Source organism: Oculina patagonica, chromosome 13, assembly GCF_052425735.1.
Source record: "Oculina patagonica isolate OP01 chromosome 13, crgOcupat, whole genome shotgun sequence".
In the NCBI taxonomy this organism is placed as follows: Eukaryota; Metazoa; Cnidaria; class Anthozoa; order Scleractinia; family Oculinidae; genus Oculina; species Oculina patagonica.
The window spans coordinates 33,915,325-34,182,824 of record NC_135770.1 but is presented as its reverse complement, the minus strand read 5'-3'; the positions used below and the strand labels follow the sequence as shown (position 1 = coordinate 34,182,824).

The window sequence follows — 267,500 nt, the reverse complement described above, 5'->3', positions numbered from 1 at the left end:
TATAGCACAACTAAAGTAAAGCGCGCGTTCTGACTGGTTAATTTAGCGTCTACTATTTGCCCATGGGTGCACGCTGACGCATGCCTTCAACCTGAGCGCGCGCGCTGATCTAATGCGACATGGGACAACAAAATGTAACACTACTTCACGAGTTTTTACATGTTTTCTCGATTTTCCTGTAAATTTGAAAAGCTAAACATATGAAAAACCATTTCTCCATAATGCTGAAACACTTTAACGTGTAATGCAAGTTTGAAATATTTTAAAAATTTGTTTGTTTGTTTTTTTTTTCTTTTAAGCCAGCGACACACTAGGCGATTTTATTCGCCGATCGCGGCGAATTTGATCGCAAGCGATCGGCGAATAAGATCGCCGATATCTGACATGCCAGATATCGGCGATTTTATGCGCCGGTCGCGGCGATCGGCAAAAATCGCAATCGCTGCACCGGGCTCACTTGGCGATTTTACGATCGCGGCGATCGGCGAATAAAATCGCCAAGTGTGTCGCCGGCTTAAGGTTTTCTGTACGTTTCTGTTTTGATTTCTGTTACCTAATATACGTTTAACTTAACAAATGGTAAACGTCACAGCGTGCACTATTTAGTTACAGATGCACTTTGGAGGTTTGCTAAGCACTCAAGAAGCTAGAGTTGCCCTCGGCTATCGCCTTGGGCGACTCTTTTACCCTTCTTTCGTGCTTAGCAACCACCCGCGTGCACCTGTAGCTCAATAGTGCACGCTGTGATGTTAATCATTTGTTAAGTTGAACGTATATGAGGTAACAGAAATCACACTAGGTCGCCTTTACATTGTCGTTTATTTGGCTAAATGCTTCCAGGCAGGATTTTGTAGATTAGGCAGTACAAATATTCATCATCAATAACAGGACAGAGGCATAAAAAACTGTTGTCAATTTGTTTTTTACATTAACAAAAAGCCAAAACTGATTTTAAAACGAAGGAAAGAAATGCACGAGGAAAATGCGATATGGCACCGCCACAATAATTCGGAGTAATTCGCTGTAATTCGGAGTATCATATGCTCGTAAATTAAAAGTTTGGTAAGAATGCGGCCAGAAATTACAAGGAAAAATTCGAATTATTCAACTAACCTTTAATCCAGTGAAATGCGTTCACAAAATAATCAGCTAAAGCGTGGTTCAGCTTCTTAATTTCATTGACAGCACACATTCCCGCTCACCGCCGATTTTTCGCTTAATTATTGTAAAAAAAAATCACAAGCATATTAATATTATGCAAAGAAATTTTACATCGAGAAAAACCTCGAGATTTTATCCCATATTTGAGGCAGAATCGCTTCTAAACAACTGAAATTATTTTCCATTTTTTTCTACATAGCTTTCATCAATCAAATCACTGATAGTTAAGGGTAGAACGATTCCAACAACAAACCTAGTGATCAGTGAATAAACAACCTGAAAGAATTTGACCTGAATATTCACGAAAACAGCCATGGTACGCTTCTTTGCCTTTTAGCGCAAATTTAATCACGTCACTTCTCAGGCTCAAACAACTAAATTTTCTCTTTTAGTTGCTTAAATTGAACTCGTGTCTACTTCGCGCAACACGTTTTCGCAACTTGCAACACGGGAGGTAATACGCGGAACAACACTTTACATCTCGGCAATGCAACAATGTTGCGAGACAAGTTTATAAAAGAAAGTGTTGCCCGTATTACTGCCTGGGCCTTTACCGGTGTGGGACTATCAGATTCAGACTTTTTATTATTTGCACCGTTTGCAAAAATCATACAACAATTTTGTAGATTAGGCAGTATAAATATTCTTAAAAATAAAAAAAAAACACTTGTTGTGTCCCATGGAGTATGTTATTGTTAGTTGAACGGCTGAATGCTTCCGGACAAGACTCGAAATAAAAAATTCACAAGCATATTAATATTAAACAAAGAAATTTTACATCTCAGAAAGACAAGTTTCTCGCAGAAATAAAAACTAGAGATTTTATCCCATATTTGACGCAGAATCGCTACTAAACAACTAAAATCGTTCTTTCATTTTCTTCTAAATAGCTTTCATCAATCAAGTCACTGATAGTTAAAGGTAGAACGATTCCAACAACAAACCTAGTGATCAGTGAATAAACAACCTCTTGAAAGAATTTGGCTTGCTCAAAATCTAGACTTAATGAATGAGGTAAACCCCTTAAAATAACTGCCAAGCATATCAATAACAAAGCGATAAATAACATGGATTTCTTATTTTGTCTACAATCGCTCCACAGCAGTGAACATGACGTTTTCAGTGACTTTTCTGGAGTGGTGTCTTCGAGTTGGCCATGCATATCATCCTTTGAAACCGCGGCAAACAGGAAAATACTAACAAACGCCCCAGCTACTACAAACGAAACTCCTTCAGGATAAAAACAGTACCACACCGTGACCGTGGAACAAATAAATCCCAACGAAAACACAGCTGATAGTTTGAGTCTAAAAGATACTTTATCAATGTTTTCGCATGTCATGCGATGATCAGAGTAGTTTATCAAAATCACTGGCAAGTTGCAAGCCTGGAAAAACATCGTAGAAACCGACAGGACTCTGAAGATGTTGCAGATTTCCGTGGGCTGAATATCGAGCCAAAGTTTCCACGACTCGACGGCATTGGTGACAAGAATCGTAACTTGGCAAGCACACTGCAAAATGATTAATGTTTTACATTTGTGAAGAAATGCGTTCTTCGTTTTGTCCTTGAAGCATCTCTGCAGCAATTGTATGTTGAAGAATACTCCCGCTAAATCAAGGGCTATTATAAACACCAAATATACCAAACTCATGTTAGAACTGAAACAAATTATATATTAGAACGTCCTTTAAGCGTTTGAAATTGCGTAAATCTGGTTCGATAATGAAGCAAGCTCACTATATAGTCACTCAAAGTGACCATAAACAATAACTACAATGGGCTTGAATATGGGTTATTGACCAAGCGTGAGATCAAGATGGCGGGATATTGGCCAAGTTCCATTTTTTGCGTGTTTATGGACCGAGACGAAGTCGAGGACCATAAATACGCAAAAAAAAGAACGAGGCCAATATCCTGCCATCTTGACCAAACAAGCTTGGTCAATAAAAGTTCTATTATATGATTTGTTTTTTAGAGTACTGAAAAGAAAGCCAGTTGCATGTACAATCAATGGCGCGCGCTACTTTATCCTGATTGGGCCAAATGAAAGTTAAAAGTGCCACTATGATCAAAATTGCGACTCTCTGATTTAAGCCATTTTAAAACCTGAACAAGTGGTTGGTATGAAAAGAAAAACACCGCTTAAATTTTTGCAATATCTCTTTTCGTTGCAGAGATATTCAACTTTTCAAAATATGCAAATTAGTTAAATGATGTATACCAGGCACGATTTACGTTTCTAATTTCTTTTCGGAAATGCTTGATAAAAACATTTGTTCAAACGGTGAAGCCATCTTCAGCGCACAGATTTACCCGTGAAGTGATTCAGAAATGAGGTCATAACTTGTTGCGAAATAGCATTTTCATGTTTACTTTTTACAGTCACGCACGCGTTAATTAATCTGGCCTGATTGTTAAAAGGATGGATAAATTTTACATAGATAAATCACTCTCCAGTGGATAGCGGTGGATACCGTAAAACACGCAGAATTTAAACACCGAAAGACATCGTTGTGTTAAAAATAATAATAAATATTACTAATAATTTTTGTCTCCATTCTTTGTCTTCTTTAAATTGTATCAAATTCATGGTGACCGCTTTTAAATAGAGGTAGAAAATGGGACGGTCGAAAGGTGGCCCTATAAAGTCGCAAAACAGGTCACTAGTTAGTGCGTGTGCCGTGTGCTGCATGGACACAGGGGTATATTTTTGGGGGTGTCGAAATTTGTAGTGATCAGAAGAGGAATTTAATATTCAGTGTTTATATACCAGTGTATATGGTATATATTGTCTGTTAATCAATAAAAACTCAGGAATTGCACTGTACAATTGCTAGTTTTTAATAAGAATTTTATTAGGGAGCATGATCTTTTGATAATGATACATGTTAGTGTGGCTCCATATCTTTCTGGTAAAGATTGTTACTGCGCTCTGGAAGCGCTTCCCTTGTTCCAGTGTTCACTTCGTAAGCACTAAAAATAGGACACATTTATGCGTTAGTATTTGTAAATACTAGATAAGAAACCTTAGCTAAACCTTTTAATCGTTTCTAATGTTTTCTTCTATCAAACGCCCTAACTTTGCAATTATGTTTTGCTCCATTTCAATATAAATTCTTTATTCCTCGCGAAGCGAGGCCGAAGGCCGAGCGCAGCGGGGTGTATAATTTTGTCCCTCAAAGGGCTCAGGCGGGATCAAATCTCGTGTGCAATTTACGGTCATATATATATGTCTGAATTTATCAAAACCGGGTCAAAGAAAAGTGACGTCAGTATTCTTGAACAAGTACGTTACTGCGCGAATTGGCTTAAAACGCCACAAGAAAGGGAAAAAAAAAAGAAAGAAATACAGCGCTGAAAGGTAGAGAAGAGAGAGGAGAAGAGAAAAAAAGACTGACATTCCCTTTAGTTTTTATATCATCGAGTTTGGAGATAGTTTCTGGCGAGAAAAAAACGCGTTTACAGCGATTTCGCTTAAAACGGGGAAAATTTCCTTGACCTGGTTTTGATAAATTCAGACATATGATTCAATAGTATGACCGGAAAGGCCAAGAATGAGCTTCTCGAGTTACAATCAATCATTTTCTATCCATCCAGAGAGAAATCCAGGCTTTCCCTGCTCCAGTGTAACATTCACTAGCCTCTCCGGTCATACTATTGAATCATATGTCTGAATTTATCAAAACCGGGTCAAAGAAAAGTGACGTCAGTATTCTTGAACAAGTACGTTACTGCGCGAATTGGCTTAAAACGCCACAAGAAAGGGAAAAAAAAAAAGAAAGAAATACAGCGCTGAAAGGTAGAGAAGAGAGAGGAGAAGAGAAAAAAAGACTGACATTCCCTTTAGTTTTTATATCATCGAGTTTGGAGATAGTTTCTGGCGAGAAAAAAACGCGTTTACAGCGATTTCGCTTAAAACGGGGAAAATTTCCTTGACCTGGTTTTGATAAATTCAGACATATATATATATATATATTTGTGAGGTTGGTGTCTGGCGGAAATGACGTCACACGGCCGCGCGCTGGTGGCCTAATGGGGTAGGCGTCGAACTTGAAATTAGATCTTCGGGACTGAGGGCGGGGGTTCGAATCCGCCTAGGGTTTTTTTTTTTTTTTTTTTTTTTTTTTTTTAACTTTTTTTTTGGGGGGGGGGCGGTGTTCGAATCCTGAGCCTTTCATTTTTATCGTTTTTCTTTTCGGATTAAAATAACACTGATTTCCACAGAATACTCCCTCAACGCCTATTCAGGCTACAAACCTTTCATCGCCATCAGGGGCGCGCGGGCGCGGGCGGAGGGTTCGAATCCTCCTGCCGTTCGTTCTTCTTTTTTTTTAATGCCCTCAAATAAATGTCCAAAATGCGACTATCCAATAATTTGTCGATGATTTTGAAAATAGCCTGCGCTTCCCAACGCTTGATACCTTTTTACGAACCAGAAACAGCCGCCATCTTCAAAGCGGAGTCCACCCTGGGAACGAGGGTGTCGCGGCCATGCCCGTTACTAGGCAACAATAACAAATCATCGGTTAAAACCGGTTATCACCGGTTACGTGGCCTGAGGCCCTCCCCAACCCAGAGCTTCGCGAGGCCCTGCGAGTCACGTATTACTAGTAATAGTCACCCTTCATCAGGCTTCGATCAACGTGACATATTAACATTTGCGATTGCGTTACGGATATTGACAAAGTGCGAGCTATTCCGCTACGATAAAGTTGCACATTGGTTAGCCTCAAACGACCTCAAAGCACTCCGGTTTGCTTAAAAATCGTTTATGGTGCTTGTGGTTAGCGTTGAATTCGTTTAAAGGAATCTGGCTTTCGCATAGCTCCGGCCCCAGGGTACATTCAGTGTACACACCGCGCAGAAGGTACGCCAATTTTTTTTAATAGGTCTACGCCAAATTATTATTTATATCGAAATTAAGTCATCTGTACGCCGGGTCAAAGGTGCCAACAACAATCGTACAAATGCACGCCGCATAATTTTGAAATCCACGCCGAAGAACTTCGGCGTAACCTACGTAGAATAAAATGCAGCCTAGAAGGCTAGCTGACTCGCATAATGAAAACATGTGTGAAAACACTCTATGAGAACGATCCGAAAAATTGCTGTAATTAATAAATGTAGAAGAGAATTTAAATAATAAAATGTATAACCTTATGTTTGCCTTGCGTTATTTTGACGACTCTGAGTTCCAGGAGTAGGTTTAAAGCCGTCACTGGTATTGGAAATGTTTTCAATACGATCGAGAGATGGTTTTCAGAAGACAACTAGCTCCCAGTTCTCCCCAATCATTTTCGGTAGGTTGTAAGCCTGTAAGCCTGTAAGCCTGTAAGCCTGAAAGCGGCATTTAAAAATAATGGAATAAATTAAATGGTGTAAGCCTGTAAGCCGGCTTACAGCAGGGCTTACACAAAAATTAGAAACGTAAATCGTGCCTCATTTGAAATGATGACGTCATATACTCAACCAAATGTTCATCAAAGGTATGAAAGGGATATATTTCAACCAATTGCTAGGTGTGTTTTACAATAGGAGATTATCAATTGTGTTACCATGGCAACATACTGGGTTCCAGACCGCCCAAATGGTAAGGGCATTTCTGGCATTTTTTTGGCGTTGCATTTTTATATTTCTCAGTGATGTCTTATTTTGCTAGATCCAGGAAGCATATAAATGTGTTAAGTAGACTACCTGTCCTGGTTTATTTTTTCGGAGCTGATAATTTCTTAAATGTTGAAAGCAGGTCTAAAGGGACTGGGGAAGAGTGTGTTGCCATGGGAACACGATTTTCTTATATCTGTAGGTGTGTCACCTTTAAAGCTATTAGTGTACCCAGTTTCAATCGTCTCTGCAGCAAATTGACTGACTTAGCTCTATTAATATATTCAATGTCAAATTGGGTTGAGAAAATGAAGTCATCAGCCTCCTAATTTGCATATTTTACCATTTTTTTTTTAAACTTGAATATCTCAGGAACTAACAAAGATATTTGACCAATTACGAACGACATACTAAACAAAAAAATCCAATCTTTTTAAGAGAGCCGTTCGTAACGTACCTAAACAAACTTTGTGACGTCACTGTTTACAAACTTATCGTCACGCCTCCTGCATGACTGAATCAAACGCATGGACGGTGTATAGGTATACCGGGCTAGCTTACGTTTTGTTACTTTTGCTTTCTTCAGCTTTATTTGCTAAGTAACTGCTACAAATAGTACATTTCAACGAAATAAATTTTATTTAACCCTTTTTTATATATCAACCGTAAAAACTGTGTCTACAGCGCCCCGAGGTAATTTTTTTCAAGCTGTGATAATGTACTTTCGATCTCCTTCTTCAGCAAATCTACATTATTTTAATTTCTCTCGTTTTGCATTCTAATGCCTTAACTTAAGGCCTGGCTAAACAGGGAAACATTAATGCAGAAACCTTTAATTTTTCCTAGTCATGTTTCCTAGGTGGCTAAATTAGCGGAAAGCAAGGAAATTGTTTTGCTGCCCGGGTGGCTAAATGAGGAAACAATCGGGGAAAAAAGTGTCGCGCATGCGTATAAACTAGTCAACATTGCTTCCATGGTGGCTAAACTGGGCAACATACGGTTTGGTAGCAAAATTTGTGTCCGGAAAGCAAAAATGTTTTTCACCTGAGGCATAAATATTTTTTGTTTCTGAGAAGCAAAATTTGTTTCTGCAACATATGTTTGCGGCGTAGCTAAACTGGGAAACATTTGCCCTCGAAACAATGTTTCCTAGTTTAGCCAGGCCTTTAAAGTACTGCTATGGGATAAAACCATGTGTGTTTTAAATAAAATAACACTCGTTATGTCCCATTGAATATGTTATTGTTAGTTAAACGGCTGAATGCTTCTGAACAAAACTCAAAGTAAAACATCCAAAAGCATATTTTTATTAATACAAAGACATTTTACACGCAGAGAAAAAACTCGAGATTGTATCTCATATTTGATGCAGAATCGCTACTAAACAACTAAAATTGTTCTTTCTTTTTCTTCTACATAGCTTTCATCAATCAAATCACTGATGGTTAAAGGTAGAACGATTCCAACAACAAACCTAGTGATCAGTGAATAAACAACCTCTTGAAAGAATCTGGCTTGCTCAAAATCTAGACTTAGAGAGGACCAGGGTACACCCGCTAAAATAACTACCAAGCATGTTAACAATAAAGCAATAAATAACATGGATCTCTTATTTTCTTTACAAACGCTCCAAAGTAAAGAACATGTTTCTATCGAAGTTTCTTCAGTGGTGTCGTCGAGTTGGTCGTGAATATTATTCGTTGAATCCGCCGCAAACAGTAGAACAACAAACACTATTGTCACTACAAACAGAATCCCTTTAACGGCCGTCTGAGAAAGAAACTCTTGCGAAAAGCAACTGTACCATATCATTGCAGAACCAACGAATCCCAAAGAGAAAGCTGCAAGCACTTTCAGTTTCAAAGATACTCCGCAAGTTACGGATGCCTTACGATGGTTGGAAAAATTCATCAAAATCACATAGTTGCAAGCCTGGACAAACATCACAGAAATCGACAGTGCCCTGAAGGCATCGCAGGATTCTCTGGGCTGGAAATCGTGTAAGAGTCTCCACGACTCGACGGCATTCGTGACAAGAACCGTAACTTGGCAAACACACTGGCAAATGATTATTGCTCTGCATTTTTGAAGAAACGTGTACTTTGCTTTGTCTTTGAAGCATCTCAACAGCAACCGTGTGTTGAAGAAGACTCCTGTCAAATCAAAGGCTCCTATCAAAAGCACAAATATCACACTCATGATAGAAGATAGAACTTATGTCGTATTCATTGATTAGAATGCTTGCTTGCTACTGATCAATTTTCCACAAGACACGCTATTATTTTAATTAAAACTGGCGACACAATAGACTTACTCGGTCATAAAGAAGGGCGTAAGGAAGTTGTGATGCCTCACTGATTTAAAACTTCGTGACCTCCAATTTTAATTACAAGAAAAGCAGCATGAAAATTTGTTTTTTCGTTGTGAAATCGTCGACATTGACCACAAACCTTGAAAATCATCTGTTTTGTATCAGCTATGGCTTTTTGGAGCTTTCTGGCCAAAATTTAGACGGTTAGAAAAATCCACATTTTCGCAGGTTGCGTGACAAGACAGGCGCTAAAAACAACTCCATCAGTATTCATGAGATTCTTGCCCCCTGCTTAAAGTCTTGTTTTGAAATGTATAAATTATCTTCAATAGTACAATGAGAGTTTACTCAGGCAGAAAACCACCAAAGATATAATCACACGCAAACAGAACGTTACCGACCCCCTCCCCCTGAGGGTGGACTCTACAATGGAAGTGACGGGACAGAACGAAGTACCTTTGAGGGGCTTAAATCCGTAACTTGGTACCTCTAAGCTGTCTAAGGGTTGTCATATCTAAAAAATGACCACTGTTCGAGTTATCCCCCTGGAGAACGCCTATATGGCAAGGTAATTCCAGTGACTTCTGAAACTATGCAAGGACCACTCTGACAAACAGGAGCAAATCGTAGCCGGATCTTGGTGTAGATCAGGATCAGCAGTAGACTTAATAGGAATGTTAATAATGTTATAAATTTATTTTGGCCCAATATTTTGGTTGAACAAAACCAACCTTCATCAGGGACATACAATGCTAAGTCACTTATTTAGCAGTTCCTAGCTGTTTGATCAGCCCTGCATTTAAAGTTTGTTTATATGAAAAGGACTGTTCGTCGGAAAATTGGATTAAACTCCTACTCAGGGTGTAGCTCATGTTTTTCAGTGTCGGTCCAAAGCGGATTTATCTCGGAATGAGCATATGAGCTTATTGACCAAGTTGTGGGTGGCTCAACGTCATGGCGTACGTACAGACCGAGCACAGTAAGGTCCGTGCAAAAATCAACAGCCACAAATTTCACTTCCGACCCGGCGATCAAACTCATTCGAAACTCGGTCAATAATTATTTTATCATACCATATACATTGATCTTGATTTTGTTGAAACTTTCTGAAAGCGTTTTCGTGAATGTTCTGATTTTTTTTACATGTTTAGGAGTTTTTTAATTGATTTTGCCCATCAGTTATCATTCACTCCAATACTCTCACTGTCCGAACTGTCCTCTGCAGCTTAGTTCTTCATAATCTTGCTTGTGCAGTCGTACAATGTACCTATCGGGTGTTTAGACTGTAGAATACATTAAGCTTTTTTATGTTTAGCGTGTTATATTTATTATGTTAAAGTCGTGAGGTCAACGCTACATATTGAAGAATAGAAAAATTCGCGAAATTTAATACACTCCAATTCTACCTTCCTCTCAAAATTGCGAAATTTTCTACTCGCGAAATATGGCTTTTGATTTTTCGAGAAATTTAATTCTCGCGAAACTTAGTGAGAATAAGGTAACCTTAATTTGCAGATAGAAATGAAGCTACGGCTATAAAAATCATGTTTTTTTGCATGCGAGCAAACAACTTGAAAAGTTAAACCTTGATTTTTTAAATTGCAATCTATTTCTCTCCGAGCCATCCGCTGCCAACGACGCTTGTTAACATTTTCAGTGCTCTAATATAGCAATTTACAATAGAAATGAACCCATCATTTTGGGGTTTCCTTCAACACAAATATAAATTCTGGCTGTTCAAAAATCTGGGAAAATCCATCACAAAGCCCCTTTAAGTAAAACTCATTTGTTGTTTCTGTGCCTATTCTCGTTGAAAATAATTTCGTAGATCCAATAAATTGACTTAAAATATCGAGACAAAGCATCTTTAGCGTTGTTACCGCCTAACAAGTCACGTGGTTAATTTACATTTATATTTAAAAACTTTAGCGTGACCAAAAGTCGAGAAAGAAAAGAAGCCTCTCATCCTGAAGCGTATCATGGCGGCTTTCGTGAATATTAAGGTCTATTGTAGTTATTTATATTCACTTTGATAAAAGGTGCTTGCTTCGTTGTCAATCTAGAAACCACGCAATTTCGAACGCAAATTCTTTACTCAACATGAATTTGATACATTTGGTGTTGATAGCAGTCCTTGATTTAGCGGGAGTATTCTTCAACTTACGAATGTTGTGGAGATGCTTCAAAGAGAAAACGAAGAACTCGTTTGTTAAAAAATGTAAAACATTAGCCATTTGGCAATTTGCTTGCCAAGTTATTATTGCCATCGCGGATGCTGTTGAATCGTGGAAAGGATTCGATATTCAACCGAAAAAAGTCTGCAATGTCTTCAGAGCGCTATCGATGTCCATGATGCTAGTCCAAGCTTGCAACATAACAGTGATTATGATACTCTATAACGACCATCACAAGGAAAATAGGAACCGAGAAGGATCTTCTAAACTGAAAATATCAATAGCAATCTGTCTGGGATTCATCGGTTCCTCTATGATTTGGTGGTACTGTTTTTCGCAAGAGTTTATTGCCCATGTGTCCGCTACCGTTACGTTTGTTGCTACCGTCGTGTTTGTTGTTTACCTATTTGCCGTGGCTTCGAGGAACAATATTCCTGCCCAACCCGAGGAGACCACTCCAGAAGCTTCGAAGAACACATGCCATTCGCTGTGGAAAGTTTGTAAAGAAGATAAGAAACAGTTGTCTTTCATATTTTTGTTGTTAACTTGTTTGGTAATGATTGTAAGCGGCGTACCTCGTTCATCTTTCAACTTTCACGAGATCCTTTATTTGCTAATGACAAGATTTACCGTTGGAATAGTTCTGCCATTAACTGTTAGTGATTTGATTGATTCAACCTATGAAGAAGAAAGTTTAAAGAAAGTTGTAGTTATTTAGCAAAGGATATCCCAAAATGCAAAAAATGCACAAAACTGCGGCCGTTCAGTTACGTGAGAAACAAAAAGTTATAAATTATTTTAATGTTACTCGAATGACCAAGTACACACTACAAGCAAATGCAAAGTAAATTTCTTTTAGTATAATTTTTTTTGCTGAAAAATTCTTATAGTTCAGCTTATGATTTGTAGCATACTCGTTTCTTCAATAAGCATTTTCCCTGCATTTGCATAATATCAATAGCCTGTGCGTTTTAACCATTCAGCCGGTAAAACCAATATATGCGACAAGTTTTATTTCTTTGAGCACAACTGACCCGGTTATGGTCCATAGAAAGAGGAATTTGCAAAGTCCTGTTTTTGAAATACGTAATTGCGTAAATAGCAGATCGCATTAGATGGCTACATGTAGCTGAAAAATAAAAATAAAAAGCGCTTGAATTTAGTGCATGGTAATTAGAAAGAAGCTTGCCGGGGGCTAAATGGTGTTGTTATGCACGTGCTAGTTATCAAGCGTGAAATAAAAGTTTCTTGTAATTGGTTGACATCTGAGTTGTCTGAAATGTATTTTTGTGTATGAGCAAAGTTTTGTGAGTGTGATGTACTTTCTGAGAGTTTAAGGCGGGACTTAACATAAAGTTCTTTTTCTACCGCTCTATGATCGTCCCATAAATCTATGTTTAGAGGTGTTGTGTAAATATTTGGGTGATTTTTGGGAGGTAATAGTTTTTCTTAAAGGAGTTGTAAAATTTAGAGAAGTAAGAAATATTGAAGATTTGATGTATTTTTAAAATTAGAATTTAAAGTTAAAAATTAGTAGATGGACACCAGACAGTCCCCCTGACAACCTGGAGTGCTCTTGCGTGATGGAGGGGGTGGGGGGAACTGTCTGACGTTGGTGTTGGTTGTTAATTATGCATACTATAAACAGCTCTTTGTTCAGGGCCTTTGGGACTGCAACGCTTTGTTGAAGTCATTTCTTTGTTTTGCTAACTTTCCAAAAGAGTTTTAGACTAAGAAAAAGTTTACGATTTTTTGGCGATTCAGTGCGTCAAACTCGTCAAAAAAAGCTAAAATAATTCAAGACTTAAAAGAAATTAAATAAACTTTTGTGTTTTCGGGTTCAAAACACGGAAAATCAAATGCAAGAATCGCTGCTGCACGCTCTGCACACGCAGCGAGTCAGCCGCTCGACACATCTGCCTGATTATGCGTGAAAAATTTTTCGTGTTTGCAAAAGTTTCGCATCAGGCAGCGAATATTTTTCCATGAAATATCTGAACAAAACTGTAAACATCAATTTCCCCGACTTGCACATCGCATACAAGCTTAAGCTCGGAAACAGCACGCAAGTGTTAGGAAGGCACTAGCCGAAAATATTTCTTCCCGTGCAAAATCTTGTATATAATTAACAATTAGACTACGAGATGAATTGAAAACGATAATTAAAATGAAAAATGCGCCTGATGGTAGTATAATGTTTCCATACGTTTCGGGGCTACTGCCCCTTCTTCAGTGGAAAATGTGAAATGCCATCCCTAAAGTTAAATTAAAAGTTTAATTAGACTACGAGCCCGAGTTTTCTATGAGCAAATAGTCAACGAGGCGCAGCCGAGTTGACTATCGCTCATAGAAAACGAGGGCGAGTAGTCTAAATGTTTTAGTAGAAACTCTAAAGGATTTGCAGTCCAAAACCTACAATATTGTGCACTTTGAAGACAAAAATCAAGAAAATTTACCGCTTAAAGAGCTACTCGCGCGCGCGACTGTTTTCTATCGGCGAATAGAAAACAGTGGGAGAACCAATCAGATTCGCGGATTTCTAATAGAACACAGCTGAGTTTCTACTAATTCGTAACACCCCTCTGTAACAGACCTGGTGAAACCCGACCTGGTGGGTTATTTTGCCCTCCCTGGTGGACTTTTGACTTCCCTGGCCCCTGCTGATTATATAAAAACTCCCTGGTCAATTTTATTTCTCCCTGGTGTAGAATTAATATTACCTGGCGAGGCGTGTTCCCTGCAAAAAAACAATTACGAGTTTTGAATTTAACTGAAAACGCCTAGAAAAAAACGTGTTTGCGCTCGATTTTTGGTTGCCTCGTTTCATATCAAACTGCCTTAAAATCGCGTAAAATGCGGTCTCGGATAACCTTATGTTCAAAATTTCCCGGGGAGGTATGCCCCGCCTTGTTTTTGCAACTCCCGCCTACGGGCCCTCGTATGATCGCACCTTCAGTGGTCGAAGTGCGAAAGTGTGAATAATAAGTACAGCCACTCATTTTTATTGTTTCAGTGCGGGAGTTCCATCGCGGATTTAGTGGCGGTAATGAGAGCTGAAATTATAAAGAAAACGAGCGCACGGGCATCGCAAAATCAAAATTTACACTACACTGACATTTACAGCTGTTGATTGGACGATATCGGTGGTCCTCCATCTTAGTTTGTTGTATACTGGGTCACATAGTTTTGCATGGATATACATACATGATAAGATATTTGATAAATCATCGGTTTCTTAGCTTAAGAAAAATTGAATCAACCTGGTGGATTTTCGTCTGACCTGGTAGAGTTTTTGTTGAAAACCTGGTGAAAAATCAGGCTTCACCAGGTCTGTTACAGAGGGGTGTTTCGTATTAGAACACACGAAATAGACTGGAGACCTGCAGGCTGCCAATTGGGCAGAATAATACAAAGGGAATACAAAGAACTTTTCTGCCCAATCAGGAATTTAATTTAATTTAATTTAAAAATAGACGAGTAACCAGGGTAAGACATTGTAAATATTAAAATGCGATCTCTCGTTAAAAATATGATTAAAATCGAGCTTTCGACTACCAGTCTGTAGTCTTTGACAAGTAATAAATAAGATACCATGCGCCGACTGTCCGTGGAGTTATATCGGCGAGACGGGAAGATGATTAAAAACAAGGAAAAAAGAACAAATTAGAAACACAAAACCCTTTAAAAAAGGTTCCAACATCGCTTCTTATGCCTGGTTGAACGACCATTCCATCGACTTTGACAGCGCGCGCGTGATTGACATGGAAAATTTCCGAGTTAGAAAAACTTTGGAATCCTGGCACACAGCAATTACGAACCATGCTGACAATTAATGCGAAACAATTACCAAGACAATATTCAATTTAATTTTGTAACTTTCATTAGCATTTTTACCCGCACACAAACATTTTTATTGTTTTTATTATAATTTTGATTTTCACACTTTTTATAGTATATATTTTAACGTTCGCGCTTTTTTATTTATTACTTGTCAAAGACTCCAGACTGATAGTCGAAAGCTCGTTTTTTTAATCATATTTTTAACCAGAGATCACATTTTAATATTTTACAATTAATTTAATTTAATTTAATTTTTTAAGGAGGCATATTCAGAGAGCTGTTTGGAACTGTCCTGGTAAGACTCTTTCCAGGGACACCTTTCTATCGCTCCAAATTTTCTATGCCGAACTTTTTTCCCGCAGTTTTGCGTTTCCCCTCACCCCCACTCACTGCCCCTGGGTCTCCGAGGATGACATTTTAGCAAACTTCTAGACATAAATTCAGTATTTAACAAGAGCTATCAATGTAGTTGAGTTCTAGAGTAGCAACGCGCGCGCTAGCTTATCGACATAAACGTTCGGCTTCCCAATTCAAATCAGCGGGATTAACTGCATGGCATAATAGCTGTTTACGACTTTCAGAGCAATTAAGAGTAATTTAATTGGCCTGGACAAGTTGACCAACCCAAGGAACACAAAAGAAATTAAAGCTAAGCTATTCAGAAAGATTCTCGTGGGAACTTTTTCAACTTTTGTAAAACTGTGTTCAGATGTTCACGGTTCTGCTGAAACGTGCTTGAATAATTAACAATTAGTCGGCAAGCTCGAGGTTTCTACCGGCTGATAGTTGGCGAGAGGCGAAGCCCCGAGTCAACTATCAAAACCGAGAGCGAGTCGTCTAATTGTTTTAGCATAACCCAGTGGCTGATCTATTAAACACACAATATCGCTGGATTGGATTATTTTTGAAGGATTTGTTGATAAAATTCCGCAAAAAACTGAGCGCGCGCACCAAGAGCAGTCTAACGATCGATAGAAGGAACCTGTGTAGCCAATCAGATCGCGCGTTTTGCCAAAAGACGGCAGCTGGGTTATGCTAACATCAGTTAGCATTGCTTGGTGTTGCTTGGTGACTACTTTAACAACAAATCGGCATGGTGTGCGGTCACCAGCACTCTAAAGAGGAATAAACCCTCATACACACAAAAAGAGTAATATTGTATTGAATATAAAAAAATGTGTGCTAACACGAGTTTAACAAGAAAAGTCTTATTTCACGCTTGATAACAACCACATGCATAACAACACCATTTAGCCCCCGGCAAGCTTCTTTCTAATTACCATGCACTAAATTCAAGCGCTTTTTATTTTTATTTTCTAGCTAGTCATCTAATGCGATCTGCTATTTTACGTATCTCAAAAACAGGACTTTGCAAAGTCCTCAAGCTATGGACCATAACTTAACCAGGTCAGTTGTGCTCAAAGAAATAAAACTTGTCGCATATATTGGTGTTACCGGCTGAATGGTTCCAAAAAGACAAAAGATATATTTTGAACGCAAAGGCTATTGATATTATGCAAATGTGGAAAAAATACTTATTGAAGAATTGGTACGCTAAAAATCATAAGTTGTACTATAAGAATAGTTCAGCTACCGAAAATTATATATACTAAAAGATATTTACCTTGTTTGTAGTGTGTACTTGGTCATTCGAGGGACATTAAAATAATTTTTAACTTTGTACATGTAATTTGTAATTTGTAATTTTGCGTAACTGAACGCGGCCTGTTTTGTACATTTTCCGCGTTTCGGAATATCCTTTTCTAAATAACTACAACTTTCTTTGAATTTTCCTGTTCATAGGTTGAATCAATCAAATCACTAACAGTTAATGGCAGAACTATTCCAACGGTAAATCTTGTCATCAGCAAATAAAGGATTTCATGAAAGTTGAAAGATGAACGAGGTACGCCGCTTACAATCATTACCAAACAAGTTAACAACAAAAATATGAAAGACAACTGTTTCTTATCTTCTTTACAAACTTTCCACAGCGAATGGCATGTGTTCATTGAAGCTTCTGGGGTGGTTTCCTCGGGCTGGGCAGGACTGATATTGTTCCTCGAAGCCACGGCAAATAGGTAAACAACAAACACGACGGTAGCAACACACGAAACGGTAGCGGACACATGGGCAATAATCTCTTGCGAAAAACAGTACCACCAAATCATAGAGGAACCGATGAATCCCAGAGACATCGCTATCGATATTTTCAGTTTAGAAGATCCTTCTCGGTTTTGATTTGCCTTGTGATGGTCATTATAGAGTATCATAATCACTGTTATGTTGCAAGCTTGGAATAGCATCATGGACATTGACAGCGCTCTGAAGACATTGCAGACTTCTTTGGGTTGAATATCGAATCCTTTCCACGATTCAACAGCATCAGCGACGGCAATAATACCTTGGCAAACAAATTGCCAAATGGCTACTGTTCTGCATGTTCGAACAAACGAGTTCTTCGTTTTCTCTTTGAAGCATCTCCACAACATTCGTAAGTTGAAAAATACTCCCGATAAATCAAGGACTGCTGTTAACACCAAATGTATCCAACTCATGTTGGAGGTATAACAACGAATTTGCGTTCAAAGTTGGGTGCTTTCTGGTTAGACAACGAAGCAAGTTCCTTTTCTCAAAGTGAATACAAACAAAAACTACAATAGACCTTAATATTCATAAGAGCCGCCATGCCAGTTCAGGGTGGCAGAGACGTTCTTTTCTTTTGCGACTTCTGGTCACGCTCAATTTTTTTTTCTGTAATGTAAATTAGTTAACCACGTGACTTGTTAGGCGGTAACAACGCAAAGATGCCGCGTGTCTCGATATTTTAAAGGGGCTACAGGTCACAGTATTTTATTTTCGTTAATTGAGAGCTCCAAACTTCAAATTGACAGAGCAAAAGTCTTTAATTGACAAAATCACAGCCACATAACAAACAAGGATGATTTTCAAGCATTGTAAATGACGCTTTTATACAAATTGAGATAAACTTGAAAAAAGACGGGCCGACGTTTTTCAAGTTTACCCAAACGCAATCCGTTTTAGTCTTCTCGAATTTTGCCCATCCATGCCGCTTTTTGGCCTTTCTGTGTTTCGTTATTGTGAAATTTCTGTTAATTCTATGACCAGTTGATGAAATTGCCTAAAATTGCGTGACATAGCCCCTGAGGTACGATTTTTTTTTAACAAAAGAGAAAAAGCTCAAATAAACGTTTTCATAGGTACAAAAACAGCAACGAAGTTTTACTTAATCGAATAAACATGAATAACTACTATACTACTAAACTTTACCAAACTGTCTTAACGTCACGAGTACGTGTTGTAATTATTGAACACAACAACGCTTTTCAGTTTTTGGAACATGTTTAATTTCGATATTTCAAACATCATCATCAGCCATAATGAATATATAGTAAGGTTTACAAAATGATCGTTATTATAGATGTAATGGCCTATACAGTGAGCCTTTCAAAATTCAGATATACGTAAAATGCAAACTTATTGAAACTAGCCATTGATTGTTGAAAATTCGATATTTTTAGTATTTTAAGGTGGCCCGCGGGTATTTATGAGGCCGGCAGTTCCCTTTTTTAAGCGCGGTTCAAAACGGGAAAACGTGAAGCGATTGCATAGATTTTTGAGAATCAGAAAGAATAATCCTTAAATTATATAAAATCGTAAATTTTATGGCAATCAAACGCGATTTGCTTCAAACCGTATGAACAAAACACGCTGAAACTCGACACAAACCTTTGCAATATCCTGTTCTAGCTGCAGCATAAAAAAAATGCAAAACAAATCGACAAATTTTTTGCAATTTAAAATTACGTCATTTGTTTGATATTTTCAAATATTCGGCAGAAAACCATCCATCTATATTGACTGCTAACATTTGATGTATACACACGATCTTTTTAACATTTACACACAAGATTAAGGTGATATCAGCCTCAAAACTGGCTGCTACTAGGTTATTATAAGTTTCTCATTTATGCGACGGTCAAGACAGATGCATAACACAACAGTTCTTAAAGGCAAAATAAAGAATTCGCTCGTTCAGAAAATCTACGGAGTGGATTATGCTGTAAGTTGTTGTGAGTAAACTTTAACTATTTGGTAGCGTTTTGAGGTAATAACAAAAAAATTCACCGTGGCATTTTAAAAATAATTGCATTTTATTAAAAACGAAGGCTTCCAAAAAACGCTCATAACTTAAACAAATCGCGTTTGATTGCCATAAAATTTACGATTTTATATAATTTAAGGATTATTCTTTCAGATTCTCAAAAATCTATGCAATCGCTTCACGTTTTCCCGTTTTAAAACGCGCTTAAAAAAGGGAACTGCAGGCCTCATAAATACCCGCGGGCCACCTTAATACTTAAAAGTATACACAGCTTAGCTTGAAGAGCGCTCTTGATCATTGTCTTGAAAAGTCGCGTTATAAAAATTATTATTATTATTATTATTATTATTATTATTATTATTATAATTAAAAAACTATTATAAACTTTATTCAATACTCATAAAAATGACGTATGTACAATGATTCACTAGAAGAATTTAAAAAAATTATTTTACTATTACTATTATTATTATTATTATTATTATTATTATTATTATTATTATTATTATTATGTCACGATATCTTTAAGTCATTTTTTCTGATGTACAAAATTAGTTTTAAATTAAAGAAGACCTCTGATTAATCGTTTCCGAAGTTATAACTTCATCTAGGTTATGTTTACGTTTTAGATGTCAAAAAGATATATAATAATAGGCATGTAGTTTCTTTAATTAACGGTGCTTGAAATAAATCTCTGTTTATGACAAGTTCAATGGCTTTTTTAGAGGGGGTATTTCATAAAAACAAGCACTGTAATACCGACATACTGTTTCCCATGTAATTTATTTTGTAACCTTACATAAAATTGTAAAATTTATAACCCTGATATTAACCCTATCGGGCTCTGTTGTTTCGATATTGATCTAATTCAATGTTTGGGTAAATTGATATTAATACAAGTTATTAAAATTAGTTTGCATAATTGTACTTTACACATCTTTTTTGAAAATATTAGGGAACCAACTTCTCGCGGAAACAAATCCAGAGATTTTGTGTTCCATTTCATTGATCATGAATCTCTTCTTCACAGCTTAAATCAATCAAATCACTCAATGTTACTGGTAGAACGATTCCAACGACGAACCTTGTGTTGAATGAATAAAGAACATCCCTATTAAACACTTTGGTTTGTTCAAAGTCTTGAATGAGAGGCAAACGAGGTGACACGCTTAAAAACACTACTAGACACATTAGTAACGAAGTTATGAAGAGCATCGGTCTCTTATGTTCTTTGCAAACGTTCCACGCCAAAGAACATGTTTTCATCGATGCATTAGAAGTTGTGTCACGGTCCTCAAACAAGACGGCAAACAGGCAACAAAGAATATTACAGTCCCAAATATTGCTATGACGGCCATCTGAGAGAGAACCTCTAGAGAAAAGCAACTGTACCACCAAATCATCGCGAAGCCAATGGAGCCCAAAGACAGCAGCGTTGATATTTTGAGTTTAGAAGAAAGCTCTCGGTTTCCACATGACATGGCATTTTCAAGATAGAATGCGAAAATAACCGATAAGTTACCAGCCTGGAACAATATCAAAGAAATCGACAGTACTCTGAAGACGTTGCAGGATTCCCTGGGTTGAATTTCGAATCCTTTCCACTATTCTGCAGCATCCGTAACGAGAATGGTGACTTGGCAAGCGCACTGAAAAATGGCTAAATTTCTGCATTTTTGAAGCAGCGAGTTCCTTATTTTGCTTTCGAAGCAACTCTGAAGTACTCCTATGTTAAAGAATACTGCTGCCAAATCAAAGGCCGCCAGCAAAAGTATGTACATCCAGCTCATGACAGAAGACGGAATTTGCGACGTACAGTGTATTCAATGCAATGCGTACTATCAACCGTTACAGGGATAACCTTTGATATCTTTCAGCGTTTGGGTCATTAATTATTCCACTGAACATTTTGACAGATTATAGACTGTTACGTCACTGGGTAAAAAATGTGCATTTATTACCGAGTATTAATGTGTAAGCAAAGATAAGTGTACACTCAAGCCTTGTAGCCCAAAAGGCATCACGCCAGCACTTGAATTTCTGGTCACCAAGAGTATTCAAAGATGGATGCTAGTCCATCGCGCCGTCAGTGAATCTATGCCCTTCTGTGATACTCTTTCTTTGCTTTGAGGACTTGGTGACTAGGGTAGAAAGCTAAGTTGGCCAAAAACTCCACATGTTCAGCTTTCGTGACATAACAAAGCTATATTGGCAGTTTCTTGGTGTTGCAGATGATGTGATCACCAAATGACCTCAAAAAAAGATTCAATAAATAGTTTTCATTTAATGGGGACCCGTCATGACGTACGGGGGGGGGGGGTATGAAAAATTGGGGGTGGGTCACTATTTTTCAACATGTCAAAAAGGGTGGGTCAGGTCCCTTATACCCAAACCACAGCACGATAGTCAACCAACAACAGCCTCTGTAACACCAAAATATAGCCACAATATTGAATGACCACTATAATTTTTCCTCCCAGAAGCCTTGTACCATAACATGATGTTTAAGTGTCACGTACGAGATATGGAATTACTTTCAAATGAAAGGAAACTTCAGATTACTAGTTCATCATCATCATCATCATCATCGTCATCATCATCATTTATTAGCCACTTTAAGATTGAAATATTACAGCAATAATTATGGCAAGGCGAGGAGACTTCCAAGAAACCACCAGGCTTGTAGTTTACTCAGTTAACGTAGAAAAATATGAGAGCTAGCCAAATATATACAAACTGATAGAACAAGAATGAGTATTTACCGCCGCCTGGTTAGCTGAGTTGGTAGAGCGCCGGACTGCTGTGCGGGAGGTCGTGGGTTCGAACCCCAGACCGGACCAACACTCAGGGTCTTAAAAATAACTGAGGAGAATGTGCTGCCTTTGTAATTACATCTGCAAATGGTTAGACATTCTAGTCTTCTCGGAAAAGGACGATAAACCGTAGGTCCCGTCTCCTGTATCTTCAGTCTTCTAACAGGGGACGTTAAAGAACCCACACACTATTCGCAAAGAGTAGGGCACGAAGCTCCCGGTGTTGTGGTCTGGCCTTTACAATTGTATCTTAAATTACAGTATGTGTAAAGCGCATTTGAACATATATATATATGGAAAATGCGCTATATAAATGCATTATCATCATCATAATGCATTATCATCATTTAAAGGTTGGACAACATTGTTGGAGGTTGAAATGGAACTGAATAATGTCAGTATTGAAAACAGCCGAAAAGACCTTAAATATGTTTATGAAAATTTATTTTAATTTTTTTAAGGCCATCCCAATAAAATGTTTCGTTTCCCATCGCCTCGTCTCTTGTGATGGTGGGTCGGTCGGTCGGGCAAAAAAAAAAAAGGAAAAAAGATGGAACGCTTGAAGGAAGAAAGCCTCAGGTTACGAATGCGAAAAGGTGGCTATTTCGTTCGTTATTTCCGTTATTCTTTCTTTAATCAAAATTAAAGGCAAGGACATCACATAATGTCAATTGTTGTTGATAAAACAAGATCGTGTGCTTGTAAATTAAAGTACTTGCTTCTTTGACTAGTGAATCTGCAATTTTTTTTTTTTTTACTTTTTGAAAAAAATGGGTCGGTCGGGCGATGGGAAACGAAACATTTTATTGGGATGGCCTAATACAATGGAAGTTAATTTTTAACAATAACCGTTAACCGTAAAAAAGTCAAAATATTAATAGGCGTTAACCGTAAATGACACAACCCCATTGGGACCCTCTTAAAATTGTTAAGGGATATTGCTCTAGACCTTATACCTTTATTTTTTTGACTAAGAAAAGAATAATGATCGTAATACAAGAACAAGAAAAGATTAAGGGTAACAGACAGTCGCAATACTGAGCAGCAGCCGTCTTACAAGCCTGGAGAGCCTGAAAGGGACTTGAACCCGCAACAAAGGGCTCTGTTCAAGGAAGTATATTGACTGCCTTAATGACTATTAAATAAATAAACTTGAACTTGGACTTGAGCTTGAACTTGAACTTGAACTAACAATAGACAAACAATATAATAAATAGGCCTTATCACGGTTTTCGACGCCATCTTGACGAGTAGGCAAAGCGGGTAGAAATTACAGTGTTTGTATGGGAATCCGACGGCAAATATCTTTTGCAAAAATTTAATTCTGGACAACTTATGAATTGTAAAGTTAAGATACTAGGCAAAAGTCTTTATTCGCCGAGTTTGAAAGATGTAGCTGAGCTAGAAAGCGTTCAGTTACGTTTTTAATTTCCCATACATTTGTCTGTATTTTCTCTGCGCAGATTTACGTTCCGGTTCGGTGAGTTTACGCGGTTCGCGGGAAAAAATTATTATATTCCCATACAAACACTGTAATAATAATTAATAATAATTGTAATAATAATGTAATAATAATTAATCCCATACAAACACTGTAATTAATAATTCTACCCGCTTTGCCTACTCGTCAAGATGGCGTCGAAAACCGTGATAAGGCCTATTGCACACACACACACGATAGCTGGAAGGAAATAACTAATAACTATATAAATACAAACTTTGATAATTTTTAAAATAAATGTTTTATCAGATAGAAGACTTCAATATAGCTAGTAATCTTCACAGCAGTTTAAAACATCAAGGAGTAGTTTTTATTTTATTTTGAAATTTTATTTTGAATTCCAGATCGATACGCTAATAAATCAATCAATAAATAAATAATCCATTTTAAATAAACCTTGGCACTAAAAAGACAAGGAAAGGTCACCCGGTAAGGTATTTTATTGCAGTTTTTCGGGGGAAAATAGAAATGCCAGATGAATCCCAAATCCATTCACAGTTAAAGTACATTTTGAATACATGTAACTGTGGTTTTTACAAGATTGAACTGCTCATTAAAGTAACCAAGCCGACTCAGTACAGGCATATGTTAACCTATTTGTCATACAGTCTAGTATAACTGAGAAAAGTATTTTGTCGTGATTGGTTAATTGGGAGCAGGCAAATTTATTAATATTTTTTTAATTTGCACTTCTGCGCGCGCGTTCGTAATTTTCTTAGTGGTTAAATTAAATGAGTAATCGTTGAAAAGCTTGAGCAATTAAACATTTACCTACTCGCTTAAAGGCTCGTGTAATTTTAAGCGCGTTTTTGAATCTCTTGTAGTGTAAATCCGTAATTCACTGTAATTGCACTCGCATTCACACGATTACCAATGCTTTCAAGGTCCCGACTAAGATTTTAATTTAACCCATTGACTCCCGGAGTTTTTTGAAAAAAAAAACACAGTTTTTGGACGTTTGTGACATTTTCTCGTCATTCATGAGCTAATTAAGCCCCAAGCTACTCAAAAAGTCACTTGCAACCTGGAAGCATGCCTTTCTTTCCTCAAGCATCGGATTTTAGGTCATTGTTGTTCAGGCATGCGCACAAATCTTAATTTTGAGAGAGAGAGAGAGAGTGCCCTACCACTCTAGGCTTTTCGTTTTTCATTTTTTTCTTGCCTTTCCTTTTTCTCCTTTTCTTACCTTTTTGCTGCAGTTGTTAGCCTATAACTGGGCTTGCTTGCAGTTTAGGAATTTTCGAGAAAGTGGAATCCAAACAGAAAATACTCGCCACTGAAGAGCCATAGGTGGCTGAGGCAAATTCTCCTACGAGTTTTTCACTTAAATTTTTAAGCATTATTTTGTGAGTATTTCAAGCACAATTGACCCAATCACTGTAATTGGGGCATCATCGGAAAGAGCTTTTCCTCCTGCAGAGATTGAGTGTAAGTGATGCCTTTTTTTGATCAAAGATGATGACGTCACAAGTGGAAGAAAGTGCAACGATCGTCAAGGCCGGTTTAGGCCGACACGGGAGCCAATGGGTTAAGTATTTGCCAGTGTCCAACGTTGATCGAGAAAAAATATTTTTAGTTACCTGCAATTCAAACAGCAAGATAGAAAACTAAAGTGTAACATTTTCAGGGAGTACGACTGTATTCATTGTTAGCGTACTCCAGGTGAACAAACGTAGCGAGCGTAAGTCTAACATTTGTTTACTCAAGTTAAACGTTGCGCACGAGCCCACGTTTGAGATCTCACGGTCTGTCACCACTTGTACAATTTGTACACGTATACATTATGAATCAAATGTAGCATTTTGACAAAGTGCAATTCATTATTTCTTATCTTTGATCGATTTTAACAGCATTTTCAAAGGAATGGAAAAACTATTTAATTTACTCCTAAACACAAAATAGTTACACACAGTCAAAACCATAAATATAACTATACTAAACATCCTGATCGAGAAAAATGCTTTAGCACTTTCAATACTTAAAACCCAGCTGGCAGGCGGTGTCATGAAAACTCAACACCAAAGACCTGCGACCTCCTAAAACCTCAAAAATTATTATTGATTTTTCCCCCAATGTCATCATATTAAGGTTTCACTGGAAATTCAATGGAACTATTAAGGTAAATTTCTACCAGACAAGTTTTTTCTACTCCGCACAAAAATACGTTTTGTTGTGGTTCTTATATTATTATAAGCTTATAAGCTACTGTTGACGTTCAAGCAGTTTCTTTAATTAGCTGTGCTTGAAGGGAATTTACATTTAAAGTAAAAGAAATTAACCTAGGCATAAATAATGTGGACGTACTATTTCCCCTGCAACTTGTTTTGTAAGCTAACGTAAACGTCCGTTATTAAAATTTTAAAAATCCTTGAATAAATTGTTCCTTAATTACCCAAACTGGCTGTGTGGTTTCGATATTCGACAACTGATATTGCAACATTAGTTTTCGTCTAAGGCCCCGTTTACACGGGTCCGGACAAATTTTTGCACGGACAAAAACTTGCACGGTTCCACCTTGCGTTTACACGGGACCGGCGGAACTGGACGAATTTTTGAACGGCTAAGTGTGCAAGTTTTGGACCTGAAAAAAGTAGGTCAAATTTTTGACCGGCACGGTTCCATATTTCGTACGGACTCGTGTAAACACCCGAACCGTGCAACTTTTTGCACAGATAGCACGGTTAAGGCCTGGAATCTAGTTATATTTTGCCTGGTTGCTTAGCAAAAATGAAACATTTTGTTGCATTATGCCCCTATTTTGTTACATTTTGTTTTAAAAATTTAAAAATTTGAAGTTTAACTTGATCCGTTTTAGTTTGTTTTGGATTCGGTCTTTGTTGAAGCTTCCTGACGCATCGGTACGTCGGGGGAATTTCTCCTTGTCGTTATGAGGGTACTTTTCCAAAAACATTTTGGTTACGTCTTCGTACTTGCTCCTGACCGTTTCCCAATCAATTCCTTCCCCTGCTTTTCTTGTTGCTTAATGTAGTCTATAACTACATTAAGCAACAAATTAATTTCTTCATCAGACCACGTAAAGTTCTTCTCTGCCGCTTCTGTCGCCATGTTTGATTTGCCGCGTGCTGCATTAGCTGCAACATGATTGGCTTAAAACATTAGCGATAACCAATCATAACAGAGACGTAAAAAAGCCATTCAAATGCCGCGACTGGTCTAAAATTTGCACGGTTCCGTGTAAACACCACTGCAATCTGTAACAAAATTTGCACGGATCCATGTAAACAGGCGGTCCAGGTACAAAATTCGTCCGTGCAAAAATTTGTCCGGACCCGTGTAAACGGGGCCTTAAAGATGTTTAAATAACATTATGCAAATTTAGAAGAGCATAAATCTTATACATGTTCTCATAGAAAAGCACTTTCTCATAAAACCATTGCGTTCTCCATTTGAACATTTACTAGAGGCTAAACAACTACAATTTTCATTTCATTTTCTTCTTCATAGCTTAATTCAATCATATCACTAAATGTTACGGGTAGAATAATTCCAACGATGAACCTCGTGATGAATGAATAAAGAGCTTCCTTCAAGACTTCGGTTTCGGCCGAATGGGGTGATCCGCTTAAAATCGCTATTAAACACGTTAGCAACAAAATTAAGAAGAATACTGGTCTCTGATGCTCTTTGCAAACTTTCCACAGCAAAGAACATGTTTTCCTGGAATCTTCAGGATTCGTGCCGGTGTTGTCCTCGAGTGAGTCTTTAATATTCAGCTTTCTCGCGTCCGCGACAAACAGGAGAACAACAAACGCTACGGTGGCAATAAATATGGCTGTGACGGCCATATGAGAAAGAAACTCTTGAGAAAAACAATCATGCCACCAAATCATCGCAGAACCAATAAATCCCAAAGACAACGCTGCTGATGTTTTGAGGTTAGAACATAATTCGCGGTTTCCATGTGCAACAGGATGATCAAAATAAATTACCAAAATCGCTAATAAATTGCAACCCTGGAAAAACAGCGTAGAACTCGACAGAACTCTGAAGACGTTGCAGGATTCTCCAGGTTGAATTTCGAATCCTTTCCACGATTCCACAGCATCCGCAACGAGAATGGTAACTTGGCAAGCGCACTGACAAATGGCTAATGTTTTGCATTTTTCAAGAAACTTGTACTTTGTTTTGTCCTTGAAGTAGCTCCGCAGCATTCGTATATTAAAGAAGACTCCTGCCAAATCAAGGGCTGCCATCAATAGTACATATGTCACACTCATCTTGAAATATACAACTTGTGTCTTATTTCGTGCCTGGAATATGGGTGCTTCTGTTTAACTGTTCAAGACTTGAAATCTTTAAATCTATTGAAACAATGGAATATATTCAGAATACACACATACGGCTGTGCAATGTCATCATTTGCATGCAAATTGAATTCGTTCCTGATGAAGCATGAAAAGCGTGCAAAGCATAAAAAGCACTAACTTTGTCCGGCATAAAAACTTTCATTTTGAGGGGCTTTCTGACCAAATAGCAGGTATATAAAAAGCTAGGAAATCCACGTTTTTACAGCTTGTTTGATGTCGTCTCATCTTTATTATTTATTACCGAGTTTGAAATTTACCATCTTTATTATTTACTACAAACTTGATGATTTCGACATTGATGATCCCAGCAGTATGCAGGACGCGTGTCACATATCAACCTAGTAAATGGCCCAGTTCACAACGAGTCTCTCGAAGCTCAGTTGCATGTGGTTAGAGCGCCCAACCGGTATCTAGGAGGCCATGGGTTCGATTCCCGTCGGGGACTCAGAATTTTTCTTTGTCCCATGCTCGTGTCATGTTGAACATCTCATCTTTATTATTTAATACCGAGCTTGAAATTTACCATCTTTGTTATTTACTACAAATTTACGACAATTGTTTTGCATGACCTTTTGTCTTCATTCGACTTCATTCACTAATTGTATATTGTGCTCAATATTTTACCTAAACGACCTTAACTGGTGGACTTACAGATCCCTTTTTAAATCGCATTTGTGAACAGGAAAAGTTTTATCGATTTCTTAGAAATTTTATAATCTGACAGAAGAATACTATTAAAATTAGACGGAATTTTAAAATTTTGGCAATCGACTTTTAATTTTTTTTTTTTAGGTGTAAGTGGTTTTCCCAAGCCTCCTTTTTGTTCATAAAGTGCGATTATTTTTCATCGGCCACGGTGAATTTTTTGGTATAGCCGCAAACAAGGTACCAAACAGTTTAGGTTTACCTACAACATAATCCTTACCGTAGATTTCCCAAACGTATGAGTGACTTCTTAATTTTGTTCTTAAAAGTGTCCCATTTCTGTGTCTATCTCAACTGCCGCACAATACTGACCTAACACCCACCCTTTTCAAGACAGATATCACAAAGTATTAAAGTCGAAAAACCCATCGTGGTATATAAATTATATTTGTTTTGCTGTGGGCATATGTGTCAAGTTGAAATTCCATTCCCAAGCGGCAGAAAATCGTGTGGATTTTAGACTTAACACCTGTACCGCCCACAACAACAACACAGAATAATGAAAATTAATTTTTTCAACAATGACACGAGCATGAGACCGTGAGAAAAATTCTGAGTCCCCGACGGGAATCGAACCCATGGCCTCCCAGATACCGGTTGGGCGCTCTAACCAACTGAGCTACGAGAGACTCGTTGTGAGCTGGGCCATTTACAAGGTTGATATGTGACACGCGTCCTGCATACTGCTAGGATCAGCAATGTCGAAATCATCAAGTTTGTAGTAAATAATAAAGATGGTAAATTTTAAGCTCGGTAATAAATAATGAAGATGAAGTATTCAACATGACACGAGCATGGGACAAAGAAAAATTCTGAGTCCCCGACGGGAATCGAACCCATGGCCTCCCAGATACCGGTTGGGCGCTCTAACCAACTGAGCTACGAGAGACTCGTTGTGAGCTGGGCCATTTACAAGGTTGATATGTGACACGCGTCCTGCATACTGCTAGGATCAGCAATGTCGAAATCATCAAGTGTGTTGTAAATAATAAAGATGGTAAATTTTAAGCTCAGTGATAAATAATGAAAATGATTTTTTTCAACAATGACACGAGCATGGGACAAAGAAAAATTCTGAGTCCCCGACGGGAATCGAACCCATGGCCTCCCAGATACCGGTTAGGCGCTCTAACCAACTGAGCTACAAGTAGGCTCTTACCGATAGTGCTAGCACTTTTTTGACATTATTTGGCTTAGCGAGCATTTTTTTCTACATTTTATCCCAAAAAGCACTGCTAGCATTATTTTGGATTTTCGACTGATTATTTGTATAATTTTGCGTTAAAAAGCACAATCTGACTTTGTTTATGGCGTCCAAAGATGAATTTTGCCCTCATTTTAGTCAAAGGAGCCGAGGAGGCCTGGGAATAGGTTTGATAGGTCAGCGGTTGCCTTCTAGAAACCCAGTCCATCACACTCGTTCCAAGATGTCGTCATCCTCGTTGTCATCGAGGAACAATGGAAGTCAGTCAGCCAAGGCAGAGATAGCTCGAGAGCGTACTCTGACATCAAACATTGATCGTTACATTTTGTTGTTGAAAAATGTAACTGAAAATCTGAAAAATGTAATATTCTAAGATAAAAAAATCGGAAAAAAGTGAGCATTTTTATGTAACCCACGAGCACTTTTTAAAAAAATTAGCATTATTTTAGCACTTTTTTGGCAAAAAACGAGCACTTCTTTTAGCATTTAATGCTTTTTTTACGAGCACTTTCGGTAAGAGCCTAGCTACAAGAGACTCGTTGTGAACTGGGCCATTTACAAGGTTGATATGTGACACGCGTCCTGCATACTGCTAGGATCAGCAATGTCGAAATCATCAAGTGTGTTGTAAATAATAAAGATGGTAAATAATTTAATATAGAGGGTTCAGAAGAGGGGGAGGGGTATAAATCCCATGCATTTTCCAGCCCAAATTTTGCTCAAATCCCATTTTCTAGCCTATTGTTTTCCCAGTATACCATAAACCAAATCGTTTGGTGGACTGGCGAGCCACTATTCTCGATCTAGTACTGACGGCCAAAGTGAAATTCTATGTCCCTTAGCGGCATCTGGGCTGACCTCCCATGAAGCATAATCTCGACTTCTTTTATCTAGTATGACTTTCCCGTGACGTGATTGTCGTCGAATTTTGCCCTTCTTCCTTATACATACTGAATAACTGCGCCATTGATCATCAGCGAGTTTTTGAGTCATTTCTTACTGACAGACTGAATGGAGGGTGGCAAAAGGTTTATGCGTGACACGCGAAAAGGGTAAAAATTAGACCGTGACGCGTGAAAAAAGATAGAAAAGGCACGTGATTCGTGAATTCTGCTGTTTCAAGTATAAGTGACACGTGAATTTGGTTAAAACTTGTGCGTGAAACGGATTCACGATCCCCCCCCCCCCCCCCCCCCTTGCTACCCTCTGAATGGCTTTGCGGTTGTGGATCATCAGAACGTTTCGGTTTGCATCAAAAGACAGAATTAGCTCCGTCTGCGAAGAAGACTAATAAGGGGTGCCAGACGGCGAGACTGACATCTATTCGGCGAGCACGAAATCGAGATGACAAAACCCTGAAATTTGGCTAAAATTCTGCGAGACGCGAACTTTTTGAAGGACTATTCATCCCTCGAAGAGGTAGTCCTGTATACTACGTAATCAAGTTTTGTTCAGGGGCGGATCCAGGATTTTTCTTATAGGAGTGGGTGCACAAAAAAACCCTTTTTTGCAGAATACCAGTTTTATTAGAAAGCCGCAGGTCATCTCAAGGGGGTGCACTCTCCACTTAGATCCGCCCCTGATTGTTATTAAATATTAAGAACTTGGCGTTTTTGTTTCTTCGTCTAATCACCGCTAAAATCCTTTTCTCCGTTATCTCAACCCCCCCCCCCCCTTCTTCCTCCCAAAAAACAAGGACAAGGACAGCCAGTTTGAAATTTTACATGCAGATGTAAAAAAAGTTCTTTATCTACCATATACAGAACGATTTCTAGTGAATCTTTTTCATCTTTGTACAATACTTGTGACATTACTGTTAATAGTTACAACAGTTCCTATGAAGGCTAAAAAACAGACTACTTTAAGTCCTTTAACCCTGATTTAATAGCCTCGATTACTTTTTCACGCGGAAATGGTCCAAAGACCTTAAAATGTGTTTTACAACAATAGTAATTCACTTTTAACCTTTTTACAATGATAATTAAGTTTCAACTCATTTAAAACAATGTAAATTAATTTTAAACACTTCTGTTAACCGCTACGACTCAAGAAATTAACGGTTAGTCGTAAAAAAAGCCAAAATATCAACTGTTAACCGTAAAAGCCACCACCCCATTGAGACCCTCAAAAAGAGCAAAGAAGTTTTAATTAACCCAATAAACTTGGATAGCTACGACTACGAAACTGATATTACTGACTACAAACTTGAAAAAATGGCCATGTTTGCTCCCTTTGTAGTTTTTTGGAAATTTATTTGCCTGGATAGTACACTCAATTTTATTTGTTGAAAGCACGTTTAGTACATTTTTCTGAGCGCGCGTTGCATGTTTTTAGGGGAATTTTGGCCGTCACTTGGGGAACTGCTCTACTCACTTTTTTCCGAGAAATAGAAGCGTGTGAATAGGCCCCCTTTAATAGGCCTAGTGTGGTATAAAGCGAAAAACAAAAACAACAACAACAACAACAACAACAACAACAACAACAACAAAAAAAAAACAGCGAGCGGAGCGAGAGTGAGCCCAGCGTGCTCTGGGTAGGAAGATCGCCTATGTAAAAACGCACTCTCGTTGCGAGCAACGAGCACTTTTCAAAAAGCTGCCTCCACTTTAAACCGAGCAGGCGAGCACTTGTTAAGAATGCGAGCACGAGCAAACGAGCACCCACTAAAATTTTGCGAGCATTCCAAGCAGAAGCCTTATTTTGCGAGTACTGCAAAATTTTGATGGACCATTCATGACCCCTACTGGGAGCTGTTCGCAGACTAGAGGTAAATGGATTAGGAGTCATACACACTTGATCGTCACATAACAAGGCGCCACAGCTACTTTTTTATGAGAATATTTTAAGTGATGCCACTTGAAGTTCATTTTTAAGAATAAAGAGTTCGTAGTTGAAATAGCCTGCATAGCAGTCGATTCGTTTCCAAGGTCACGGAGTATTGAATCAGTATAGAGTAATTTCGTGCAGATCAAGTAAACATTTAGTGATAGCGCTGGCTTTACGTTCATTATCAGGTTGAGAGCGATACTTGCCGCAAACACGGTGAAATCAAACAAATCGATTTTTTTCTGTCTCTGCTTTAGGTATTTGTTGTAAGCTTTATTACGTGGGATCAGTGTGAGCTACAAATAAATCACACTAGTTGCATAATTTTTTGTTCGTGTAAAAATTTTTTTCAGAAAAGTGCTTATTTGTTATTGACAAAATAGAGACGTTTCGGGGAAACCCCTTCTCTAGTTTTTTTTAGACTGAAGAAGGGGTTTCCTCGAAACGTCTCTATTTTGTCAATAACAAATAAGCACTTTTCTGAAAAAATTGTTTACACGAACGTTTAATCCAAAGTGCTGCACAGCAACACTTTATTTATCTTTAAATTTTTTGTTACTGCTGAATGCAACTGATATTTTACAAATGCAAGGAACACTTACAACTCGTAGAAACTAATTTTTCCGCCGCATAAGAGAACCAGATGTTTTGTATCCATCATCTGAAGATTCATATATACTGTATCTATATAGATAATCACACTGCTTATATATTTTTCCCTTTCATTTCTTGAATGAATTAACTACTAAATTTTACGGGTGGAATGTTTATGAACGAGGCGACTCTGTTAAAATCACTACCCAAACAATTACATGTAATAACAAATTTATGAAAAATGCAGATGTCTTGTTTTCTGACCCGGCCTAGAATTTGAACATGTTTTTATCGAAGCAAGCAGGAAAACAAAAATATATATCTCGTATATAACTAATAATTAACTATTTGAAGATTTCTTTCTAAATAACTCCAGTTTTGATTTCACTTTCTCCTTTGTAGCTTGAATCAATCAAATCACTGAATGTTAAAGGTAAAATGATTCCAACGACAAACCTCATGATGAATGAATAAAGAACTGTCTTCAAGACTTCAGTTTGTTCAGGTGAACGAGGCGAGCCGCTTATAATCACTACCAGACACATTAATAACAAAGTTGTAAAGAATGCGGGTCTCTTTTTTTCCTTCCAAACGTTCCATAGTGAGGAGCAGTGGTTTTTCAAAGCTTCTGAAGAGTTTTGGTTGAGTTGATCACGAGTGTTGGTTTCTGTCGAAGTCGCAGCCAACAAAGCAATGAAGACCGTGAAACAGAATATCTGGATAACTATCACTGCCATCAGAGTGATATACGGTCGTCCATTAGCAAAACAGCTATGCCACCATATTACCGTTGAGCCAACGAGCCCCAAACACATTGCTCCTGAAATTTTAAGTTTAGAAGATCCTACCAGGGGATGACCAAAATCGATTATCAAAATCGCTGTTGTGTTGCAAACCAGGAGAAATATTGTAGAAATCGTCAGAAGTTTAAAGACATTGCAGAATTCTCTATGTTGATCATGGAGTCCTCTCCACGATTCTGCATCACTTGTGACAAGAATCGTAACTTGACAAACAAACTGCCAAATGGCCAATGCTCTGCATTTTTGAAGAAACGTGTACTTTGTTTTGTCTTTGAAGCAGCTCCGTAGCATCCGTATGTTAAAGAAGACTCCTACCAAATCAAGCGCTGCCATCAACAAAGTATACATCAAACTCATGATGGAAGATAACGTTTGCGACTTACTCAGTGGAATGCAAGTCGGCGAGCCAGACGGATTTCGGTCTTTTTTACTTCAGAGGGTAAGCGCTTCATATCGGCTTTGTAGCGAGGACTGGAAGTTAACCGTAATTAACGCCACTAGTTTATGATCAATTTTCGTGACAAGACCCCAGTGGCAATATTGAATAGCCACTCTAAAGATAGACATATTTTTGCATGAGCGGCAAGTTCAATGTGTGAAGATATATCAACGCACTTTTTTAGTTGGCTTTCTACCTCTTTGTTATGCCCCCTTGACTGATAAGCCCCCCGTTAGCCTGTTCCAGGCGTTCGGTTAGTGAGGGTCTCCCAGGGGTTTTGGGGAACAAGGGAACATTGGCAAAATATTAAAGGGAACAAGGGAACATTTGCCAATTTTTGGGAACAAGGGAACAAAATTCGAAAAATTACAATACGAAAATTTTTCGAAAATGTGTGGGAACATGGGAACATAAGGCAATATTGGAAGGGAACAAGGGAACAAGGACCCCCCCCCCCCCTGGGAGACCCTCGTTAGTTAGGGAGCAGCGTTTATACCAATATCAAAGCTTGTTTACCTATGCGATGCACTGCCGGCTTTTTAGACATACTTGTCCGTCCCGTGCACGACAAAAATGCACGCAGTGGCGGGGAAAGTTCTAGTTGACCACAAAAAAATAATCAATCAGAAAAGTAAAAAATTGATATCGGCGATTAACGCGAGTTTGAAGGTTTCGATTTTCCAAGCTTTTTGTTTTTGGTTAAAAGTGTCGAAGGAACAGTGGCTTGTAGGCTTCGATTAAAGTTTTTGTGACTTTTTTTTTTTAAATGTTAGATACTTGGGGTTTTTTCTTCTCGTTCTGTATTGTGAAACAGCATGTGTTTGTATAATCACCGCTAAAATCATTTTCTCCGTTAACTCATCCACATCCCCCCCCCCCCCAATAAAAATATAACAAAGACAAGAACAGCCAGTTTGAAATTTTACATGCAGATTAAAAAAGTTCTTTATTTACCATGTACAAAACGGTTTCTAGTTAATCTGTTTTCATCTTTGTACAATACTTGTGACATAACTGTTAATATTTGCAACAGTTCCTACGTAGGCTAATGCATAGACTACTTGAACCCTGATTTTCGTTTTTTGTCAGTAATCATCAGTGTTCTGTTTCTTACAATCATCTCCTGGAGGGCGCCCTATATGAAAGTCAGAGGATGCCCCTCGGATATAAAAATCACCCCATTATAGTACAAAGTAAAAAATCAATTTTGCCCCTAAGAGGTACGATGTACCACTTCCGAAATACTTTACTTATGAACGATACGTGAAAAAAAGAGAGTGAACTGATCTGATTAAATCTGATGCCTTGCTTTTCTGTTTCGGATCATGGGCCACTGATAATACTCCTCCAGTCCCTCCTGTCCCTGGCCAGGCGCTCCATTTGCGTCTAGTTGTAGTTCTTAAAATACAATGTACGTTCCGTGTCCCACAAAAAGAGATTATTAAATGCCAATATCATTTTTTGACAACCAGTACCTGTTAATTTGTGGCATACTTTCAAAATGTACTCTAAGAGGTACCACAATAGGTACATGTTTGCACAGCTACCATAGTCCTTTGCACGTATGCACTGCGTGCCTATAATGACTATAATGTTATAGAACAATCCCAATTGTAGGGGGGAGGGGGGAATGCAGTGTTTGACTGAGTGAAGCAAAGCCAAGGGAAACGACTTTCGGTTCAAGTAATCGAGGGTCTGGAACAGGATTCCACTGAAATTATAAACATAATGTCATAACAATTGACCAGTTGAGGCATGGCCCATTATTGTTGTGGCTTTCTACTGCATGGAATACTGATTGCTAAAAGATTTTTTTGTAGGATGTAGCTGGTTCCTTCTTTTAGAATTTGTATTTTTTTTTTTGGTAAATAGAAATTTATATTACTTTCTTCCTTTATACTAAAAATATGTGTTTTCAACTACATTCTACTGTTATGCTTATTCAACATGTGCAATATAAATTGTCTTCAAATTTACTTCGAATTCTTATGCAGATAGCATGCTGCCAGCAATTCCTCGCAGCGTCTTAATGCTTTTTAAATTTGATGAGAAAAACTAAACTTCTCTTTAGGGGGCCGACCAAAAAATATGGCTTCAAAGAGGGGCATGCAAAAAAAATTTGCAGTTTGAAGGTAATACATCACTTTGTACTGTATGATGGCATCTATATTAGTGCACAACTTCTACCCGAATTTACCCGGGGAGCATATATACCGAGCAGTTTTAAGACAATTCCACTAACTATTTGGTTACATGAAGGGGGGGGGGGCATTATATTTTACAGGCACTGTCTACTGATTCCCATCAGCCACCACCCTCCTCACCCATCCCCCGCCCCACCCCATAAAAATAATGAACGGCCCCTTACTGGTCTTCACACATTTCTCTGTTACTCTGATTGAATGGACTGACATGGTTTGATCCAACTACTTGCATTTGTAGCTTAACAAATACACTAGTTGTACACCAAAGTGAACGCTTATTTGACGAGGTGATTGGAATACTGCACGAAAAACATAATTCAATTTGATTTCATAAACAGTATATATTAAGTGTGCATATTACATCTTTTCTACTTCGCATAACTACTCTTAAAATACAGAAAAACAGAATAACTCTGTGCTGGTTCTGTCTGTGTCATTGTATGTACCACCTTATTAAGATTATTTTGGAAAGTAAATTTCCAGTATTTGTCCCCAGCTTATAAGCTAGTTGTGGATCACATTAAAAGTATTTTTCATGACTCTGTGGCTCTACTTGGTTAGTTTCCCACCTCAAACAGCATCTTTATAGCCTGGAAAAGACAGAAAACAGGCTGAGTCATTTCACATCCATCATTCATGTACATTTTGTACATGGGATATTTTACAGGGTTCATACTCTATTGTGGTTTTGAAATTCCATGACTTTTCCAGGACCTTTTCCATGACCTAAGTTCATAATTTTCCATAACCTAAATTTTGGCCATTTTCTGGTCAGGGCATTTTCAAAAGTTTTCTTGATTGTGGATACCTTTTTCCCATTTTCCTCACAGAAAAAAATGCTGACTAACATTTTGTACAATCAACATAATTTTCCATGACTAAACCCATAACCCACACTTTAATTCCAGGCCTGGGCCTGACCAAGTTTTGAAAATTCCATGACTTTCCAAACCCTGTTTTATACCTTTTTCAGATAAAAAATTAATTGCATGACAATTTGAAATTATCTGTAAATTATGGCCAAAGTCATTATGAAGATCACTGAGGTTTGAATGTCGAGAGTGTGGAACAGTTTCTAATTGGTGCCATCCTTAAAGCACTCCCACTCAATTTAACAAGGCTCCCTGATGATCTAATTAGTAACCCTACTCCAATAAATGCCTTGCTCAGCTCCCCTCGTACATGTACACTGCTCCCCTTTGTGCATTTATAGCATTCAGCCTAACGTAAACACTTTACAAAATGAGTGGAAAACAATTTGGTTTGTCAGTTACAAGAGTTCGAGCCGACGAAACCAAACTCACAGCTTGTAGCAAACTTGGAGAGACCTAAGGTAAAGATAAGACAAGCACCCCTGTCTCCAAACTTTGATGGTACTGTGTATCCTTTGAGGTAACATCTTGTTATACCAACAAAAACTACAAATTTGGTGACTACTTATTAACCGAGAGTGAGGTCATTACAGGGGAATCTCAGACCGAGGCCTTGATGTATTGACCGAGCGACAGCGACGTGAATACATCAAGGTCGAGGTCTGAGATTCCCCTGTAATGACCGAACGGACGAGGTTAATAAGTTATTTATTATATGGCCTTTTAGCGCTATTCTAAAAATATTTTAAAAAAACACCGAGGTGAAACTCGCTCTCGCTCTCTGTGGCTCTCTTCGTCGCTCGTACTAAAGAAGTATCGGTATGCTAATATTTTTCTTTCAGTTATTGAAAAGATAGTTACATTTTGTCGGTATTTATTGTCGTTTTCGCAATTGCGTTAGTAGCTTTTACTCACAACTCAAAAAACCGTCGAGCCGAGAAAATTTTTCATAATGCCCGGTCATTACAAGAAAATAATGCCCGCTCAGCAGCCAATCAGAGCGCGCGTACTATTGTAGCCATATAATAAATTAACATCACCTCATTGATTACCTGTCAACACATGTGATATTACAAGGAGAATTCAAACACTGATCACTTACTTTCTGCATGGCGGCTAGCCAGGTGAGTGATTGTTTTCTGTGCTCTTCTGGTGATGGCACCACAATAAGTTTGACCTCAAGCATCTCATCATGCTCTTTGTACTTTAGAATGAGGCCTTTGACAGACGAATTGTCTAAACAAAACAATGACAGCACAGTAAGAACATTACTTGTCAAGCCGATTTACAATAGCATTGTGAAAGTCATATCTGCAGAGGGTAGCTTCATTCATGGAGATACATGGAGCAAGCTGAGGAAAAATGACTCCAGAGGAAGTCCCAGCCACCAGCCAAGAGGCCGGCCTCAGCTTTCACCCAGGCCTGTGCCAACTACACAACCCTCCAAGTTTATTTTTTCTTTGGTGGCCATTTGACCACCAACTGCTCAAGTTTGGACAGTCGCCAGTGAAAAATTTTAGTCGCTAAATTAAGCTCACTCTCAATTTTAATCACCATGGTGACTAAAATGGTCAAAAAAGTTTTCAAGCTTCATGAGCGCAAAATAGAGTTCATGACAAACAGTATTCAATACAGGAATAGTTTACAGTCAAACCGGATGTTCTTTTGATAGGAGCTTTGCAATGTTGCGGCCTAAAATTCCAATATTGGTCGACAGTTTGCTCATCACGACTTGCAATTTTCAATTCTGATAAAACTGTCAATCAATATTGAAACATTGCACCGCAACATTGCAAAATCTATACTAAGAAGTCTTCATGTACAGTACCTTCATTTGCCACAAGCTGAGCTGATACAATTTTCATTAACATCACTGGCTCATGGACTGCTGATCTGTCATGATCAGAACACTCAAAGAGAAGTTCTCTGGTGAAAATGAAAAAATCAATTAATAAATTTAAGTAGTATGTGTATTAGTTTGTGAGGCGTAATGGCCTATGGTTAGTATGCCGGAATCTGGATTGAGCAGTGCTGGGTTCAAGTCCTGACCGGGGAACGGTGCATTATGTTCTTGGGCAAGGCACTTTACTCTCATAGTGCCTCTTATCACCCAAATGGGTACCAGCAAATTTTATGCTGGGGAATAACCCTGTGATAGACTAGCATCCCATCGAGGGAGGATTAGAAATTCTCCTAGTTGCTTCATGCTATGGACACCAGGATAGGCTCTGGCCTAATTGGCTACTAGGCAGCGCATGTATGCAGACTTTGTATTGGTAATTATCTGACAAGCATTCAAAGACAACTGTCCAGGGCAAGCAAAAGTTGAGAGCTCACCAAGATAAGCTCCGGGGCCTACGGGACACTTTGGACAAAGGCAAACCTTACCTTACCTTTACAGTTCTGTATTAGTTGAGAATACTTTTTAATGCGTAGCATTATTTATTACATTGCTTGCAATTTCTTTTATAGGATGATATATATTATTGTTTTACTTTCTTACCTCTGAGAATGATGTTCAAGTTTGCAAAGGAATCTTAAAGGTTCTGAGTCATCCACAATAAAATGCGCACCTGTTTAAAACACAACAGCATCCACATGCAAATTACATAATATTCAATTATATTATGACCAGTGTGACTTGAAGGCTCCTGACTTTTTTTTTGTCATTAGTATTTATGTGTACAGTATGTGGCCCTTGGTCCGGACGAAAAAGACGCAAACTTGTATTTCTCAGCTTAGAAGAAGAGCGGTGAGCTGAAATTTGTCCTGTAGGTTACCGTGCCATCCAGCTAACATGTGAAAAGACAACAGCTTCTGTGCTTACCCGATTTCCCTGTAATAACGAAAACGGTGGTTCGGTTTGACGGCCCTAGGTCCGGACAGCGGGTCCTTGGTCTGGACAGCACGCAATATTTACGCAATAATTGTTCAAAATCCAATCTAAGGAAGCTTTTTGCACATTTTTAATATGCTTTAGTGAAATTCAGAAAAAAAATTAAAAATTTTAGGGAAGAGAGGTTTATTTCGTCTCATCCACAATATGCAGTGAATGTAAACTATAGTGCGTACTATCCTGATAAATGTGATTTGCAAAGTTTGAATTAAAATTCTCCTTTTAGTTTTATTGTTGTAAAACGAAGTTTATTATGCCTTAGAACTCAAACTAAAGGTATAACTTTTATCAGACTGTTGTTCTTTCAGTATTATTTAGCTTGCCACCTTCAGACGTTTTAAGTTATATTTGTTTGCCGTCAGTGTCCAAGGACCTAGTCAGCAAAATTACTTAGAAACTTTAATTCGTTACTTTGGACGGAAACTCAAGCGGTCAATCTCATTTTTTGCATTAGTCGAAAGAACATTTCCTATACATCAATTACACCAAAAATTACCTTTTTTAGCGCACTCATTTCGGATATACCGGAATGAAAAGAAAACCAGTTAATTTGAGACGCCATGGACAAACAAACATCGCGGAAACAAACTTCACGTACCTTCACGTTGACTTGAAATTCTCGACTTCACCGCGAGCAGGAAAGCCTTCGAGCGAGGTTTAAACAGCAAACAGATCAAGAAATCTTTGAAAACGTTCGGTTTTATTCGATCTTTGTTTGCTATCGGAAAAATACACAATGAACCGAAAGTGTCCGGACCAAGGGCTGTCCGGATTTAGGGCCACATACTGTACATTGAAAAAAATGTAATGTCCAGTTGTGACAAATTATTGTTAGTCAATGGTCAATGTCAATTTATTGAAACAAGCAGTCCCATACTTTGATGCTCTCCAGTTTTACCTGGCCCTTAAAATTTCTGACACAATAAGCATTATCAGCCCATTGGGCTAATATTGAGACTGAGCTCATAAACAACTCAGTAATTAATATTTCTTTTGATATGGTCCCTCACTATCATAGCTAGTTTTGTGTTCACATTGAGTTACAGGAACTTGTACAGTGTACCTATTTAGTGCAAAAGTCCCCTTACGATGCAAATTCCTTCTAGTGAAAAGCCCCTCTAAACTGAACATAATTAAGCATGCCAAAAAAGCTTAAAGTTTTTGAATAAACATAAGCCCAAGGTTCATTACTGATCATGGTTTTACAGTTCAGTATTACTAACCAGTACACAAAGTCTTCAAATGTTTTTCAAAAAACTCCTCTTCACGTTTGGCTGTGTGGGAACATTCCTCGCATACTCTGACAGGGTCAATAAAACTCAGCCTTGGTAACATAACTTTATGATCACAGCAGGACCCACAAAATATCTTTCCACATCTTCTACAGTGATGCTGCAAATACATAAAGAAACACAATTCAACATCAGACAAATAGATTTAAAAAAGCTAAAAAATGGATGAAACATTATTATATACCACCTGTACTGCCGCCTCACTGCCAGATAGTGTAATAGATATTTATATCTAAAATTTTAATTGTAAATTATTTGTTTAGATTGTAATAGATATTTTAATTTATAATTAAGATTGTAATTTTAAACTTGGAGACCTAAATAGGGCTAACCTGATGGTCCTCCTTTTCAAATACTACTAAAATACTAATTTTTATTTGTACATGTATTTGTGTAGTTCCAGAAAATATCCATACCCACCTGATAGAAGATCATTGGAAATTCCAAGGGGGATCTGGGGGTCACAAATGCCAAAAGGGAAGTGTAAAGCTAAACTGGAATTTCCAGAGGGGTGGGGGGATTCAAACCAAATAACTTTTAATGGGGGGGGGGGGGGGGGGGGGAGTGGTATAGTTATTTTCTGGAACAACACACTTGACTCAGACATTTAAAAACACATCAAATAATCAGTGACATCACACAGCTCTTATGTCTCAGGATGCTTTACCAGACAGTTCATTTGAGTACTTTATACTGATTTAATCTATTGATTAGCGCTATACTAATCTAGCAAAACACTGAATTGTAAGAAAGGTTAGGTTTCTTTAAAGAAAGTGTAAAATAAAAGAGTTGGATTCCATTTTACATTTTGGCCTTCATAAATAGCAACTGATTTGGGAACTCTACAATCACACGACAATATGCATTCGAAAAATACCAATAAAGTGTCAAGAAACCCATATAAGCTATAGGAAATTGCAGAGCAATACAAATCTCTGCATTCAATATTCGACTTTTCCAAACATTTTCATTTTGTAGCAAAACAGAACTCATTGCACATTAAACTAATTACATTACCCTGCGATGAGTGAAGTCAAATTTTCGATTACACTTCACACAGTTCGGAAACTGCAAAAGAAGATACAAAGCAAATGTTTGCATCATGATATTAAAGCTTACTACTAATATGCATCAAAATAATTCCAGTGCATGCTTCGATGCATGCTAATCAAAACACAGACACGAACGACCTCAAAACCGCGAAGGAAATGAAAAACTGAGGAAAAATACTATACCAGTGAATCATCAGTCCAGTGTGGCTCCTCCATTAGAAAAGGACAACGTTCATCTTCAGAAACAGCGATCATTCGAAGGCCACTTTTGCCTTTTACGAGCTGCTTTCCAGACGACATTTTGGACGTGATCGGAAATGAAACGCAAATAATCGCAGGCTCAAAAAATATCAGCGGTAAACCTTTTGATGAGTCACAGGAATACCACTCCAGCAGGGCCACAACAGTCACTCCACGATGAACGTCACCATTTAGGAGTTAGTAGACTCCCGGCAAGCCAATGAAAACTTTGGAAATACATTATGCTGATTATGCAATGCTCTAGTTATTTATTAATTTTTCTTCTATAGTGCACGATCAGTATCGAACATGGTCGATTAGCACGTGCAAGTTGATCCCTGTCGTTCGGATGGTATGGTGTTAGTAGAGTTAATCGTTATTCGAATGGGCTCCTGGTATTGTTTACTTTGTTACTTAGGAGTCAATTAAAGATCATCCAAATCTTTGCAACAGCCAGCAATAAAAATAAAATAAGAGATGAAGAATCGAGTTAACAAAACTAGGTTTACTTAATTAAATGGCTAATCATCACCTGGGCAAACTTTTCAAATATAATTAAATACGTAAAATTAAATGATTAGTTTGTTATCGCTTTGTTACGACAGTGTTGTTTTAAGCCAAAGAGGTTTCACTACCATTCCTGAGATTACCGGTAATCTTTGAGAAGAGATTGCACTGAGAACATACAAAACTAGGAAAGTTAAGCAACCTGTTCAGAATTTAGGAAACGTCAGCCAAACTTTTAAAAAACATGGAGGTGAGTTTTGGCTAGTAGAGTCCTAGTAATGTCATTGTTAGTTATTTGCGTTAGCTTTATGTTAGCCAGTATTTCACACCACTTTACATGTTGTCTTTCAGCTATCATTCTGGCTATTCTTGATCTTAGGTACATTTAGGGACTCGATGATATAGCTAGAGTCGCGACACTCGAAAGCAGTAAAGTTCGTCACCGATCTCCTCCCGCCCACAACTCTCCCGCCCTGTCCGGATCTAAAACATTTTGTCTCCGGGACCGAATGAGAGTGCTTGTCACGAGTGACGATCTCTGAGATGCTCGCGCAGGTACGTTATATTTTCACTTTTCAGTGTGAGTCTGCAAGCTATGAGCACGCATTGCGTAAATCTCCACATTTTTAATTTTTTACTGAATAGTTGTAATGTTCCCCCAGGATTTTCGCTCGCTGCTGGGACCTTACTTATATAAACGCTTCCGGCTTATTTTCCCTTCTTTGCCGTCTACAAAGTACTTCTCGATGGGTCTTTTAACGTGTATATTTAGTAATCGTCATTGTAAGTCTCCATTTAAATAATTAAGAAACTAAACAAAGTTCATGTCGATTTGCTTAAAATAAATTCATAAGGGCCACGACAAATAAAGTATAAAAAGCACGTGTGCACGCGTAATCAGCAGGCCCGCGCGCGTGATAAAATGGTTTTTGAAAGATTATAACAGTGAATATTTTCCTTGCCTGTCGTTCTGTCCAAGTGCGGCACAAACATCGATTCATTTTTTGGACTTGATTTGTAATAAATACCCAACAGTTCTATCTACAACGGCAATAAAAGACAAACTTCAACTTGTTAAAACCTCCTGGTCGTGCCTAGCAAGCGTTCTGCGTTTTAAAATCATAATTCTCTTTCAGAAAATTTGCGCGCGCTCGGCGTTCAGGTGAGCGCGCAAATGCCTTTATGCCATGCATTACAGAAGCTGAACTTTTTAAAGAACCTTTTTTGCTAAGGCTATATTTTACTTTTATTATCTAAATTAAACCAAAACATGTTAAGTTTCTGTATTACTGCCAACGTTCAGTTTACCAAAAACTTAATCTTCTTATTAAATCCTTATTTACTTGTCATCATCGCTAACTGTTACGACATTGTGACGTAGATAATTGTAAGTCAAATCGTTTTCGCTGCATTGGAGTCGTACAGGTCCGTACTGTGTCAACTGACAGTAAGAAGAATCCTAAAATGCTGAGAGCTTGTCTTTTTAAGCGAAACCGAAATCGAATTTCAGTTATAACAATGAAGGTATGTCAGTGGTTTTATAGTTTATCTTTTTTGCGATATGTATTTGGACAAGCCAGTGAAGTTTATTTGAGCACTGAGAGCACTTTGGTGATAGGCACTCGACTGTCGAAAAATGGTCATGTTAATTAAGCACAATCGGGCGTGTTTCGGATTTCCAGTGACTTTGATATTCCAAAATATATCTCATTAAACACTTCTAGGTTTCTTAACTTCTAGTTTCACAGTCATTCGATTTTCTTTTCATTAAATATGGCCGAAAACACATAACGTTACCCAAATTGTAAAACAAAATGAAAAATTTTAAAGTCTTTTCTAATACACCACTCAACATTTATCCGTAATCAAGGGCTAGGTTGAATTATTTCCTGTAAAATATTCTCGGTCAGAAAATAACATTTGTATACATATTTTCAGACTTCGCGCTTCAATAGTAGTGAAGAGGCCAAGTGCCAGTTCGTTAAAGAAACAAACCAGAAAGAAGAAAAGAACACGAATGAAGGCTTAATCAGTGACACTGAGTCTACTACAGAATCTACCACTGATGTGAAGGAAAGTGAATTAAATGAAGAAAAGAAAGAGACTGAGGTAAGTCACGCCAAGGTTATGTGATCAGGTCTAATTTTCATAGGACCTGCATAGTGCTGAGTGAACTGAACTTCTTTTTGTCACCAGATGACAACTTTTCAAAGCTCAGTTCTCGCGCATTTTCTTGCTTTTACGTTTCGTCCATTGCTCCCGCTGCTAGAATTATGCCCCCTTATTTTACAAGATTGATCGTTACCTCTAACGGGGCGGGTATGGACAACACACTGACTACACTGATGATATCCCCACTAAATGGACTCCCGCAAAGACTACACAAATTGAAAAATACACCAATTGGCCGTCCCTAAAGAAAGATTCTAGATCTTAAACAGTGCCGATCTACTCTGGCTGCCAGAGGCTTCTCTTTTGTGATTTCTTGTACATGTCTCAGCGAAATTAGTATTTGTGAAACAAGAACTGTACATTTTATCGCTAGCACACCAGCCCAGAGGTTTTCCTTGTGTCAGTGTTTGGTGGAGAACCTTCTACCTTGAGCCGATCCCGATGTTTTCCGCCGCCCTCCCTCTGGTACCCAGAACAATGATGATCACGCTTTTATTACAATTTTAATTATCACTAAACCTGCGAATTGCGGTAATAGTACCGTGTGATTTTACAACAGATTGTTGGCCCAAGGAAAAAGAAAAAAATTTAAATTTTTTTTTTTATTTTACAGTCAAAAGAAAATGCTGCCGAGCCAACACCAGCCGGCTCTCTCGCCACAGTGTTCGTCATGCACGGACTATTTAGTCTGGGATCAATCCACTCAAGAGCACGTTGACGTAAAACTGGAGGTGAGATACTGAACACATGTCACGCAATATACAATGTTCACAATACTTGCACTGCCAGCACCCTTGTACGCGCAATGAGAACGGAAAGATTGCGTGACAACCGATGAGCATCAGTCCAGGAGCAATACGTGATTGTATAAAATAGGCGGGAAACAGTTTTTTGTTGTTAGATGTCATGTGACTTTTAATAAGCCAATAATATTGGCGTGATGTTGGGGAAAATTTCCCAGCTATATAAAAAATAAGTTATTTAATGTCGTACAGATTGAATCCGTTAATTATTTGTTGCTTCTTCCAGGCTCTCTTCGCTCGGGCATTTTTAACCCGTAGTGGTGAAGACACTTCAACTCAGGTTGAGTCAAAAACAAACCAGGAGCCAGTCAGCCTGGAGGTAAGACTGAACACGTGTCACACAACAGACATTGTACACAGGCCATGCACTTCACCCAGCCGTCTACCTATTCTGTCCACGTTCGTAATTTGTCCTCGTCACGCAACGAGCTCGAGGAAGGGAAGATTGCGTGATGGGTCCATAGAGCTATTGACATGCGCACACTGTAAGACGTAATTTCGTTTCTTACACGAAGTACTAGCTTCTGGATAATTGTTTCCAGCCAGTAAAGCCCTTGGCCGGCTATTATTAAATTCCCAGAACTGGCGGCCTTTACTCTTTTCTAAGCAGTGTCTACTTATAGCTCAGTGACAAATGATAATTAAAAGTTCAATATATATAGGTCTGTATATATAAATTGTTCTTCAGGACCAGCTGCAAAGCAAACAAGCAACCTTTGACTTCATAGTTCCAGATAAAAATGGAGAAAGTAAGTCATGAATTACATAGAACTAAGTTATACAGTCAATTCACCCATTACTCATCAAGGGAAACTGCACAAAGGAAAGCACATAGTTTCATAGTTTGAAAGAAGTTTTTCCAAATTAATCGTCGGTTGGTTGGTCGATCTGTATCGGTCGATCACTTGGTCACTTAGTCAGTCGTGATAGTAAGTCAGTCAGTCAGACAGTAAAGTCAGTCAGTCAGTCAGACAGCCAGACAGTCAGTCAATCAGTCAGTCAGTCAGTCAAGTCAGTTAGTCAATCACTCAGTCAGTAAGCCAGTAAGTCAGTCAATCACTCAGTCAGTGAGTCAGTGAAGTCGGTTAGTCACTCAGTCAGTCAGTCAGTCAGTCAGTCAGTCAGTCAGTCAGTCAGTCCAGTCGGTTAGTCAGTCAGTCAGTCGGTTCACTCAGTCAGTCGTCAGTAAGTCAGTTAGTCAGTCAGTCAGTCAGTCAGGCAGCTAGCCAGTCTGGGTACAGTCGGTTAGTCAGTGATACAGTCGGTTAGCTGAGGCCACTCCGTCAGTCAGTTAGCCAGTAGTCAGTCTTTGGTCTGTGAGCCAGCCAACTAGGCATCTCAGTCCAGCCAGCCAGTCAGCCAGTTGTGGTCAGTGATGATCGTCAGTCAGGCATTGCCAGCCAGCCAGTGAATCATCCTAGCCAAGCAATCAGTCAGTGGTCGGATCGCCCATCAGTTAGATGTGTGTCTACGTACTAATGCAAAATTAAGCGACAAAAAAAAAAAGATAAAAGGGGTAATCTCATGTGGTGAGGTGATTCGGCCTTTGGCTTGACTCGTCAACTATCACCTATAGAAAGTTTTGTACCTCACAATCTAAGTTCATTACTGTTTTTCATTTCTAGTATTTAAAGGAAAAAGGCCATTACGAGGTTATGGCTGTGCCAACGTGACTTGGCTTAAACGTAAGTCTTTAAAAAATGTAATCTAAGAACTCTCTTCGCCCCGAAGGGAAATTTATATAAAGGGCCTCTGCGGAAAGAGCTAAGAATCATATAGTCAATTATACATCATTGGATCAAACGGTGATGCATGCTTAATTGCGCGTTGGTCGCAAAATCCGTAAGGTGTCAGTGGTCAGTCAGATAATTAATATTTATCAGTCAAGATAGTTATAAAAACTCGGTAATCCTTTTTGTGTTATCTAAGACAAACCAGCTGCTAGTACATCACAATTTTCTCATTAAAAAATGCTAAAATTGGCAAAGTATTCTCACTCGTACACGAAATGCGTCTAGAACATCAAAATGAAAATAGATTACTGTATGAAGTAAATTGTTGTTGGAGGAAGTGGCGAGACGTTAAGTTTTTAGATGTTTTTCCGGGTCGCAAGAGCAGAACTTGCAATTGCTAAAGTTAGCCAAATTTTCTCAAGTTGAGATCTAAAGTTCCTGATAGCATTACCATAATATCACTCAGTTTTTATAGCATCGATACACCGGCAAAGTAACTTTTAACAAAACTGGATCCTTATTTTATAGGTTTCCGTACGTCTTTTAGGCGCATGCGTATGCGTTATTAAAGTGAAGCTCGTGATCATGACATGGTGTCCCTTTTAAACTTGGTTAACGAAAATATAACAGATCCCTGAACAAAAAGTAAAAAAAAACTAGATTAAAGTATAAGGCAAAATCTTCCTATTCATTGTGAACGATTTTCAGCATACAAAGGAGAATCAAGAGAAAGTGCAAGGTCGATGGCAAACACCGCTGTCCATTCTGGCCCTGACACCGAGCCATCCTGCACCAAGTATACAAGTAACATCAGTGAGCCAGCTAGCAGCAGTGAGCCAACTCACAGTGATTTTGATAGCGACAGTGACGAAGTCACTGCAGACAACAACGAAACAGTTCCCTCCCAAGGTAATAATAAAAAAAAAATAAAAAAACCTTTATTTGAGTGTCAAAAACTAAGTCATTTTTTTATCAGGGATAACAAGTTGTGTCAACGGAGTAGTTAATTTTAGTTTTGATAGATACTATTCAGGATGTAATCAAGCTTTCCTGCAAGCCAAAGCTGAACCTCTGGAACTCTCGACTCTTCGACTTAGAACAAGAAGTTGATACTGCCAAAACAGGAGATAAATTCTTGCTAACGGAATTCTTGTTATAATTACAAGGATTCTGACCGATTTACGGACATTTTTATTTTGAAATTGCCTTGAAACTCAAGTCAACGTTACTTCTATATCTGAAGAATACAATGGAAACTTTTACTCATGCACCAGGCCATTTTCGGAGTAAGTTATCGCAAAACATAAAAATAACTGTTTTGTTTTATTGCGTTTATAGGAAAACCAACAGTTTCACTGTCCGAAGCAGTCATTACCCACAACGAACCAGTCTACAATAAAACGGACAATGACACCATCCCAAACAATGAAGACGACAATAGGTTCAAGGATGTAGTTTTCCGTCTAGGTAAGATTTTTATTTATCAGGAAAAACAAGTTAAAGAAAACTAAATCTGAGTTCTTATGATACGTTTAATCTAGTTTTCTTTCAAGTGGGGGGTTGAACGTTCGGCAGCACTCTTATCTCTTGGAAATCACAAAATAAGAATCACAAAACGAAGTTCAAACTCGATCGAAGACGAGCAAAGAACTTTTACGTAGAAATTTTAAGTTCTTTTAAGTTCTTTGCTACTTTACGTATGAAGAGCGGTAAGAAAGAATCTGCTGACTTCAGTAGCGAAGTCCTTATCTTCGTACGTTAAGAAGTTCAAACTCGATGATGGAAGACGAGTAAAAGTTTTTAATTTTTATTTTAGTGAGCATGTTTGACATGCACGCGGGCAGTAAGCCCGGCCGGCTTACATAAAGACATAATTAATTAATTAATTACATAAAGACATAATTGATTAATTAATTACATAAAGGCAAATTGATTTAATTAATTTGAAGCTCATATATCTCCAAAGAAAAGGAATTGCCATAATATTTTGCTTAAGAACTAGAAATTAATCAGTTTGAAATGGCCTTAAGTTCCTTGTTTTAACAAGCTAAGTGTACCCCGCGTATTTTTCTCTCTGTAGGCGTCAGAGATGCCAATGGCCACGACATAATTGTTGTAGATGCATCAAGGCTTCCAGTGAATAAGAACTTAAGTGATAAGAAAGAAGCGGATGAAGTTGCAAGATCTTTAACATCGTACGTATTACGCGGTTTTCAGCTCACTTTCAAAACTGTTCCTGTACTAGCTTTTGGTTTGTGTTCAGTGTCTGATATGAGCTCTGCGATTGGTTTCAAAATCTCAGTTTTAACTAAACAAGCAGGCCGCTTACATTTTGTTAAAAGTCAAAACTTATTATCTTGACTATATCATTGCATAGTTTCTCCCGCGCTTGGTGAATTCATTTGGTTAAACGCGCGCACGCAAAATTTTTTACGTTTTCAGTTCCAAGCCGCTATTTGTTGTAGTTTGACCAAAACTGTTCACCCGAAAATAAAGAAGAGGACGTTTCTACTCAAAACTTAGTAACTTACAACAAACTGTTTTCTTTATAACAATGATTTTAATTTGAAAAAGTAATTTGTGAGTGGTTCACCTTAGCGATCGGTAATACAATCGTAAAACAACTAAAGAAACCTATCAAAATCGATTCTTCTTTTCATCTTGAATTGGACCAGCTTTATTATATATCACAAAGTAAAAATTGTTGTTCTACCCTTTTATAAATTCTTCCACTCTCAAGTATGAATTAATTTTTTCGTTAACCGTTCCGTCACAGATATATCGAAGTGTTCATCCACTCGCGTATGTGGATACACACAACTTTCAAAGTTGTGTTTCATAGGAGTGGATGACATACTTCGATATTGTACATCCTGTGTAATAAAACTACAACTTTAGGAAGGAATAGCTCACGGATAGGAAGGAATATTTAATATTTTGCCAATCCTTGAGCTTGCCATCTAATTCTTATAAGACTGCTGATGCTCGTCGAACATTTTGAAAAGAACCCCTAAAAGAGACAATCTGGGCGTGGCTCAAGCTATTTTAGACTCCTAAAACATACCAGAATTCTGAAAAAAAAGAGCTTATATTTCTATATTTCTTCGCATCATCCCTAAACGAGACCCTGATGGCTAAAAATACTGCCATTTTCCCCGACACCCTAGCGAGACGAAAGTCCGTATTTTCCCCTAGCGGACGCGGCATCCCCGTCACTTTCTTGGGAGTTTCCCCCCCCCCCCCCAATCCGGAACTGAGAGGTTCTTTATTCATGTTTATTCAATACCAACGAGTACAACAGAAGAGAAAAAGGGTTAATGAATTAATATCTTTCGTCGGTTTACCGTTTTGTCACAGATATATCGAAGTTTTCATCCATTCCTTCGTCGACACGCACAACTTTACAGTTGTGGTGCATCCAGGCAACGACACCAGAACAAGGATGGTGAACGCTAAGATTGGAAAGAGCATTTATAAAATGCTGAAGAATTGGTAAGTTATAAAACTTCTGTGTCTGGTAATTTTTAGCAAGTTTTTGTCATTCCAGTGAAAAACTTTCCAGCATTTAACGAGCACAATCAGGACAGGCTTAACTGTGTTATCTTGGTAGCACGCTGTTTTTGTTTTTAAAAAACGGGATAGAAGCTTGGATCTTGCAATCATACGGCGTACAACGTTGGTGACATAGCCATTATCACGTGACCACAAACACGAGATCACGGTTATGTTTAGAGTTTGCAGATGAGACTATTCTTGCGATTCAAGTTTCTCTTGCGAATCCCCGAGCTATTATTAGTAATTTTTGCAATGTCAATCACTCGGAAGCGGCTCACTCCCGGAAGTGATCATAGCTACATTCGTTAACTACATGGGTTTTTTTACGTTTAGCTCTAGCAAACGAAACCATGAGGGATTGATTGCAGTCTTTAAACACGGCATAAGACATATTGACTACAGTCGAAGCTCTCTTAACGGACACTCTCGTAAGCGGACAGCTCTACTTACGGCCACCTTGTTAGAAACCCCGTTTTAACTCCCATACAAACTCTGTATTTTTACATTCTCGTAAGCGGACATTCCCGTAAGCGGCCGCGGACACTTTCAGAGATTACGACTTAGACTTTTTCTTTGTTTTTAAGCTCCCGTAAGCGGACACCCCAAGGAAAATCCTATTAACAACCTCTGCATCTTATTTTTATCAGTCAACTTCACATCGCCGTTTGTCACAATGATTTTACAGTATTTACAGTACCATATTTCAGTGTTTTTTTTCCGTCATCCACGTCCGGTTACATTTCGAAACACACCTTACATGCATCCCAGGATGCATATGCTCCCGTAAGCGGCCATCTATTCCCTACACCTCCAGTGGCCGCTTTCGAGAACCATTCTCGTAAGCGGCCAGCTCCAGTTATGGACACTTTTTTCGCGTCCCGAGGGTGTCCGCTTATGATAACTTCGACTGTAGTGTCTTTATATACCGGCCCGAAGCTTTCGCACTTATGCCGACGGAATAAACAGCTACCATTCAACTGACAACCACATATACCAGTTTCAAAGTCAACTGTATTTCTAATGATGATCTTGATTTTTCCATTTCTGTTTTTCAGCTTCCCAGATCGCCTGGCAAGGTGCATCATTTATAAACCCGAGTTCAAACTAAGAGCTTATGTGAACCTCGTTCGTCCATTCCTCAAGTAAGTAAAGAAGATTTATTAAACACGATCAGGTTTTAAGCACAATGCAAAGAGTTTGATTAAGTTCGAGTACTCTTTCATTGTGGGAGGCGCGGTGGCCTAACGGTTAGCGCGCTCGACTCCGAGTCGAACGGCCCGGGTTCGAGGCCTGGCCGGGGCGCTGCGTTGTGTTCTTGGGCAAGACACTTTACTCTCACAGTGCCTCTCTCCGATCCACCCAGGTGTATAAATGGCTACCGGCGAATTTACTGCTGGGGGGTAACACTGCGATGGACAAGCATCCCATTCAGGGGGGAGTAGCAATACTCCTAGTCGCTTAATGCTACGGAAACCGGGATAAGCTCCGGCTGTATGGGCCACTTGGCTCGGCTTCCTTACTCTTTCATTTACTTGAGTGTAAACAACGAATTTGCCTTAAAACGTTTGTCCCACACGATCGTTGCACATCTGTTTTTGTAGTGATTAGTTTACTTATTTTTCTAGGAGAGAAATGAGGAGCAAAATTCTCTTCAGCAAATCCCAACGCAATCTCGAACAGGGATTCGGTAAGTCTTTGAAGAAAATAATAGTCTATCAGCCTTCAAAAATGTCCATGCAATCACAGTTCTTCTAGAATGGCATTTGCGTTTTTCTTGTTGTATAACAAAATGTGATTGCAAATTATTGCCAAGAAAAAAAATGTAAAAAATTTAACGAGTCAGCCTGAAACAGGAGCAGTCGGTAGTCAGGCACCTGTTTCAAGTAAGCACAAAAGTGATATTAATAGCATGTGTCCCAGCTGACGGATCCAAGGCTTATAAAACATAGCGTGGCCAAGGACACTGCCAAGAAGGTGGGCTCGGGTCTACTCGGGGCAAAAAGAGCTCGTGGCAAGATAAAGAGCTTAGACCATGGACTAGAACACCAATACGTCAGCTGAATCCTTTAACTAGAACAGAAAACAATCTCCTTGATCACAGCCAGTTAACTGGATATTTCTGTTTTTCATGTCCGCGGCTTTCTCACGTATTTCCACAGCGTCAAGTTATACACAGTTTCCTTGTCACAGGTTGGCGGTTCATATCAACACCGGAAGGTGTCCTTTAAATTGTGACGCGGGTTTTAACTGATTGATTTTATTAACTTACATTTTCCTTATTTGTTTTCATTTTGCAGGTATTCCGATCCCTATCATCCATTGTCTATAAACGGAATTACCGTTGTTTTTCACTGTAAATATGTAAATATTTTAACGTTAATATTGTAAATATTTTTATAATAATATTGTAAATAACTTGTACATAATACTGTATTGTAAATAACTTGTACATCATATTGTAAATAACTTGAACATTCCTCGGTCGTTTCGGAGTTCATATGATCTATTTCCACAAAATTGTTTAGTTTACTGTAATCATCTTCTTTACGACAAGCTCGTTCAGTCATTTTCATTAATCATTTTCACATTTTCACTACTTCTATTTCTATTTATAATGCGTTTTTATGTTATTTGATCGATTTTACTGAACGAGCCCAATTTTTTTATATCAACCGCGCCAAAACCTTGTGTATAGTTTTTTTTTCGGGGATAAACTTCCAAGATGACAGTGAGCAGGTGTAAAGTAATTTTTGTTCTCCGTGATCAAACGTTCGCTTTCGTTTCAACCAAAGTAAAAAACATATGTACATTTTATATATCTACTAACAGCTGAGCGAATCCTTTAAAAGCCTTTTCCACCTATGAGAGGTCTCGTTGGGTTTAGCTGATAGTCGTAAAATGGAAGAATATTTACCGTCAGACTTAAAATTTGAAAAAAAAAAAAACTACCTTTAGCCGTACAACATACCAACTGTAAATAGGACAGATGGGACAACAGTAACTTAAAAAAATGGGCTGACTACCCTTTTACCACAAAAATGGTTTTACAACAATGGAAGTTAAAGTTTAACCTTTTAAAACAATGAAAAATAATCTGTAACTTAACATCTCTGTTAACCGAAAAAAGGGCAAGCGCATTGAGCTTTTTTAATGGGCGATAGAAGAACCACTGACTGACATTTCCATTAGTTACGTTTTACCGTGAAAGCCTAAGGCTTTCCACAAGTTGCTCGAGATTTCCCAAAAAGTTGCCCGTAATTTCTCATACATTTGCTCAAAAGTTGCTCCAAAAATCAAAAAAAGTTGCTTCTGATAATAAATGTTGCTCAAAAGTTGCTCCAAAAATTCAAAACGCTGCTTCTAATCAGGAGAATTCTCAAAATGTATGCTAATTTCCCTTTGATGGTTAGATCTCTACGCAATTTTCTGCAATTGTACAGCAAAAGAAGTATCTAAATGACATATTTAAGGGGAAATTTAGGTAAATAACAAGGATTTCTTTAACTGAGAAAAATCGTGAAGATATCGATGTCCTCATGTTTGCTGACGAGTTTTGTAATGTTTTGATGCAGAATGAGCCGAAAGTTGAAATGTCTTCAGATGTTCTTCGAAAATCTTCAGCTAACTTCGTAAATCTTCGGAAGGTTCGCATTGCTTCTGAACAACACTCGGAAAATCTTCGAAGATCTTCGCTCTGGAAATTGGTCAAAATGCAACAAGTTGCTCGAGAGGAAAAAAGTTGCTCGAATGGGAAAATGTTGCTTGAAACATGAAAAGTTGCCAAACTTGTGGAAAGCCCTATAAAAGCCACCACTCCATGAGGACCCTCCTATCTTGCCCCCCCTTACTATCTCTACAGTAACACAACCCCCCCCCCCCCACCCTCGACAATGGTACCTGTTTATATCGATTGAGTAATTTATTTATTTATTTAATCACTCCAATCCCGAAAGTCTCACATTTTAAGTAAACCCCTTTATTCTCCCCGAACCCATACCATACCCTCCCCATTTTAATAATAGCTGAATAAAGCTTCCCCCGCCCGATCACCTAGTACTACGAATAGGGCTTTCTACAAGTTGCTCGGCAAATTTTTGGCATTTTTTTTATATTTCGAGCAACTTTTTCCCATTCGAGCAACTTTTTTCTTCTCAAGCAACTTGTTGCATTTTGAGCAATTTCCAGAACCGAAGATCTCCGAAGATCATCTGAGTGTTGTTCAAAGGCCATACGAACGTTTCCAAAGATTTCCGAAGTTTTCCGAGGATTTTCGAGTAACATCTGAGGACGTTTCAACTTTCGGCTCATTCTACATTAGAACATTACAAAACTCGTCAGCAAACATGAAGTCATCGATATCTTCACGATTTTTCTCAGTTCAAGAAAACCTTGTTATTTAACAAAATTTCCACTTAAATATGTTATTTAGATACTTCTTTTACTGTACAATTGTAGAACACTGCGTAGAAATCTAACCCTCAAAGGGAAATTAGCATATGTTTAGAGAATTCCCCTGATTAGTAGCAGCGGTTTGGATATTTTGAAGCAACTTTCGAGCAACTTTTATTATCAGAAGAAACTTTTTTAGATTTTTGCAGCAATTTTTGAGCAAATTTTTTAGAAACTACGCGTGACGTACGTTTTGGGAAATCTCGAGCAACTTGTGGAAAGCCCTAGCTTCGACACATTTGGCAGCCACTTCAAAACTTCTGGTTTCCCGAATTCAGAAGATCATCGTCCTTTTTCGCTACCAAGACACGTCAAGGCAAGACACTTAAAAGTCTTAAAAAAAGATCTTGAGACTTTTAGTTTCGTGACTGGGAATTTATTACGGTTGGCAGTTTTTACGGCTAACGTTAATGTTTTTTTCACTTTTTACGCCTGATGGCTAAATTTTTGCCCAATTTACGACTAACGGCCAAAGCTATTGAGTCCCTCCAGACAAAGTACGACCTGATAGTAACAGGCATTTGTGACCAGCCAGCTATCCATAGAGAACAAAAAAAAACATTATATATATATTTTTTGAAGTTGTAACCCGTAGATAATTTCAAGGAGAACATGTATAAAATCGGAGTTTTGTTATTACAGGTCAAATGAAAAAGAAGTTTGCTAAATAAAAATTAATACTTCTTGTAACTTTGTTTCTGGCTTTTCTTTTGACATTTCTTATTACAATTACTATGTTTGTAATTATTTTCTTTTTTCTGTATATAAAGTCTAAGACTGATTACCTTCTTGTATCTGCGGGTCAGTCCACTACATATTGTAAATACGAAAAGGGAAACATAAAGTGTAGGAAAACGTTTTTTAAGGAATTCTGCTAAATTCTTAATCAGACAAACAGGCCTCGGCCAAGTTTAATAGAGTGCTTAATAAAAGTAAAAGTTTTATGCTTGATTTTGATTTGAGTTTTGTGCTTGAGTTCTTAATATCCAGTGGATAGGGCTTTTGGCGCGCGCTGATTGGCTACTCAAACTTGGAATATCCTTTGCCCTCCGAGCAACGCGCGCAAAAAAAATAATTGTAGTCTTTGAGGGATAAGAACTTGTTTAAAGTCATTCTTTCGGGCTATTTTAGTCACTGTTTTAGTATATACCAAAATATAAAACCACTAGCCACCTCCACTTCGGTGAATAGTTGTTAATCATGATTATCCGGACAATTGCTGCATGTTGTGCTGTTTGTTTAAAGTGTATATGACATGAAAAATATTTTCTGCTTATTTGAAAGGCCTTTCGAAATACAGAAGAATGGCGTTTTTCGTTTCGAAATATCTTTTTTCGTTTCAGAGATATTGACATTTTTGTATTATGCAAATTAGATCAGTGATGACGTCACAAGATTTGACTCTAAAAAAATGGTAAAATACTGAATAAACAATATCTCTAAAACTATTGAAGTAGTGTTCTTGAAACTTGGCACCACAAATGTGCATCACAACAGTCCCATGCGTTAGTTGAAAGTTCTCTCTTATTAACAATAGTATTATTTGGAAAACATCGACCGTTGTGAAAATGACGACTTAATAAACAGCAAACAAACTGAAGTAGATGATCATGATAAACGGTTACACATCGAAATCAGATTAAGTATGACGCACACTGAAGCGGACCCAGGGCGCCTGCTTATCAATGGATAGTAAAAGCACTTCATTACAGACAATGAACTTGACATATTTACCGTAAGATTTCAATTTTGTTTGAATATTTACAAATGATAAGAACAGAGAAATTTTATTTAAAGTCAAATTCCTTAAAGAGCTCTTTACTCGAGTTTACTACTTTTGGCTCATTTTTGTAAATTTGACACAATAAGGCTTTAAGATGGTTTCTGGCCAACATTCGAGCAATACTTACAAAACAAAGTTACCAAAGAGATCTCAGCTAACAAAAACCTACCAAAACTGCAGCACTCAAGCTGACCCCACGAGAGAGGAATGGATTTGAAATTATCTAGTATATTTCAGTTAAAACGGACGTTTAACACCAGTCCTAAACAAAGTGGTGCACGTTGTGAACATTTTTACGAGGTTTGACTGATTTTCTCGAGAATACTTTGTGTGGTTCCAAAAAATATCCATACCCCCCCCCCCCCCCCCCCACAGAAGGGACTGGAAATTCCGGAGAGGAGGAACTTTAAAGTAATGTGGGGGGTATGGATATTTTCTGGAACCACACTTTAGAAATTAATTACGGGTCACTAAGACAAATGAATTTCAGTAAGAACTTTTAATTACAGTATGCAAAATGTTGCCGTGCTGTGCGCAGATTTTTGGTACTTAATTTTCGCACTCATTGCTCGAGCTTTCAGAGGAATCTGTCTTGAAATTTCATTTTGTACATTACTTGCAACAATAATATTGTCCAGATTTTAAACATCTTTTTTTCACTATTAAAAAGCAGCCTTTCGCTACCAGCTTGAGAAGACATTCTGCGCAGCAGCTCAAGAGCAGGTTAGTACCATGGCACTGCCACTATTGTTGGTTGTTATTATATCTGTGTTGACTGTTAGTTGACAGCATTGCCGCTATATTTTCAGCTGTTGTCTTGATCTGCATTCGGGTTTGATGTTTGTTTCCCTGACTGATTAGTGGGTTCTTGAATAAGTCTCATTGTTCCAATTCCAAAAAGACCTAATACAGGAAGAAAATGTTGATAAGAACAGTATACAATGCAGGCATGATGGCAGGATAATAACTCTTTGAACTCGCATTTATGAATGGCGACATGAGTAGGGGTGACTATTGGGGTCATTTTGCCTATTGCAATACTATTGCGATAGTGGTGACACTATTGCGATACTATTGCAACAGTATTGTAATTAGTGACTTTATAGCGTTGTAATCATTTCTTTCTCCTAGAGGGGGTGGAGTTAATATTAGAACCACCATTTTGAACGCGGATAAGGCCCTGGAGACGAGCGGCGTCAATGAAGTTTGCTTTTATGGCTTGTTAATATACAGTACGAATTCTGAAACAACGAACAGAAAGCCAAGAAAGGACGGCAGAGAACAAGAGAGGCATTTTTCAATCAAGGAAAAAAAACTACAGGACACAATTTGAAAAACTATTGTAACTATCGATAGTTAATGAAACTATCGCGATTGTTATCGATAGTTGAATTTGCGATCGATGCATCGCTATCGGAGGACTCCCAATCGCGATGCATCGATAGTTTGATGTATCGTTACACCCCTAGTCATGAGGTCACCAAAACATGAGTAATATCCTGGTTTTTACCTGTCTGTGTATTACAAAATCATTGTTAATAAAAATCAATATCTAAAGTTTTAATTTATAAATAAATAGGCAAGTTCTGATGAATGGCAGAAGATTATTATCATTTTTGTTCAACATACCTATGTTGCAGTTAATTTTTAATCACAGTTAATTTTTTATTTTAACTAGTTAGTTTTTTCTAACTAGTTGATTTTTTTTAACTAGTTAAATAATGGGGTTAGGGTCAGGGTATCATATATTTTAAAAAATTAGTGGTTCACCCAACGTTTCCTACGTGGCACAGTGGATAAGGGGTTGGACAGCAAATCCAGAGGTTGAGAGTTCAAATCCAGTGCAGGTTAGTAAAAAAGAAAAAAAAGATAGTACTTAAGGGAGGGGGAAAAAAAGGGGAAGATAGTAGGGGAGGGTTAGTTCACGCGAGGATGGGGGGGGTGGGGTATGAGATATCAAGGTAGGGGAGGTGTTCTACTTTTTCTACTTATTAACCTAGAATAAAAAAAAAAACTAGTTAGAAAAAAAACTAACTAGTTAGAAAAAAAAACTAACTAGTTAAAATAAAAAATTAACTGAGGTCAAAAATTAACTGCAACACCTACACCAAACAATCCAGTCATCAGTTTTGCTGGCATGTTTGAGGCTGGGATATTTTTGACAGTTCCTAACACAATCACTCCACAAACATAGCAAACAGAAGCACTGACAAACTTGCAAGCTACACAATCCTCTTGAAATTTGATGTCAAACTTCCTGATGAATGAAGACCAGCTATTTCCTTCAATCTGCTCCTAGAAAGTGCCATTCAAAAAACAAAATATTATTTAATTATGACAAAATGGAATATAAGAGGTGGTGAATGGTCCTTTAAAAAATTTGGTTCGCAAAATTTCAGGAGTCTCGTCGTCTTGAATTTTTCTTTGGCGCCTTCTTGGAGTCTTGATTATTCTTTTGCAAGGCTAAAAAGGTCTTGGGCTTGCAGAACAGATATCAGTCTCGACGTTTCGCGCATATTCTCACATTTACCATTCGACACCCATAACATAGACCGATATTTTATTTTACAATAACTGAGCCAATTCTCATGCGCTGATTTTTATTTGTCAATAAGAGTACAGACACCTGAAACTCATTGATGACGCAATCAGCTAAGGTTTTTCAAACGTTTCAGTTAGCCCTGCAATCTTGATGAGGCGAGAATTAAACCCCCAAACTAGTGGTCTTCAATGAGAAAATCATCTAAAATGTATCAGTTAAAACAAGGGCGTAGCGAAGGGGGGTCCTGGAGTGCCCGTGAACTCCCCCCCCCCCCACCTTCAGTTGTGGGATTTACAAACATATACTAATATACAAACATTGGCGAAAATGCACAAATCTTAAGATCAAACATGACATCAATGTATTAAATCTTTCTTTACCAGTGCTAGAGACCAAACCACTACTCAGGGGTTTCTTTCACACTTTCTGCCGTCCGGCTGTTTGACATGTAACGTCCGGTAGTTCATACACAAATTAATTATTTTAATAAGTGTGAAAATTGGTTGATTTTGCATTTGTTAATCAAAGATAGAGTTAACTTCACTTGGACTGGCCAAAAACTATTTACCAAATTAATGTTAAATACCAGTAGTTAAAAAACGGGATTAACCCACTCTCTTTCCAATTGGAGTTTGTTTTGGAATCTACTATACCAAAAACCGGACAACAACTGTGAGCATTTTTTAATGCCGTAAAGACCTTCCCGGTTAACCAATTACGGTCCAGGGAACGCAGGAAATGGCACTTTTGAGAGTTTAATTTGAAAAATTTCTGGGAGAGCATGCCCCCAACCTCCCTAGAGGAGTTTGTGGCTCCAGCACGAATGTTTGCGCCTTTCCACTCACATTCTCCACTTAAACATTTCAATACTGTTCTTAAAAATGTTATTGAAAACCCCTGACTCTGACTGCTCATACAAAAATTTCACTTCTAGCAAAACACAAGGTGGATGTCCACGGATGGACGGATGGACGTGGACGTACCCTGGGTGAAACATAGTGAGTGTGAAAACTTAAGAAACCAACAACCTGAGTTTGTTGTAGATCAACTCACCTAGCAGCTCGTGGATCTACAACAAACTTTGACAATGTCATGTCGCAATTTTTCATCAATAACAGGACAGACGCATAAAAAACTGATGTCAATTTGTTAAATGTGTATACACGTGATTCACTACTAAGACAGCCGACTCAGTCCGATATGTTTATACGTATTTCCTTCTGTCTCCGGCACAAGCAAAGCAAGTTAAATCTGTGAATAGCCTAACATTAACAAAAGCATAAAGTACCTTTTTATCCGGTGTATTTTCTAGTTCGGGCAGTTTATCTAGCGGCCTGGCATTATTCGTTTCATCTTTCCTCGAAGAATCCATGTTGCTGCAGCAAAAATTACCAGGCGTTCCTCAACTACGTCATGTATGCTAGCACGAATTTCAAGTGCTGACCAGCAAACTTTGCGGATTCACTTCCAAGCGGTGTGGCTCTGGACGCTCTGAAGCTCTCAACGAGGATTTTGACAACTTTTGGAAGTTGCTAAGAAGAATCCGAAATCATCGCTCGTTGAAACATCCTTATTAGTCTCGTTAAACGTTACAGAGCAAGGACAGTCATTGGAAAATTCTATCATAATGCCTGAGGTACAAGCGAAATCAAATAATGCAAGTTCTGGGGGTAGCAACAAGCAGGGTGCTTTCAAAGACAAGGATAAACCCACTGAGATTCGTATGAGCAACATTACTGCAGCAAAAGGTGAGAATAGTGGTTCATTGTCTTTGATCTGCAAGATATGAGGACTTACATGTACCGTGTTCGTTTTTTAGCTGTTGCCAATGCCATAAGAACGAGTCTTGGACCGAAAGGAATGGATAAAATGGTGAGTGTCTGACTTGACTTTGTACATTTGTGGGTGTAACACATTTGTACACTGTTTGCACTGTTTAGTGTTAGCTCTTATAAATTCTGTCCATCCTCCCTTAAATTTTAAGGTCTTAAAATTTAAATACGGCTTCTGATTACTTAGAAGAGCATCGGAGTTTTTTTCTTGGACCCTGACAAGATTGACAGCTGTCATCTTTGACAACTGTATGTCAGTATAATTCAAGAATTGTGTAGCACTAAAGGAGAGGATAAAAAGAAGTGTCAGCTGTGTTTATAATTAAGTAACTGTCAGTGATGGCTGTTATAAATTGCAGTCTGCCTGCCTTGTATGCCAGGGTGCATTCCTTGTGCACGCCACGCCGAAGATACGCCAATAATTGTTTAAAGGTCCACGCCAAGGACTTTTATTATTCATACCTAAAATAAGTCATCTGTATGCCAGTTAAATAGTGCCAGCACTGTACGCCAGTAGGTGGCATAATTTTGAAATTCGCATCCAAGATCTTCATACATGTACGTATAATGCATCCTGGCTTGTATGTTGCTGGAAAAGGTACCAAGGCTAATTTGTAAACTTTGCTCTTAAGTAGATAATCACAAAATATGGGTACCCAAACATTTAAGATGTATTAAAAAAATGAATGTGGTTTTAACAATATCATCTTGCAGAGAGCCAAGCTTGACATATTTTACTTTTCCATCTAGACATTATTTATTGCAGATAAATTTCATGAGTTTGATCTTACATGTACATATATGTTTGTTGTTGTGCATTGTTTTAGATCCAAAGTGGAAATGGCGATGTAACAATCACTAATGATGGTGCAACGATATTGAAGCAAATGCGGGTTTTACATCCAGCAGCCAGAATGGTAATATGCTATTTTTAAAAGGATTTAGAAGTTTTTAAAATTAAGTTAACTTTAAACTCAACAAACTAAATTGGCGCTCTTATTTTGAAGATGTCTCCCTTGTAAAATAAAGGTTTTTTTTTACTGTTCACCAAACCGACAATTATTATTCTGATAATAAAATGATTGACTTTAACAGGGGCTTTAATGAAGTTTTCGCAGGCAGCTGGTTTGAGTCGTAACCAACTGTAGTGCTCACCCTCAGCTCTAGTGACAGAGATTCATCAAATCATGGGTCCACAAGACTCTGATTTATTTATTTAATCAAGAGTAGGGTTTTGGTAGATCGGGTGTGGGTCTAGTAAAAGTATAGTTGGATGAAAATTGTTTGGATAAAAGTATAGTATGGTATCTTGAGTATACACTCTCTAGTTGATGGATTAAACAATTTAGGGTACCCTCTTCATTAAATAACTTGCCCTTAATAATGGCTTGTTATTCAGATGGGAGGGAGAGATCAAATGGTTGCTTTCAACAGCTTTTTTGTTAGCTGTACTTTAAAGCCAATGAAAGCAATCAACATTGTATGTTATAAAGATAACATGAAGCTTGTTTGTTACCATTCTGTGGAGGTACCCCCTCACTTAAAAAAAGTTTTGAGCTTGTTTCCTCTCAAAAGTGGTCCAGCTAGAACTTACATATTTAGCTTAAAGAACTGTAGTTAAGCTGTAGATATGAAGAGTTTTGTGTCAAGCGTAGTGTTCAAAATTTTGTTCATTTTAGCTTGTAGAGCTGTCAAAGGCCCAAGACATAGAGGCTGGAGACGGGACCACTACTGTTGTAGTAATTGCTGGAAGTTTGCTCAGTGCGAGTGCTAAACTGTTGGAAAAAGGTGACATGCACTCTGTTATCTAGATAATTTATTTTGTATGACAAGTACTGCATACATGTACAGTAAATGAATTTTCATGATTTTTTTAAATAATAATCGGAAGTTGATCTTGATCTTGAATTCAATCTGAACATTAGCCTTGGTAATACATGTACCCACTATCTTGCAAAATATGTATCCAGTGAACACCTTGTTATTCCTTCATACTGTACTACAGTAATGTTAAATTTACAAATTTGTGAGAACATTATGCTTCAGAAGCTAGCTTTTTCCTTTTGAAAACATGTGTATACATGTAAGTCTGTTAAGAATTCTGTAGTGCGATTTTTTGTGGAATAGTTAACTTCAGTATCCTGTATCCTAATAAACAGTAATAACCTACCCTCTTCATTAAATAGCTTGCCCAACGATATGGCTTGTTATTCAGATGGGAGGGAGAAATTAAATGGTTGCTTCCAACAACTTTCTTGTTAATTAAGTACATTTAAGTCAATAAAAGCAACCAACACTGACAATTTTCTATTCTTTGTTAACAGAACTTTTGAAACTTTCTTTTCCATGCTGTAAATTGTTTTAATTTTATTGCTGTTTTTAAACATGCATTCTTGACTGCCCCTGCAGGAATTCATCCCACAACCATATCAGAATCATTTGAAAAGGCAGCTGCTAAAGCAGTGGAAATACTAACAGCTATGGCAACTCCAGTTGCTCTCAGTGACCGAGAATCTCTACTGAAAAGTGCAATGACATCACTAAGTTCAAAGGTAAGGGTTGTGACATGTACCTGTCGAGGCAACGGCATAATGTAAAGTCTGTTCTCACACACCACTGGTAGCCATGCCAGGCTCACCGCCACATCCAAACCTTTATTACAAACTCGACAAAACAAGACATGCACATCGTGCATCATAGGGAAAGTTACACAATGGCAAAGCTAACTTAACAAAAGATACAACATGAACTAAAATTCTTTGGGCAGGTGGATGGATGGCGGATGCAACAAAAACAACTGCTCATCAAAGGTCACATGACCCTTTCCCAGGTCGCAGGGGTGTGTAAGAAAAACATTTTCCACTTATTTTGTTTCACTCAGCCAGTGGAAAATAACACTTCTTATCTTAGGGAGAAGACTGGATGAATATTGGTGCCAGCACTAAAATCTGTAGCATGAAACAGTTACATGTAGGAGGATTGCCACTCCCTAGCATGTTGATAGGTGGAGATAGGCACCATGAGACTTAGGTGTCTTGAAAACCCTAGCCTCGCTTGAAATCAGATCTCTTCAATCTGGAGTTTTATGCCACTACACCACCCACTGTTAACATGAAGCCCACAAGGAAACATTATTTTTGCTTTCAGACATGCCACCTTATGAAAAACTGTCTTGGTTTTATCACATTTCTCAACGAGACACTTTTCCACATCCACCCAAAAATTTAAGAATATTTAAGTCACATTTTATTAGGTCATAAAGTGTAAACATTGTTACAATGTGATTATAATAATAAAATTTTCTTTATTGTAAGGTTGTTTCACAGTACTCCAATCTCTTGGCTCCAATAACTGTCGACGCTGTACTAAGAGTCATTGATCCTGCAACAGCAGACAATGTGAATCTAAAAGATGTCAGAGTTGTGCAAAAATTAGGGTAAGTCAGCAATAGGTAATTTTTTACAGTGAAAACAAGCCGTGCAGGTACATTACAACTTAAACCTACTGTACATGCATCTACAGTCTGGAAGTTCACACTGGTTCCAATACTGCTGAAACCATGATTTTATTTTCTGGGTGTTGTCTTCTCACCTCAGTTTGTTCACATTGTCACATTCCACCCTTATTGTTGCTAACCATACTCACTTGCCAAAAATTGTGTCATTTGTTGAGTGCTGTTCTACTGAAATAAATGAAGCCAGTTTTTGGGTTTTTGATTACCAAATTTATTCAATTAAGCGCCCTGGGTGCTTTTGAATGTTTGGACATTGAGAGTGCCAGGATGCTTATTCAAGGCTGGGCGCTTATTAAATTTTCAACAAGAAGTACATGTAACTTTATTTTCCAACAAAACAACAAATAATAGCCAGGGTGTTCATTAGGCATCGGGGATCGGAGAATTCTCCGGCTACTACGTAGAATTCTCCGGCTAAATTTCAATGCCTTTAGCCATTTTTTTAATTCAGATGTGGAGCCTTTCAAAAAAATTATTTTTCGTTCATGTAAATAATGTACGGCGTTGAAAATTGTTTATATACATCTTGCTGAAATAGACATGTCACGGACATTAAAACCTCTTTGTCAGTAATGAGTAATTTAAACGTCTTCCGACATTGATTAAGCTCTGGCTTTATACTAAAATAATAATCATTAAATTTGGTACACTAATAAAAGAAAAACTTATCGACGGTTTGTGTGGATAATTTGGTTAGCGGGTTATTTTACGCGCGAAAGTCTTGTTTTTAATATAGAGTGAACTTAAAATAGAAGTTAATGCTTAAAATAGAACAACTGAAATCGACAAAGTCACGAAAGAAAACTGGACCAAATAAAAGCCAAAAGCAATGAACTTCAATTCGGAAAAAACTATTTTTGTGATGTGCGCTAGTATGCAAATTGGAGATGTTTACGATATCTTATATGAGTGTCAAATTACCGCTAAGGCAAATGCAAATTTCGGTAATTTCTGTTTTAATTATGATTTGAGAAAAGTTAACTTTTATTTATTACTGTACAGGGAACAAAGATGAAATATTTATTGATAATACTTTGTAATTCATTTCATTCAAGAAATTGCTTTTTAAACTAAACACGCAAAGTTTTGTGACTTTTGTGGTGAGAGCGAATGCATTCAATTATTTTCCGTCTGGCGTGTTGTCGCCCGGTTGTCGCCGACAGATCAAAAAGCGGGAATATGTTCTCACGTCTCGTGCGGTGCTATTTTATAGGTTTTATTATTACAACGTGTATACTTGTCTCAGAGAGAAAGAGAGAGGATTTCTCACCGACCATGTCAAAAATAACACATTTTTTTGCTCCTACGAGCAGTGGTAGTGGAAAGCGCTCAAATGCAAGTTCAACCAGCGGCAACAACAACAACAACAACAAAGACGAAGAAGACGAATCGCTGGAATCGCCATGAATATTAACCCAATCATTAATGAGGAAAAATGTTGAATTTCCTTGATCAGTTTGCAGCATTTTGAGAAATAGCTTTTATTCGAATGTTCAGATTTTATTTGGTATACGACATTACTCTTGGAGAAGAAGAGCTAGAGCTCTTGTGGAACAGTACTTGCTTGTTAATGCAAAGAAGAACTCAACACTTTAGAACCATTTTCAGGTGTGCATTTTTTGTTTAGTCGCTAGCTAGAGAGAATTAAAATTTGCTGTCAGATAACAGGAAATGGCATCTCAGAGGATTCAACAATCCAAAATTTCCTGGGGGGGCATGCCCCCAGACCCCCCTAGTATGGAACGAGCTACGCTCGTTCCGTGAAAGAGCTTCGCTCTTTAATAAAAAATTCTCCGGCTACTTTACACTATTCTCCTGCTATTTAAAATATTAATGAAACCCCTGAATAGCAAAATGCGAAGATGTACCAAAGCAGAACTTTAACCGTTAGTTGAAAGTTTCAGGAAAGTCTCTTAGTAGTACTTAGTCAATTTTGGTCTCATTGTGCAATAATCAATACTCTTCCTTATTTGAGGTCGGGCACTTGTTAACTATTCCTACATTCAGGGTGGGCGCTTATTCCAGGTACTTGTGCACTTAATCAAATAAATACAGTTACAATGTGTACATGTAGATGTACATGTACACCAATTTGACAATGTCCATTTGATGTTTCTGTGTTGTTGTTTTCAGGGGCACCGTTGACGACACAGAGCTGGTTGAGGGTCTTGTTCTAGAACAGAAAATCAGCCATTTGGCTGGAGGAATATCTCAAGTAGAAAAAGCCAAAATTGGACTGATACAATTCTGTATTTCACCTCCTAAAACAGATGTAAGTGATATTAATAATTCAGATAGAGTGACTGAGCTCTATTGGATTCACAAACCAGAGGGAGTGACCATCTTACTCCCTACACCAGAGTGTATTGAGTGCGATGTGGGGTGGGGGGGGGGGGGGGCAGGCGCAGTGCTGAGAGTGCGGGCCTCCCACCAATGTGGCCCATGTTCAAATCCTGCACCCAGCGTCATATTTGGGTTGAGCTTGTTGAGTTTGTTTGTCCTTGCTCTGAGGGTTTTTTCTCTGGTTTCTACGGTCCCCCTCCCCTCCACAAAAACCAACACTCCAAATTTCAATTCCATCCCAATGCATGCATATTTGATAACGAGCTCCTAACAATTGTTCTGTGTTACGGTATGTGGGTATATTCATTAAAATCCTACCTTTTTTGCAGTAAGACTTACCTGTTCTACCGGAAGTCATTTGGCATTATCCCAATTACATGTATCATCAGATTTGAAAAAAAAAATCAAATCTGTAATCTGAATCTAATTTTTTATTTTTAATCAGATGGAAAACCAAGTAATTGTCAGTGATTACACACAGATGGACAGAGTTCTTAGAGAGGAGCGGCAATACATTCTTGAAATCTGCAAGAAAATAAAAAAGGCTGGATGCAATGTTTTACTCATCCAGAAGTCTATTTTGAGGTAAATCGCATAATCTTGTAAGTTTCTGCCAATTTCTTTGTCATCCCTTTATAGGTTTTGCAAGTAGTGTTCAATCTGCACTCCTCCCCCCCCCCCCCAAAAAAAAGAGAGATGGAAATAATATGGTCTCAAATGGAGGTGCGAACCCTATAATGCTAATAAAAATTTGTATGCAACAATTTCAGTGTTGTGTTTAATGTAAGACATTTTGTTGTCTTAAAATAAACTTGGTTTCGTTGCCTGCTACATGCCCATACATGTTACTTATTCAACGGTTATTTCTTCTGTTGACTTAGCTTATTTTTGCTGCTTTTTGTTTGTTTCAGAGATGCTGTCAGTGACTTGGCTCTCCATTTCTTGAACAAAATGAAGATCCTTGTTGTCAGGGACATAGAAAGAGATGAAATAGAATTCATATGCAAGGTACAGTGAAGTTAAATGCTGGATTAGTTGGTTAGTTATATGTTCAGTGTTCTTATGGTATCACTTAAGATGGTGCCTCCTTCTTTTTTTGCACACTTTTTCTGCACATCACAGGACCATGTAGGCTTTGCCATTGTTGTTTACTCAGTTTAGCCTAGAGATTGACAGCCTGGATTTGCATTGCTAAAAGCATAATGGCACGATTTGTATGAAATCGCAGAAGAATGGGGTTTCCCATCCTATGTAGAGTGCAAAACAGTCATAACTTTAGTGAACGCACTTGGTCTTCAAACGAGAGCAAGAGGTCTGGAGCCAATGTCAAAACTGCGAGTGAGACTGCAGGGCGTGCCAGGCGAGAATGCGATAAAAGTTTTTTCCAATGACTGTAGAGAAAAAAACAACTGTTTTGCAGTCTTCATCCTATGATGCATAGAATGTGTGCATGCTAAAAAAAGAAGGCATCCTTAGCAGTGATAATCTAATTTTATTTAATGTTTAATTCTTACAATCTGTTTGCTTTATATTATTTTTGTTTCTTGTTTCAGAGCTTAGGATGTAAACCAATTGCCAGTTTAGATCACTTCACTCCAGAAATGATGGCGTCGGCAGAGCTTGTAGAGGAAGTTCCTCTGGGGACTAGCAAGGTAGTCAAGGTGACAGGTATAACCAATCCTGGTCGCACTGTTAGCATCCTTGTGCGAGGATCCAACAAGCTTGTCCTTGAGGAGGCTGAGCGCTCACTTCATGATGCTCTTTGTGTTGTGCGGTGCTTGGTAAAAAAGAGGTAATAGCATGGTTTTTTTTTTTTGTGGTGACCCAGATGGAAAACATGTATCAACATCTCCACAATCTTAGTATCCTGAAGCTTGTAAAATATGGATCTTAGGGGTTTGGGTGGCCGGGAGCCATTGGAAATAACAGAAGAATGGGAGGGAAAGAAGGAACATGTAAGCAGTATCTCACCAAAATAAAACTTGTGCAATGTAACTGAAGAAGCATTCCAAGATGATGCAAATCACCTGGGAATTGGGACCAGGAAACAATGTTCAGTATATTTTAAAAACGTGCTCGGTAACATCTTTATCTTAAGTTTTGATCATTATATCAGTGCAAATAAATGTAGATTGGTAGATTAACAAAGTTACTAGCTTTATAGATTTTTACTTAGGTGAAAGGATGACCACCCTTGCTTAATCACAGTACATAAAGGTTTTAATTTTGCACCAGATCCCTTAAAAAAAGAAACAGGAGGCTAGCTATGATTAGTTGATGTTCGATCATATTGTGCCTGAAGCTCAGCAAATAGCTATGTTATTCACATGATTATTATCCTCACTGGCAATGAAGTGTAGCTGTGGAGTTCATGTTTTGTTTTGTGTATCACCAGGGCTCTCATAGCAGGAGGAGGAGCACCAGAGATAGAAGTGTCTATACGACTAGCTGAGCATGCGCGCACCTTGACAGGAATGGAAGCATACTGCGTCCGAGCATTCGCCGAGGCCTTGGAAATTATCCCTTACACTCTCGCCGAGAATGCTGGGCTAAACCCTATTGCTACTGTCACTGAGCTGCGAAACAGACATGCACAGAGCGAAACTACTGCTGGAATAAACGTCAGAAAGGTAGGATGGAAACAGTGGTTTCTCCGAGATTTGTCTGAGCCCGCGATTTTTTGTCACAGTTGTTGCTAAGCAACATGACGAATGCTCGCGCCATTTGCGTCATGCTTGTGCTATTTTGTGATTTGGAAAAATAATGAGTGTTCCAAAGTAACTGTTAGTTCTTCAAAATGAAATTCCGAAACCGGCACGAGCTTTCCCAAATTGTTCAAACGAGGATTACTTTCCATTTCTGGTCCACGACTTGTCACGCACGCAACGCCACACTCCAGCGTTGCGTGACAAAGAGAGCGCTAAAACTTGTCTAACGTCTAATTCTAAAACGCATAGTGTACTGATTTTCGACGCATAAAGGAAATGGAACACAAAATAATCTGCACGCAAACTAACAACGACAAAAAGATTCAGATTCGTTCTTTAGGCAGCAATGTTGCAAGCTTTTCTTTTTCGCTTCTTATCAATGAAATGAGTCGAACTGACCTAGCCGCACATCCACGACTAAATTACTAACACATTGCTAACCGAGGTGGCCTCCTCTACAAGCCTGTTGGTTTCTTGGAGGTCTCCTCGCCCTACCTTACTGTTTAATTTGTAGAAATTTTAATTTTGAAGTGACTAATAAAATGATGACGATGATGATGATGAAAAGGGTTCGTGTAACTTGCTCCCGTTCCTGTCTCACCTTAATTCTGTACCGATGTTCGTTTCAGGGCACCATCACTAATATTCTGGAGGAGAACGTTCTGCAGCCGCTGCTTGTGTCAACCAGTGCCATCCAGTTGGCCTCGGAGACTGTTCGTAGTATTTTGAAGATCGATGATATTGTAAGTACTAACTAGAGAAACCGTTCATACCTTGACAAGTTGAATAGTAAGGAGCAGAGAGTTGAACGTAATTATGCTTTCAATGACATAAATCATTTGTTTAGATACTACAAAATTAATGAAGTTATTCTTAACCACATAAAGTTCCTATTGGGTGTAAGAGCTCCAAGTCTAAAATTTAATGGTTAAATCGCTTCACTGAATTAGTTACCGCTTTGTTTGTTTAAATAACATAAAATGGTGTCTTGTTTGTATAGCCCCACTCAATCAGGAATAGAAAGTCAGAAAAAGATTCAAACTTCATTGCACCATTTCTCCACATAATGTGAAAATCTCTACTCAATTTTTAGGCCAAAAAAATTTGACCGTTTGGCTAATCAGACAGGTGGTATCCTGCATAGCCCCCCTATCCCTAGCTACACAAGGTGGGTCCTCGTCGAGTACACTTGTTATAACCACTTCCCTAATGTTCGTGTTTCTTTTACAGGTAAATACAAGATGAATCAAGCAGGACACCTGACCTTGTCAAATGGTCAGCATATCGTGAATCACCAAAGATTGCTGGAACCGAGTATGTCTCTTAGCACGTCAGAAGCACAACAAGAGCAAGCTTGTTAAAAACATGTGAACTGTTCAGCTAGATATCAACGTTTTGTAGTTTAAGTTTTTCGTTGATCGAAACAAGAAAAGGTCTTTGTCTAAAAATGGACAGTGTTCACGAGAAACGTTTGTCTGAAAGACTATTAAAACAAGTGTCAAGTACTACAGACGTTCGCAACTTATTGATAGGTGTCTAGCAGTCCTTACTCCTTCCCTCTGGAAATATAACTTCCAGGCATAAAAGTAACGGAGCTGGGGCCTTAAAGCACCAGCTCGAGAGATCGTCTTAAGTTTTGTGCTTCACTCCTTCAGTAGGGCCCCCTAAAAATGAGTTAAATATAATGGCCAAAGAGACGAGACGAGCGCCATGCAATTTTGACATGGCTAGCATTTTCTACCTGAAGGATGCTCGTCATGGGATGGCTTGCGCCTTAAAGCAGCTCCCTCGGGGGAGGTAGGGCTTACAGCCGCGGGAGGGTGGCCAGTTTGGGGGATGGGGTGGGGGTCCTTCGCGCTTGGTATGTGCGCCAAGTTCTAACTCACAACCGACCGTTATATTTGTTATGGAAACAGGTAACCAACCTCGTTCCCTCTAGAGTGCCAGCAAGAAGCCTGCAAGTGTTTACAAACGTGAACTCACAGAGTTTATGCACTGTAGAGTCTACACAAGCCTAAATTCCGCCCCTACAGAGTTTCGAGTTAAACGTAACAAAGCGATGTGCATTTATTGAGAGAAGCCTGTTTTAAAAACATCTTGGCGTTGAATCCGACTGAGTAAGCCGGAAGGAATTGAGGCTCAGTCTGAAGTAGAAAACATTCAAAAAATACAAGCTAGGGGAAAAGACGCAATAAAACTGACAGCCAAAAGCAGAAGATTGATGTAATCTCTTGAACTGCAGATCCCAGCTGCACATTCCTTCTTACCCTGTTATATATAAACTCTCATTTTGGTGAATTTCTTGAGAGGGAACATGTATGTTCTCTAATATTTTTCTCGAACTCAGCGATGAGAAAAATGTGCGTGTTTTTACGCGCTGGCTGGGGCACGGGTCTAGTAGTGAAAAAACGAAAATCGGGCCATTTTATAAACTGGGTTCACACTAGGCCCAGTTAATTGAGGGGAAGAGAGGAAAAGGACAAAAAATAGCACTGACGGTCTTCTTTTACAGCATTGCAATGTTCCTGGTTTGTACACGGACTTATATGTGGCGCGTGCCATAAATAGGGCTTTCCACAAGTTGCTCGAGATTTCTCAAAAAGTTGCCCGTAATTTCTCAAAACGTTGCTCGAAAGTTGCTCCAAAAAATCCAAAAGACTGCTTCTAATCAAGATAATATATATCTTCTAATCAAGATATATGCTAATTTCCCTTTGAGGGTTAGATTTCTAAACAAAAAAAGATTTCTAAGCAGTTTTATGCAATTTTACAGCAAAAGAAGTATCTAAATAACATATCAAGGGGAAATTTTGTAAAATGATGACGTCATGTTTGCTGAGGAGTTTTTGTAATGTTTTAATGCAGAATGAGCCGAAAGTTGAAACGTCTTCAGACGTTTCTCGACAATCTTCGTCAAACTTCGTAAATCTTCGGAAACGTTCGTATGGCCTTTAAACAACACTCGGATAATCTTCGGAGATCTTCGGTCTGTAAATTGCTCAAAATGCAACAAGTTGCTCGAGAGGAAAAAAGTTGCCGAGCAACTTGTGGAAAGCCCTAGCCATAAACAACTGCAAAATTTAAACTGCTTTGCAAGTTGTTTTTATGTTGTGACGGTTGGTTTTTCCGCTGGGAACTCATGATATTTTCGGGTGACCCGGAAACTTTCGAGCTTTGGTGCAGAACGCTCTTAAACAAGGGAAAAAAATACGCCCCGGAAATTACCATTTGGCTAACAGGAACGGAAACTCGTCACACTCTCTTGGCACTTTGGGGATCTACTTCACTGGAAACTTCTACGGACATCAAGGAGAAGGCAGATCTTGGTTCCAACAGCAGTTTATTCCTTAAGATTGTTCTTAACGTTATAGTAAAAACACTTTACAGGAACGCTTGGTTATATACGATTTGTAGGACACGGAACAGTTAAGACTACTGGACTATACATCCTGGTGCAGTAGACAAAAAGAGCGGAAATTAAATAACTACTTAAAATTTCTGTTTGCTTTCGAAGTTTCTGTGAAGTGACTGACAGCAAGGAGATCCTCCCGTTGCCGTGGGAGGACTTCTGCAAAAGGGATTTTTAACAAAGAAATTAATAGAGAGAACTGAGCTGTACGAGGTATAAGGTGACAAAGGCTCTTGTATATTTTGTTGACAACCAAGAGAACTGCTGTTGGCTTTTCTATATCTTTAAGTAGATGACTACAATATTTTTAAACAAAACCGGCTAAATGCATTGCCTTTTTGACTATTTTTAAACAACTACACTGTATAGACGTCTGCCTATAGTGCTATCAACCCAAAAAAAAAAAAAAAGGGGTTATTTTAAATTTTTCCCGGACCATTGCCAAAGCGAGGTGTCCGCAAGGTGGGAGTTGACTGTAGTGGGTAGAACTTCATTTTGTACTGTTACAAATATGCATTCAAGCATTTTGGTAAACTAAAACTAAGGAGTAAAAACGGAAAAATAAAATCGTCAAAATCTATGCTAATCGAGATGAGGTTTCCCATCTACCGTCATGTTATATTTTCCCCCGTTTGTTTATAGAAAAAACCCTGAGTTATTATAAATGAGTATAAAGCATGTATCAATAACAAGTTCTCAGCTTTGTGGCTTCGATCATGTTCAATTTTCTTTTAGGCCATCCCAATAAAATGTATCGTTTCCCATCGCCCGACCGATCCATTTTTTTTCGAAAAGTAAAAAAAGAAAATCCAGATTCACTACTCAAAGAGGCAAGCCTATATAGTACTTTTATTTACAAGCACACGATCTTGTTTTTTTAAAACAATTGGTATGATGTGATGCTACTTTTCTAAAAGGCTGCTTAGACATTTGATAGCCGTGTTAATATACATCTTTTACCATCTGATTATATACCTTACAGGTTAAACGTGAAATTTGATATGCAAAAGTAAACTGGAAAAGAACCCATACCCCTTCAAGTGTTCATTCTTTTTTTTCCGACTGACCGACCCTCCATCACAAGGGACGGGGCGATGGGAAACGAAACATTTTATTGGGATGGCCTTACTGACAAATTGAACTCAAAAGCTAAAATCAACAATGACGTTTCGAGATTCTTTTCTCAGTGAGTTTCAACTCCACTCTTTGCAAGGCCAGAACATGTCATTACAGAATACTTTTTGGTGCAAGTCTCGCAATCGACGTGGCAGCACCACACAAACGTGCAATTACACTTAACCTGCTTGTATCGCTCCTCACTTTCAACTCTAAGCTTACAAGACTCACAGTAATCAACGAAAGATTTGCATTTGTCTGCAGCTTTATCGCTCCTGCACGACTGACCCAGCATTCCAGGGGTGCCCAGAGTGTCGTTTCGTACGCAGAAGTCTGGTGAGGAGTCGAGGTAAACCAGCCTTTGGTCTCTGTTAGAGATGGGCCTGAATTGATTGTCAACTCGTTCTTGAAGCTTGTTGTCCATGAACCACACCTGCACGGCATTGTGGTATTTCTGCTTCAGCTTCGATGCCACAACTTCAAGAGGTGCCAGTTCCTTCCAGCAAGTTTTTACCTTGCATGCAGTGTTAAAACCGTGGCACTTGCAAGATACCTCGGCCATTGTTCGAACAACCTGTCAGCATAAAAAAATCTGTTAAATACAGAGCAATTTCACCTTATGACCACCTCGTCTATACCACAATCTCGTGTTATTACGACCACTTTTTGCTGAGAAAATGCTCAGTGAAAGTCTTCTCATGAGAACCTCAACGCTGGGTTGGCCGTTTTATATCTTAAAGGAACTGTGTGCACGGATTTTAGCCAATTTTAGGCATGGGAAATGGCCATCAAATTCGGTGATATATGGAAAATAGCCGTTTAAAATAGTGAAGGAACATTTCAATAACACATCAAATACACAAGAAGGTATTGATGGCCAGAAGTGTCGAAGATTGAAACGGATTGCGATATGGGTTTTTAAATATTATTGGGCTAAACAATTTACTCTCGTTAGCTTACGCCCGGGAGACACATTTGGTTGCAATGAAGCTATGGTTTTGTCATTTAGATCCATAGAAGTAATTTTTTTGCAAACATTAAGTTTCATAGCAGGCCATTGGCAAAACGTAACAAAACAAACCTAACTCAGCCGTGACACAGCTCCTTTAAAATTATAGCTGCGCAGAAATAGCTGGAAATAAGGGTTCAATACCTCTCTTCCTACTTCATTGTTGTGCAGGTTAACAGCCCTCACGCCTGGACTTCCTTTTTCCAGACTGTCCATGATGTGCCTGGCCTTCTTCTCTCCAAACTCGATATGATCGCCACACTTGGCCCAAAAAATACCTTGTCGACGATGTTCTTTGTGCTGTTTTGGTTTTGAACAGCCACATCCGGGCATTTTGCTGGCTGTGCACACTGCAGTGATTTCATGCACGACTGCAGCAGAGCTGATGGCGTGGATGAACGCTGTCTCTCGAGTGGCTGCAAGAAAATGGCAAAATTGTATAAAAATTTCTGGGATTGGAAAAACAAAATAGAATGTTGAGCAGCAAAGAACGGAAGCTAAGTGGACTACTGGCGCGATGCGTATTAGGTAACAAGGGTGTTTTTACTCCTACGGGATGAAATCCTAGTTCATCCCAGGGTAGCCTTGGTATATTTCAGGTTGCCTTTTAATCTTCCGGTAGCATGACGTATGCACGACGTCATATTGGGTAATATGAAGGTCACTAATAACACTTCTATCTGGATGCTTTACACGCCCTAATTGTAAAATGCCTAATTACTATAGCGTGTATATTTTGAAATATCTTGGGGGGGGGGGAGACAGTGGTACACTTTGTGTCTTCCCCTCCCCCTCCCGCCTCGAGTGGCACGAACGGATGAAAAGCGCATGCTAAATGAATTGTAAATTTTGGACCAGAAGAAAACATAGAATAATCATACACATGACACACAAAAACACTGCAGAAAGAGAACAGCAGACTTACCATAAGGAAGCGCTGTGTTAGCAATGATTGGCAACTTCTTATACATCTCTACTGGACAGTTCCAGGTATCGTTCTCAAACAGTTTTTGGCATCGTTCCAGTCCACGACGGACCCCAGCTTCCACGATATTTGACAACACAGAATCACCCTGGAGAAGAAAAATATTCAAGAAAAATTATCCAGTTTAATAAGCATAAGTTATCTTCTACACGTATTCCCGTACCGAAAGAGGTACCTGTATGGGCGCGAGATAGTTGTATGCCCACGTGATAGTTGCATGCACACCTAACAAGCTGCGTGTGCAGCAAAGTGCACATAACATTTGTATGTGCATGCGATTGATAGCTGTATGTGCACGTGCTAGACGTATGCGCATGTAGTTCAGTTGTTTATGTAACTAAACGGTAAAAATGATGTGTATGTGCACGTGTCATCTGTATGCGCACTTGAAAGCTTTTTATATGTGCACGTGATAGCCTTATGCGACGCACACTTGATACTGAACTACGTGCATGGTAGCTGTTTATGCGCGCGTGTGATATCCATATATGGGGTGCGAATAGCGACTGCTCGCAACGTACTTGCATGTGTACATGATAGCTGTGTGCGCCTATGGGAGGGGTAGTTGTAGGTTATTGGAAAATTTACCGTCATTCCACAAAAAAAAAAAAAGGACACATGACCCCTATGAGATACCTAAAATACTTGCACGAAACCAATCTCGATCTGAATTTTTTCCGGGGTTGGGGGTAGGGGTGGCTAAGTAAATATTTAAGAAATACGAAATATAACAGTATAGTATACCTCTTGTGGTTGAATGATCTCCAACACTTTGCTTTCATTACTGTTGGGTCTGTGGAGAAAATAATAGTCAATCATAGAAATCAAACCGGGGTGGGTCACGGAAGGGCGCAAAAAAAAAAAAAAATTACGCATAATTTATCATTTTTTTGTCCTTGACATATCTGAAGTGTAACTTCATCACTTTTTAATGACTGCCCCCACCCCCCTCCACCAATCCATATCAATCAATAAAGTCGTTGTGATGACTGCAAATTCAAATTTAACATCAGGAGCCCATTCATGGTCCCCTGCTATCAATAAAATCATTAACAACACTATTTTTTATTACTCCCACAGTCCATATTTATCAATAAAGTCATCGACATCACTTTTTCGATGACTGCCAAGCCATATCTATCAACAGGAGCCCACTGATCGGCCCCTGCTATCAATAAAATCATCAACATCGAGTTTTTATTACTACCACCCATCAATAAAGTCATCATCATCATCAGGGTGATGGCTGTCAATCAATATGTGTCACTCTTCTAATGACTGTCAATCTGTCATCACTAACACCTCGCTTAGTTCAAGTTTCAAATTGTTAAAAAATCGAATCATTGTGTTTTAGTTAGTTCGCCCGTCGGTGGTGAACCGCTTGGTGTATTGATCTGCATTATCTACACCTTGTTTTCAATGCGTGTTTTCTACAACGCATTTTAGGCACAAGAGAAAATTAATTACTGTGGACAGTTCTCTTGGTCCAGCAAGGAGAAAAAAATTCATATCAGCTCTATAGTTCATGGGGGGGACTCCTTTGTATTTTACTGTACCTAATATCTCGTTCTGAGTATCACTTGTTCTATTTGTGTCGGAAGATGAGAACTTATCAAGTAAGACACACAAAAAGGGACAGCAAGCTAAAGGCTCTATAATGCCGACACCTAGTTTAGGCTTACTTGGTCAGATAGTGCAAGGGGGTTAATAAGGGAGAACGCAAATGCGGATCCGTGCCATTTTTTGGCTCAATCCGTCCACCTACGTTCGGTATTCGGGACCACCTACGACCGTCCTACGTTTTATACATGAGCCTCCGGCTCGGACATTGAGGGAGACCTCGTCCCACGAATGGACATTAAAATTGTATTGTATTGTACCTACCCCTATTTCGTTTAAATCTGGATCCGCGTTAGATAGAAATAGATAGCAATCGAATCCGGCTAGGGATACGAATTTTTCTTTCATTTCAGAGACGTATGTCGAAAGCCTTCTGTAATTTATTTACATGTTTCTCTCGTTGTTACTTGAAAACTTTCTGTGGTATTATTGTTTCCAGTAAATTTCCTTTTACTGTCATACGAAGGTGACGTTACAGCGTTACGTAAACTGACATCGATTATGCAACCCGGCATCTTGGAAAAAATGAACGGAAACCCCCTCGAATACCGACAAAGGCCGACTTTAGCTATGCCTGGTCCGAACTTCGTTAAGGATCCACGATCTGTACTCGGAGTCCGTGCCAAAATTCTCATTTGATCCGCGATCTGCCGGTCTTTTCGAAATCTGCGAATTCGCCGAATCACGTCATCACAAAAGTCCGAAATCCGTGCCCTTTTTTATTAAGCTTAATCATTTGGATCTGCGAATCTATTCGCACCTTTCATAGAGGCCGAAATCCTGATGAACACAAGCACTGGCACCGAAACTGTAAAAAGACTATTGAAAAGTTCAACTGCACATTAAAACTTACTTTGTTGTGTTGCGGAATGGTTTCGGCACATGTAGTTTGCTTACTTGAAATGGCATCCCCCCTAGGCCTCCACAAGCGTCTCCCAGCTGAGCGAGCAACAATCCAGCGAGAACCACTAGAAACACCTTGAAGAACCTCATCTTTTCTGTGCAAGTGGGCAACAAGCTTGTTAGCGAGAAGCAGTTTGTCTAAAGGGGTGTGAAGTGCAAGCCTCTTTATACAAAAAGAAATTTGGGAGCTTGCCAAACAGAAAACAATCCCAACACGGAAACGTGACACAACAGGATGCAAAATTCTGCTTGGTCAGACGAGGTGAAGTTAAATGATAACACCTTCTTTCATCAGATAATTGCTTTTCCATCCTCTTCTGCCAAAACTCAATGACCGGAAGTCCTTCAATGGAGCTAATAGCCATTGTTTCAGCCTGTGCGTCCAAAGTCTAAGTGCAAGATCCTAAAGGGAGGTTGGGTCATCTTTAATTACTTTAAGTTTGACACTCAGATATCCTTATCTCTTAAGAACGAGGGTGGAATTATCGCTAATCTTATTTTTTAGTTATCACTTATCTAGTATCTCTATCATAATCCACCTAAAATTAGTTTGCGAGCTATAGATGTCCTAGCACCCGTAACAGGGCCTCGCGAACAACAAACAAACAAAAGAAAACTGACGCGAATGTGAAAGATTGCATAGTAAATGGTTTTACTATTAAATGTTTAGATCAACAAAAGCCCACGGACGGAAAGGAGAAGTTGTTGTGGAAGGGAGCGTAAAAGGAGGCTTCAAAAATCAGGTAAAAAAAGTAGAACATTTTATTTTGGCACAGTGTGTAAAACCGGTCAGAAGGTATACACACTGAGCTAGTTCTTAGCGTGCGTGTCTAGAAATGTGTTAGCCATTTGTCTCTTTCTGATGACACTAAACGAAAAACTGTGAACAAAAGTTCTTCAATGGATCAATCAAAGTCATCGTTTGGAAACAAATCAAATAGATGCTTAAAAATAAAAATGGAACCGGAAGGGAAAGATTGAATTCTCAAGTGCTGGTAAGCCCTCTTAAAAGGGTCTCATGAAAGATAATAAAGACAACCGACTAAAGTCTTTCGTTGTTGTGAGTGTGCAGAAGTTTGGATCAACAAAAAAGAAAAAAGAGGAAAGGTTGTGAGAGGTTTGAAGGGAATTCAAAAAGAGCAATAAGGAGGAATAAGAAATCGGGGAACGAGGAATAGGGAACGGGGAGTGGGGAATCTCTAAAATGTGGAATCTCTAAAATGGGGAATCTCTAAAAGGGGGAATCTATAAAACGGGGAATCTTTAAAAGAGGGGAATCTCTAAAACGGGGAATCGCTAAAAGGGGGAATCTCTGAAACGGCAAATCTCTAAAAGGGGGAATCTCTAAAAGAGGATGCTTTGACCTTTACAATATAACATTCAATAAATTGTTCGATCGTCGTGAATCACTGTATCACGGCAAATAGGACAAAAATTCCTCGATTTTAGACCTCTGTGATATACATCCTACGAATTAACAAGAGCAAGCGTGCTTCAACTGCGATAACTCTGTCTAGGTTAAAAACAATATATTCGCGGTATACGGTCATCCTGGGTAGAAAGAAGTGTTGCGCCCAAACGGCTAACCTTTCCTCCGGGTTTGATCCTTGAGGCGACAAGAGATGTTTACAAATGTTGTTTAGCCAAATTCTCTGAAGACCCCTTTCCAAACCTTGAGTTTCTTGGCGTTGTTGACGCAAACCTCTTTACGGCGGCTGCAATTCCGACGCAGTTGAAATAAATAATGCTCTAAAAGTCCATATCCTAAAAAATAATAGCTAATAATCCCCCCCTTTCAGAGATTCCTCCTTTAAGAGATTCCCCATTCCCTGTTCCCCGATTTCCCGTTCCACGTTCTAGAGGTGTTTATTTACTCTGAAAAATATTTGCCACTTGTCTGTTTCTAATGCCCCCTAAACTGTGTGACCGGAAGTTCTTCCCCTCCCCCCTCTCGCTTTTCCTCGCTTCCAAGCCTCTCTCTGTCCCCATCCAACATGGCGGCGAATCTGCTCGATCGCGAACTAATACTACGCGCGCCCACGGAAAACGCCTGCACTGCAGGCTATTGTTTAGTGATAAAAGCTAATGAATGCTCATAAATCACTAAGTGGTGTAAAAGTGGATCGTAATTACTTAGAAAGGGGGCAAATGACATGAAGATGAAACAAACAAACTGACGTACAACCTTCAATTCCTGTGACCGAAAAACAGAAATTTAGCGGATTAGCAAAGAAAAGAAAAAAGAAGATCGTGTTGGAAGGGTGTGTAAGGGAAGCGTTATAAAGAGGACATGTTATTACTAATAGTGTTTTAATTTGAGCTTTCGTAATAAGCGCGATAACGCGCAAGTCTGGAAATGTGTCTGCAAAGGAGTATTGTAACAAATGGCTGATTGGGTTTCCGTTGAGGGGGCAGTGTCACCAAGATTTAGTGCCTCTTGAAAATCCAATCCAATACAATACAATACAATACAATACAATACAATACAATACAATACAATACTTTATTTAAAGTGGGAAACATGCTTAGCTTAGAATAGCTAGTTTACAGATGTTCCACTAAAATAACAGATAAAAGGAAAACTAAAATAGTATAATGAAGGTGTTAAATCTACTTATAGTGGCCTGGCCTTGCTAAACTGCACTAATCATTAAAATTGTTAAAAATTGATGTAGCTACAGGCAGATAGGAATGAAGTGGCCGAAAACTTGAAAAGGTCGGGCCGACGTTTTCAAGTTTGACAGTGATTCTTGGAAGAAAATCACAGAAACCCATTGATTTTGGTATATTCACATCTTGGAGATGAATTTATGCCTTTCCTTCATTGTTCAAGGGCAGGGTAATTTTCTTTATTCACATCTTGGAGATTGATTTATGCCTTTCTTTTACTGTTTAAAGGAAACAGCGAGTGCACAGTTCTAGCATAGTTTACACAAAGACTTAGCTGACTAGCACTTCTCGTGACTCTGTCCCTTAAATAAAGGCTTTGATTGATTGATTGATTGATTGATTTTGATTGATTGATTGACTGACTGACTGACTGACTGACTGATTGATTGATTGATTGACTGACTGACTGACTGACTGACTGATTGATTGACTGACTGATTGATTGATTGACTGATTGATCGACTGATTGATTGATTGATCGATTGAATGGCTCTGTTGACAAATATATCTTCACGTCTTACCTGATCTATCAGTGAACATTGTAAGGTGATTATTATGTCGAAATTCTATTGTGCTTTTCTGTAATTGATGAGAAACAGAACGAACCAGCAAATTCGAGTCGACACGTACGAGCGCTGCATGAGGTATTACGCCAGGTGGATTAACATAAATCGTACTAAACGTTTTTTGTTTTAAGTTCTTATCTTATACAAAATAAATGAAGTTGATGTTGACGTTAGTCAAGCTCAGAAGTCTAAGTGCAAGTTATTAAGGGAGGTTTGGTCATCTTTAATTACTTTAAGTTTGACACTTAATTAGTTATCCCTTATCTCTTAAGACCAAGGGTGGAATTATCGCTAATCTTATTTTTTTAATCCTATTTTTTTATTGTTATCACTTATATATGTCTAAAATTAGTTTGCGAGCTATCCCTGTTCTAGCACCCGTAACAGGGCCTCGTGATTAACAAAAAAACCGACGTGAGTATGAAAGCTTGCATAGTAAACGGTTTTGCTATTAAATGTTTATATCAACAAAAGCCCACGAGGAAAAGTGAAGTGGGTGTGGAAGGGGGTGTGAAAAGAAACTTCAAATATCAGCTAAAAAAAAAGTAGTAGCGTGTAAAACCGGTCGGTAGGTATGCACAAGCTAGTTCTTAGCGTGCCTGTCTAGAAATGTGCACCTCATTTGTCTCTTTCTGATGATGCTAAACGAAAACTGTTACCAGAAGTTCTTCAATGAATAAATCAAAGTCATCGTTTGGCATCAAATCAAATGGATGCTTAAAAATAAAAATGGAACCGGGAGGAAAAGATTTAATTCTCAAGTGTTTTTAAGACCTCTTAAAGGGTCTCATGGAAGATAATTAAGACAACAGACTTAAGTCTTTCGTTGTTGTGAGTGTACAGAAGTTTGGATTCAACAAAAAAGCAAAAAGAGGAAAGGTTGTGAGAGGTTTGAAGGGAATTCAAAAAGAGCATATTCTGAGAAGAAGATTAAGTGAGGCGTGTTTATTTATCTGAAAATGTATTTGCCATTTGTCTGTTTCTAATTATGCCCCCTATTGCCTAAACTGTGTGACCGGAAGTTCTTCAATGGATCAAACAGCTATTGTTTGGTGATAAAAGCTAATAAATGCTCATTAATCACTAAGTGATCTAAAAGTGGATCGTAATTACTTAGAAAGGGGGCAAATAACATGAAGATGTAACGGACAAGCTGACATACAACCTTAAATTCCTGATACTGAAAAACAGAAATTTAGAGGATTAGCAAAGAAAAGAAAAAAGAAGATCGTGTTGGAGGGGTGTGTAAAAAGGGCGCGTTAAAAATAGGACGTGTTACACAGTGTTTTAACTTGAGCTTTCGTAATAAGCCTAAGGGCGATCACAGGCAAGTCTGGAAATGTATTTGCAAAGGGATATCGTCACAAATAACACGTATGTTGATGACTGATTTGGTTTCCGTTTAAGGGGCAGTGTCACCAAGATTTAGTGCCTCTTGAAAATCCAATGAAGGTGTTAAATCTACTTATAGTGGCCTGGCCTTGCTTAAAGACACTGCACTTGTCATAAAAATTGCTAAAAATTGGTTTAGCTACGGGCAGATAAGAATGAAGATAAGTGGCTAAAGACTTGAAAACGTCGGGCCGACGTTTTCAAGAAAATCACAAAAACCCATTGATTACGGTTTATTCACATCTTGGAGATGAATTTATGCCTTTCTTTTACTGTTCAAAGGAAATAGTGAGTGCACCCTCACAGTTCTCGCATAGTTTACACAAAGACTTGGCTGACTTCTCGTGACTTTGTCCCTCAAATAAAGGTTTTGATTGATTGATTGATTGATTGATTGATTGACTGATTGACTGATTGACTGATTGAATGGCTCTGTTGACAAATATATCTTCACGTCCTACCCGATCTATCAATGCACATTGTTAATGATTATCATGTCGAAATTCTATAGCTATTGTGTGAAATTCTATTGTAATTGATGAAAAACAGAACGAACCAGCAAATTCGAGTCGACACGTACGAGCGCTGCATGAGGTATCACGCCACGTGGATTACGATAAATCGTACTAAACATTTTTTGTTCGAATTTAAGCAAAGTTTTTATCTTACTCTTGATGTCGACGTTAGTCAAGCTCAGAAAATTCCATTTTATTCCGCGTCAAGTTCCGAAAGTAACGCCCCGGGTTGAGGGGTGGGGATATAATTATAGTGGACTGTACATGAAGGCTCTGCCAAAAAGGGGTGCCCCGTTCACTGAAGAGCCTGAAGAATTAGCTAGAACTGGAGTGTCCTAAAGGTCTTTGAAAGGTTATGCTTTGGCAGCAAAAAATGTAGATAAAATGTGAAATTCTTTTTTTGAGAAAAAGTGCAAGAAAATGCTCGTTTAGAGGGTCTGGATGGGGGTACCTCGATAATACTAAACACTTATTTTTTTTGGCTCTGAAACATGAAACAGTTAAATTTTAGGCATTTTAACACAAACAGTAAAAAAGTCACTGTAACAGTAAATTTTATCCAGAAAAGAACAAAAACGGCTTCAAAAAGGCCAATATTATTTTGTATAGTAAATCAATACGTTTTCGGCCATTCTCCGACGATTCCGATCGATCATTTCGGAAGATCTCTGTGGACTACCGAATATTCCCAAATCCTGCCGAAGACTATCGAAGATATCCGAAGACTATCTAAGATTTCCGGGGAGAAATCCGAAAATTTTCTTTGAGTTCATGAGTGATTTCTATCCGATTTTTGAAGAGCAGATAAGAATTTACAATGCTAAAATTTTCATGAAAAATCCTTCCAACACTTATCAGTATTTTCTCCGGAAACACTAAACCTCATGCAGATCCTCAAATTATTCCGAAGAAATGATAGCAAAATCGGGAAAGGTCTAGCTACCTTTCAGACTGGACCAATATAAGAGTGGGATTTAACGTGTTGAAGCATAGAAAAGGTAAGGGAAAACTGCCATTTAGGTTTTGTAAGCTTCTTTCAGAATATTTTGAAAAAGCCCAACGAATGGTTGATATATAATCCCTTACGAATGCTTACGGCAAATGGATTTTAAAACGGCTGATATTAAAATTTAAATTCTCTTTGTTAAAAATGGGCTCCTGGACCAATCAAATCATGTGTCCCCCTAGTGCCCCAGGCTCCGCCGGCTACCAGGGACAAGCGGCTCTGGGAACGAGAACGCAGTTAATTTTGACAGATCTACTTAGTTGTACAGTGTTTTTTGTATAACCGTCTCAAACTTATTAGCGACTCTGTGAGCAGCCACGTTGAAATTTCCTATTTTCAAAACGCATGTACATGTTCCTCTAACGATGAAAATTGCTCCTCATCTATTTTCACGTTTGCCAAGCCCAATTACTGGATAAGGTTTTTGTGATGGTCAAGGTCGAGGTAAGTGTTATCAGCCGAGGCCGTGAGGGGCCATCTCATCTGACGAAAAGAACATGGGCATTGCATTAGGCTAGGGAATTTCGGTACTCGTCGATCGCCGCCGACGGAAAAAGCATAGGCTTTGGAAACGAAATTGCTTCAAGGGTACCCCACCTTTTTTGCCGCCATTTTATTCACACGCTGTCACACGGTTTTACTTATAATAAACTACGTCATTTGCATACTTTATTTGCATCCCAATGGTGGATGGCATTTTCAGTCACTCTTTCGCGCCGCTTGCGTTTTTGAGCCACGGACGGCAACCCGGAAGACGAAGGTTCAAATTTTTGGCGAGCTTTAACCGCTAAAAATAAGTTAGCAAGCCTTACAACTTGAATTATTGAACAAAAAGTCGATAACACGCGCCAAAGACGAGTACGTTCCATTTTCGGCTGCCGCCTGCGGCAAAAAAACGTCTGTCTAAGCTTGCCGATGAATGGACATAGCAGAACTCGAAGAAGCCGTCAAAAAGAAAAGAGAAGGAAATAACTCTACATACTCTCCAAGTATTTGCATCGATTACTCCTGCGATTGAGACAGTATGAATCAACCCATAAAATACCTTGGTGACTGCGTACAAGAAAAACAACTCGAAACACTTTATTCACCATTTCACTGAACTTTAATTTCACAGTATGGTCTGAGTATCCATCAACAAAACATTATAAATTACAAAAATTGTCAACAAGCCATTTATTTCCAATACTTTGTTTGAAATGATCCGAATCCGCTTGCCATGCACTCAGTTACAACTTAGTTCTACCGTAAATTAAGTTACTTCAACTGGTAAATTCAGTTTTAATATCCTGGTCTCTCCAACTAGCCAGGCATAAGTATCAAAGCTAAATGTACACCGGTTTTGTGATTATAAAAGACTAAGCTAGGGGACCAATCTGCACTTGAAGAAAAAGTGTGTCATCAACAAGGTAGGGTCTCCTTTGAAGTTCTTCATGCGATATAAAGGTAGAAAACCCATATCCAGAGTTAGAGTGCGTCACGGGTCTGGCAAAAGATTCTACAGAGCCACCGTCACAGATAAGCGTCTTGACATAATTTTGCTTGTGCATTGTATTTTCGCGTTGATCAATTAAAGTAAATGTCACAGTTTTTCGAAAGGGCCAGGGTAGCACAGCATCGTATTTACCCCTCAATATGTAAAGATACACAGAGATGTGAGTATTTTTACCCTCATTCCAACCATTTGGGTACATACACAACATTAACTTGTACCCATTAGGCCCCGTAAAGAAATAATTACTTTCTATTTCGGTTTCCCATCCCTTCTTAGCGCACTTAAACATTTGTCTGAAAAATTCAATTTTCCACATGTAAGGTGGCGATTCTTCCTTAAGTTTTAAAACTTCTCCATCAAGCTTTGTTCCCAGATTTGCTGTTAACTGTTTTTGTGAATCCAATTTCTCCTCAAGTGCTTCAATTTTACATTCAAGTTTTCTTGTTGTTTCTTTAAACTCTTCTTGATTGGTATTCAGCTTCACACAAGCCAAGTCAAGATGGCGTCTAGCAGCAGCGTCTAAATGTGATTCAAGCTGTTCTCTCTTGACCTTAAGAAAAATAATAGAAAAAAAAAAGATTATGGCACTGTCTTCTTGTGTCTTGTGCAGCCTTCTTAAAATTAATCCTACATGTAAATGTGCCAGCATGTAAAGACCTGCCCATAAAATTGAATATAAACTTCCAAAAGCAGGCAAATGACAGAGTCTCACAAGTTGACGAAAAGCGATCAGGATCAAAGTCATGTTGCCATGACAATTTGCCAATACCCACATAAACTGCTGGGTAGAGAAAGGAACTGTACAAGTTTCAACGCTGGATTGGAATTAAAATGGTTTAGAAAAAATGTCTAAAGTTGTGCATAATAATTTTTTACCATAGCATTACACCCCATTGTATAATACGGGCATAAGATTTCTGCAAGTGCACACTCCTCTCCAGTATGATGTGGCAACTGAAAGAAAATTAATACCAATCAAGTTAGAGAACATAAATCCTTAAAGTACATAATGCAATCAATGGCAAATTACTTTATATAATTTCAACGTTGCCTTCCAAAAAATTAAGGATGCAAACAAAATTAAGGCGACCAGAATTGGAAAAAGTAGCATAATCAAACTCTGGGGGACAGAAACATAAAGCATTTCAGCCCAATTCACCTTTTCTCGTTGCATTGTGGCACCACATCCATTTGCACATTCCACTTGGTACTTCTTACATTCCTTATTATGTTTCTGTATAAAGCAAATTAAACAAACTAAGTCTTGACTTGAGTATAAGATTTTTCATCCCATAATAAAAGAAAACACAGAAACAAGTTAAAATGATTTTAAACAAGTAAAAAATAACATTCTTGGGCTCAAAATCATTGCACATTTTGAGTGCTTAAGTGTGAGTGGCAATCAAGACTTATAAAATTATGGCAAGTCAGTACTTGTCACTTCACAAGAGAGTTTCTCAAGCCTTTATTGGGGTCCAACTCACCTCTTCCTGACACTTTGGGTGTGGTTCACTGCAGTGTGTACACAGCATAACCCGCCACTTACACAGGGAACCCACATGCCTGTCCAGATCTTTCCTTGGCATAACATCTTCACAGTTGTGATTGGTGCAATGTACACCTTTGTAAGGGCAAGATGACAAGTGGTTCTGTTGGGTAAAGACATTTAAGCTACTCAAAAGAAGAACTAACAGTGTAACTGTTGAAGATTTCAGTGCATGCAGCTAATTCGAGAAAGATTGTCCAAAAAAGCACAAAAGTGCACGCAACAAGACCAAAATGTAGTATGGGTAGAAGTAGAGAGCGAGTACTGCATGTGCTGAATACTAATAAGATGGCGACATGACAAACAGGAATTTTTAAATTATCTTTCTCTTAAGACAAGTGGAAACAAGGTTCTTTCAGGCACGCTGAATTTTAGACGAATTGTCAAAACTCAAAGACATGCTATAGTAAAAGTAAAGCTAAAGAAAAAGGCCTCTTGAGAGGAAAAACAAAATCTTCATGTGCAAAAATACAAACTTGTACATTTTCTCTCGACCTATATGCAAAATTCAAGTGAATACCCAGGCCACCTTTTGGTCTTGTCAAGTGCACTTTTGTGCTTTTTTTCTGACAACCTTTCTCGATTTTGCTGTATATAGTACTTCGTGTGACTTCTATGCTCATGTGTTCACGATTTGTTAAAGCAGGTGCTTCAGTCATTTCCCTGTCATCCCCAGGGGTGTATTAATTATGGATTTTGGTGTAACTTAGGGTGTTCAGAAAAGAATGCCAATTTTTTTAGCTATTAATTAATGTCTCCGCATTCAGTTGTATGTGAAGAAATATAAAATGCTGTTTTATGATGTTTTGATGGTCTGGACCTACCAGGAATTTTGTTTGCTTTTTATGGGTCAAAAAAAGCCTGAGCCATGCCCAGGGCTGCAAATAATTTTTATCACTTGAAAGGACACATGTCCTACTAAGACAACATGCATGGTCGGACAAAACAAAATTTTGGTTGGACATCACTAAAAACAAAAGGTTTAATTTTATTCATTGTTGCATGGTTTTTGATTTTTGGTATTTCGTCGGACATGAGCAAATTTTGGTCGGCCAATGTCCGATGACCGACTGTTATTTGCAGCCCTGCATGCCCAGTTGGTCTCCCTTAAAGGGGTTATTTAAATCAAATTTTCCCATGACCATTCCCATCTCTTTCATTAAGCAAGGCAGATCCATATACCACTTCATGATAAACTAATATAATTTGTTACGTGTACCTGTTTTTGTCTTAGTTCCCCTGTCCAGTTACATCCTGTACTTGGACATTTAATGGCAAGAGAAAGAATCTTCCTTTCGGTTGCTTTGTCAGGGAAGACATCCTACATGGCAAAAACATTAAAGTATTTACATTACAATAAGCATTCCAGCCTACCTTCCCACTTAACACTCTACCCCATGTTAAAATTTCCATATAAATTTAGTGTTGTTAATAGTTATCATTAAATATAGGTTAATAAAAAAACATGCTATACATAGTTATTCTGGCAGCCTTTGTCATTCTAGCTACATTTCATTTATTTATACCTGATCCTTACCACCTGTGGCAGTTTGTGCCCCAATAAGCTGTAGAATAAACAAATTTGCCCATTTGAGGCCCAACACACATTGATGTACTTTCTGGCATTATAAAGGGGGAAATATTAGTCCTGAAAACAATTAACAGCTTCAGTTCTCGGTATTGAGGATTCAGGTGAGAACTGTATTAATATTTCAAAATATTACGCAATTTTCAGAAAGACCATGACACAATACATTACTACAATGACTGACCACAGGTTTTGAATGTGTTAAGCAGTGATCACAAGTTCTCAACACCCCCTTATCAAATAACAAATTTGACTTAACTTACCTTTTCAAAGACTAGGTCCACTCTGTCTATGGGACAAGGGCAAGATTGACGTTGACCATTCTGCCTGTTTAGGACAAAAAATTATGAAATTTGAAAAAAAACTTTCAATGACTCTCCCATTTAAACCCAGACCTGGAACAACAGATTTTGTTGCACAAACAAGCAGTTATAAACAACAACAACAACTAGTTTAAGGCCACAAGTGATAAAATTATAGATGATTTCTAGTCTGATCAATCTTAACAAGAAAGTTTAAAAGTTATACAAGTTAGACAAATAAATTCTTTGCATCCGTGATTTGTGACAGGTTTGAGATCCTGGTTGCATGGTCTGCAAACTACACTGTACATTGAAGAAAAGTTTTGAAATAAGTTCAATCTTGCAATATTTACCCTGGCAAATTTATCTTTCTATAAACAGTGAACAAAAAATAAAAACCTGTTTTGGCTGTTCAATACTTATTTCATTCATTGGTTAATATAGTTATAAAGTTTCAGGCAAACTCTTTTTAGCCAAATCTTTTAGTAGCCAGAGTAGTCACATATTAAGCCTGGGTACTTTGAGCGGAAATATTTTCCATTTGACTCCACACATACAAACTCTGTATTTAATTTTTTCAACATGTTTAGAAGCGTTCCCGACACAGATAACAAACGTTTACTGGTGAATTTTTTTTTTCAGTTTGCAGAAATGAAACAATGCTAGCTTTACAACCGGAGCGGGATTTATCAACTGAAAAAGCCAGTCCACAAAACTTAAGTCCATTATTTGTCGTGGCTGAAATTCTACGATTTCGACACTTACCATGTAAAACATTGTTCAAGGCACTGTCGACAAAATCTATGGCCACATCTCGTGAGAACTGGCTCTCGTATTGCCAGATGACAAATTAAACACGTAAAATCGTCGTCAAGTGGAATTACAAACGCTTCGTCGTAACCAACAGGAATGAAAATTCCTCTTCCTTCGGCCATCTTCGCGAGGTTTGTGAGTGTGGAGCTGTATAAAGTTGGCGCGGTGGTGGTCGGCGCGGTCGGCGGGTCGGTCACGTGGGAAAAAGGCGGGAAATCCCTGAGGCGCAAGAGGCGCAACCTCTGGTGTCACGCAATACACGCTAAGGGTATTAAATGCCCGGGTACAAAATAGAAATCTGCAAGTTTACAATACAAGCAAAAGAATCTCTGTCAAGAAAAGGAGATTCACATAAAAATTGCAGCACCCATGAAAGAAGAATAGGAAAAAAACAGCCGTGATAATAATCATAATTCGGAAGCTGTCTCTGAAAATAAGGCTCGAATAAGATTATTAGTTGAACTTTTTGTCTCGACTTTTCTCTCCTTTACTTGTAAACGTATGTTAGAGACTACTTTTTCGCAGAGTACTTCAAACTGTTGCCATCCATTTTAAATTTTTCGATCGATCTCAGCTGGCAAGTTTGTTTATCTGTCCGTTCATCAGAATCGTGACAACGCTGCACGCCGCTTTCAGTTGGCTTCCATTAATTTCCTATTGGTCAATCCTGGATTGCGTTCTCATGCAGGTGTGGGGTGAAGACCATACTTGGCGGCGTACTTCGGCTTCTTTGAACTACGAAAGTTTCCATTGTCACTAAGTAAAGCCGGTTCAAGTAAGTATGTTTTACCCCTTCACACTCAGAGTACCTTATAGGAATATAACGAAGCATTTTAACAACGCAAACAAAATTTACGCGTAATAAAATTAAAGTTCTGGTTAGATCCTTATAGTAAACGTGTTTACATGATTAAAATTAACGCGAATTTTAAAAATTCGCTTTAATAACATGTATCGTTAATTTCCTGTATTAAGGTAGGTTCCAAGTGTACTTAGATTATAGTTACAAGCTCTCTAGTGTGGAGCCAACAATTGTCATTTACGTGTTTAAAAGGTCCTTTCAAAATATCTTGAACAGACCCACCGATTGGCTGATTTAAAACACTATCGTTTGATTTAAATTCTCTTTGTTAAAAAGGGGGATTTCAGCCAGTCAAATTATGTGTCCCTAGAGAAGGTCCTGAAGGGGTAAAATGGGAACTGGGATTTGCCCATTTTGACTGGGATTTGCCTGTATTTTCACTGGGAAAATGGGATTTAGGTCACTGGGACTGGGATTCAGAAACAAAAAATGGGAATGGGAAGCGTGTCAGTACATGACTAAATCTGCATATTTTGCACTCTATAATGTTTTTTTTCTTAAAGTCCGGCACTGAATAGTAAAAACGCTGAAAACTCTGAAACAAAACGACCGCACTGCACGAGTGTCCATCAAGTCTCGATCAATTTTCGTGATTTGAGTGACTAAGTTACTTAGCGGAAAAGCAATGACTGAGGATCGGCACAAATGGAATATTTAAAAGAAGTGACAGCAAGTTGCTGTCAGTCAGGGTAATGGTGGATACGGGATCAAAACTTGATAGCTTTAAAGCTACAAAAAATTTGTATTATTCTCCAAGACAAACGAACAAATGAAACTAGCATGATTTTGGGTAGTCCAGTCCTTGAACTATCCCTTCTGCGACCCCAGGGACGGCGGAGCAATTTTCCAAGTGGGGGGGGGGGGGGGGGGGCTGACTAGTGACGTTAAGTGGGGGGGCTTAAAAGACTATTCTCATAGTAAGTCTTAATTTTTTCGGAAATTCTGGGGGGGCTCTGGACCCAGGTGCGAAAAGAAAGTCCAGGATAACTTGCATGTGCATGCTTTAAATTTAAAAAACAAACTAATGAAAAACGACAGAGACGTGTGGTGTTTCTTACATGTAGCGTGTGCGTGAGGGTGAAAATAGTTCGCTAAAATGAAATTCAACTATGCGACTAAAGCGCGCGATCTGCAAGAAAAAGTATCGTAATACTAAATTATCGAATTTATCATCTGTGCGCGTGCGTATCCAAAGGTGCTGTGGAATATGGTTTGGTTCCCCCCTTTTTTGTAAGGGGGTGGGGGGGGGGGGAGTGAGAGGACGGATTCTCCGTACTCGCTCTTCCTGCGCCTGGGTTCAATCCCTAGATATAGGGCACCGAAGGGAAAGTTCAGGGAGTGTACTACATTTAGAACAATAAAAAACAACACAGATATAATGCGCTTTAGACCAGATTTTCTATACACTAGGAATTTCACTGCTGGGACTGGGATTTAGACAAAAAAAGGCTGGGAAATGGGATTTGGGCAAAATTTGGGCTGGGAAATGGGATTTGGTACCCCCCCTTCAGGACCCTCCCTAGAGCCATATGTTCCTAGCCGCCCCAGGCTCCGCCGGCTAAGAGGGATAGGCGGCTCTGAGGACAAGTATGCAGTTAATTTTGACAGATCTATTTAGTTTTACAGGTTTTTTTTTGGTATAACCGCGACAAACTTATTAGCGACTCTGTGGGAAGCCACGTTCAAATTGTTTTAATTTTCAAAACGCGTGTACATGTTCCTCTAGCGATGAAAGCTGCGACTATTTTGCTCATCTATTTTTACGTTCGCCAAAACCCAATTATCTTTAATAGGGTGCTTTCCATTTGTCAGAACTGGCCAGCCGGTCCGGTGGTTTTGAATGTGAAATGGGCAGTTTCCAAGATATTTTACCACCAATCCACCACAACAGTGTATTTTATTTATGTACTGACTGATTTGAAAGGACAAGTCTGACTATAAATAACAGAATTCTGTTCTTCAATATACCGGTCTGGCCGGACAGTTCTGACTAATAAAAATGTGGGGAATTTACGGAGAAGAAACGAATGTCAAGGTTCACCCGTTGTCGGCACACGGTTTTACTTAAAAATAAACTACGTCATTCGGATACTTTATTTGCATCCCAATTGTGCATGGCGTTTTCCGTCGAACTCTCTTGCGCCGCTTGCGTTTTTGAGCCACGGACGGCAACCGGAAGACAAATGTTCAAGTTTTTGGCGAACTTTTACCGCCAAAAATAAGTTACTAAGCCTCCGTTTTGGCACTTACAACTTGAATTTTTGAACAAAAAAGTCGATAACACGCGCCAAAGACGAGTGCGTTGAATGAATCAATAACTTTATTACCGTGTCTAAAGCTGAGGGGAAAAGTCCCCTCTAGTAATTGTGGACACCTATCTAAAAAAAAATTAAAAAATTAAACCTATAATTACAACTATTACAATTTATAATTTAAAGTTAAAACAAGTTAAAAAAGAAGCTATTTACATGATAAAAAACGGGTAAAAAAGTAAGAGGGTCTGAATGGGGTTAATCGACTAGCGACAAAGGGCGAAAAATATTACCGACTACCGACAAAACGAGGAAAAAATTACCGATTAGCGACAAATAAATTCTAACCGACAACCGACATGGTCCGATGTTATAGGGACGTTTGTATTCAGAAAGAACAGCATTTTGAATTTATGTCTAGCTTAGGAAATGTCTAGTTCAGAAGTAACCACACCAATTCAAAATTTAGTCAATTATAAAGTTTCCTGTCACCTTTTCGAGCAACAGCGGAGGTTCATTTGTAGAACAGTGGCTGGTAATCGAGTCCACAAGGCGTCCCGCTGTTGTATTTTCACTGCGCGTTGAATTGGTTATTCATGTGGTGACAGGCCATGAGCGGGATTGTTAAGTAAGGCGAGGAAGTTGCCATCGAACGCCATCGTAGCCGGGTTCCGGTGGAAAAAAAATCTCATAAAGGTGTTTCCAAGCTAAAAAAAACATCTAACGGAGTTTTTTAGGGCTAAAGGAGCAGGCGCATTAATTTGGCATTGGCAGGTTCTCGCTGAAGTTATTTCGCCTGGCGAAAAGGCTTACGGGAAAAATGCGAAAATTTGCAATTGTAACAGATGGGCAGTGGCTGCTTGAGCTTCCAAATTTAATATCGGATGAAAGCAGCAGTGAGCTCAACGGTGTGTGGAACGTTCTATTAGCCGTATTAGTTTTAGTGTGCAGCGAAGTTAAATGTTTCACATGTAGTTCTATAGTTAAGTATTAAGCTCAAACATTAACGTGGTTAACCTTTGGTTCCACGTTTTTTATTTGCTGTTTTGTTGAACGGAATGTTTGTATACACCGTCCATTTTTCAGGAAAGCAAAAATTGAAAAGAAAAATCCCTTACAAATGGGAGAAGCAAGTAAAAGAGTTTATAAGCATCTTTCTGTTTTATTGGTAAATGAATAACACTGCGGTTTCCGTAATCAATAATTTTTCCTTCCCTTAGCCACAATATCCCATTATTTGAAAGGCGCCGGATACCCGCCTTTTGCCGTTAGAACTTGCCGTTGTCGCTCAGCTGCAGTACAACTGCATTACCAGGGTTATGACAAGGACATGCGACAGCCGACTTGGTGGCAGAGCCTATGACACGGTGGGCATTTCCTGGCATTTGCGAAGTACACCTGGTGGCCCCAGTGCACTCAGCAGGGCCCCTTACGACCCTTCAACCCCCCGGCCCTATGCCCACTTAGGGCTTTGGCAATAATAAGTCAAGTAAGTCAAAGAATAACACTGCCTTTAAATTTATTCTTTTCTGAGAACGGTCCAAATTTCAGTTTCGCTCGATGTGTAAATAATATTTGACGAGCATTTGCTGATACAAACTGATTTTATCGGTACTAGACGAACACGTTGCTTAGAAAAACTGAGTTAACCAGGTTTAAGTGCAACCAAATAATTAATTATTACAAATTTTCATATCGTCTAGAGTTTAAAGTCTTAAAACTGCGTAAATTAAATAACAAAAATTAATAATTAACTTGCACTTTTAATCATTAACTGAGATTTACCGACAACCGACAAAGGTCGAAAATTTTAACCGACAACCGACAAAGTAAGGAATTTTTAACCGACTACCGACATGTGGACCCCCCCATTCAGACCCTCAAGTAAATCTGTTAAAAATGTTCGGGTTGTAGCCAGGCATGTTAAAAATTCGAATTAATAAGTTGACTTGTTCTTTCATACGTGTTTATGTTGGTCAGACATCACGCGCGCTTAAAACACGTATGAAAGAACACGCAAAGGCCATCGCAACATTGGATAAAAACTCTTTGTTGGCAAAACACCATATGCTTAACGACCATCAAATAGATTTGGAGAGCGTCGAAATTGTTGACAGGTCAACGGTGTGGAAACAACGACTAATTCTTGAAGCTTGGCATTCTGTGCGAGATAAGAACGCTATAAACGAACACATAGCGCTGCCAAACGTTTACAATAGCATTAAGAATTCATAGACTCATTAAGAATGCACTAGAGACTTTTGTTGCACTCGGAAAGTTCATTTAGTTTTTATCACACATTCGTTACATATTTTAACAGGACGCCGTTGAACATTTGCATTTTTATCTTGCTGAAGAAGGCAACAGTAGTGGCCGAAACGTCCAAAAACAATATTTTTAGCCAGTGTCAACTTATTAATTCGAATTTTTAAGTAAATCTGTTTATGTGATAAAAAGACTGTATACATGGTTAGTATGTTTCACTTTCGGTTGCCGTCCGCGGCTCAAAAGCGTCTGTGCCAAAGCTTTCCAATAAAATGGACATGCATAGCAGAATTTGAAGGAGCCAGACATGAGAAAAAAAAGAAATAACTCTACATGATCTACACGTATTCCTCTATCGAGCACTCCTGCGATTGGTACAATGCTAATCAATCCATTAAATGCCTTGGTGACTACGTGTAAGAAAAATAACTGAAACATTTTATTCGCCATTTAAACTGAACTTAAACTTCACAATATGGCCTGAATATTTATCAACGTTAATATCACATCAGTTACAAAAATTGTCAGCAAGCCCTTTAGTACCAACTGTTTAAAGGGCACAAATTCGCTTGCCACTCAGTTTGCTGCACTAAAAATACAACTGAGTACATTATCTGCCTTTTACTAAGTTACTTCAAATGAAGAATTCGGTTTTAATATCATATCTCCAACTAGCCAGGCATAAGTACCAATGCTAAAATAATTAATGCACACCGGTTTTGTGATAATGAAAGACTAAGATGGCGGGCCAATCTGCACTTGGAGAAAAAGTGTGTCATCAACAATGTAGGGTCTCCTTCGAAGTTCTTCGTGCGATATAAAGGTAGGACATCCATATCCATTGTTAGAATCTGTTACGGGTCGGGCAAACGCGTCAGACCAACCGTCGCAGGAAACCTTCTGTACATAATTTTGCCTGCGTTTTGTATTTTCGTGTTGGTCAATTAAATTAAGTGTCACAGTTTTTCGAAAGGGCCAGGGTAATGCAGCATCGTATTTACCTCTCAATATGCAAAGATACACAGAGATGTGAGTATTTTTACCTGCACCATTACCATTTGGGTACATACGCACCATTAACTTGTAACCGTTTGGTCCCGTAAAGAAATAACCACTTTCTATTTCGGTGTCCCATCCCCTCTTTGCGTCCCTTAATATTTCGTTGAAACCTTCAATTTTCCACATGTAAGGTGGCGATTTTTCCTTTAGTTTTAAAACCTCCCCATCAAGCTTTGTTCCCAGATTTGCTGTTAATTGTTTTTGTGAATCCAATTTCTTCTCCATTGCCTCGATTTTACATTCAAGTTTTCTTGTTGTTTCTTTAAACTCTTCTTGATTGGTATTCAGCTTCACACAAGCCAAGTCAAGATGGCGTCTAGCAGCAGCGTCTAAATGTGATTCAAGCTGTTCTCTCTTGACCTTAAAAAAAAAAAAGAAACAGATTATGGCCCTGTCTTCTTGTCTCTTGTGGAGCCTTCTTAGAATAAGAAGAAGAAGAAGAAGAGAAGAGTGCCTTTATTTAAACAGGGTTGCTCTTTCAGTAATTATAAATTACAAAATTACTGCTATCAATAGAGGCCCTATAAAAAAAACCTTAATTAAAAATTACAAGTTTACTTAATTTTAAAATCTACAAGTTTTCATTTAAAAATTTACAACTACAGGTTTTCATTAAAAACTTTACAACCATGGTAATAAAATGCTTTCTTCGTAGATTCTAATTTTACAAAAGGCAGTCTAAGATAATTACTTTGCCTGGTAGTTCTACTTAAAACATCTTTATTAAATTTAAAATAGTCAATAAAAAATTGTGGGCATTTCTTGTTGATACATTTCTTTTAAGTTTTAAATAAAACTTAAAAGAAAAAAAGAAAAAAATCTTTTTAATAAAACTTTTAAGTTTTATTTTAAGTTTTATTCTATTTGATTAAAATCCTACATGCGCCAGAGTGAAAAGACCTGCCAACAATGAATAAAAACTGCCAAAAGAAGGTAACAACAGGGTCCCACAAATTGATGAGATGTGAAGGATCAAAGTCATGAGGTTGCCATGACAATTTGGCAATACCCATTTATACTGCTGGGTAGAGAAAGGCACTGTACGAGTTTTAATGCTGGATTAGAACTTTAAAAATGATTTTAGAAAAAAATGAAAAATGATTCTAGAATTTAAAAATGATTCTAGAAAAAAAGATCTAGAGTTAATTATGCATAATAAATTTTTACCATAACATTACACCCCATTGTATAATACGGGCATAATATTTCTGAAAGTTTACACAATTCTCCAGTATGATGTGGCAACTGAAAGAAAATGAACATATTCCATCAATCAAGCTAGAGAACATAAATACTACATGCACATAATGCAATCAATAGAAGGTTACTAATTTCAACATTGTCTTCCAACTGAAGAAATTGTATGCAAACAAAAAAGTAGAATAATCAAAGTCTCAGGAAAGGAAAACCAAAGCATGTCGACACAATTCACCTTTTCTCGTTGCATTGCGGCACCACAGCCATATGGACATTCCACTTGGTACTTCTTACATTCCTTGTAATGTTTCTGTTTGAAGCAAATTAAACAAAATCAAGTCTTGAATATGGGATTTTCATCTCATAAAAAAAGAAACAAATGAAAATGATTTCAAACAAAAAAAAAATAAACATTCTTGTGGGCTCTAAATAATCAGCCAGTTAATTATTTTATTGTGCATTTTGAGCCCTAGTGTGATGATTTACAAAGAATTACATGAAAAGTATTTGTCATTTCACATCCAGGAGTTTCCTAGTCTTTATTTTAGTTGAACTTACCTCTTCCTGACACTTTGGGTGTGGTTCACTGCAGTGTGTACACAGCATAACCCGCCACTTACACAGGGAACCCACATGCCTGTCCAGATCTTTCCTTAATATAACATCTTTACAATTGTCATTGGTGCAGTGGACAACTTTGTAAGGGCAAGATGACAAGTGGTTCTGTTGAGCAAAGACATTTTTAGTTTATTACACTACTCAAAATAAGAGGCAACATTGTAACTGTCGAAGAAAGATTTCAGTGCATATGTACACCTAATTGCAATAAGGTTGTCATAGAAAAAAGGAAAAAGGAAAAAGTCAAATAGGAATTAATTAGGCACATGCATGAAATTTATTTGTACAAATGGCCTCAAAATGCTTCAAAATACGAATAAATCAATTAATCTTGTTACAGCATAAAAATGTGGACTTAAAAAGTGTAGATAAAACTCGTGAAATTTCTGTAAATGCTACCAGTTATGAAACTAAGCTAATTAATTCCTATTTACCTTTTTTCTTCTTTACTTTTTTCTATGACAACGTTATTGCAATTAGGTGTATACATGTAGTACTTTGTGTGACTTCTATGCCCACAAGTGCTCATTTATTAAAGCAGGTGTTTCACTCACTTCCCTGGGAGGGGGGAAAGGGGACACATCACATGGACAGAGATGCTTGTTGACGGTCTGGACTGATTAGGAATGAAAATATGGTATTTTTAGGGGTCAATTCCTAAGCCACGCCCAGGTTGCTCTCCCTTTACGGGGTTAATTCAAATTTTCCCATGAGCATCCACATCCCTTTCATACGGGAGTCCCCCTCCAAGGGTAATTTCCTACAACTAAAAATGAGCAGCAATGCTGTTAATCTAAGTATTTAAAACACAGTTATTCACATGCATGTACCACTTCAGCTAATAACCAGCTACCGTATTTATTTGATTAAGCGCCCTGGGCGCTTATTAAATTTTTGGATCTTGAGAGTGGGCCCTTATGTGAGGTGGGCGCTTATTAAATTTTCACCATTTTTAGTAAGACATAAGTTTATTTTACAAAAAAAAACCAAATAATCACAAAATGTGAAGTCATGTACCTAAGCCAAGCCTGCAAATAACAGTCGGTCATCGGACAAATGTCCGGTAAATTTCAGCTTTTGACCGGCAAAATCTTGTCCTGGTCGGACATTATGACCGTGCATGTCTGATAAAATATGACATCAATTGACTCCGAGTTTGTAGCCCAGATATCCGTTTCCACGGTCTGTTAAAGGTCTACGCAATCAAACTTTTACGCAATCGTGGACGTACAACATTCGCAAAATCATTGGAACCGCCAAAATTAGAACCCGTCAGATACCGTTTCGCTTCAGCGATCTTGAATAAATAAACTTCCGCCAAGCCGACCCGACAGCCAGACAGCGTGTCGCCATGTTTGCGTTTTGTTAATAATCTTTAAAAATTGTTAACTCCACTTCGAAGAATATACTGTACATATAATTTAAACTATGTCATAAAAGATCGCTTATTTCTTCTTATTTGATTTCGCTACATGTGACTATCACAAGTTTTAATATCAATCAGATAAGAATTCAGTCTTGTTTTATTACGTGCCGGTTGCACGGGTGTTTGTTTAATCACTGCAAGTTTTGTAGATTCAGGCACTGTTTACACGGACACGGTTTTATTTGTAACCGCATCGCTTTCGGTGCGGTTACGTCTTTCGTTTACACGGCGCCGATCGAGACCACCACTGAAACCGGGTCGTTTTGAAAACGCTGTCAAAAGTGGAGCGTTTTCAAAACGATACGGTGTCGTTGGACGTGTAAACGGTTAAAAACGACGAAACCGCATCGATTTGAAAACGGCAACGTATTTTGGCACAAATTGGCTGGCTCACGAAGGGTAAACATGGTGAAACACGCATAGAGAGCAGCGCTTGCTTATACAATCACATTTGAAAACAGTCGGAAAATGGTTAAATAGGTTCCGTGTAAACACTTCGAAACCGTGTACATGTCGTTTTCGATGCGGTTTCGAGGTCATGAAACCGTGTTGATTGATAACCGTGTCCGTGTAAACGTAGCCTCAATTATTGACCAAGAACCGAATTGAATCTAGAATGCTTCAAAAAAATTTTCCAGAAGTTTTTCAATCAGAATGAATGCAAATTTGTTTCATGAGCATCTTTGGTTCAAATTATTGTTTCGACTGCGTTGACAGCCGACAGTTTTTTCTTGCGTGAAAAGTGTGAAACGTGCAATTACGCTTTTTAGTCAGAAAGGTACAAAGAATAAATTTCAATCGCCTGATACAATTTTTTGACAATTTGTTAGTTGCTAGTCCAGAATTTTTTTCTGGTTTGTCAGGAAACAAAAGGTAACATTAAAAAACTCTCGATTAGTCACCTGAGTAGAAGCGAGACTTCCGGTCTAAAAATATCGCGCATACATCGGCCGTGTCCTTTCAACTGTTTTATTCCCAAAAAGTAAAAAATGAACATTGATTTAAAAAGCATCTAAAGTGACCTACTAAAGGCCGATTTAGTATTTATTCGAGTTACGTTTGTTCAAGTTTTGCGCCTGAATCAACATTTCCGCCAGCAAAAAATTTCTTATCTGATGAAATCTGAGACAACCAGACGATCCCGACTCATTAAATATTTGAATCGGGCTTTTTCTTTTTCTCTTTTCTCCAGTTGCAAAAAGAGAAAGTGTGATCGTAGACGATCGTAGGTCAAATACGCGTTTGTTTACAGCCCGGCTTGGAGTGTTTTTTTTTAATTTCATACTGTTTTGTATTTTTTGTCCGACCAGACTGGCTTCTTGACCGGTCAAAACTGGCCCCTGGCCGGACAAATGACCTCCTTATAAACAAAAATTATTTGCAGGCTTGTAAGCAGAATTTTAACTGTTTGTTGAAAGATTCTGTAAAATACTAAGTAAACTCGGTCTTCAGGGAAGTCTCTTGGGTGCTTATTTGAGCTTGGGCACTTAATTGAATAAATACAGTATTTGTGAGAAACTAATTTGTTTAATGTACCTGTTTTTGTCTTAGTTCCCCTGTCCAGTTACATTCTGTACTTGGACATTTGATGACAAGAGAAAGAATCTTCCTTTCTGTTGCTTTGTCGGGAAAGACATCCTACATGGAAGAGACATTGAACCATTTACATCACAATAGGCATTTCACTACTTTCCACAGTTACTACTTCCCACTCCTATGTTTAAATTTCCATACAAATTTAGTGTTATTTTTAAATATAGTTTAACTAAACCATCTCTCTCCTCTGCAGAGGTTCCTTTAGTCGGGGAAGGCAAAAAGCGCGCTTTCGTTTCGATTCTCTCCAGGCTCCGCGTGCTTACTTTCCACCTCTCCCCATTTCCCAGCCCGTACGGAACCCGACTCGTCCCCAGTCATCTCTTATCCGAAAATTGCAAGACGGGAAGGATGATGGGAAGGAGGAAAGGCGAGATCTGCCAGTCATCTCCCTCGCTTCTTCTCTTCCTTCACATGATTCCCTTGGTGTTCAGCAGTCGACTCAATACAGACTCAAAAGACGACTGGGGACGAGTCAGGTACGGAACACGAAAGAGGCCTCTGCAGAGGAGAGAGCTAAACCATGCTATACATATTTTGGCATCCTTTTCCATTCTAGCTACAATTTATTTATTGTTGCATTTTTTTTATTTATACCTGATCCTTACCACGTATGTGCCCCAATAGACCCTTCCACGGTTTCTGCTGCCATCTTGGTTGGGGGCAAACAGGGGAAATTAACAGTAAATGCATGGGAAAAATTAAGAATCTAATGTCAAATAATTAACGTTAAATTCCGAAATATTTTTGAATTACAAACTCAAGATACCGGGTAAACGAGTTTATTGATCAAATATGGGGAATGTAGTCTCGCAAGGAAAGCCGCAAATGTTTTTTTTCATTTTTACATACATTTGTCTGAAATCCGAGCCGCCATCTGCGCGGAAAAATGTAAGCATTTGTATGAAAAAACTAAAAATGCGATTTCTCGCCTCCCAGCATAGCTCACTCGGTGTGTCCTTCAAATTTCATCAATAAAATTGTTTGCTAGGTATCTTTACCCTGTAATTCATAGGAATTGCAGAATGTTAATTTTCTTTATGTTATTGGGCATCGAACTCCTCACTTTTCCCATACATTTACTGTAAATTTTGCCGTGTTTGCCCCCCAACCAAGATGGCGGCACAAACTGTGGAAGGGTCTATATACTGTGGAATAGACAACTTTGCCTATTTGAGGCCCATATACGTTAATGTATTTGCTAGCATTATAAAGGTGGGAATATTATTCCTTGACACAATTTACAGCTTTTGTTGAACTTATCAAAGAACTTTAACAAAAAGAACATAATGACATAAGCATAATGACATAAGGAAAAAACTAATCTTTTCTTTATGTTATTACTTGCCCATGTTGTTATGTTGGTTGCTAGTGTGAACCAAGCCTTACATAATTCCAGTGAGACCACGACTCAGTTAAATGTTTTGCACACTGAACATCAATACATTACTGCGATGACTGACCACAGGAATGTGTTAAGCAGTGATCACAAGTTCACAACACCCACACAAATTTGACTTCAATACCACAGGGAACTCAAACGCTGTATTAGTTACATATTCATAAACTTAAATAAAAATGTTCTTATTTACCTGCGTACCTGTGTTTTTTGTTACCGGTTTGGGGGCGATTTGAATCAGAGCGAAGGCGGTTTACATTGCGAGTTGTAGACGGTTATCGATCTGTCGCAATGTTAATACGGCGTGCCTTAAGTTAATTGTTATTAATTCAAGTTACTAACACCACTAACTATTAACTCTCCTCGCGGGGAGTTTCGTGTTTCAATTTAATGGTCACGAGAAGAGAAGAGAGACAAGGGGTGAAACTTACTACGGGCGGTCATACAATCTGTGACTACAGTTGATGTGACCAGTCTCGCGTGTGGATATGCGCGAGGAAACACAAGCCGACAGCCGGCGATTAGCATGACATGCGAAAATCATTATTAAGCAATCCACACTGACTCCGCACTGACAAACAAACGTGAAATTTATCTCACGCAAAGACCAGGTAATCCGCGTGGAGAGATCTGTTTTATATTTCTGACACACACGACTGTCAACGAAAAACAAAAGAGTCTGTCATGATTATGAGAACAAAAGAACCGCTTTGATGATGAACATACACTTTGCAATAAAATCACTTCCGGTCAAGTCAAGTGGAGTCACAGATCGGACGAAAAGCCGCATCATAACACGACCCAAAACTAATCGGGAAATAGAGAGTCAAAACAAACAAAACAGACTTCACATGATTATTTAACTTTTATTTATCCGATCTGTAAAGTTTTGGCAGATTTTGTTGAGAAACAAGAGAATAGCGCCTCGAATTCAAGCTACCCTGATTTTTAGTTTCATCCCTTGTCTCCTTTTCTCCGTCAGTTAAAGTAAAACTTGAGACATAATTGAGGTGCGTCGTATTGACATTGCAACAGATCGATTACCGTTTAAAACTTGCAACGTAAACCCGCCTTCACTCTGATTCAAATAGCCCCCAAACTGGTAAAAAAAACGCAGGAATGCAGTTATTAGTTATGAACAACTAATACAGCGTTTGGGTTCCTTGTGTCAATACCTTTTCAAAGACTAGGTCCGCTCTGTCTATGGGACAAGGACAAGATTGACGTTGACCATTCTGCCTATTTAAGACAAATAAACAGACTCCTGTTGCATTAAAATTTGAAGAAACTCTCAGTGACTCTACCATTTAAACCTAGACCTGGAATACAGGGTAACTAATTTTGTACCACAATTAAACCACCAGTAATAATGAGCAGTTCACAGTACGACAAGCTTATGGCCACTAGTACCTTATTACATGAAATTTTCGCGACACGATTCTAAAAAAATCGCGAAATTAAAGTGACGCGAACAATAAGTGTCGCGAACATAACATGACGCGAATATTAAGTGACTCGCATACGTCAGTAATCAATGTAAATGGTTGTTGTCGTCAATTAACTCACTTGTAGACATTGTGAGAACTGCTCTGTTGTTGCTATTGCCAAGATTAAGTCCCCCCTGCGTTTTTGTTAATTTTGACGTTATTGTTCCTTCGATGAAGTCGTTTTATATAATTCAAAGGCATGTCAAAATATATTGCCAAGAAAATGTAAATTGTGTCTCACTCAAAAACGCGAAATTAAAGTGATTCAAAATACAAAATTTTCGCAAAATCGCGAAATTTAAGTGTCGCGAAATATGTGCACCTCAAAATCGCGAAATTAACGTGTCGCGAAAATTTGATGTAATAAGGTAATTATTATCCGTGATTTATAGTCTGATCAGTTTTTACAAGAAAGTTAAAAAGTTATTCGAGTTAGACAAATAAATTCTTTGCATCTGTGATTTGCGACAGGTTTGAAATAGGGGCTGCACGGTCTGTGAAATACATGTACTGTACATTGAAGAATAAAAGATTTGAAATGAGTCAGGCTGACTAAAGCTGATTTTTGCTCAGCCCTCAAGTGTATTAAAGCATAGCAAGAACTAGTTTAATCTTTTAAATCTTGCAATATTTACCCTTGTAATTTATTTATTTCCAACAGTAAACTAAGAATGAAAACCTGTTATGGCTGATTAATACCAATTTCATTTATTGCCAATTATAGTTTTAAAGCTTCAGGCAACCCCTTTTTAAGCAAATCGTTTAGTAGCCAAAGAGCAGTCACATAGTAATCCTGGGTACTTTGTGTGGAAAATATATTTGTCATTTCAGCGACTTCATACATGCAAACTCTGAATTAAATTTTTTCGACATGTTTAGAAGCGTACCAGATTTTCTCAATTAAACACCCCTGGCGTTTATAAACTTGGCTTGATGCCGACCCGGCGTTTATTTGAAGCCGGCATTTAATTGGGTCTGGCGTTTATTAACAGACTGCAATATTCTGTCAATTTTTCAGATTGATATATTGTTACCGATCTCCGAGACCAAGGGGCAGTTTGTCAAGGCGGGACGATTTTTCTCTTCGTTCTGCCCAAAAAACTGTCCCTAGGTATCCAAAGTTGATGATTACCCAAAGTTACATTATTCAGGGGCGTAGCGTCCATATACGCACGAACGCCCGTGCGTACAGCTGACTTTTGAGAAAAATTTTTTTTTTTTGAAACTGCCTAAAAACGTTTTTTCTCATTAAATTTTCTGGCTGAGAATTTAATATTTGTCACATTATACTAGCGTTTTTTATTAGATTTCCCTTTATCCAAGCATTGATAATTCACTGCTGGCCACTTATAGCAAGATGCATTTGAGTGGTAAGTAAAAATAGAAAAAAGCGCCTCATGTACCCCTCCCTCAAGGTCAGCCTCGCCAGTTTCCCCAGGTATTCTTGAAGGAGAGGTTACTATACCATGGGAATGAGGATGAGTTTAAAACCGAAGTCACAAGATGGAAGCACAAATGGAGTGGCATGGATCCGAATGTGACGCTGCAGACTATGGTTGAGACTCTTGACCACGCAAACTCCCAATTTTATTCCGGTGTATATGTTGCTCTCTTAACATTGTTAACTTATCGTGTGTCAACATGCACTGCCGAACGTAGCTTCAGTAATATGAAAAGACTAAAATCTCCTCTGCGAAGTACGATGACGGACGAAAGATTAAGCTCCCTAGCAATCCTCCATATACATAAACACAAGAACGTGGATATTGACAGTGTGGTAACGAAGTTTCCCGTCTAAAGGCTCAACGCCTCGCAATTTGCTCGTGACCTGTGTCCGTTGTTTTTGTTTTTTCATTTCTTTTCGTGACACTGTAGCTTACAGAAAACACTAGAGAAATGGATAAAATAAACAACTTTCTACTACATTTTACTCCCTATTATTTATTGAAAATGCCCCACAGAATAACCAGGAGATGGCATTTCGGAGACCCTAAATGTCAAAATTTTCTGGGGGAGCATACCCCCAGACCCCCCTAGTAGTAAGCGCCTTTGGCGCTTACAAAAAAATTCCTTCTCGTGCGTACATCTCCAAAATTGCACGCTACGCCCCTGTTATTGCGGATTATTGAACACGTTAATGTTGCAATCAAGACTTGTGACAAACAGAATATAAATGGTATATGAACAATAAAGTCGCATGCAAATAAAGGTTATGGGTAGAAAGTTTTAAGTTCATAAACGGCAATGTCGCCAATGTTCTACTCATTTTAAAACGACCTCCTCCAACTTGTAAACAAACAATGGAGGGATCCTCAAGATTTCAACGACTGTGAGCACTAACACAAGAAAGGAAATGCGTCAGTCATGAAGACAGGAACGCGAACACTGCTAGGTTTTATTTTGTTGTACAGCCTCCATCCTAGCTATGTTATGCCGGACTTTTCCTTTGAACGTCTATTGAAATTTCCAAAGCAGCATACAGTACTAGTATGACATTAAACAGTGCCATTCAAGAGAATATATTTACTTGTTAGCTTGACCTCAAATAAACGCCGGGACCTCGAACAATTGCCCCCGGCGTTTATTTAAAAATTAGCAATTTTGATCCAGCGTTTATACGAGGCCGGCGTTTAATTTGGGTCCGGCATTTAATCGTTAAATATGGTACTCAGCTGACTGTTTTTTTTTAATGTACAGAAGATAAAAATTCAAGGTGATGCACTTTCAAGATGAAATAGAAAGCAACTTTTAACATATCTGAGCATAATACATCTCGCAACTCTCCTATCCTAGTATCTAGCAAGTGCAAACTGTGGAGCCTTCTGGGTTAGGTGACAGACAAACGCACAACAGCATCTGTTGTTGAAGAAAAGTGTGTATATTTATGAACCAGCGAAAATTGGTGCAATTTCTTGTTATGTCATGTAAGAACTTAGAAGCTGTTGAAATGCACACAGAATCACCAAAAAGTCGGAAGGAGAAAGTATATGGTCTTGATCGCAAACCCCTCCCAGGTGGCCCTACCCCCCGCCCCCCCCCCCTACCCCCCCCCCCCCAAAAAAAAAAAAATCCCTTGCGATTGACTAGGCCTACAACTCTTCAGAAAGCTCTGGCTACGCCCCTGAAAGAAACGTTTACTGGTGTATTATTAAGCTTCAATTATTCTCAGTTTTAATTTCACTCATTTCTCTTTCTTTGGTGTAATGCCAAACAAATATTCGCTTTAGTCTCAAACCATTTGAGAAATGGTAAATGGGCCGAAATGAAACACGATAAAACCAAAGAGTGTCTTCCAATGCTAGCTTTACAACCGAAAGGGATTTATCAAAAAGCCAGTCCAGAAAACCGGACAAAACTAAATTTCGATAAGCTTAATTTGTCGATTTTCGACACTCACCATGTGAAACATTGCTCGAGGCACTGTCGACAAAATCTGTGGCCACATCTCGTGAGAACTGGCTCTCGTATTGCTAGATGACAAATTAAACACGTAAAATCGTCGTCAAGTGGATTTACAAACGCTTCGTCGTAGCCAACAGGAATGAAAATTCCTCTTCCTTCGGCCATCTTCGCGAGGTTCGTGAGTGTGGTGATCGGCGCGGTTGCCAGGTCGGTCACGTGGTAAAAAGGCGGGAAATCCCTAAGGTCAGAGGTTAGTGGTAGTGGGGGATTGGGGCCATCTCGTGTGTCACCTCTGGTGTCACGCAACACACGCTTATATAATAAGCTTACTGCCCGGATACGAAATAGAAATCTGGGAGTTTACAATACAAACAAGAGAATCTCTGCCAAATCACATAAGAAACTGCAGCACCCAAGAAAGAAGAAGAAGGGAAAAAACAAACAAAACAGCGAGGCGTGAATCATCATTCGGACAGCTCTAGCAGATTGTGGTCCAAGCCGCTATTCAAGTTCTTTGCAAACCACTCTGTTTTGTTTTGTTTTGTTTTATAATAAATTCCTTGTGCATCTTGTCCTTGGAGCTTCATTGACGAGACAAAGGGATCGTTTAGCTAGTACAAGACGAAAAGAACATATCAGAAATACTTAACAATGTGCTTAAGGTTCCAATGTAGCGAAACATGCCTGGACTTTTGATCACTTCTGAGATAATTGGCAAGGGTAACAGCCGCATTAGAAAAGACGCTAGAATCTTGGCACACAGCGAAAACGGTCGAGGCCGACAACATTTCGTGCCTATTTGCGTTTTGCCTGTTTGCGTTATGCCTATTCAGCGTGATTCCTTTTAGCGTTTTGCCTATTTGAGTTATGCCTGTTTGCGTTATGCCTTTTTGCGGTGATACCTGTTGCGTTATGCCAATTTGCGTGATGCTTTTTAGCGTTTTGCCTGTTTGCGTTATGTATGTTTGTGTTATGGCTATTTGCAAAATCGGCTTGTTGCCATTCTACTTTGGATTGATGCATTCGTGATTTAGATGGTTTTATTTCAACTACTGAGTATTGAAGTTCGTCATCACCATGCCATAGTTATGCTTTTGACAGCAAAAATGTAGATGAAATTGGCGGAAAATGCTTTTCAATTCTTTTTTGAGACAAGGTGCCAGAAAATGCTCGTTCACCCAAATTTATTTGCCGAAGAAATGTTAGCATAATCAGGAACGGCCTACTTTTCAGACTGGAGCAAAATAAAAGAGTAGGGATTTCACGTATTGGAGGGTAGGGAAAACTTTCATTAAGGTATTTAAAAGGTCTTTTTAAAATATCTTGAAGAGGTCGACCCTCCAAATGGTTAATTTAAATCTCTTACAACGAAGGGATTTTAAAACGGTTAACTTGATTGGCGATGGCTAGATTTATATTCTCTTTGTTAAAAATGGAGTCCTGAGCCAGTCAAATTATGTGTCCCCACCTCCCCAGAGCCACACGTTCCTACTGCCCCAGGCTCCGCCGGCTAAGAAGGACAGGCGGATCTGGGGACGAGTATGCAGTTAATTTTGACAGATCCATTTAGTTTTACACATTCTCGTCCCCAGAGCCCTTTCGTTTCTCTTAGCCGGCTGGGCCTTGGCACGAGAAAACGAAGGGCTCTGGGGACCGGATTTCCAGTCCTAGATTCTAGGACTTCCGCATGTATGCAGTCATGATGTTTCAAAAGAATGTATGAGTGAGCCGTTCACGTTTTTGACTTCCGTCTAGGAATTCTTTGTTCCAAACAGCCAATCAAAAAAATTCGAATTAATTCAAAACTCCTATGTCCCCAGAGCCCTTCGTTTTCTCGTGCCAAGGCCCAGCCAGCTAAGAGAAACGAAAGGGCTGTGGGACGAGAATAAGTTTTACAGTTCTTTTAGCGATTCTGTGGGCAGCCATGTTGAAATTGTTTTAATTTTCACAAGACGTGTACATGTTCCTCTAGCGACGAGAGCTGCGAATATTTTGCTCATCTATTACGTTCCAGAAAACCCAATTTATCTTAGGGTGCTTTCCATTTGTCAGGACTGGCCGGCCGGTCGGGTGGTTTTGAATGTGAAATGGGAAGTTTCTACGAGATTTTCCTACAAATCCACCACAACAGTGTATAATATTTATGCACTGACTGATTTGACAGGACAACTCTGACTATAAATAACTGAATTCTGTTCTCCAATATACCGGTCTGGCCGGCCAGTTCTGACTAATGGAAAGCGCCCTTAGTTACCGGGGGATTTACGGAGAAGAAACGAATGCCAAGGTTGTGTATTACCGCTTTCACCGGACCTTTTGTCGCGGCCAACCCATTCAAAACTTCACATTTCATGAGAAATAAAGAGCTTGCGAACTATGTTATTAAGCTAGGGAAGTTCGGTACTCGTCGATCGAAGACTCGAGTACGTTCTATTTTCGGTTGCCCGGCGCCCGCGGCTCAAAAACGTCTGTCTAAGCTTACCGATGAATGGACATAGCAGAACTCGAAGAAACCGTCTGAAAGAAAATAGAAGGAAATAACTCTACATGCTCTCCATGTATTTGCATCGATCGCACTCCTGCGATTGATACAGTGTAAATCGAACCATAAAATACCTTGGTGACTGCGTACAAGAAAAACAACTTGAAACACTTTATTCACCATTTCACTGAACTTAAATTGACAATATGGTCTGAGTATCCATCAACAAATCATTATAAATTCAGTACAAAAATTGTCAACAAGCCCGTTAGTTCCAATAGTTTGTTTGAAATGATCCGAATCCGCTTGCCACTCAGTGTGCTACACAAAAAAATACAACTTAGTACAATTTCTACCTTAAACTAAGTTACTTCAACTGGTATATTCAGTTTTATATCCTGATCTCTCAATTAGCCAGGCATAAGTATCAAAGCTAAATGTACACCGGTTTTGTGATTATAAAAGACTAAGCTAGGGGACCAATATGCACTTGGAGAAAAAGTGTGTCATCAACAAGGTAGGGTCTCCTTTGAAGTTCTTCGTGCGATATAAAGGTAGGCAACCCATATCCAGAGTTAGAGTGGGTCACGGGTCGGGCAAAAGATTCGTCAGAGCCACCATCACAGTAAAGCGTCTTGACATAATTTTGCCTGTGCATTGTATTTTCATGTTGATCAATTAAAGTTAATGTCACAGTTTTTCGAAAGGGCCAGGGCAATACAGCATCGTATTTACCCCTCAATATGTAAAGATACACAGAGATATGAGTATCTTCACCTGTACCATTACCATTTGGGTACAAAGACAACGCCAACTTGTAACTGTTATGTCCCGAAAAGAAATAACCACTTTCTATTTCGGTTTCCCATCCCATCTTAGCGCACCTGAACATGTCACTAAAACGTTCAATTTTCCACATGTAGGGTGGCGATTTTTCCTTTAATTTTAAAACCTCCCCATCTAGTTTTGCTGTTAATTGTTTTTGTGAATCCAATTTCTCCTCAAGTGCTTCAATTTTACTTTCAAGTTTTCTTGTTGTTTCTTTAAACTCTTCTTGATTGGTATTCAGCTTCACACAAGCCAGGTCAAGATGGCGTCTAGCAGCAGCGTCTAAATGTGATTCAAGCTGTTCTCTCTTGACCTTAAGAAAACAAAAATTAAAAAAGCGGATTATGTCACTGTCTTGTCTCTTGTGAAGCCTTCTTAAAATTAACTCTAAATGTGCCAGAATGACAAGAACTGCCCACAATAAATATAAAATTCCAAAAGCAGGCAACAACAGTCTCACAAGCCGATTAAAAGCAAAGCCAAGACAATTTGCCAATACCCATTTATACTTCTGGTTAGAGAAAGGCACTGTAAGAGTTTTAATGCTGAATAAAAATTAAAATGATTGTAGAAAGAAGATCTAGAGATATGCATTAGGATTGGTTACTTTTTCTTAACTCATTACATGTAAGTAAATAAATTTTTACCATAACGTTACACCCCATTGTATAATACGGGCATACGATTTCTGCAAGTGCACACCCTTCTCCAGTATGATGTGGCAACTAAAAAAAAATTAACATATTCCACCAATCAAGCTAGATAACATAAATCCTTTACGTACATAATGCAATCAATAGCAAACTACTTATTTCAACATTGCCTTCCAAAAAATTAAGGACACAAACAAAATTAAAGTGATCAGTCAGAAAAAATGTATAATTAACATATACTATGGGGGACAGCATGTCATACCAACTCACCTTTTCACGTTGCATTATGGCACCACAGCCATATGGACATTTCACTTGGTACTTCTTGCATTCCTTGTAATGTTTCTGTATAAAATAGTTAAACAAATCATTTGTCTAAAGGGATTTTTATCTCATAAAAAAAGAAAAAAAAAGAAACAAATTAAAAAGATTTCAAACAAATAAAAAATAAACATTCTTGAACTTTAAAATAATCAGCCACGTAATTCAATTTGTTTTACTGTGCATTTTGATCCCTAGTGTGATGGCCAACAGACTTTCAGTGATGTTGCTAAGGGCTGGCTGCCAGCTAATTTCACCAGCTGAAATTTCACATGAAAACAAAGACTTAGGTAACATTTTTGAGCTGCTATAAAGACTATAAAGGCCAGAAAAGCCAGCTGGGATTGTTGATAAACCTGCTTAGTGTTTTCTTAGCTACATCCCTGGACTTTTATCACAAGTTCTTTTCACTCCATATTCAGAAGTTTCGTAATTTATTACAGTCTAAATTACCTGTTCCTTACACTTTGGGTGTGGTTCAGTGCAGTATGGACACAGCATAACCCGCCACTTACATAGGGAATGCACATGCCTGTCCAGATATTTCCTTAATATGCCATCTTTACAATTTTCATTGGTACAGTGGACAACTTTGTAAGAGCAAGATGACAGATGGTTCTGTTGAGCAAAAACACTTTCGTTTATTACGCTACTCAAAATAAAAACTAACAATGTAACTGTTGAAGAAGGACTTCAGTGCACATTATGTACTGTGCTTGACTTCTATGCTCACAACTTGCCATTACTGGGTAATTTTATTGAAACAGCTAGGTGTTTGATTCATTTTAAGCAGACACTGATATCTGCACAAATTATGTGCCAAAAGGATTTGACTAAAAATCAAGCAAGGCAGTAATGGGCGATTCCAGAAAATATCCGTACCATACCACGGACGGCTTCCATATTTTAGCCCCCCTTGCCTTCGGAAATTCCAAAATGTGTTATCGCCCCATGCCCTCGGAATTCCATAATCGTTAACCCCCCCCCCCCCTCCGGTTCGGATTTTTCATTTTTAAGTCAAGCCCTTTAGAATTTCCATCGGGGTTCGCAAATACGCCCAATGTGGCGTATTTTTACATCAAATTATTTCAAATGACTCGATCTGTACATAGAGACAGTCATTATGACTCAGGAGATTCTGGGATGAAAATGTAAAAAAATAAGACTTTTCTCCTTACCCTTGTTCAACAGATACAACCTACATTAACTTTAGATTGCCCCAAACTGGTGCAGAACATTTAAATTAGAATATCGTGTGATGCACGTGTGTAAACTCGGAAGATAATACGATCGAGTGCACTGACATATCCGCCATCTTAAATTTGAGCCTTCTGGGTCAGCAGTCGCTCCCAACCCCACGTGCTTCAAAATGGCGTCTCGAAGCGTGGCAAAAGAGTTTCCTGGCACTCCACTGAATGGACTAAATGTTTTGTGGATCCAATTTGACAAGAAAACAAAGAGCAAATGAAGAAGTTCATCAATGTTAAGGCCTCTGAAGCTTGATGTATAACACACATTTTATCATTTTCTTTTGTAAATGAACGCAAACACATGCCTGATCGATCGATACTTGTCTTGTATCCTGCTTCCGCGACGCGGTCGTCAGTTCGTGCTTTATTTGCGACTTGGTAGTCCACAAAATAAGCATTTTCAGGGCCATTCCATTTTAGAACACCAAAAATGGTGAAATATAAAACAGTTTTCATTTAACCTAATCATGGATTTTTGGAAAGTAGAAACCCTAAAGTGTCTAAAAATAATATTATGAAAGTTGACCTTGCGGCGAGCATCAAAGAGAGGCTCTTCATTTATGACCAATGAAAAGTGTGTGAAAATAGCTATCTTGGTGTTAGATTTCAAATAATTATACTAAGGCACATTGATTCCTTAAATCCTACCAGGAAGACAAAACTGAATGAACCCATCACAAAGTAAAATTTGCAGAAAAGATTTTTTGCACATCAAACGAACTTCATAAATGAGAGCAAGTATTGACTTTGTTACGGACATTACGTAATGTCCGTAACAAAAGAAGGTGGTTTTCCCTTTTTCTCTGAAAATAATAATCAGATCTTTTTGTTAATGTGGTTCCTTTTTTAGTTCTTAGAGACCCAAACATAGGTGCTATAAATTATTAGAATCCTGGAAAAACACCAGAAAAAATTAGACCTACTTTTCGTTACGGACATTACGTTACGGACATTACAGTTGGTATGAACAAAGTTGATGTGTGCACAATATAACAAAATTGTTAACAACACACTTTTTTGAATACCAGTAATATTGTTTTAGTCAAAGCAAATGCTATATGCAATACAATTTTTTTCAAATTCATCACTCAAAAGTTAAAAGTGCTTGTTCCAAGAGCAACAAACGGATTAAACAGGACATAATAACAGCAACAACAACATAATGATCCATTACAGTGAAATATTATATATCCATTACAGTTAAATACCAACAGTGAATAATGTTTTTTCAATAAATTGCCCGCAATAAATAACAACTTTTATACAACTGCAATTATTGAGAAAAGTGTAACTTCATACAATCAATAACTCAACTTTCAAGGGCCATTGCACTCATCTGATAAATGAGTGTCTCATAGCCGGAGACTGTACAATGTAGTTCAGCGAAAAGTAAATTTTCAAGTGTCAACTGTTTTAAGAGTCAATGAAAAGTGTTCTAGACAAGAAGTTCAAAAACTTGTTTTAAGTTCACCATCAATGCAATCTATATACACTGTGAGTTGTTTTGTAAGTAACTCAGTTATTTGAAAACATTTTGTTTTCGGAGATATTTAAACAACTTATCAATATCACCCAGGCTGGGAATTTCAAAAGGTCCAGTGCCTGCCAGCACTGTGGGGCCAAAGAAAACTCTTCTCTTGTAGGCAATGTCATTGTCATCCCTCAGAGGCCACTTGAATTTTTTCACCACTTGGTGAAGAAATTTGAATTCAACCTTATCTTCAATTACTCTTATTGCTCTGCCTATATAAAACTTTGTTTCATACTCCACAGCATAATAATTTTCACATTCAATGTCCTCCAATGGCAGGGTGAAAATTTCTTTTTGATGCAGTTCTAAGATCATGCACTTTCTGAATTGCAAAGTGCTTCCATGATCTTCGCTTACCATGCACTGATCCCTTGAGAATAGGCATTTTGCGAACTGACAGGCATAAACTCCACAGTCAGAGAGGTTTGGCTGCTGTGGAAGGTCTTCCTTCCTGTTTGAAAAGAACCTCCACTCACTCAGATCAATACTCTCCAAGTCGGTCAGAAAGAAAGCCATCTTACAAAGTGCATGGTTAACAGTGGGTTTAAGAAGATCGCCTGCCATGCTGTCAAGGGCCAGTACTTGGTTTTGCTTTGGCATCACAACAAGGGAAAACCAGTGCTCACTCTGCAAGGTATTACAGGGAACAAAGACAAGATCAAAAGAACACAAGGGATCTTCTTCCTTCCAAATTTCTTTTGCTGGCAGGATGCCAACTGCCCGTTTAAACCTCTCCCACCAAATGGTCTTGATTCTGAAATTGTTTTCAGAGTGTTCAGTTTTTAAAAGATCAAGATACTGATCAATGACAAAGTTAGAAAGCCAGTTTTCCCTTTCAACTGAGCTTCCACCTAACAAGGCTTCAATGTCAGAACCACTGATAATACTTGGGCCATCAAAAGGGAGAATGCCATTTGCAATAGCATCTGCTTTGTACTGTAAGTGAAAAGGGAGCTGGAAGGGCTTTGAAACATCAAAGAGAAGTTGACAATCCTTTGGTAGGCCATGCTCTATTGTGACTGCTGCACTTGATGCATTGATGTCTTGATCACTTCTTGCATTGTTGTTGTTCACTTCATCACTGTCATCGTCATCACTGTCATCATGTTCACTAAGCCCAGTTGCAGCCTGCTGCTTGCTGTTATCATCACGGTCGTCGTCATCATCATCTACATCACTGTGGCAGCTCTCATCGTCGTCAGCACTTTCAAACTCACTGCTTGTGGTATAATCATCATCACTGTGTGAATCTCCAAGCTCAACATACTCTGCCTGAGATGAATGGATGCGAAAGCGTACCAGCCCATTCTCTAGAGGCTCAATACAGTGATACTTTGAAATACCTGGGATAGCAGCAGCTTCGTTAAAGCAAGTGCTAAGGTCAAGCAAATCAGCAGATCTGTTAAGTTCTTCTGACCTGATGAAACTGACTTTTACAGCTTTACATAACTTTGATGCAACCTGAGCAAATGACTGAGCATCAGCAACAACTGGGACCCTTCTTGAGGACACTGCTCTCCATACAACTCTCTTCACTGTGCCACCAATACCATCAACAACGCCTTTCCCATGGGACGTTGCAAAAAAGTTCCACGTAAATTTCACATTCTTCTTCAGCTGGTGGTAAAAGTTCACCATATATTTGTTTTTAAACTGAGAGCTAGGCCCATCTGAGAACACATTGAACCTGTTTTACTTTAGAACTTTTATCTGAAACAAGGCTTCTAAATACCCTGTCCATGAAGACAGCAACAGCCTTCTTGTCATGACTTCTGTCATCTGTGACAAACACATGAGAACTACATGTCTTTTGGTTCTGTTCATCACTGATGGTCCAAATGGCAACAGGGAATATGGTTACTTGTTCCTGGCTCCAGTGTGCTGTCTGAATCTCATCCTGGTGTTTGCAAGTGTAATTCTCAGAGAAGTCAACTTGCACAACTGCTTCATCTTCCTGAAGGTTTTCAATTTTGCTCTCAAAGTACTTTGCTTGCTCTCTTTTGATGTAAACATGCTTCAAGAAGAATGGCAGTTGCTCTTTAAGCATACATAAGGCATCTTCTAAAGTTCCTTCTTTGCAAATCTTTTCCATCTTCTTGACTGTTGAGTTGCTCTCTTTTCCCTTCATTTTCTGCACAACCCTCTGCCACTGATACCAAGTAACCATCAAGCTTAAATCTTCCTTAGAGATAGACTCAATCCACACAGGGCTAGGGCACTCATCACACTGCCCAAACATGCAACTCTCAGATTCTGGGCTACATACAAAACAATCAACAAATCCCCCTGAATAATTAGGAAAATCAGGAATGCTCTTGGACAAACAATCACACAGCAACCGAATGTTCTCATGATACACACACAGGCAAGCTTGATGTGGGTATTGCCCCAATAACAGAACATTTTGAGGCCGCAAAGAACAAAATTTGCTGAAACCAATCTTTACAGAAGAATGCTCTTTCTTAAAAAGAGCATATGTTTCTTGTAGAGACCACAAAAGGTGCCTTTTCTGAACTTGTTCCTTCCCGCCATCTTTTCTTACTGTTACAAAGTCCCGCTTTCCAGGTGCTTGCCGCGAGATTGAATCAAGGAGAAAAAATTCTTCAACCATTTGTACTGTGTCAGCAGGAATGCAGTTTGGACTTTTTTCAATGCGCATCTTTTTAGCCACAATACCCTCTGACTTAGCTAATTTCATGACCACTGCTTTTCTCTTTCGTGGACTGTGTGGTAATACTGGCTTCAATCTACCAACAGCTTTCCCAAGTGCCTGAGGGGTCTTGTAACCAGGTTCTTCTTTCTTTTCTGTGGGTTTTGCATTATTTTTTCTTCTTTCTTCTGCCTTCTTTCGACACATGAACCTTCTTACTCTTTCCCTGTTTAGTTTTCTTTTTCTGGCAGCATCTGATGTACAAACAGGAATCCTTTTTGCTTTCTTTCTTGCCTGTTGTTTTCTCTTTTTATCCTATAACTTAATGTATGCCTCATACTTCACAGGATCATCTTTGAGTCTCTTTCTATAATTATGCACCCTTTCAATTGTAGACTTTGCCATAATTATACGACAAAACTGCAAATGTGCACAGTATCAAGAAGGGACAAACAAGAGACAGCAGAGGCTCTAGTCAGAGCATGCTCAGTAACACCGAATTCTATTGAGCATGCTCAAAATGGGGTTATCCACAGACCTAAAGGATTCTAAAGTTCACAACCATGTACTGTACAGAAAAGTTACAAAATTATTCAGAATTTGAACTTTTTTGAACAATTGAACATTGTCAATCACTACAAGTCCAAAAATAAACCAAAATGTTAACTCAAACCTTTCCATGTGAAAAGTGTTTCACAGTGTAATGTCCGTAACAAAAATTATGTAATGTCCGTAACACAGATTTTAACACCCAGCTCAAAACCTACTAACAATATAATAGAAACAACTAGATTTTAAAAAGCTGTTAACTACCTCAATTCCTATCATTGTCATAGTATTAATGTTTTTGTTGTAAATTCACAGGAATAGAAGTGTCAAGTGAGCCTGTAAAATGTTGGGTTTATTTTTGTGTAATGTCCGTAACAGAGATGAAAACAGAAACATTTTCAGTAATTTCAAATAAAATCAATACATTTTTCTACAGGTAATTAGATTAACATAAGAGGGTTGTTTAAATAATACAGAACCTCAATAAAAACTATGCAGGATAAGTTTTTTAAAAGATTAAAAGTTGAAAATTGCTCTGTGAATGTAATGTCCGTAACATGGAATGGCCCTTCAAGGAACACACTCTTGTTGTCTCCTCTGGAAATCCAAGATCTGGAACTCCCCATGCCTTAGAAATTCCAATCGTAAGTATCCCCCCATGCCTTCGGAATTCCAGTTCAAAGAACCCCCCCTTGCCCTCGGATTTCCAAAAAGCCGTCCGTGGTATGGTACGGATATTTTCTGGAATTGCCCAATAGTTTAACCCTATCTTAGTTAAACTCAAAGCTTTTACAGTGTTTATTAATCTAAGTTTTAAAAGACAATTATCTACATTCAAGTACCACTTAAACTTAGCGTATTTGTGATAGACTAATTATTTGTTACATGTACCTGTTTTTGCCTTAGTTCCCCTGTCCAGTTACAACCTGTACTTGGACATTTGATGACAAGAGAAAGAATCTTCCTTTCTGTGGCTTTGTCAGGGAAGACATCCTACGTGGGAGAGACAATAAAAATTAAAGCATCCACAGCGCAACAACAATTTCATGCCTACCACTTTGTTCCCACTTACTAAAAAATCCTATACATGTGTTTACCCCAGTAAATTTCCATATTATGTATTACAACAGTCAAATGAAACCTCGCTATACATATTCTGACATAGTCCTTTTTCATACTAGCTACAATTCATTTGTTGCTGTATTCACTCACTTATACCTGAATCTTAATTACCACCTGCAGCTGTAATTGTGCGCATGAGACAGTTTTACCAATTTGAGGCCTGCATATACGTACTGTATTTGCTGGCATTATAAACCGGGGCATTTAATATTATTCCTTGACACAACAGCTTTTGTTGAACTTGTCAAAGAACAAACAACAAAAATAAAATTCTATGTTAAAGTCAACTACTTAATATTGGACCTGGTTCACACTAATGACATAACAACATAATGGCATTTAGGTCAAACAAATGCAAATAAAAACACCTTGTTAATGTTTTATGACACCAGCATGAATAATATGACAGAACATAACAGGAACATAATGAAATAAGCATAACAATTAACATAAGGAAATAACTAATCTTTTTTCAGCAAGACCACAACTTAAAAATGATTTGTACATTACTGTGATGACTGACCACAGAATGTGCTAAGCGGCAGTGCGGATCACAAGTTCATAACACCACCCTTACCTTTTCAAAGACTAGGTCCACTCTGTCTATGGGACAAGGACAATTAAGACTGACGTTGACTATTCTGCCTGTTTTATAAGACAAAATATTATACAGTGGAATTTCAATTTCTCAAACCTCTAGGAGAAACAAAAATTGCTTTGAGAAATTAGAGGTTTGAGAAATAGGGGATAAAATTACTGAAAAGTACTATCAAGGGAAACAAAAAATTGTGCAAGACATTGGAAGTTTTGAGAAACCTCTACTAACTATGGAGAAACCAAGGGTTTGCGAAATCAGGATTCTACTGTAAACAGATTCTTGTTGCATTAAAATTTGTAAAATTTGAAGAAAACTGAGTAGTACTCAATGACTTCACCATTTTAAAGCAAGCTACCAGCCTCATTTTGTACCACAAACGACCAAACGTCCACTGCAGTACAACTAGCTTATGGCCACAGGGGATTAACTTAGAGATGATTTAAATCCCTAATGGTTAGTTAGTGCTGCACTCCGGATCAAGCAGTCCGGGTTCGAGGCCTGGCCGGGGTCATTGCGTTGTGTTCTTGGGCAAGACACTTAACTCTCATAATGCCTCTCTCCACCCACCCAATGGGTACTGGCGACATAATGCTGGGGGGGGGGGGAGGGGTGTACCCTGTGCATGTGATGGGCTAGCATCCCACTCAGGGGGGAGTAGAAATATTGCTAGCCGCTTAATGCTATCGAAACCGGGATAATAGGGTCTGCAAACTACCCTGCACATTGAAGTATAAAAGTTTTGAAATGAGTCGGGCTGATGAAAGCTGGGCTGGGCTTGTATAAAGTGTAGCAAGAACTAGTTTAATCTATTTAATCTTACAATATTTACGCTTAGAATTTCTCTCTTGCTAACAGTGTACTATTGAATGAAAACCTGTTATGGCTTAATTATTAACACCAATAACACCACTTTTTAGGCAAATCGTTTAGTAGCCAGTTTAGTTTGGGTACTTTGTGCGAAATAAGTTTGTCATTTCAGCGGCTTCACACATCCACACTCTGAATTAATTTTTTTCGACATGTTTAGAAGCCTTAAAAAAGAAAAAGCATACCCTGCACAGAAAAAAAAAACGTTTACTGGTGTATTATTAAATTATTTTTAGTTTTCATTTCACTCCATATCACATCTACGAATTATTAAACGAATTGCGAAACGTAAGGTCGCAGACTGTTCTACGAAGTCTTACATGGTGTCATACCAAACAAATATTTGCTTTTGTTCAAACCATTTGAAAAATGGTAAATGGGCAGAAATGAAACATGCTAAAACAAAAGAGTTTCTTCCAATGCTAGCTTTACAACCGGACCGGGATTTATCAAAAAGGAAGTCCAAAAAACCTGACAAAACGAAACTCCATAAATTGTCGACACTCACCATGTGAAACATTGCTCGAGGCACTGTCGACAAAATCTGTGGCCACATCTCGTGAGAACTGGCTCTCGTATTGCTAGATGACAAATTAAACACATAAAATCGTCGTCAAGTGGATTAACAAAGGCTTCGTCGTAACCAACAGGAATGAAAATTCCTCTTCCTTCGGCCATTTTCGTTGTGACTTGTGAGTTTGGCGCGGTCAGTTGGCGCGGTTGCCGGGTTGGTCACGTGATAAAAAGGCGGGAAATCCCTGAGCATTCGTCATTCCTGGGCGTGGTATGTGTCACCTCTGGTGTCACGAAACACAGACAAAGCTTACAGCCCTGGTACGAAATAGAAATCTGGACAGTTTACAATACAAACCAGAGAATCTTTGTCAAGACATGAAGATTCACATAAAAATTACAGCACCCAAGAAAAAAGAAGAGGAAATAAAAACAGCCGTGAAATCATTCGGACGGATCAACTATTTATACAGTCTATTCTGCGAGCGGTAGCGAGCCCTAGTGGGCCTAGTACATGCCAATCCAATCGCACTAGATCGTATGTTGCTTCGTTTGTTTTTACGCGTATAATCGTTTCTAAGGATGGGCCGATACTCGATACCAAATATTCGATACATCGATATTTTGTCAATTTTGAAAAGTATCGATGCTTTCGAAAAATATCGCACTTTCGATACGTTTTCGATACTGCAAACGTGACCAGAGCCTGCGGTCTCCTGGTCAGCACCTGAGGTTTAAAAATGCAATTTTGTTTAAACAAATATTGTTGTTCTTGTCAATATTTGAATTTTTCTTGCCTTGACTTGATTTCTGATGCAACAGTGAAACAAAAAGACCAAAAATCATTATTCGTAGCTAACATCTGTAATGTCAAGACTGTACTTTGAATTCTTAGACAAAAATCACGTGACATATCAATGACGTCAGGGCGGAAATGACGTCATAATATCGATATCGAGAAAAAAGGCAAATATCGTATCGTATCGGCGGAAATGACGTCATAATATCGATATCGAGAAAAAAGGCAAATATCGTATCGATATCGTATCGTTTTGAAAAACCTGTATCGGCCCATCCTTAAATTCGTTTCACGTCTTTCACGGCCACACGAAAATTCCGCTGCATACCCTCCTGCATACCTCCCCTGGTCGCTAGCCGAGAGAAACTGGGTACAAAAACCGAGTCACGCAAGTCTTCTGGTCGAACAACATCATGGCCGAACAAAATGGCGGCTCTTCAGTTCCTTCTGGATACGACCATGATTTTATTTCGCTGATTGATGACGACTTCATTTGTCAGATATGCCACCTGCCTCTTAAGAATGCCGTTTTAACGAGATGTGGTCACAGATTTTGTGGTGAATGCCTGAGTGAATATTTGAGGAGGTAAGATCGAACAAGTTGCCGTCTCCAAGTTTTAAAACTACCGTACGTGTTCTCCACTGGGAAAAATAAGCTTAAAGAATAGTAAATGGACATGCGGAGTTACTCGATGACTACTATGTCGAATTCAAAGCGACAGTTTCTGTTTTTTTTTTCTTCTATTAAATTAGCACAAAAAGGGAAACTCCGTTCGTGTAAAAAAGGAATACCTTATTATAGGAAATTAACGATACATTTTATTAACGCGAATTTCAAAAATTCGCGTTAATTTTATGTATTTTAACTTTTTCACTATAAGCATTTGACCAGAACTTTTCCTAAATTCGCGTTAATTTTATTACGCGTAAATTTTGTTCGCGTTGTTAAAATGCCTCGTTATATTATATTATATTTCCTATAATAAGGTGAGCTTTTTTTCATCTTGTCAATAGTTAAGTTAGAGCAATGATTGATAAATAAACGAGCGGTCCGTAGTAGTGTTTAAAAAAGTTGTCACGTGACTCGTCACCAGTCGAGCTTGTAGGTCTGGTAATTGTTAGACGGACGAGACACGTCTGTCATGTTGTTTAATAACATGATCTGTCTAAAGAAGAATTTCACCCAACACGTTGACAGCGGTTTTTCATATCTTGCAGTAACTAAGGGAGGTAGTTAGTGGCATCACTTAGCAAACTATTGATTTTGTTAAAAAAAACTTAAGCACATCACCTCAGTGACTAAAGAAGGTAGCTTTCTTATTGAAAGTGATTCTAGTCATCCCTGCGCGCCACGTTCTTCGATAACGTGATCTGTCTCAAAAAGAATTTCCCCCAACACATTGACAACGGTTTTTCAGATCTTGCAGTGAATAAACGGGAGGTAGTTAAATGGCATCACTCAGCAAACTATAAATTTTAATTTGTTTAAACAAAAATTAAGCACATCACCTCATGATCAGTGACTAAAGAAGGTAGCTAATTCGAGTCAGCCTTGTGGCATTCTTCAATAATGAAGTCTGTATGAACTTGCTACCTGGCTGTCGTCACAGCAAGCTCAAATTCTAATCGCTTACTGCTAGCTAGCGTGACGTTTATACTTTATAAGTTTTAATGTCCTTTCATTTTACTTCCGGTATCTTTGGAATCCATTCTGTTTGCGCGATTACTCGCGTGAATCTGTTGCCATCTCATGGAGTTGGGCACTGGCTATAAGATTTTTAGCAGTTTATTTTAGTGCAGTACATTCATCTTATGTTGTGATGACCTTTTTCCTCTCCATTAACTGCTCAGAACTCAAATTCTAATCTCTTACTGCTAGTTTGCGTGACGTGTATCCTTTGTAAGTTTTAAATTTCCTCTCATTTTACTGCCGGTATCTCTGGAATCCACTTAGAAAACTTACATTTAGTATTTTGTTTGCGTTATTACTCGCGTGAATCTGTTACCATCTCACAGGGTTGTACACTGGCTGGAAGTTTTTTTTATTAGTTTATTTTGGTGCAGTACATTTATCTCACGCTGTGAGTACCTTTTTTCCCTGTCGCGAATTTTTTAACCCATTGCTTTAGAACATTCGTGGACAAGCCTGTTCCCGTCTAATTTGCATATGCATGTCTACGTGCTTGTTCCACTTGACTGCGCAATTTATTGTTTACGTCTGGCGTAGCGTTCGCTTCCCCACTAAACTAACTCCATTAGTGTAGTAAACACTACACTAAAAACTTTATTAACGTGTCAAAATAACCACTTAGCTCGGGAAAACCCATACTAATTTGAGGACACGAAATGAAATGAAAAGATTCTAAAAGACAGCCCGACAGTGCCGTGTAAATATTAGCTAATTTTATAATTTATTATCGCTAGTTCTTTTCAGGTAATAACAATCATTGTCAATGATTGCATACAAACATAGAGTAGCAAATTATTTGGTGGTTAATGGACCAATATATTAGAGTTAGAGTAGCTCTACTGAATGCCGGTCACCTCGCCACCAAGCAATCTCGCCACTAACCAACTCGCCACCAAGCGAAATCACCTTGGCTTATGGATTAAAGAACGAGGAATACATGTACACCAGTTTTGGTGGCGAGTTGGTTGGTGGCAAGATTCCCTGGTGGCGAGGCGCATTCGACAACTTGGTCAGTTCATTGTTGTTTTACCCTTCGATTTATTGACTCGGATATACATAAAGATCTCTTCTTTGAAGCAATGCAGGATCCACTGTATTAATATTTTGTTGATGTTCTCGCAGATTGTCGATTCGACCAGGCGAGGAAGATCGACTGCTATTTTTCTAAAAACCTCTAACCCTTCCAGCAGATGACTTAATCAAAGCATCGCTCAAAAAGCACTTGAATTATTCCAATTGATGAATTTTCCGGTGTTTTAGAATTTTAGGTGTTTTTAAAGTGAAATATTCAATTCCCCATGCCGCATCATCCGCATCTCAAAGACGGAATTTGCGGGGAATTTTATAACGATCATTTTGATTGTTAACCGACAGATGATACCTCAATGGTGATTGGTAGGTTGTCAGGCGAGTAAAACAATCGGAAAGGAATGTTGGCCTCTGTTAAGCAGGCATTCGTGGGGAGGAGTGAAACACGATTGCCCCAAAGAACGACTGCGTGGGAGGCTAAGCTCTACTGGGTCTGCTTATATAATATGTTCCAGAAAAAAAAAAATGTAAGCTTATCATTAACCACACTGATTTGATTCTGGTTTTGTTTTGTTGTAAACAGAAGACGTAATCCTGACTGCCCATGTGACAGAGAAAAATTGGACAAAGAAAAGGTGCTAATGAGTACAGTCTTACCTTATGTGTCCCTCACTTAACATTTTTAATAATCCTGTTTTCATATTGCTGCCCCAGGATTACTGCACTATCCTTTTTAGGCCAAGTAAAAGAAAAAAATGTTTCTCGTAAAGATTTTTATAAAAAAAGTGAGTGGTCAGGCGCTTTTTTTTTGTTATTTTGTTATTTCCTCCATCATCAAATTCTCCAGAAGCAAACTTTCAAATAAATCCTGCAAGGTAATTGACCTATCCTGCAGTGCATCCCTAGCATACCAAGGCTTTGAAATTTTGGCCTGAGTTCGTGTTAAAGCGCACAAAAAAGCCACCTCTTACAGAATTTCAGTTGTACTAACGTCTGCTGTTTTTTTTTTTCGTTCCAACTTTTCCAATAGCAAATAATCAAAAAGAAGGCGGCCCCCAAAAAATGAATTAGGCAGGGACGAGAAACATTTATTATTTTTTACTTGGCCTTAAGTGTTACATACATTATTTAGTGGACTATCTTTTGACATGCCATCTTTCAACATCTTTGTACAAAGCTGGCCTGACTGTAAACCTGGAATGTTTTTCTGGTTATAATTTAATAGAAGGAACAGTAAACAAACTAAAACTAATGACCTTTAATATATCATGCATATGGCTGAAGAAGAGTGCTGACCTTGCATAGCTACCGATTTACAGAATAGTAAGCTTAAAAAAAAAAACAAAAATAAAAAAACCAAAAAAATTAAATAATAAAATAATTTTAGTTAACTTGATTGGCTATTGTCCATGACTTCTGGTAGAATAAGGCCACTTTGTTTGCAATGCATGAACATGCAAAACAGTCAATTTATGATTCACAGAATGACTTCTTGGTATTCCTTACTTGCCTAAGCGTGATTCATAAAAATTAAGAAATCCTCTAACCACGTAAATAGTGGTAGTCAGTGTTAACACTGAAAGTCAGCTGAAGATTTCTAAAATAGTTATTATTTTCTTCTGGACCTCACAATAAAATTTCCAAAAATGATCCAAAGATTCCTAAGTCAAGAATTTCAATAGGCTTTCCCCTTTTTTCTCTGTTTACCGTTGGCCGACCGACCCATATTTTTGTGTTTTCAAACTAAAAAAAAAATCATGGATGCTGGCAGATTGCAAAGGAGCACTCAAGGTTCATCCATTTGCACTTTTCTCAGCTGATTTTAACCATTATATTGATCTTTACTTCCTCCATTGCTCCCATGTTGATTTTGTAGCCACCTTTTATTGTTCCCAGCCTCCACGACAATGATGCTTGGGTTAGGCACCTCCTTGTTCCAGCAGATTGCCCCTGATTTTTTTAAGGATTTTTTTTTAATCCAACTCACCGAACCTAAAATTAGCAAACTTTTTTAATAGTAAACTGAGGAAAAAAGACAGACAGCCATGGCTTGCTAGAAACAGAATGTTTCCTATGATTTGACTGGCTTGTTTGTCTATGTTTGGCAACCTTTGCAACCATGTAAACTTATAAGGTTCTCCGAAAAGTTGTTATTTAATTTAAAATAAAAATGTAAATTTGTTCAGTAGCCTTTATGAATATTTTAAAAAATATTTATTTTTTGTCCAGAATAATTTTGCTGTGTAAAAATAAATTTCTTGGGCTATAACATAGAAAATTTCACGGGAAATGATATTTGAAAAAGTTGGCAAATTCAAATCAAACTACTGTCAGTAGAAACTCCAATCTATAAATTAATTTTCCAGTTTTCTAGAAAATTGCATGGCATCATTGAAGGGCATGTTTACCAATACCCATAGGAATTTCGAAAAAAAAAACATAAACCTAACAGTTTTGTCTAGGTCCAATTAATCTATTGTAAAATTCTGTTTTTGCAGGATATTTTTCCAGACAAAGCAAGTGAAAGGAGAATTCTTTCCTACACTGTCAGATGTCCTAATGGATGTCCATGGACTGGAGAACTCCGTGATGTAGAGGTAGGATCTTGTGCCAGCATTTTTATTCATGATTATAATAATTTTCCTCGATACCCTAACTCCCAGCAAGAGGAAATCTCTTTTTTATTGTTATTTTGTGTGGTGACATGATTGATTGATTGAATCGGATGATTGATCGATTGATCCATCAATTGATTGACTGATTGAGATCAATCAAGAGCTCTGGAGGAATTCCAGGATTATTATAAGTACAATGAATTGTAGGTCGGGGCAACCAGACAAAATGAGGAGGGGTAGGGTAGGTGGGGGAGGGAGGGAGGGTACCCATGATTAAGCCTTACCCATCCAGCTGGGGGAGTACGTGGTGACAAGTGTCCTAGCTTCTAGGTTCACTTCAATGGAAATCAAAGTCAGGTGGCAGCTTGAGTGTCATGATCACTTAAATCGGCATTGCACTTGTGGAGATGTTGATCAGGACCTGGTTGTTCAAAACTCCGAATAGCGCTAATCGGTGATTAAATAAGCTAATCAGTGTTTAAATTTCAACCTACGATTAAATTGCGTTGCTCAAAGCCGATTAGCGCTAATCAACGATTTAACTAAGGGTTAAATTTAACCGTCCTCTTTAGGTGTATTAACTTCTTAATTGGCCGATTAAACTGGAAAAAATGGTGGACTTATTGTTTGTTGAGACAAAGATGCCTGCGAAGTTATCAATTTATATAACGATACCATACTGGCTAGTTGCGATCAAGAACTATGACCTTTGTCATTAAAATAGTTTTATTTACTGTTTGCTGTACATTTCTTTTCTGTGTAAGCTTTATTTTAAGCTTTATAAAACAACAAATACAATACAAAAACAAGAACTACGGCCTTACTGCGGCAAAGCGACTATAAATAATTTAATACATCCACCATTAAATTACCCCGGTAAATTACAAACCTCGTAGAGGCAGATTTACGAAGCGTGGTCACGCTCTGAAACCAATAATTATTGTCCAAATGCTAGTCATCACTATGACTTAATGCTAGTGAAAACATGATTATTTTGGAATCTGACCGGTTAGTTTTACGTCGCCACAGCTGTTCTCCTTTTCACCACATGTGACACTGCGGATGCCATATTTGAAACCATCGCAGTGTGTATACTCAAGGAGAATTGCATTTTGGGATACTAATCATCAATTAGCGAGACTATACTAGTGATTTTACATCAAGTACTAACCATTAATCGGCGATTAACTAATCGCGCCTCTAATCGGGCTTTGAACAACGTTCTCAATTTCACCAATTAGCTACTTACCCAGTGTTAGTGATTTTAATCAACGATAAGGCTTAATCGTTGGTTAGTTAAATGGGAGTTTTGAACAACCGGGCCCAGAATGCCAAATCTTTATTAATGTTACAACATCTGTGGGAATAAAACAATGAATTTCCCAAGATAGTGATATATTATTTGCTGGTGACTGACAAACGTTACTGATTCTTTTCTTGATCTTTTAGAACCACCAAGAGAGATGTCCTTACAAGGTTGTCCCCTGTCCAAGTCCAAAATGCAATGTTAAACTGGCAAGGAACCTTATTGACGAACATTTAGCCACTTCCTGTCAATGGAGAATTGTCACATGTCAATTCTGTAATGAAAGTCATCCAAAATCCCAAGAACAAGTAAGAAACTTGAATTCAGCTTGTTTAGACAGCTCTATATCAATGGACATCTGTCGTGACTTAGTACTGTTTATTTCATTCAATTTTCTACTGGCTGGTAGTCTGCATAGAAACCAAGAGTAGTATTTCTGTTTAACATAGCTAGACTGTTCACAGCCCTCTATTTTTTCGTATTTTTTTCAATCGATGACTGTGGGGAAAGAATGACGAGAGAATTGGATGCCAGCGCAAAGCAGGAGGCATGGAAGGGTGGGGGCAGGGAGCGAAAAAAAATAAAACTGACTTTTTGACAACTTTGTTTAATGATTTAATACTTTTCGGCCACAGTACTTTCTAGATTGCCTAATGTGCTCCGAGAGCCTGCTATCCAACAACTACAGTAGGTGCCAGTCATGTGTATAGCCAAACAGATAGTGAATTTTCCAATAGTTGGTTACAAAAAAAAAAAAACCCCTTTTTTTAAAATTTTTACCCCCTAAAAAATTTAAAAAACAAAAAAAAAAAAAACAAAAACCCAACAAACTAGTTGGTTACTGGGTTACATGCATGTATGTGAGGTGTTTTATCATTATTTTCATTATGTTAAAAGTAGACATTTTATTTTTTTCAGATGCACAATGAAAATTGCACCATGTTCCCTGTCAATTGTGTCAATGGCTGTGAGAAAGTAGTTTCAAGAGGGGAGGTGAGGCAATTTTCTATCTCTTTTTTTTTTTTGGGGGGGGGGGTGGGGGGGAGGAGCTAGGGGTGTCTTCATTAACTATGTGGTCCTTTTAGACTGAAGACAACCTAATTCCCAGGAGCCCTCTCTCCCCACGTCCCAGAGCGAGAGAAGGGGACGGGGAGATAGAGACCCTGGGAACAAGGTTGGACTAAAGACTGTATTTTTGGAAGAGAAGGCAAGTGTAGAAACTGAGGAAGTACATGTACCCTATAAATTCATCATTTTCCCCGAAATAACACGTATCTCCCCAAATCTAGATGGAAAAATCGACAATTACTGTTTTATACTGTAGTTCATTCAGAGGGTGAGGTGTTTTTATGCTTATGGCACTGAACTTGGATTGAGTAGGTAATGATTAGATGCATGTGCACATTTTTACGATTTTGTGCATCGCCACTCAGTGGGTTCAACAAAAGTTAATAATGATCTCTTTTGTTTCATCAGATGTCAAGACATGTGGAAACGGATTGTCTGCTTACTCCTTTGTCATGTCCTTACCACGACGTGGGATGTAATGCCAAGGTAAGCTGTTGAATAACTGCCTTGTTCATTCCATACCGCCGTTCATTCCATAAGCGCCGCATTTGGGACAAAACAGTTAATAAGCGCCCCGCCCCCAGAATAACCCCGCAGTCCCGATGCGGTGCTTGTTCGAGGAATTCTGTTTAACTAAAAATAGCACTACAAAGCAACTCGAAAACAAACTTGGACATTTCTTTTCATCAAAAGCGATGTTTTGCAGTTCAAAGTGATGGTTTTACCGCTCGCCCATCAGCTTTCTATCCAACATTCTTACAATACGTGTTCTGTAAATGCTGTGAAGGCCGCGAACTTTGCCAGGAGAGCTAGCGCCACTTGTCTCTTCAGCAAGGGATAAATACTAACAATCAAAAGACGCTATTGTTCTCCAAAAAAAAAAAAAAAAAAAAAAAAAAAAAAAAAAAATTTTTGTTTTTTTAAGACGGGGAAGGCGGGAAAAAAAAAAAAGCAAAAAAAAAAAAAAAAAAAAAAAAAAAAAAAAAAAAAAAACAAAAAAGGAAAAAAAAAAACTTTTTTAAAAAAAAAAAAACACAAATTAAAAATATATATTTTTAGTTTATCTTTCCCTAATGACAACAAAATTAAGCCTAGTGAATTTTGATTTCAAAATTTTATACGTAACATAAAACCAAAATAGGCGAGAAAAATTTAATAAGCGCCGCGGGGCTTATTCCAGTAAAATATGGTACAGGTTTTATGTGACCTTCGCCTGAAATAGAAATTTACATGTAGGCCCTAAGGCGGCTGATCGAGGATTTAATCTTTTAAACTGAGAGCAACTGTTATATTGCCAGGATTTTGCTTTGTTCATTTAACTCTTCTGTAAACGTTCTTTTGTATTCGCTTGCAAATGCAGGCGGAGCTATGTACCAAGATAAAGCGTAGGAATATAAGTTAAGAAAGTAGAGGAGGAGAAAGAAATAAAAAGCGTGCTCTTTTTCTCGCGTTACGATCTTTCCACTTTACCAAATTTCCTTGAGAGACTATTTGCGGTAAAATTTCCGAAATTTTCTACAATTGGGCCCAGACTAGCCAATGAAATACCTCAGATACGCCCCCCCCCAAGGGCCCAAAAAAAAAACCACGCGGGGAAAAAAAAAAAAAAAAAAAAAAAAATTTAATTTTTTTTCTTTTTTTTTTTTACTCAAATTCTTAAAAAAATTCCCACCCCCAGCAAAAAAAAAAAAAAAAAAAAAAAAAAAAAAAAAAAAATAAAAAAACCGCCCCAAAAAAGCCCCCCCCAAAAACCGCCCAGAGCGAAAAAAAAAAAAAAGCCGCGGCGCTATTCGAGTAAATACTATATCCCAGTGATTATTTGAGCTATACTAACTATATCAATTGCAATAACAACACAATTCAGTTTCCGTCAAACTAGCAGCAATACTGTTTTCTCTCATCTAAACAAATTATCCAGATCTAGAACAACAGTTCTTGATAATATTTCTGCCAGATTAATCCGTGAATGTGCTGATCTTGTCTCGGTCTCTTTAGAGGACCTCTTCAACAAGCCTTTAACTTCTCTGATGATTGGAAATGTGCTAGAGTTACTCCGTTGTTCAAAGATGGTGCACGATCTGATTTAAATAATTATCGACCAGTTTCAGTTATCTCAGTAATCGCAAAAGTATTCGAGAGGACTGTGTATGACCAGCTATACATGTGAGCAAGTCACGATGAGTGTTGATGTTTTTGGTGTTTTAGGAAGTGGCGCGAGTTTTTTTCAACCAATCACTAAGCGTACTAATGCAAAACCAAGGCAAGCGCGTATTACTTACGACACTCAAGTAAAAATCGCTTTATACATTGGGAATTGTTGTGTTTGCAGGTGGAAAGAAAGAACTTAGAAAGTCACATTCAGGATCAAACCACGGCTCATCTTAGCCTGGCTTGCAAAAAACTCGTTCAACTTCACCTGGAATTCGATCACGAGAAAACCAACCTCAAGAAACAACTTGAATACCTGAAAAAAGAAAACGATAACCTAGTCCTCAAGGTTTCTGCACAGGAAAAAGAAATGCAAAAGACCAAGATGGAATCACCGACGTTTGTGTGGAAGATAACAGGTTTCAGCGAAATTATACGCCAAGCCAAGAACGGCAGAAACAGTAAACTAGACAGTGAGCCTTTTCACACAGGACCGTATGGTTACAAACTGAAACTCTCCGTAAATCCTAATGGTGATGGCTCTGGAAAAAACACACATCTCTCGGCATTTGTAATCGTCATGAAAGGTGAATACGACGCCATATTGCCCTGGCCTTTTCACCAGAAGGTCACGTTTACACTAGTTGATCAGCAAGATAACACAGACGAGCGGGAGAACATTGTTATGCACTTCAGAGCTAACCCTAAACTGGAGAACTTTGGGAGGCCCACCGCGGAAGAGAACCCAGGCCGCGGGTACGCGAGGTTCGTGTCACACGAGAAACTGAAGTCGCGTCGCTACCTTGTGGATGACACGTTATTCATTCAAGTTGATGTAAGCGCACCGTCGGTTTAAGTCCAGCGGGCAGTCTGCAAGGAAAGGAATCAATATGTATTATTAAAACTAATTTGATATTATTGACCTGTATCTGGAGGTAAAGCCTCCTAACGCGCTCTTAACTTTGGGCACGTCACGCGTGGAGAGGAATGCGTGACGAGCCCAAAAGGGCGTTACACGTGTAGTAATGCTCAAGGAGTCAGTTCAAAGAGCGTCCACGAATGAGGCAACTAAAAGTGCTGATGTTCTATTAAAAAAAAAACACACATCTTCTTGTTGTGTTTAAGGTTAATTCCCAAGAAAAGGAATCGAACAGAAACTGGAAATCTGTCAAAAAGAAAACAAAAAAACCCAAAACAAAACAAAAAAGAATCTTTTTCGAGACCTGGCTGGTAAAAGTCTGGAATGTTTTTAAGAACTTCTTCACCAGTTCACAAACTGAATTCCTGTTTAGGGATAGCAAGTAAGGCTGCTCATTACACAATGTCTGGAAAAAAGGAAAGTGTTACAGGCAGAAGTACGTCTAAAGAATTTACAAATTTGTATGTAAAAGCATATGCACGCCTCGCAAGAGTTTAGAAATTGTAGCTGGTCTTGTACCAACACCAAATTTTTTGAATTAATTATTGAAAGAAATGTAGTAGTAAAATTAACCTGAGTAAAAAGAGTTTTCTTTCCGCGCGCTTGTACCACACCAAATTTTGAATAAAATATAAAAGAATATAGTAGTAAAATAAACTGAGTAAATAAAGTTTTCTTTTTCGCGCGCAGTTTATTCGTCGGTTTAGAGAAGGCTTAAAATTCACACATTGATGACGTAGCTCCATAGAGACCCATGTGGGTGTCTCTGATTGGTTATCGCTCGGGTTGAATTTTTCGCGCGCAAGTTACAGCCAGTCAGAGGCGCTTAACAGATCACGTAGAGCTGCGTCATCAGAATGGAATTTTAACAGCCCTTTCGCAGGCACGAAAAGAATTGAGCGCGCGAAAAAGAATGCTCGTTTCATAAGGCTATAGTGTGAATAAATATTATATTTCTAAAGCAAGGCAAAGGTAAAAGATAAAGTTATTTATGCATGGTTTGTGTTTAAAGCTTGAACTGGAGACGTTTACGTGCTATCCTCCCACGCAGTCGTTTTTAGGGGGCGATCTTGTTTCACTCCTCCCTCACAATCGCCCCTAAAAACGGCTGCGTGAGAGGCTATTTACCTCCAGAGTGTTTGACAAAAACTAACAATTTAAGGTAATCGTAATGTAGTATTTGTTTTACAGTCTACCAAATTAATTGGTGGATCTAGCTATAGCACTGAATAGTATTTGATCCGGCCATCTAAATTGATATTATCTTTTTAGTGAGTCGTGAAATGATTCGCCCCAGCCTAACTTGGTATACTGTCCAACTTTTTCAACGTTTAGCCAGAACTGAACCCTAACTTTGCCAAATTTCGCCTAGAGTTTCACGCTTCCCGATCATGTAATAAAACCAAAAGAAAACCCTGGAAAATTGGATTCTCTTATTTCACAGTAATTTCACTCAACCGGACCCAGCTCAGTGTATTGGTGGTTTCCTTATCATAGTAAATTATTCTCATTCATAATTATGACGCGGAATTCAGAAGTGCGTGGATTACATAACCCCTTTTGTTTATAGATAGTTGTGTTAGGTAATGCTTAATCACCACGTGCACAATCGCCGTATTTAAAGATCCCTTTGCTTAGTTTCGGGGCATTTCGAAAGAGATACGCAAGCCGGGAAGTCCGGGCGAATTTTCTTATACTCTCGCGCTACGTCGCCGAAGCCCAACCACGTGCCTTAGTTGTTTCGTCGTTTTATTTTCTCAAGTTCATGGCTGTACCTACCCTGCCTCTGCTGTTTAACTAGAAGATTTATACTGCATGTCCATTCTCTGCCGCTTCGCAAGTTCCACATCATGCCGGAGTAGCGGGACAACGCGTACAGCAATAGTTTACTCGGTATTTTAAAACATTTTTATGTGTTTTCTTTTTCGCTTGCTTATCCGTTTGTTTATCCCGTAGTGTGTTTTATATCTACGTAGTTCTGTTTATAGCAATTTATTACCATATGTGTTACGGCTGTAGTAGCTTACGTTCGCTCGTGTGTCGTGCAAAGATTGGCAAACGCCGTGTGTCGGCTGTAGTAGCTAAAACGTTCGCTCGTGTGTCGAGCAGAGATTGGTAGACGCCGGCGCCGTGTGTCGGCTGCCCGGTCGGCTGTAGTAGCTATAAAACGTTCGCTCGTGTGTCGAGCAGAGATTGGTAGACGCCGTGTGTCGGCTGTAGTAGCTAAAACGTTCGCTCGTGTGTCGAGCAGAGACTGGCAGAGGCCGTATGTCGGCTGCAGCTAAAACGTTCGCTCGTGTGTCGAGCTGAAATTTGCAGATGCCGTGTGTCGTGTGTCGAGCAGAAACTGTCAGATGCGTTTGTCGGCTGTAGCTAAAACGTTCGCTCGTGTGTCGAGCAGAAATTGTCAGATGCCGTGTGTCGGCTTTACGTTGCTCAATGTTTGCTCTTGCGTTTAGCACAATTTGTTACACGCCGTGTCGGTTTTAGTCTAAAGGTTGGCTCGTGGGTCGAGCTTAGTTGGCAGGAGCCTTGTGTCGGTTTTGTTTAAAGTTTGAACTGTGTATTGTGGGTATTTGGCAACAATCATGTATCGACCATTCCGGGGGGGGGGGGGCACCCTTATTTTAACTGTTAGTGTGCTAAGTGTTTCGTTACGGTATATCTGGCTGGAATTGTTTTGCTTGCATGTCAAGAAAATCAAGTAGTTGCCGATTGATGGACATTTGTTTCAGAGCTTACTGGTGTCAGTAAGAGTGTTAATGAGCTTAGGTTTTAAGTGTTTACGAGTTGGTTACGTAAGGTTTGTTACGTAACCCATCCCAGTGCGGAACTTTATTAGACAGGTATCACGCATGTTTGTTTTATGGATCTGTGTATCTCTGTAGGTTCAGTGTTTAAATTTTCAAAGCTCGCCGGTTGGCCGTTTTCATCCACGGAGTTTAATGTTTTATCCACGTTTAGACACGAACAACGTGGGATATACGGAAGTGATGTTTATCCTTTATTTTTCCCCAAGCTAGAAGTTTTAAAATTAAAATTCAAAATATTATGTCTTTTTTTTTTATAATAATAAAAAAAAATAATTTTAAACAGTCCACCCCCTCCACTGGCCTTGTCGCGATCAGAAGGGTAATCTCAGTTACGCCCTATAATCCGTTTACGACGGATTCCTGGTCCGGCTTGGCTAGTGGGGTTTTTTCCCTTTTGTTCATTTTTCGTTTGTTGTCTTACGTTTTCCTTTCTGTAACAACAATGGTTTTAATCTGCCCGCCTTAGGTATTGGCGATTTCTTGAAGGAGTTTTTTTCTTGAATCTCCTACTCTCATTATAAGCCACGATCGAAATACATGCTATGGTGTAGGGAAGTAACCCCACTAGCCTGGCCGGGCCTCTCGCATACCGGTTGGGGTTTGAGGGGATTTTTGAGTTTTGGGGAGAAGGTGTATTTTTGGGATACTCTTTCCTATAAATGTGAAGATCTTTTGAGTTTGTACTGAAGCAGCAAGGTGCGTGAGCAGCCGAAGGCCACAATCTTTCCCCATACCTTATCCACGCCGGACAATGAGCGGCATAATTAATGAGTGAGAATGGTATACTATTCTCATTCATAATTATGACGCGGAATTCAGAAGTGCGTGGATTACATAACCCCTTTTGTTTATAGATAGTTGTGTTAGGTAATGCTTAATCACCACGTGCACAATCGCCGTATTTAAAGATCCCTTTGCTTAGTTTCGGGGCATTTCGAAAGAGATACGCAAGCCGGGAAGTCCGGGCGAATTTTCGACCCTCCCACCTCCCCTTCGGCGACGTAATAGACAACTATAGTGCTTTCTCACCCTGTCACTCATTGCCTCGGCCACAATCTTTCCCCATACCTTATCCACGCCGGACAATGAGCGGCATAATTAATGAGTGAGAATGGTATACGATTTCAAGCTTATACATTGTGATAAAAAAATTATGCAATTTGAACAGTGAGTATTTAAATAAATGTGAATATGAAAATTGTTATCAGTAACGTGTGTGTGATGACAAGGAGCTCAAGTGTCTTGGTAACATTCAGTGTGTCTTCGGTCAGCAAAACATTCCCCCTCCCCTCATTCTGCCCACTCCAGAGTCATCAATCGTGTTAACCGTCTCATTTGAAACCAGAGCCAATATCGACAATACCAAAGGGATTTATCAACTTTTTTTCAGAAGGATCGTGATCTAAGGGCCTGTTTACATGATTCCGGAATGACTTTCATTCCGGAACGAAACTCATTCCGGAATGAAGTTCGTCCTGCATTCACACGACAGAGTCGACCGGTTCAACAAAAGGCATTTTTACGTGCGCGGCTTTCGCGCGAGATCAAAACAAGATGGCGCATGTTTCGCGCAAACATGTTTTTGTGCCCATGGATGGCCGTATCTGCAATTATAACGAGTAATTTGACCATAGAGCTGCTTCTTTGGGCCTAACAGTAAATGCTATTACGTTTTTTCGCTCTGAATTCAAACTGTTGAGTCCGTATGCGGTTTCACGAGTTGCGGTTTCATCTCGGAACGAAATTGGTTCTGTGTTTACATGATACCAGAATGAAATGTCATTCCAGAACGAAACTTTCATTCCGGAATGAAAACCGGAATGAACTCATTCCAGAATGACTTGACTTTCGTCTCGGTATCATGTAAACAGATGCAGAGAAATGTAAGGGGATGGAATGAACTCGTCCCGGAATGAAAGTCATTCCGCGCCGGAATCATGTAAACAGGCCCTAATAAAAGCTAAGAAAAAAAATGTAAATTTTTGGCTCGAGATCAGGGACAGCGCTTGCTGAGTTGAACCTTTTTTCATTCTTGAACTCCAAAATTGGACCACCACTGATGATGCGAGCCGAAAGACAATGCAAATTAGTATACTAAACTTGTATTGTCACAACAAAAACATGTATTGTCACAACAAAAACCCTCCACCGGAAGCCAGCCAGTACGGCTCTCGTTTTAATTTTTCGCGCCAAATTTCAGATCTTGAAATCATTTATTCCCACCACAGATAAGCTGTCCTATCAGGATCGTTCCAACTGGCCCGAACGTTTATAGTTTTACATCGTTAGATCACTCTCAGAGTAGAACATCATTTCGATCGCGCGATAAAATATTATATCGATGCCCGCGCACATTTCACGAACTTCCGATCTCGCCATGTGGCACGTGATCACGGAGAATTTGAGAAGTCGATTTTGGGTTTCTGGTTGATAAGGACGAGCAGAACAACCGCGTGGCATGGCTTCTGGTTTTGATGAGGACTTTGTGAACCCTGTGGATGAAGATTTTCATTGTTTAATTTGTCATTTGCCGTTGAGAGAGCCAGTACAAACGAAATGCGGCCACAGATTCTGCAAATCATGTCTCGAGCAGCACATGGAGAGGTTTGTTTGGGTCATGAAATCATGCATGCGAATGTTTTCAATTGTATTTGTTTGAAATCTTCAGGGTTAAACGAAAATAACGTGGGCTCATTCTTTTAAAATCATTTTAAAACTCTCTTTACAATTCATTTGCATATGTAAGACCATTTTATCGAACATACCGTAAAATTCCGGTTATATAAAGCCCTGGGCTTATACAACTTCGTAATATATAGATTTAGGCACGCCTAAAAGCGGAGCTCCCCATTTATTTAATTTTCACTGGAGCTTACAATGTTTTCATTATAGTGAATAAGCGGCCAAAGTACTAATGTTTATGGCGGTTTATAGGTTCAAGACAAATTTAAATAGCTCACGGTTAAACCGAATGTCAGCAGTACGACAAAAATAATAATCTTAAAGCGGGGCAAAATCATTACTCATGGCACGAAAAATTACTTTAGAGTACAGTAAATTATCTGCTTTCTAGCAATAGAAAATAGTTTCGCGAGCCTGTAAAAGTTTCGCAGCAGTTTAGTAGACTCCACAATATCTATTACATTGATATAGGATATATTCAACGTGAATCGCTGAGTCTGTCGGATTAGCTCAATCGGTAAGGTGACAGTCTGCGGATCGGAAGGTCGTGAGTTCAAATCTCAGAGGTTCAAGTTTTCTTTTTCTTTTTTTTTTTTTTTTTTTTTTTTACCCCGTAGCAATAAAATGGTTTGTTTATTATATCAACCCGATTTAGCTTTCGATACTCCTTCATGTACGATGCTGGCTTTACAGATAGACACGAAAGTCATCGATCGATTATGGCTCTCAATGTCCACTTTTTTGGCGGTCGATTACTTTCTACACGTAATTTTCAGCCACATTTTGTTTCATTGCTTCTTGTTTTTCTTTTCAAACCTCTTTAAATTTTAAAGGCCGCCTTTATACGGCCTTCTTGCTTCACTATTTCTACCATCAAACTATGGCGGCCATGTTGCGCGACTCCGTACGTACGACGTACGCGCCCGCGAACCATGCCGCTATCCATGTTGACCATGAAAACTCATTTCGATAGTGTTCCTTCTTTCATGCGTATGGGGCTCTGCTCTGCGGCCCTTCGGGCCGCTGTAGAGCTCCGCTATTAAGGGGTTTTGGGTGGGCTTATAAATGGAGGGGCTTATATCCAGGAGGGCTTATAAGCGGAATGAAAAAAACGTTTCGAAACGGGCCACAAGAGTGTTGATTGAAATACATTTTTAAGTTAAAAACGCATAATAAAGCAACATTTAGCCCTTTTCAGTACTGTCATCCGGCAGAAGGGGGCTTATATCCGGGGCGGGGGGCGGGTGGGCTTATAATCGGATGTATTTTTTTGTTTCCAGGTAGATGGGCCTATAACTAGGGGGGGGGGGGGCTTATAAGCGGGGGGCCTATAACCGGAATTTTACGGTATTTTAGTACACAAAGTGCTCACAATAATAAGTAAATAACAAATAAATAAACCTGAGATGGCGGGGTGCACAGGCTGTAATTTGGTTTCTTCAGGTTGCTGTATGCTGTAGATTATTTTCTTGGTTTTTTTTTGTCTTAAACAGACAGGAGCGGCAGACTCAGTCTTGTGCTTGTCCTTTAGACAGAGAGAATCTGGTCCGTAATGAGGTGAGCTACAGTGTATCTTAAGCTTGAGGGGAGGGTTTAAGGGAAGGGGGGAGGGGGAGAGGGGGGTGATTCTAACCTAGCTGAGATTTTCTTTTTACACATCCTACCTCAGTGCATTTTTGGATGGTAACTAGAAAGTCCACTAAACTGATCAATAGTCCCCATTATAGACAGAGAGGCGTGTTGTCAAATTTCCTGCCTACATGTATGCCTCGCCTCACCCTCTCTGTCTAAATTTGATGGGTGCATTACAAATATACACACATAGGGGAGGCCGGTTCTAGCGCAACTTGCCCAAAACACGTCCCAAATCGGCTTGCGAGCCGCCTGAGCCAGACTCGCCTGGCTCATAAAATTCGCCAGCCTCGTCTGACTCCGCCGTCTCGCCACCCAATTTGGGAGCGTGTTTTGGGCAAGTCGCGTCCAGAACCGGCCTCCCCTATGTGTGTAGGGTCGCAAAGACCCCGCTTATTGGCCGCCCCACCCTCTTAACCCATCAAGCCCGCCAGTCCATCTCACCCAGCACTTTAAAATCGCCTTAAAATCAACTTTTACTGGGCAAATCCAGTGAACAACACACTGGTGCGCTAGGAATAATTCCTATTGAACAAATATTTTTTCTTTAGTATATACAGCAGATGGCTGCTGCAAGATACTCGACAGAGACTTTGCAAGAAATGATGGATGAAAACATTCGTGAATTTCAAAGAAACCCCCAAAGAAATTTGACTTTTTTACTGGCCCACACAGATTTTAACGAATGGCTCCGTGTATGGAAAATGGCAATACCCGAAAATTACGAAAACAACAAAGATCTGTACACTTTTGCAAGAAAAAACAAAAAAAAGTTTTACGATCTTTTAAAAAGCGAAATTGATGACTTACAAATGATAAAAGCCAGCTTTGGGCTTGAAGTGAAGTTTTCAAAAGAAACAAACGGTGTTACTCAGCACATGGAGCACTATTTTAGAGAAAGAGAACCCCAAGTTTTCACAAAATACAAAAAAAAAGAAATAAAACCAAATTTTGACAAATTTATTGAAAAAGCAAAGGGAGAAATCGAGTCTTGGTCAGAAAGAGGCTCAGGCTGGGTTATTGAAAGAATAACTGAGGCGTACATCAATGTTGCGCGTTACCAGCCATTGCGAGGTGGAAATTACTTGCCATTGCCTAAAAACTTGGCAAAAAAGAAAGCAATTATCAACGTTCAAAACAGGGACAACGAATGTTTGAAATGGGCTTTAAAAGCTTTATTTTTCCCTACTGGCAAAGACCCGCAAAGGCCAAGCAAGTACCCCGTTAAAGACGGAATAGACTGGACAGGAATCGATTTTCCAACTCCAGTAAAGCAAATCGACAAGCTTGAGGCGCAAAACCGCCACCTCGCAATAAACGTCTTTGGATGGGAAGATGACAATGTTATTCCACTCAGAATTAGTGAAAAAGAAAAAAGCATTAAACGCAGCAACGTTATGTTAATTGTTTCAGGAACAAATCAGCACTACTGTGCAATAAAAAGACCAAACGCTTTGTTTCATAATCAGGACAAACATGGGCATAAAAAACACTATTGCATGATGTGCTTGACAAGTTTTACAAAAAAAGAAATACTTGAAAACCACGAAAAACATTGCAATGGAGTTAATGGAAAGCCAACAAAAATTGAAATGCCGGAAGAGGGAAATAACAAACTTTCTTTTAAGAACTACCACAAGCAAATGAAAGCGCCTTTTGTAATTTACGCCGACTTTGAGGCATTGTTAAGAAAGATGCAAGGATGTAAACGCGAAACGCCCGAGGACCGCCAGAAGAGAAAAGAACAAGGAGAAGAACTAGAAGACTTGAAGAAAAAAAGCTACACAGACAAGACAGAACAGCACGAGGCGTGTGGATTTGCTTACACAGTTGTAAGGAGCGACGGCAAACACGAAAAACCTTTCGTTTACAGAGGTGAAAACGCAGCCGAAGTGCTTTTGAAATGCCTTTTAAGTGAAGAGGAAAAAATAAGATTTGAATTGTCAAAGCAGAAACGCCTTGTGATGACTCCGGAAGACTGGGAAAACTTTAAAAACGCCGAAGACTGCCACATTTGCGAAGAAACGTTGATAAAAGAAAACTTTTTAGACTCGTTGCCGGTTTGGATTAGAAATGAAAAGGAAAAAACCCTTGATTACTTTGGGCAGCTGCACAAAAAATGTTATTACAAAAAAGAAAAAGAGGCGCGAAACCTTAAGACCGAATATCACTACGAGCTAAAAAGGTTGACAAAAAAAGTACACAAAGAGGCCGCAGAAAACCAAAAAAACTGCTTGGCTTGCCACAAACCGCTTATCCATGAAAGCTACAAAGATGTGGTAAAGGACCATTGCCACATAACAGGAAAGTTCCGAGGAGCAGCGCACAACTTTTGCAACCTGTTAATGCGAATAAATCCAAAAACTATCCAAATACCAGTTGTATTCCACAACTTAAGAGGCTACGATGCCCACCATTTAATGCAAGCAATGTCAAAGATTTCAAGAGAGGCCCAGAAAAATGTAAAATGTGTTGCAAAAAACATGGAAAAATACATAACATTAACATTTGGTGGTCTGCGTTTTATTGACAGCTTAAACTTTCTCCAAGGAAGCCTTGATTCACTTGTAAAAGATACTCCAAAAGAGGCATTAAAAATAACAAAAGTTATATCGCAAAGAAACAGCGAAAAAAACGATGAATTTAAAACAAAAACACTAAAAGAAAAAATAAAAGAAATAGAACAAAATGCTGAACTTCTTTTCAAAAAGGGGAACTATCCGTACGAGTACATGGACTCATGGGATAGATTTAGCGAAACAAGTTTGCCTGAAAAAGAAAAGTTTTACAGCAAGCTGAACGACGAGCACATAACAGACGAAGAGTATGCACACGCTCAGAAGGTGTGGAAAGCTTTTGGGTGCCAGACTTTGGGAGACTACCACGATTTGTACGTTAAGACTGACGTGTCTTTGTTAGCCGACGTTTTTGAAAACTTTCGAAAATTATGCCTTGGAAAGTATAGCCTTGACCCAGCCCACTATTTCACGTTGCCAGGCCTTTCATGGGACGCGCTCTTGAAAAAGACAGGAGTCGAGCTGGAGCTGCTTACAGAAGTTGACATGCACCTTTTTATCGAAAGAGGACTGCGTGGAGGGATTTCGATGGTTAGCAAGAGATACGCAAAGGCTAACAATCCATATGTTGAAGGCTTCGATCCGAGCAAGCTCAAAAAATACATAATGTACCTCGATGCGAATAACCTTTACGGCTGGGCAATGAGTAAGCCACTGCCAAAAAGTGGTTTTAGATGGAAAAGAGTTATGCCGACTGAAGAAGAAATCATGAGGAAAAAGGAGTATGCAAAAACTGGCTGGATATTGGAGGTAGACCTTGAATACCCTGCTGAACTGCACAGCGCCCACAACAGCTATCCATTAGCACCAGAGAAAAAGAAAATAAACGAAGAAAAGTTTTCACCTTACCAGAAAAAAATAATAAAAGATCTTGATTTAAAACCGCCAGAAAGCGAAAAGCTCGTATTGACCCTCGAAGACAAAACCAATTACGTCGTGCATTACAGAAACCTGCAGTTTTATCTGAAACAAGGAATGAAGCTCAAAAAGGTGCACAGGGTTTTGGAGTTTGAACAAGAGGCGTGGATGGAGCCATATATCCGAATGAACACAGAATTCAGAAAAGAAGCAAAAAACGACTTCGAAAAAGCTTTTTACAAGCTCATGAATAACTCTGTTTTCGGGAAAACAATGGAAAACTTGAGAAACCGAGTAGAAATAAAAATAGTTCGGAGCGACGAAAAAGACAAAATAAGAAAACTGGTTGCCAGCCCATTGTATTCAAGGCATGTAATGTTTTCAAACGATTTGGTTGGAATAGACATGCGCAAAAGCAGGCTTTTTCTTAATAAGCCGGTCTACACAGGAATGACTATCCTCGATGTAAGTAAGATATGCATGTATGACTTCTATTACAACCACCTGAAAAAGGAGTATGGACCAAAATGCGAGTTGCTTTACACAGACACCGACAGTCTTTTGCTTGAGATAGAAACAGAGGATATTTACAAAGATATTTATCAAAACAAAACTTTGTACGACACAAGCGACTACCCAAAAGAGCATCCGCTGCATTCAAACAAAAACAAAAAGGTCTTGGGAAAAATGAAAGACGAATGCGCAGGAACCCCCATAAAAGAGTGCATTTGTTTGAGGTCAAAAATGTACTCGATAATGACGGAAGGTGAAAGCAAAAATGAAATTGAAAAAATAAAGAAAGACTTCCCTGAGGCGAAAATAAAAGAGTGCACCTGCGAAGGAAAAAAAAATGCAGGCAATAATGGCAAACGACGAAGAATTGGTCAAAAAAATAAAAAAGAAACATCCGAAAGCAAGCTTGTCCAAATGCTGTAACACGATAAAAGTGGACGAAAAAAATATCAAAAAAGCGAAGGGTGTAAAAAAGTGTGTAATAAAGAAGCAGATAGAACACGAAGACTTCAAAAATACACTTTTTCAAAACAAAGAGAGTTTTCACGAAATGCACATGCTAAGGAGCTATGCGCACGAAATGCATTCTATAGTTGTAAACAAAAAATCGCTGTCGCCTTTTGACTCAAAGCGATGGATAGCGGATGATGGGATACATACAAATGCTTACGGGTATAAGTTTTGCGAAACAGAACGTTTATAGCTTTTCTGAGCCCAAGGGGCTCAAGCACTAAGTGCTTGGTGGTAACTGTGTATTTGGAGGAATAACAAGCAATTCTTCACGCACGAAGCCGCGCTTTGGACCATCGTGCAAGTAATAAAGAACTGGCTGATTAGGTTTAGTAACAGACCTTTCAATGCTGTAGACTTTTAATGACCAAATCGGATCTGTTGCCCTTTTTACGCCGCCTTCCAGCTCGCCAGGTTGGTAGAGAAAGCGCACATTAACGAGAGAGGGGAGTTTTTTTTCTTTCTTGCCAACAGGTCTTGTATATTTTGAGGACGGCTTGGACGAAACAGCCTTTTCTTTGATTGCAGCAGCAGGTTTCTTGCCAGTAAGACTGGTTACTTCGTTGTTCAGAGCGGTAACAACTTCGGGAAGCCTTTTTACCCACGCTGTCGACCGCTGGCCAGATGGCAGGTTCATCTCGACACCGTACTGATAACCAAACAGGCGCCCTGCCAGTGTTTGATTAAAACGTTCAACAATGGCTTGATCTCTGTGAATGTTAACACGCCCGCGCCTAATATAAGTTTTGCGATTTTCCATTTCTTTGGTAACAGCTCCCATGAATTCGCGACCAGGGTCAACTTGAAGCATCTGTGGCCATTTTAGTGCACTTCGCCTGTAAATTGTCTGAAAACCTTTTGCAACCTCAGTTGAATCTTTGGAGGTCAAAGGCTCGGCCTCTTTGAAACGGCTGGCAACGTCAACAACAGTCAGAGCGTATTTGTAAACTTTTCGCCCTCGCGGCAGTTTGTCGTGTGGCAGAAAAAGAAGGTCCGCCTGGTGGACCGCGTTTGGAGTAGAAACATCGAATTTTGGGCGAGGAACGTATCGGGGTGCCGGAAGGTAGATCTGCCAAAGGGCCTGCTTAACTAGCCACTTTTTTGCGGCATCTTCGGAAACCTTGGCGGCCTCGGCTAATTTTTTTATCGCGGCAATTCCTTTCCAGTAGCCCTGGGGGCTATAGTAGACTTTCGAGATCTTTGCATCCATGCGTGTATACAAGAAAAAAAGAAAAGTTTAAAGAAACCGAAAGGCAGCGTACCCAAGTGCAAGCGCGCCAGCGCCAACAAACATCAGTTCACCTTGTTTCTGCTGCTCACTTGGCTGATAAAAGTCAGAGAACTTGGGTTCTTTCGGAGGAATCATTTGTTTGTCAGGATGTGCCTGGTTGTAGAGTTTGAAAGCGTAGTCAGTGTTTGTGAAGTTCTGTTTGGCCTGCTCTTTTATTTCCGCGTTGGTTTGTATCCAGTCGAGGAGCTTGGTGCGGTCTCGAGAGTATTTAGCGTAAGCTGCCTGGTAAGCCTCAAGAGCTTTGTCGTGCCTTTCTTTTTCTTTCAAAGCGGCGTCATCTCCACCACCCAAAGCACGAGCAAGGTAGTTGCCGCCAATGAAAGCAGCAGCGTTTAAGATAGCGCCGCCAGCCATAATAGCGATGCTTGCCATTTTTGAACTTTGTTAATATATTATTAACATTTTTTTAATTGGTGGGGAGAATTTTCTGGTCCTCGAGATACTGTTTAAGTGCAACGCTGCCAGCCATGACGGCTGTGAACTTTACATAGTTCATAAAACTGCTGCTTGGGTCGGATGTGAAGTTTTCTTTTACAACTTTTTTGGCAGCCCAGCCGATTCCGGCGGCTAGACCTGTAATGGTGGCGGCATCCATGAGTGTTTTCACGAGCTTGTTGTCGGACATGACAGTTAAGTATAAAATAAGAAAAAATATTCAATTGAATTGAATATTATTCTTCACCGTTTTGCGAAGCAAAGTTTGCAACTTTTTTACCTTCATTGTAACCTAATTCTCTACCTTTTTTAAAAATTGTATCCTCATCCTTTTGCAACAAAATAGCGGTTTTAACGCAAGTTTTGGTAAATTCAAACCAAAGTAATGCAATACCACCCATAGCTGCACCTTTAACAAGGCCATCAAGAATAAAATCAAGGGACATTGTCGGTATAATAAATGAAAAATAAATATTCAAAAGAAATTTTTTAATCCATTGGACGGATTCCTCTTTTTGGTTGCGGGATTCTCGATGCCGCAGGTGCCTTTGGCACTCTCTCTCTTTCTGAGTTTTCAACACTTTGCGAAAATGTGCCTTCGTTTTTCTCTGTTGTAACTTGAGAGTCAGCAGGAGCATTTCTTATTTTATTGAAAAAGGCTCTGATGTCTTCGCGTTTGACATAAGTTGTAATAATTGTAACGCTCAAACCAAGCAAAGAGATCCATTGGGTTGTGCTTAAACCGCGGGAAGCAGCCTCGGGTGTCTCTTCGGGAGCAGTTACCTTTTGCTTCGCAGCGGCAGATTTCTTTTCTTTGTCTTTTGCAATGATTGCCTGGGCATCAATCGCAGCTTTTTTCTGTGCTTCACGAGCCTGTTTTGTTTTTTCAGCTGCAAGCTTGCCAGCAGCCACTCGCTTTGGATTTTTGGCAGGCTTTGTTGCTGGAGTTGTTGAAGTAACTTGTTTCTGTTCTTCTTGAGCGATCGGAGTTTGTGATTCACGTTGTTCGAGCTCAGCCATTATATAATGAGAAAAAAATAATATTTAAATGAAAAATGCTCAGCAAACTTTTTTGGTCAGCAATTTTTAAGCATTGTTCAGTAATTACTTAGCATTTTCTTAGCATTTCTCAGAAAAATCTTCAGTAGTGTGTGTCTCCGCATCTTTGGAAGCACCTTTGGTGTGCGACTTTGTTGCTTCGTTTAAATCAATGTGCTTTGTTGTTATGAGCGCAGCATTTGCAACGGCAAGAAAGCGGCCGCATTTCAAAGCCAGACCGCCTGCCAAAGTGGACAGCTCTTTGCTGATGATGTAGTCGTTTTTGAGTTCCTTCTGATAATCATTGACGTCCTTGATATTTACGGCCATACCAACGACTTTAGTTACAAGAAAAATAAAGCTGTCAATCAAGCTGTCGGTTGTTTTGGATCCAACGTATGCCTCATATCTCTTGAAGTACTTTTCAACTTCTTTATCTGTCAAGCGCTTCACCTGCTCGTATGTAAGCTGCACACCGATTGCTTCTTTGGACTTGCCTGTTGAAACAAGGATTGCAAGCTGTTCACGCAAAGCAGGAATGTCAGGGCCTTGAATGGATGCCATAGTGCTTTCTGTACTTTCTGGTTCAGCTCCTAGCAGTTCCATTACGGAAGCAAATTCTTGTGCAGCGACATTGTCGCTCTCGGAAGGGGAAGTTGCGAACGGGTCAGCCATTTATTACTCTAAAAAATATGTTCAATAAAAAAATTTTGTGCCGTAAGGGTGGCGATGAGAAATGACAAGATGCGAAAACTTATTTTTTTTTAGCTTTAAAATGATTTCTTTGTAATCCTCATGGGCAAGTTCGCCAGCGTAATCCTCAAAGATTGCCTTCGTGGTCTTGGCAGAGGGGGTGTAAAAGAAAACGATTGCCGCTACATTGTCGCGGAATGAGGCTGTTATGCTTGTCAATTTTTGAGTTAACACCCATATGCTCAAGCCTGCGTGGCGACCAGAGAAAGCAAGTTCCACCAACTCCCCTGTTCGACCTTTTACATCTTTCGATGCAGCACAGTCGTCGAGGATGATAAGCGTGTTCGTTCCCTCAAAAAGCAATCTTGCCAGACTCAACCAAGCTTCAACCTTGTGCTGCTTGCACATGATAACATAAAAGCGAGGATCTTCCTCAGCAAAGCGATAATAAGTCTTGTTGTACACGAAAGTCGGGCAGATGAGCACGATATAGTCAAACTTGCCGCGGAAAGGGCCACAAAGCTGATTGACCACGTACCTTGTTTTTCCTGAGTTCGTTGGTCCAACAATGAGAGCGTTGAAGGGTATATTGGCAGGATCCATGCTTCGCTTTGCGAAAGCTATATCAATACTCAACACTTTTTAATTCTTTATTTAGAATAGAAAATTGTGCATCAGCGATAGCGAAAATGTAGCATTTGACATTCCCTGATCCTGAGGCGGTTCTCTGTATCTCTAAATTTACACCATCCTTTGTGTTCTCCAAACGGAGCCCACTGCCGTGCATGTTGTTGTCGCTCATGGAGCGAAGGTCAATGAAAAGCCCAAACTTTTTTTCTGCATAAAACTTTTTGGCGTTATTAAAGATTTTTTGGTCTGCGTGTTTGCCAAAGAACTTGAGAACTTCCTCCCACATGTCTCTTCCTTCAACGCCCTGACTGTACACCTTATTTGGAACGCCGTTAATGCAGATTTTTACACTTGTTATGTCAGGGTTAAAGAAAGATTCCGTGTCTCTTGCGCCTGCGGCATGGGGTTCAGCAAAAAGAAGTAGAAGACCCTTCAAGGAACGCTTTGGGACGTTTATGCTTTCGTTTATGATCGTATCAGAAGCTTTTTTTACTGTGATCGTTTTGTAATTATGCACATGCTCGTAAAAGAAAGTTTTGCCGTTAATGTAAGTGCTTTCTACTTCTCTTGCAAGTTCTTTGTGATAAATAGCCTCGTATTCGAGTTGGATGTCAGTTAGCTCATACCCAAGTTTTGATGGATCTGTTCCTCTTACAACCACATTTGGACTGTTCAGTTTTATCTCGAAGACAAGCTCGTCTGCGAGTGCGCGCGGATAGAACACGCCATGGTCTTTCAAAATCTCGTGATCAAGCGGGATACGATACTTGCTTCCATAAACTTCTGCCAGCTTCTTTTCCGCGTCAACTCCTGAGGTTTTTTTGTCACCAGCGTTTGAACGGATTTTGCATAAATCCTCGGACTGGATACCTTCAAGAAACATGTTGCTGCGCTTTTCTTCTGGGAGAAAAAGGTCCTCGAAAAGTTTGTAGACGTCGTAAGCGTTCGTATCCTGCAGCTTTTCTCCAGCAAAATTGACAACCATCCTTGAGACAAGCGCCCGGGTGACGTTGTTTACGAGAAAGTTGTTGGCATGGCCGCTCACCTTCAAGTTGAACACAAGAGCCAGGGAGCCTGGCACGAGAACGACGCCTTCTTCAAGCTTTGGCACAGCAACTCTCAGAGTTTCTTCTGGAGACGCTTTATTCGGGTTGAATGTAATGCGATGTCGCACTCTGTCTGCCTTGAGCGCGTTTGGTGTTTTCTCTTCGAACGTTGGACTGTGTCTTTCGCTGACAGCCATTGTATATTTAAATTAAAAAATATATTTATTTAATATAACATGGCAGCAAGCGGTGGCTTTGGTGACACAGATCCTCTTTTGGAACATACAGAAGACCGTGACGACCGTAATGACAACGATGACAGCGATACAACAGGCCCATTCCAACCTGGAGGGGCATCAACGCCCGGACCAAGCGAACAAATACCAATGAGAACTACCACGATGAATAGGCCGCATGAGCGCGGCTCACACACTGCAGAAACCTCTTTTATCGAGGGCCGTGGTAACCTGACAAGGGAATTTCAGATACAAGAGGCTCATAAAACGATCAAATACTATTTCCCAGAATATGATGAAAGCCTTGATTTGACTATAAACAATCGTGGCAAAATCGTTGCGAAAGGGCCTAAAGGTGGAGACATTGAAATTTTTAAAGCAGACGGAAAATCACTTCTTTCTGCTTTCATAAATAGATTTAAAACAAAACTTGGCTTGCCAAGAGACGACTTCTTAGACAAACAAAAAAAACAAAAGGGAAAATTGGAAAAATATATTTCCGATCAACAAAAAATTTCAAAAGATAACTCTAAAGACAGTTCAGAAAGAGCTTTGGCAGAGCGAAACATAAAAAAGAAAAAAGAAGAAATAGAGAAAATTAATAATCGAATAAATGTTGTTGAAAACCAGATACTTGGACAAGAAACAAGAATTCCAGAAGCACCCACTTTACAAGAATTCCAACAACATGAAGCAGAAAGGCTCGAAAGGGAAGATGAAATACGACAAGAGAGACATAAACAAGAAGATATTGCAAACGACGAAAACAGGCCACAAGCTGAAAGGCAACAAGCTCGTGAAAGAGTTGATGACTTGAATCAAGAAATTAATGAAATAGAAAATGAAAGAGAAGAAGAGATCGAAAGATTGTCTTTAACAGACAAATTAAGAGAAAAGGTAAAAGAGATTTTCAAAAAATATGGCTTCACAGTCACAGCTGTTTTGCTTGCAGTCGGGACCACTATTGGTGTTATTGTTCACTATCTTTCAAACGGTTTAAAAGATGTAGCAAATGGTGTTGGAAACGGTCTTCAGACACTTGGCAAAAAAATTGCAGGTATTCTTCCGGGACTCCTTGGCGCGATTGTCAGTTTCGTGTTTCGCGCGGCCGGCCAGGTAATTAGCTTTCTCGGCAAGAATGCTTGGCTTTTGATTGTCGGTGTTGCTATCTTTCTTATCGAGCGAGTTACAAAACGAAGCGAGCGCTAAGCGCTAGAGGGCGCGAAGCGCCGGTGCCCCTTAGGCACCCTCAAAGTGCTCGGCTGACTGCAAACGCAAAAATAACAGCACCAGCAATAAGGTAGGCCTTGTTTCTTTCGTGCGCTGTATTTTCAGTGTCTGGCTTCTGCGTTTCGTCTGTTTTTGACAGAGTACCCGCTGAAGGCGTATGTGGCGCCGGCTCTTTTTTTGCAGCTTTGTGTATCGGGTTTGACGAGCGCGACGCGCTCGAGCTCTTCGAGCTCGGATGACTTGTTGGTCTATTGACTTTTGATGGCCCACCGCTCATACTTGTTGCGCCCACTTTTTTTGTAGAGGTATTAACATCAAGATTAACCCCTAGTTTCATTCCTCCTACCGCCTGCTTAAGCTGGTTGTTGTAACCAACAACGCTTTCTGTATTTATTACCATCCTGGCTGGCATAAGCCAGGCACCTGGGCAGACGGCAAGGTTAAGACGAACCTTAGCCTCATCAATGGCGAGTTGGTATCTTTGGACCGACTTTGCCAGATCAGGTTGCCTTATAGCGTCTTCAACCAACACGAGGAACTCACTTTGCGCTTCCTTTGCACGGCCGCCTGTGCCAAGTATGCTACTTCGAACGTTGACCTGCGAACCAAGAATACAATAAACAAAAGCCTCTATCGACTGGTTTACTCTCGACAAACCTGCTTGGGTCAACCCTTCCGCGGCGTTAGGACAAAACCAGTCTGCCTGTGCATATGCAGCGTCGTCTGGCTCGATGTATTGAATCAAGTTACCTTTGCTTGCAGTTCCACCTTCATCCGAAAATTTATCGTAATCGGGGTATTTTGCTCCAGAATTTTTCGGACCAATATTTGAGATCCAGATATAAACGTCACCAAGTCCGTGGTTTGCGCCTCTTGTGAAACGAAAATCGCTTGACGGGTCGACACCGAACTCAGCGCATATTCTTTTGTACGAAGCCACGTCGTACTTGTTGTCGAACTGGCTAAACGTTGGGTCGCCAGGCAAGGCGCTTACGCTCTGAATTCCCCCCATCTGAAACAATATTCGCCTGATTGTGAAATAAACGTGAAAAAGGTAAAAATTACGCACAACCGGTGGCAAGCTGAGAGCTGAGTGCTCTTCATCAAAAATCTCTCGACCGATCCCACAACCTGTTGTCGCGCACCAGACCGCAAAGTTTAGTTGTTGAGGCCAGTAGCCCATATTTTGGCTAGCAAGCCACCTTTTTGACTCTTTTCCTGATGTATGCTTCAGTTTTGTTTTTTGAAAAATCTCTCTTAATTTAGTTGTGAAATATTGCTCTGGTGTGACGTAGATGTTGATTTTGCTGTTAAATATTTTTTTCAAACTCGCCGGTGCGGCTTCGTGAAATCCAACCGCGGGAATTGGCAAAGATGAGCCTTTTGCGCCGCTTGGTGACAGCTGTTGTGGAAAACCGCCTGAAATTTGATTTACCCCCAGTGCTTTTTTCATATCTGGGCTCCAATATTTGCTGTCTGAGCCAAAAACATTTATCAAATTGCCTTGCTCTGCCTTGTAATAAATGTCTGCCGTTGCTGTGTGGTTGTACGCGAACTCAACCTGTGCAACAAATTTTGTTCGGTCAGCGTTTGGATATTTTGCAAGAAAAGGTTTCCACGCATTGTCTTTTGCCGCTTCAGAAATTGTAGTTGCTTCTGGGGTTTTCATCCACTTCATAAAATCTCTTGTTTTCGCATCCATGGTCCTCTTTTATATTAAACATTTTTTATTTTTATTTAATATAAAAATGGTTGTGCTGACTGTCACCACAACAGAAAATCCTCACACTGTGAATTTCGATTATCCTATTCCAAAACCGAGCTATATCAGACTTCTGTCATCTCATATCCCTAACTCTTGGTTTAATCTTAAAGAAAATGGATTTATCAGGTTTTTGGACGATCATGAAAAGCCTGTCGATGTGCCCTTTCCGGCTGGTCATTACACTCTCAAAAGGTTGGCAAGTGAATTGAAAAATAATTTTTCCAAACATCGTATTGAATTGCCCACAGATATTAATACTCCACTTGGCCAGCTTGTAATCACAAATGCCCAGTTTAAAAAATTAATTGTTGATCCAAATATGTCTAATTTACTACTAAGAAAAAATTATACTTCGCATTTGGAACATGAAACTAAAATAAAAAGATTAAATTCTCCCACAACTTATTTCATTCATTGCGATTTAGTTGACAGAGAACAGAATCTCTTTAATGGTAAACCATCTTCTGTTTTAGCTTGTTTCGACATCCGAGGAAAGGCTTACGAAAACATAAATTACAAAGGTGAACAGCCCAATGTCTTGCGTGACGTTATGGCTGATGCACAAGTGACATCTCTGACTCTTTCGATTAGAGATGAGAATGGAAATCCATTCGATTTTAACGGCTCAAATCTTACATATGAGCTGGAATTTAATTAAATTAAATACAAAAATAACTTTTATGTATAAGACCATGTCATCTGCTAATGTTCTTCCGAGTGCCCCTGCTTATGGTGTAAGCGAAGAAAACAGCGTAAAACAAACACTGTATCCAGCTTTGCCAAATCAACCAGAAAACTTTAGGTTAACAAAAATCAATCAAATTTGTTCGGATTTTGACAAAGAAGTTGCTAAATACCGAGCTGTTTTGAAAAAGTATAAAAAGGTGAAGTCTGTTTTCCATTATTCCGCAATTTCAATGGGTGGTTTGTCCAGTGTTCTCTCTGCTTCCAGTCTTGGCACCGCGGTAACGGTCGTTGGTTTGCCGGTAAGCGTTCCTCTCGCTGCATGTGCTGCCATTACAGGCGTTTTGTCTGCCGCTTTCACTGGAGCAAGTAAAAAACTTGAACCAAAAATTTTGAAAAATAATGAAATTACTTCGCTTGCTGTTGCCAAACGTGAAACTGTCAATAGACTTGTTTCTGCCGCTCTCATTGACAATAAAGTTGATGACAAAGAGTTCCAAATTATTTTGGATGAATATTCTCGTTACATGGCTCTCAAAGAGACTGTTCGCAGGCACCTTTCAAAAAATTTAAGCCAAAAAAAGCCATCTCCACAGCCGGACATTGAGAAATTGAGAAATGAGATAAAAAAACAAGAACTGGAGAAATTAAAAAGACGTCTTTCAGCCGAGTCGAAATCAGATTTGAGAAAATGAACGCTGGATTTAATCTGACTGTTCAAAAAAATAAAATAAAGCTGTAGCGAACAGCGTGAAATTGCGTGACCCACAGCGGCATGCAAATTTTTGTGCGTGGGTGTCGGGAGATTACACGAATGATATTTTTAGACGTTGTAATATCATGACTCATCGCCAATAACAAACACCAGCTGTGAAAAAGCGGTTACTCTGTAACTTGGTGTTTGTCAAATTCCCTCTCTACTACTGTTTCAATCAGGAGTCTTTTCTTTCAATTTCTGATCTTTTGCAAGTTGATTCTCGAATTTTTTGCTTTAGCCGTTTAAAGCTTGATTAACACATCGGCTTGTTTACAATCATGTCGCTTCAGAATATTCTGGACTTCCGGTACGTCACACACACATACCAAACATGCCGATTCGCCATTGATTTTCAGCGTTTTAAAATTTTATTTTTTTTTCGTGAAAAAAAAAATCACTGCGAACAGGAATGTCAGATGCGATTTGGAATGTCCTTTCTATTGTGCGATTTGGTATGTGCTGTATAAGCAAAAATAATTTTTACGCAGGATTTTTTTTTTCACTTCTCTGGTTGTTGAAACAGTTCAATTGAATCTGATCTATCTTATAAAATATTATTTTTTGGCTTTTAGGTTCCAAAATTTGGTTATGGTGTTTGCTTAAAAATACACCCCTGACGCCATTTCTATTTATCGGTTTATATTCTAAAAATGCACCTATGACGGCATTTCTATAACTTAGCTCTACCATCTAAAAGCTCCTATGATGTAATTTTTATTTATTGCATTGTCATTTAAAAATACATAAGTGATGTCATTTTTCACTCTGTCCAACACGTCAAGGGGGGTTTCCCTTTTACCACGCACTTGCAATATTTCACGGTATATTTTCACGTTAGTCAAATTAAATATTGTTGTTGAATAAATCATAGCTCGCAAAACGCACATACAAAGAGTTTCAAAATGATCGCTGTGTTCCATGCAATTTTCTTTATTTTCACCGAACTGTTTGAGCCTGCTTGGCAGAAGAATGTCAGAAGAATAACATATCAAGTCGTTAAGGCGATTGAAAAAGCAAAACAGAATAAATCACCCACCGATTGAGTTGTTTTCCGGCTAAAAATATTCAAGATAAAAAAAAAAACAATTAGATTACGTCAAGGGGGTTTTCCGTTTCTTGACAGCAATACACCCACGCAATCAAAGTCATTGTGTTGTGACTTTCTGTGTTGCTGCAATAATTTATGCACTCACAGGAGCGTGCAAGTCTTGTTTAGCTTGTTAAAACGTTTGCGACATAACTGCTGTCAAGTTTTTTTAATTTTTCAATCAGCTCGTCTGTTAAAAAGATTGTTATTTGTTTTTCATTTTCTTTAGTTTTTTTGTAGGTTGTAAACGCTTTTCCACGAGATCTTTTCAAGTTTTTCTTTACATTCAAGTTAATTTCTCCAGTTCTCCCTCTTCCCATCTTCGTTTACTCAATAAGAGCAATTGTTCAATTGAAAAATAATTCTGGCGCGCCAATGCCGCTCTCGATTTTTTGCGTGCCATAATTAGATTTTTTTTCAAAAAATAAAAAAGTTTCAAACTCAAGTCTTTTTGTCAATTAAAAGTTTGTATTTATAAGGTAATAATGCAACCAAACAACGACTGGTACACAGTGGGGTCAAGTGAAACTGCTTCGGGAAGTTAAAGCAGTCAAAGGCCTTTTTTTTGTTACTTGTGGGCAGAGGGGTGGGAAAAATAAATAAACAAAAACGAGATAGAAAAGGATTTTGGGGGGTTTGTCGAAAGGGGGTGGGAATAGGAATTATTCCTAGCGCACCAGTGTGTTGTTCACTGGATTTGCCCAGTAAAAGTTGATTTTAAGGCGATTTTAAAGTGCTGGGTGAGATGGACTGGCGGGCTTGATGGGTTAAGAGGGTGGGGCGGCCAATAAGCGGGGTCTTTGCGACCCTACACACATAGGGGAGGCCGGTTCTGGACGCGACTTGCCCAAAACACGCTCCCAAATTGGGTGGCGAGACGGCGGAGTCAGACGAGGCTGGCGAATTTTATGAGCCAGGCGAGTCTGGCTCAGGCGGCTCGCAAGCCGATTTGGGACGTGTTTTGGGCAAGTTGCGCTAGAACCGGCCTCCCCTATGTGTGTAATATATTGCAAATACTGTGGGCATGGTCAATCATGATTGATCAGTGTTTGATCAGGATATCCAAACACCGTGAATAGAGTTAAAAATACGACGTGCAGCGGAGTATTTTTGACGAAATTCGAGGTGTTTAGATAGCTGATGAAACACTGTCTTGCGTGTTTGATAAATCTTCTCAAATTATCAAAACAAAATCTACAGAGTAAACAAAGAAATAAGACCAGGTATCCAAACCTCCTTCACGGTTATGATTTTCTTTGTTTTAGCTTGATGAATTATTAATGAGTTTGAGAACGTGCTTTGAATTTCAAAATCTGATCACTAAAATGAGGTACTATGATAAAATGATATGATCGCACAACTGTGGACCATTAACAGACACAGGCCTTCTGACAGGGTGCGGGAAAAAAAAGAAAATTGTTATTTTTAACTTAGAAATAAGAGCATGAAATTTGTTTTTCCTGAATAAAAACGTCCTTCACTTGAATAACAAAAATAAACCCTGTTTCTTGAGGAGAAGTTAATGATTTTCTGTCGCCCAAAGTTGCAGCGCTTTTGTTTGTCAATTCGAAAATCAGTCCGTTTGCCTTTGCAAAAACATCAAGTTCCGACAAATTGGCAGACATGTCAGTGCGGCGGTAAATTTCTTCGGTGTTTTGTCTTTGCTATCGGTTCATATGTATATGTATATGTTTAAAACTGAGCGAGGAAACAAACACGTTAGAGAGAAAAGCGATATTTTGTTTTGGAAGGAAACATCATATGGCAACACAAAGGAAACACGGCGACACACTGCGTTATCTTCAAAAGCTATCGCGCCGACAAGAAAATTTTTGCGTTCACTACATTTTTGCCAAACACTCGAAGTTTGTCACGGAATGCAAAGATCTGATCTGACTGTGTTCTTTTTATCGATCTATAACTCACGTAAATATTTTGTCAAACCTCTGTGTGATTGAGCGGCGATCAATGGGAAAGGAATATATTTTTTTCACTTTGAATCACAAAGCCATGTGGTGCTGTTTAACAGAGTATCTGATTCGTCATTTGCAAAACAATAATGCCGCAAATCGCCAATGAAAAATAAGATTAGACTAAGACAAGAGACTAGTAACCAGGCCGGCACGGAGCTATGTAGACGCCTTGTTGTTTTTATATCCGCTCGCGCTGTTCAGTGGCCGAAAGCGGCGGATTTCTGGATTGTTTTGCGAGGTAAATAGCCTAAATATAGCCTTAAAAGCTTCTTTAAATCTTGTCAATCAATGGGAATACCGATTTAATTAGATTTTTAACAAAATCTTTCCATATTGTGCGGGATTTTGCAGATTTTCAGAAATTGTGCGGGATTGTGCGGCTTTGACTGAATTGTGCGGTCCCGCACCCGCGCACCCTGTCAGAAGGCCTGCAGACAGCAGCATTTAGTGATTACTGTAGTTTCTGTGGATTGAGACTTGCAGACATAGCTCAGTATTTTTTTCCTCGAAAATAATATTTTTAATTAGTATTTGGGATTATAAGTAATTAATTATTACTTATGTCTATTACGTATTATTTTAGTAACTTGATAGGTTCCATTTGTGATCAAAATACAATCTTTGTCTTAGTTCAAAACTACATAGTACTGGTAAATTGTAACTTTATTTGTGTAATGATGATTTTCTTGCAGGATATTTTTCCAGACAAAGCAATGGAAAGGAAAATTCTTTCTCTTGCCATCAAATGTCCAAGTGAAAGTTGTGAATGGACAGGGGAACTGAGGGACAAGGAGGTAAACGTTTATTCCTGTACTGATGAGTAAATTATTTTTGAAGGAAAATAGGAGCTTCCATCAGATTTAAGTCTGATCAGCGATGCAAACATACAGTGTAGGAGTGCGTTTGAAAACTCAAAATTGCCTGCAAGAGTTGACTTCCGGCAGAGATTCCAACCCTCCCGATTTGATGCGTTGCCTCCCGCTCTCCCGATTTTTATCAGATTCTCCTGACTTATCTTGAAATTCTGGAAGCAAGAGAAAAATTGCTAATCTTTAGTACTTTTTTACGATCTAGTTGTAGCAAAAGTAAAGTAAAGCACCATAAAAGTTTGTGAAAAGAATAAAGGCCGTATAGAATTGGGCAGTTCCAGAAAATATCCATACACCACGACGGACGGCTTTTTGGAATTCCGAGGGCAAGGGGGGGTTCTTTGAACTGGAATTCCGAGGGCATGGGGGGATACTTACGATTGGAATTCCGAAGGCATGGGGGAGTTCCAGATCTTGGATTTCCAAAGGAGACAGACAAAAGTGTGTTCCTTGAAATGCTAATTTTGTGGATTACTCATTTGTAAATAAAGCACGAACTGACGACCGCGTCGCAGAAGCAGGATACAAGAAGATACAAGACAAGTATCGATCGATCAGGCGTGTGTTTGCGTTCATTTACAAAAGAAAACCAATAAAATGTGGGTTGTACATCAAGCTCCAGAGGCCTTAACGTTGATGAATGTCTTCATTCACTCTTTTTTTTTGTCAAAGCGGATCCACAACATATTCAGCACATTCAGTGGAGCGCGAAACTATTTTGCCACGCTTCGAGACGCCATTTTGAAGCACGTGGGATTGGGAGCGACTGCTGACCCCGAAGGCTCAAATTCAAGATGGCGGATATGTCAGTGCACTCGATCGTATTATCTTCCGAAAGTACACGCGTAACACGATATTCTTATTTTAATGTTCTGTACCAGTTTGGAGCAATCAATGTAAAGTTAATGTAGGTTGTATCTGTTGAACAAGAGTAAGGAGAAAAATCTTATTTTTTTTTACATTTTCATCGCAGCCTCTGTTACAGATTGAGTCATTTGAAATAATTTGATGTAAAATACGCCAAATTGGGCATATTTGCGAACCCTGCCGGGAATTGTAAAGGACTTAAAGAAAAAAGGAAAAATCCGAACGAGAGGGGGGGTTAAGGATTATGGAATTCCGAGGGCATGGGGGGGTAACGCATTTTGGAATTTCCGAAGGCAAGGGGGGGTTAAAATATTGAAGCCGTCCGTCATGGTGTATGGATATTTTCTGGAATTGCCCATTACTCAGAAATGATGTCAAAATGCCGGAAATGAGAAACCTAAATTTGCAGACTTTTCCAGTAGAACATACCCCCAAACCCCCTAGAAGCTCTCACCTTCAGTGCTAAAAAGAATACTCCCTATTTTCCTTCAAAAAGGGTTGGAATCTGAGCTTCCGGTAACTTAAAAGCAAGCGACATGCATTGGCCTAAAAATGCTCATTGGTTGGTATGTAATGGACTCAGTGGATCAAGTGATCTGGGCTGAAACACTGGCCAGGGTCACTGTATGAATTCTGCTAAAATTTAATATGGGCAAGGCACTTTGCTCTTACAGTGCCTGTCTCCACCTAGGAGTAAAAAGGGGTAGAGGGGAGCTGTTGGGAAACTAATATTTTCACCAATTTCTATATCTCCAAAGTAACATAATACCAGAACTGTTTGGTATAGTTTGTAACTAAGGAAAATTAGTATTTTCAACAGAGAGCCGAGGGGGTTAATAATATTATTGTACTTCTCTCAAACAGAATCACTTGACCTCCTGCCCTTTCAAACTTGTTTCCTGCCCCTATGAAAACTGCAAAGCAATAGTGGCAAGGAGAGACATTGAAGAACATGTCACTTCCACGTGTAAATGGAGGATTGTACAGTGTGGTCACTGTGATGAGGCACATGCAAAATGCCTTGAAAAGGTAAATACAGGTGTCTGCATGCAGTCTAATGTCTGTAAGGGTTTATTCTTTTTAATGTGGCTAAATATTATGTAGCTAAAATATAATTTAGGCAAAGTTAAACTTGAGCGGAGCTGGCCAGCGGTCTCCGCCGTTGCTGCACGTGGCCTACAGGGAGGCCTTTGGGGCTTTGCAGGGCCCCCTTTTGTGTTTGCTATCAGCATTGCCTTCGCATTATTGCCTTGCTTGCTTTGCAAAGTACTGCTTGCTGATCATATTGGATCACTTGCTGTGGATTTTTGCTCCCTCCGTACAGCCCTCTGGGTAGCGGGCAGTATCGGTAGTATATATGTTTCTGTGTCAGGTAGGTATTACCATAGGTAAGTGTCTCCACTGCGTTTACTCAGTGTGACGGTGTCGGTTAGTGGCTGCTCTAGGAGTGGTTCCCGCTGCCAGGGTTGCCATGGATACCTCCTCTCTGCTGCTTGCAGCTGGCCCCCCACTAACTGAACCTTTAAGGCACCAGCTCCCAAAGCTCATCATTAGCGATGAGTTTAATTAACCCAAAACTTTCGAAAACTAAGGTATGCTGTAAGAAGCCAAATGAAAAGGGTCATTTCAGTTTGGTCTGACTGGAAAATTTAGGACCACCTGTGGACAGGTCCACTTTGATCAATCACACCAGTCGGGCCGAAAGTTACAGTTCCACTTTAACAAACCAGTACCTTGCCTTACTTCACTTCAGTAGATTCTTGCTGATGTGGCCTGGCTGGGAAAGGAAATGCAAACTAAACAGAAATGTCTTTATTAGTGAGTTATTACTATACATTTTAAGAAGACAAAAATGTTAAACATGTTCTTCATTGAGATTCATTATTGAATGTGAAATACACCCGAACTTTTTTTAAAAGTATAGCCAGTGATAAAAGTGTTATATATGTGACTGTTTTTTTTTCTGTTGAAGGAACATATGGGAAAGTGTAAAAAGTTGCCTGTGGACTGTCCAGATGGGTGTGGCACAGTTATTGCGAGGGAAAAGGGAAAAGCTATCATGTAGCCGCATTTGACACAGACAGTCTTAGACAGTTTCGATATATTTTTCAATTTGTCTATTTTCAATCCTGAAGCTACTTAAAACACTGACACAATCTGGGAAGAGAACAATACTACTCTCCCATATTTTGTTCAGCACAATATTTACTACCATTTTCGAGCGACCGTGAAAGGCAAACTTTTTTCCGCGTTTTTTCAAGGGTAAAACATTCAAGTTTGACTAGACTAACCATTGCGTTTTTCAACTGAACCAATTAACGTTTGGAGCGTCAACATGTCAAGTTTGACAGCTCCGCCGGTGTGTTTCTGCACATGAAACAATGGTTTTGAAAACTTTTGCGTCGACTTTTTATATTTCTTCAATGAATGTCGAAAGCAAAGGGCGGCTTTACATTTCTGGCAATTGTTGTGACAGCGATCAGTGATTGTTTATTTATTTTTTTTATTTTGAGAGTATTTTTTACGTTAAACAACGTTAAATGGTTTACTTGTAAAACGCGACAGTTTGTCTAGACAAACTTGAATGTTTTACACGTGAGAAAATGCAGAAAAAAGTTTGCCTTTCACGGTCGCTCGAAAATGGTAGTAAGATGGTTGAACTGTGCCACACTGATGAGTGACAGTGTGACACATCATGACAAGAATGACAAATTGGATACCAGTGGAACAAGTCTTGGGATAAAATCCGATTCTTCCAAGCTGAATTATGCAAATTTTATGAAAAGCTGCCTGACTGGAAAATCTTAAAGCTGGGGTGGGTAAAAAAAGGGTTAATTATTGTGCATTAATGTATATGTGAACTAGGAGCTGCTAGCTGCATAACCTCTTTTAGGGGTAGTGGGTCGTGGGGAAAGAAAGCTTGCCATGACAACTCCGATTTTCGATTGCCACCCCACAAAATCCCATGGCACTTTAATTAGTCTGTATTCAGGGGTGTCAAATTTTGGCCAATCCCATTTTTCTACATAACTGGTAATGAAACATTAAGCACCATGTTTTGATTAAAGATGCCAAAAGTTGTTTAATTTACACCCCTCAAAGAAAGCTTTGCCATAGGCTACATGTACATTTACATGTAAAACATGTAAGCCATTATTTTTCAGATTTCAGACCATTTAAGGGAAGATTGTCCATTGACAGAAATATCATGTCCATATTATGAGATGGGTTGTAACAAAAAGGTATGAAATAAAAAAACGTTAAGTTTTGTTTTAATTCAATACTTTGTAATGGACTTGTATCAATTAATTTTTTTTTAATTTTATTTGTTTAAAATAGTGTCTAGTAAAGCTAAATCCCTTTGACACTAGATGTATGCTTAGTTTTTTATTGACTGACTGGCCAACCTACCAACTGGTTGATCGCACACGATTGACATTTTCATTGCTGTTGTACCCTGATGAAGGGAAAGTCTGAATCATATTTTGTTTTTAAGTACCGACTGATCATGGCCTCATTGTGCAACCTCAGCCTTTTGAAAGTTTGGTTTGATATGAAACTATGAAGCCATTAGCCCCCCCCCCCCCCCCCCGCCATCAAATTCCAACCTTTACAGGGCTGCCAGCCCATTTACATTTGATGTAAAGGGGTAAAGGAAAGAACGGAATTAGTCATTGAGTCTCGCTGTTTGTTTCCTATAGATACAGAGAATACTACTTGAATCGCACCTAGAGTCTGCTGCGAGAGTTCATCTTGACTTTGCTTGTGTGAAGTTACACAGAACGCAGAAAGAGTTTAAAGAAACAACAAGAAAACTAGAAGAAAGAGTCGACACCCTGCAAAAGCAACTTGAAGATAAAGTGGACGAAAAAGTTTGTGCTCTTCAGAAGAAACTTGAAGAGAAAGTTGGTGCAGTTAAGGCAGACCTGACATCAAAAATAGACATAAACAATTATGTTCTTGATTTTAGGATTGATAGAGAAATCAGCGAGATAAGAAGAAATCAATCTGATCAGAAGAAACAATCAACATCTTTTATTTGGAAAATAAGCGGGATTTATAGAATTTTGAGAGAAGCCACGAGAAACACGAGCGTAAAGAGTGAGCCATTTTTCACCGAGCCAAATGGATACAAGCTGAGAGTGCTCATGAAACCAAATGGTGATTTGTCAAGATCTGGTAAGACCGGGTATGTTTCCTTCTTCCTTGTAATCATGAGAGGTGAATACGATGCCATATTGCCCTGGCCTTTTGAACGTACCGTGACATTTAGATTGATTGATCAGCAAGAAGACCCAGACTACAAGGAAGACGTCATCATGGAACTCAGTGAAGAAGATAACCATGCATTTCTCCGGCCCTCAAAAGAGGAGAATGATGGTTACGGCTTTCCAAAGTTTATATGTCACGATAAAATTCGAAGAAGGCGATACATTGTGGATGATACTGCATTTTTAGAAGTTCAGGTCAGCCCCACGTCTTGATGTTGTGAAACATTATGAATTCACTGGTGTTACCGGTGAAGTCAGCGACCAGTGGCATTTCTATATTATGTTTAAGTTAAATTCAACAGTAATTACTATGTAGACAGAGCAGTTTTTGATTGTGTGTAGGAAGTAATCATGTGCTTTCTTAGGTTTTGTGTTTCTCTTGCACTCAAGCAACGTTCTCTATTTTTTTCGCCTTTGATTCCAGCTGCACGCTTTCCCGCCCTTGGCACTAGTTACACGTTTCCCACCCTTGCCACGGGTTACATGCTTTCCTGCCCTTGTCACGGGTTACTCCCTTTCCCGCCCTTTAAGTGATCACCAGTTACATGTTTCCCCTCCCTTGGCACCGGTTACACGTTTTCCCACCCTTGGCACTAGTTACACGTTTTCCCGCCCTTGGCACAGGTTACACGTTTTCCCGCCCTTGGCACCGGTTACACGTTTTCCCGCCCTTTAATCCCCCGTTACACGTTTCCCCGCCGTTAGCGCCAGCTAAACGTTTTCCCGCCCTTGGCACCGGTTACACGTTTTCCCGCGCTTGCCACTGTTTACAGGTTCTCAGCATCCGTTCCCTGCATCGTTCAATTTGCTGTTATTGGCCACATACATGTAGGTTAGTTTGGTTTTGGTTAGGAAATCATTTTTAGTGTAGTGTTTGAACTACACTTATGCGGTAGTTGTGGGTGAGGTGGAAGTGCTACCGGGATAACGCTAGGTGTGGACTAATGCTCACTGAAGTAGAACAAGCGTGCCATTCATTTCAAAAGATCGGCTTTCAAATAGCATGCGTTGCAGCCGGAGTGTCACAAAATCCTCGGGCTACTTTCAAAAGATCGTATGTAATTATATGCAAGATTAAAATCCTCGCGTTTCCAGGTATAAATCACAATAATTTCTTGTCTTTTGCCTCTAAAGGAACAGCAAATACATGTCAAAAACTTCGAGTTGGCAAGTAAAGTTTCTTTGATTTGTCAAGCACGAAAGCGAAAGTTTCTAAATTTTAATACCACGAGTAATTTCATCTTAAGCAACATGGCCTTTTCCCGACACCGACAATCCATCACGCAAATTGAACATTTCTGAAGTATTTCCTTCCATGAAGGGAAATTTTGCGGAGAGCGGGATATTTCCTAAGAAGAAACTTTTCAGACCGTGAGACATTATAACAAGAGCACGAGTGCCGTGTGAAATCTTCGCAGTGAAAAAACAATACTTTCGATCTCACTGCTGATTCCTTCTGTTAAAAAAGCAAAACATTTACGTCATTTCCCGTGGTTTTCTGTTTTTTAACGTGGAAACTGTGGCTTCACTGTGAACTAACGCGCGGTTATATAGGTTTAGTTTCGTCAGTTGGAAGGATTTAAGGGCCGAAAATTTCCAAGACTAGTTTGAAAGGTTTGTGAACTATCGTTATTCAACTGCACAGAAATAGTTATTGTATTGTCCATCTTTTCCATTTTCATTGTGACTTCTTGTAAGTGGCTTTGTTTGCTTTTGGATTTTCGGACGGTCTGTAGTCAGCATGAGTTTATAACCGGTCAAATGGCCGGAGGGGGGAAATAAGCGAAAACTTCGCATATTGTGATTATAACGAAAATTAAACTGAAATCACTACATTGCGAAATAAATGACGATGTAAATTTTATTGTCAACAACAGTAATGCAATGTGATAAGTAAAAACGTGATGCTTATCGTCGTGTCTAAGGGAGGACAATGTTGTGTTGCATTTATTTATGGTCTTAACGGTAACCGCTTTGGCTTTATAGACGTGTCAATCTTAGTTGCTACATGTATTTCAAACACTACACTCTCCGAATGGAGCACTCGTCTTGTTTATCATAGACTTATTTGGGTACTGGTCTCAAATTTGCAAGACGCCTTGCAACGTTATAGTCAACAGAACTCATCATGGTAACATGACGTTAACATTAGTAAATTAACCATGTTTGATTTAGTCATATTAACTTGTACATGAATTGAAAAAAAAAAATGAGTTAATTTTCATAAGGTTAAACTATAAAAGAACAATTGTCTGGAGGTCGTTATATCGGGGGTAAGGAAGCGTTTATGAAACGAGGTAAACATGGAATACAACAAGAAATAGAGCGTGTAATTTCCCACTAGCGTTTATAGAACGAGGTATACATGGATGTATTGGTTGGCCACACGGGACTTGTAAAGTTACGTTGCGTTTCCTTTCATAACAAGCGCTTTCCATCTACGCGAATAAGTAAAACCCGCAGTTTCGCAAATTTTGTAAAATCCGCAGCGCCGCTTTGCTGATCTGTTGTTATGAACATAACAAAGGGCGAAACATTTTGTTAAAACCGCAAAGCGCGGTACCGAAAAATCGTGAAAATCGTTAAATTTGTAAAATCCGCAATTTTCGCAAATTTTGTAAAATCCGCAGCGCCGCTTTGCTGGTGTGTTGTTATTAACATAACAAAGGGCGAAACTTTTTGTAAAAACCGCAAAGCGCAGTAACGAAAAATCGTAAAATTTGTCAAAACCGTAATTGCGTGCATTTCTGGACATAAGTGGTGGGGGCTGGGGAGAGTACATCATAGCGCATGTGTAGACAGAAGTAATGTTACCCCTGAAAAGACATGACAAGGGGAGCCAGCCTGCATGAGTGTGGACAAAGTGCGAGGCATGCGAGTCATGCAAGCCAGATTTTCTAACCCTTATAATAAGGCTAATCGCAGACCACCTAAGCTTGTAGCGGGGACGTAGGCTAACAAGCAAGCGTGCGGCCTGGGCCAGAAATCCTAAATTCCGATCGATCCAATAAACAGGCTCCCCATAAACTACCTTATCTAACTTAAGCTACCATTAGTGCTATGAGGCTAACCAGACAGCTTGGTTTGGGGTTCAGTGTATACGGTGGAAGTGGCCCAGCTGAGCCAACGCGAGATTGATAACAAAAGAAGAGCATTGAGACCACTACTGGTTTCTGTTTTAATGGACTTTTAATGCACCAACACCGAACTTAAAGAATCGCTCCTGACAATCATGGCAAAAATACCCTTTGAGAATGACTCGACTGGGGGCTGGGAACTACTTGCTGGAGTGGCGCGTATGACTTGCCATTTCACTTTTATGTTGTCGTACTTTACGGCCTTTTGCGAGGACACGACCCACAGTTGAGTGCCTGCGCTTGGATGAGCGTCCGTGAAGAAACACGTGATGCTTTTTCTTCTGAGCGGGAGGATCGGCTTCACAATATAACCCTCCAAGCTTCGATGTGGATTTACTTGGACAATCCTCGCACTCCGTGCTAACCAGCGATGAGCGATATGTGTTCCCTTCGCAGCATACATCTGGTGGGCCAGCCGTGCGTCCTAATGCCCTTACACGATGAAGCATTCGAAGCGTTACTTTGGCGATGAATTTCAAATCAGTCTTCGAGTTGCAGGGCGCCAACCAGTTGACTTCTTCTTCACCTGACTGGACAGTGTACGAGACCCTCCACCTGGATAATGTGGTGGGAAGCAGACTATCGCCAGGTTCGTTAGTCGACGTGTGGCAAATATTAGGAAGGTTGTTGCAAAGACTGTATGGGTTGGGAATTTCATTGGAACACGTTGAGCTTCGATAGCCCTCTTCGTAGGTTGTAACGTAGGAAGTCTGCCTCTCTGGTAACTTGTAGAGCACTGAGGATTCCTGGTCTGCAGAAATGTAGCTGCCTGTTTCTTTTTCGGCTGAGACTTCTAAACGAGTTGATGTCTTAATCTCCGTGTTGTACTCTTTCTTCGGTAAAAAGAGTTGAATGTTTTCCACGTATGGGGCATGCGATTCACCAATCAAATTCCAGTGGAATTTGTACAGCCAAGTAAGGTCCAGGGGTAGTCTAAAAGAGGCAGTTTTCTCTTTTGCCAAGGCCTATATGTTGATAAAACCCAAATCTCCGCGGTACTGAGGTTTCGATGGAATATAAACGGTTCGCTCTACCGATACGTACGTTTGATGGTCTGTGAACGCAACAAGATCATCCAACTCGCTGTCTGTGAAGAGTCCAGTTTCTGGTGAACATGGCTGAACCCTTTGTCCTTCATTTTTGTACTCAAGTTTGTCGCAATACAGCCAGGCATGAGACTGGAGGTAGACTTGTGTCATCAGAAATCCACCTAACAGCTGGTCTGCCCTAAACATGTCCTGCTCTTGGTCTTGAATGGAGTCGGCCAGCTTTTTAGCTACATTACCACGTACAACCCTGGCTAGACTGTCCACTAAGTCGAACTGAAAATCAAAAATATTTTCTCTCAGAGCGTCAAACTCGGCGATGGTCCCTTCCAGCTTTTCGCAAAGTAAGAGTCCATTAGCTACACCCTTTCCAACAGACGAGCCAATTCCTTCGACGCCGTTTAACAGGTTACAGGTAGATTCTCTGAAAGCTCCCCACATGGCAGTGTTTTGGGCCAAACGACTTCTGTCCACTTTTGGAGTATACCCAGCGTATTGTTTGATGAACGTTTCTGCGTCGTCATCAATATCATCTACCTGGTTGTTCTTGATTTTGTCAACCAATGCCGTCAATGATGTGATTTGGTTTTGGTTGTCATGCAAATCTGTTGCAATCGTAGTCGTATCAGTGGCAAGTTCGTCCAAGTTTGCAAAGAGTGTTATACCATGCACCAAGTCTGCCGCGGCTTCGGCAACTGCAACTGCTTGTTCCCGCACTCCATTCGTGTCTACTCCAGTGAACACCGCTTTGATGGGGTTTGCTTCTGCGGCAACCTTTGCAACAAGCGCTATGGTCTCTTCAACCAACTACAGCCCTAAAATGGTATTCATGGCCATCATGGCAGCTGTGACGTCCTCATTCAGCTTTTGTGACAATGTGGTAAATTTTGTGTCGAAGGCTGTAAGAGAGTCTTTTATAAAAACCACGTCTGCATTGGCGATTCCTTGGTCAAAACGTGCAACTCCCCGGAAATATGAAGCAATTCCTCTTACTTGTGTTTCCAAGTTATCGTTAAGGTCTTCAATGGCACTTAACAGTTGAGTGTGTCTAAGAGCCTCCCTTTTCAGTTCAATTAGTTTTACGTGGTCTACATTCTCGTGAAGCGTAAGATCCCTCGTTTCTGTTGACTGAAGTCTTTCTTCCTTCATTTTCTTCAGCACCAAGTAGTTTGGGTAAAAGTTCATCACTCGACAAGCGGGCTGAGCTTCTATTTCGTTGCAAGCTACATTAGCAAGAGAAAATTTGTCATCATTTTCACTTATGATCTGCATGGCTGGCCCCAGTTCGGAGTAAGCCCCCCTCGTTACGGCATCCCTGTAAAAGGCATCAAATGGTTTATCTGGGATCATGGTTATGAATGCTTTCAGCAAATCCACCTGTTTAACTATGCTTGCAAATTCGTCCACCATGTTGCAGCCGCTATCCCCTGAACACCGTCCACTACAAAATTTATCAACGAATGCAAAGCTTACTTTATATAAGAACAGCCCGACCATCAGCGGTATGCCTCTTACAATATCACAACTGTTGTCTTCTTTGCAAGCATTCGCAGTACTTGAATGAAACGACCGGGAGCATTCTGACACAGTTGGGCAAACATCTCTGACAGAAATTGTGGGCACTTCTCGGGTTGGTAAGGCGGCACAGGCTGTTTCTAAAGGTAACACGTATCCACCATTAGGATTACTTTCAGCTGCTGCATCGACGTCCTGTTTCAGTGCTTCCATCAAGGGCTTGACAGTGGAGTCGTATTTTTCCAGAAGGGAAGAATTCTCTATCAATCTTTTAACGTCGTCCTTAAACAGTGAGTCATCTGTATAAAGACTAAATCCATACCTGAGCAGATTGTGCAGATTGTTAAAGTGGTCTTCTTCATCCAGTTTACTCTTGACAAAAAAGTTCTTGAAGGTAGGCAGCATTCCAAGTTGGTTAATCTTCTGCACGTAGCAGTCTTGTGGCTCCCAGTCACCTATACATGACTCGGCTAAATTCTTTAGTTTCACCAAAGAGTTATACGTATCAAAGAGCCACGCAGCATCTACAGAATTGCAACGGTTGAAAATTGATACCTGAAAAAATATCACCAAGAATATTAAGAAGGATTTACACCACATCTTTGTGGCGAGGTGAAGTACTGTGTAAGCTCCGTTCACCACTAGGTGGTTACCTCCTCATTATATGACCCTCTTACATCATGTTAGGTCAATAACCTTTAAATAATTACTAACACGAAACCTGGTAGTTACCAGCGGGAAGCATAGTTTCTTTGTTTTGACTTGGAACAAATGACGCGAGTTCAGTCACGTGTTTTAACAGAAGCTGTTTCGGAGAGTAAGGTGAGAATTTGTAATTACAGTGGATTCTCGATTTTTCGAAATTCCAAGGGAAACGAAAATTGGTTTGAGAAGTCTAATCAGGTTACAGACCTTCTATTTTCTCTTAACCTTCCCACTCCCAGGAGTACCACGATGCCTAATAAGAATATAAAAAAAAAAAAAATATACAAAAAAAAAGAAAAAAAAAAAAAAAAAAACAATAAGAAATATTTTGCCAGTCCCTTGGCCCTTCGTTATATCGAGGTTCCACTGTAAAAACTTTGGAGAGATCACACGGAAAGCACGAATCCTACCCTTTCTTATAATAGACATAAATAACCACCCCTACAGCTTTTCAAGGAAAGTTAACATGTGACAAGGAACCCACCTGTACCTTACCAATACATACAATAGATGGGAAATTTTTTGAAGATTTCTCTTGTTTCTTATTCGTTTTAGACACTTGAATGTTATCTGTGAATTCCTCTATGTTTGTTTAAGTGATTTATCAGTGAAATTTCCCACAGAAAACCTTTCGAATCCTTTCGATTCGTCAAAGAGTACTTGTCGATTCGACACGAGTCGCACGGCGTCCATCCGCAATACCGGAAGTCAAGGGCGAGCACAAAATGAATATATAAACCTTCCTCGTTCTTAAAACGTGCCATCGGACTGGATCGATTCGTCAAGAGTACTTGTCGATTCGACACGAGTCGCACGGCATCGATCCGCAATACCGGAAGTGAAGGGGCGAGCAGAAAATGAAAAATATAAACCTTCCTCGTTCTTAAAACGTGCCATCGAACTGGATCGATTCGTCAAGAGTCCTTGTCGATTCGACATGACTCGCGCGGCGTCCATCCGCAATACCGGAAGTCAAGGGCGAGCACAAAATGAAAATCTCGTCTTGGCCAACAGGGTGGGTTGAAAATGTTGTCGATTCGACTCGATTCGATCGATTCGAGACGATTCGCCTGCGTTGATGTGGACCCGACATACCGGAAATCGATTTGCGCGACTAACATCGTCTTGGAAATGTGGTCGATTCCACTCGATTCGAGACGATTCGTCGGCCTTGATGTGGACCCGACATACCGGAAGTCGAGTTTAACGACACTGAGAAAGCTAACAGTGTCTTGGCCAACAGGGTGGGTTGAAAATGTTGTCGATTCGACTCGATTCGATCGATTCGAGACGATTCGTCGGTCTTGATGTGGACCCGACATACCGGAAGTCGATTTGCGCGACTAACATCGTCTTAGCCAAAATGTTGTCGAGACGATTCGTCGGCCTTGATCGATGTGGTTCCAACATACCTGAAGTCGATTTGAGCGACACTAGATAACTAACAATGCGAGACTTTGCGAGACCCCGAGACCTGGGTTTTTCTTTGCGAGTCCGAGGCATTTTGACGTTTTATGTTGCGAGAGCGAGACTTTAAATCGTTTTGAATGCGAGCGCGAGACGTTACGTTAGCTTATTTATACAAAAACTTCAATACAAACCAGCCAAAATCTTGTACGAAACGTCAAATCTGTCAACGGTTGAATGATATTAAAGACTCCATTGTTTTTCTGGACGTGACTTTATTTCCGGTTGTTGCTCTTCGTCGTTTCCTTTTGATCTTTTGATTGACATACTGTCACTTGCAACCAATCTTGTTCTGGAACTTCTAAAAAAAACGGCCTGTGCAAGCGCAAAAAGTTGTCTTCTCATCGTAAGCGAAAGCACGAATCACGTAAGTACTCCATAAACTAGAAATAGCTGACACTAGGTTGCCCCCGAAGTTTCGACGATGTTTATCGGTTTTTCTTTGCTGTTCATCCTTTTCTACAATTCAGACATTTGATTGGAAATTAATTTTCTATTTTGGATGATTATTAATTATGATACGGTAAATTACAAGAACGCAACAGCATCAGAGGGATGTCGAAAGAATTTCTTACCTCTGTCAAAGCAAACGCCTGCCGCGAGTTTTAAATAATCACAATGCATCTCGAGATTTCTTTTGAATTTCTTTTCTTGATGCCGCATATCATCTTGTAAAATTAGGTAATCTCGGTATCTCCTTTTGGTCGGGCCCGAAAGTGTTGATTTTGTTATCCCTTCTTGGCACAGCCCGAAAATGTTTACCGCAATTTCTGATAAGCTTGTGGTGTTTACGTTGTTTATAAAGTTAAGCATCACGTTCGTTACTGTTTTCTAGGCTTTTGCCCCGCCAAAGCTGTGATCGGGTTTTCAGGATTTTGGAATCTCTATTTCTTAGAGCATTTTGGTTGAGTTTACCCTTTTCAATTACTTTTACTCTGGTTTTAGAAACGCGTGCTTTGCCACCGTTGTTCCTTTTGTTCTATGTCTTACTTCCGAAATACCTTTATCGCCTAACCACAGCTCTGGTGCGTACGTGAATACGTAGGTATTTAATCGCTAGTTTTCGCTAGATCAGTGGAGTTGTCCGAGAGTTGTGAGCCGGCAACGGCTAGGCGCAGAACTCTAATAAACAAGATGCAGTGCTGAAGACTGAAGTTACGTCCTTGTCGTCCACATTCCCCCTGATTGTGAAGACTACAAATCTGTCCTGTAACATTTTTTACATCTGATCATGAGTGGCCGAAGAAGAAATATGTCTAGGAACACGTACGAACATATCAAGCCATATCTTCAAATTTGTATGCGATTTACGATAAGCAAGCCTTAGTCCAAAACCGCGATTTACCAAGCGCAAACTACTTGAACGGACAAAAGCCTTGATCAGTCTATCTCCGGACGAAATTTACAGGAAATTTAAAAAAAAGTATCTCGAGATAATTGTTTAAGACTCGCGGCAGGCGAAACCGGAAACCAGAAGCGAGCGACTTTTAGAAAGTCAAGCGTTTTCATTGTCAAAGGTGAGAAATTTTTTCGGTATCTTTCCTTTTAAAAAGTTGATCGTTGTCATGAAGCGTGATTTACGATAAGAAAGCCTTTGTCTAAGTGACCGTGATTTACCAGGCACAAACTACTTGCTATCGATTATTATCGATTTTCTCAATCGATAACAATCGATAATAATTTTTTCTGTGAGTTCGATTGTTATCGATTACCGATTTCAATCGATATCAATCGGTGATTGATATCGATAGATATCGATTGTATCGATTGATTTCCGATATCGATTTCTATCGATTGACTACGCCTGGTTTATGTTGTTAAGTGTCTCCATATTTAAGTCACCATTAAAATCCACAACCAGGCCGAAGAATCGAGTCAAATCGACGAAAAAACCTACTTTACTATAAAGTGTCCCGCAAATCGACCTTCAGTCAATGACGTGGGATCTCGAAGCTGGCAAATCGCCTCCAATCGAGCCAAGGTATTGTAAGATTTTTAAGTGTCGCGCAAATTGACTTCCGGTAACTCGGGTCGATATTACGGTAAACGAATCGTCTAGAATCGATCGAATCGACCAAATTTCAAACCCACCCTGTTAGGCAAGGTGCAAATCGAGCAAATCGACTTCCGGTATGTCGAGTCGATATTACGGTAGACGAATCGTCTCGAATCGATCGAATCGAGTCGAATCGACCAAATTTCCAACCCACCCTGTTAGCCATTGGTACTGTAAGTTTTCTAAGTGTCGCGCAAAGCGACTTCCGGTATGTCGAGTCGATATTACGGTAGACGAATCGTCTCGAATCGATCGAATCGAGTCGAATCGACCAAATTTCCAACCCACCCTGTTAGCCATTGGTACTGTAAGTTTTCTAAGTGTCGCGCAAAGCGACTTCCGGTATGTCGAGTCGATATTACGGTAGACGAATCGTCTCGAATCGATCGAATCGAGTCGAATCGACCAAATTTCCAACCCACCCTGTTAGCCATTGGTACTGTAAGTTTTCTAAGTGTCGCGCAAAGCGACTTCCGGTATGTCGAGTCGATATTACGGTAGACGAATCGTCTCGAATCGATCGAATCGAGTCGAATCGACCAAATTTCCAACCCACCCTGTTAGCCATTGGTACTGTAAGTTTTCTAAGTGTCGTGCAAAGCGACTTCCGGTATCTCGGGTCGATATTACGGTAGACGAATCGTCTCGAATCGATCGAATCGAGTCGAATCGACCAAATTTCCAACCCACCCTGTTAGCCATTGGTACTGTAAGTTTTCTAAGTGTCGTGCAAAGCGACTTCCGGTATGTCGAGTCGATATTACGGTAGACGAATCGTCTCGAATCGATCGAATCGAGTCGAATCGACCAAATTTCCAACCCACCCTGTTAGCCAAGGTGCTGTAAGTTTTTTAAGTGTCGCGCAACGCGACTTCCGGTATCTCGGGTCGATATTACGGTAGACGAATCGTCTCGAATGGATCGAATCGAGTCGAATCGACCAAATTTCCAACCCACCCTGTTAGCCAAGGTGCTGTAAGTTTTTTAAGTGTCGCGCAAATCGACTTCCGGAATTTCGGGTCGATATCACGGCAGGCGAATCGTCTCGAATCGATCGAATCGAGTCGAATCGACGATATTTTCAACCCACCCTGTTGGCCAAGATGCTGTTCGTTTTCTAAGTCTCCCGCAAATCGACTTCCGGTACTTCGGGTCGACATCAACGCAGGCGAATCGTCTCGAATCGATCGAATCGAGTCGAATCGACGATATTTTCAACCCACCCTGTTGGCCAAGATGCTGTTCGTTTTCTAAGTCTCCCGCAAATGGACTTCCGGTATTTCGGGTTGACATCAACCCAGGCGGATCGTCTCGAATCGATCGAATCGAGTCGAATCGACGATATTTTCAACCCACCCTGTTGGCCAAGATGCTGTTCGTTTTCTAAGTCTCCCGCAAATCGACTTCCGGTATTTCGGGTCGACATCAACGCAGGCGAATCGTCCCGAATCGATCGAATCGAGTCGAATCGACGATATTTTCAACCCACCCTGTTGGCCAAGATGCTGTTCGTTTTCTAAGTCTCCCGCAAATGGACTTCCGGTATTTCGGGTTGACATCAACCCAGGCGGATCGTCTCGAATCGATCGAATCGAGTCGAATCGACGATATTTTCAACCCACCCTGTTGGCCAAGATGCTGTTCGTTTTCTAAGTCTCCCGCAAATCGACTTCCGGTATTTCGGGTCGACATCAACGCAGGCGAATCGTCCCGAATCGATCGAATCGAGTCGAATCGACGATATTTTCAACCCACCCTGTTGGCCAAGATGCTGTTCGTTTTTTAAGTGTCGCGCAAATCGACTTCCGGTATTTCGGGTCGACATCGACGCAGGCGAATCGTCTCGAATCGATCGAATCGAGTCGAATCGACGATATTTTCAACCCACCCTGTTGGCCAAGATGCTGTTCGTTTTCTAAGTCTCCCGCAAATCGACTTCCGGTATTTCGGGTTGACATCAACCCAGGCGGATCGTCTCGAATCGATCGAATCGAGTCGAATCGACGATATTTTTAACCCACCCTGTTGGCCAAGATGATGTTCGTTTTCTAAGTCTCCCGCAAATCGACTTCCGGTATTTCGGGTCGACATCAACCCAGGCGAATCGTCTCGAATCGATCGAAAAGTTACAGTTAGTTTTCTAAGTCTCCCGCAAATCGACTTCCGGTATTTCGGATCGACATCAACGCAGGCGAATCGTCCCGGATCGATCGAAAAGTTACAGTTAGTTTTCTAAGTCTTGCGCGAATCGACTTCCGTTGAGTCGAATCGTCAAAAAAATAGTCGAATCGACCCAGTTTGGGTGTATTGGACAACCCTCCTACACTCAAATAATACAAAACAATTTAAAGGCGCCTATTTTATATTAAAACGGGTTTTTTTTCTGAAAATTTCATTCATTTACTTGAAAACGCCCTTACAGATTTTTCTAAAATTTCGTCAACAGTTAGTCAATCCACTAAACTTTAACATATCAAAAAATAAACACCAAGTGTCAATCTAGATTTCAAGAAAATCAAGCTTGTTTGAGAACAAAAGAAAACGTCAATTGTTGCTACGGTAACCTTTGTGGCTAAGTGACGGGTAAAAAATTAAAATTTGGTCATGTTTGATCATTATGGTGTATTCTGGCAAAAATCGAACATTGGCCTCCTAGATAATTTTAATTTTCAAAACAACCACCCTTCGGCTAAAAAAACTACATCGAGCCTCCTCACTTTGCAAATATGAGTTATAGACAGTGGTTGAAGACAGTTTCTGTTATCAATTTCTGTATTTCTTGAATAATTGTTTATGAATTAATATTACGTAGTTTCAGTTTTCGCATATGTTTGTGTCTAAATTTTCCCATGGACTTAACACACAAATATGTGGAAAACTTAAAAAAGACTTTTATAAGAGGTGAGAATTTTTTCCCCTTTATTGGTGTGCTAAGAAATGGAAAAAGACGTATAAGGAACTGCAATGTCCATCAGGGAAAATCAGGGTGGTGTATGTTGGGTATCACACTTTAAAAGCTGATATCAAATTAAAAACCTCCAACCGCTTACAGAATAATTATTTTATGAGCAAAGGGGGTGGGTCATGTAATTTTGAACTCCCTATCAGGGGTGGGTCAGTCAGTTTTGAGCCAGAAGGAAGGGGTGGGTCACAAATTTTCAAGCCACCACTTTTCCAATTGCTCCGGCCCACCCCCCCCCCCCCCCCCCTGGTACTTATTGACCAGTCCCTAATAATAAATAGGACGTCTTTTAAGTAGGTAGTTGGTTTTGGCATATCATCCGGGTTAACACCTGTGCCCGAATTTACACTGAGACACATAACCAGACCCACTAACTCGAGAATAATCCTCAAGCTAGTGGGTCCAGACACACAGTATCGATAAATCTGGGATCAGAATGGGATTATCCAGTCCGGTGATATTTAATCGGCTGGCCGCTGTCTCCAGCGCAGTTTAAAGATTGTCTATAGCCATGTAGCTATGCTATAAAGGAGTTGGTTTTAAATGCTTAAGCTAAGTGTTGAGTGATGGCTGCATTTAAGAAGTTGAGCGAGCACTCGTTAGCTGGAGCCAAGTTCATCTCCTTTCCTCGTGCTCTATCAAGTCCACAATTTCCTATCCTGGTTTGGAGCTCTGGATTCACGATCGAAGCTGTCGGCCATTGGGTTTGCTTTCGGCTTTGACCCAAATGCGTCATTCTGCTACTGTGGACCCTCGTCGCTTCACTGATGTTGATATATAGTAATTTGAATGTCTTCCGTTTCTGTAATAAACTTGTTTTTACGGGAGTGGGTTATCAACCCCCAGCCTAAGCCCCCAACCTGGAGGACCAGGGAGGTCACACTTCGTCTGGTCCTCTACCCTTCGACCTGTTCGGCATGGGTGACCCTACCAGGAGTACAAGACTCCAACCGACATGGCTCTAGGGGTCACTGAGACACACAAACCATCCCACCGCGATCCTGTGGTAACAGCGCACAAAGCATGGATCGCATAACTATTTGTTTCGCTGTAAAAGCCATATATTGTGTAGAATCGCTTTTTACGCAGAAAGTATCTTGTGAATTGAAACTAAGTTAACCCATAACCAGTGTTTTTTCATGGACAAATAAAAAGTAAGTCGGCCTGGGTACTCAGTGACAGTGACAAAATGATGCCACTTGACCTGTTGCTAAGAATGACATCATTCGCTAACGTTCAAGGCCTAAAACCTGTTTGCTTTTTAAATAGATATCCTCTCTACTCCGCAGAGGCCTCTTCTTTCGTGGGGGAAGGCGAATAAACACGGGGGGAGGAAGGCGAAAACACGAAAAATGAAAAATAGGGGGAGCCGCGCGCTTTCGTTTCGATTCTCTCCAGGCTCCGCGCGCTTACTTTTCACCTCTCCCCGTTCCTCTCCCTACTATTTCCCAGCCCGAAACACGAAAGAGACCTCTACGGAGGAGAGAGATAGATATCTAGAAAAGCAGCATTAAATTCCGGAAAGAAGAATGAAAAAATTCTTCCCCATAAAATATGAAACCTTTTTATTTCTAAAGTTGCTGTTTTTGGTGAGAAGAGCTACGGTAAGCGCTGTTACAGAATCTCGTTCGTCGAATTGTTTTTCGACTGAAACAATGAAAACACTTCATTATGCATACATTATTGTTCAGTTAACCTTTTTAGTCTTCTATTCTTTTTTCTGTGACCGTTTGACACAGTTAAACCAAAGTTTCAGAATTCTAATTCAAAATATTTTTTCAATATGAAGGCCATTTTGTACAGCTGGCTTATTTGTAAAACAAATATTCAAAATCAACTGGATCACGGGCCGACCTCAACCTGAAGAAACATTGTATCATCCACAAGGTAACGCCTTGAATGAAGTTGCTCATGAGTGATAAACTCATGAAACCCGTACCCAGTACTGCTCTGTTCCTGTGTGGGCCTTGAAAAGCATTCTGGTCCATTGTATGGTATGAAGTGCCTGGTAACGTTTTCTCGTTTAACTGATTCTTCCTGTTGGTCAATTAATGTAAATGTTACTTTCCGCTTGACAGGCCAGGGTAATATCGCGTCATATTCACCTTTCATTACATAAATAAACACTGACAGGTGAGTTTTATTCTCACCACACCTATCGCCATTAGGATAAATTCCCACTTTCAACTTGTAGCCATAACTTTCTGTTCTGTCTGTGTAGAATGGAGCACTTTCTATCTTATCTTTTTCCCAAGTTTTTGCTTGCCTCAAAATTTCACTAAAGTTATTAATCTTCCAAATAAACATCCGTGTGTTGAATTCCTCCACCAGCTTCGTTGTTGTCTCAAGTTTCTTTTGTGTTTCATTCAACTTTACTTGTGTGACGTCTAACTTCACTTCTGTGTTATTCAACTTTATACAGGCTAAGTCAAGATGTAGTCTCACGGCAGATTGCAGATGAGATTCCACTTGATTGCGTTGAACCTGCAAGAAAAGACGGACTTAACAATCTTGCAAAACGCTAGTAGCCTGTGTAAAGTCGCCCCTTCCCCTTCCGATTTTTTTGGAGGTGGAGGGGGGGGGGGGGGGCGGCTGTACACGGGCTATCGCTGAACTCTCCCTTCCGTGCGCCCATTATAGTGTTGAACGCGCGCGCACAGATGACGAGTTGAACTACGCGATCGTATACTAAAGCTGGATAACCGGAATAACTTTAAAAAAGCCTAGCTTGCCAGTCAACTATTCCTAATATTTTGTAGCTGTTTTTAGAATTGGTTTTGGATGCAATTTAGCACATTTTTTTCTTGCATTTATTCACGCGCTTGGTTGCGTAGTTGAATTCGTCATTTGAGCGAGCATTTTAACCTAGCGCGCGCGTCTCAAGCAAGTGATCTGACGCCGCACTCCTCGCTTCTAATTGGTTTGTTTTGAGCATGCGCATGCATACAAGTTATCCTGGACACTCTCTTCGCGCGCGATTTTAAATAACCAAGTTGTAGAACTCAGATCACTTGACTCAATTCCTGCTGAATGTTGTCACGAGAAATCTTTAACCAGTTTAAATAACAGCCGCGAAATGCTCTAACTACTTATGTATTACACACCTTTGTTTCACAGCCCATCTGTTCATAAGGACAGGAGATTATGGTCAGTGGACAATCGTCCTTGTTGTGATTGGTCACCTGAAAGAAATCAGTCATGCAGCAATAAATGAACGAACTAATAACGTACCTATGTACGCGGTAGACTTCGTACCCAACGCACTATGCGGGTAATATTCGTATGTAGCATTGCGCAATTCATGTTTCAAAAAAACTACTGCGTGTAATCCATATTCGTCTGGACTTTGTATGTTGTCCGTTTTTCAATCAATCGCAGAGTGGGACTGGAGTTTGAGCTAGAACCTAAAACTTACCACAGTTTGACGCGGCAGTCAAAGTCAGCGCTAGAACGACAAAATTGAGAGCCTTACCATTTCTCTGGGAAATGAACCACCACAGTTATTAGGACAAGATACGGGGAACTTGCTGCACTGTGCAGTATGATTCTGGAAGAGAAGATTTACGTACAAAGTTCCGTTAAACGTAGCCATAGCATGAAGATGAAGTGTTCAACATGACACGAGCATGGGACAAAGAAAAAATCTGAGTCCCCGACGGGAATCGAACCCATGGCCTCCCAGATACTGGTTGGGCGGTCTAACCAACTGAGCTACGAGAGACTCGTGGTGAGCTGAGCCATTTACTAGATTGATATGTGACACGCCGGTCCTGCATACTGCTAGGATCAGCAATGTCAAAATCATCAAGTTTGTAGTAAATAATAAAGATAGTAAATTTTAATTAAGCTCGGTAATAAATAATGAAGATGAAGTGTTTAACATAACACGAGCATGGGACAAAGAAAAAATCTGAGTCCCCGACGGGAATCGAACCCATGGCCTCCCAGATACGGGTTGGGCGCTCTAACCAACTGAGCTACGAGAGACTCGTTATGAGCTCAGTTGGTTAGAGCGCCCAACCAGTATCTGGGAGGCCATGGGTTCGATTCCCGTCGGGGACTCAGATTTTTTCTTTGTCCCATGCTCGTGTCATGTTGAACACTTCACCTTCATTATTTATTACCAAGCTTAAAATGTGCCATCTTTATTATTTACTGTAGCAATACCATGTTCACCGAGACTCTAAAGTTTCCATGATGAAAAGAAAACGTATTTTCTCTTTTTCCTTCTCACCTTTCTACATTAACATGAACAAATAACCCTCGCAAATGCTTGGGATAACGATCACAAAAGAGCAGCTTGGGGTAAATTTCTCGAAAACGAGGCCAAAGCGGGGAAAATAAACTTTTTGAAATTCGATGATAAAGGTAAATATACCGCCGTAGTGAAGTTTGAAAAGCTGCCTTTTGCCCACCAACGCAGCACAATAGTTTCTTTAGAAACTAATACAACTTTAATGTCAATACTGTGGGTCAAAATACGAGTAGGAAAAATTATTTGTAGGTGTTACTTGCAGCCAGCATTAGTAATCAAGTGTAAACAGTTCTTTTGGCCTACAAATCAAAATTAACTGAATTTACCTTCATCTTGCACTCTGGGTGTGGCTCACTGCAGTGATCACATTCAAGGATTCTCCACTGGCACGTGATGGTCGCATGTTCTTCGAGATCTTTTCTTTGCACAGTCACGTGACAGTTTTCATTTGTACATGAGACAAGTTTAAAAAGACAAGATGCCAAATGAACCTGTTGTACACAGTCAAATAAAATATGCACTTCAGTTATGGGTTTATTTAATGGCTCTGTCATCTTGGTAAAGGAATATAAAGCTTCTTAGCTCAATTTGTTTCAGTTTTTACCTCTTTGCTCCTCAGTTCACCAGTCCGTTCACAACCTTCACTTGGACATTTGATGACAAGAGAAAGAATCTTCCTTTCTGTTGCTTTGTCAGGGAAGACATCCTAAAATAAAATAAAATAAAATAAAAGGAGCATTGTTACATGACTTAAACAAGTGAGTATCAAGGCAACTTGAACTAGAAATTTGCTCGTGTACTAAACTCTCATTTTTCTTCAGGCACTTATTGAAGACTATGGCAAAGAATACAACACTCTGTAATTATTTTTCGGGCTATTTCTACTTCTGAAACTCAAGACATTGTAATACAAAGTCGAGCCTGAAATGTCAGTTGTACCCCTCCCTATATTTTTTCAGGGTTATTTGGGCCAAGGGTGGGAGAGGACTAACATTAAATTAGACTATCGTTATGAATATTTCTAATATGTAAAGAACATTTACCCGATCTTGGTCCAGCACCTCCCTGTCTGCAGGACAAGTTAAAGGTTGGTTCTGAACTCCCTGCCTATAAAAGTATTCAAAAAACGAAGTAAAGAGGTGTGTAAAAATTTTCGAATTTCAAATAAAGGAATGGATCCAGTGAAAAGGCACTACTCGGGTCACATAATTATGGCCTGCAAATCCCAATTCAATTCAGAAACTGGAATGGACATCCTGTAATTTTGATACAGAATGGGACTTATCCTATCTAGCCCAATAGACGTATTCGGCTAACGTGTTTACATCCTTGTTGCCGGTGAGGGTAAAAGGCGGAATGAGTTTGCGGAATGGCATGTGGCATGACTTGCGGAATGGCATAATTATGCGGAATGTAATTTACGCGGAATGACTCATTGACATAAATTATACTAAAAAGGGCGCCAAAATTTTAAAAGAGAAGCCGCCTTGTTAAATCGCTGCTGGCTCAAACTATCAAGGACTGAGCAGTGCAGTATGGACAAGGAAACTTCCAACTGTGACGCTTCCGAGGACTTGAAATATCGACTATGCGTTGCTAAAATAAGCGGCTGAATCTTGGCCGAGTAGTTCTGTTATAAAAACGTGAACAAAAACTCTCGTCTATTTGCCTTAAAGAACAGAACGATATTCGTTCTAAAGCTACGTACTTCAAGGCAAGACAAACAAGTTCAACCCATTTGAAGAAAAGTTTTTAAAAAGACGGCGCATTGAATGAAAGAAGCGAATTTGACCATGCACAAAACACAAAGGGTTTCATCGGGGAAAGAAGTGACCTGTTGTTAGTCGCCCGCGAAATAATGTGTGACCGTGTCACTGCCGTGTTCCAGGAATCGTTTCTTTCTAAATCAAAACTTGTTACGGGTGGGAGAAAGCTATTGGTTTCATTGACGACAACTCCTTTTAGTATATTTCTAGCTTTTTATTACGGCGATGAAAAGATCGTGACACTAGTTCACACTAGTTACACCTCAGTGGATTTTATCGATGTGTGTCTCGTGATCTTTGCGGTAAAATTAAATGTATATTTAGCGGATGATTTTCTTTTCCTAAGAGAAAGCCAAGTATTCATAACAAGTAGGCAGTGATAATTACTCGCCGGATTCCTTATCGGAAAATCTGCAATACGAGCCGGCTAGATTTGAAATACGATACTTGCAGTTTTTACCACTTCGAGACGAACCTGGAAGCGTTGCGTGATTTCGGCCCGAGCGGCTGCGGAGACCAACGAAAAGCAAGGCTAGTAGACTTTCAATGAAACAAGTACGCCTTAGTGTTCCAAATCTCTCTGCTTTGTATCCTGTACATTACTAAATCGATCATTCAACACGTGATGGATAAGGACAAGTACCTTCAATCGATTGTTAAAGCCCGCAGTAATAAATAATGCGGCTGCTCTTAAAAATTGGCGCGCTTTTCAGTATAATTTATGTCTATGAGTCATTCCGCGTAAATTACATTCTGCATAATTATGCCATTCCGCACGTCATGCCACATGCCATTCCGCAAACTCATTCCTCCTTTTACCCTCACCGCCTTGTTGCCACCCAATTCAGACCATGTGATGTTTCCTGTGGGAGGTTACAATTCTTGTTCTTTTCGTACATACTCTCATGCACTCAGTTCCGTGTGACAAATTGCAAAATTGTAAACTCTCAAATGAATCATCACGTGACATGAATTGGGTCATCAAGGATTTCAATCATTTCAGCTAACGTGTTTAAAAACACGTTAGCTGAATAAGTCTATTGTAAATACTCATGGAATAAACAATTCCATCACGGATACAGCGGATCGATCGGCCGCTTATTCGCATTTTGATAGGCTGCAAAATGATACACCTCTTACAAGATTAAAGCATTCCTGATTTATAAACTGACCAAGGGTGGGGTGGGGGACTCTAACATACAAAAACGACAGATAGTCCGGCAATATGGTGCATAAATTTGGGTGAATTGTGCGATTTTTGTTAAAAGCACCAAATTTGGCACAGTGATAGTATTTGATGAGCTGATCAATTTCAGATATAGGCCCATCCGGAATTCTGTCAGGGGGGACATCTTTTGGACCCAGGGGGTGGGGGTGGGTGGCGTTTAAGCTTTATGGCAAAATTTACTGCATCCTTTGAGTAACAACCACCACATTTGGCACAGTGATAGTATTTGATGAGCTGATCAATTTCAGATATAGGCCCATCCGGAATTCTGTCAGGGGGGACATCTTTTGGATCCAGGGGGTGGGGGTACTGGGTGGCAACATTTGGGCTTTATGGCAAAATTTACTGCATCCTTTGAGTAAGAAGCACCAAATTTGGTACAGTGATAGCATTCGATGAGCTGATCGATTTCAGTTATAGGCCTGTATGAAATTCTGGCAGGGGGCGCCTTTTTAACCCAGGGGTTGGGGCGGGCAACATGTAAGCTTTATGGTGAAATAACTAAACCATTTTGGTTAAAGCACTAAATTTGGCAGAATTATAGTTATTAACGGGCTGATTGATTTCATCTTTGGATCTATTTGGGTTTCTTTCAAGGTTGCCTTTTTTACCCAAGCGGATGGGGTCGTCTCGTTTTGAGCTTTGTGGTCAAAGCACTATTTTTGGCTCGTTTATAGCATTAAATGTGATCACCATTTTCAGTATCAATGGGCTCATCTGAAATAGTTTATGGGAAACTCAGAGGGCATACAGGGGTAGGTATGTTGTCAACTAACGGTAAATTGATTGTGCATTTAATTTTTGTTACGAGCACCACATTGATAAGATTAGCCTTGCTCATGAGCCATTCCGGTATTTTTCCAGCCAGGGTGAACTATTTGATCCCGAAGAAGGATGAATATTTTTGAGCAAATTGGTGAAATGATTGGGCACGTTAGGCTAAAAGAATCAAATAGGAATCAAAGAGCTTGACAATTTCAGCAATGTAAAAGGGGTATTTAACGTTTCTTCAACGGGTATTCAACGTTTCTTCAAAAAATGAAATGGAGGAATTAATGTAAAACACAAGCTAACACAACGACACCCATATTCACTGTTTCCGCCATCAGCTCTCACCATCTTGTTAGACTGCTTTCAAAAAATCTCACCCCACTTGCTTTGTAGTCTCACATCAGGTTCAACCCTTCGGGGAATTCCTACCCTGTTTCTGATCCCAGGTGCGGAGACGCTCTCCATCCAAACGAAAGAGAAACTCACATGGGCTGTGCGAGGTTATCATAGGTTATTAAAGGAAACCTTCGAGAGTTCTTCTTTCTGCACAGAACCGCAAGAGGCAAAACAAGTGCAGCGCGCTTAGCCAATTTCTTACATATATGGATGTTAACATCCACATATGTACGAAACTTATCCTTGTGTTGTCATGAAAAGAGAGACACCAGTCTACTTCTGTATATGCACCGGACTGTGATCATGACAACAAAAACTTTAACAAGTTCGTGATTAGAACAATGGACTCAAATATCTATGATTTATATACTTCAGATCATAGGCTTGCATTGCCTTCAGAGTAAGAAAACAGTTCTTTGCTATATATTATTGCACAAAACTCTTACAACTCTTGGGAAAGAAACGTCACGAGTCTTCCCTGAATTATCCAGCTGTAAACCTCACCATCCAGAAGAAGCGCAAAGGCACTACCTGCGAAGCATAACGACATTTCCGCTAATATCGTTGTTATTACTCACACATGTGCTGATACAAACGGTCATATTTTTTGAAATACTAAAAACTTACATGGGATTTTGCATATTTTAGCCGATAAAGGACTACACTTTTCGGCTGTGTAGAGTGGAGTTATCGGCTAGGTCCCGAAATTGAAATCATTCGCTTCAAAATCAAGGTCATTTTTCAACCTTTATTCGATGCCGATCAGAAATGGTCATCATATCCTTGATTTCGCATTTCCAGAGAAATTGAAAACTTGCTACTTTCTTAGAAAACTAGAAATGTTTATAAACATATTAATATAAAAAAAAATGTCAACTGTTCGATGCGAACGAAATATTTGACAGTGGCCCGAAAAATGCCTATTTTTCTAATTTTCCAGATATTGCGGTGGGCCCGAAGGGGCAAAATATTTATTGGCTCCTAACGTGGCCAGAAAATCATTTTCAATCAAACCAAATCTGTTTTATTTCTAGCCTCGGTAAAGTCTTTCAGTACTAGTTGCCAGAGTTTAAGGTAAAATTATTTTTTTGACCCGAATTTGAGTGGGTGGTTTTCAGAAAAGGCAGCTTCTTAAATCTTTTTTCAGACCAAAACATACGTAACCCTGAAAGCATACCAGAAATACCCATTGCTGAAATTGAACAATCAAGCTCAACAAATACTATAGTTGTGTCAAATATGTCAACTCAAAGGGCGCAACAATTCCACCATAAAGCTCCAAAGGATACCATTGATCCCCCTAGGCCGAATTTCAGACTATCCCTAGGTCAAAAAGTGTCTCCCTCTGGAAAAATGTCGAATGAGCCCTCAGCTGAAATCGATCAGCTTATCGAGTGCTATCATTGTGCGAAATTTGGTACTTCGTACTAAAAGGATGCAGTAAATTTTGCCATAAAGCTCCAATGCTATTCCCCCCCCCCCAACCCCCGGGTCCAAAAGGTGGCCCCTCTGTCAGAATTCTGGATGGGACTATATCTGAAATCGATCAGCTTATCAAATACTATGACTGTGCCAAATTTGGTGCTTCTTACTCAAAGGATGCAGTAAAGTTGCCATAAAGCCCAAATGTTGCCCACCCCACCCTCTGAGTCCAAAAGATGTCCCCCCTGACAGAATTGTGGATGGGCCTTTATCTGAAATTGATCAGCTCATCAAATACTATCACTGTGCCAAATTTGGTGCTTCTTACTCAAAGGATGCAGTAACTTTTGCCATAAAGCCCAAATGTCGCCCACCCCCACCCCCTGAGTCCAAAAGATGTCCCCCCCTGACAGAATTGCGGATGGGCCTATATCCGAAATCGATCAGCTCATCAAATACTATCACTGTGCCAAATTTGGTGCTTCTTACTCAAAGGACACAGTACATTTTGCCATAAAACTCAAATGCCACCCACCCCACCCCCTGGGTCCAAAAGATGTCCCCCCTGACAGAATTGCGGATGGGCCTATATCCGAAATCGATCAGCTCATCAAATACTTTCACTGTGTCAAATTTGGTGCTTCTTACTCAAAGGATACAGTACATTTTGCCATAAAGCTCAAATGCCACCCACCCCCACCCCCTGGGTCCAAAAGATGTCCCCCCTGACAGAATTGCGGATGGGCCTACCGTATTTACTCGAATAAGCGCCGCGGCGCTTATTAAATTTCTCGCGCCTCAAGTGCGGCGCTTATTCGAGGGCGGCGCTTATTTGAGGGCGGCGCTTATTTAAAATTTGGACGCCACAAAGAAACTAATCTTTTATGTACAGTAATTGAAAATAGCGTCTTTTGATTGTCAGTATTCGTCTCTTGCTGAAGAGAGTAGTGGCGCTAGCTGTCCTGGCAAAGTTCGCGGCTTTCACAACATATACAGAACTACGTAGTGTAAGAATGTTGGATAGAAAAACTAATGGGCGAGCGGTAAAACAATACCGTATTTACTCGAATAAGCGCCGCGGCGCTTATTTAATTTTTCGCGCCTCAAGTGCGGCGCTTATTCGAGGGCGGCGCTTATTTGAGGGCGGCGCTTATTTAAAAATTGGACGCCACAAACAATCTAGCCTGCGTTGCAGACGAACAAAACCCCGGTATAGTGCGTCTGCGAATTACTGCACAAAAGCTTGTTCCGGCCCCCCGCGTGTTACCAGGGATTTCTATAATAACCTCTGATTGGCTTTTGAATAGGGCCGTTCTTTCGTGCGCCGTAATTGGTTGAGTGGATCTCGTGAAACCATAGTTACGCGTTCGATGAATACCAGATACCAGATACAGTAAAACGTTCTTGTCATATAATTTGTAAATTTGCCGTTCTGTATTGGAATTGGTCATCCAATCTATTTCGCTTTTCACTTGTTTAGAAAGGGCACGATATGCTGTCAGTTGTATTATTTGGAGGCGTTTAAAGTTGAGTAGAGCCATAAGACATTGGTCTGCACGGCTTTCCGTTTGTATATTTTGCCCGGATATTTTGACACCTCTGTTTTACATTTGTCATATGTAATTACTATCGCGGTTAGTCTTGGAACATTCATATTTGCAAGATATTTTTTGAGCTTTTGAAATATTCCCTCTGGTCCTAAATTTTCCGTGAAGATGTCGACTACTTGCATTCTGCATTTGTAATGCCGGGTCCGGCTGTTTATTGTGTTGCAAGGTGTGTTGCTTCTCATCACGGATGACGGATGTTCGTTGTGTGACATTCTTTCACCACAAGACAACTGTAGATTATTCAACATTTATACCATGACCTTTTTGCTTGTCAGTTGTGTTTGCTTCTTGTCGTTATCGTTGTTTTCTTTTTTTATCAGATAGTTCGAACCGGCCGCTTTTTTACCGCTTCAAACGCTAATTCTCACCGATCTGGTCCGATCTGCCGTGATCGCCGCCAAGTTTGTTTTGTATCTGGTCTTCGTCGAAAGCGTAACTATGGTTTCTCATGATGCACTCGACCAATTACGACGCACGAAAGAACGGCCCTATTCAAAAGCCAATCAGAGGTTATTATAGAAATCCCTGGTAACACGCGGGGGGCCGGAACAAGCTTTTGTGCAGTAATTCGCAGACGCACTATACCGGGGTTTTGTTCGTCTGCAACGCAGGCTACAAACAATCTTATCTAGACGAAACTTCTACAGTAACTAGAAGAAGGGTATTTTGATTTTAAGTATCCGTCTCTTACGGAAGAGAGTAGTTGCACTTGCTGTCCCGACAAAGTTCACGGCCTTCACAACGTTAACAAAACTACATATTGCAAGCATTTTGGATAGAAAAAATAATGGGAGAGCAATAAAACAAAATAACTTTGAACTGTGAAACATCGCTTTTGATAAAAAGGAATTTCCAAGGCTGTTTCAGAGTTGCTTTGTACTGCTTTTTTCAGATATACGGAATTCCTCGAATAAGCGCCGCATCGGGACTGCGGCGCTTATTCGGGGGCGGCGCTTATTAACTTTTTTGTCACAAATGCGGCGCTTATTCGAGGGCGGCGCTTATTCGAGTAAATACGGTATATCTGAAATTGATCAGCTCGTCGAATACTATCACTGTGCCAAATTTGGTGCTTTTAACAAAAATCGCACAATCATTTCACCATATTGCCGGACTAAGAGCAGTTGCCAAGGTCTTGCTCAAGACCGCATTTTGTGGGAAGCGATTTTGGACCGTTACTTGATTTGTGACCCAACCCTGCAACAACAAGCTTTATTTGCATGACTACGTAGAAATTTGGTAGTATTGCGAAAGCTACTTGAATTTAATTACATATAATTTCATTAACTAGGATAATTAGTTAAGTTGGAAATAACATAACATAACAAAGAAAAAAAAAATAATAATAATAACAATAATCTAAGAAAGAATTACTAACAATAATTGTTCATTTAACTATTCGAAGTGGTGATCATTGTAACGAGATTGTCTCTCAATTCAAAGCATGCTGAGATAAATGAGATCAGCTTACAGCTGTTTCCGATCACACGCGCCCTCCAACGACATTTTTCTCCTGTTTGAAAAATGAGTTTTGATGGACGTCAATCATCCGTTTCCACGACAATGATCGCTTCTTCGCGCCAGTTTCAATTCGCTGGTCCATCGCCAAACACATCGATGAGACGACGCAAAGCCTTACAAGTAACTTTTGTTTACAGTTATGAACGAGTTTTGAGCAGTTATGACTTCGAAAGACTGAAGGGACCGAACGTAGCGAAATAAACTTACCGTGGCCGGTTTACGGCCGGCTCAAATATTTTCCGAAAGACGGCTTGGAATGTCGAAGACGAAAGCTTGGTTAATTTCTATTGCGGGCGGGAATTACAGCCAGCTTAACTTGTAAAATATATTCTTCCAATGACGGCCAGGAAGGTGCAACGGACTCAAGGTAAGTGCATATCTACCGAATTACGGCCGGGAATTTTTAAGACTGAACTGACTCAACGAAAATATATTTACCGAATCACGGCCTGGAATGAAGACAAAACGGACTCGACACAAATTTATTGACCGAATTTGACACGGCCGAAACTGTGAAGACGAAACGGTTTTTTCTGCCGAATTTCTAAAAGTTATGTCTGGGTATTTTGAAGACTAAATCGACCAAACTCAAATGACAGTGAAATGAGGATGGCTCGGAATTGAATTGAGTACGATCAGTGTTCAAAACTCCCGGCCGCAAATATTCGGTAAATTAACCAAGCTTTCGTCTTCTACATTCCAAGCCGTCTTTCGGAAAATATTTGAGCCGGCCGTAAACCGACCAGTAAATTTCGCTACATTCGGTCCGTTCAGTCTTTCGAAGTCATAACTGCTCATAACTCGTTCATCACTGTAAACAAGTCACATGCTATAAGGCTTTGCGTCGTCTCGTCGATGTGTTTGGCGATGGAAACGGATGATTGACGTCCATCAAAACTCAATTTTCAAACAAGAAAAATGTCGTTGGAGGGCGCGTGTGATCGGAAACAGCTGTAATGTTTACAAAGTAGTCAGTGGAATTCATGAGATGTGATAATAGGGTTTCGCGTGGTAGTAATCGTAGTAATGGAAGTTTGGATTCTATTTTAGAGAAGAATATGTCTCGTATCTGAGTATAAGTTGGGCAATCTAACAAAAAGTGAGTTTCATCTTCAATTTTGTTACAATTGCAGAAGTTGCATATTCTTTCATTGCGAGGTGTATTGTCGTATCTATATGTTTCGATCCTAAGTTTGTGACAGCTTATTCTCAGTTTTACTAATGTTTTCCTTAAAGGGTTCTTTCTTGCTAAATCTAAGTAGTCAGAAATGAGACGCAAATAAATACGTCATCTCGCTTTCTGCTATACGCGATTGCAAGCCCTAAGTTAAATAGCTTACTCCCTAGTGAATTTTTCATGACAACCACATTATAACAGCGAAGGGTCAGCTAACGAGAACATATTGTGGCTATACACAGCGTCTACTCAAGCAAAACAGTTGTATTTAAACCACTTCCGTTTTCTCTTAATTTTTGTTTGTTAGTGAAATATTTCAGGCTAAAAGACTCAGGACACGTACGTAGATCTAAAGAATGGGTTTTAAACGTAAGATTAAATGCATCATGCAACGCTGAAAGCGAGACATTTGATGATCCGATCTTGATCAGGCGCATCCGAGAATCGAAGCAAATTTCAGTGCTATCATGGCTAATATTGATGTCTGAAATACAGATTGCTAACATATTCCCACTAAATGGCATATAAATGCCGAGTTTTTATCGTCACACTATGCAATAAGCTAAGTAAGCCCGGTCTTCACAAGCGATGCACGCATATTGATAAGCGCAACCATAACTGTGCAAGCACAAGAAACGCAAGCACAAGAATATAAAAAACAGTTCTATTGATTCTCGTGTTTTCGCTTACATTTCTCACAGCTTCGTTTGGATTCTTTGTTCACTCCGACTCGAACTTATGTAAGCTAAGATTTTTGCAAGATTTTTGTAAATACGGTGCAAATAATAAAAATCTGAATCTGAATCTAGACAACTCGGCCGTTAAACTGAAACATTTCTTCCCGAGTATATTTACAAAACCGCACCTTTCTAAATGTTCCCCAAGGCATCCTTTGCAAAATCTGTGTCCACATCTCGTCTGAACCGACTCCTTCTGCGGCAAATGACATATTAAACACAGAATCTCATCTTCAACTTCATTCACAAAGTCCTCGTCATAACCCGAAGGGAGCTGAGCTACCTCCATCTTAGAAAAGCCCTCGAAAGTGAAAGCTTCGTGTTTTCAAACTAAACTTACGTAAATTAGGAATAGTTGACAGTACTACAGCTGCCCCGCTGCGTTTTGTTAATTAGCCTAAAACAAAAATCTGAAACGTTTGATTAAAGTGCCTATAGAATGAAATTTTCTACCTGTTTTATTCATGTTTTTGTTCGACCTTTCCTTGATAGGTTTGCATTATGAGAACGTTTCTGAATGCGATTATATGTGTCTTTTTTAATTATTGTGCCTGGAAGTTGAGGATAAAGTTTCTCGACAGTAACTACGCGGCTACATTATGCATACAAAATACGGCCGAGGACATAATTAAGCTTAGATAGAAAAAAAGCTGGGGAAATACACCTTCTGCTGTCGGTTTATAGCCCTTGATACAGTGGATGAACTGAAAAAAAAAAAACGTCGACACGTCTAAAACTGAAAGAGCACGTTGAAATCTTTTAAATTCCTATATTAAAATTTTTTTCCTAGAGCAGATTTAAAGATTTAAAGCTTTGAAAAATATACAGTTTACATACAACGTGGAGCGTGTGACCTTGTGCCGCCTGTGCGCATAACATGATTGAAAATTTCATTTTTGGAAGAAATCCTTTGAAAAGCGAGTACACTTTTCTTAAGAAGTATCTTGTTCTTTATATTCTTTGATAAAACTTTATTGACATATAATTAGTCTAAGATAGTTCAACAATATAACCGGAGCCAAAACAGTAACAATAGGTTTAAATAACTAACTAAGTCTTAGTTGAAAAGGAAGAATGCTCAGTCGTCATCCTTTTAAGGACTTATAACAATTTAAAATATCTTCAACGTAAAGAGCGCCTTGATTGACAATATTTGATCATCGTACATTTTGAGATAAGAAAAGACGATGGTCACGTTATAAGCAAATAGTGGAAGCATCACAAATAAACGTCTCACAAAAGTGACAAATTTCTCAAGATACTCTGAGTTTTTTTTTTATCGTCCAGTATCGATAACACTCAGTTTTCGATTTATCAAAGACTGACGTAACTCGTTTCATCGTTCGATGCTTGAAAAGCTGAAAATGTAGTCAGTCCAAAGTTTTGCCAAATTAATTTTAATTAATTGGACTGTTAAAACAGTACTCTGTAGCAGATTTCGTTGGACCTCTATGTGTATCTGCTGTGTTCATTGTTTTCATTGATCACGCTGTGTGATTGTCTCAGTCACTTTAGCGTATTTTATATTTTAGTTTCGCATCTGATTAATTGTAGGAAATAATTCTGTATGTCATTTCTCGATGATGTTTTAGCTGTTTTCAGGAAATACTCGAATTAAATTCGCAAGCGCGTCACATCAATTTTTGATTTGTCATTTTCCAGTCGTTTCGCCTATAATGTTTTCAGTTTTTCATCTTCAAAACCCACCTTCGTCGCCCAAAGGCGTATGAAGGTAAAGGTAAAGGTGGTCAAATATATTTTTGGATTTTCTAGTTTACATTTGATCAAAACTGGAGTCCTCGTAACTGGACGAATAACACGGACAGGTTTGATTGGCCCTGAGCTCCGTTTCATTTCAACACAATTTTCTTGCCTTGATCAGCCACAGGACCGATACGTAACTGACGCTTAAATTTTCGCTCCATTTTCGACCATTTGACTTGTTCGGATCTTTTCGTTCAACTATTTTGGATCTTCCCGTTAACCAAAATCGTTTGTCATAACTTTCCACGATGTAGACGAGATTAAGCTAGAAATATTTTCTCTTACTTGCTGTCTTCATATGTTTCAGTCAGCTTACAAAGTGAACAACGCGTCAACGTTTTCCTCGCCTTTTTTTTATTAAAATCGCTTCGTTTGAATCGAATTGAAAATTCTGCATCATTTTTTTCACTATCCGTTCTCATTACGCCATGGGACGCACGAGGCTTCACTTTCCAGACGGACCAACCGCTAACGTCCTCGTTCGTGGGAGGTGGGCAACAGCGGCTAGGGGACTGCCTGCCAGGGTGAAGTACAGTTAGACCAGGTGGCTAGTCTTAATGTCTTTTGACATGACATAGACGAGGCAAACGTTTTGGGTGTCAAAGTCACGAGCCGTTAGCGGGGTCTGTAAGGAAATTTTGACACTGTTTTTGCCATTTTTCGCGAGGTATTTCTTTAGAAAAATCAATCAGGTTCCACTGGGGATTATTTTCCCACCTGAATGTATTTTTAGAACATTTGGCTTAAAATCTAGACGAGGCAAGTGCCTCGTCTTCCCTCTTGCTAGTTACGGCCCTGAACCTGCGATGAGACGTTCTTCTTTTCGCGGCGGGAGGAGATTGAACGCATTCTTTCTCCTCCCGCTGCAAAAAAAGAACGCCTGATCGCAGGTTAGTCCCGGGACCGCTATAACAGCTGCGAAGGCCTGGCAGGAAAACCTGAACAAGCGATGATAGAAGCTAAGGCAAGTCTGCAGGGTGGGGGGGGGGGGGGGCGCTAGTCACCCTCGCAGGCTTCATTAAGTGTGACTGCAGGAACTGCAACATTTTATATGAGATATAAAAGGAAAAGCTGAAGAAGAGAAGTTTTTGAAAACACGCTCATTTGCTGTTTATCATCTCACAGCAACGCGCGCTCACAGAATAATATTGTTACATTAAATGTCTGTAAAATTAATTGCTGCACTGATTTATAGTTCGAGAAATCTACACCAGAAATCAGCGCGCTCGGTAACCTTCGAGTACAGCTGCTCTCAATATGTCCTCTCTATTAGCTTCCTTCCGATTGAGCTACACACGTGGTCCCGTGGAGGCCCGGGGGCGGGGGGGGGGGGGAGGTACTCCCATAAATTTCGGATAGGGGTGTGCCGCGAAGGTTCTTAAACCCTGACCCTATTTAAGGATAAAGAAAGCGAAAATTGATACCCTTTTTAAGGCCCAAAACCGAAAAATGACACCCTATTCAAGGGGAGGAGAAGCGTTCCGTGACGACCCAAATAAAATGGCCAACCGCGTACGGCAAAACACAACTCTTTATAAAATCGCTTTACTAATACTTGAACGGTGAGTTCAGTTGTAAGATCCCTTTTTATTTTTCGTTTTTCGAATTTAGGTAACCTATCTAAGGATTAAACCAGGAACACAATGCCAAAAGGAGCAAAAACGATACCCTATTTAAGGACCGAGATCCTCAAAAACCATACCCTATCCCGCGGCACATACCTATATAGCCCATATATACTAGTTATGCAACGCTTTCGAGTGGTATACTACGGAATATCCCACGAGTCGCTTGTATTTTCTCGGTATACACACGAGCCTTTAGGCGAGTGTGTATACCAAGAAAATACAAGTGACAAGTGGGATATTCCATAGTATACCACGAGAAAGTGTTGTGTAACTATTTTATACCATGCCATAGAAAATACGCTTACTAAATTTCGTCGAGAATACAATCGCAGCGCACGATGGGAAGGTTGGGTTGAATACCGTCGAATATACAACGGCTTTCCTGTATTCTGATTGGCTGTATTTTCTATGGCATGGTATAAATGGGAGTACACCACCCGGGCCCTTGGGGGGCGGGTCCAGATGCACAGATTCGATAAATCTGGGATCAGAATGAAATAATCCAGTCCGGCATTTTTTAATCGGCTGTCTCCAGCGCAGATTAAAGATTGTCTATAGCCATGTAGTTATGCTATAAAGGAGTTGGTTTTAAATGCTTTAGCTAAGTGTTGAGTGATGGTTGCATTAAAGAAGTTGAGTGGGCACTCGTTACGTGGAACCGAGTTGATCTCCTTTCCTCGTGCTCTACCAAGTCCACAAATCCGTGATAACCGCGCACGCGCACAAGCATGGATCATACAACTAAGGGCCCATTACAGTATCTCGTTGCCAAGCTACGCGGTTGCCACGCAAGTGCAATTTTATTTCCGGTTTTCTCGCTTTAGCGGCTAAATTTTACGCGAGTTTAGTTCCCTTTCGGTTGATTCTGAATCATATTCCTATCACGGAAATTTGTTCAGCAGTAAAAGCAAACTGGGTAAATGGAAATAAAAAAACGTTTTTCATACTAAATGATTGCAAAACATATACGAAGCCCGAAGCAAGTATCTGAAACCGCCGAAATATTTTTAACAGCAGCGCCGATGCATTAGAAAACATGCGAATGTGCGGCGCTACCGTGTTTTCATCGGTTTACCATTCAGCTCACTGAAGAAATCTGTGAAAGCCACGGGCAAAAATTAAAGCATTGTCACTTGAACTAAACCAGGCTCATAGAAAAAACAGCGATTCATTTCGTCCGCGAAACGAAGATAAGGTAATTTTACGCAGTTACCAAATAAATATTTAGGAATGAACTCCATTTATCTGCCGTAAATTTTTTTGAAGAAACTGCTAAAATGATTAGTACAGCAGTCCTACCACATGACAAATTCACAAAGGTACAAAACTGCGAAAACTATACTATATAAAACACCTGTATAAAAACATTTCAGCTCACAAACGTTAACTATTTATTCAACCGAACAACGAATATTGTAGCCTTCTTGCTCAAAGCATAATAACGCCGTTTACGCTAATTCGCAAATTACGAACCGAAAATAAAGAAACTCACACTTTACTCTTTTTAATACTTACGACCGACTCTGTTTACATTTGTCTTTGCCTGTACATGTCAGTTGAGCGACAGTAAACGTCATTAAAGCTTTACGAATACAAGCAAGTAGTAAAGTTTGCCGTGTCGAAACATAGGCACGCTAAGCGTGCAGGAGTTATTTTTTCAATTTATGGGGTGGCTTGGGGTGAAACTGGGTGATTGTCCTGTTGGGATGGTTTATGCCATGGGTTGAGCTATTTGTGGATGGCGCCCCACGGAGTCACTTTTTTGCACAAAGTTTACTTGCAAACAAAATAATTTTTACATGCATTTTGATACATCAGAACTGTTTTATTTAATACGGAAATGTTCATCATTTAATTAAAAAACAAAACTAATTCAATTGTCAAAATGTCACAAAATGGCACGTTCTTATTCTGTTTAAAGCGGTTATTTTGTTGCTAGCTTTGTAGCAACCGTAACGGATTACTTTTGTTTGTTACGGAATACTTTTGGCTTTTTGCCAAACACTGTAACATGATACCGTTGTTTTTCTCACTTTTGTAACGTGATACCTTTGTTTTTTTAAAACGAACGTAACACAATACCCTTGTTTTTCTCGAAAAAGCCACGTCTTCATAGACATTGAACGAAAAGTACTTTAATAAACCGCGAAGTAATAAACGAATCAAATAAAAAAACCACTCTCTTCGGAAAAGTTCTTTAATGCGCAGTACACCTGGAGTATTTGTTTCCTGTCAAAACTGTTCAACAAAGATTTTCGTTTATTCACAACGTAAATTCTATTCAACAAACAAGAACTAATTGAGTTATCAAGTTGTCACGAAATGGCACGCTCTTATTCTGTTTTCGCTATCGATCGTAGTTGCTTTTAACAGTAAAGTTACTTGTACCGGTTCAATGTTTGAACGAAATGTTAAATGTTAAATGTTTGAACGAAATGTTTTACAGTTGATTTCATTTTACTTTGGCCGCCCGCTTTGCGAAGTTTTTTGGGAAATTGGAAACTTTGTTATGAAGTTGCCAATTACGGTGCGAGTTTGCGAATCAAATTGCAAACGAAACATCGATACAAACTTCCCGACTTCGGCCCGACTGAACTTTCCAAGTTTGGTAGTTGAGGAGAAACAAGACATGTTGCTCGAAAGTCATGGCGATTTCTGAACTCGAAGATTTTAGAACTTGTCAAGGAAAGTAGCTTGAAGTGCAAGACAACGTTTCGCATCAGCGATCACGCAAGTGATTTGCCGATAAATAAATATCATGCATGTAGAAATTTGGTCAAATTTTAACTTTTTTGTATGAAAACACATATTTAACGATTTCTGTGAGGCATAATCTTCACTGTCTTCAATTTCAAGTCTTCTGCGTTTGTAAACCGGATGAAACTGGATGGTTTACCCATATGTAAAATTGATTTTAATCGAAGCCGACGCGACGCGACGCGACAGGGAAGACTAATTTGTTCGAGACAACATGTTTACGGCTCGCTAACAATAAAAGTTTATTATTTTAATGACATTAATTTCCAACAGTTTAGCGTAGCAAAGCCCTTTTTGATAACATAACTACAGAAGGATTTAATAAATTCGGGCCGAAGTTGGGAACTTTGTATCGAAGCTCACAATTTGATTCGCAAACTACGAATACGTTTCAAATCCATGATAATTCACAACTCACCAATTAATATTTCAACGAAAACGAACTGCGACACGCTGCGACACATAATTTCGTCAGATTACTTCGCCTTTATAAACTGCAATTTGATTGGTTCTGATAGTACCTGAAATCTGATTGGTGTGACAAACAAACATACTTCACTGACCCACTGACCCACTGACCCACTGACTGAGTCACGGAACATCGCGCCGACTAAAGAGCTATTTTGAAAAAATAACTCAAAAACTATTAATTTTGCGCAAGCCCAAGTAAAAATGTCTTAAAGTGCCTATGAAGTAAAAAATAATTATGCTCAGTTTGCTTGTTTATGTCTTAGTAAGCACAAATATGCGTGTTTAAGAGATCAAAAGTGCTTTTTTCTAGTATTTTTTGAGCCTCGAAGTTTGGATTTCGCAATTCGAAGTGGGTCCTTTACGCGCGCGGCCAAACGCTCGGATTTCACCGGAAATGACGTACTTGGTGGTTCTAAAGACACTAGGATTATGGCGCAAAGAGAGCTAAGAGGGCTTTCGAAAGCTATTTTTCGGCTTCTGAGTCAAACAAAGGCAAATGCGCAAACAAAACTACAACAGATGCACTTATTTTCTTCGGTGAAGCTTTGCGGAGTAAATGGAAGCGAAATTTCCATGTGTATCGTCGGTAAAGCTATTCGTTCTGATGAAAACACAAGAAGAAACGAATTCTGTTCCGTCGGCAGATCAAGGATCGCTGTTCTCAGCACAAGCTCGTCCTTGCCACAAATGAAACGGTGAAGTCATGAAATGAAGAGGAAATTTATTAAAGGAATTATCTCTGTAAAGGATATGGTGGTCTCTATATCATTCTGCTCTGACTAGCCGAAAGAAAGATTTAGCAGTCGCAGTCAGGAGTAGCAGTCGCGCCAGGAGTCTACAATATGGTACATGGTATGCGTGTTATTCTTTTATTATGAGACTTCGTTCCTCAAAATTTAATTTGTATGGTTAGAAGATAGTTTTATCATTCGTAAGGTAGCAGTCGTTTCCTTTCAGCCAAACACTTGAAACGAACGATCGCCAGACGCGAATGAAAACATCTGGGAAAGAAGTAAAAATATGGCATGTAAATTCGCCTTGAGTGGGTTTTATATAGAAATGCTTGTTTGTCTTCAAGTAGCGCGCTTCGAATGTTGTCATTCACGTCTGCTGGATTTATGTAAATTTCCGGCAGTATTCTAATAATGAAGAATGCGCTTTTAAACAATATACTGAGATCTCGGCGCAAAATCTTGGACACAAGTTTTACTCGATTTTACGTTATACGGCTGCCTACGCGAATTATTGCCCCCGCAGGGTTTGGCCCAGAGGCCAAACCCGAGGAGGCATCCTTGGAGTCCCCGCGTATATATCCATGCCTCTTTATGATGTCCATTTTTTGGTGAGATTTTTCCGTATACCGAGTCAAATCTCGACTCAACAGCTAGGAGCGCAAAGTGGTCATGGGAAAAAGCGCGCAAAGTGGTCATGGGAAGGCTCGCCTCGTGGTTGAGGGCTTTCATCCGCCATCTTGTGTGAAAGAAGGTAAGTTGTTTTCCCACTTAAAAGAAGAAGTTTGCATTGGGAAATCTTTTAGTCTTCCAGTTTATGGTGTCCTTACCTCATATTCTTCACGTTTACCTTCATAGGTCCTTTTATTCATGATGAACCAGCGTGTTCAATGGATAACAACAACTTTACGATCGTTCGACCGAGCACGCAATGCCTGGAACATTTTTACGGTACCCAGGCCACCCGAGCCCGTGTTTTGCAACAAAATGCGAAGTGAAAGGCTATCGGGCCGACTGCAGGTTGTACTTTTCTGCTTATTTTAGCCAACCCGAGAACTCGTTTTGCTGGCTAACATGCGTATACACAATTTGTGTATTATTTGGCTACTTCCACTTTATTATCCATGTCTTACGATCGATATGTGAACCAGTTTATGGAAGCAAGAACGTGTACATTTAATACTCATGAAAACTTGAATTCTTGAAAGAAAGGCAAGAGTTCCAGTTGACCTACAGACCCATGTAGGTAACAAAATTTAAAATTATTGTAGTTTGAAAAGCTTTATTGATAAGCTCAAGTTAAGTAAATGTCACACTAACAGTCCAAACAGCGAGAACTCGATCTTGTAAAAACAGTAAAAAACACGCGCCAATCTCTGAGGCCGCCTCGTCACCGACAACTGAAATTATAGTTTTTCTTTATTAGCGCATTAAGGACTTTTTTTCACTGTGTTTTTCTTACATTTAGATAATTTTTTAAGACTTACAAATTTCTTGTCTTGTACTTTTGTCGTGGTTCGGAAAAAGCAAGTGGCATTTTCGAGGAGAGTGTGCCGGAGATCACTCAATCGTAACACGCGCGATCAAAATAATCTGATTTGAAATGTTGAAATTTGACCCGCAAAATTCGCGATATTAGCCCAGTTTTGAAAATAATAATAAACAAGGATCTTTTGGATGAAATGTTCCGTCTTTTCTTTTGCCTGTTGTTTCCAGTTAGGGCCTTTTAAAAAAATGAAAATCCGGGCGGGAGGGGGGTCCTTGAGCTTGGAAACGGGAGGGGGTCTAGCGATCTGGCAAATCCGGGCGGGAGGGGGGGGGGGGTCAAAAACTTTTGCCATCCGTCGGGGGTGTGTGTATTTCTTCTGGAATAACCCATTACCAATAAAAGTTGAACGTTCAGTTTATACCCTAAATTGTTTTCCAGTCATCCATGTATTCTACAACAATAAATCACAACACTTGTACAATCACAGATGTCTAAGCTAGCGGGGGCACTGTAGTGACAGCTATTACTAGTTAGCCGATAAACTCGAACTGTAATCAGATTTATCGTATCGTAAGACGGTTAGAAATATACCATAGGGCTAAAAAATCTCTCATAAAGAGAAACAACGGCAGTTCTATTTATTATTGAAGAGGTAATTTTCGGTTTCGTTTAAGTCTAAAAGTGCTAATCTTGGGTTCGCAGAAGTGTTATCTTGCCGTGTTGTCAAGTTTAATTATGTCACTCAGTCTATTACTCTCCATACAACAACACCATCAAAATGAAAGCGAGCTACTGATCGCTACTTCCATTGAAATCACCAAATTGTGATAAAAGAACAAGTAATCACCGGGATAGGCGTACCGTAACCTGAATTTACACAAGCAATCGACAAGCAAGCAGCGCTCGTGTCAATATTCCGAAGCACATTGCGATACTGCGAAACCATTCTCAAAAATCAAAGCCCGTCGATGTATGTGCTTTTGAAAACAATAACAATTCTAGTTATTCATTTGTATAGGGAATTTCTCATTTGAATCTGCTTCGCCGAACTTCGATCGTCCTCGTTGACCAGCGCTTGTGTGAAGGAAAGAGCGCTTGATCGGCTTTCAGTTGGACAGGTCCAACTAACTACTTCAGTCCATTTACTGTCAGGATGTTTCGTTGTGCGGTTCTTTTCTGCTTGAAACATGCTCTGCCAAGTCTGCAGATGGCAACATATCGTTTTTTTCGGACATGATTTCGATTTATGAACGAAAAAGCAGCAACAATTTCAGCTGAGGTAGTGAACTTCACTGTGAATCAACAAAATCTAAGTGTAAACTGATCCGTGGAACCTCTAACTACGTCATTCGAGCCAAATTCGTTTCCAGTCTCCGGACCCACTGTTTTGTCTTACCGAGGGCACTTTAAGCGGCAAAAAGTCCGATTTCTCTCTCTTTGACATTATCCTTTTTTTAGCTTTTCGGAAAGTAGACATAATTAGCTACCAAAATGAGCAAAAATTTTTTTTACTTCATAGGCACTTTAACAGGTGATGCTAGTGGAAAGAAAAGCTAATGCCTTCAAGCTGCTAGTGGTGTTTTGAATAGGTTGGAGCTTATTTCGCTCATATTTGACCAAAAAAATGTCAAAATGTCCAAAAACTCAACGTGCGAAAATAATTTACCGTACTAGTACTTAAATAGGCGCCGCAGCTCTTGTTAAATTTTTAACGCCTCAAGTGTGGCACTTATTTGAGGGCGGTGTATTTTTGACTGTAGCGCTTATTTAAAATTTGGACACCAAAAAAATAATCTTTTGTAGTAATTGAAAGAATGTTGGATAGAAAAACTAATGGGTGAGCGGTAAAACAATCACTTTGAATCGCTTTTGATGGAAAGAAATTGTCTAATTGGCGTGGGTCGTGAGTCGTGGGTCGTGCGTCGTGCGTCGTGCGTAATTGGCACATCAAATTCCTTATTTTTGCTGTTTCACATGCCATTTCGCAACAGCAGTTTTCTGGTGTATAAGTCGAGTTACCAGCTATCTCAGGTTTTTAAATTTACCTAAAACTGATGCTTAACAAGGCCGAAAATTTGAATTCACTCATTCAAAGACCTCGGATTGAGGTGTTTCGTTGCATAAGACTACGGCTAGTCTCAGCAAAACTGAAAAATCTTAAACAAACAAGAACACCCCTAAAACGATTGCATCTACAAGGACAACTTTATTCAGTTTGGCTGATACGCCGATCAGTTACTTGACATTTCATCTGTGTACAATTGGAATTTTAATCAGGGACCAGACCAGTACTAGTGCGTGGATCAGTGGGAAACTAGTGTCGAACCCGGTGTCGAAATGTTTCCACTGGGTTTCTTGGGATATTACGCGAATTACCGTAATGATTCGATTTAGCGCCCGGGGCGCTTATTTACTTTTGGAACCTCAAAGGAGGGCGCTTATTCGAGACAGGGCGCTTATTCGGGACAGGGCGCTTAAAACAACAAAAAACAAAATGTTTAAAGCAAAACTTTGAGAAAAATTAAAATAACTAACAATAACAGAAACTCGACGTCGATGACTTCAGTAGCATCCTCGGAGACCCAGGGGCAGTTAGCCGGGGCGACGGGCAGCTCATCAGGACGACGGGAATTTCGGGCAAAAGTTTGCAAGAGCGTAACAGCCCCTGGGCACTTTGTCTTACCGAACCAGTTCCAGAAGCGTTTGAACTCCTTCCTTTTCATTGGCCAGAAAAACAGTTTTTCTGGCCAATCAGCGAGGATGACCAGCAGAGCGGCTCTGACGCCTTCTTACACGAAGTTGTTTTTCTCATCAACTCGTGGTGGTTGCTTAGCCCGTGCATCGGATGATTCTACGTGGAGAGTGTCAGAAAAGAATAAGCCTTACACGACTTCCAGTTTTACACTGTTAGTTGCGAGTAAACAACAATTCTTATTATTTTTCCTTGATCGTTGAACTTCAGAAACTTTCCACGGTGTGGGTGTCTTCGTTGCACGGGCCACGCAATAACACCTATTGTTATTTTATTGCCAGCTTGACTATTGAAACAAAGGGTTTTTTGTTTGATTTGTCGGATATTTAAATAACAAAAACAAAACTTATAAACAGTGTAGAAAGTGGTGCATCGCGTATATAGCTGTAAAAACTCATTTGTTTGCTTGCGCTATGCCACAGTTTGCAAATTCTCAGGCCTCATTGTTTTGTTGTTGTTTTTTATCTGAGACTCTCCACGTAAAATTATCCGATGTACGCGGCTGATTCTAAACAACCATGACGAGTCTATGAGGAAAACAACTTCGTGTAAGAAGGCGTCAGAGCCGCTCTGCTGGTCATCCTCGCTGATTGGCCAGAAAAATTGTTTTTCTGGCCAATGAGAAGGAAGAAGGTAATGAGAAGGAAGAAGTTCAAACGCTTCTGGAACTGGTTCGGTAAGACAAAGTGCCCAGGGGCTGTTACGCTCTTGTAAACTTTCGCCCGAAAATCCCGGATGAGCTGCCCGTCGCCCCGACTAACTGCCCCTGGGTCTCCGAGGATGCTTCAGTAGGGGCAGTTATCCACAGTAGGGGCGCTTTTTAGAATAGGGGCGCTTATAAAAATGGGAGCGCTTATTAGAAAAGGGGCGCTTATAGACAAAAACACATTCGAAGTGGGGCGCTTATTCGGAAGGGGGGCTTATTGGAAGGAGGGCGCTAAATCGAATCATTACGGTAAGTTTTTACAGGATATATGCAAAAATAATATAAACGTCTTTATTTTAAAATAATAGTCTAAAATATAACTTTAGTCAGTTCAACAAAACTAAATGTTCATTTCGCTACAGTTCTTTGCAGTACAAGTTAGGATGTCCCTTTAATGTCATTAAGCGCAACCTTCGTTAGTGCATCTGCAGCCTTAAGCTTCATATGATAACGGAAGGACAAATCTCGACGCACCTTCACCGCAATCATGAAACGTCTGAAACAGCTTTTCTTCCTATTTCGGGGAATTCCGTTTATATTGATGTGTTAGTATGAGCAAGGATCAATAAAATAACTGCTGTGTGAAAACATATCCCCTGTTGCGACGATCGAAAGGCATCTCAATAAACAAAACTTTTAATTCAATAAACGTGTACGACATATCTCCGAAAACTACTACCTCGTGAATCTTTGACAAAACCCTGCGAACCTACCGTTTGACAAATATTGGTCATGAACGAAAAAAACCCCAATAATTTCATTAGGTGTTCTGTAGAAATCCCTTAAAGTTAGAAAAAAAAGAAGACTCCAGCACTTTTAATTTTTTTTCACTTGAAAAGACCAAGAAAAACCAAGGATCTTCATAAATTATAGAATATATTGACTTGTGTGCATGTGACTTCCCTGATAAAATTGGAAAAACAAATAAATGAATAACATGATCATTTATTAGACACGGAATGTTGAACCACCAAGCTATGTACATGAAATCGCTTAATAAATTGAACGTTTCCAAAACGTTGCTGATTAGAAAATTCTCAGTCAGTTAGCAGCATGCACGCCAAGGTCAAGCACATGCTTGCAATTTTCGGGCCACTAACCTCGTTCCCAGGGACTCTCTCTCCCCGCCCCCAAGAGCGAGAGAAGAGGCGGGGAGAGAGAGACCCTGAGAACGAGGTTGATTCAGACCAGGCTTTTTTGGATCTTTTCAGACCGGGGGGGGGGATTCCGCCCCCTCCCCCTCCCTCCGTAACTTCCAGAATATTTAAGCAATCACAATGAAACTTAGAGAATATATAGTATGTCCGAAAATCAAACTTTTGGTATACGTCACGTGAGATGATGACGTCACATCACGTGACAATTACGTCATAATGTCAAAACAGCCGCCATCTTGGATTTTGAAATTCTTCCAAAACGTCAGAAAACCGCCCAAAATTACTGCAAACTACTCAAATTATAAAAAAAAACTGTGCTTAAAAACCGTAAAAAAGTGAAAATAATTGCAATAAAGTTATTTTTCATTAATAGAAACACCAAAATTACAAATTTGGGAAAACATGCCTGTCAAAATGCCGTTGCCATGGTAACGTCAAGTTCCTGGCACAACAACCTATCCTACCAAATTATTCCCAGATAAATTTTAAACATTTTCGTGGACAGGGGCTTAGGAGCGGTATGCTTTCCTTTTTTATCATAACAGCCTGGCAAACCTAATGATCTGGCGACAGTTAAAGCAAAAACATTAAGACATTCTGCTCAATGGGAGCGCTTTTGTGCAATGTTGGCGTTTATCTATTGAATCAAGATTTATAACTTACTCCATTAAGTAAGCTTAACGTAGAGATATTAAATGACGGAAACACTGCAGTTTTGTACTCACCTTCACCAGTAGGTACACTCGTCTGCTCGTTTTATCTCCGTTCCCTTGTTCTCCGCTATTTCTTTGTCTGTTTTATCGGCACCTCTCTTGCTATTTCAGTCGCTTTTCTTCGCTACTTTGCTACCAGTTTCGACGGGCGCTTTTAAGTTTACGTAGTAATTTTCAGATAGTACGTCCGTTCGCCATATCGTCCGCCATATTGGATTTTGAGTCCGTATTGTTCTACATTGTTCTATCAAGCCAATCAGGTGCGACCTTCTAAGAGCTGCGTACTATAATTTTGAAAATTTCTTTGCCAAGAGACCCCACACTACAAAATTATTTCGCGCCAGTACTGCGCGAGTTGTCAAGACCTTCTAAGATCCCGGATGTTGCGCGACGCCGACGTACGGACGCGCCCGCGAGGCACGCCGCTAGCCATGATGACCATGAAAACTGAGATGCAAGGTTTTCCTGCATTTGTGCTTTTTTCTTATTTTATTGTGCTTTTTTTATAGGTATGGGGCTCCGCTCTGCGGTCCTGCGGGCCGCTAAGGAGCTCCGCTATAATTAGGCAAATAAAAGGAAAACCGAGTAGTGAAAGGCGCCGGACCGCTCAGCAGGTAAATTTTGCTCGTAAACTGGCGAATTATGCCAGCCTACAAATGCCTGTAAGAATCGTATTTTCAGCTCAAAACTCGACAAATTAGACATTCATTGTGTGCAGAAAAATTGTAGTAAGGTCAGTGTAACTATTCACTCAATTCACCGAGGGTAACAAAATTGTAGTGAAAGCTTTTATATTTTTTAATGCTTACTTTGTACGATGTTCAACAATTGTTGGGCGAGATTGAGCAAAATATCGTGATTTGTTTGTGGCAACCAGATAAACGAAGCAGAAGGCTGAGACAAATAAAAAATGGTTCGGCGAGACCCTGTCAAATTATCTCAAATCACGATATTATGCGACAAGCGAGTTCAATAACTGTTTTATCATTTTGTCACCGAGCTTGTTTTTGGCCTGGTTGAAATTTAAAATCGTTGTTCGATCGACATGACAACTCTGGAATTTAGACGAGCTGCCATTTTTCTCGGAATTGGACGCAACTACGCATGAGCAAAATCTTTTTTTGTTGTAGGCGGTTATTTGCAGTTCACGTGTATTTGCGTCGCGCACTAATAAAAGGAGCTATAAAAACCACACATGGCTGTTTTCTCTTTGTCTTTATAAACAGGTGTAATGGCCAACGTCAATCTTGTCCTTGTCCAGTAGATAAAGGGGCACTAGTCTATGAAAAGGTGATTAATCTATATTAATTTTACTTTCATACTACCTACTGGGTGTAAGTTTATAATATTAGTAAACTGAATATTTCTGTGATCAGATAGGTATTTATTAAAAGACGAAGATCCACCAAGCGGAAGCATTTCTAATAAAGTCATTATTCGGCCAAGTAAAAAAAAATGTTTCTCGTCCGGATTTCTATAAAAAATAGAGTGGGCGGGCGCTTTTTTTGTTATTCAATTTTTGCGTTCGACGAAGGAGAGCGCAAGCCTAATTTGTTTTTGCGTCCTGTGTCTTTTGAGTTGGTATGCCTGTGTACTGTTATGCGGAATGAATCGAGCCGTAATGCGCGCGCAGTTGTATGGACACCAGATTGGCCGCCCCGATTGATTTTTGCAGGGGCAAATCTCGGCCGGGAAACTGGTAGCCACAGATGGCAAGATGGCGTCCCAGACGGAGTTTGAAACATAATTTTGCTTGAAAAAAGGGTTAAAAACGTGTGGCCAAAATTGTGATTTTGCCAAAAATGTCATGGAGAACATTAGAAGGTTATCGAGTAAGTTGATGCGTAGTTTCGTACGGAGTTCGTTCGTAGGTAAACCAGCGTATTTTCCTGCAATTATCACTTCTTTAAATTTGTGATATATCGTTATTCCTAGAAACACTAGACGTTTTCACGAGGAAATCGTTGTGTGAGTGCAATATGCGCGTAGTGGATTACTGTGTGAATTATGTCTGTGGAATTTTCAATCAAAGTGAAACTATTTCCAGAAGTTTGTGGAAGTTTAAATCTCGTTTAGTGCCAAACGATAACAGGTCAAGTGAATTAAATAATTATTTTTGTGTATGTTATATTTCATTTATTCTATGTTCTTTTGGCTCGTCACACAATCTTTCTCGCACTTAATATCCTCCTCGCGTTTAGTGAGGTATAAGCATAGTAACAAACTTTGGTTTTTAAAAGGCATACTAGTAGGCCGACCATATCGGGTTTTTGCCACTGCCTGCTTACCTTGGGTCTATTTTACCTATAGGTCGAACGCACTCCCCTAATCTCTGATTACTACTAGTTTATTTATTATTCTGTTGCATTCCTTACCTGTGTTGTTCAAATATCGATGATTTTTCATCTGTCGTCTAATTCTCCAGAAGCTAACTTGCAAAATATATCCTGCAAAGGGATGATTATTATCATCATCATCATCATCATCATCATTATTATTATTATTACTCATTAAAGAACTTGTTTTTTTCTTCTGTGCAAAGTACTGATGATGGCAACAAAGTGTGATTTTTGGAGGATTCAATTTGTTTGGTTATCAAATAATTTAAATTTTAAACTTGGGACTACTTACAAGTAGTTCACTGAGAATAGTGAATGTATGAAATTCTCTGAAACAATAACTTATTTCATGTTTTTTTCCTATTTAGGATGTTTTTCCTGACAAAGCAACAGAAAGAAAAATTCTTTCTTTTGCCATCAAATGTCCAAGTGAAGGTTGTGAGTGGACTGGTGAACTGAGGGGCAAAGAGGTTGTCATGCAATTCGTCAGTGAGAATTCAGATTATTATAACAGACTAAAATTCACAAACTCTACCTTTGTAATACAAACACCTTAATAATGCATCCCCCTCTCCCTTCCAGATGTCTGCATTATATAATTAAGGAGGGTTTGCTATCATGCAAAAAACCATTGTTACCTTTACCAGAAGTTTCAAACACAAGATAATTTGACAGCTGATTTGACACAACCGTGAAGTTGTAGTAAGTTCCAGAACAGAAGGCCGAGATGATTGACAATCACCTCAAAAATAAATGCGCAATGGTGATTAGCTTTTAAAAGCTACTAATTATTATGTTGTGAGCATGTCCAGACAATTGTCCCTGGACTCTTTCCTCGGAGGGTAGCGTTGAATGACAGAGATAAGGCCAGAACTACACTAGAGAGGCGGTTAAACAGGGAGGTTCAATTAATGTATGCTATTTGTACATGAGCTAATTAATTTATGTATTTTCCCAACAGAACCACTTGTCATCTTGTCTTTACAAACATGTCTTCTGTACCAATCAAAATTGTTTAGTGGCTGTATTAAGGAAAGATCTGGACGAGCATGTGGGTTCCCTGTGTCAGTGGCGGATTATGCTGTGTAAATACTGCAGTGAACCACACCCAAAGTGTCAGGAGGAGGTGAGTTTGATACCGTCCATTTATACCATGACATAGAAAATGCAGCCAATCAGAATACCGGAAATCCGTTATATATTCGACGGTATTTAACCCAACCTTCCCATTGTGCGCTACGATCTTACATTCTCGACAGAATTTTAATTTATTAAGTGTATTTTCTATTGCATGGTATAAAATAGTTACGCAACACTTTCTCGTGGTATACTTAACAATTATTCCATGAGCGCGCATTGGATATGGTAGATACCAACAAGGTGCATTTCGCCAAGTTGGCTATAACGATCTCATTTGGGTGGAGTGGAATAATTTTTTTATTAAAAACGCCCAAAGAATTGCAATATTTAAGCTTCCCAGCTGTTTTCGTGGACGCGTATCGACTACCATATTTGTGGTTAGTGGTATATGAGCTCATATACCATTTCTTGCTAACCAATCAAAACGCAGATATTGCAATATGCCATTGCTAGTTTTTATTAATATGGAATATCCCACTTGTCACTTATATTTTCTCGGTATACATGATACGCTTCAATGAAAACAGCTGGGGAGCTCAACGCTGTTATTCTTAGGGCGTTTTTAATAAAACAATTATTCCACTCGCGCTTGTTGGATATGACATCGTTATAGCCAACTCGGCTTGCCTCGTTGGCTATCTAACATTTCATATCCAAAGGGCGCGCGCTCGAGGGAAAAATTGTTTAGCATACTACTCGAAAGTGTTTCATACATATCTGTACTATTGTTAATACTGCTGTTTGAAGTTACAAGTCTTTATTGACCCTATTCGGCCTACCATAAGGCCTTGATCTGACTAAAATGACTTTCACATGTACAAGACTGGTAATTGATAAATGCCAATGGACAGAGCGCTGTATAAAATTTATGAAAGTGTCTACTGTTAGAAAAAATGATATGACCTTGCTAATTTCTGGACAAGTTGTTAACATTGCATTGCTCGAAGCATAAATTTTAATTTAAATTTTTAATTGCTGATAATTAAACATTTTGTAATTTCTAGTCCATTCACCTTTACGTAGGTATATTACATGACTTTGAGGAGTATCAAATGGGCATTGACAAAAGTTAGCCTAGCTTGGAAGCAATGAGCACTTTTCAAAGAACTAACCTCTACCTAAAATTACCGAGCATTCGAGCACTTGTAAAGATATGAAAACATGAAAATTTTGGGAGCATTCTGAGCAGACGCCTCATTTTGCAAGCACTGCAAAATTTTGAGGGACCATTGATGACCCTCGCTTTGTTGAAAAAATGCAAATGTACTTTAGGCAAGGACCAGAAGCTACATTGTATAAATTTATATGAAATGTCTCGCCTTTGAATATCCCAATATACTGTCTTGTGACCATTCTTTCCTACAGGAACATAACAAAGTATGTAAGAAGTACCATGTGGAATGTCCACATAACTGTGGTTCCACAATGCAACGAGAAAAGGTGAGTGAATTAACTCTACACAGTGAAAACATTTAAGTTATGTCATGACGTCACTCATAGTACTGACTGTACGGTATGTTGACAAGTATGCTAAGTACCACCAAAACTCAATTAAGCATCTTGCCGGTTTCTTTTCATGGCTCTGTTATTTACTGGAGAAGTTTAAAGTATTAGAATAAGCCCAATGCCAGTCCAAGGATTTTCACCCTGCTTATTTATTTAATGGGCCACTGAAGGCTCGAACCAGCAACACATGGTCAAACTCACATCGAGCAATGGGGCTCCTTGCTAAAACAGATTTTTATCTGATAATGTATATGGGTTATTGACTAAGCTTGTTCGGTCAAGGTGGCAGGATATTGGCCAAGTTCTTTTTTTGAGAACGAGGCCAATATCCTGCCATCTTGACCGAACAAGCTTGGTCAATAAAGGATTTATTATTTGACTTTTTTCGAGTACTGAAAAGGAAGCCAGTTGCATGCACAATCAATGGCGCACGCTAAAATCATTTCATTGGTTTAAAAGTTTAACGAGTGACTGTCAAATTCTTGAATGAATCGAGTTGAAGTAAAACGACGCGACAACAGCGAAATTCAACTCTTTTTAACCCGGTGAGGGTAAAAGGCGGAATGAGTTTGCGGAATGGCATGTGGCATGACTTGCGGAATGGCATAATTATGCGGAATGTAATTTTCGCGGAATGACTCATTGACATAAATTATACTAAATAGCACGCCAGTTTTTTTTAAGAGAAGCCGCCTTGTTAAATACTGCGGACTCAAACCATCAAGGAGGAAACTTCCATAGAACATCGTTGTAATATATAAAGGATCATTTCACCGTTAAAATCACCGATTTACGCCGAATAGAACCAGAGAAAATATTTTCGCTACTTGCCGTGATGGTTCCGAGGACTTGAATTATCGACTAGCTGGCGTTGCTAAAATGAGTGGCTGAATCTTGGCTGAGTAGTTCTGTTAACGTGAATAAAAAAATCCTTGACACTATTCGCAAAGGTTGTTAGTAATCGGCGTAACGGCGTAACGGCGTAACGAGAATCCGTGTTACGAGATTTTTTCTGATTTTTTTTTCTGTTTTTTTTTCCCTTTTTTTAAGGATTTATCTATTTCTGCTAAACTAATTCAAATTCTCACTTTGCTGAACCGCAAATTTATCCCATAAAATTAAGGGTTCTATCTTCTTCTTTATCCTTCGAGGTCGATCTCGAACCCGGATTACGAGTTTAGGATTTCGAGTGAGGATTTCGTCAATTTACAGAAAAGTGACTGCCCTAGTAGTTGCCACATGCAGACTCTTTCACCCCACTTGGGACAATAAAACATACAAAGCCAAAGACAACGAAGCCGTTAGAAAGAAAATATAACCGCCATAAACGGCCCGAAAATTTACGTAGTTCGAAAAAAAAAGAAAACCAACAACAACGGGCAATTCTAGTCAGTCACCCATCCAAGTACTATCCCCGCACAACAGGGCTTAACTTGAGCGATCGGACAAGAATTCGAACTGTTACTTTCCATCGGTTCTTGTCCGATCGCCGAAGTAAAGCCCTGTTGGGCGGGGATAGTACTTGGATGGGTGACTAACTGAAAATACCCGTTGTGGGTTTTCTTTTTTTTTTTTTTTCAAACTCAGTAAATTTTCAGGCACTTATATTTTCTTTCTAACGGCTTCGTTGACTTTGGGTGAGACAGTCTGCATGCGGCAAGGGCAGTCGCTCTTCTGTAAATTGACGAAATTCTCACTCGAAATCCTAACTCGTAATCCCAGCTCGAGATCGGCATGACTGTAAATAAACCACAATTAAACGATATCGCCGCCTAAAGAAAGGGTTCCAGTTACCACTGTCTGCAGTTAAGCAAAGTGAGAACTTAATTTAGTTCATAGCAGAAATAATTATCGTTCTGTGTTTCGAGGCAAATAGACGAGAGTTTTCGTTCACGTTAAAAGAACTACTCAGCCAAGATTCAGCCACTCATTTTAGCAACGCCAGGTAGTCAATAATTCAAGTCCTCGGAACCATCACGGCAAGTAGCGAAAATATTTTCTCTGGTTCTATTCGGCGTAAATCGGTGATTTTAACGGTGAAATGATCCTTTATATATTACAACGATGTTCTATGGAAGTTTCCTCCTTGATGGTTTGAGTCCGCAGTATTTAACAAGGCGGCTTCTCTTAAAAAAAACTGGCGTGCTATTTAGTATAATTTATGTCAATGAGTCATTCCGCGAAAATTACATTCCGCATAATTATGCCATTCCGCAAGTCATGCCACATGCCATTCCGCAAACTCATTCCTCCTTTTACCCTCACCGTTTTTAACCGTCAAAAGGATATTGAAATGGCTAAAATTGCGAATCAACGTTGAGTTTGAAGCCTTAAAACAAGAATGTCCATTCAATCTGCAATCCCGGCCGAAAGGGTTGAGACACTGCTAATTTTCACCAATTTTGGTACTACAGCTCATGTTTGTCAATCCCCCCACCCCTATTTCAATGTTGTCAATGTTGTCGTTTTATGAAAACTAAGCCTGGTGAATTGCAAACCCCATAAAACAACATTGAGTGGGGGGAGAGGGGGATAACATGTTTTTCACAAGCTTGCCAGGCAAGACATTCGCGAAAAATCTGTGAAATGCGTTTGTCTCAACTGGTTTCGTCCGGGATTGTCCGAGGTGCGTTTTAAGGAATTTTGAGGATCTGCATTCGTTTGGTACTCTAAGGAGCCAAATTTATTTAATTCTCTTCGAGTTGCTTTTGTAAAATGAACTTCGCCACCAAATTAGTCTACACTACAGTCGGTTCACAGTCGGTCCACTTTGTATGTTGAACACAACCGAAGCGAAAAATAACGGTTTACAACGGTTCACAACGGTTCACAGCGACAATAAAAGATGATCATCAGAGTTCTTTTATAAATAGCTGTGAACCGTTGTGAACCGATGTGAACCGTCTGTTAACAGTCAAAATAACCACAGATCCTCTTGTGAACCGTTCAAAATTACAGTATTTACAGTTATTAAACTTTCTAGTATTGAACTAAGGAACAGCAATTCCATTTGGGACAGAAAACTGCGATTAAGTATATAAAAACCGTCGCTTGCAATAGTTTCATATTAACCGCCGGCCCGTCATGCGTTATATAACTTATCACGCTTGAGACATAATCGCGTGATGCCATTGCTATACTTTAATCAGCTCAAAAGATGTTGTTATTACAAAGAGAATTCTCGTTCTATTTCTTTTAAATGCTAAACATGTTCCATTTTGTTTTGTTTACTGCACTGAACGTTGTGGTTTTATAAGGAAATTCAGTTTCAGTTATACTCTATTCGCTTGTAAATCGAAAACTGTATCGGCAAATTGTTAAAAATTGGTCTAATAAGTACCAGTTACGTACATTTAAAACTCATTTTTATTTTTCCTCAGGTTTTATAGGTCAATTGTATGGTTAAATAACGTTTAGAATAATAAAACATTAGTATTCGTCTACAAACACACCTATTCTACCTTTGCTACCACAGCATCTAAAATTTCATTGTAGACTATTTCTTAGATCAAAATCATTTCACAAGAGCAATTCAAAGCGAATTACATAATTTCGGCGTTTTAAGTTAGCTAAAAAAACTGGGATTCTCAAAATTATCCAAATGCACTTCAGACAATCCCGGCCGAAAGGGTTGAGACACTGCTAATTTTCACCAATTTTGGTACTACAGCTCATGTTTGTCAATCCCCCCACCCCTATTTCAATGTTGTCAATGTTGTCGTTTTATGAAAACTAAGCCTGGTGAATTGCAAACCCCATAAAACAACATTGAGTGGGGTGAGAGGGGGATAACATGCAAGCTCGCTCGCTCTTTATACCCTATTTCTACTTTCCTTGGCTTTACTTCTTCTTAAATTTAAAGATTTGTTACAAGTAACGTCTATAAAGAACGATCAACCGTTGTGAACAACATTTTAGCTTATTAATGTGTTCGAAGACAAAATACTCAAGAAACCTTGTGTCTTTATATAATCGCGATTTTTGCTTACCGTATCGAGAGACGTGTTAATTTTTTTTAACAAGCTCCATAGTCTCTTTTATATCGTGTTTCTTTCCTCTGCCTTCCTGCAAGCTTCTAGGGTCTTCCATAAAAAGGAAACTTGAAAGTAGTCTGGATTACAATTGTACACGAGCAGGCAGTGAAGAGACTGAGAGGATCGATGCGGTTTTCCGACGAAATTTTTTCCATGATTTGTGTTGAATTCGAAACCATACGGCCATAACTGCAGTTGACAAACCAGAGATTCCAATGGCAGTCATCAAAACCTAAGAATCGCTTTCTAACCGACGAGATATTTCAAGAATTATCAAATACTACTTCAATTCGCCATACTTTTCTTTGTTTTGGTTCGAAGCAGAAGCCTCACTAGCCTCGCTTTCATGTACTCGACCCAAACTCTTCCGCGCGTTCCGCCATTTATGAATAAGGTGTATAAGGGAACTCAGAAAAAAAATTCTGAGCACCAGAAGGGATTCGAACCCACGACCCTCCGTGTTCTAGAACGGATGCTCTAACCACTGAGCTACAGTACTTGAGACTCGATGGCGAGCAAGGGTCAATACGAACTGCATCACACAGCCACGCAGTATTATTTCTATCAATGTAACTAGTAATGTCAAATTGTCTGAACTTGGAGAGCTCCCAGTATGGCAAATAATTAATTAAGTCAAAATTCTCTGCACGGGATGAGAACCGTAGTCAACTGCCCTACAACGGGTCAGGGAACCATTAATTCCAGCTAGACTGACGAATTGTAATTTCTTTCAGTTGTTACACCATACTGAAAAAGAGTGCTCGCTTGCAATAATTTCATGTCCACATCATAAAATAGGATGTAATGTGAAGGTACGTATGAGTGTGAGTGAGAACTTTATTAAAGTGAGAACTTTAGTAAAGTATAAAAACTGATCTTTAAATTTTGAGGAAATGATTAAATACAATGTGGTACCTACACATTTGTAGATAATTTATTAATATATATAATTTAATAATATAATTTAACAATCAGAATCAAGAAGTTATTAAAAGGAATGGAGGGGTGGGGAGACACGCGCGCTCGTGGAATAATTGTTAATTATTTACTCCAGAACAGGCCATTGCAGTTACACATGCAATTAGTCTGTCAGTTGTTATTTTATGGTGTTGTGAGCCATTCTTAAGAAAGTTGCTGACATCAGAAATGAAACTGAATCATGTTCTTGAATCTGTTATACCCATTGTTGTTGTTATCTTTCTTTTCTAGCTACAGAGAAATCAACTTGAATTTCATTTGGACACTGCTGCTAGAAGTCACCTTGACTTGGCTTGTGTGAAGCTGAATACCAATCAAGAAGAGTTCAAAGAAACAACAAGAAAACTTGAATGTAAAATCGATGCACTTAACCACAAATTGGATTCACAAACACAGTTGACAGCAAGCCTGGGTACAAAACTAGTAACAGTGGATAGGAAGCTTTTAAAATTAAAGCAAGAATTGCCACCTTTTGTGTGGAGAATTGAAGGATTCAGCGTAATGTTAAAGCAGGCAAAGAGGGGAAAAGAGACACGCATATGGAGTGACAGGTTTTTGACTGGTGCCCATGGCTATAACTTAATGGTGTGTATCGATCCAAATGGTGATGCTGATGGAAAAAATACTCACGTCTCTTTGTATGTTTGCATATGCAGGGGTTTATACGATTCTCTTTTACCTTGGCCCTTTCAACAACAAATTACATTTACGTTAATTGATCAACAAGAAAACACAATCCACAGGGAAAATTATGTCATGAAGCTTATCCCTGATCCCGAAATAACCGCGGTCTTTGGTCGGCCCGTGACTGATCATAACATACAGAGTTACGGGTGGTCTTCTTTTATATCACACCGAAACCTTCGACGGAGGCGCTACATTGTTGACGACACAATGTTCCTTCGGGTTCAAGCTGCCACTGGTTTACCCCAATCTGAAGAACGGATATCAACTGAAGAATAAGAACTGGATTCATACATTGTAGCATGTTGAAGTACCTCGACAAAATGCTTTAATTATACGAGACAGCGAGTTCAGCTTTTCACCGGACCTTATGCAATTCTTTCCGATTATATTAGGTTAATTTTGTTAGCAAAGGAGTTGTCATTTTACATTCTTAACTTTTGTGGCGGTTGTGAAAGGTTTCTTATCATGAAATTCAATACTTTCGTTGTATTACATTTTGGCATCCACTCATGCGGCCCACATTTCCAGGCCTGGCCATATTCTAAAAGTGACATTTTGGCCCGGTACATTTGTTTACTGCACCGTTTGATTCAGTATAAATGATGAATCTTTCAGAAAGTAATAAAATGTTTCGTGTGTCAGAGTGTTGTCTTATGTACTGTAAAGTCCAAAAGTAACTTCCCTCGTTATTTCAGGATCGAGTTAACTTTTCCAATCGTTTCTTTTCCATCGCTACTCAAAAAGTTTTACAATAAAGCAAATTCTTTTAAACAAAGAAGATGAAAAATCTTGTAGCAGATTAATTTTCTAAATCTTTCCTAGCAATTTTCAAATTTTCAATCTTTATTTAAGCTGGATTTCCACTGTCGCGCAATTTTTACGTGCGTGAAAAAGTTTAGAGACAATGTATGTGTACGCAAGTCGTTCATACATTGTCTCTGAATTTTTTCACGCACGTAAACGTACGTAAAAAATTACGCGACAATGGAAATCCACCTTTAGTTGGAGCTTACTCTGTAATATATTACCACGAAACATCAAAATCGATAATTTACATGAATTTGTACTCTATTGCAAGAAACATTAAACTAAGATCGAGAGGCCAAGTTAAAGACAAATTGTTTCCTCCTTTTTGAATTTTTTCCTTTTCCTGAACCAGAAACCGTTTACCCGTCCCTTAGTCCGACAAGCGTGACTCGCGCTTTGATTATGGCCGTTTCTTTTTTGAAAACTTCACCTGTTTCTCGAGAACATTTTTCTTCTGGATAGGCGTGAGGGAGTTTAGGTGTGGGTCGGAGGAGGGCAGCGGGACAAGTATAGGCCACTCCTAAACTCCCTTTGAATCAGGCTACCTATGATGAACATTTTTGATCGAAAGTTAACCCCCTCTCCTATACTCATGATCAGTCAAACTGCGAATCGAAACGGCTATCAAGCATTTGTTATAAGCAGGGTTCGTACACTTTTTCAGGCCGAAAATTCAAGGACTTTTGAAGGACTTTCCGGGACGCTTGTTGGAAATTTCAAGAACTGTTTTTATAAAAAAAACTTCGAAGCAAGCAAAATGTTTGTGTTAAAACCTACCTTTTCGGTAAACAGATAGTGCGGATAATAAGGTTCTTTTTTCAATAGTTTTTGTTCGCTCGCTCCCCGTCCCCACCCTCTCCCGTACTTCGCGCTCGCTTGCTTTTTTATTTCCCGTACGTACTATTGAAAATAGAGAACAGTCTACTAAAGGCCACAGTGAAAAACAAACTTAAGGCCAGGCAAAACGAGGAAACGTGTCTCCATAATTGTTTCCTCGTTTGGCTATTGTTCCATGCCGCGCGGAAACACGGAATGTTTCTGCCGTGTAGCAGAAGTAAATTTTGCTTCTGCTGCTGTCGACTGTTTTCTGGCCCGAGAAAAGGACCAACAGTTGACCTGCTCCCAACGTATCAAGGCTTCATAGCTCAGTTGGTAGAACAACGCACCGGTATCGCGGAGGTCATGGGTTCGACTCCCGTTGTTGCCTTCAATTTTTTTTTTCTGCACTGCGAAGATCATTTCATGTTGTGTTTCTTCCGTGGTTTTAATTTATCTCTGGCTTAAAAATTTTCAAACCAGTTTGATTGTTGATAAATAAATAAAGATGGTAGCCAGTTGAATTTTTTTTTCATTGTCTTATATTCTTATCACAATCTGAAACAAGGGAAAATAAAATTAAAATCAAAATAGTTTGAAACTTTTTAAACCAAAGATAAGTTTAAACCACAGCATATATCTTCGAGGAACTATTAATAATACAAATGGGAGAATAAGAAGGAAATTTGCGTTAACAAAGCCTAAAACTTTATTAAAACAGGGTGTCCATAGGGGCCCTGCATCTAAAAATTACATAACATTAAAATTTAACAAGATAAAAATACTATGCTAATTAAAATGCTATTTACAAAAAGAGGCAAAAAATACGTCATTAAAAAGTTATGATAACAAGAAGTGTTTTGCTACGCGATAAAAAGACTGTTTATTATCGGGGTTTGCTCTTCGATAACCGAACGCTAAGCATGAACCATTTTTAAGTTCCATTGCAAAACACGGCCCACACTGGAAACACTGTTCAGATAAACTTAGGCAAAGGGGGAAAAACCCAAAAAGTCAATGCAAGGAAGTATTTAGTTCATAACAAATTTAGAGGCAAACAAAAACACTTTAAAACAACTTTGACAATGGAGGTGGCTGTATTTACCTATTCCTAGGTTTAGTAACGTTTTCACTGTAAAAGCCATAATATACAGATGTGCTTTTTACATTCTCTGTTTCTTCGGCCGAAACATACTTGAGGTACAAGCGCCGAAAAATGCGACAAAAATTAAAAATCAATTGAATGATGGGTCGATCTATAAAATCTGCAGAAACCTGCGTGTAATAATTAAGGGGGTCATATTTTGATCACCTTTCGTTGCAATCAGTACAATAGTGTACACCGACAAGAGGTAATTTTGGCACTGACTCGAAGACATGAGAAATAATTTTTAATTTTAAACCTTGTAGCCATAACTTTCTGTTCGAGGTTTTGTAAAAAATGGAGGACTTGTCTAGTACATATTTTTACGGTCGTCATCACTTGTCTCGAAATTCTACTTAATTAGTTAAGCATCCCAGTCAGTGTCATTAACACTAAATGATAAGTATATTCATATTTCCATTCGATTTAGTTAACATCTATTGTATGATTTTTGAAAGCTCAACGCACGGTAAATATCCAAAATATAGCACATTCTTTGTGGGAGAGTTACTTGTTAAACGTGCCAGTTCGCATGATAATTTTAATAATTGTCCAGTGTGGGAGCTATCTCCGCTTTATGGTGAAAGCATGGAGATGTAAAACAAAAATTCAAAATTAAATGGGTCATGGGCCGACCTCAACCTGAAGAAACAGAGTGTCGTCCACAAGGTAACGCCTTGAATAAAGTTTCTCGGGAGTTATAAACTCATGAAACCCGTACCCAGTACTGCTCTGTTCCTGTGTGGGCCTTGCAAAGCACTCTGGGTCATCATCTGGTATGAACTGATCGGTAATGTTTTTTCGTTTAACTGGATTTTCCTGTTGATCGATCAATGTAAGCTTGACTTTCTTTTTGAAAGGCCAGGGTAATATAGCGTCATGTTCACCTTTCATTACAACAATGTACACCGACAGGTGAGTATTCTCGCCAGACCCTTCGCCATTAGGATAAAGTTTCACATTTAACTTATAGCCATAACTTTCTGTTCTATCTGTGTAAAATGGAGCACTTTCTATGGTATTTTTTTCTCCAGTATATGCTTGCCTCAAAATTTCACTAAAGTTGTCAATCTTCCAAATAAACATCCGCGTGTTGAATTTCTTCACCAGCTTCGTTGTTGTCTCAAGTTTCTTTTGTGTGCCATTTAACTTTAGACAAGCCAAGTCAAGATGGAGTCTCACGGCAGATTGCAGATGTGATTCCATTTGTTTGCGTTGAACCTGCAAGAAAGGGTGGACTTTTAAGTGTTTATATCCCTCTCAACTTTGATGGCAACGAATTTTTTTATACCCATGGCATATATGCGGGACTTGCCTTTCATCATAGGTAAAGAAAACCGCCGGATTAAAAAAAAAAAAAAAACAAGTATTGATACTCAGACCACTAGATTCCCAATGCACGATGTCACTGGAAATCTTTAAATAAGAGACGCGAAATACTTTAACTTAGTGTACTGTGTTTTACACACCTTTGTTTCACAGCCCATCTCCACATAAGGACAGGAGACTATGGTCAGTGGACAATCGTCTTTGGTGTGATTTGGAATCTGAAATAAATCGGACATGCAGCAATGAATGAACGAACCGGAACGTATGTAAGTATTTCAGGAGGACTGTATGAGGGACGTAAAGGGTGGTGGTGGTGGTGGTGGTGGGGGGGGGGGGGGGGGGGGGATCTAGATCACGTTTCACGAAAAATATAATGACCATTTCACGTCTCAGGAATAATAAAATAGCCACTTTACGAAACCAAGATAAAAGGTGCATGTAAAATTACCTGTCGGAGTAGAGTGACCTGGGGTCCAGAATGACAATCAGTCACGGTCATACACTGGTCACGCAATTTACCACAGGTAGTCTTGATTTCAAACGGCTTACCCGATAATTTTTTTGGAAGAAGGAAAGAATCACGGTTTACAGTTACATTTCACGAGGAAAAGAAAAAGCAAGTCATTTCGCAATTCGCATGAAAAAAATGTCGATTCACGGTTCACGGCCCAAATCACTTTTCTGGAGAAAAAAAATAGCTTATTCGCAATTCACGGGAAAAAAGGCCTTCACGGATGACAAAGAAACTCTCAACCACCTTCCTGTATGTTTTAAAAAAATAATGATCGCGTATTCACGGAGTTATAGCGTGCTTTTAAAGTCGCCACATTCTTTTGGACTTTGAATATCGTCCGCTGCCGGCGGTCCAATCAATTTGAATTTGAGCTAAAACCTAAAACTTTTGCCTTACCTGGAAGTCAGCTAAAACGACAAAATTAAAAGCCTTACCGTTTCCCTGGGAAATGAGCGACCACAGCTATTAGGACAAGATACTGGAAACTTGTTGCACTCTGCAGTATGATCCTGAAAGACAAGATTTACGTACAACATCCTGTAAAAACTTAGTCATAACATGTTCACCGAGACTCTAGAGTTTCCACGATGAAAAGAAAACTTATTTTACTCTCTATTTCTAAAACACGCTCCCAAAGGACACTCTATATATTCTATCCTCCAAAACAACCACTCCCCCGGTACAATACTAGAAACTCTTACGCCTTACACATCTACCTTATTGTCGAATAAATGCTAAGAACGGTGTTTTTCAAAGGACCTAAATTTTACAACTCCCTTGACAGCGAAATCGCCAACGCTAAAACAGTTTGCTCTTTTAAGAAAGCCCTTAAACACGGAGCGATCTTATGTTACGAGGCTGAGGTGTTTAGTGAGACGATTTTATTGGTTTGGAACTGAAATCAACTAGCTTTTTTTTTGGGGGGGGGGGGGGGGACGTGATCCAGACTTGTCTCGTTTTCTAAAACTAAATCAAAGAGCTCTTCGAGCCACGACTGAATTTTTTTCACCAAGTTTTACGTTTAGTTTTCATTCCTTAAAAATATATGGGCAGCAGGTGATTCAAACATTTCTTTGATGCAATTAAAAAAACAGAAATAAAGAAACATGATAACAGATAATCGGCGGAATGTCTTTTACATTGATATAAGATATATTCGTCTAACTTGACTTAGGATGTTTGATTAGCACACTCGTGTAGGTCTTTTTTGGTTGGGTCCCTCCCCCTCCGCGGTCCCTGTTAAATATTATTACAGGTTCTAAACGTGCTAACATGAAAGTGAGACCGTTATGACATGGACTGAGTTAAGAAGAGTGGCAGCAGGTCGAGAGGAATGGACAATGGACGCGCTCTGTAGAGGCCTTATGTGACAGTTGGTCACAAAAAAGATAGGTAACAGGTATTACATATTGGATAAATGCGTTGCAAGTAAACAAATCAATGCTGTGAGCTTCCTAAGGAATAAATTCGTTTTCTGGAGACACAATCTACTTACATATTGCTGAAGAATAATGTTTTAGTCAAGAATATACCACATATAAAGTGAAAAGAGCATTCGCAACTTGTAGTTTTGAAGTTTTTGGATTTGTGGACTGATCCCGTTTCACTTTCACGATAATATATATATAACAACATGCCCCATTTAAACAGAGCGTCTTTCCTGGTTCGCCTACAGTTCGCCAGATAAAGATTGCTCCCCAAACATTGTTATCCTTCTTGTTTGAATTCTTCGCCCATAAAAACAAAATACTGAAACGATTGATGTGTTCAGCATTATCTGTGTTATTAACGTTTTGCAGAGCAAATATTAAATTGTCGCATATTTTGTGGTTTTATTTTATATTTGGTCTAAAATTTTTAAAACCAGTTTCATTGTTTTTACGTTGTTTCAGATTATGATAATATTATAGATACCAGTCAAACTGGTTTAAAAAATTTAAACCAAATATAAAATTAAACCACAACACATATGCGAGGGATAACGATCACAAAAGTGGAGCTTTGCGAATATTTATCGAAAACGAGGTAAATAAACCGCCGCAGCGAATTTTGAAAAGCTGAAGTTTCGACGAGGGGCTTAAGACGGAATCCACTAGGAAGTCGAGTAATATTTATTAAAGTTGGACAAAAATCAATTTCCAGAATAATTTAAATCCTATTGCGTTATTTCCTACCCTTAATAAAAGGTAAAGATGTAAGTAATTATCCGTGATAACACCAACAACAACTTCTTATCAGAGTCTGAGAAAATGAATTTCAAAGTTCACAAGGTATGGGCAAAATCTCACGTGTAGCCATTTTGTAAATTCGTCTTAAGCGATTCAGTGGAATTCAGCGGAACTTCAAAATGTGTTTTCGATGTGTGGTGTTGTTAGAAAAGATTTCTTTTGATAAGATATTTGAAGCAGTAACAAAAACGTTTGCAATAAGGTGGAAATAATTCTGGTACAACAATTTCTTATCAGAGTCTGAGAAAATGATATTTAAAGTTCACAAGCTATGGGCAAAAGCTTACATCTTTTAAGCGATTCAGTGGAATTCAGCGGAACTTCAAAATGTGTTTTCGATGTGTGGTGTTGTTAGAAAAGATTTCTTTCGATAAGATATTTGAAGCAGTAACACAAAAGCTTGCAATCAGGTGTAAATAGTTTTGGTACATAATTTTGTCCAATAACTACTCGAAGTCCTGGCGGATTTCCTCTTAAACGCTCGAAACGTCGATCAGCTTTTCGAAATTCGCTAAGGCGTTTTTATATTTACTTTTAGGCCATCCCAATAAAATGTTTCGTTTCCCATCGCCCGACCGACCCATTTTTTTCGAAAAGTAACAAAAAAAATCCAGATTAACTAATCAAAGAAGCAAGTACTTCATTTTACAAGCACACGATCTTGTTTTATTAACAATTAACAATTGGTATGATGTGAGCCTTAACGAACGAAAAGACCACGTTTTCGAGTTGACTTTGTAATCAGGCTTTCTTACTTAGCAGCCCGGCCTTTTCTGGACCCCAGAACCCTTCAAGTGTTCATTCTTTTTTTTTGGCCCGACCGACCTACCCACCATCACAAGAGACGGGGCGATGGGAAACGAAACATTTTATTGGGATGGCCTTATCAATTTCCAGTTGATAATTAACTAAGTGTTTCACTTGCCCGCCGACGCAGCGCAACAGTTTCCTCAGAAACTAATAACTTTGTTTATCCTCTCTAACAGAAAAGGAACAGGAAAAATTCTTTGTAGCTGTTATTTGCAGTTGATATAGTAATCAAGTGTAAATTGTTTTCAATTCCATGTTGACTACACCGTAGATTTCGCTTACAAGTCAATTTTACCTTCATTTGACACTCTGGGTGTGGCTCACTGCAGTGATCACATTCAAGGATTCTCCACTGACACGTGATGGCCGCATGTTCCTTGAGATTTTTCCTTTGCACTGTCATGTGACAGTTTTTGTTTGTACAGGAGACAAGTTTAAAAACGCATGATGCCAAGTGAGCCTGTTATACAAAGTCAAAAAAATGATGCACTTCAGTTAGAGAGGGTTCATAATTTATGTAGAGGGGGGGCATGTTAGATTTAAGGGGGGCCTTAAAATTTCTACCAATAAGAAAGAAGATATAAGGGGGGTCATCAAAAAAAATTCCATAAACAAAGATCAGATCGGACCCACGATATTTATTGGAGGCGTTTAAGAAGCTCAGAGATGATTTGTTGGATGATACCTGCATGGCCAGTAATAATGCAGTGGTTTGATGAAGACGAGAATAAATAAATTCTTACCTTAATCAAACCGCAGCATTTCTATCAAACCACTAACTGCTTTATAACTGGCTGTACAGCACGTAATAGACCACATTAAAAATGGCCACGATTGACTCCATTGTACAACCTAAAAGTATTTTAGAAAGCTTAAATATGTCTATAAATGTATATAATGTTTAAAAGCACACTGTGTGCATGTGTATCATATCCATTCTGTACTGTGTTTTTTCATGTGATCGAATATTACTGGAATGCATGATGCCTCAATAAACAAATGGCCATATTTTTAGCCGGTTTAGAAGACTGCAGTGAATGCTGTATCCTGCTTAATTATCATTTTGATTAATTTAAGGTTTTTCATTCTCAATAATTAAACTTATAATTATTAGTAGTTTTGCTGATAAAACAATTGTCACAACTAATGTGGTTATAACCTTGAGACTGAAAATGTCTTGTTTTATAATCATCATGGTTTTTTGGGTGGTGGTAGTGGTGGTGGAGGGGGGGGGGTCATGGTATTTTCCTCACGGTTGTGGGTTATGCAATAAGGGGGGCAGAACAGGAAAAAAAAAACACACCAAATAATAGGGGGGCTTCCAAAAAATACAAGGGAAAAAATCTTAAATTGACATATAGCCCCCCTCTACATAAATTATGAACCCTCCCTGGCCTTATGGGTTTATGGAATTGTCATCTTGGTACGTAAGGAATAAAGCTGCTTGGCTCGATTTGTTTCTGTTTTTACCTTTTTGTTACTCAGTTCCCCTGTCCACCCACAACCTTTATTTGGACATTTTATGGCAAGAGAAAGAATTTTCCTTTCTGTTGCTTTGTCAGGGAAGACATCCTAAAATGAAATAAAAAGAACATGCTTAAAAGAACATTGAAATTTTGCTGTAGACCCAGCTTAGAGGTAATAAATAAATAAAATAAATTACCTTTATTTAGAAATGGTTGGATTTAAAGCTAGAAGCTTGTGGCGCCGTGTATTTCTACTGAATTTGAATTTGGAAGTGTTTTTGTGGAGGGAGGAAAACTGGAGAACCGGATAGCCCCCCAAACTCAACCTAGGACGTATATGATGCCACTGGCAGGTCCAGGAATAAAACCTGGGCACCCTTAGTGGGAGGCGAGTGCTCTATAGCTCACCACTGTACCATCCCTACTCCCCTAAATTAAGATAAGAACAGATCTTATTGCAGACTATTAACTATATGAAAAATTATTTTTCTGACTATAATTCTATTTAATAATGCAAGAATCTAATGGGCACATTCCAATACAATATTAATTTTATATGGATGCAGCTGGTGACATATTATTTTATTTATACTGAGCATGCAATGTTGGTTGCATTTGTATCCCTCCCCCAGCCCAATTGCGGTTGAGTTATGACTATTATTTTCGGGTTACTTAGGGGCTGAGAGTAAGAGTCAGACTGACCTTTATCAGGATTAATAGTGCTTTGAACATTTCTAATCAAGATCATTTAATTTACCCGGTCTTGGTCCAGTGCCTCCCTGTCTGCAGGACAAGTTATAGGCTGGTTCTGTAATCCCTGCCTGTTTAATTAAGTAAAAGAGAAAAAAGAGATGATAACATGAAATATTATTATATAGCTATAGGCTTGTCAGGCCACCAGCTTATGATCGAATCCCAACAATTGTACATTCTCATGCAGAGATGCCAACCTAAAAAAATTGAAATCCAGGAGCCGAAACCACCAATTTTGTGTCAAGATACCGCTTCGTTTCTGGACCCCCAAAATGGCATAAAAAATAGACCTCCACCAAGACATGCATACAGATCTACAAAAATGCATTTTTCTTTTAAATTTTCTCCCATGAGAATTGGCCAAAATATTAAGTGACAAAACATGTAGTATAAGCACTTTCCTTCAATCAGTAGAGTTCAATTATAATATAACACATCATGTCTTAACAAATATCTTTTTTTTTGGGGGGGGGGGAGGGTTTATTATCTTTAGTTAGATTTTGGACTTACAAGTTTTGGATGTATCCTTGATCAATTCCCAGCCAATTTTTGAGTCCTCATTCCTTAACTTTTCCTTTAGAAGCACAACGTCGGAAAGAAAAACTCGTCTAAACGGCTTTAAACCCACTCCAGATCGAAGCACAGAAATTTTTTAACTTTTTTATGTTCCGGAATGTTCTGGAATGTCCCGTGTCATGATATGGACGCCCCTCCCTCAATATTTAGATCATGTCTGCAAGCTAATTATGCATGAATCCCTAACTTAACGCTTTCTGTTTGCTAATGCAAAAATATCTCAGGCAAAGACTATAGTAGGTTGAAACAAACGTAAATACATATTGAAACAAAAGTAAATACATTTTGTTATCCTACAACATCGATCGAAGCTGCACATTTTATTATGAGCTGATCTTGATACTTGATCACAGTTGATCAGCGAACATTTGCATGAACCGCAAGACTGACCGTCTTTAAATAGTATCATACCGAATGTAATGATCGTATATTTGATCCTGTCTGAGACACGATCAAATATATGTTCATGTTAAAAAGCCTGCAAATCGTTTGCCGCTTAAAGTCACAGAAAACTAATCCGGGCTACTCTAAACTAAAGTTGCATTTATACATCATGATCGATGTTTATGTTATAAAACCGCACCTTGTGAAATGTTCCTCGAGGCATTCTTTACAAAATCTGTGGCCACATCTCGTTTGAACAGGCTCCTTAAGCGGCAAATGACAAATTAAACATTGAAAATCTTCTTCAACTGCATTCACAAAGTCTTCGTCATAACCCGAAGGCAGCCTTTTTCTTTTTTTCCTTTGAACTTCCGCCATTCTGGAAAAGCATTCGAATGTGGGGGCTTCGTGACCTAATCTTTAGGATTGCGTGACTGTCTCTGTTTACTGTTTTATCATCTTATCTGTGATTGGCTCGACACTTCCGGGTTATTGTTTTCGGGCGGGATGGACCTTTTTAGGCGATGACGTCAGTCAAGCCTTATTGCAAAGGCAGTGGGCGGAATTTTGTACCACTTTCTGTCGCCATCAATAGAACCGAATGAGTTAACAAGAAATCGCCGCAAAAAAACACGAAGCAAAGTTCTCCTGGAAAGTTAGAAAGGACTGAAACAAAGTATAAACGAAAGAGGCAAATTATGTATTTGTGAGTTTTATTGAATTCAGTGGACTGACATGATCACATCTCTACATTTTCTAATACAATGAAAACGCTTGACCTTGCGTGTTGCTCGCGAGAAGTATTTAATATCGTATATCGAATGTCACACTACACGATAACGCAACTTTTTGTTGAACAATCATTGTTGTCAGCTCAGCTACTTTTATTAAGTATACAAATTTCCTGAAAATTAGTTATGACCCCCTTTGAAAACGTCATCGCCTCTGTATGCACTGCATGCCGTTTATTTTTTTAGGGAAGCGGGCGGTATTGATCACTGTTGATAGGTAAATTACCAAAAAAACTCCTGCACAGCAAATTAAGAGAGTAAAAATTCATGCACAGTAAGCCAGAGGTGAAGCTGCACAAGCTACGGGTAAAAAAAATCATGTTTGCACAAACATAAGACGGGAAAAATTCGAGCACAGAAAAATTGCTAAACCACCCCCCCCCCCCAAAAAAAAAAGAAAACAAAAATCCATCCCTAAGCTTCTTCAAAGACTTTCGCTGATTCCGTGCAGTGTTGAAAACCTGTCATTTGAAGCTATTCGAGGCGTTAAAAAAAGTCAATAAAACCGAGAGCGAGCCGTCTAATTGTTTTAGCATACCGCGGTAACCCAAGAATTGGTTTATTAAAAGTTTCGATTGACTGATTATGCTAATGATCGGTAGATGGCTCTTGGAGTGCGCGCTTAGTTTTCGCTTTATTGTATAATAATAATAATAATAATAATAATAATAATAATAATAATAATAATAATAATAATAATAACATTTATAGTGCGCAAATTTCATATATAAAATGTTCAAAGGCGCATTACAAGATTAAAAACGGAATAAAAAAGCTAAAAACTAAAATTACAATTAAGAGTAAACTTACAATGAATTTAAAAAGCTAGAGGTCCAATTAAAGGTAAACTTACAATGATTTTAAAAAGCTAAAATTACAACCTTCAATATATCAATTCTTGCGATATTCTGTGTTTAATAGATCGGTCAGTGGGTTATGCTAAAACAATTAGACGGCTCGCTCTCGGTTTCTATCAACTTTGATAGTTGGCTCGGGGCTTTGCCCCCCGCCCACTATCAGCCATTAGCATAACCACACTGACCTACTATTGGTAATCGCGCAATCTGATTGGCTACACAGGTGCCTACTATCGATCCGTAGAAGGCTCTCGGAGCGCGCGTTAAGTTTTCGCATAATTTTATCAATCAAAACCTTCAATAAATCAATTCTAGTGATATTCTGAGTTTAATAAGATTGGTCAGTGGGTTATGCTAACACAATTAGACGGCTCGCTCTCGGATTCTACCGGCTTTTGATAGTTGACTCGGGGCTTCGCCCCTCGCCAACTATCAGCCGATAGAAACCTCGAGCTTGCCGTCTAATTGTTAATTATAGTTCACCACTAATTTTTCTCCGATTCTGATTGGTATAAATTGATCACGTGACGCGATAGTGTTCATCCGCGGAGCCGTCCGAAAAAATTGCCCGGATGGATAGTGCCTGCCCGTAAAATTTCTTGTAAACAAGCGAGCCTAAAAACAGAAAACCCGCATTAAATTCACTGCATTTAGTGGGTTTCTTCTCTTGTTTTACATTGTTTGTTAAATTTCGGCTTTCAATTGATTTTTTTATTCTGAAAAGTAAAAAATAATTCACGATGCTCGTTTTTGATTTGGCGCGCGGAAGAAAATTTAGTGGTGAACAATAAAAACAAAAGAGTGTTTCTGTATCGGAACTATCGGTCTAATAGTTCCCCTTGGAAATTTGATGTTCTTAAAAGTAGCATATTAGCCCTCGAAGCTTCGCTTCTCGGGCTAATATTTGTTTTAAGAACATGAAATTTCCGCGGGGAAGCTATCAGCCGTTATAGTTCACCACTAAATTTTCTCCGATTCTTATTGGTTTAAATTGATCACGTGACGTGATAGTGTTCGTCCGGCGGAGGACACTGTATAGTGTTTCTGTCGAGGAACTATTTTAACAATAGAGTGTTTCTGTCGAGGAACTATCGACTGATAGTTGCCCCGCGGAAATGTTATGTTCTTAAAACAAATATTAGCCCGAGAAGCGAAGCTTCGAGGGCTAATATGCAAATTTCCAAGGGGCAACTATCAGACCGATAGTTCCGAGCAGAAACACTCTATTGTCTTTATTGTTCACCACTAAATTTTCATCCGCGCGCACATACAAAAACGAGCATCGTGAATTATTTTTACTTTTCAGGATCAAAAACTCAATTGAAACACGCTTGTGCATGTTTACAAAAAAAAGTCACGGGCGGGCATTATCGATCCGGGCATTTTTCTTTGGCGGGCACTATTTTAAAAATTCCCTTGGAAATTAGATGTTCTTAAAACTAGCATATTAGCCCTCGAAGCTTCGCTTCTCGGGCTAACATTTGTTTTAAGAACATCAAATTTCCGCGGGGCAACTATCAGCCGTTAGCGTAACCACACTGACCTACTATTGGTAATCGCGCAATCTGATTGGCTACACAGGTGCATACTATCGATCCGTAGAAGGCTCTCGGAGCGCGCGCTTAGTCTTCGCTGAATTTTATCAATCAAAACCTTCAATAAATCAATTCTAGCGATATTCTGAGTTTAATAGATCGGTCAGTGGGTTATGCTAACACAATTAGACGGCTCGCTCTCGGTTTCTACCGGCTTTTGATAGTTGGCTCGGGGCTTCGCCCCTCGCCAACTATCAGCCGGTAGAAACCTCGAGCTTGCCGTCTAATTGTTAAATAGTTCCTCGACGTGAATTATTTTTACTTTTCAGGATAAAAAACTCAATTGAAAGCCGAAATTTACAAACGAAACAAAACCAGACAAGAAACCCACTAAATGCAGTGAATTTGGTTGGGTTTTTTTGTCTGCAGGCACGCTTGTTTAAAGTCACGGGCGGGCACTATCGATCCGGGCATTTTTCTTCGGCGGGCACTATTTTAACAATAGAGTGTTTCTGTCGGGGAACTATTGGCTGATAGTTGCCCCGCGGAAATTTGATGTTCTTAATAAAAATATTAGCCCGAGAAGCGAAGTTTCGAGGGCTAATATGCTAGTTTTAAGAACATCAAATTTCCAAGGGGCAACTATCAGACCGATAGTTCCGAGACAGAAACACTCTGTTGTCTTTATTGTTCACCACTAAATTTTCTTCCGCGCGCACATACAAAAACGAGCATCGTGAATTATTTTTACTTTTAAGGATAAAAAACTCAATTGAAAGCCAAAATTTAACAAACGAAACAAAACCAGACAAGAAACCCACTAAATGCAGTGAATTTGGTTGGGGTTTTTTGTCTGCAGGCACGCTTGTTTACAAAAAAAGCTTACGGGCCGGCACTATCGATCCGGGCATTTTTTTTCTTCGGCGGGCACTATTTTAACAATAGAGTGTTTCTGTCAAGGAACTATCGGCTGTTATAGTTCACCACTAAATTTTCTCCGATTCTGATTGGTTTAAATTGATCACGCGACGCAGTAGTGTTCGTCCGCCGGAGAGCACTATCAGCCCTTATAGTTCACCACTAAATTTTCTCCGATTCTGATTGGTTTAAATTGATCACGTGACGCGATAGTGTTCGTCCGCCGGAGGGCACTAATAATCAGCCCATAGTGCCCGCCGAAGAAAAATGCCCGGATCGATAGTGCCCGCCCGTGACTTTTTTTGTAAACAAGCGTGCCTGCAGACAAAAAAAAAAAACTAAATTCACTGCATTTAGTGGGTTTCTTGTCTGGTTTTGTTTCGTTTGTTAAATTTCGGCTTTCAATTGAGTTTTTTATCCTTTAAAGTAAAAATAATTCACGATGCTCGTTTTTGTATTTGCGCGCGGAAGAAAATTTAGTGGTGAACAATAAAGACAATAGAGTGTTTCTGTCTCAGAACTATCGGTCTGATAGTTGCCCCTTGGAAATTTGATGTTCTTAAAACTAGCATATTAGCCCTCGAAGCTTCGCTTCTCGGGCTAATATTTGTTTTAAGAACATGAAATTTCCGCGGGGCAACTATCAGCCGATAGTTCCTCGACAGAAACACTCTATTGTTAAAATAGTGCCCGCCGAAGTAAAATGCCCGGATCGATAGTGCCCGCCCGTGACTTTTTTTAAAACAAACCAAATTCACTGCATTTAGTACGTAGGTTTCTTGTCTGGTTTTGTTTCGTTTGTTAAATTCGGCTTTCAATTGAGTTTTTTATCCTGAAAAGTAAAAATTAATTCACGATGTTCGTTTTCTCATAAATACCAACATCTACTGTCCGCTGTAGTGAAACTATACCACACAAAGTTTTCAAGTGATTGGGATTCGGATTCTAACGAAAACAGTGGCTGATTGTTGGATTTGGCTAAGAAATAAGCACGCGCGGATCCGCAGATTTTCTTACAGCAAAGAGATTCATCTGGCCTTCTTTGCGTTATACCTCTCTGCGTATTTTAGAGAAGGTCAACCACGTCCGTTAATTTTTCAAATTTTCGTTTGCCGAATGAACGCTAGCCTGCGTTGCAACCGGACGTGTCACAAAATCCTTGATATAGTCCGGCTATACCGGGCTTTAGTTTGTCTGGTCTGTCTGCAACGCAGGCTACTGAACGCCAGCTTTGATCAGCTTTATTTCGATTGGGAAAATAAAAAAAAAATTCAGATTCAATAGTCAAAGAAGCAAGTACTTTAATTTACAAGCACACGATCTTATTTTATTAACAACAAATGGTATGATGTGGTGTCCTTGTCTTTAATTAACATCGATACTAAATTTTTAAAACTGTTTAGAATAACGAACGAAAAGACAAAAGACCACGTTTTCGAGTTGACTTTGTAACCAGGTTTTCTTACTTAGCAGCCCGGCCTTTTCTGAACCCAGTCCCCTCCAAGTGTTCATTCCGGGGCGATGGGAAACGAAACATTTTATTGGGATGGCCTTGTATATAAACAGGCGAACGCATTCTTTAGTGCTCTTCTTTCACCATTTTGGATTTAGTACGCGCTCACAGTCAGGGGCGGATCTAGAAACTTCAGAAAGCGGAGGCCGAGGAAATTTTGGCGAGATGTTGCTGAATCCGCCCTTGACAGTTGGCGGATCATAGCTAATCATAGACCGCTGCTCACGAGAGCAAGGTGGCAAGCGTAGCCGGCCCCTGCGTAGTTTTTGGGGGCGCATTTGGGAAACGCAAAGGGCGGGAGACGGCCACGCGAAGCCTTTCGCGCCCAAATGCGCCCAAAAACTACACAGGCTTACAAAAACAGTTTTGCAGTTTTTCCTTTTTTGTATTTGATGCAAAAGTTACAAATTCCACGAATTCCTAGGTTGGATAAAAATCCATCTCGGAGAATCACAATCCGTTTTTGAACTTCATGTTTTTATTGAGAAATGGCGCACATTATGTAGCTGTCGACTGTTTTTTAACCTGAAAAATGGACCTACAGTTGACCTACTCCCGACGTATCAAGACTTCATAGCTCAGTTGGTAGCCGGCACTGACGCACCGGTATCACGGAGGTAATGGGTTCGAATCCCGTTGTACCCTAGAATTTTTTTTCTTTTTTTTTCAGGCTAAAAAAAGCAATGGCTTAAATTGCTTGTACACTGCGAAGATCATTTCACTCATTTTATGTTGTGTATATGTCATGGTTTAAATTTATCTCTGGTTTAAAATTTTTCAAACCAGTATGATTATGTTTGTTCATTGTCTTATATTCGTTATCATAAACTGACACAAAGGGAAATAAAATTCAAAATAGTTTTAAAAATGTTTAACCAAAGATAAGTTTAATCCACAACATATCTCTGAGGAACTATGATAAAAATGGCAGAATAAGAACAAAATTTTCGTTAAGCCTATAAAACTTTATTTAAATAGGGTTTCCATAGGGGCCCTGATCTAAAAATTACATATGCTAATTACAATGCTATAAACAAAAAAAGGCCAAAAAATACGTTACTGAAATGTTATGATAAGAAGAAATGTTTTGCTAGGCGGCAAAAAGACTTCATATCGGCGCTTGCTCTTCGATAACCGGACGCTAAGCATGGACCATATAACTATTCTTTAAGTTTGATCAAGACTTTGAGCACTCCCTATTTATTTCGCAGTCCGTCGACCGTGAAGCGAAAAAAATGAAAGCGCGAAAATTGGGGACGAGGCGAGGCGCGAAAAAATGTTCCACGACAAAACACGGCCCATGCACTGGAAACACGTTCTGTTCAGCTGAACTTAGCAAAATCAACAAACAGAGAGCGCAAAATATCAATGAAATGAAGCATTTTGTTAATAACATATTTAGAGGGAAACAAAAACACTTTAACAACTTTAACAATAAATGGAGGTGGCTGTAGTTAACTATTCCTAGTTTTAGTAACTTTTTCATTGTAAAAGCCATAATATGCTGATGTGCTATCTGTTTCTTCGGCCAAAACATACTTTGAGGTGCAAGCTCGGAAAAAAATTGTTAAAAATTCAAAATCAATTGAATGATGGGTCGATCTATAAAACCTGCAGAAACCTGCGTGTAATAAGGGGGTCATATTCTAATCACCTTTCGTTACAATAATATACACCCACAAATTGGTATTTTTGGCACGTCTCATAGACATTAGGATTATTTTTTAAATTTTATAACTTGTAGCCATAACTTTCTGTCCTAGTACTAGTTTTTGTGTAAAATGGAGGAATTGTCTAATTCATTTTTTTAACGGTCGTTATCACTTGTCTCAAAAATTCTACTTAATAATTAGTTAAGCATCCCAGTCAGTGTCATCAACACTAAATAACGATAAGTAAATTTCATATTTTCATTCGTTTTTGAAAGCTCGGCACATGCTAAATATCCAATGAAATGTCACAAAATATAGCAAGCTTCTTTCCGAGGTAGTTACTTGCTCAACTCGGCGCCGGTCTTTCCTCGGTTTTATTATCTGCACCAGTTCGCATCACGATATTTTTAATATTTGTCCAATATGAAGGCCATTTTGTACAGCTGGCTTTAAAACAAATATTCAGAAACAGCTGGATCACGGACCGACCTCAATCTGAAGAAACAGAGTGTCTTCCGCAAGGTAACGCCTTGAATAGAGTTTCTTGTGAGATATAAACTGAACAGAACCATACCCAGTACTGTTCTCTTCCTGTGTAGGCCTTGCAAAGCACACTGGGCTATTTTCTGGTATGAACTGATGGGTAATATTTTCCTGTTCGACAGGATCTTCCTGTTGATCAATCAATGCAAACTTCACTTTCTTTTTGAAAGGCCAGGGTAATATAGCGTCATATTCACCTTTCATTACAAAAATGAACACCGACAGGTGAGTATTTTTGCCAAACTTCAGGCCATTAGGATGAATTTTCACTTTTGTCTTATAGCCATAGCTTTCTGTTCTATCTGTGTTGAATGAAGCACTTTCTATAAAACGTTTTTCTCCAGTTTTCGCTTGCCTCAAAATTTCACTAAAGTTGCTAATCTTCCAAATAAACATCCGTGTGTTTAGTTTATTAAGATTCTTTTGTGTGTCAATTAACTTTAGACAAGCCAAGTCGAGATGAAGTCTCACGGCAGATTGCAGATGAGATTCCACATGTTTGCGCTGAACCTGCAAGAAAAGATGGACTTTACTTACTTAACAATCTTACAAAACGTTTATTTCCCTCTAGACTTTGCTAGCAACGAAAATACCCATCATGTCGAATGCACGGCTTGCCTTTATAACCATAAGAAAGGAAACCCGGCGGATTTTAAATAACCAAGTATTGATATACTCGATCACTCGTTTTAATATAGCCGCGAAATACTTTAAAACTTATTGCACTGTGTATTACACACCTTTGCATTACAGCCCATCTGTTCATAAGGACAGGAGATAATGGTTAGTGGACAATCGTCTTTGGTGTGATTTCGAACCTGAAAGAAATCAGTCATGCAGCAGTGAACGAAAGAACTTAAAACGTACGTGAGTATTTACATACGTCCGTGTACGTACGTGGGACGCGGTGGCCTAATGGTTAGCGCGCTGGACTCTGGATCGAGCGGTCCGGGTTCGAGCCCTGGTCGGGGTCATTGTGTTGTATTATTTAATAGATAATTACTGAGGCTCACAGCATTATTGGGTATACTGCAGGCACCTGAGGCCGCATCTATTATAATTATTGATCCTCCTAAAACCCAATTTTTCTCTCTCTGCATTACATCGACGATGTCAGTCGCTTCCACACTGATGTTTGGTTCATGGCTGCAATCGTCGACATATTGCAGAGAGAGAACAATAGGATTTTGGAAGGTCAGTAATTATTAGCATGCAAGACACTTTACTCTCATAGTGGCTCTTTCCTCCCAGATGTATTTAAATTTACTGCTGGGGGTAACCCTGCGATGGACTAGCATCCCATCCAGGGGGGAGTAAAAATACTCCTAGTGCCTTCATGCTATTGAAACCGAGATAAGCACCGGCCTGATGGGCCACTAGACCCGAACGCAGACTTTATTTTACGTGTACGTACCCAGGAACGCGTATGCATTAAATTATTGCGTGCTTTAAAAATCGTCACAGTCTTTGGACTTAAAAAATCGTCTACTGTCCCATCAATCGCAGAGTGCATGAGACTGGAATTTCAGCTAGAACCTAATTAAATTTTACCATACTTTAGTCTGTGGAAGTCAGCCGGCTAGGACGACAAAATGTAAAGCCTTACCATTTCCCTGAGAAGTGAGGCACCACAGTGATTAGGGCAAGATACTGGAAACTTGCTGCACTGTGCAGAATGATCCTGCAAGAGATTCCAGCGTTTCCCGGTGATAAGAAGAAAGCGCATTTTTAATACTCAATTTCCTTCTCACCTTTGGTTTTCTACACATCAGTCTTCATTTACTTGTGTCTCAAAGGACATTCTATGATAAACGTTTTGCTGAGGAAATAATTGTTGCTAATGCTAGGGATAACGACCACAAAAGAGCGGCTGGGTGAATATTTCAAGAAAACGAGGCCCCCTTTTCTTTTACCAACTTAAAGTTGGTAAAGGAAAAATAATCGCGAAGTGAAAATTTGAAGTTTCGACGAATGGCTAACGCTACGACAATTTATTTACCTATATCAAATTCCAGTTGATAATCAGCTAAGAATTTCACTTCCCGCCGACGCAGCACAACAGTCAGTTCAAAAACTAATAACTTTTCTGACACAGAATAGCAGTAGGCAAAATTTTTTGTAGGTGTTATTTGCAGCTGACAGCTGAGTTGAAATTGTTTTTAATTCCATGTTCACTCCGCCGGATTTCTAGCTTACAAATCACTGAATTTACCTTCATCTTGCACTCTGGGTGTGGCTCTCTGCAGTGATCACATTTAATGATCCTCCACTGACACGTGATGGTCACATGTTTCTCGAGATCTTTCCTTTGCACTGTCACGTGACAGTTTTCGTTTGTACAGAAGACAAGTTTAAAAAGGCATGATGCCAAGTGAACCTGTTATACATAATCGAATAAATGATGCACTTCAGTTATGGGTTTATTTAATGGCTTTGTCATCTTGGTACGTAAGAAATAAAGCTGCTTCGCTCAAAATTTCAGGTGTTACCTGTTTTTGCCTCAGTTCCCCTGTCCAGCCACAACCTTCACTTGGACATTTGATGGCAAGAGAAAGAATCTTTCTTTCTGTTGCTTTATCAGGGAAGATATCCTGAAATGAAATAAAAGAATCATTGTTTCAACTTAAACATTTGAGTATCAAGGCAGCTTGAACTAGAAATTTGCTTCACAGTCTGAACTCAGCGGTAAGACGGGTAGAATAGATCTTATTTTTCAAGGCTTGTAACAAGGACGATATTCAAGCAGTTATTGAAGACTGGCAAAGGATACAACACCAGTAATGGGCTCCTGACAACACTCTGTAATTATTTTTCGGGCTATTTCTTCTTCAAAACATTCCAATACACAATGGATGCTGATTGTTATTAACATTAGCCTGAAATGTCAGTTGTATCCCTTAGCCCGAAGCCGGCCGAGACGTGACTGACGTATATTTCATGGTTATATAGGCCGAGGGTGGGAGAAGACTAACATTAATCAGGCTATCGTTATGAATATTTCTAATTAAGAACATTTACCCGCTCTTGGTCCAGACCAGCCCTGTCTGCAGGACAAGTTAAAGGTTGGTTCTGAACTCCCTGCCTGTAAAAGTATTGATAAAACGAAGTAAAATCAAAAAAAGAGGTATGTAAAAGTTTTTAAATTTCAAATTGAGGAATGGATCCATTGAAAAGGCACCATTCAGGTCACATTACTATGGCCTGTAAATCTCAATTAAATACAGAAATTGGAATAGACATTCTGTAATTTTGATACAGAATGGGACCTATCATATCTATCACAATAGACGTATTCGGCTAACGTGTTTACATCCTTGTTGCCACCCAATTCAGATCATGTGATGATTCCCTTGGGCCCATGCACTCAGTTGCGTGTGATTAATTGCACAATTCTCAATTTTCCAATTGCCCATAATGCACTTTGTTTACCCCACAAATTTTGCATAAACTGTTGTTTTGGAAATATGCAGTCCTCCCAAGAGAATTTGAAAACAATAGTTTATGCAAAATTTGGGGGGCAAACAAAGTGTATTATGGGCAATTCGAAAATAGAGAATTGTAACATCTCGAATGAATCATCACGTGACCTCAATTGGGGGGCAACAAGGATGTAAACACGTTAGCGGAATAAGTCTATTGTAAATACTGATGGAATAAATAATTCCATCACGGATACAGATCGATCGGCCGCTTATTCGCATTTTGATAGGCTTAAGAATGATACACCTCTTACAAGATTAAAGCATTCCTGATTTGTAAACTGACAATTATCATTATAAGGGTGGGGGGGGGGGGGTAGGGGGGGGACTCTTACCTACGAAAACCACAGAGCAGTTGCTAAGGCCTTGCTTAAGACCGCATTATGTGGCAAGCGATTTTGGAGCGTTAATTAATTTGTGACCCAACCGACTGCAGTAAATAACCCCTAAGTTAAAATAGCTTACTCTCTAGTTACTTTTTTTATGACAACCACATTATAACAGCGAAGGGTTAGCTAACGAGAACATATTGTGGCTATTAATATACAGCGTGTACTCAGGCAAAACAGTGGTATTTAAACCACTTCCGCTTTCTCTTACTTTCTGCTTGTTGGTAAAATATTTCAGGCCAAAAGAAGTCAGGACACGTACGTAGATCTTTATTAAGAATGGATATTAAACGAAAGATAATGCATCATGCAACGATGAAATAAAGCAAGGCATTTGATCTTGATCAGGCGCATCCGAGAACCGAAGCAAATTTCAGTGCTATCATGGCTGATATTGATGTCTGAAATACAGATTTATATAAATGCCTAGTTTTTATCGTCACACTATGCAGTAAGCTAAGTAAGCCCGGTCTTCACAAGCGATGCACGCCATAGTTAGTTTTTGTGCACGCATATTGATAAGCGCAACCATATGTGCACAAGCACAAGAAACGCAAGCACAAGAATATAAAAAACAATTCTATTGATCCTCGTGCTTTCGCTTACATTTCTCACAGTTTCGTTTGGATTCTTTGTTCACTCCGGCTTGAACTTATGTAAGCTAAGATTCTTGCGAGATTTTTGTAAATAGTGCAAATAATAAAAATCTGAATCTGAATCTGTAAAAAGCCTTAACCAAGACAACTTGGTCGTTAAACTGAAACATTTTTTCCCTAGTATATTTACAATACCGCACCTTCTGAAATGTTCCCCGAGGCATTCTTTACAAAATCTGTGTCCGCATCTAGTCAGAACAGGCTCCTTCTGCGGCAAATGATATATTAAACACAGAATCTCATCTTCAACTGCATTCACAAAGTCCTCGTCATAACCCGAAGGGAGCTGAGCTACTTCCATCTTAGAAAAGCCCTCGAAAGTGAAAGCTTCGTGTTGTCAAACTAAACTGACAAAAATTATTTAAAGTAGGAATAGTACTACAGCTGCCCCGCTGTGTTTTGTTAATTCGCCTAAAAAAAACATCTGAAACGTTTGATTAAAGTGCCTATGGAATGAAACTTTCTACCTGTTTTATTCATGTTTTTGTTCGACCTTTCCTTGATAGGCTTGCATTATGAGAACGTCTCTGAAGGCAATTAATGTGTCTTTTTTATGATGCCTGGAGGTTGAGGAAAAAGTTTCTCGACAGTAACTACGCGGCTACATTATGCAATAACACATTCAAAATAGGGCCGAGGACGTAATAAAGCTTGCATGACATAATTAAGCTTATAGAGAAAAAAGCTGGGTAAATACACCTTCTCGGTAAACAGAAATAACAGAAAGAACGATATTCTCGGTGAACAGAAAGAACGTAGACACGTCTAAAAAACACGCTGAAATATGTTAATTCCTATATAAGGGAGTTTTACCTAGCACAGATTTGAACATTTAAAGTACAGAAAAATACAAAGTTTACAAACAGAGCGGAGCGTGTGACCTTGTGCCGCCTGTGTGCATAACATGTTTGAAAATTTCATTTGTGGAATAAATCCTTTGAAAAGCGACTAGAATTTGCATCTTGTTCTTTATATTCTTTGATAGAACTTTATTGACATAATGTATTTTCAACTTGAAAATTTTGGTTGATATCACACAAAAGAAATGTATATTCTGTGGATATGAATGAATGAAATAGTGCTTTTATTTAAGAGTCAGTCAGATACTTCAACAATATAACGGGAGCCAAAACAGTAACAATAGGTTTAAATAACCAGCCAAGTCTTATAATTAGTTAAAAAGTAAGAATGCTCAGTCGTCATCCTTTAAGGATTTACAACGATTTAAAATATCTCCAACGTAAAGAGCGCCTTGATTGACAATATTTTACCATCGCACCTTTTGAGACAAGAAAAGGTGATGGTCACGTTTAAGCAAAAAGTTGTAAACGAGTTACAGAATTGACAAATTTTCCCATGTTACTCTGGGTATCTTTTTGTATCATCCAGTATCGATAACACTCAGTTTTCGATTTCTCAAAGACTGACGTAACTCGTTTCATCGTTCGATGCTTAAAAAGCTGAAAATGATGTAGTCAGTCCAAAGTTTTGCCAAATTAACAGTACTGTAGCAGATGTTCGTTGGACCTCTATGTGTAGCTGCTGTGTTTATTGTTTTCATTGATCACGCTGTGTGATTGTCTCAGTCGCCTCTAGCGTATTTTATTTGTTAGTTTCGCTTCTGATTAATTATAGAAAATAATTTTGTATGGCATTACTCAATGATGTTTGAGCTGTTTGTTTTGATTTGTCATTTTCCTGATGTTTTATTTTTCATCTTCAAAACCCACCTTCATCGCCCAAAGGCTACGAATCGTTTAAGTCAAATATATTTTTGGAAATAAACTCAAAGCGCCTAAGAATTTCTAATTTACATTTGGTCAAAACTGGAGTTTTCGTAACTGGACGAACAGCACAAACAGGTTTGATCAGCTCTGAGCTCGGTTTCAACATAAGTTTCATGTCTTGATCAGCCGCAGAACCGGTACGCAACGCTTAACTTTTCGCTCCATTTGACTCAGGTTCGAATCTTCCCGTTCAACTATTTTGGATTTTCCCATTAACCTAAATCGCTTGTCATAACTTTCCACTATGTAGACGAAATTAAGCATGAAATATTTTTTTTTCTTGCTTGGTTTCTTCATATGTTTCAGACAGCTTACAAAGTGAACAACGCATCAACGTTTCCCCCGCCTATTTTTATTAAAATCGCTTCGTTTAAATCGAATTCAAAAGTCCGCATCATTTTTATCATTATTCGTTCTCATTATGCCATGGGACGCACGAGTTTTCATTTCCCAACCACCAGCCGCTAACGTCCTCATTCGTGGGAGGAGGTCAACGGCGGAGTAGGGGACTGCCTGTCAGGGTGAAGTACAGTGAGACTTGAGTCCCGGGACCGCTATAACAGCTGCGAAGGCCTGGCAGGAAACCTGATTAAGCGATGATAGAGGCTAAGGCAAGTCTGCAGGGGGCTAGTCACCCTCTCAGGCTCCATTCGGTGTGACTGCAGGAACTGTATCATTTTATATTACATGTAAAAGGAAAAGCTGAAGACGAGCAGTTATTTGTTATAATTATTTAACATCTCATATCGACGCGCGGTCAAGTAACTGATTTACAGAAGGGGAAATCTACACCAGAAATCAGCGCGCTCGGTAACTTTCGAGTACAATCGCTCTCAATCTGTCTTCTCTATTAGCTTCCGTCAAGATTGAGCTACACGCGTAGTCCCCTGGGGTCCTTGGGGCACTCCCTTGTGATACAACAGACATAATTCTTCAGGGCAAATAAATCACGGTATGCGTCTAGTGTTAAGAAAGGATTATACCAGCTCTTATTTCTTTTAAGTAGGAAGTTGGTTTTGACAGAATCCGGGTTAACACCTGTGCCCGTGTTTACACTGAAACACATAACCAGACCCACTAGCTCGAAAATAATCCTCAAGTAAGTGGGTCCAGATGCACAATATCGATAAATCTGGGATCAGAATGAGATTATCTCGGGGGTCGGCTCTCCGCAGCGCAAATTGAAGATTGTCTATAGCCATTTAGCTATGCTTTTAAGGCCGGAGTTGGCTTTAAATGCTTAGCTAAGTGTTGAAAGATGGTTGCATTTAAGAGGTTGAGTGGGCACTCGTTAGCTGGAGCTAACTTGATCTTTCTCGTGCTCTAACAAGTCCACAAAACCGTGATAACCGCGCACAAATCATGGATCACACAACTTTGTTTCGCTGTAAAAGTCATATATTGCGCAGAATCGCTTTTTACTTCACTTAAAAGGTCCAAGCGTAGGAAGTTTCTTGTGAAATGAAAGTAAGGAAACCCATAACCAGTGTTATCTTGGTTTTTTTCATGGACTTTGTATAGCAACGGGCGGGGAAGGGGAAGGGAAAGCATGTCGGCCTGGATACAGTGTAGCCTGAATTTCAGACATCCCCCTGTGGTCGCCTACTTCCCAGAAGGGACGTCTGAACACATCTGGCCCGCGTTAAAATTCAGTCATAATTTCACATAATTATGCAAATAACTTTTAAATCAACCAATCAAAATCACTACTCGGTTTTCGGGTAGTGACGTCACCGGACGGCATTAGGGCCAGATGTGTTCAGACGTCCCTTCTGGGAAGTAGGCGACCATAGAGGGATGTCTGAAATTCAGGCTAGATACAGTGACGAAATGCTGCTACTCAACCTGTTGCTAACAATGACATCATTCGCTAACGTTGAAGGCCTAAAAAGTTTCTATTACAATCCTTAAAACCTTTTTGCGTTTTAGACAGATATCTAGAATAGCAGCATTAAGTTCCTGAAAGAGGCATGAAAAATTGTTTTTCCCAATAAGATATGAAACCTTTTTCTTTCTCAAGTTGTTGTTTTGTGTTTTGCACTGGTGAAAACATCTCGGGTAAACGCGGTGACAGAATCTGCTCGTCGAATTGTTTTCCCACTGAAACAATGAAAACACCTCATTATGCATACAGCATTGTTCAGCTAACCTTTTTTTGTCTTTTATTCTTTTTTTACGAACGTTTGACACAGTTAAACCAAAGTTTCAGAATTCTAATGCAAAAGTTCGGAAAGGCTAGAAAATGTTTGATATATCGTACTTTTATTCGATCTAAGTATCGTCTATTATTTTTAAAAGCTCGGCACATGCTAAATATCCAATGAAATGTCACAAAATATAGCAAGCTTTTTCTGAGGTAGTTACTTGCTAAACTCGGCGCCGGTCCACGTCTTTCCTCGGTCTTATTATCTGCGCCAGTTCGCATCACGATATTTTTAATATTTGTCCAATATGAAGGCCATTTTGTACAGCTGGCTTTAAAAACAAATATTCAGAAACAGCTGAATCGCGGACCGACCTCAACCTGAAGAAACAGAGTGTCATCCACAAGGTAACGCCTTGAATGAAGTTGCTCGTGAGATATAAACTTATCAGACCCAAACCCAGAATTGCCCTTTTCCTGTGTAGGCCTAGCAAAGCATGCTGGGTAATTGCCTGGTATGAACTCATAGTCAACGTTTTCCCGTTCGACTGAATCTTCCTGTTGATCAATCAATGTAAACTTCACTTTCTTTTTGAAAGGCCAGGGTAATATAGCGTCAAATGCACCTTTCATTACAACAAAGACCACCGACAGGTGAGTATTCTTGCCGGACTCATCGCCATTAGGAAAGAGTTTCACTTTCAACTTGTAGCCATAACCTCCTGATCTTTCTGTGTAGAATGGAGGACTTTCTACCTTATATTTTTCTTCAGTTTTCGCTTGCCTCAAAATTTCACTAAAGTTATTAATCTTCAAAATAAACATTCGTGTGTTGAATTCCTCCACTAGCTTCGTTGTTGTCTCAAGTTTCATTTGTGTGTCATTCAACTTTATACAAGCCAAGTCGAGATGCAGTCTCACGGTAGATTGCAGATGAGATTCCATTTTTTTGCGTTGAACCTGCAAGAAAAGGTGGACTTTTAAATGTTTATATCCCTCTCAACTTTGATGACAACAAACTTTTTTATACCCATGATATATGCGGGACTTGCCTTTCATCATAAGTAAAGAAAACCGCCGGATTTTAAAAAACCAAGTATTGATACTCAGATCACTTCATTCCTAATGCACGATGTCACTGGAAATAAGAGGAGCGAAATGCTTTAACTCAGTGTACAACGTCCAACGTCCGTAACACACTTCCGTTCATGAGGTAGCTCTCTCCCCAGTCATACTCATGTCATATACAGGGCTTGCATTTAATCACAAGAAAGAAAAACCGCCGGACTTTAAATAAGGCCATCCCAATAAAATGTTTCGTTTCCCATCGCCCCGTCTCTTGTGATGGTTGGTCGGTCGGTCGGGCAAAAAAAAAAAAAAAAGTATGAACACTTGAAGGGTTCTGGGTTCCAGAAAAGGGCGGGTTGCTATGTAAGAAAGCCTGATTACAAAGTCAACTCGAAAACGTGGTCTTTTCGTTCATTATTTCTTAACAGTCTTTAAATAACGTAGTATCGATGTTTATTAAAGACAAAGACATCACATCATATCAATTGTTGTTAATAAAACAGGATCGTGTACTTCTAAATCGAAAAACTTGCTTCTTTGACTAGTGAATCTCGATTTTTTTTTTTTACTTTTCGAAAAAAATGGGTCGGTCGGGCGATGGGAAACGAAACATTTTATTGGGATGGCCTAACCAATATATTACTTGATGCAATTCCACGATGCCAAAGGAATTCTTTAAATAACAGCCGCCAATTCTTTAACTTACGTATTACTCACCTTTGTTTTACAGCCCATCTGTTCATAAGGACAGGAGATTATGGTCAGTGGACAATCGTCTTTGGTGTGATTTGAAATCTGAAAGAAATCAGTCATGTAGCAATGAATGAACGAACCGGAACGTGTGTATGTACTTCATGAGGACTGTATTCTCTATTTTCCAATTGCCCATAATGCATTTTGTTTGCCCCCCAAATTTTGCATAAACTATTGTTTTGGAAATATGCAGTCCTCCCAAGAGAATTTGAAAACAATAGTTTATGCAAAATTTGGGGGGCAAACAAAGTGTATTATGGGCAATTTATATTGGAAAATAGAGAATGAGGGTGGTAAAGGGTGGTGGGGGTCTAGGTCACGTTTCACGAGAAATAAAACAGCCATTTCACGAAACCAAGATGAAAGGTGTAATATATAGAGCGGCATGGGGCTCAGAATGGCGATCAGTCATGGTCATGCACTGGTCATGCACTTTACCACAGGTATAGTCTTGTTTTCAAACGGCTTACGGTTAATGTTTTGGAAGAAGAAAAGAATCACAGTTTACAGTCACATTTCACGAGGAAAAGAAAAAAAACAAGTCATTTCGCAATTCTCATGAAAATAATGTCGATTCACGGTTCACGGCCCAAATCACTTTCTCGAGTAAACAAATAGCCATTTCACAATTCGCGGGGAAAAAGGCCTTTCACGGATGACAAGGAAACTCTCAACCACCTTCCTGTATGTTTAAAAAAAAAAAGCGATCGCGTATTCAGGGAATTATAGCGTACTTTGAAAGTCGCCACATCTTCTGGACTTTGAATATCGTCCACTGTCCAATCAATTTGAATTTGAGCTAAAACCTGAAACTTTTTTTTCCATACTTAGAAGTCGGCTAGAACGACACATTTAAAAGTCTCACCCTTTTCCTGGGAAAGGAACGACCACATTTATTGGGACAAGATACTGGAAACCTGCTGCACTGTGCAGTATGATCCTGAAAGAGAAGATTTACGTACAATTAACATCCTGTAAAAACTTAGCCATAACATGTTTCCTCAGACTCAAGAGTTTCCACGATGAAAAGAAAACTTATTTCACTCTGTTTCCTCCCGAGTCACCTTTCTTCACATCAGGCATCACTTATTTTTGTCCTAAAACACATACTATATATATTCTGTCCTCCAAAAAAACCATTCCCCCCCCTACAATACTAGAAACACTAACGCCTTACATCTACTTTATTGTCGAACAAATATTGAGAACGGTGTTTTTCAAAGAACCTGAATTTTATAACTCTTTTGACAGCGAAATCGCCAACGCTAAAATGAAATTAAATCGGCACAAGGAATATGCCAAATTTATCTAGATTCTCGTGTATAAAATTAAGTAAAATTCTCCGTTTTATTATTGGGGTGCAGACACTCGAAACAAGGCTTAGAAATAATGAAAGATACGTTAGCTATTATGCATATTCGGCGAAATCACGTGCAGAATTTCCTCCCCGCAAGTGACTCGAGCTCAAGGCTCGGATTAGCTCTAGCGCTATATGGGATTTCTATAAGGACGACCAAAGACCACCTGGAGGCGCACAGTGAAGAAAGAAAGGAACGGAATAGGCCGGAACTAGCTTGGACTGAGATACGAAGAGCAGAAGAAGACCGAGAGAAATGGAGGCGCTCTGTAGAGGCCTTGTCGTGTCTTTCGTGCTTAAATGCACGTGGGCGCGATTGGCAACGTAACTCTGAATAATTCCGTGTTTTGCATGCACGTGACATTTTGATTTTGGGAACGAGTATTTTTTTGACTTTGTAATTAGATTTGGAGCGGTTAGTTAGTTCGCGAAGTTCGCGAAGAAGTTTACGAATTTTCAGAGAATTTCGAAGCGAAACGTAGGACGAAATGTAGGGCTGCGTAGACACGCATGGCTTAGAGCTGTACGTTAGCTAAGAAACTCTGATACGGACTGGACTGGCCGTGAAATTCACATTTTTCGAAATTCTCTAAAAATTCGTAACCTGTGCTCACAGAAACATCATGTCCTCTTACACGACGCTGCGTCGGATTGTGTTGATTCCCCTTGCCAAAGCCAGGAACAAGTATCTGCCAGCGTAATGACGGGCGATAGTAGAACCTCAGGTTCTCCTAGTCAAAACCATGATCAAGTTAAAGTGTCTGCGAACGTAATGACAGCTGAAAGTGGTACATCCAGTGTCCCCACCTTTGACCAAGCTGCCAGCGGCATCGCAACGGTCAGCGTCGTGAACTTTGCTAAGTCTGCATCTTACAAAGCATGCAGCCAGACAGCCTTTAAGTCGCATAAAGTTGCCCTGCAAGTGGTACCTGTGAGACTGGAGGGGGAGAATGGGCAAACGGTGAACACATGGGCGTTGCTCGACACGGGAAGCGAGGATTCGTTTATTGCCAAACCTACCGCTGACCAGCTAAGTTTGAGAATAAAGAGTTTCGAGTCGTTGGCGGTGTGTACCTTGACTGGCGAGACAACTGTGCGTGTAGGCAAAGTGAACCTAGTAGTCTTACCAATAGAAGATTCAGAAGGCCACCGAATTCAGATTCACGACGTCAAGGTTGTTGGGAATCTCAATGTGAGCTCGTCCAGACCGCAGGACCTGTCGAAATGGGAACACCTAAATGGGATAGCAATGCCAGAGATTGACGAGGAAGAAGTTACCTTGCTTATAGGAGCAAACGTCCCTGAAGTTCAGATACACGAAGAAGTTCGCGTTGGAAGAGCCGGAGAACCGTATGCTGTCCGGACCCTTTTGGGGTGGTCCATTCTGGGACCGCTTAACAGCAGCATTGGAATAACATCTGACAAAGTAAACGTGAACTTTCTAAAGTATGGTAGCCAGATGTTGGACCAACAGATGAATCAGTTTCTTGGATTTGAGAACATTGAATGCATTAGTAGCAGTAAGAAGGGGATGTCAGTCGAAGATCGAGAATCCTTACACAAGCTGAACAGTTCTGTTCGCCTAGTAGACGGCCGTTATGAGGTCGGAATGCTCTGGAAGTACGAAAATCCGTGGTTGCCAAACAACAAAATGACCGCCGAAGCTAGACTTCGCTCTCTGAAAAGAAAGTTGTGCAGAGAGGAGCAGTTGCTATGCAAATACCGGGACTTTATGGACGACCTTTTGGTAAAAGGCTACGCTAGAAAGCTGACCGAGGTGGAGGCGGAGGCTCGAAGTCCCAGGACGTGGTATCTACCGCACCACGGTGTCTTTCACCCGCAAAAACCGGGGAAAATTCGAGTAGTATTCGATGCAGCAGCAAATCATGATGGAGTCTCCCTCAACAGCCAGTTGAATCGAGGGCCTGATTTAACGAACAGTCTGTTTGGTGTGTTGCTGAGATTCAGACAGGAACGCATCGCTCTTGTTGCAGACATACAATCCATGTTTCTTCAAGTGAAAGTACCTGCTGAAGACGCTGACGCTCTCCGTTTCTTGTGGTGGGAGGAAGGCGATCTAAATAGACCTCCTGGGGAGTACCAGATGGTCCGTCACATCTTTGGCGCTAAAGATTCTCCGAGCTGTGTAAACTTTTGCCTGAAAAGAACCGCTGAAGATAACAAGAACGACTTTAGTGAAGAAGCCGTTAGGGCTGTCCAAGAAGATTTCTACGTTGACGATTTGCTGAAGGCTGTGGAGACGACCAGTAAGGCAATTTCACTGGCGCACGAATTGATGTCTCTTCTCGAGAGGGGCGGATTTCGTCTGACTAAATGGACAAGTAATTCTCGTGAGGTGTTAGCCAACATACCTGAAGATAAACGAGCACAGCCAACTCTCAACCTGGATTTGGATCAGCTGCCGATCGAGAGAGCGTTGGGAGTCCTGTGGAATATCGAAACAGATGTTTTCCAGTTTAAAGTCTTAAAGCCAGACAAACCAGCTACGAAACGAGGTATCCTGTCGACTATTAGTTCCCTTTACGATCCTGTGGGTTTCGTTTGTCCAGTGGTGCTAGAAGCAAAGAAGATTATGCAGCGGCTGTGGAAACTGCAGTTGGATTGGGACGATCCTGTCCCAGAATTTGAGCTGGCCCACTGGGAACGTTGGAAGTCTGAATTATCAGCTTTATCGCAAGTTCAAATACCAAGATGCTATCTCCAGCTACAAGGAGAAGTAAAGGAAATCTCTCTCCACCAGTACTCAGACGCGTCAGACGAGGGTTACGGCATGTGCTCCTATCTGCGGTTCGTTTATGAAGATGGGTCCATTCAGTGCTCGTTTCTGGTTGGTAAATCAAAGACGATGCCAGTGAGAGCTATTTCAATCCCAAGACTCGAGTTACAAGCTGCAACGTTATCTGCTAAGATTTATCAAGTTTGCAGGGATGAGTTAACCTACAAGATTGACAGAGTCGTATTCTGGACCGATTCTCAAACTACCTTGCAGTACATCAAGAATGAAACAAAGCGTTTCAACACCTACGTAGCTAACAGAATTGCTGAAATTCGTGAGATTACCAGGCCGGACCAATGGAGACACTGTCCTGGAAGGTTGAACCCAGCCGACGACGCCTCGCGTGGCTTAAAGCCTAAAAGGTTATCAAGTCAGCATCGCTGGTGGAAAGGACCAGAGTACTTGTGGCAATCGGAGAACAACTGGCCCCAAACTGAGATTGGCGAAGTTCCACATGACGATCCTGAAGTTCGAAATGAAGCACAAATTCATTCAATCAGGACTGTAAACCCTCACGTTAGAGTTCACTCAGATGCTCGATGCGCGAGCAAACCGACCGTTTACGAGATGATATCGCACTACAGCTCTTGGTTTAAGTTGCAACGTTACGTTGCTTGGCTAGTGCGATTTTGCTACTGGCTAAGGTCCCGGGAAGTCTCCCCAACGACACGAACACTAACCACGGAAGAGTTAGAAGAGGCAACACTGTTTCTCATGCGGTTGGTTCAGGCTGAAAGCTTTGCAGAAGAACTGAGAGACCTCAAGGCCGGCAGGGAAGTAAAGACGTCGTCCAAACTTGTAAAGTTGAAACCGGGTACTGACGGAAGGAATTCTTCGTGTCGGAGGTCGCTTAGAGGAGGCAGTAGTGCTGTCGTATAACGAAAGACATCCCGTAATACTTCCAAGGAACCATCACATCAGTCAGCTGATCGTCCGTCATTGCCACGAAAGTTTAGCCCATGCCGGCAAGGAGCAGACCCTGGCTCAAACAAGGAAAATGTTCTGGATTCTCGGAGGCAGAGGTTAAGCAAAGAGCACCATTAGAAATTGTGTGAAGTGTCGCAGATTGAACGAGAGGCCTATGAAGCAGATTATGGCTCCCCTTCCTAGAGAGAGATTAGAACCGTACAATCCGCCCTTCACGTTCTCTGGTGTCGACTTTTTCGGTCCACTAATGGTTAAGTGGGGCCGCGGTTTAGCAAAGCGCTGGGGATGCATTTTCACTTGTCTGTCCACGCGAGCTGTCTTCCTCGAACTTGTGCCCTCACTGGAAACTGACGATTTCATCATGGCCTTGCGACAGTTCATTAGCCGAAGGGGTCCTCCCAAGGAAATTAGATCAGATAGAGGCACTAACTTTGTTGGCGCGGAGCGCGAACTCAACGAAGCCATCGATAGGTGGAACCACGCAAAAATTTGCCAAGAATTGCAACAAAGAGAAGTCAAGTGGACCCTTCATCCCCCAGCAGCACCTCATATGTCCGGGGTCTGGGAGCGACTAGTGCAGACTACCAAAAAGCATCTGAAGGCTGTCGCAGGAGATAGATTGCTCGGTGAATTTGCGTTGCGAACACTGCTAACTGAAGTGGAATCCATTATGAATAATCGTCCAATCGTAGCAGCATCAGATGACCCTGCCGATTTGGAAGCATTGACCCCCAATCACTTCTTGCTGCAAAGGAAGGTGTCTGGGTTGCCACCAGGGCTTTTCGTCAAGAAAGACCATTTGGGCAGGAAACAGTGGAGAAAGGTCCAATACCTAGCCGACGTCTTCTGGAAGAGGTGGATTAATGAATATCTACCGAGTCTGACTGAAAGAGGAAAGTGGTTAAGAGACCAAAGGAAGGTTAGAGTGGGCGACCTGGTGCTCGTTTTGGAAGAGAATGTCCCTCCCAACAAGTGGACTGTGGGTCGTGTAACTGAGGTCTTTGAGGGAAGAGATTCAAAGGTGCGATCCGCTAAGGTTAAGACTTCAAGCAAGGAGTTGCATCGTCCAATCGTGAAGCTGTGCCTATTAGATGGACAGGAATGAAAGACACTTACGAGGATTAACAAACGCTTAAACTTTGACGTTTGTGGGGCCGCTGTCGTGTCTTTCGTGCTTAAATGCACGTGGGCGCGATTGGCAACGTAACTCTGAATAATTCCGTGTTTTGCATGCACGTGACATTTTGATTTTTGGAACGAGTATTTTTTTGACTTTGTAATTAGATTTGGAGCGGTTAGTTAGTTCGCGAAGTTCGCGAAGAAGGTTACGAATTTTCAGAGAATTTCGAAGCGAAACGTAGGATGAAATGTAGGGCTGCGTAGACACGCATGGCTTAGAGATGTACGTTAGCTAAGAAACTCTGATACGGACTGGACTGGCCGTGAAATTCACAGGCCTTATGTGACACTTAGTCACAAAAGAGATAGGTAGCAGGCATTACATGTTGGATAAATGCGTTGCAAGCAAACAAATCAATGCTGCGAGCTTCCTAAGAAATAAATTTGTTTTCTGGAGTCACAATCCAAGTACATATTGCTGAAGAAGTCAAGAAATTACCACATATAAAGTGAAAAGAGCAAACGCAACTTGTAGTTTTAAAGTTCTCGCTTCAAGTTGGATTTGTGGAATGCTCCCGTTTCCCGTTCACAAAATATAACAGCATGCTCCATTTAAACAGAGCGCACTTTCCTGTTTCGCCTACAGTTCGCCAGGTAAAATAATAAATACGAGTCAACGAAGATTATTACACTCAAACTGGTTTGGAAAATTTTAAACCAAATATAAAATTAAACCACAACACATATGCGAGGGTAACGATCACAAACGAGGGGCTTTGTGCTTTATTCACCTTGGGCTGCGCCCTCGGTGAATAAATCACATATCCCGTCGTTGCCTAAAAGCAACCCTTACTTAACACGCGAAACATCAGCTTTTCGAAATTCGCTACGGCGGTTTATCTACTTTTATCAATTTCCAGTTGATAATCAACCTAGGGCCCATTTACGTGGAAAGTGGGTGATCCTAGCACTAGGATCATCCTCCCTTCATGTAAAATGGAATGATCCTAGTGTTAGGATCATCCTGGTACTAGGATCATGCGAGCGCCATATGTTTTCAGCTTTCAGTTTACATGTGAAGGGTTGCATTTAGCCCAAATGCTAGGATCATCCTAGCTGAGACGTAAACTGAAAGCTGAAAACACATGGCGCTCGGATGATCCTAGTACCAGGATGATCCTAACACTAGGATCATTCCATTTTACATGAAAGGAGGATGATCCCAGTGCTAGGATCATCTTCTTTCCATAGAATGGGCCCTAAGTATTTCACTTGCCCGCCGACGCAGCACAACAGTTTCTTCAAAAAATAATAACTTTGTTAATCCTCTGTGACAGAAAAGGAATAAGAAAAATTCTTTGTAGCTGTTATTTGCAGCTGACATAGTAATCAATTGTAAATTGTTTTCAACTCCATGTTGACTACCGCAGAGATTCCGCTTACAAATCAATTTTACCTTTATCTTGCACTCTGGGTGTGGCTCTTTGCAGTGATCACATCTAATGATCCTCCACTGACACGTGATGGTCTCATGTTCCTTGAGATCTTTCCTTTGCACAGCCACGTGACAGCTTTTGTTTGTACAGGAGACAAGTTTTAAAAACGCATGATGCCAAGTGGGCCTGTTATACATAATCGAATAAATGATGGCACTTCAGTTATGGGTTTATTTACTGACTTTGTCATCTTGGTACGTAAGGAATTAAGCTGCTTGGCTCGATTTGTTTCTGCTTTTACCTCTTTGTTCCTCAGTTCACCAGTCCAACCACAACCTTCACTTGGACGTTTGATGGCAAGAGAAAGAATCTTCCTTTCTGTTGCTTTATCAGGGAAGACATCCTAAAATGAAATAAAAGGAGTATTGTTACAATACAGCAACTTGAAATAGAAATTTGCTTCGCAGACTAAACTTTGCGGTAAGACGGGTAAAAGGTCGTAAAATAGATCTCATTTTTATTCAGGCACTTATTGAAGACTATGAATACAAAGAATACAACACTCTGTAATTATTTTTCGGGCTATTCGGCTACCTGTATAACTCAAGACACTGCAATACAAAGTTGAGCCTGAAATGTCAGTTGTACCCCTCCCTGTATTATTTTAGGGTTATTTGGGCCGAGGGTGGGAGAGGACTAACATTAATCAGGCTATCGTTATGAATATTTCTAATAAAATACAGTAATAAAAAGCATTTACCCGGTCTTGGTCCAGACCAGCCCTGTCTGCAGGTAAGTTAAAGGTTGGTTCTGAACTCCCTGCCTGTTAAAGTATTCATAAACAAAGAAAAAGAGGTGTGTAAAATTTTTCAAATTTCAAATTAAGGTATGGACCCAGTGAAAAGGCACCATTCGGGTCCTATGATTATGGCCTGTAAATCCCAATTCAATACAGAAATTGGAATAGGCATTATGTAATTTTGATACAGAATGGGGCCTATCCTGTCTATCCCAATAGACGTATTCGGCTAACGTGTTTACATCCTTGTTGCCACATAATTTAGACCATGTGATGATTCCTTTTCGTACATACTACCATGCACTCAGTTGCGTGTGACAAATTGCAAAATTGTAACCTCTCAAATGAATCATCACGTGACATGAATTGGGTGGCAACAAGGATTAAACACGTTAGCTGAATAAGTCTATTGTAAATACTGATGGAATAAATAATTCCATCACGGATACAGATCGATTGGCCGCCTATTCGCATTTTGATAGAATGATACACCTCTTACAAGAGTAAAGCATCCTGATTTATAAACTGATAATTATCACTCTTAAGGGGGGAGGGTGGGGACTCTAAACTACAAAAAACACAGAGCAGTTGCTTAGGCCTTGCTAAAGACCGCATTTTGTGGCAAGCGATTTTGGACCGTTACTTAATTTGTGATCCAACCCTGCATGTCAACCCCGGACGCGTATACGTGGTCAGAAATGAGACGCAAATGAATACGTCATCTCGCTTTCTGCTATACGCGATTGCAATAGATAAGCCCTAAGTTAAATAGCTTATTCCCTAGTGAATTTTTCATGACAACCACATTATAACAGCGAAGGGTGACAGCTAACGAGAACATATTGTGGCTATACACAGCGTCTACTCAAGCAAAACAGCTGTATTTAAACCACTTCCACTTTCTCTTACTTTTTGTTTGTTAGTGAAAAATTTTAGGCTAAACGAAGTCAGGACACGGAAATGGATTTTAAACGTATTAAATGTATCATGCAACGCTGAAAGCGAGACATTTGATGATCTGATCTTGATCAGGCACATCCGAGAACCGAAGGAAATTTCAGTGCTATCATGGCTGATATTGATGTCTGAAATACAGATTAACATATTCCTACTAAATGGCATAAAAATGCCTAGTTTTATCGTCACACTATGCAGTAAGCTAAGTAAGCCCGGTTTTCAAAAGCGATGCACGCACATTGATAAGTGCAACCATAACTGCACAAGCACAAGAAACGCAAGCACAAGAATATAAAAACAATTCTATTGATCCTCGTGCTTTCGCTTACATTTCTCACAGTTTCGTATGAATTCTTTGCACACTCCGGCTTGAGCCTATGTAAGCTAAGATTTTTGCAAGATTTTTGTAAATAGTGCAAATAATTAAAAATCTGAATCCGTACTGTTAATGTGGCAAAAGTTTGGACTGACTACATTTTCAGCTTTTCAAGCATCGAACGATGAAACGAGTTACGTCAGTCTTTGAAAAATCGAAAACTGAGTGTTATCGATATTGGGCGATACAAAAAGATACTCAGAGTATCTTGATAAATTTGTCACTTTTGTGAGACGTTTATTGGTGATGCTTCCACTATTTGCTTAAACGTGACCATCGTCTTTTTCTCGTAGCAGATGTTCGTTGGACCTCTATGTGTAGCTGCTGTGTTCATTGTTTTCATTGATCACGCTGTGTGATTGTCTCAGTCACCTCTAGCGTATTTAATTTTTGGGTTATTTTTTCAAAAATAGCTCTTAGTCGGCGCGATGGGCCGTGAAATCAGTCACTCAGTCAGTCAGTCAGTCAGTGGGTCAGTGAAGTATGTTTGTTTGTCACACCAATCAGATTTCAGGTACTATCCTGGGCACTATCAGAACCAATCAAATTGTAGTTTATAAGGGGGAAGCAATCTGACACAGTTGTAGTGAGCGATTTCGTTCGAAGATTTTAGATTTGTGGGAGGCGGAATTGGTGAGTTGTGAATTAACCCTGGATTAAAAACGTTTTTCGTAACGCTCGCCTGCTTACAACGCACACGCCGTGAGCAAAAGGCCCAACACTAACTTGTTATTCGTCTTATTCGAGCGTACGTTTGGAGAGGCTAGCTTTCCTGACCGTAGTAAAAATTACATATAACATTTGCACAAAGTAGATTTGAAAAATAATGTTGTCATTACTTTTGCCGCCCGCTTTGCGAAGTTCGTTCGGAAATTGGAAAGTTTGTTACGAAGTTGCCAAATAGGTTGCGAGTTTGCGAATCAAATTGTGAGCTTCGATACAAAGTTCCCAACTTCGGCCCGAATTTATTAAAACCTTCTGTAATTATGTTATCAAAAAGGAGTTTGCTACGCTTAACTGTTGGAAACAAATGTCATAAAAATAAAAAACTTTTATGTTCAGCGAGCCCTTAACATGTTGTCTCGAACAAATTAGTCTTCCATGTCGCGTCGCGTCGGCTTCGATTAAAATCAATTTTACATATGGGTAAACCATCCAGTTTCATCCGGTTTACAAACGCAGAAGACTTGACATTGAAGACAGTGAAGATTATGCCTCACAGAAATCGTTATAAATATGTGTTTTCATACAAAAAGGTTAAAATTTGACCAAATTTCTACATGCATAAAATTTATTTATCGGCAAATCACTTGCGTGATCGCTGATGCGAAACGTTGTCTTGCACTTCAAGCTACTTCAACCTTCCTTGACCAGTTCTAAAATCATCGAGTTCAGAAATCGCCATGACTTTCGAGCAACATTTCTTGTTTTTCCTCAACTGCCAAACTTGAAAAGTTCAGTCGGGCCGAAGTTGGGAACTTTGTATCGAAGTTCGCAATTTGATTCGCAAACTCGCGTAACAAAGTTTCCAATTTCCCAACAAACTTCGCAAAGCGGGCGGCCAAAGTAAACTGAAATCAACTGTAAAACATCTCGTTCAAACATTTAATGAACCGGTACAAGTATTAACTTAGCTGTTAAAAGCAACTACAATCGATAGCAAAAACAGAATAAGAGCGTGCCATTCCGTGACAATTTGATAACTCAATTAGTTAGTTGTTTGTTGAATAGAATTTACGTTGTGAATGAACGAAAATCTTTGTTGAACAGTTCTGACAGGAAACAAATACTCCAGGTGTACTGCGCTTTAAAGAACTTTCCCGAAGAAAGTGGTTTTTGATTTGATTCGTTTATTACTTCGTTTATTATACAGTCGAAGCTCTCATAAGCGGACACCCTCGGGACGCGAAAAAAGTGTCCGCAACTGGAGCTGGCCGCTTACGAGAATGGTTCTTGTAAGCGGCCACTAGAGGTGTAGGGGATAGATGGCCGCTTACGGGAGCTTGCCCAGCTAACATAATGGTAATATGCATGTTAGTGGTGTTTCGAAATGTAACCGGACGTGGATGACGACAAAACAAACACTGAAATATGGTACTGTAATTACAGTAAAATCATTGTGACGAACGGCGATGTGAAGTTGATTGATTAATACAAGATACAGAGGTTTTTTATATGATTTTCTTTGCGGTGTCCGCTTACGGGAGCTTAAAAACAAAGAAAAAGTCTAAGTCGTAATCTCGGAAAGTGTCCGCGGCCGCTTACGGGAATGTCCGCTTACGAGAATGTATAAATACAGAGTTTGTATGGGAGTAAAAACGGGGTTTCTAACAAGGTGGCCGTAAGTAGAGCTGTCCGCTTACGAGAGTGTCCGTTAAGAGAGCTTCGACTGTAGTACTTTCCGTTCAATGTCTATATGGAGACGTGGCTTTTTCTAGAAAAAACAAGGGTATCGTGTTACGTTCGTTTTAAAAAACAAAGGTATCATGTTACAAAAGTGAGAAAAACAACGGTATCATGTTACAGTGTTTGACAAAAAGCCAAAAGTATTCCGTAACAAACAAAAGTAACACGTTACGGTTGCTAGAAAGCTAGCAACAAAATAAACGCTTTAAACAGAATAAGAACGTGCCATTTTGTGACATTTTGATAATTTGAATTAGTTTTTGTTTTTCAATTAAATGATGAAAATTTACATATTGAATAAAACAGTTCTGATGTATCAAATTGCATGTAAAAATTATTTTGTTTGCAAGCAAATTTTGTGCAAAAAAGTGACTCCGTGGGCCGCCATACACAAATAGCTCAACCCATGGCATAAACCATCCCAACAGGACAATCACCCAGTTTCACCCCAAGCCACCCCATAAATTGAAAAAATAACTCCTGCACGCTTAGCGTGCCTATGTTTTTATTAGTTTCGCATCTGATTAATTGTAGAAACTAATTCTGTATGTTATTACTCGATGAAGTTCGAAATGTTTACAGGAAGTATTCGACTTATAAATCCGCCAGCGCGTCACATCAATTTTTGATTTGTCTATCGTTTTTGGTCAAATATATTTCTGGAAATAAACGCAAAGCGCCTCAGGTCTTTCAGTTTACATTTGATCAAAACCAGAAAAAAACGAAATAAAAAATCTTGTGTCATAACCATGGGACGCATAAGGCTTCCCCTCCCAAAGACCAACCTCTAATGTTCTCGTTCGTGGGAGGTGGTCAACAGTGGAGTAAGGGGATGCCTTTCAGGGTGAAGTACAGTGAGACTAAGTTCCGGGACCACTAGGGTAGCTGTAAAGGGGAACCCTAAACAAGTTAGCATAAATAAGGGCTATGGCAAGTCTGCAGGGGGTAGTCACACTCTCGGACTCAATTTTTGAGTACAGAAACCCCACCATTTTATAATATTAAAAATGGATGAAGGCGAGACAAGCGCTTTTTTTGAATAACTACGACAATATCCGCATCATTTATAGTATTTTAAGGGTTGAAGACAAGCATTTTTTTAAATTACTACGACAATAACCGCATTATTTTATAGTATTAATCAAAGGCTCTTCGAGCAACCTCATGGTAATTCGATGAAGTGCCGTCCGTCGCTTTTTTTTCTAAAAACCGTATTTACTCGAATAAGCACCGCGGCGAGAAAGATGAGAAAGATGCGCCTGAGCACTTCGTGTTTCTGCTCGCCTCAAAAAGATGAAAAAGAATGACGTGACACGAGATGACGTGATGCGAAACAAAAACGTGCAGTGTGAAACTCCTGTTTGTCAGTGAGCTGAAACGTTTACCAAATCACGTCACATGGCAAGCGAAACTGCATGTATCTCATACCTGCTTTTAGTTTAAGTCACAATCTCACTTTATTTACCACTTTGAATGTTTTCTTTTTTCATGGGAGTTGCGTGAATGGGTCATTGACAGCTTTTTTTAAAATTACTACGACAATAACCGAGATGGAATTAATAATAATAATAATGATCTTTTAACAGGAGGCTCCACTCACTTAAGTGTGGTTTTCAGGGAGGTCCTGAGATAAAAAATAATGGCATAAAAAAAATGAATTAAAAATCGAAATTATTACAAAGTTGATTAAAAACCCCTAAAAGCTAAGAACGATACGACTAAAAATATATAAAATTGAAATTCGCAATAAAATTAATAAAAATACAATTGGTCATTAAGGTTAAAAAACTATCTAGCTTATACTTAATATTTACATTAATGTTTTGTGTAGGACATTCTTAAAGTCTCTTAGAGATAGATTTTTTGTTGTTGGCGGCAGTTTATTCCAGTCAGCCAAAGCACTGTTAAAGGATCTAAGAAGTCCCTAGTTGGTGACAGATTTTGTAGTTCGAATGATGTCCTTGGAGCGGGTGTTATAGCTATGATAATTTTGTCCTCGTACAATGATGTTATTTCTAGTACTGTCGTCATTGACTAAATTATGCATGTGGATGTAACGTTGCAGTTGCCTTCTGACAGACAGGTTTGTCCAGTTCAGATCTGATAGTGCTTCGGATGAAGACGAATGCGTCGACCTATCCAGGATCAATTTAGCGGCTTTATTTTGTAAAACTTGGATTGAATCCATTAGGATCTTGTTGTTTTTATCGCCCCAAACAACACTGGCATATTCAAGTATTGGAATGACCATTGTCGTGACGTACATTTCCCGAGCATAGACAGGAAGCAGATGTTTAATTCTCCGTAAAACTCCCAGCCTTTTCGAGACTTCTTTGCTCCAATGATAATTATTATTGTTAGCGCGTACAGAAAACTGCGGAACTACACCAATCACGAGGAAAGGAATCTGAAATCGAAGTACTTTTGTCAAATGATCGAAGACGCAAGGGGTGATGGTAGTGAAATGTGGCGGGCGATAAAACAAGTGCTTCCTGATGCGAAAAAATCTTCAATGTTTTCCATCTTTGAGAAAGGAAAGTGGCACACTGAAAACTTATCTATTGCCAATATCATGAACCACTACTTCGTATCTGTTGGAAAAGTCCTGGCGAAACCATTTCGAAACATCTCTACCATTCCTATCACCAGCAACAACACATAATCTTATTTAATTAACTAATTAAATAAGATTAATTATTCTATTCGTACTTGTTGCAAATGAGATGATCATTACCAACTCGCGCTACGCGCTCGTTTGTCGCGCGTGCTCGTGGAATAATTGTTAGATATCCACGAAATAACTTGCACTAGGGAAGATCTACACCTGAAATAAGCGTTCGGTAACCTTCGAGTACAACTGCTTCTTAACATGTCCTCTTCATTAGCTTTCGCCCGCTTGAGCTATATGCTTGTCCCTTGTGACTAACGACGCATAACAATTCTAGGCAAATGAATCACGGTATGCTTCTAGTGTAAAGAAAGGACTATCAGCTCTTAGGATGTCTTTTAAGTAGATAGTTGGTCTTGACACATCATCAGGCTTAACACGTGTGCCCGTCTTTACACCGGGATGCATAACCGGACCCACTACAAAATCGTACTCAACAACAGCAACAACAACAACAACAACAACAATTTATTTCAGTATTCCCATAAAAGTACATGGTATAACCTAATAGAGATGTAATTACAGTATCCAGTACAGTACAGTACAGTACAGTATATATATATATTTTTTCAAATAACAAGAGACGTACTGTCTTAAATCTATACATAAATGAACATAAGCAGCTGTAAGTCGACATCTGACTCGTCCCCAGTTTTCAGTCCGTCCTGAGTCCAGGGAGACCGGGTCAAACTGAACACGGAGGGAATCATGGGAAGAAAGAGAAGAAGCGAAGGAAACGTCGTCTCCCTTCTTTCTTCTTTCCCATCACCCCTCGGGCTCCCCAACCACGCTTCTCACGTTTATATTGATAGGAGACTGAGAGACGACTGGGGACGAGTCAGAGTCGACATATTTAAGGGTCAACATTATTAAAGGAGCACTGTCACCAGTTTCACATCAAAACTTCAAGAGCCTAAAGACATATGGAACTGACTACAAAGAGTGTTCTGAAGCGATAAACAAATGATATTATTGTAATGCCATCAGAAACTTTAGATCTCAACTTGAGTTTTTCAAGTTTTGTCCTTGTGCACTGGAAAAACACCAAAAAATTATTATGACACCCTTCTTCTTTCAACAACAATATATTTTATATCTCTATCTTGATGTACTAGGTGCATTTCATGTACGAGAAGACCTTTTCGCCAATTTTAGTACTTTTTACCAAAAAGCATTAAAATCCCCGTGACAGTGTCCCTTTAAAGAGAAAAATTATTATTAAATTTTTGTCTAAGTCATTAAAATAGGGATATCTCTTGTTTATATAGGCAAAAAAAACTTGCAACTTCATTTAATTGGCAAAAAGGACAAATTCGGAGATTTTCTGGCGCTTTAGGAATTGTATGTTTGCCAGTCTCAATCGATAATTGGTGATTTCCAAGGCGGAATTTTGTTTAAGGTTTTTTATGGAGGGGATTGCTGATTGTATTCAAGTAGTCAGCTTTGTGGCAATCGGTTCTGAATTGCGAATAAAACATTAGAATTAGCATCTTGTTACATTTTATCAAGTTTATTTGATGTTCAGTACTTTCTTGTTTAAAGACGAACGAATTTAGAAAGAAAAGAGGAGGAATTGTTTTAAGCTAAATTTGCTGCATTTAAAGTTGACGTTGCACAGAGGTTGTTAACTCTTTTTGTACAAGGCTGATTTGGTTTTTGTCAGCAAGTTCTTTTGATATTTTTAGACATTGTCTGGCGATACTATCTTCTGGTTGATTTTCTAAGTGAATCCAAAATTTTAAAACATTTAAACCAGCTAGCTCTTTAAGTGGTAATCGACCAAGTTCATTTCTACAGGTTACATTTGGGCATTGTTTATTTACGCCTAAAACTTGTTTGCAAAGAGAAATACCTTATTATAGGAAATTAACGCTTGTGTAAATTAAGGTATTGGAAATTAACGCGACTTAAATTAAGTTGAAGGAAAAATTACTTCCCAATAAAGGAAGTAGTAATAGTAGTAATAGTAAGGTATGGGAGGCGCGGTGGCCTAATGGTTAGTGCGCCGGACTCCGGATCGAGCGGTCCGGGTTCGAGACCTGGCCGGGGTCACTGTGTTGTGTTCTTGGGCAAGACACTTTATTCTCATAGTGCCTCTCTTCACCCAGGTGTATAAATGGGTACCGGCGACATAATGCTGGGGGGTACCCTGCGATGGACTAGCATCCCATTCAGGGGGGAGTGGAAATATTCCTAGCCGCTTAATGCTACCGAAACCGGGATAAGCTCCGGCAGTATGGGCCGCATCGCTCGAGGCTTCCCTAATAAAGGAAATTAACGCCAAAGAAGGGGTTACATTTCAAAATGAAGGAAATTAACGCGACGAACACAAAAAAAAATTGTTGAGAAAGAATGAACTAGTTTATTTCAACACTAAGCGTATAATCCTAAACGTAGGGTTTAAGCGAAGGAATCTGACTGCCTCGAGCGTTCTTCACAGTTTCAGTGATACCGGAAGATTTATACCCCGGCCCGATGAAATAATGCCTTTTCCTAAGGGTAAAGAACGTCTGGACTGTATCGAGAAATAGAGACAGCGGAATTGAAATTCCTGAAGCATGGATACCACGATCAGAAAACACAACAGCCTCTTAACTACAAATCGGACCTCTGAGGGGACAACTTCTGTTAGTCGGAATAATAATGAGGATCGAAATGTACCAATAGCAGCGAATCAACGTGCATAAATAGCGACACACAAACAATCGCCCTCATCGCCTAATGAAGACTAGCAGTATTGCAGTCGAAATGTCTCGATCAACATCTCAAAGTGATTCTATCGTGAGGCAAACGAATAAACGTTCATTCTTAGCCAATTTGAGCTTTCTGTAAGATATTGTGATCCCCTACAAAATTTTTCAGTCGGATATTTAGGACAACACAGAAAAGTTTTCCTAGGCAGCTATTTATGCATATGCCCCTATAATTTGCTGGGTCTTGTTTGTCTACAGATTTAAATGTGGTAGTTATTATATCCTCGCACCAATGTATCGATAAATCATGGATCGGATTGAGATTATCCAGTCCATCAATTTTTAACCGGCTGTCTCCAGCGCAGATTAAAGGTTGTCTATTTCCACGTTGCTATGCTATGAAGGAGTTGGTTTTCAATGTTTTAGGTAAGCGTTAGTCGAGATATTGTTGCACTTGGGGAGCTTGGAGAGCACTTATTAGCTGGATCCGAATAGATCTCCCTTTCTCGTGCTCCCCGAAGTCCATGAAACGATAACCGCACGCTAACCATGGACTACAAAACTAGTCTTTGAGTTCAGTCACAAAAATGGGTCAAATAAAATCTAAAGTCTCAAGCATTTCAATAAAAACTTTTAGAGGCAAATTAAAACACATTATCTAAAAATAAGTCTAGGAACTGATCCTCCTTTAAGACGATAAATCAGTGGCGTCTTCACTTTTTTGTGAAAGGCCAGGGTAATATAGCACCTTTCATTACAACAATGAACACCGACAGGTGAGTATTCATGCCAAGCCAATCGCCATTAGGATCAAAACGTACTTTTATCTTGCAGCCATAACTTTCTGTTCAGGTTTTCAATTGTGAAGAATGGACTGAGGACTGGTTGTCATCGCTTGTCTCAAAATTTTACGTAGTGCGTAGCTAACCCTGTCGGTGCTGTCAACTTGAATTATAATGTTATTCTTCTTATATTTTTTCACGTTTTTATTTTTTCTTTTATCGAGTAACATTAACACAATATATTTTTAAAGAAAGTTGGTGTGATGTCTCATGACTCTACCGACTAAATAAAATGTAGATTTAGATGTAGATAATTATAACTTTTTCACATTTTTCATTCGATCTAAACGTTTCTGATTTTGGAACGTTTCGCACATAATACATAGATCCAATGAAATGTCACAAAATATGGCAAAATACATTGTGATGGGATACTTTTCGATTTTGGTGCCGGTTGTGTTCTAATGCAATTTGCATGATAAAGAAATAGTCATGACTTGCTCACTATGAAACCCATATTGTACAGCTGGCGTCATTCGACGTGTTATTTTTATCCTTCAGTTTTTTTCTCCTTCTCTTTATGGTACGAACATTCACGAACACGGAAATGTTAATATATTCAAAATCAACTGGATCACGGGCCGACCTCGGCCTGAAGAAACAGCGTGTCATCCACAAGATAGTGCCTTGAATGAAGTTTCTCGTGAGATATAAACAAGGAAAAACCCCGCCCTTTGTTGTCTCTTATACTAGATGGCCTTGCAAAGGATGCTGGGTAATTGCCTGGGAAGAGCTGCATGGTAATGTTTTCCCGTTCGACTGAATCTTCCTGTTGATCAATCAATGTAATTTTAACTTTCTTTTTGAAAGGCCAGGGTAGTATAGCGTCATATTCACCTTCTATTGCATAAATAAACACCGATAGGTGAGTATTTTTGCCAGGCCCGTTTCCGTTGGGATAAATTTTTACCCTTAACTTGTAGCCATAACTTTCTGTTCTATCTGTGTAGAATGGAGCACTTTCTATACTAATTTTTTCTCCAGTTTTCGCTTGCCTCAAAATTTCACTTAAGTTGTTAATCTTCCAAATAAATGTCCGTGTGTTGAATTTCTCTACTAGCTTCGTTGTTGTCTCAACTTTCTTTTGGGTGTCATTCAGCTTCACTTTTGTGTTATTTAACTCGACTTCTGTGTTATTCAGCTTCACTTCTGTGACGTTTAACTTCACTACTGTAGTATTTAACTTCACTTCTGTGTTATTTAACTTTATACAAGCCAAGTCAAGATGTAGTCTCACGGCAGATTGCAGATGAGATTCCACTTGATTGCGTCGAACCTGCAAGAAAAGACAGACTTAATTTAACAATCTTACCAAACATTTGGAGATATGTCCAGAAATGCACGCAACGACGAAAATAACAAATTTGGCGAAATTTCGCCAAAGTCGAACATTTGAGAGAATGAGCTCGGGACAAGGGTACCATGAAAGCGGCGAATTCGACGAAAACGACTAAAATGACCAACCCCAACCAACCAGTTTTGAAAATTATCCCTGAAAAGCCCTGAGGGGAGTGGATAATAAGATATATGTATGATATACGACATTTTTCTCATATCTGAAGGACAAGGCACACATACATGTACTTTTTGTAGCTTTTTACCTGTCAGATGTGTCACAATCGTCAAATTTGTCAACATGGCAAGCCTGCATAAGTTGAGTTAACTGACGTAAGCTTGCCTGTTTTCAAATAGTATGGCAGACCACTTTCGTCAAATTCGTCAACTCCGTCAGCACTGCATAAGTTGAGTTAATTGACAAAAGTTTGCTGGTTTAACGACTTTGACGAAATTTCGTCACATTCGTCACTTTCAAACAAATTCGTGAGCACTGTATGAGTTGAGTTGATTGATTAATTGATTTCGAGCTTTTTCTGTAGCCTCGCCACAACTCTGGAATGCCTTAATTACCTTTAGACATTCGATCGTGCAATGGCATTTCAGAGTTTAAGGGCAAACTTAAGACACATCTTTTTAGGAAAGCTTTTAGTTAGATATTTATTATTATTATTATTAAAGTATTATTTTAAGTTTGTTGTTTTGACGAATTTGACGAAGTTTCGTCACATTCGTCAAATCCGTCAGTACTGTGAAAGTTGAGTTTATTGACACAAGTTTGTTGGTTTGACGAATTTGACGAAATTTTGTCAAATTCGCGCATAACTTTAGTTAATTGTCAAATTTGCCATTTTCGATGTTGCGTGCATTTCTGGACATAAGTGAACATTTGTAGCCTGTGTACAGCCGCCCCGTCCCCTCCCAATGTTTTTGGATGGGTGGGGGCGGCTGTACACAGGCTAAACGTTTGGATCCCTCTTAACTTTGCTGGCAACGAATTTTTCAATACCCATGCCATATGCAGGACTTGCCTTTAATCATAAGAAAGGAAAACCGATTTTAAATATCCAAGTTGTGATACTCAGATCACTTGATTCAATTCCTAGTGTACGATTTCACGGGAAATCTTAAAATAATAGGCGCGAAATGCTTTTAGTTATGGTATTACACACCTTTGTTTCGCAACCCATCCGTTCATAGGGACAGAAGATCATGGTCAGTGGACAATCGTCTTTGCTGTGATTTGGAATCTAAAAAAAGTCAGTCATGCAGCAATGAATGCACGTACTAGTAACGTTCGCAACGTACGTACGTACGTATTATGGCAAATATTCGTTGAAATCATTGCGCAAGAGGCCTGGGCTAATGCCACGTATCCATTGAATAGTGTGCTTTAAAATTCGCCACATTCTTCTGGACTTAAAATATTTTCTCCG

The 267,500-nt window shown here is 39.4% G+C and overlaps 14 protein-coding genes and 1 non-coding gene across 24 annotated transcripts; 5 read left to right on the top strand and 10 right to left on the bottom strand.

Annotated features, from left to right (window-relative positions):
- Positions 1 to 37,029: 37,029 nt before the first annotated feature.
- LOC144635258 (zinc finger FYVE domain-containing protein 21-like) lies at positions 37,030 to 43,069 on the bottom strand. The gene is made up of 7 exons (XM_078494363.1): positions 42,932 to 43,069; positions 42,714 to 42,764; positions 41,628 to 41,796; positions 40,012 to 40,081; positions 39,337 to 39,434; positions 38,611 to 38,744; positions 37,030 to 37,226 (listed from the first exon to the last, which is right to left on the bottom strand). The coding sequence occupies exons 1-7, from the start codon at positions 43,046 to 43,048 to the stop codon at positions 37,194 to 37,196; spliced, it is 672 nt and encodes a 223-aa protein (XP_078350489.1). The 5' UTR covers positions 43,049 to 43,069; the 3' UTR covers positions 37,030 to 37,193.
- A 1,825-nt stretch (positions 43,070 to 44,894) lies between these two features.
- Positions 44,895 to 54,198, top strand: LOC144635226 (uncharacterized). Its single transcript, XM_078494317.1, has 13 exons — positions 44,895 to 45,019; positions 45,434 to 45,604; positions 46,281 to 46,398; positions 46,697 to 46,789; positions 47,159 to 47,219; positions 48,096 to 48,155; positions 48,912 to 49,112; positions 49,542 to 49,670; positions 50,284 to 50,398; positions 51,561 to 51,695; positions 52,814 to 52,900; positions 53,384 to 53,445; positions 54,056 to 54,198. Exons 2-13 carry the CDS (start codon positions 45,582 to 45,584, stop codon positions 54,085 to 54,087), a joined length of 1,116 nt encoding a protein of 371 aa, XP_078350443.1. The 5' UTR covers positions 44,895 to 45,019; positions 45,434 to 45,581; the 3' UTR covers positions 54,088 to 54,198.
- Positions 54,199 to 58,720: 4,522 nt separating this feature from the next.
- LOC144635752 (uncharacterized) lies at positions 58,721 to 61,923 on the bottom strand. Its single transcript, XM_078494836.1, has 3 exons — positions 61,821 to 61,923; positions 60,093 to 60,285; positions 58,721 to 58,893 (listed from the first exon to the last, which is right to left on the bottom strand). The coding sequence occupies exons 1-3, from the start codon at positions 61,902 to 61,904 to the stop codon at positions 58,796 to 58,798; spliced, it is 375 nt and encodes a 124-aa protein (XP_078350962.1). The 5' UTR covers positions 61,905 to 61,923; the 3' UTR covers positions 58,721 to 58,795.
- Positions 61,924 to 62,025: 102 nt separating this feature from the next.
- LOC144634821 (T-complex protein 1 subunit delta-like) lies at positions 62,026 to 72,274 on the top strand. Its single transcript, XM_078493854.1, has 13 exons — positions 62,026 to 62,280; positions 62,352 to 62,404; positions 63,192 to 63,281; positions 64,044 to 64,152; positions 64,774 to 64,916; positions 65,679 to 65,800; positions 68,012 to 68,150; positions 68,667 to 68,806; positions 69,133 to 69,229; positions 69,775 to 70,013; positions 70,617 to 70,851; positions 71,559 to 71,672; positions 72,160 to 72,274. Exons 1-13 carry the CDS (start codon positions 62,160 to 62,162, stop codon positions 72,172 to 72,174), a joined length of 1,617 nt encoding a protein of 538 aa, XP_078349980.1. The 5' UTR covers positions 62,026 to 62,159; the 3' UTR covers positions 72,175 to 72,274.
- Positions 72,275 to 74,959: 2,685 nt separating this feature from the next.
- LOC144635247 (protein Wnt-8b-like) lies at positions 74,960 to 77,545 on the bottom strand. The gene is made up of 3 exons (XM_078494345.1): positions 77,389 to 77,545; positions 76,608 to 76,879; positions 74,960 to 76,028 (listed from the first exon to the last, which is right to left on the bottom strand). The coding sequence occupies exons 1-3, from the start codon at positions 77,432 to 77,434 to the stop codon at positions 75,522 to 75,524; spliced, it is 825 nt and encodes a 274-aa protein (XP_078350471.1). The 5' UTR covers positions 77,435 to 77,545; the 3' UTR covers positions 74,960 to 75,521.
- A 9,639-nt stretch (positions 77,546 to 87,184) lies between these two features.
- LOC144635254 (TNF receptor-associated factor 6-like) lies at positions 87,185 to 91,986 on the bottom strand. Its single transcript, XM_078494358.1, has 7 exons — positions 91,817 to 91,986; positions 91,013 to 91,076; positions 90,381 to 90,482; positions 89,100 to 89,264; positions 88,775 to 88,849; positions 88,492 to 88,569; positions 87,185 to 88,165 (listed from the first exon to the last, which is right to left on the bottom strand). The coding sequence occupies exons 1-7, from the start codon at positions 91,984 to 91,986 to the stop codon at positions 87,479 to 87,481; spliced, it is 1,341 nt and encodes a 446-aa protein (XP_078350484.1). The 3' UTR covers positions 87,185 to 87,478.
- A 5,987-nt stretch (positions 91,987 to 97,973) lies between these two features.
- Positions 97,974 to 109,605, bottom strand: LOC144635198 (TNF receptor-associated factor 6-like). 2 transcript variants are annotated; one of them, XM_078494277.1, is made up of 7 exons: positions 109,420 to 109,605; positions 105,711 to 105,774; positions 103,080 to 103,181; positions 100,058 to 100,222; positions 99,735 to 99,809; positions 99,470 to 99,547; positions 97,974 to 98,662 (listed from the first exon to the last, which is right to left on the bottom strand). In XM_078494277.1, exons 1-7 carry the CDS (start codon positions 109,587 to 109,589, stop codon positions 97,979 to 97,981), a joined length of 1,338 nt encoding a protein of 445 aa, XP_078350403.1. In that variant the 5' UTR covers positions 109,590 to 109,605; the 3' UTR covers positions 97,974 to 97,978. The 2 variants fall into 2 exon arrangements, with proteins under 2 accessions (XP_078350403.1, XP_078350405.1); XM_078494279.1 differs by lacking the exon at positions 99,470 to 99,547.
- A 2,657-nt stretch (positions 109,606 to 112,262) lies between these two features.
- Positions 112,263 to 122,953, bottom strand: LOC144637157 (TNF receptor-associated factor 4-like). The gene is made up of 8 exons (XM_078496297.1): positions 122,903 to 122,953; positions 122,784 to 122,856; positions 121,388 to 121,455; positions 120,580 to 120,681; positions 114,162 to 114,326; positions 113,658 to 113,732; positions 113,382 to 113,459; positions 112,263 to 113,047 (listed from the first exon to the last, which is right to left on the bottom strand). The coding sequence occupies exons 1-8, from the start codon at positions 122,951 to 122,953 to the stop codon at positions 112,373 to 112,375; spliced, it is 1,287 nt and encodes a 428-aa protein (XP_078352423.1). The 3' UTR covers positions 112,263 to 112,372.
- Positions 122,954 to 124,000: 1,047 nt separating this feature from the next.
- Positions 124,001 to 135,862, top strand: LOC144635202 (TNF receptor-associated factor 4-like). 2 transcript variants are annotated; one of them, XR_013567334.1, is made up of 8 exons: positions 124,001 to 124,173; positions 126,890 to 126,941; positions 128,805 to 128,903; positions 130,371 to 130,535; positions 131,146 to 131,220; positions 131,704 to 131,781; positions 133,625 to 134,924; positions 135,034 to 135,862. XR_013567334.1 is itself a non-coding variant. In XM_078494282.1 (7 exons), the coding sequence occupies exons 1-7, from the start codon at positions 124,001 to 124,003 to the stop codon at positions 134,297 to 134,299; spliced, it is 1,317 nt and encodes a 438-aa protein (XP_078350408.1). In that variant the 3' UTR covers positions 134,300 to 135,014. The 2 variants fall into 2 exon arrangements, 1 of the variants encoding a protein (XP_078350408.1); XM_078494282.1 differs by lacking the exon at positions 135,034 to 135,862 and having other exon boundaries at positions 133,625 to 135,014.
- Positions 135,863 to 139,591: 3,729 nt separating this feature from the next.
- LOC144635194 (TNF receptor-associated factor 6-like) lies at positions 139,592 to 165,031 on the top strand. Its single transcript, XM_078494274.1, has 7 exons — positions 139,592 to 139,779; positions 141,351 to 141,414; positions 159,504 to 159,605; positions 161,412 to 161,576; positions 162,520 to 162,594; positions 163,712 to 163,789; positions 164,249 to 165,031. Exons 1-7 carry the CDS (start codon positions 139,634 to 139,636, stop codon positions 165,029 to 165,031), a joined length of 1,413 nt encoding a protein of 470 aa, XP_078350400.1. The 5' UTR covers positions 139,592 to 139,633.
- Positions 165,032 to 179,495: 14,464 nt separating this feature from the next.
- On the bottom strand, positions 179,496 to 228,722 carry LOC144635203 (TNF receptor-associated factor 5-like). 4 transcript variants are annotated; one of them, XM_078494286.1, is made up of 8 exons: positions 228,468 to 228,722; positions 227,313 to 227,376; positions 226,560 to 226,661; positions 225,385 to 225,549; positions 222,486 to 222,560; positions 221,678 to 221,755; positions 221,366 to 221,429; positions 180,015 to 180,105 (listed from the first exon to the last, which is right to left on the bottom strand). In XM_078494286.1, coding segments are annotated over exons 1-8 (729 nt in total). In that variant the 5' UTR covers positions 228,647 to 228,722; the 3' UTR covers positions 180,015 to 180,103. The 4 variants fall into 4 exon arrangements, with proteins under 4 accessions (XP_078350409.1, XP_078350410.1, XP_078350412.1 ...); XM_078494283.1 differs by lacking the exons at positions 221,366 to 221,429; positions 221,678 to 221,755; positions 222,486 to 222,560; ... (1 more) ...; positions 226,560 to 226,661; positions 227,313 to 227,376 and adding exons at positions 180,811 to 180,888; positions 181,179 to 181,253; positions 182,288 to 182,452; positions 182,566 to 182,667; positions 183,005 to 183,068 and having other exon boundaries at positions 179,496 to 180,190; positions 228,468 to 228,716; XM_078494284.1 differs by lacking the exons at positions 221,366 to 221,429; positions 221,678 to 221,755; positions 222,486 to 222,560; ... (2 more) ...; positions 227,313 to 227,376; positions 228,468 to 228,722 and adding exons at positions 180,811 to 180,888; positions 181,179 to 181,253; positions 182,288 to 182,452; ... (1 more) ...; positions 183,005 to 183,068; positions 192,718 to 192,908 and having other exon boundaries at positions 179,496 to 180,190.
- On the bottom strand, positions 181,620 to 181,694 carry Trnat-cgu (transfer RNA threonine (anticodon CGU)). The gene has a single exon. It is a non-coding gene; the product is annotated as a tRNA-Thr (tRNA).
- On the top strand, positions 204,190 to 217,717 carry LOC144635614 (TNF receptor-associated factor 4-like). The gene is made up of 7 exons (XM_078494701.1): positions 204,190 to 204,335; positions 207,984 to 208,047; positions 209,465 to 209,566; positions 210,058 to 210,222; positions 211,602 to 211,676; positions 216,511 to 216,588; positions 216,986 to 217,717. Exons 1-7 carry the CDS (start codon positions 204,190 to 204,192, stop codon positions 217,715 to 217,717), a joined length of 1,362 nt encoding a protein of 453 aa, XP_078350827.1.
- Positions 228,723 to 235,422: 6,700 nt separating the features above from the next.
- LOC144637156 (TNF receptor-associated factor 4-like) lies at positions 235,423 to 240,902 on the bottom strand. The gene is made up of 7 exons (XM_078496296.1): positions 240,742 to 240,902; positions 239,096 to 239,159; positions 238,567 to 238,668; positions 238,290 to 238,454; positions 237,684 to 237,758; positions 236,818 to 236,895; positions 235,423 to 236,587 (listed from the first exon to the last, which is right to left on the bottom strand). The coding sequence occupies exons 1-7, from the start codon at positions 240,900 to 240,902 to the stop codon at positions 236,012 to 236,014; spliced, it is 1,221 nt and encodes a 406-aa protein (XP_078352422.1). The 3' UTR covers positions 235,423 to 236,011.
- Positions 240,903 to 244,563: 3,661 nt separating this feature from the next.
- LOC144635251 (TNF receptor-associated factor 4-like) lies at positions 244,564 to 267,314 on the bottom strand. Of its 5 annotated transcripts, XM_078494356.1 has the most exons (5): positions 254,749 to 254,781; positions 254,290 to 254,391; positions 247,218 to 247,292; positions 246,317 to 246,394; positions 244,568 to 245,491 (listed from the first exon to the last, which is right to left on the bottom strand). In XM_078494356.1, the coding sequence occupies exons 4-5, from the start codon at positions 246,332 to 246,334 to the stop codon at positions 244,880 to 244,882; spliced, it is 630 nt and encodes a 209-aa protein (XP_078350482.1). In that variant the 5' UTR covers positions 246,335 to 246,394; positions 247,218 to 247,292; positions 254,290 to 254,391; positions 254,749 to 254,781; the 3' UTR covers positions 244,568 to 244,879. The 5 variants fall into 5 exon arrangements, with proteins under 5 accessions (XP_078350478.1, XP_078350481.1, XP_078350480.1 ...); XM_078494352.1 differs by lacking the exons at positions 246,317 to 246,394; positions 247,218 to 247,292; positions 254,290 to 254,391; positions 254,749 to 254,781 and adding exons at positions 265,808 to 266,005; positions 267,237 to 267,314 and having other exon boundaries at positions 244,564 to 245,419; XM_078494355.1 differs by lacking the exons at positions 246,317 to 246,394; positions 247,218 to 247,292; positions 254,290 to 254,391; positions 254,749 to 254,781 and adding exons at positions 265,916 to 266,005; positions 267,237 to 267,314 and having other exon boundaries at positions 244,565 to 245,422.
- Positions 267,315 to 267,500: the final 186 nt, after the last annotated feature.

Coding starts and splice junctions, on each gene's coding strand:
- LOC144635752 (XM_078494836.1), bottom strand. CDS start 61,904: ATGGATTCTTCGAGGAAAGATGAAACGAATAATGCCAGGCCGCTAGAT. Junction 60,286..61,820: donor AAAATACACCGGATAAAAAG/GTACTTTATGCT, acceptor GGCACTTTCTAG/GAGCAGATTGAAGGAAATAG. Junction 58,894..60,092: donor GACTGGATTGTTTGGTGTAG/GTGTTGCAGTTA, acceptor TTCCTGTATTAG/GTCTTTTTGGAATTGGAACA.
- LOC144634821 (XM_078493854.1), top strand. CDS start 62,160: ATGCCTGAGGTACAAGCGAAATCAAATAATGCAAGTTCTGGGGGTAGC. Junction 63,282..64,043: donor TACATCCAGCAGCCAGAATG/GTAATATGCTAT, acceptor TGTTCATTTTAG/CTTGTAGAGCTGTCAAAGGC. Junction 70,852..71,558: donor CTGGAATAAACGTCAGAAAG/GTAGGATGGAAA, acceptor TGTTCGTTTCAG/GGCACCATCACTAATATTCT.
- LOC144635194 (XM_078494274.1), top strand. CDS start 139,634: ATGGCTTCTGGTTTTGATGAGGACTTTGTGAACCCTGTGGATGAAGAT. Junction 159,606..161,411: donor GGGAACTGAGGGACAAGGAG/GTAAACGTTTAT, acceptor TCTCTCAAACAG/AATCACTTGACCTCCTGCCC. Junction 163,790..164,248: donor AGATGGGTTGTAACAAAAAG/GTATGAAATAAA, acceptor TGTTTCCTATAG/ATACAGAGAATACTACTTGA.
- LOC144635254 (XM_078494358.1), bottom strand. CDS start 91,986: ATGGCCGAAGGAAGAGGAATTTTCATTCCTGTTGGTTACGACGAAGCG. Junction 88,850..89,099: donor ACCCAAAGTGTCAGGAAGAG/GTGAGTTGGACC, acceptor TGCTTTATACAG/AAACATAATAAGGAATGTAA. Junction 88,166..88,491: donor CAATGGGGTGTAATGCTATG/GTAAAAAATTAT, acceptor ATTTTTCTTAAG/GTCAAGAGAGAACAGCTTGA.
- LOC144637157 (XM_078496297.1), bottom strand. CDS start 122,953: ATGGCCGAAGGAAGAGGAATTTTCATTCCTGTTGGTTACGACGAAGCC. Junction 121,456..122,783: donor CTCGAGCAATGTTTCACATG/GTGAGTGTCGAC, acceptor CTTATAAAACAG/GCAGAATAGTCAACGTCAGT. Junction 113,460..113,657: donor CCATAATGCAACGTGAAAAG/GTGAGTTGGTAT, acceptor ATTTTTTTTTAG/TTGCCACATCATACTGGAGA.
- LOC144635251 (XM_078494352.1), bottom strand. CDS start 267,278: ATGATCTTCTGTCCCTATGAACGGATGGGTTGCGAAACAAAG. Junction 266,006..267,236: donor GGATGGGTTGCGAAACAAAG/GTGTGTAATACC, acceptor CTTTTCTTGCAG/GTTCGACGCAATCAAGTGGA. Junction 245,420..265,807: donor TGAATGACACCCAAAAGAAA/GTTGAGACAACA, acceptor GCTTGTATAAAG/TTGAATGACACACAAATGAA.
- LOC144635198 (XM_078494277.1), bottom strand. CDS start 109,589: ATGGCCGAAGGAAGAGGAATTTTCATTCCTGTTGGCTACGACGAAGCG. Junction 100,223..103,079: donor GGGAACTAAGACAAAAACAG/GTACATTAAACA, acceptor TTTGCTCAACAG/AACCACTTGTCATCTTGCCC. Junction 99,548..99,734: donor CCGCAATGCAACGAGAAAAG/GTGAATTGTGTC, acceptor ATTTTCTTTCAG/TTGCCACATCATACTGGAGA.
- LOC144637156 (XM_078496296.1), bottom strand. CDS start 240,902: ATGGAAGTAGCTCAGCTCCCTTCGGGTTATGACGAGGACTTTGTGAAT. Junction 239,160..240,741: donor CTCGGGGAACATTTCAGAAG/GTGCGGTATTGT, acceptor ATACTTTTACAG/GCAGGGAGTTCAGAACCAAC. Junction 238,455..238,566: donor GGGAACTGAGGCAAAAACAG/GTAACACCTGAA, acceptor TATGTATAACAG/GTTCACTTGGCATCATGCCT.
- LOC144635203 (XM_078494283.1), bottom strand. CDS start 228,646: ATGGCGGAAGTTCAAAGGAAAAAAAGAAAAAGGCTGCCTTCGGGTTAT. Junction 183,069..228,467: donor CTCGAGGAACATTTCACAAG/GTGCGGTTTTAT, acceptor ATACTTTTATAG/GCAGGGAGTTCAGAACCAAC. Junction 182,668..183,004: donor AGGTGCTGGACCAAGATCGG/GTAAATGTTCTT, acceptor ATTTTATTTTAG/GATGTCTTCCCTGACAAAGC.
- LOC144635614 (XM_078494701.1), top strand. CDS start 204,190: ATGACCAGCAGAGCGGCTCTGACGCCTTCTTACACGAAGTTGTTTTTC. Junction 204,336..207,983: donor ACGACTTCCAGTTTTACACT/GTTAGTTGCGAG, acceptor CTTTATAAACAG/GTGTAATGGCCAACGTCAAT. Junction 216,589..216,985: donor AAATAGGATGTAATGTGAAG/GTACGTATGAGT, acceptor TTTCTTTTCTAG/CTACAGAGAAATCAACTTGA.
- LOC144635258 (XM_078494363.1), bottom strand. CDS start 43,048: ATGTCGTCTGGAAAGCAGCTCGTAAAAGGCAAAAGTGGCCTTCGAATG. Junction 41,797..42,713: donor TTGACTTCACTCATCGCAGG/GTAATGTAATTA, acceptor ATGTATTTGCAG/CATCACTGTAGAAGATGTGG. Junction 40,082..41,627: donor TTTGAAGACTTTGTGTACTG/GTTAGTAATACT, acceptor TGTTTTAAACAG/GTGCGCATTTTATTGTGGAT.
- LOC144635202 (XM_078494282.1), top strand. CDS start 124,001: ATGGCCGAACAAAATGGCGGCTCTTCAGTTCCTTCTGGATACGACCAT. Junction 126,942..128,804: donor AAAAATTGGACAAAGAAAAG/GTGCTAATGAGT, acceptor CTGTTTTTGCAG/GATATTTTTCCAGACAAAGC. Junction 128,904..130,370: donor GAGAACTCCGTGATGTAGAG/GTAGGATCTTGT, acceptor TTGATCTTTTAG/AACCACCAAGAGAGATGTCC.
- LOC144635226 (XM_078494317.1), top strand. CDS start 45,582: ATGAAGAAAAGAAAGAGACTGAG. Junction 46,790..47,158: donor AGGAGCCAGTCAGCCTGGAG/GTAAGACTGAAC, acceptor ATTGTTCTTCAG/GACCAGCTGCAAAGCAAACA. Junction 49,113..49,541: donor CGAAACAGTTCCCTCCCAAG/GTAATAATAAAA, acceptor TTGCGTTTATAG/GAAAACCAACAGTTTCACTG.
- LOC144635247 (XM_078494345.1), bottom strand. CDS start 77,434: ATGTATAAGAAGTTGCCAATCATTGCTAACACAGCGCTTCCTTATG. Junction 76,880..77,388: donor TAACACAGCGCTTCCTTATG/GTAAGTCTGCTG, acceptor ATTTTCTTGCAG/CCACTCGAGAGACAGCGTTC. Junction 76,029..76,607: donor ACAATGAAGTAGGAAGAGAG/GTATTGAACCCT, acceptor TTATGCTGACAG/GTTGTTCGAACAATGGCCGA.